Source organism: Taudactylus pleione, unplaced genomic scaffold (assembly GCF_031769625.1).
Source record: "Taudactylus pleione unplaced genomic scaffold, aTauple2 ptg000225l, whole genome shotgun sequence".
NCBI lineage: Eukaryota > Metazoa > Chordata > Amphibia > Anura > Myobatrachidae > Taudactylus > Taudactylus pleione.
Window position 1 is genome coordinate 10043589 of NW_028284627.1, and position 288358 is coordinate 10331946.

The 288358-nt window shown below is 44.7% G+C and overlaps 1 protein-coding gene across 3 annotated transcripts; it reads left to right on the top strand.

Annotated features, from left to right (window-relative positions):
* Positions 1–70632: 70632 nt before the first annotated feature.
* Positions 70633–228208, top strand: ANKS1B (ankyrin repeat and sterile alpha motif domain containing 1B). Of its 3 annotated transcripts, XM_088479001.1 has the most exons (9): positions 70633–71102; positions 141936–142078; positions 152551–152697; positions 172422–172502; positions 173820–173891; positions 204358–204444; positions 221904–222041; positions 225905–226072; positions 227404–228208. In XM_088479001.1, the coding sequence occupies exons 2-9, from the start codon at positions 141992–141994 to the stop codon at positions 227509–227511; spliced, it is 888 nt and encodes a 295-aa protein (XP_088335127.1). In that variant the 5' UTR covers positions 70633–71102; positions 141936–141991; the 3' UTR covers positions 227512–228208. The 3 variants fall into 3 exon arrangements, with proteins under 3 accessions (XP_088335127.1, XP_088335129.1, XP_088335128.1); XM_088479002.1 differs by lacking the exon at positions 172422–172502 and having other exon boundaries at positions 70635–71102; XM_088479003.1 differs by lacking the exons at positions 152551–152697; positions 172422–172502 and having other exon boundaries at positions 70634–71102.
* The last annotated feature ends 60150 nt before the right edge of the window (positions 228209–288358 follow it).

The following is a 288358-nucleotide window of genomic DNA, read 5'->3' on the forward strand; positions in this document are numbered from 1 at the left end:
CCAAAGTACACTCCAGTCCAAACCAAAAAAAAATTATTTTCTGTGTTTGTGAATTGTGTGCGCAGTAGCCGCACGTGCATCAACAAAGTAGTGCCAAGCGTGCGCCTGTGTCATAAGTAAAGGGCCGGCTGGCTTGACCGTTAAGGGTGCTGTAACCCCCGAAAGTACACTCCAGTCCAAACCAAAAAAAAAATTATTTTCTGTGTTTGTGAATTGTGTGCGCAGTAGCCGCACGTGCATCAACAAAGTAGTGCCAAGCGTGCGCCTGTGTCATAAGTAAAGGGCCGGCTGGCTTGACCGTTAAGGGTGCTGTAACCCCCGAAAGTACACTCCAGTCCAAACCAAAAAAAAAATTATTTTCTGTGTTTGTGAATTGTGTGCGCAGTAGCCGCACGTGCATCAACAAAGTAGTGCCAAGCGTGCGCCTGTGTCATAAGTAAAGGGCCGGCTGGCTTGACCGTTAAGGGTGCTGTAACCCCCGAAAGTACACTCCAGTCCAAACCAAAAAAAAAATTATTTTCTGTGTTTGTGAATTGTGTGCACAGTAGCCGCACGTGCATCAACAAAGTAGTGCCAAGCGTGCGCCTGTGTCATAAGTAAAGGGCCGGCTGGCTTGACCGTTAAGGGTGCTGTAACCCCCGAAAGTACACTCCAGTCCAAACCAAAAAAAAATTATTTTCTGTGTTTGTGAATTGTGTGCGCAGTAGCCGCACGTGCATCAACAAAGTAGTGCCAAGCGTGCGCCTGTGTCATAAGTAAAGGGCCGGCTGGCTTGACCGTTAAGGGTGCTGTAACCCCCGAAAGTACACTCCAGTCCAAACCAAAAAAAAAATTATTTTCTGTGTTTGTGAATTGTGTGCGCAGTAGCCGCACGTGCATCAACAAAGTAGTGCCAAGCGTGCGCCTGTGCCATAAGTAAAGGGCCGGCTGGCTTGACCGTTAAGGGTGCTGTAACCCCCGAAAGTACACTCCAGTCCAAACCAAAAAAAAAATTATTTTCTGTGTTTGTGAATTGTGTGCGCAGTAGCCGCACGTGCATCAACAAAGTAGTGCCAAGCGTGCACCTGTGTCATAAGTAAAGGGCCGGCTGGCTTGACCGTTAAGGGTGCTGTAACCCCCGAAAGTACACTCCAGTCCAAACCAAAAAAAAAATTATTTTCTGTGTTTGTGAATTGTGTGCGCAGTAGCCGCACGTGCATCAACAAAGTAGTGCCAAGCGTGCGCCTGTGTCATAAGTAAAGGGCCGGCTGGCTTGACCGTTAAAGGGTGCTGTAACCCCCAAAGTACACTCCAGTCCAAACCAAAAAAAAAATTATTTTCTGTGTTTGTGAATTGTGTGCGCAGTAGCCGCACGTGCATCAACAAAGTAGTGCCAAGCGTGCGCCTGTGTCATAAGTAAAGGGCCGGCTGGCTTGACCGTTAAAGGGTGCTGTAACCCCCGAAAGTACACTCCAGTCCAAACCAAAAAAAAATTATTTTCTGTGTTTGTGAATTGTGTGCGCAGTAGCCGCACGTGCATCAACAAAGTAGTGCCAAGCGTGCGCCTGTGTCATAAGTAAAGGGCCGGCTGGCTTGACCGTTAAAGTGTGCTGTAACCCCCGAAAGTACACTCCAGTCCAAACCAAAAAAAAATTATTTTCTGTGTTTGTGAATTGTGTGCGCAGTAGCCGGACGTGCATCAACAAAGTAGTGCCAAGCGTGCGCCTGTGTCATAAGTAAAGGGCCGGCTGGCTTGACCGTTAAAGGGTGCTGTAACCCCCGAAAGTACTCTCCAGTCCAAACCAAAAAAAAATTATTTTCTGTGTTTGTGAATTGTGTGCGCAGTAGCCGCACGTGCATCAACAAAGTAGTGCCAAGCGTGCGCCTGTGTCATAAGTAAAGGGCCGGCTGGCTTGACCGTTAAAGGGTGCTGTAACCCCCGAAAGTACACTCCAGTCCAAACCAAAAAAAAATTATTTTCTGTGTTTGTGAATTGTGTGCGCAGTAGCCGCACGTGCATCAACAAAGTAGTGCCAAGCGTGCGCCTGTGTCATAAGTAAAGGGCCGGCTGGCTTGACCGTTAAGGGTGCTGTAACCCCCGAAAGTACACTCCAGTCCAAACCAAAAAAAAATTATTTTCTGTGTTTGTGAATTGTGTGCGCAGTAGCCGCACGTGCATCAACAAAGTAGTGCCAAGCGTGCGCCTGTGTCATAAGTAAAGGGCCGGCTGGCTTGACCGTTAAAGGGTGCTGTAACCCCCGAAAGTACACTCCAGTCCAAACCAAAAAAAAATTATTTTCTGTGTTTGTGAATTGTGTGCGCAGTAGCCGCACGTGCATCAACAAAGTAGTGCCAAGCGTGCGCCTGTGTCATAAGTAAAGGGCCGGCTGGCTTGACCGTTAAAGGGTGCTGTAACCCCCGAAAGTACACTCCAGTCCAAACCAAAAAAAAATTATTTTCTGTGTTTGTGAATTGTGTGCGCAGTAGCCGCACGTGCATCAACAAAGTAGTGCCAAGCGTGCGCCTGTGTCATAAGTAAAGGGCCGGCTGGCTTGACCGTTAAGGGTGCTGTAACCCCCGAAAGTACACTCCAGTCCAAACCAAAAAAAAAATTATTTTCTGTGTTTAGCCGCACGTATATATCAAATCGATATAACATAAATGGAGGACCAAACTTTCTCCGATAAAAATAAAATAGAGAAAGATCAAGAACCACTTCCTCCTAGTGCTGAAGCTGCTGCCACTAGTCATGACATAGACGATAATATGCCATCAACGTCGTCTGCCAAGGCCGATGCCCAATGTCATAGTAGAGGGCACATACAATCCCAAATGGCAAAGTTCAGGAAAATGACCTTGAAAAAGACATTTAAATCAGCTGAAGAGAAACGTAAACTTGCCAATATGCCATTTACGACACGGAGTGGCAAGGAACGGCTAAGGTCGATCCCTAGTATGTTCATGACTAGTGGTTCAGCTTCACATGACGATGGAAGCCCTCCTCCCACTAAAAAAATCAAAAGAGTTAAGCTGGCAAAAGCACAGCGAAGAACTGTGCTTTCTAAGAAGATATCACAAATCCCCAAGGAGAGTCCAAGTGTGGTGGTGGTTGCGATGCCTGACCTTCCCAGCACTGGACGGGAAGAGGTGGCTCTTTCCACCATTTGCACGCCCCCTGCAAGTGCTGAAAGGAGCACCCACAGTCCACTTGCTGATATGCAAATTGAAGATGTCACTGTTGAAGTACAACAGGATGAGGATACTGGTGTAGCTGGCGCTGAGGAGGAAGTTGGCGAGGAGGATTCTGATGGTGATGTGGTTTGTTTAAATCAGGCTCCGGGGGAGACAGTTGTTGTCCGTGGGATGAAAAAGCCCATCACGGTCATGCCTGGGCAGAAGACCAAACATTCCACCTCTTTGGTCTGGCAATATTTCTATCCAAATCCGGACAACAACTGTCTTGCCATATGTACCATATGTAAAGGTGAAATAAGTAGGGGTAGGGACGTCAACCACCTAGGAACATCCTCCCTTATACGGCACCTGCAGCGCGTTCATAAAAAGTTACTGTCAAGTTCAGAAACTTTGGCTAAGACCGTAAGCAGTCCAGGGACACCTAAATCCCGTTGTCCTGTTGTATCCAAGCGCCTGCAAACCACACCGTCAACTCCCTCCTCGTCAATTTCCTCCTTAGTCAGGATCGGAAGTAGTCCTGCAGGCCATGTCACTGGCATGACTGACTCTCCTATCCGGGATTCCTCTGGAGGATCCTGCATTGCTACGCCTACTGCTGCCGCTGCTGCTGTTGCTGCTGCTGGGAGGCGTTCATCATCCCAGAGAGGAAGTAGGAACACCACTACTTTTACTAAACAATTGACCCTCCAACAGTCCTTAGCGAGGAGGATGAAGTACGACAGCAGTCATCCTGAAGCAAAACGTATAACTGAGGCCTTGACTGCTATGTTGGTGTTAGACGTGCGTCCGGTATCCGCCATTAGTGCAGTGGGATTTAGACAATTGATGGAGGTAGTGTGTCCCCGGTTCCAAATCCCGTCTAGATTCCACTTCACTAGGCAGGCGATACCGAGACTGTACAGAAACGTCAGAAAAAGTGTCCTCAGTGTCCTGAAAAATGCCGTTGTACACAATGTCCACTTAACCACGGACATGTGGACAAGTGGAACAGGGCAGACTAAGGACTATATGACTGTGACAGCCCACTGGGTAGATGTATCACCTTACGCAGCAACAGCAGCAGCGTCACCAGTAGCAGCATCTCAGAAATGCCAGCTCGTTACAAGGCAGGCTACGCTGTGTATCACCGGTTTCAGTAAGAGGCACACCGCCGACAACCTCTTAGAGAAGCTGAGGGAAATCATCGCCCAGTGGCTTACCCCACTTAGACTCTCCTGGGGATTTGTGATATCTGACAACGCCACCAATATTGTGCGGGCATTACATCTGGGCAAATTCCAGCACGTCCCATGTTTTGCTCACACAATAAACTTGGTGGTGCAGAATTTTCTGAAAAGCGACAGGGGCGTGCAGGAGACGCTTTGGGTGGCCCGAAAAATTTCTGGCCACTTTCGCCATTCAGCGACTGCGTGCCGAAGACTGGAGCACCAGCAAACACTCTTGAACCTGCCCCGCCATCACCTGAAGCAAGAGGTTGTGACGCGGTGGAACTCAACCCTCTATATGCTTCAGAGGATGGAGGAGCAGCAAAAGGCCATACAAGCCTATACATCCACCTATGACATAGGCAAAGGAGGGGGTATGCACCTGACTCAAGCGCAGTGGAGAATGATTTCCGTGTTGTGCAAGGTTCTCCAGCCCTTCGAACTTGCCACACGTGAAGTCAGTTCAGACACTGCCAGCTTGAGTCAGGTCATTCCCCTCATCAGGCTTTTGCAGAAGCAGCTGGAGAAAGTGAAGGAGGAGCTAAGACGGAGCGATTCCGCTCGGCATGTGGGACTTGTGGATGAAGCCCTTCATTCGCTTTGCCAGGATTCCAGGGTGGTCAATCTGTTGAAATCAGACCACTACGTTTTGGCCACCGTGCTCGATCCTAGGTTTAAAGCCTATGTGGTGTCTCTCTTTCCGGCCGACACAAGCCTGCAGAGGTGCAAAGGCCTGCTGGTGAACACACTGTCAGCTGAAGCGGAACGTGACACGTCAACGGCTCCTTCTTCATTTTCTCCTGCAACTGGGGCTGCCAGGAAAAAACTTAGGTATCCTAAGCAACCCGCTGGCGGTGATGCAGGGCAGGCAGGACCAAGTTTGGACATCTGGTCCGGACTGAAGGACCTGGCAACAATTTCTGACATGTCTACTGTCACTGCATATGATACTGTCACCATTGACAGAATGGTGGAGGATTACATCGGTGACAGCATCCAAGTAGGCATGGCAGACAGTCCATACCTGTACTGGCAGGAAAAAGAGGCAATTTGGAGGCCCCTGTACAAACTGGCTCTATTTTACCTGAGTTGCCCCCCCTCCAGTGTGTACTCCGAAAGAGTGTTTAGTGCAGCCGGGAACCTTGTCAGCGAAAGGCGTAGGAGGTTGCTTCCACAGAATGTGGAGAAGATGATGTTCATCAAAATGAATTATCAGCTCTTCCAGGGAGACCAGCCTCCAGAAGGTACAGAGGGACCTGTGGTGGTGGATTCAAGTGGGGACGAGTTAATACTTTGTGAGGATGAGGATGTACACACTGAAGAGGGTGAGGAATCGGTGGATGAGGAGGATGAGGATGACATCTTGCCTCCATAGAGCCAGTTTGTGCAGGGACACATTAATTGCCAGCTTGTTTTGTGGGGGCCCAAACGAACCAATCATTTCAGCCACAGTTGTGTGGCAGACCCTGGCGCTGAAATGATTGGTTTGTTAAAGTGTGCATGTCCTGTTTATACAACATAAGGGTGGGTGGGAGGGCCCAAGGACAATTCCATCTTGCACCTCTTTTTTTTCTTTGCATTATGTACAGTTTGGGGCCTAGTTTTTCAAACTGCCATCCTGTCTGCCACTGCAGTTTCACGCCTAGATGGGTCACGTGTTTGTGCCGCCCACTCGTGTCGCTTAGCATAGTCATCCAGCTACCTCGGTGTAACATTTTGGACATAAAAACACTATTGTGAGGTGTGAGGTGTTCAGAATAGACTGGAAATGAGTGGAAATTAAGGTTATTGAGGTTAATAATAGCATAGGAGCAGAAAAACCTACAAATTCTGTGATTTTAGCTGTTTTTATGCTTTTTAAAAAAAAAATACAGATCCAAAACACAAAACCCAGAACCCAAAACACGGAAGGGTGGTTTTGGCAAAACCAATCCAGATCCAAAACACGAAGAAAGATCCAGATCCAAAACCAAAACACAAAACACGAAAAGTGGCCGGTGCACACCCCTAATAACTACAATAATTACTTTTCTTCATCCTTCACTATCACCTTTTTCCCTTTTTTGTGTGATGCCCTGGGGATGGCCCTTGGTTGGAATTTTTTTGGGGTGCCTTGCTTCTCGGACGTGAACCCCTTAATGCTAGTGACGCCAGTATAGAGAAGCCTTGACGATTGGCCAGGCGCTTATTCATATATTTGCAAATGTATGTAACTAATACCTCTGAATCGCTATTATCATGTAGGATTTAAGCATTGTTTTTGCTGCAGTGTGATGGGGGGCAAATCTCTTTTTTTTCTGTGTTCAGAGTAAACCCCGCCCTTTACAAGCACCTGTGTTATTAAATTAAGCTGATCTGAGCAACTACCATTTCTTTTGCAAGTTTGGAGAGGCATGAAGGCAGTCAGCATTAGGAGGATGTGCTGATGCTTATAGTGCCATGTGGAGGTTTTTTGGGGTACCTCCAAGGTAAGTTAGCACTCAGCTTTTATATGTACTGTTATCATGCAGTACATCAGTTGTAATTATATGATCCAGAGTGGGTGCTACTATTATGTAGCAATAATTATTTTGGGGTGAGCGTTTGGGAGTGGGGCCCCCGGGGGGGTTCTGACTGGGCCTTTCTCATGGCATCACCACTTAATTCACATAGAATACTTTTATCACTTTTCTATTTGTATATTATTTATGGTATTTTAATTCTTTCTCATTTCATTAACACTTATTGATTTATACTTACACATCTTTTCGTCATCCTTCACTATCACCTTTTTCCCTTTTTCGTGTGATGCCCTGGGGATGGCCCTTGGTTGGAATTTTTTTGGGGTGCCTTGCTTCTCGGACGTGAACCCCTTAATGCTAGGGACGCCAGTATAGAGGAGCCTTGACGATTGGACTGGCGCTTATTCATATATTTGCAAATGTATGTAACTAATACCTCTGAATCGCTATTATCATGTAGGATTTAAGTATTGTTTTTGCTGCAGTGTGCTGGGGGGCAAATCTCTTTTTTTTTCTGTGTTCAGAGTAAACCCCGCCCTTTACAAGCACCTGTGTTATGCAATTAAGCTGATCTGAGCAACTACCATTTCTTTTGTGAATTATATTTTGCGCTGGTAGGGGAATATTTATTGGAAGTGTCTCTGTATTAAAAGTGTTACGTTTTTAATAAGATAATATTGAATATTTTTATTGAAGGGTATGTAAGTCTTATTTTGAAGAAAATGGATGAGATTGAGAGAGAATCCCATTGTCTCCAAGTAGACATCAGGAGCTAAATTTACTAAGCAGTTTGTAATCCCAGCAGTTTGCTAAATTCAAACCCGAGACACCAAACTTTAGAATAGAATAGAACATCAAATGGCAATCAATGTTTTTATAATTCATTTGAAAATTAAAAATTCCAAATTTACTAAATTCTAAACCAGCTGCAATCCCACCCAAATAAATGGCCTGCCTCTGACAGAACTCGGCCGCACCTATGGAGACTCACCGAGCGACTCTCTCATTGATGTCTCAGGAATCATCCTATGGGGTTTTTACTTTTGCCAAGTCCGTAGAAGCCTACAAGGAAAGAAAAGGTTGTGTCCAGTGGCGTAACTAGGGCAGGGCCGGCGGGGCTCGTTCCCTGAGCGCCATGGGATCGGTGACGCGGGAGGGGGGGTGCGACCACGGTACATGCCTGCCCTAGTCAGCCTGTGTAGTGCAGACTGCAGTGAGTGCGGTCCGCACTACACAGTTACACACACATCGCCGGCGCTGCAGTGATGTCTGTGTTTCAGCAGCCAATGAAAGTCAGACGGACTCTTATTGGCTGCTGCGCCAACTGCCAGAGCCGTGCTGGAGCTCACTCATGAGCTCCGCCTTCGGCTCCTGCAGTGGGTGATGGGAGAGATGTCATGACATCTCTCCCATAGTACCGAGTGGGATAGAGCAGGAGGACGGAGGAGCAGACAGCAGTGGGCGCGGCAGGAGCGGTCAGTGTCAGTGTTTTCTGTTTTGTGTGTGTCATGTTTTGGGCACTACTGGCACTGTATCACTACTGGGGGCACTGAATAGGAAGGACCACTACAGGGGGCACTGTATAAGGGGCACTGCTTAGGGGGATCACTACTGGGGGCCTGCATAAGGGGGACCACTACTGGGGGCACTATATAAGGGGCACTAACGCGCTAATTGGACCCTGCATAAGGAGGTACTGTATAAGGGGCACTAATGGGGGCCTACATAAGGGGGACCACTACTGGGGGCACTGTATATAGGGCACTGCATTAAGGTACATATGGAAAGGAAATGTTCCCAGAGTGACGAGAAAGGGGTGTGTATCATGTTGACATGCCCCATTTTTCAGTGACCACGCCCATTGTGGCATGTGACCACGGCCATTTTTTTGGTGGGGCACACGCTCATGGGGGGGTGGTCTATTTTTCAACTTGCCCTGGGCTCCAAATACCCTAGTTATGCCTAGTATTGTGTGGTTGATAAATGAGTAAACAAGTGATGTGTGTTTATTTATTAAAATGTTTCTACGGTGTGTCCTGTCATTTATTAAATATATATTTTTACAGGTGTACTAGAGGTGCCAGTGGGCCTTTGATGATATGGCATGTGGTGTTGCAGTAGGACGGGTTTAGAAACTGTCGGGGATGGATGGCAGGATTTATTTACAAGGTCAAATAACCCTTAGTATATATACTGTCTTTGTGAAATAGATCCGCGCAGGTTCCGGTGTGTTTTACCCCAGATGTCTATTTCCTGATTTCTTCTCACCACTTGGGCTAAGGTTTCTATTTCTTGGAAAGTGTAGATGACAACCCTGACTCATGCCATTGGTAACGGTAACGGCTTTTGGAAATAGATAGAAATTGATAAAGAACGAGGAAATGGAAATAAAGATGGCGCTAATACCAATTCACACATGGTCTCAGGAATGTAGTGGAAATGTACTGAGCATGACTGGGAGATGCAGTGTCTTATGGGCGTGCTATGGGAGTGTCATAAGTGTGTCGCATACATGACTGCGAACTCAGACGCTTGGGGATCTATTTACTAAGCCTTTGATGGAGATAAAGTGGACAGCTCCTAACTCTGACATGGCAGTTAGGAGCTGATTGGCTGGTACCTTATCTCCATTCATTTTATTTCCATCCAAGGCTTAGTAAATAGACCCCTTAATCTCTTACAATGGAGGCCATACTCTGAGGGAGATTCTGCACCTAGCATGGGGCAGATATCTGTTTCCTGAATTAAGGACTTATCTCTTATCACTAGGGGCTGGTGAAAGTTCTAATGATGCTGCAAAGTGAGCGTCTCAGCCCTTGCACATGCAGAGGCATGCTTGTACACCATTGAAGGGCTTCTACTAGTATTTAGCATAAAGTCACAGATGCCACTGCGGAAAAATATGCATGCACCGATACCGTTGCATCTGACTCAGTATTAACTACATTCAGTGTTATCTGGGGTAATTTTCCAGGAATGAAGCCTGATTGATCGTGACTGATTCATTTGGGAAGAAGTGAGATCAGACTATGGGCCTGATTCAGCTCTGGACACTAGTGAGTGCATTAATGCAGTGTTCAGATTATCAGATAACTGCACGCTTTGCAGGACCCGTTCTGCGCTATTGCTGTCAGGAGGCGTCTGCTTCCTATAGACACCTCCTGCAGTATTTACATATCACAGTCAAGCCCTATGAACAAGAAGAGATCTGAGCTCATGATAAGTGAGGCTATTGGACAAAAATTGGACAATAAATTATTTTCTTTGCTTGGTTTCTGTATTACAGTTATAGCTTCTATTACCTCTTGTGAGACACCTATATTAAAGATTTATAAATTTATCATTGGGCTTTATCAAATTTTAGACTATAAAGTTTACTTTAGTCCATAAAAGATTTAAAAACATGATTGTCTAGCTTGGATATTGATGGACGAACATTAGAAATTCAGAAATAACTTAAAATGAACTACTATTGGCACGGACTGGGTATGCATGGCCGGCGGACAGGATGCTAACGATCAGAAGACCAACAGCAGCACCCCGATCTGCAAAACCCCGACAGGGGCTGGTATACCCTCCTCCTGCCCCCCCCTAACCATAACCATTAAGGTTGTATAAATAGAATCATATTCTGCAAAATGTGACAGCAACAGAGACAATCTCCTAGGGTAGGGTGTGGTAACCAGAAGCAACTAGTAAATAACGCAAACTTCTACCAGTCTGGTGCAACTAGCCCACATGTAGTTTTAGAGCATATATCATAACCATCCAGTACGCAGGATCACTCAAGATACATATACCCAATTTATTTATTAATGTTCTAGATTGTATAACAATATTGTATTTTCAGATGTAATGCTATTAAATAGAGGGCCTGATTCAGCAAGGATCGCAGAAGCGATTACACATCAACTGCGGTAAAATGCTACTCCATTGCGGTCACTATGCCATCGCAGCACAACATAAGGACACGCACTTTACCTTACACACATCCGTAATGTTTACAAGACTGCAAAACCATCGGTAACATGGAGTACCATCACAGCCTCACACACACTTGCACAAGGTCAGACCTTATTCAGAAATTGCTAACTTCATCACACGCTATGAGTCCTCAGGCTGCGTACAATATCGCAGTGGCTAATTTATGCACGCCCCTGCAATGGTGTTGAAACGCACTGACCTGCACACCTGCGTTTCGCTGACCACCCTCCCCCCATCACCACCCACAAATGGCACTTCCTGTCAATCACTCTGCGATGGGTCTGCGTAGTCACTGCAATCGCAGTCCCGATTGCAGTGGCTGGGTTGCGCACATGCACCGCGATGCATACGCATACGCAATACGCAACAATTGGCCGATTGCGTGCATATTAGCAACTGCGATCCTTGCTGAATCACGCCCAGAGTTCTCAAGTATGGTTTGCCGTTCTCATATAGACAATCACAATGTCGACACTGCAGATGTTGGCGCTTCGCTGCTGGCACCAGTTTGTCGACAATGTTAAAATGCTACTGAGTATTATGGGGAAATTGGCTACTGTTTTTCCAGAGGCGGATTGGGATAGCAAACCAGCCCGGGAAATTTATAGACGCAGCCCTAATGGGACGGGGTCTGTTATGGGGGCGGGAACACTCCTCACAGGCCCTGATTCTTAGTCGGAGGCAGTTGCGACCTTCCTTGTGACTTTTTCTGCAGTTGCATCTGCAACTTTATGCTAATACTGCTACAATGCCCTTCTCTGCTGTACATCTGTGCATCCGAACAGGCTGTAACTAGAGTAATGCGACCTGTGCCATGACACAGGGCACCGCACAGCAGGGGCGCTTTTTGGGCCTGTAAATTTTCCTGTTTATTATCATTCTTACTTGTAGCTTCCTCTTCTTTTATCCCCAGCAGGGCCGGCTCCAAATAATGTTAGGCTGGGGGTAAAGGTGGTGGGGATCACCAGCCTCCCGATTTGACCACCTGCGGGCCACTTCGGCCCGCGGGTGGAACAGCGGGACAGTACTGTCCCGCTGAAATCAGGATGCTGGGGAGGGGTGCCGCCCTCTACGGGTGGTGCCCCTGTGTGACTGCACTGGTCGAACACCCCTAGAGCCGGCCCTGATCCCCAGGAGTACCCATATCTCTCCCCTGGCCCTTCCCCATGAAGCTATGGCCCTTTTTCAGGTGCATTATATGTTCCTATTTAAAATTTACAAAATGGGGGGGGGGGGCGCCAACGCTCTCTGGCACAGGGCACCAAAAAGTCTAGTTACGGTTCTGGTGAGGTACATTGGTGGTAGAGGGGTTAATACAAATTGGGGGCCCAGTGGGGTACATTGGTGGTGCATGGGTTAATACACAGTGGGATCCCAGTGGGGTACATTGGTGGGGCAGGGGTTAACACACAGTGGGGGCCCCAGTAGGGTACATTGGTGGGGCAGAGGTTAATACACGGTGGGGACCCAGTAGGGTACATTGGTGGGGCAGGGGTTAATACACAGTGGGGGCCCAGTGGGCACATTTGTGGTGCAAGGGTTAATACACAATTGGAGCCCAGTGGGATACATTGGTGGTGCAGGGGTTAATACACAGTGGGGTGAATTGCTTTGGGGATACATTGCTGGTGCAGTGGAATACAGGCGCTATATACTCGCTTGAATCAACAAGCCAAATCTCCCCAAACGATCTGCGCTGCAGCTCTCTCCGTCATCCACGTTGTCTGGCACAAAATGGAGGAGGGGAGTGGCCAGGAGCAGTGACAACAAATCGTCCACCATCCATCGCATCGTTCATCATGCACACACACAGAACGACGTGTGCCAAATTGTGAAGGATAACTCGATATTTTTCTGCAGGTTCAATTGATCAGCGACGACAATCTACGACGGCGGGTGCATGCATTGGCATCGTGATCATCCCCACACACTGCACTTTTTACACGATTGGCCATTGTAAAAAATCGCACCGTGTGGGGGGGGGCTGACTCACATAGCATTAACACCTTGCGCAAGGTAGTATACAGCACCCTGGCTAATTCAATTTGTGACTCTATCCTTAAGCATTCGTACACAATGGAGGGCTGGTGTACTGGTCGCACTGGCACCACTGATTCTGATTGTGAAGTGTGCAATTTTTATATCCCGACAGGGAATCACCAAGGGATACATATACTGAGACTTTGTGTGTGGTTATCTGAGCTTTTTATTTTCATTTTTATTTTTTACTTTTTTTTTTTCTATTTTTTTTATGTGACGTTTTGTGTGTTACATTTAGTGATACATTGTATTGTATTGTCTGGATGATACATTTTTATTATTATAATAAATGTGTTTTATTCTGTGAGAAGTTAGCAACTGTTTCCATTGCACCGTTCCTTGTAGTAAATTGCTCAATAAATTCTGCTAAGCTTCCAAAATACAAGAATAAAATAGTGGTGTGTGTGAGTGAAATGTCTGTTTGATTGTAACAATATCCTCAGCGCTGTTATTCATTTTCTATAATGAAAACATACAGCACAGCTACCCGAGTGTAAATCTTTCACAGTAGTATATAGCCCCTTGTAAGTGGTCAAAAAACAGCTGCTCACTCAGGAGGATAATCGCGGAATAAAATGGTAAATCAATCAGGGGAACGGGATGCGGTCATAATCCTGACTGCAGGGATTCCGGCACGCAGAATGCTGGCGCCGGAATCCCGACACCTGTCGGAATCTCGGCACCGGCATCCCTTAGGAAAGTAGCAGAGTTAGGGAGAGAGTTAGCATTAGGGTTAAGAGTTAGGCACTAGGGGGAGGGTTAAGGTTAGGCACTAAGGGGGTTAGGTTTAGGGTGCAGGGAGTGGGAGATTAGATTTAGGCACTAGGGGGGAGGTTAGGTTCAGGCACCAGGGAGAGAGGGTTCGGGTTAGGGAAGGGAGAGAGGGAGGGTTAGGGTAACGCTGGTATCCTAACCCTGTTGGGATGCCAGCGTCGGAATTCTGACCCCCCCCGGGATCTCGAGCGCCAGCATCCCGTACGTACCCAACCTGATGTCAACACATAGGCGTATTTACAATGGGTGCAGTTTGTGCGGTGCATATGGGCACCTGCCACCCTTTAAAAATGTGCCACTGCCAGCGTGTATTAGTGGTGGCATCGTACTGGTTCTGTGTCCAGATCAAGGAACAAATCCAGTTCTTTAAGGTGGCAACACAATGGAGCAACTTCTGAGTAGGGAGCAAAGCAAAACAGAGCAAGCAGCTTTGCACCATAGTAAAACCATGTTGCACTGCAGGTGGGGAAGAGTTGAAAAATGCAGAGAGATTTAGATTTAGGAGGGGCGTATTCAAACTTTAATATAATTTGCAGTGCAAAAATAAAGCTGTCCAGGATTTGTGGGCTACATGCAAAAGCAGACAGTATTTACTCTGAATGAATAAAATTAAATAAATGTATTTGCCTTCCTTGCATTGAAGCATGGTTTGTTCCAGCTAGACAGTTACTTGCTTTTATTTGCTTTAGTATCAACTCAGAAGCAATCCGTGATGACGCAAACCAAGTCACCGGCCCCTCCGCTGCCGGGATTTATACTGTAAGTGCAGGGGGGGGGGGGGTGCGGGCTTGCCTGCCTTTCCGGGGGGCCGGGAGTGACTATTGAGTTTCAGGAGGCTCCTGGCCGAATCAAGATGGTAGGCAAGTATGATCCAGTGATGTCAGAACAAATTTGCAGTAAGAAATCATTTATAACTTAACCTTGCTAGATTTTACAATGTCTTGCTCTGTTGATACTTTCAATAGACTATTTATTCTTCTCTATTTAAATATTAGAATTGTCGAGGAATCTCTAAGTCTTTTACAAATAAATCGTTCAAGGTGTGTCCATCCCTAAATCTTAGGGCTTAATCAAAAGCTGAATTAATCTGAAACAAAATGCTATAACGCAAGTGCAAACTGGTTTCAAAATATATTGTAACTTTAAACATAAGTTGATAAATTGAGTCACATTCTGCGGTCTGTCATGCATGGCCTTTAGAGTAAAGAGCATATTTTTTTAAGAGTGGCCAGGCGATATGGGTCTTAAGCATTTGACAGCATTGCCTGAAGTTGCCGCAGGAGATGAAGTTCACAGCGTTATGATCTGCAAAACATGCATTTACAGAACAAAGAGACCTGTCTGGACTTTGACACACTCCTTTAAAGAAGGAACTCACCTAGCACTGCATGCTAAGTGATTAAGTTCTGATCCCAAAGACTGCCTGGAACCTAACTCCTATCTGATTGATTACCCGTGTACTGAGCTGCCTTACAATGGATTCTGAGAGGGCTGGTAACCTGTGTATTGACCAGGCTTGCAGTTGGATTCTGAGAGGACTGATATCATGTGAAGTCAGGGTCGTTTCAAGAGAGGAGGGGTCCCGTGTGCAGTTTACTGAAGCTGGATTGTTTCAAGGATGTGCAGTCAGGGGAGGCAGAAAAATAATATAGATTCTGGGCAAAATTTACTAAGCGGCGGTTTGACGGCGGGTTCTATTCTGTTCTAAACCCTGATGGTTTGATGGCGGGTTCTATTCTGTTCTAAACCTCAGGGGTTTGGTGGCGGTTTTGCAGTGGTTTCTACATTACAGCTCTGTTCTATTCTATTCTAAAATGTGTTTTGATGGCAGTTTTGCAGCGGTTTTGGCCTTAGTAAATCTGCAGATAGCAAAACCGCAGCCAAAACACATTTTAGACTACACATGCATCTTTCTTTAATTGGATTCAGCATCCATGGGTTGTCTTAATACCGAAATTACTGTGGAGGAACTGACGAATGCCTTAAAAATGCAAAAACCAGCTATAGCTCTAGGTTCTGATGGCATCCCGTTGTTTATAAAACTTTTATTAAACACCTAGCTCCCCATCTGATCCAGGTTATCAATGCTGTACTTCATGTGCCACCTTTCAACCTTACTCCACGGTCTCCTGTACAGTTGTGATCTCTAAGCCGGATGCTACACTTTGCTCAAACTACCATCCCATTTCCCTGCTAAATATGAATTTTAAACTGTTTGACATCTAGACTGAATGTGGTTTTGCCCTCGATTGACCCAGATGAGGTGAGGTTTATCCCACGAGACAGACATTGGCTAATACAAAGAGCATTATGAACCTAATTCTTCGTGTAAATGCAACTCACACTTCTATTGTGTTGGCCTTGTATGTCAACAAGGCATTCGATTGTGTCTTGTGGGGATTAATGTTTTCCACCTTATTGGATTTTGGTTTCCAGGGTCACTTCCTCGCAGCCATTGAAACCTTGTACCACAACCCCTCTTCAGAGGTATTGACAAAAGGTCTTCACTCTCATCGATTTATCTTGGGTAATGGGACACGTCAGGGCTGCCCACTCTCTCCCTTGCACTTTAATCTCTGTATTGAGCCATTAACTGCTAGAATTAGGGCCAATATTAATAACAGGTATATCTCTGGGGTCTCAGCAGTACAAAATATCTTTATTTGCCGATGACATACGGTATTGCTTACATAAACTCGCCCCCTGGGCCTTTCTTCCTGATTCATACTCCAATCTAAGCATTTACGGTTCCTTGTCCGGTTATAAAATTAACAATTCTAAGTCTGAAGCTTATCTATTTTGGAACCGTCCTCAATCCGTTACTTAGGGGTCTCTATTACCAAATCTTACTCCCAGTTGTATCATACTAATTATGTTCCCCTTCTCTACACATTGGCCAATGATCTAGATAACTGGAAGTGGAAGCCATTATATATCGTTTGGTTTTTGAAAATTAATGCGTCTAAAATGATCCTACTCCCTCGTATCCTGTACCTCTCTCAAACCCTGCCAGTTCATGTTCCTCTCTCGGTGTTGTCCTTACAAAAGTAATGTAAGTATTTCATAATGAGGGGGTTATAAATCCAAGCTTAGACTGTCTCAATCAACCAAACCTGTGGGGGAAGGAGGCTTGGGGTTGCCGTTACTGTTATATTACTATTACGCAGGCAGATCAGTTGAATAATGTCATCTCTTGGCATTCTCACCCAGGTACAACATGGAGGGTCTCAGCTGAGAACTACTAACACATTAATGGTAGGCTTGACAGAATATATTGTTCCCTAGAAATTGCAGGCCAGTGTCAGCATACTCTGTCCCTACTATACAATTCACACATACACTTTGAGATCAGGTTACTAAATGTTTCAACCTTGCCCCTTGGCCTCTCCCCTTTGGGGTCACCCACTCTTTCTCTTGGGCTGCTCCAGTACTTTGGCTGCCCGGTGGAAATCTAACAATCTAAATTATTTCATTTATTTCCTGGGGAAATTTGAACCCAATTATTTCCAAACGGTCCAAAATCAATACCACCTATCCGCCACGTACCATTTTCAGTATTGCCCATTTCGGAGTTTCTATTAGTCCCAGACGAAATCCAAATCTCTTTGCCAACCTACCCCCTTCAAAAGACTGTGGACCTCATTCAGAGTCAGTCGAAAGCGACCGAGAAACTGAAAAAGGAAGCAATCTCACGGCCGGTCGGTTGCAACCAAAGTGACGCCCATACGTGAACAATGCACCTCCTCTAGCTAACGAGTGATAGCAGCTAGCATTCGAGTCAATCGTTGTCAGTCATTGTTAGTCGCTGTATGTTTATTTTCTTGATGGTTGCGGCTGCTTCTGTTGTGTTGATGCCCACAAGTCATGTTTCCATGCTCTATCGATCAGCTTGTTAATAGTTTGTTGACAATTATGTAATTAGTGTTCTAAAATGTTGTGGCTTTTTTTCCTCCCATTCAATTGGTTTTAAAACTTTATTGTTCAAATGTCATTTAGTTCATGCTGATGTTTTTCTCGTAGTGCGTTTGTTAATAAAAAAGATTTTAAACCCGGATTTTGGATTAATAATGTTGTGTTGTTGTTAAATGCATGTTAAAATTAACATTATGAATGTAAGCTTGTTTAATTTGCCCAGTTTATTTTGCATTCGCACATAAAGGGCTAGAGCCAATCAGAAATGCTATTATTAATTTTGAGTTTTGGTCACATGAATAATGCTTTGTCCAATGGAAGTTAGTATATGTAAATTTGTTTAAACTTTTAGCCAATCATTTTTCATGTTACCCATTTATATTTGTTGTTTTCTGTAAAACCTGCCATTGCCATCATGAGAGCCGTGGCATTTACTCGCCAAGAACTTTTAGTTCTAGTACAGGTTATGGACAGGCGCCTGGGCAATCTGGCCCCCCTATATCTAATTTGTTGAAAAGGCAGGCCTATGCGGTGGTCCGACGGTGGCTGCGCTCTTTGGGATTTAGGCGCAATATCGCGCAGTTAGAGCGCCTCTGGTCAGACCTCCAGCGGCGTTTGCCCCAGCTGTTGATGAATCTGCAGGCGCAAATACGCCGGCGTAAGTATGCTTTTGCGTTTTTTAGTTAGTATATTTTTTCCATGATTTTTTTTTTTTTTTAAATAAATAAACAATCTGTAATGTATGTTGTTTCTATTGTTCAGTTTGTGGAAACTACTTTGTACTTTTTTCATAGAATGCACTTTTTTTTGGCCAAAAATGTTTGCTAAATATGTGTTGTTTGAAATGTTATTGCTTCAAACTAATTTAGAACTGTAATTTTTCACTTCTTAGGACTTCAGCGTAGATGGAGAAGGACACGGCGTAGCAGCCGCAATGGCCAGGCAAATACCCCTCCTAACCCCTCCCCTTCCCAAACCATCTCTCCCTCCCCGCCCCCATACTCCCTCCCTGGCCCAAAACTCACAAAGTAATCCTCCCTCCCCTGCCCACTCATCCCAAATATCCCCTCCGGACCCCGATTCTTTATCACAAATCACCCCACCAGATGGGGATTTTTTTTTTTTGGTTACATTTTTAAAATATATTTGTCTTAATAGATACAGGATGTTTGTGTGTAGTTCTACATGTTTTTTGGGTTTTTTTTAAATGTAATTTTTTTTTTTATATAGTAATGTTTCCAATTTGGCTTCTTATTTTAATTTTTAAATATCTTTTGTTAGTATGCTTGCAATGTATTTTTTTGTTAATGTTTTTTTTTTTTTTAACTTTAAGGCCTTGTTGCCTGTGGTGTTTTTTTTTCTGGTTGCTTTTGTGGTGTCTAATCTAGGTAACATTTCTAGTTCAAAAATGTAGACAGAGTCGGCTTTAAGGCTACTTAACCGTTAACCCTTTTTAAAATAAAAAATAAAAAAAATTATGAAAGAACATTTAAGAAACACCAACATCATGTGTTCAACAATATTCCCTGTGTTATCCTCTAAATAGTAGTCTGTACTTTGTCATACACTGTTTATGGGCCCTAAAATGTCTAGTTAAAAATATTTTGCCTAAATAAATAAGTGACATACCTTGTGTTTTAGCCAATTTTTATATGTTCACACAAACACACTTTTTTTTTGCATTTTGCACAATGATGTGAATAAAAAATAAAATACATGCCACAGGACAACACAGGATTTGGTGTTTGAAACATCAGCAAATATTACCAGATTATTATTATTTTTAAAACAACATAGATTGGTGTTGCCTTATGTGCTCCTTTAAGTAGAGATCTTCCTTTTTGGTTTGTTGTGATTTTATTTTTTACAATTTTTGCTGTTTACATTTTTTTTTTAGCACAAAAAACAAACATTAATTCAGTTTAAAATAATACATGGCCTGATTTATATAATTTGCTAGGCCTACAAATGTGCCTGCCTTTTTTTACTTTGTTTATTTTTGGTGTATCCATCAACTTCATTGTGTCCCACACACTTTGTAAGGCATATAATAAACTTAAACTTTTCAATGTTTGATAATCATCTTATTTGGTTTACGTTTTTTAATTTTTTTCAACTCTACAGGTCCCCAGATGCTGTCTCAGTTCCTCAGGGAGAAGCTGGTTGTGCTTCAGAACAGTTTGAACAATGTCCAAACCAGCATAGGCCACATTATTGGTGCGTTGGACCTTGCTGGGGTTTAATTTTTTTTTGTTTCTGTGCTATTTCCAATAAATGTTGTTATTTAAATTATTTTGTCATAATTTTTTTAATAAAAAACTCTCTAATCTTGGCGTAGAAATGGGTTTTGGTAAAAATGTAATAAAAAACACGTAGTTTTGCTAATTCAGTATTACACATACTTTTCTTGGGAACATTAGTTTGGTCTGTATTTTTGAATCAAGAATAGCGATGGAGCTAATGATTTTTAACCATATTTTAGCCAACATTGTAAGCCAACCACAATAATAGTGCATAATACATTTTGTAACATTTGAACACAAAAATACATCAGGGTACTATTTGGACATTCAGTTACATATTTTTAGATACCTTGTTTCATGTTGTGGAAGTTTTTAGATTCTGTTTAATACATTTGTGTAAACAAAACTGTAGCAGAAAAGACATTAGGGACCTAAAAAACAAACATATCACATGCCACACAAATGTTTCCCTAACATGGTTCATGTGTAGAGCATAATATTGCCTTTTAAAAAAAACAATAACTTGAATTTGGTTTAATAAAAAGTGTATTTATTGTTTCTCAAAACAGCAAGAAACAACATTACGAAGTTACATAAAAACACAAACATTAGGTTTCCAAAATGCTAAAGATTTAGCAAAACATAATCACGAACTGTCCCAAATGGAGAATCACATGGTTGATCAATCGAGCAAAAGGATTGTCGTTTATCCAAGCACAGACAAGGGCATTCCCAATGTGTTGTTTTTGATTTTTCGTTGTTTTAATTGTGGTAGGGTGTAGGGAAACATAAAAAAAAAATATTAGAAACATGTATAAAACTACAAACTCCAAAAAGTCTAAACAGAAAACCAATGATGCATATGAAAGTTAATTTTGAAATTAAAAATAAAAATTTAGAAAAACATACCTGAAAAAGCGAGCTACAACATCATTGCGTCTGGCCCCCTTGGACAGTCTCACACCACCTACCTCATGGGGGCCATCCTCAGGCAAGGCATCCTCTGGCTGCACGGGTACTCAACTCCTTATGGCGATGTTATGAAATATCCCACACAGGACCACGATACACGAAACCATAACCAGCGAATACATTAGGTTGCCACCAGAGTGATGGAGACATCTGAATCGACCCTTCAAAAGACCAATACAGCACTCCACCACCTGCCTGGTGGCAGTAAACGCAGCATTAAATTGGGTTTGTGGCCCTGATGTGGGGGCCAATAAAGGAGTCAGCAGCCAGGGCGTGCAAGGATATCCACTGTTGCCTGTAGGGAAGGAGATAATTTTAGAAAGATCTAAATATAACACTTACATTCACTTTTAACACAAAACACATACCGGAGTTTCACTTACCCAGAAGCCACGCGTCACCAGCTTGCAGTGCGGCTAATTTAGGCCAAATCCCTGAATGTTGGATCACATATGCATCATGTGAGCTGCCTGGAAATTTGGTATTCAGGGAGAGGATCTGGAGGGAGGCATCACATAGCACCATCACATTCATGGAATGGAAATGTTTACGATTGCAATATATATGTTCCTTTCGTGCTGGAGGCTGAAGTGCTATGTGAGTGCCATCCACTACCCCTATGACCAATGTGGAAAGCCAGCAATCTCCATAAACTGCTGCTTTACCACAACTAGGGCTTCCTGATCCAAAGGCATTCTAATAAATTGAGCAATATGCTTAAAAAAAGCATCCATCACACGCCTCGGGATCCTGGAGAATGATGGCTGGGAGATGCCAGCCACCAGACCCACAGTGATCTGGAAGGACCCTGAGGCACAGAAATGTAACACCGCCAGCAACTGTGTCAGTGGTGATATTGATGTAGGAATGTGAATTTGGCTTTCTAGATCACTCTTTATTATTGAAAGAGTGTCTAGGATAATGGTGGGTGGTAGGCGGTAAGTCGTTAACACCTCATCATCTGGCATTCCAAAAAGGGTGATCTGTGTTCGAAATATCTGAGGCCTTGCACGCCTCCTATGCCTACGACGAGGAGGAGGAGGACCAGGTAGGTTAGGGTGTGGAAGCATGTCGAGGATTAGCTCACCAACGTCTCTCTGAAATGTGTGTTCATAGAAATTAGTAGGAGTGATGAGACAAACAAACAAAAAAATAACTTAACTTAGTCAGAATGAAGCTGATTCTTACAGGGTTGGGTAGGGCCATCTTTCCAGAAACCTACATGTGTTGTATGTAAGAAACAAAAAAAAACAAAACCGTCAGTATATCAATGAAATGCATTAAATGATGGAGGTGTAAAACACATTGGCCAAATAATAATTAACAAACAAACAAACATGTGTTAACTATTTTTTTGGTGGTTAAAAGACAATAATAATAATAATAAAAAAATCAGAAACACTTACCTGGGTCCACAATAAAGTGGACTTGTAAATTCATGTAAACTCCAAAACCAAACTCCAAAACTACATTAGGGAAAAAAAGTTTAAAAAATAAAATACAAAAATATAAAAAAACATGTAATGGCCACAATGGACTGATGCCAGCAGGACTCTGATACACTTACCTTAGACCACAATAAAGTGGGCTGGAAAAATCCTTTAAAAAAAAAAAACAATTAAAATAAAATAAGATTTGCCTGTTATAAATCTTAATTTACAAAATTTTTTTTTTAAAAAAGGCCCACAATGGACTGTTGCTTGCATGACTCTGATACACTTACCTGACTCTCAAGCCAATGATGTTTTGTGCAAAAAATCCTCCAAACTCCAATAAACAAACAACCAACAACCACCAACAACGCACAAGTAATGGTCCATTTAGGTGGAGCTTAAATAGGGACGTTAAACACGCAAAAATTGATTAATGAAGGAAAGATGTACATTTTGCATAGTGAAACATGGATGGGCGCAACATGGATGCATGCACAACCAATCCAATGATGCGCTCACATCTCATTAAACCACACAATTAATGTTAGGTGTGCATTTGGCATAGTGAAACATGGATGGCCGCAACATGGATGCACGCACAACCAATCCAATGATGCGCTCACGTCTCATTAAACCACACAATGTTAGGTGTGCATTTTGCGTAGTGAACCATGGATGGACGCAACATGGCTGCACGCACAACCAATCCAATGATGCACTCACATCTCATTAAACCACACACTTAATGTTAGGTGTGCATTTTGCGTAGTGAAACATGGATGAACGCAACATGGATGCACGCACAACCAATCCAATGATACGCTCACATCTCATTAAACCACACAATTAATGTTAGGTGTGCATTTTGCGTAGTGAACCATGGATGGACGCAACATGGATGCGCGCGCAACCAATCCAATGATGCGCTCACATCTCATTAAACTACACAATTAATGTTAAGTGTGCATTTTGCGTAGTGAAACATGGATGGACGCAACATGGATGCATGCACTAGCAATCCAATGATGCGCTCACATGTATAAAACACACTAGTACTCTGTCCAAGCCAGAAAAGGACACGAAAAGCCTCCCTTTTCGAGGGCGGAGATGGAGGCATATGGGACAAAATTGTCCATGCACCCAGAAATATGGGGGCTGGACAAAAGGACAGGATCTGGGAGGAGATAGCCAGGGCTGTTAATCGTGTTGGGACGATGCACAGATCCAATGATGTAGTGCGCAAAAGGTACTGATTTACTAGTGTGAATGTTGGTTTATAATTAAAGTGTAAAATGTAGCAGGAAATACAAAACTAAATTAACTCTAAACATTGACAGATGGATGGACTTCAAATATCGGCTGAAGAGGAAGCTAGGAAATAGGGTGGACCATGCCAGGGGGACAGGTGGTGGTCCCATCCCTGAGGAGCTCACCATAACAGCTTTAGAGGAGCAGGCTGTGGAGGAAGAGGAGTTAGTTGGCGTGTCCAACATGGACACTGACATGGCTGACTGTAACGCTCCACATGGCAGAGAAGGTAATTTTTTGATTTAATAAAACGCGCCCAAAGCAAAAACTTAAAAAAAAAAACAACTCAGAAAAAATTGCTTAATAATTCGGTTTCTTTACAGAACCCGAAGAGGAAGTGCCTGCGCCTGAGGTGATGGCTGGGCCCAGCACATATGGAGGCTCTGCAGGGGATGAGCCAATTTCTCCATCTGGGGACCCTGTGGATCCCACTCCAGGGTCACCACCATTGTCTCTCCTCACCGAGTTGGTCGACCAAACTCAGGAGAATAACTTAGCTCTCCTGAGGATGGAGACCACTCTAGTGAGGATAGATGGCAGATTGCTGAGGGTGGCAGAGTCCCTGGAGACATGTGCTGCGGCCCTCATTCGGATGGCTGATGGCCAGGAGCGGGCAGACAGAATTGCCATGATGGAGCGAGTCTCCCTTCCTCCAAGGACCGCCACCTCTGGCAGCCCAACAGCCTTCCCCCCTCCAAAGTATGGCGAGCCCTATGCCTAGGCCATAGCCAATACCATCCAGCTCTGGCCAGGCCAGTCGGCGTATTACACACCAGTCGACTGTTCTGCAAAAGCCTCTTCAGCCGAGCTGTCCCAAACACAGAAAATAGCCCTGGCTATCTGAACCTTCCCCTGTTGATGTCCAGTCCCCATATTTCTAGTCACCAATGCCTCCATCTCCATCCTTTTTTTTTTTTATAAAAACTTTTTTTTTTTTTTTTTAATTTCTTTAGTTTTTGCATGCTGCCAAATGCATAAAAAATTATTATATATATTCATGATAAAAAAAGAAAAAAATTATTGAACGAACTACTGAAATTGTGTCTGATTTAATAATGAAAAATATACATGGTTAATTAAGGTATTGAAAAAGCATAGGGTTTGAAAAGACTGGTGCAGGCTAAATAATGCAAATTACACCAAAAATTAACAAAAAATCGCATAGAATAAGCCATCCCCATGAAATTTATTTATTCTTATTATTCGCTAATGCTAACGCAGCTGAATCAATTACAAGCCAATTAGCAGTGTAATTAGCTTCAACAAACGATTATTAGCTGCTTGCATTGTGTGGCTTAAAATAGAAACATCAAACCTAATATCAATAACATTCGATAGTATTGATTGTACTCTGGGGCTTGCGAGACCCAACCTCAAGCTGGACGATCAGCCAGGCCTCGAACCTGCTCACAGAGTGACGTTTTACTACTTCCGGCCTTCTATGTCAGTTGTAGCAGGTAATTTATGTACGCCCCTAAAACGCCCTCAAAACGCTGAGGCACGCCTGCGTTTTCAGACGACCATCCCCGTCAACACCCACAAATGGCCTTTAATGTCAATCAACTCTCGGAAGCCACTACCTGCTCGTAAGCCGTACGATCTACAGCATTTTGGATCGCAAAGCCTCGTACGCACATGTGCACAACTAACCGTGCGCATGCGTGGTTTGGAAACATCGGATGTGTACGACTGAGCGGCCGCTTACGACCGACTCTGAATGAGGTTCTGTGTCTGTACTCAGTTTGCCACAATGGTAACATATCTGCCCTTTTTCATTCGATCCTGTCCCTGGCCTCCCATCTACAAGCTCCTCATAAAAGGAATCTAGGGATGCTGCTGGACAGCCAGGACTGGGATGCCATCAGCAGGGGCACTGAGAGGGGGTTCACGCCCCCTACAGTACATGGAGTGGCACTGCTCTCTATGGCCCTGGCTATCAGACTCCACACGGCACAGGCCTCCATTAGTGTTGCTATTACAAAGATTTTATACAAGGTATAAACCCACATGTCTTGTTGCCACGTACGTCCAAACTTTCTTGGAGACAATGAATAGAGATTGGTACTTTCTATCACATTTAGTGGCCATGACCTGTCATTCAGCAGTCTGGAACTATTACCTTGTCTTTACTCAAATCTGTAAAAGGATTGTCACCCCTATGAACCCAGGAGTGGCTCTTCTCAGCTGCCTGGTCAGGTACATATCTAAACCCTGTGACAGATATCTGCAGTACAGCCAAAACACTAATTGAGAAAAATTGGAAGCAATCTGCCTCCCCCGACCAGACTAACTCTGATCCATCAAATGGTTTTTTTTGCTTCCATGGAATATATCACTAGTATTCAGAATAGTATGGTCCTCAAATTTCAAACCCTGCCAGTTCATGTTCCTCCCTCCATTAGTGTTGCTATTGAAAAGACCATACACAAGGTATAAACATGTCATGTTTCCCTGTATGTCCAATCTTTGTTGGAGACATTGCAGAGTGATTGGTGCTTTCTATCACATTTGGTGGTCATGCCCTGTCATTCAGCAATTCTGAACTATTACCTGGTCTCTGTAAATAGATTGTCACCCACTATGAACTCGGCAGTGGCTCTGCTCAGCTGCCTGGTCCAGTACATATCTAATCCCCATGACAGACTGTTGATGCATATCTGCAGTGCAGCCAAAACACTAATTGAGAAATATTGGAAGCAATCTGTCTCCTACGAACAGACTTACTCTGACCCATCAATTGGGGTTTGTTGCTTCCGTGGAATATATCACTAGTATTCAAAATGGTATGGTCCTCAAATTTGATTAGGTCTGGGGGCCTTGGTTTCAGTTTGTGAACTCTCAACTTCCAGGCGCACATTAACCTGCCCATTAAACCTATCACGTAATTTGCCCTTGGTTTCCTCTGACATCTCGCTTCCTTCTTTTTCTTTTCCTCCCTCTCTTTTTGTTGTTTTCTTAACTCCAACCTTCTCTCCCCATTTTTTACTTTTTCTTTATCCACACTTCCTTCTCTATTTACATTTTCTCAATACCTATTGGGGATAGAATTTTGCTTTCTTTTTGTTCATTTGGCAGTTACCTCACGTTCTTTAATGTCCTTATTGTTACCATTATATTTGCTAAAAGTTAATATATTGTTCTCCTTTCAAAATGTAAAACACAACAACATTTTTGCATTAAGTTTATTTTTTTCTATTGTTTTCATCTCTTGTGCCCTTTCTTTATTTCATGTGACTATAATTATTGATACTACCTTGTTCTATGCTTCTGATTTTAAATCCTGGGGCACACGTTGTATCTCATGGTTTTATTTGTTATTGTACAAAATAAACAGACTTTGAAAAAAATTATACTGCAAATATTACCTTTTTCTTAGTCATAGCGCAAATCTGGATCCATTCCTCATTCAAAATAATACCCCAAATTTGTCCCCCCCCCACATAAAAATATCATAGCACAGTTGTGAAATAGACACCAAAAATTGCTACTCCTCCATCCCTTGTTGAAAGTCATGCCCCATATTTTAAAACATCCCTCTCCTCTTAACATCAAATCTGAATGGAATAAAAACAATCATTACTCACCCTGCTGCCATCATTCCCTCACCATATCTCCCTGCAGCCTTCTGAACTCTGATTGGCTGATATTTCCAGCCATCCACCAGTGTGTCGGGACATCCCACCACTGTGATTGATGGATTGCTAGATCCATCCTCCAATCAGAAAAGCAATCTAACATACGGATGGCTATCAACAATGGTGCCATTGCTGGTTTACATCAAAGGCAGGAAATCATTGATGGGAAAGCATTCATAATTTACAGTACACCAGTGGTTCTCAACTTCAATCCTCATATTTTTAGGATTTCTGTCTTTGGTAATAAGTGGGATAATAATTGACCCAGCAAAATAGATGAATTCACATGATTAAAAAAAAATCACGTTGGGAGTACTTGAGGATTGGAGTTGAGAACCAATGGTTCACATCCTCGATGGCCATCACTGCAGCAGCTCTAATTGAGTGTGAGGTGGGACTCTATGTACAGCACCCGTCAGGGAATGTGGCTAGGCTATGTAAGGAGTGTGGGCTATTTGCCCTGTGGGTAGGAAGGGGGAAACAATGTTGAGCTCTCTGCCATTGATAGCAGAGGAACATAAGACCTCTGCAATTGATAGCAAAACTATCAACCATTGGTGGGAAGTCATCAATGGTTGCTAACCATTGATGGTCGATGGCCATTCCCAGCCTATCACAACACGTCAGGAAGCATCCCAGAAGACAGGGGTGTGTCGCCCCCATTTTCTGGGCATATATATATAAATATATATATATATATATATATAGTGGAAGGAACAGGGTGGCACTCCAGGACTTATACAATAACACAGCAGGCTCTTAAAGCAACGTTTCGGTTTCATTTAAAAACCGTCATCAGGCATCAAATAGGTGTGCAACAACTCTTACCTTATATCCCCAACCAACACCCATCTGCACAGACCGCTGTTGCACGCTGCCGGGGCCGCACCTGATGACGTCAGTCGCAGGACGGCGCCCACCGCCTGCATCAGTTGAGCAGCCAGCCGCCATCTCCATGGCAACCCTGATGACAGGACTCACAGAGATGGCTGTAGAGCGGTGCCAGATAGCACCGCAGACTAACAAAGTGAAACATGATGTGTGGTAAACACATGTGGCTATAACATACAGTGACACTACAACAACAAACACCAGTAAAACGTAGGCATAATGTACAGCCAAACTATCTATAAAGGGTAGTCACCCAGGACTTACCAATTGACCGTACTATGTATTTATTTAGGGTTCCCACTTATTGTCCCGATTGTCTTGATCCCGATTGTCTTAATCATGACAGAAAGACAAGAAAAAAAAAAAAAGAAAAATAAAAGTACTTAATGATCTATACTCATAAGAGCCGTTCCCGGATCAAAAATAAATATCCTCTTTAGCAAAAACAAAGTTTAATAAAAATAGATCAGCCCTAGTGATAGATCAGCAGTAGTTATTTCTCAATGGACCTCCACTTCCTTCTTTTTAAGACGTAGCAGATCCTTATATATATCCTCAATAGCTTGAGATTCTGCTTCATCATCTATGAGTATGAACCTTTCACGGAGATTCTGAATAGGTTAGGGTTTCTCAATTGGATACTGCATATGACTCAACTGGTCCTGTGTTTCTTCCATTATCAATTCAGAAGGAGTTATTTGACTATCCATGTCTAAGTGAATGGTAACACAATATGGAAAACAGCAGTTCACAAGGAATCCCAAATCCCTATATCAGAACGTGACTAACACAGTCCAACAGTAAAGTGCTGTGCTTCTAGCAGCTAAGGGCAATGTTTATCTCAGAAAAAAGTGCAGTATATATTTGTGCAAAAAAAGTGCATTTAGTAAAAAACAATCTTTAAAAACAACAAGCAATGATTTGATGAACACTTCGGAAATCAGCAATGTTCTTAACATGGGTGCCTTATCAGGAACACACATTCCAGTATGAGTGTTCCATATATATTTACCACTGGACTGGCACTCCCAAAGATATAATGCAGTTGTGGTCGGTGCCCTCACAATTTTAGTACATGTAGGGGAAGGTGCGGCACTCAAAACACGAAAATAAAGTCACAGACTGGAGTTTTTTGTCAACAACGTTTCAGTATTCCAACTGTCTTCAGATTGCAACAGAAATGAAGTATTGACATACCTTTATATACAATAATGCTCACCCCACGTGCATCAAACCGGCTTCCCGGAGCGGGACCGCTCACCCGTCCATAGTCGCCTCTTCCTGACGTCATCACGCTAGCCGCGTTGATGCGTTATCAATGTGCAAAAAGCTCCAGTCTGTGACATTATTTTCGTGGAAGGAAAGAAGGAAGTGGATTTCCACTTGCACAGGCTTTCATTAAGTGACTACTATAAGTCTACAAAAATTCCTAGAGGATTTCGGGTAAAAAACTGCCCAACAATAGGACGTTATGACCAACTGCCCAACAATAGGACGTTTTCTGTAGGCGCTGGATCGCCATATTAAACAAATGTTCCTTCGATTTGTTATTATTAGTAATTGAACAATCAACGAAAGAACTGGAAAAGACAAGAGCTAAAATTAATACCTATGAATCTATACATATGCCTATTCTACTAAATGATAAGGAAACAGACTGGATGGACCGGCTTAAACAACAGGTGTCCCAATACAAGAGAGACCTCATTAGGTTTAAAAAGGAGAAATTATCAAAAGTAGAATTAGATTACGAGAGGCATACTGTGTACAGATGGCTATCTAGCAATACCTCCCAGGAGGGCAAACATCCATTTTTTAGACGTAATAGGAAACAACAATTTCATTTTGAAACTGAATCCTCTCAAGATACAGGCAGTTACTAACGAATTGGATAATACAGAACAAGCCCTTTAGGAGTAATTACAAGAGCCTCAAAAATAGATCAAAGAGGAGGTATACGAGAAGGGGCCAACAAAACAAAAGGTCGTGGCAAGGTCAGGAGACCACCTCTGGTGAGAAAAGTCTGATTATTAATTTGTCTTCTTATGACCTTTCCAAAAGTGAACTGAGCCTATTAAATAAGGGACTGTTATATATTCCTTCTGTCCCCTTTGACGAGTTTCAATGGAACATTGAAAAGCATGCATTACAACGTAATCTCAAATTAAGAGAATTCTATGGACCAGATAATCAGCAGAGCCAAAACCAAGATCAAATCCCTAAACAGTTGAAACAATTCTGCCAAAAGTCTAATTTTGATCCATTGTCCAATAACTCAAGTATTAAAGCTTACATGCGTATAATGGAGCAAGAGGTACAAGAGGGACTGAAGAAACAAAAGAAACATCATCCTAATTTGACTGTATTAGAACGCCAAGCGTTGGAGACCTTATCCAAAAATAATGATTTAGTTGTCCGTCCGGCGGATAAAGGAGGGGCGATAGTCCTTCAGGACATTAAGGACTATAAAGAAGAGACAAACCACCAATTATCAGATCAACAAGTTTATAAAAAACTAGATAAAGATCCTACTATGACTTGTAAAAAGCTGCTTAAAGAAGTGTTACTTAGAGCAGTAGACATGGGTTTTATATCACAACCGAAATGATGGAGGTTCTGATTCTGGTATACCTGTTGGCTCCCTTATTTTACACCATCCCAAAGGTCCACAAAAATTTAGACCCACCTCCCGGCCGGCCAATTATTTCCGCCCGCGGATCTTTATTGCAACCAACAACAGTGTTTTTGGACTCGCTTTTACAACCTCTAATTCAGAATGAGAAAACCTTCTTATTGGACACTACAACTTTTCTAAACAAATTAGATTCAGTTGGTAAAGTTTCCGAAGGTAGCTGGTTAGCAAGTATAGACGTTGTTAGTTTGTACATCTCTATACCGCATGATTTAGGTTTATTAGCAGTTAATGATGAAAAGCGGCATCCTTGCAGGGCCACAATTGAGATTATTCTAATGTTGTTTGAAATGATACTGTTTAACAATTTTTTTCTTTATGACAAACAATTCTTTTTGCAGGTCAAGGGCTGCGCTATGGGTTCTAGTGCAGCCCCTGCCTATGCGAATATTTTTATGTTTGCGATAGAGGATAACGTATTTTTCAAAGATATTGTGATCAGTGAACAAATTGTGTTGTTTACACGTTTTTATAGATGACCTCTTTTTAATTTGGCGAGGTGACGAATAAACCCTCACAGCTGTGATTAAATCATTTAATCAAAAGGAGGGACCTATTAAATTCACATTCACCATAGATCAGCGAGTAATCCATTTTTTAGACGTTAAAGTAAGCATCTAGGAAGGTAATATTGTGACCACAGTTTATTCTAAGCCAACGGATCGCAATAATTTGCTGCAAGCTCATACCTGTCACCCAAAAAGCTTAAAAAGAGGGTTGCTATATTCTCAAATGGTTCGCATCTGCCAAATTAATAGTAATAAAGAGAGAGCAGTAGAACAAATAGATGAACTTATTACCAAATTTATCGACAGGGGCTACTTACTAACTACCCTATTAGAAGCTAAATCCAGGGCCCTGGAGTTAGATAGGGAAAAGCTATTGAGTAAAATACCCCGATTCTAAAATTAACACTAAGGGCCTAATTCAGACCCGCTCGCGAGCACTGAGAGCTCGCAAGCAGGTCGATGTTGGTCCAGTGCGCATGCGCACGAGGGAGCCGAATCCGTTGTGCGCATGCGCGAGACCCGGATAGCGACGGCCAAGCCGTCGCTATGGGTCTCGCTACAAAGGGGGCGTGCTGTCGATGGTGAGTGACAGCACGCCCCCTTTGGTGGGCGTGCCGGGGGCGTGGCTGCCCAGATGGAGGCGTTCCCAAGTGATGTCAGTGGGAGTGCTCTCGGCTCTGATAGAGCCGAAAGCACTCCAGGGCTTGCGACAACGAGACTCTACCACAAGGGTCTCGTCGCAAGCCCTATGGTCGCGAAGGTCTTGACCATCGCGACCATCTTTTTGGCCGCTCGCTATAGCTGTGGGTGGTCACCCATAGCTATACGAGCGGCCAGGAGGGACGGCCCTGATTCAGAGCGAGCGCTCTGTCAGAGCGTCCGGCTCTGAATCAGGCCCTAAGTTCCCTTGTGTTAATAGATTTAACGTCAGATCCCCTTTATAAACGGCATTACTAAAAAATATTGGCCTTTAATTGTGTAAGATGATAAGTAAAATTTATCCAACACAAATTTAATGCCTTGTTATTCACGGGGACGTAACTTCCGTGACTATCTAGTAAAAGCGGACATAGCAAGAACAGATAAGGGGAAGATATTTGGCTTAGAACAAAAGAAGCTAGGTTGCATTACATTGACATGCGTTACGTGCCAGTTCCTTATTTCTGGTGACTCCTTTAATCATCCCCAGACTGGTAAAAATATTCAAATTTGCCATTTACTTGATTGTAATTCAAGTTATGTAGTGTACCAGATTTTATGTCCGTGTGGATTATCCTATATCGGAAAGACTGAGCGCAAATTCAAGGATTGAATGGCAGCACATCGCTCATCTATCAGGAATGCCTTGGTAACAGGTAAGAGCGAGCAACCAGTTGCTCGCCATTTCTTTGAAAAGCGCCATCCTTTAAGCAGTCTCCGATATAGGATGATTGACCACATTGCACCGTCTCTAAGAGGTGGGGATCGTTCACGCAAACTACTTCAGTGTGAAGCAAAATGGATAGCTAGACTAGGTGTTACATATCCAAATGGTTTGAATGAAACTACTCTGTATGGGTGCTTTATATAAAGCATCAGTAAATGTTTTTTATTACAGAAGGTGATTGGGACAGTAGGTAAAGAAGATGTAATTACAGTCTATGTATATTTATATTAATTAATGTCCATTAGACATTTGATTCTATTTATAATTGTATACTTTTTTGCACAGTGCTGGCGTCAGCAGGGACGCTTTTGGTAGCTATGGTGATGGTGGTACATTGTACATTGATGACGCAACTACGCGGCTAGCGTGATGACGTCAGGAAGAGGCGACTATGGACGGGTGAGCGGGGACGCTCCGGGAAGACGGTTTGATGCACGTGGGGTGAGCATTATTGTATAAAGGTATGTCAATACTTCATTTCTGTTGCAACCTGAAGACAGTTGGAATACTGAAACGTTGTTGACAAAAAGCTCCTGTCTGTGACTTTATTTTCGTGTTTTGAGTGCCGCACCTTCCCCTACATGTACTAAAATTGTGAGGGCACCGACCACAACTGCATTATATCTTTGGGAGTGCCGGTCCAGTGGTAAATATATATATTTATATGTATATATATTAGGGATGAGCGGTTTGGATTCTGCGGAATCCGAACCGCTCCGAACACCGGGGTTCCGAGTCCACTCGAGCCTCGGCTCGGGTGTTCCCGTCTGACTCGGATCCCACTTCGAGGCCGAACATCATCCTCCCGACGTAGGATTCTCGTGAGAGTTATTTTCTATATAAGGCGCCGCGACCGGGACTCAGTGCCATTTCACTTGAGGCTGCGCACTGCTCTGCTGAGACTCGCAAGTGGCTGTGCTGGTAAAGTGACTGTATAGCGGCAATGACTGTATGCTGATGTATGCTGCGCTATACTCTGCTGATTAAGTGACTGTGTCCAGAGACTAACAAGTGGCTGTGCTGGCAAAGTGACTGTGTATAGGGGGCACACTGCACGCTGATGTATGCTACGCTCTACTCTGCTGATTAAAGTGGCTGTGTCCAGACTCACATGTGGCTGTGTGTACAACCAAAAAAAAGTTACAAAAAAAAAAAAAACTTTCAAGAAAGTTCAAAGTTTAAAAAAAAAAAATTGTTTTTCTCTTGTGCTGTACTCCACTGTATATACAAGCACCGTGACTCCTTGAGCTGTACCCCACTATGTATACAAGTACCGTGACTCCTTGGGCTGTACCCCACTGTGTATACAAGCACTGTGACTCCATGGGCTGTACCCCACTGCGTATACATCTACTGTGACTCTGTTGGCCGTATCCCACTGTGTATACAAGCACTGAGACTCCTTGGGCCGCAGACCACTGTGTATGCAAGCACTGTGACTCCTTGGGCTGTACCCCATTGTGTATACAATCACTGTCACTCATTGGGCCGTACCTCACTACGTATACAAGTACTGTGACTCTGTTGGCCGTACCCCACTGTGTATACAAGTACTGTGACTCTGTTGGCCGTATCCCACTGTGTATACAAGCACTGAGACTCCTTGGGCCGCAGACCACTGTGTATGCAAGCACTGTGACTCCTTGGGCTGTACCCCATTGTGTATACAATCACTGTCACTCATTGGGCCGTACCTCACTACGTATACAAGTACTGTGACTCTGTTGGCCGTACCCCACTGTGTATACAAGTACTGTGACTCTGTTGGCCGTACCCCACTGTGTATACAAGCACTGTGACTCCTTGGGCCGTAGACCACTGTGTATACAAGCACTTTGACTCCTTGGGCTGTAGCCCACTGCGTGTTCATAGCACACAAGTACTGTGACAAGTTAATGTAAGCAAAGTTAAAAAAATTAAGTTGTAAAAAAACTGTTTATTTGTACTGTACCCGACTGTGTACTGTATACAAGTACTGTGACTCTGCAGGTCGTAGCCCACTGTGTATACAAGCACTGTGACTCCTTGGGCCGTAGACCACTGTGTATACAAGCACTGTGACTCCTTGGGCCATACCCCACTGCATATACAAGCACCGTAACTCCTTGGGCCGTAGCCCTCTGTGTATACAAGCACTGTGACTCCTTGGGCCATACCCCACTGCATATACAAGCACTGTGACTCCTTGGGTCATACCCCACTGTGTATACAAGCACCGTGACTCCTTGGGCTGTAGCCCTTTGTGTATACTGTATACAAGCACCATGACTCCTTGGACCTAAGCCCTCTGTGTATACAAGTACTGTGACTCCTTGGACCTAAGCCCTCTGTGTATACAAGCACCGTGACTCCTTGGGCCATAGCCCTTTGTGTATACAAGTACTGTGACTCTGCTGCCTACCCCACTGGGTGGGTAGGAGGGCCCAAGCACAATTTCATCTTGCACTAACTTTCATTTCTGCCACTGCTGTGTGGCAATGTTCCATAGATGTGCTTTAAACTGTGGTGTCTGTGCCGCTGCTCTATTGCTTAGTAACCAGTCAGCTCACTGCAGCCTTTGGCCAATAACGATGAAAACAATATTGTAAGATGTGAGGTGGTCTAAATTGACTGTAAATGACTGGAAATTAATGTTATTGAGGTTAATAATACTCTAAGAACAACAAAAGCCAAAATTATGTGATTTTAGCTTTTTTGAAAATTTTTGTAAAAAATCCAAATCCAAAACCAGACACGGTGGTTTGCCAAATCCAAATACAAAGTCGGACGACGAATCAGAGTAAAATCCAAATCCAGCAAAAATGGTCTGGCGCACATCTCTAATATATATATATATATATATATATATATATATATATATATATATAAAACAAATAGATATGGTGCAGCACTCCTGGCTAAAACAAACTCATGATGTCACGGCATAAGTACAGTCAACGTTTCAGAGCCTTTAATCACCACAGCACTTTCATCAGGATGATGAATGTGCTGATGAAAGTGCTGTGGCGATTAAAGGCACTGATACGTTGACCGTACTTATGCCGTGACATTGTTTCCTGAGGAGTTGGGACCAGAAAGAGGAGGAGCCAAAAGTAATAATTAAATCGCCCCCCCTAAAAGAACAGTCTATATCCGCTCCTGACTGTAATATATATATATATACAGTTTTACATAAGTGCGGCACTCCTGGTACAAACAACGGCTTCCAAGCTGCGTGTAAGTCAACGTTTCAAAGCATTTATTCCAGCTTTTTTATCAGGACTACTAATACAATCCAAAATCCTACCTTATAAACACACCAACACCCAGTAGAAACACGCTGAGCCCGGGACGGAACCACACACCCGGCGGGTGGCGCTGAATACACGTCATCCGTCAGTCAGTCACATGGGCTGCGCCGAAAGATGACGCTACTGTGCTCCCCGTCACCATTGGAAACTTAACTACTTAAACAAGTATACGATCTAGAGGAAGTATAACGTTTACAGCATGTATTTGTTACTTGCCACAGTGCAAGCTACCATAACTGCAGACTAATATTATAACACATACAACTTAGAAAAAAATATGGCTAAATATACCAAGCTACATACCTAGAATTATATGCAATATAATATGGTGATACACAGCAAAACAGAGAAAACTACTGTATATAATGATCCATCATACTTTTCAAAATTATCATAAAACAACAATCTATATTGGCAGAATCACTATTATAATAATAATAATAATAATAATAATAATAATAATAATAATAATAATAAAAACAAACTAAATACAGAATATGTGTTAAATATCAATATCAAGTACAAGATATACCAATATAGTCCCAGCTCATCACATAGGGAATAGTTAGTAACCAAACAAAACAAGTAAGTCCATGTTGTTTGTTGAGCCCCTTGGGAGCAAGGGTCCTCCACTTATGGATCCATCGGGTCTCACATTGTAGGAGTCTTAGGGGCCAATTACCCCATCTATTCGAAGGTGGAATGCCTCGCCACAGGTTGATCACTAGTACCAGTACTTAGGGCAGCGCGAATGGCCGATCGATGGAGTGCAAAGTTCCCGGTCAAGTTGCTGTATTACAGGGAGTGCCAGACCCTTTCTATGTTTTATATATATATATATATATATATATATATATAGATACAAAAGTTCCAATGGATGGCACTCCAAATATATATGTTAAAAAGTCCCCGGTGCCCTCCATTTAGGAAAACCCCCATATGAGGTATCCCATATACATCACCAGAGACAGCGGCACTCAAGTCAATAACACATCCAAAAGTCCAGGTTGGTATATCAATGTTTCGGAGCTATTTTATTGCTCCATCGTCAGGACATAAAACATATAATACAAACAGTTACTTACTTATACCATCACCCATTACCACGTGCAACGACTGCGGGTCCCGGCGTCCGGAAGGGAGGCGCACCATAATGACGTCATCTCCAGCTTCCCGTCACGAGGGTAACCGCTGTAAACTAACACATATCAAAACATGGCCATATTATAGCAATACACAAAAACCAGTGCATTAGAAATCGGCACATACAGAATAGTACATCAAGTACCTATCAACCTCCAAATCTCTACAATAGTAATCAGTACAATAGATATTAATCATAAATCATTATAACATGATCACATACAAAATTCATAGAAAACAATGAAGACCCAAGTTCTCATTCAGTCCTCTAGGAGTAAGTTGATAAATCCACTGGGCTTCACGTTGCAATAATTTAAGTCCTCTATTACCTCCACGCTTAAACTTAGGAATGTGATCGATAATAATGTATCTTAAAGTAGATAGATTGTGACCGGCACTTAAAAAGTGTCGAGCCACAGGCTGATCACTAGCACCATTATTAATAGCTGCCCGTATTGCAGAACGGTGTAGAGCAATTCGCTCACGCAGAGTTCTCTCCGTTTTACCCACATAAGATAGGGCACGTTATCAAATATATGATAAAACGGGTTGTGCAAGTGACTCTATGCGTGGCATGTTCATAGCCTTGAACTTAGCCTGTTCCAGAATATGTACGGGGTAACCCCTTTCTTGAAATTTACAAAACATATCATTAATCTGGACAACAGCCTCCTCTTCATTACTGCAAATCCGTCTCGCCGTAACGAACTGCGAATACGGCAACCCGTATTTCATAGATGTGCACTATTAAAATGCAGCATAGTGTTCCGATCAGTCAGTTTACTAAAGACAGATGTAGATATCTTACAATCGGTTAATGTTACTTGAACATCCAAAAAATTTACTGTAGATGTATTGCAACAGTAAGTAAACTTAACCGGATGGTTAAGTGCATTATGGTTATCAATGAACAGAATAAATTGTTCCTCAGTCCCCGTCCAAATGAAAAATATGTCGTCTATGTATCTGGCATAGAAAAAAATCTTGCCATCGATATTAACAGTCTCTACACTGTCATAACTAATGATGTAGGTCTGGCAGCTGTGGATAAACTTATTTACGATCCGGCACTCTGTAGGAGAACAAGTCAACTGCGCCAGGTGCCCTTCCACAGCAAATCCACCAAATGTAGTAGTAGCTGAAATATAAAATCCCAAAGGAGGCACTCCGGACTCGTAGAAAAAAACACACCACAAGGAATACGGCATTCAGTGCAACGTTTCAACGCTTTTATTGGCGTTTTTGTCAAGCCAAATATACAGTGAAATGACTTACCCAACTTTAAATAACAAGCCACACACCAGCGTGGTCGGCGCCACTATCTACATCCGGTAACAAACACCGTGATAGCCAGAAGTGACGTCGAAACCCCAATGTTACCATGGTGATATACAAACAACAAAAAACATGTAAGAAGTATAGTTAAAAACTACTAGAAATACAGCGTGCATATCATAAATAAAACAGCATCAAATTTTTATAGTATTATAACTTACATAATAGTACCATATATGAACATCTGTAAAGCGCAGGACTTAATTGCCTAAAAAGGCTATACATTAATAGCTACATGGAATCCTAAAGCAGAAGATAGCTGTAAAAAAGTGATGCCCCAAACCAACCTATCACATACCAAGATTACTATTTACAGGCTAATCAGCAATAAGCAACTGAGAAACATATAGCAAATTACCAAACTGATACCCTGCTAACTATAGGTAATATGAACCAAATATATACAGTATCAAGACATAGCCTAAACGAAGCATTGTAGCCCTAAGGTTTCATTGAGACCCCGAGGGGATAATGTATCAAGTTTAATAATCCACCGTGTTTCAACTTGCAATAATTTGCGTGAACGGTCACCTCCTCTAACTAACGGGGGCACATGATCGATGATTCTATACTTGAGCGAAGCTAGATTATGTTTTCCAAAGGCAAAATACCTGGCCACCGGCTGCTCACTTGTGCCCGTCAACAAGGCAGCTCGGATGGCCGAACGATGTTGCGCCATGCATTCCCTCAGTGTGCATTCTGTTTTTCCAATATAAACTTTGGAACAAGGACAGGTGATAGCATAAATAATGAACCTACTGGTACATGTCAAATGATGCCTAATATTATACTTAACACCTGTATAAGGGTGCCAAAACACTGAACCCACTTGTAATGACCTACACATGATGCAGTTGGGGCATCTGAAACATCCCAATTTGGGCGAACCCAAAAAGGAGGTTTGAGATTTTTTGCCCAAATTTGAGACATCGTTATGTACTATGAAATCTCTCAGATTCTTCCCCCTATGGTAGCAGGGCATCAACGTGGTATTATGTAATGGTCTAAGATCTTTGTCTGAGGTGATAATCGGCCACAAAGCTTTGGCCTGCTTATTTATGGTAGAGCTCATATGATTATACTGGTTTACCCATATATGTCTGTCATGTATGGACTTATTGGATTGCTTGCCCACAACCAATACATCATGCGGGATAGCTAAGGCTTTTGATTTAGCAAGGTTAACCCTAGAATAACCTCTCTGCAAAAATTTATCATACATAGTGTCAAGCTGTAATACTCCTTCACTACGATCCCCAGAAATTCTGAGGGCACGTAAGAACTGTGAATAGGGCAAAGCATTTTTAAGAGGTGCAGGATGTGCACTACTTGCAAGTAAAAAATTATTTCTATCAGTAGCCTTTACAAAAAGTGAAGGTACTAATCTCCCTTCTTTCCTAGTCAAGGTTACATCTAGGAAATTGACACTGTGTAAATCCATGGAAAACGTGAATTTAACTGGTTCATTGAGATTTATTATGACGCTCAATCACCTCTGAAAATGACTGCATTGAGCCACTCCATACGATCAATAAATTGTCTATATAACGAAAATAAGCTAATACTTGTTTAGCAATATTAGGATCTGTGAAAAAGATATTTTGCTCAACAGAGAACATGTACGCATTGGCGTACGATGGGGCCACATTCGACCCCATCGCACACCCCGATAGTTGCAAATAGAAAGAGCCATCGTACATAAAATAGTTTCGCGTCAACACTAAATTTAGCAACTCCAGAAACAATTCAATGACCGGTCCCTTATATAGGGGATTGTTGGTAATCAATCTCTTGGTAGCCTGTACACCAGCAGTGTGAGGGATGCAAGTGTACAGGCTAACAACATCAACTGAACATACAACACATTCAGAAGGCAAATCAGGTAACACAGTGAGAGCATTCAATAAACTGTTAGTGTCCTTCAACAAGGTAGGTTTGGCCTGTATACATGGTTTTAATATGGCATCAAGATAAGTTGAAACCGGCTGATACAATGAACCTCGTGCCGCTATTATTGGATGTCCAGGGGGCCTAAATGGGTCCTTGTGTACTTTAGGAATCAAATAAAGTAACGGTCTAATAGGAAAATCCACCACCAGGGCTGACGCAAAACTATTGGGGTTTCAACGTCATATTATTAATTCTTCTGTGGAACTCTATAACCATAAATGATTTCAGGCATAGAGAGAGTGGTCTGTTGAGTTTACTTAGATAGATAAAGCAAGTGGCATAATATTAATAATTAATTAAAACTTTGCTATCATTTAATTATATAGCACAAATCATATTATATTGCAATGTAAGTGAACATGTATGGCACTTTATTGTAGATTGGCCCTATTATAGCTTATAGACTAAGTGGGAGATAGTCAGCACTGGCATGTGGGATGCCGATGGTCAAAATACCGAAAGCGACAGGATCCCAGCTCCAGTATTCCGACCGCCGGCATCCCGAAGGTAATTATCTGGGGTTAGGTTTAGGGGTTAGGCACTAAGGGGGAGGATTAGGCACTACGGGGAGGGTTAGGTACTAAGGGGGAGGGTTAGATTTAGGGTGCAGAGACGGGGAGGTTAGGTTTAGGTAATAGGGGGGAGGCTAGCATCAGGCACTGGAGGGGGTGGGTTAGGAGTAGGGGTAAGGGTTACCGTTAGGGTACTTAACTGATGGTGTCGATTCCAGTGGCATCCCAACTGTTGGAATCCCATACCCAAACGGGCTAAGTACCCTACTAGACATAAGCCATACATGCCCACTCTCTAGGACACTCCCAAATGTCAGGGATTTCTACTGGACAACCAGCAGAGTATGCCACTCCCCTGGATCCTGTCCACTATCCTAGGGATGAGGGCAGGATCTTAATAACGCAGTTCCCTGCAAATCATATCATCTTAGCTCCACCCTTGCTGCTCAATGCCACTTGGCATAATAATATGAGATATGGTAAGAACTTACCTTTGTTATCTCTATTTCTACGAAGTCCATAGGGTTCCACAGGATACCTTGGGGTATAGGTGTGACGTCAGTCATCGGGCACCATAGAGTTAAGCTTTCAGCCTCCCATGATGCACTAGGGTACCCCTCCTATACCCCGCCCCTGAGCCAAGGCACCTCAGTTAGTTACCAAGCCATAGGCCGGAGGAAGAGAAGGAAGAGAGATAAAGAAGATCTGGATACACACAAGAATCACACTCTCACCAGAGGGAGATGGAAAAACCGGTGACCAGAACAAAGCCCATCTGCAGCACAGGTGCGACAGGGCGGGAGTAGTGTGGAACCCTATGGACTTCGTAGAAATAGAGATAACAAAGGTAAGATTACCATATCTCATATTTTCTACTTCAGGGTCCATAGGGTATCCACAGGATAACTTGGGGATGTCCCAAAGCAGTATCCTTTAAGGGTGGGGACGCTCCTGTGCTGAAAGGAGAATCCGCCGCCCGAAGGAAGCATCCTGAGAGGCGAAGGTGTCAAACCTGTAATACCTCACGAAGGTATGGACAGAGGACCACGTAGCAGCCTTGCAGATCTGGACTGCAGAGGCACCACGTCGAGCTGCCCACGAAGGACCCACAGACCTAGTGGAATGAGCCTTCAAAGAAGGAGGAACCGGCAGACTTTCATGAAGATAAGCTTCAGAAATAGCCATACGGATCCAGGCTGCTAAAGTTTGCTTTGAAGCAGGCCAACCCTTTTTACGGAAGCCATAGAGGACAAACAAGGCGTCCGACTTCCTAAACGAAGAAGTGCGGTCAACATAAGTCCTTAAGGCCCGCACAACATCCAAAGTGGCCTCACCCACTGAAAGACCAGGTGAGTTAAAGGCCGGAACAACAATTTCCTCGTTAACATGAAACTGGGAAACAACTTTGGGAAGAAATTCAGGCCGAGTACGGAGCACTGCCCTGTTCCCATGACAAATCAAGAAAGGGGGTCTACAAGAGAGAGCCCCTAAATCAGAAACACGTCTGGCCGAAGCTATGGCCAGAAGGAAAACAGTCTTAGCTGTTAGCCATTTAAGATCCACTGAGCCCAGTGGTTCAAACGGCAGTCCCTGGAGAGCCCTCAGGACCACAGCCAAATCCCAAGGCGCCACAGGTGGAACAAAGGTCGGCTGAATGCGGAGAACACCCTGCATAAAGGTGCGCACATCCGGAATTGTAGCAATCCTACGGTGAAACCAGACAGACAGGGCCGAAACCTGTACATTCAAAGAGGCAAGGCGAAGCCCATGATCTAGTCCCGCTTGTAGGAAGGCAAGTATCCTAGACAGACGAAACTCCCGCGGTGCATAACCTCTCGGTCGACACCATTGGAAGAACGTATGCCACACGCGATGGTATATCCTCGCGGACGACGGTTTCCGAGCTCGCAACATGGTACGCACCACAGAGCTGGAAAACCCCCTGGACCTCAACATGGCTGTCTCAACAGCCACGCCGTCAAAGACAGCCGAGCCAGGTCCGGGTGACGACAAGGACCCTGCGATAGAAGGTCCGGTCGTAGCGGCAACCGCAGAGGACTGTCCACGGATAGACCCTGAAGGTCTGAGAACCAGTGCCATCTGGGCCACGCGGGAGCTATCAACAGAAGCGTCCCTCCTTCCTGTTTGAATTTCCGGATTACCCGTGGAAGAAGGGAAACCGGAGGAAACAGGTATGCGAACCGGAACGTCCACCGGACGGACAGAGCCTCCACCAGAGACGCCTCTTCGTCTCTTGTGCGAGACCCGTACATCGGCAACTTGTTGTTGTGCCGGGACGCCATGAGGTCGATCTCTGGAAGACCCCACCTGTCCACCAGCAGTTGAAAAACGTCCGGGTGCAGGGACCATTCCCCCGGATGAACGTCCTGGCGACTTAGAAAGTCCGCCTTCCAATTTAGCACTCCCGGGATGAAGACCGCTGATATGGCCGGAAGATTGCGCTCCGCCCATACCAGGATCCGAGACACCTCTACGAGAGCCGCCCGACTTCGGGTTCCTCCTTGCCTGTTTATTTAGGCCACGGTGGTAGCGTTGTCCGACTGGACCTGCACCGGACGACCCTGGAGAACCCGATGTGCCTGCTGGAGAGCATTGAAGACCGCACGGAGTTCCAAGATATTTATCGGAAGTTCCGCTTCTGCCGGTGTCCACCTGCCCTGCAACAAGTGTGGACCTGAAACTGCTCCCCAACCCCGAAGACTGGCGTCCGTTGTCAACAGGACCCAATTTGGTACCCAGAACGGACGTCCCTTGCTGAGATGGGTCGTCTGCAACCACCAGGCAAGGGACAGGCAAACCTCCGGGGTGAGCACTATCGTCTGGGACTTTAGAGACTGAGGCAGCCCGTTCCACTTGGACAAGATCAGGTGCTGCGAGGTCTGGAGTGAAACTGGGCATATTCCACCATGTCGAACACCGACACCATGGAGCCCAGTAACCTCATCGCCGAGTGTAGAGACACCCGGCGGCTGTGCAGACAACTGCGCACCCTCGACTGTAAAGCAGAGATCTTTTCCTCCGTCAGAAAAGATCCTTTGCTGTCCCGAGTCCAATAAGGCTCTGAGGTGCAGAATCCGCCGAGACGGGATTAGAGTGGACTTCTGCCAGTTGATTAACCAGCCGTGCCGTTGCAGCAGCGCAATGGTCAGGTCCAAGTGGCGTAGAAGGAGCTCTGGAGATCCTGCCACTAATAACAGGTCGTCCAAGTACGTCAACATGCGGACTCCCTGCAGCCGCAGAGAAGCCGCCATGACCGCCATCACCTTGGTGAACACACGCGGTGCTGTCGCCAGGCCAAAATGTAACGCCCGAAACTGAAAATGGTCGCTGCGGATTGCAAACCTGAGGAACTGTTGATGGCGCAAAAGAATAGGGACATGCAGGTAAGCGTCCTGTATGTCCAATGACACCATGTAGTCCCCAGGTTCCAGCGCCAGAATGATGGACCGTAGGGTCTCCATCCGAAACTTCGGCACCCGCAAAGACTTGTTGAGAGCCTTGAGGTTGAGAATCGGATGATACGACCCATTGGGTTTCTGCACCAAAAAAAGATTTGAATAGAAACCCTGGCCCCTCTGGGAGAATGGAACAGGCACTATAACTCCAGCCTGGAGCATAGTGTGCAAGACCTTCCGCAGCTCCGTGGCCTATTAGACCCGTGACCCGTGGTAGACCCGTGGTGAAGAATCGAGCCGGGGGTCTATGCCGGAACGAGAGGGCGTACCCATGGGAGACCACCTCGAGAACCCAAGTGTCTGTCGTGGTGACCGAACAACACCGGGCGAACTGCAGCAGGCGGCCTCCCACTTTGGGATCCCCCAACGGGAGGCCCGGACCGTCAGGCAGCAGGCTTTTCATCAGGCTTAGGGGCCGGACGTCTGGTACTCCATGCCTGCTTCCGGGGCTTGGCCGATTTTTTGGGACCAGTCTGTCGGGGAAAAGACTGTGGTTTGGGCCTGCCCTGGGCATTATAAGACCGAAAGGACGATGGTCCTGAACCAGAAGGAGCCGCGGCCGATGGGAGACATGCCGATTTGGCTGCCGCCAGCGTGGCCACAATCTTGTCCAGATCTGGACCGAAGAGAACTTCTCCGTTAAAGGGCAACGCCTCCAAACCCTTTTTGGAGTCAGCGTCCGCCTTCCAGGATCGCAACCACAAGGTGTGACGAGCAGCCACCGCTGCTGAAGAAATTCGAGACACCAGTGTACTAATGTCTAAGGCCGCCTCGTTGATATAAGTGGCCGAATCACGGAGATTACCAATCAACTCCGTTTGTTCGGCCGGACAGTCGGAATCAAAGGACGCCTCCAATGAATCCGCCCAGCGCTCCATCGCTCTGGCAACCCAGCAAATGGCCATAGCCGGCCGCGCTGCCCCCCCCGCAAGGGAATAAGCAGACTTCAGGCAGATCTCCACCTTGCGGCCCGTAGCATCCTTAAGGGAGGACATGGATGGCATTGGCAATGTGGCACTACGGACAAGACGTGTCACATGAGAATCCACCTGTGGAGGGGATTCCCACTTAGCAAAATAATTATCCGCGAACGGATAAGCCACTGCCAGGCACCTCTGCGGCTGGTATCGCTTGCCAGGCTGTTTCCACGCCTCCTCTAAATGGTCCATTAACTGGCCCGAAAGAGGAAAGACTGTGGCGTCACCCTTCACATCCTTAAAAAAGGCATACTTGGATTTAGCAGCTGGGGGAACTTCGTCCTCAATCACCAAGGCTGTGCGGACTGCTCGAATAAGTCCAGGAATATATACCTTGGACCTAGCGTCAGCGTCCTTAGTATGGAGAGGTTCCTGATCGTAAGGATCCAGAATCTCCCCATCATCAGACGTCACGTCGTCATCCTCATAAGGAGCCGACAGAGACGCCACCGGCCGTTTATGTGGCCGCATCACAGTCTCCCCCTGCAACACATCCGACAAGTGCTGTACCGAACTCGTCAGGGAGTTAACCCACGCCGGCTCCTGAGAAACCGGGAGAGGGGAAATAGGGAGACTGCGGGGTACCACCAATTGTGTTGGGAAACCCTGCATGGGTGACGACACCACTGACTGCTGGGACAAACCCATCTGTGTAAACGCGGGCTGCGGAGCTAACTGGCCCACTAAGGTTGTAAGCGCCTGAGCGAAACAAGCCCAGGGCGGCTCCTGTACCGGTGCTGTAACCGTAATAGGCCGCGCCATCGACAAACACTGCCGGCAGAGGCCCTCCGCGCTACCCTCCCCCTCTGCTAAAGGTACTTTACATGTAGCACACTGTAGCCGGAGAGGAAAATCACTTTCAGACATGATGGTACTAAGTATGTGACCCCTCTCGCCAATTGTATTTTAAAGAGGTGAGAGACCACCCTGCAGCACCGCACCGCAAGGGCTTAGCAGAAAGAACAGGGACAGTAATAAAGCTGACAGTCAGAATAGAAGATACAGGCAGCAGCGCTAGCACAGTCCTGCACTAACCAGAGCTGATCACTCAACTACGCAGACACAGGGTCTGGTAGGACACAGCGCTGCATACACAGACCTGACCACAAGCGGAGGAGAGGTATGCGGGGGGACCCAGACCAAGAGGCTTCCTTCCAGGCATCCAGCAGCGTTCACCATGCGTTCAGGAAGATGGCCGCCGAGGAGCAGAGAGGAGGCTGGCCTGGGGGAGGAGCGCTGCCACAGGGCCAGTCGGCAGTGTGCAGAGAGGGCTGTGTGCAGCGGGGGAGGCGCTGGCTGTGAGACAGGGAAGGCGCGCTCCCCTGGCATGCATTTAACCCCTGGGAAGCCGCAGCGCTACCGCTCTGCTGCGGTCCGCTGTCCCAGGGGGGTAGTGGAAGCGCAGGTTCTTACCTGGCTCCACGCTGCAGCCAGTCCCCAGGGAGCCCCCTGCCTGGGGACTCTGGACCATGTAACAGCGGGGACCCACCGCGGGACCCCGCTGCTTACCTTGCTGTCCCCCTTGAATCCGGCCATGGTCCGGAACATCTGGGGTCACCGCTAGCTGTGACCCCAGATGCTCACCAGCATCCCCGGATCGGTACCGGCGTTCTGGTACCGGCGGGGGTGTAGGGAAGACAGCATGGACGTCAGGACTGACTGTCCATGCTGTACAACCAGATGTGCAGCCACAGCTGATTGCAGAAAAGCTTCAGGGGCTCTTCTTAGCCCTCACTCCAACAGGTGCACCCGACTCCGGCCGGGCACCAAACTAAACTGAGGTGCCTTGGCTCGGGGGCGGGGTATAGGAGGGGGACCCTAGTGCATCATGGGAGGCTGAAAGCTTAACTCTATGGTGCCCGATGACTGACGTCACACCTATACACCAAGGTATCCTGTGGATACCCTATGGACCCTGAAGTAGAAAAGTAGGTAACTATGTCATATAACAAGAGACAGTTGTTAGTGCTTGATTTCATTTTTGCAAATCTGTATACTGTATATCTAGCAAAAAGAAAGTAAGAGGCAGTACAGTAGTTCATACTGTGATCAACATATTTAAGCTTGCAGCCCACAGTACGGTTGCTTACATTTCTGCAAAACCTACAGTAACATCATCCTTAAAGTAACACTGCAGTTAGTATCAATTGCATTCACCTTCATGGAGACAGAAATGCTGAATTAGGTAATAGCATGGGGTTTTAGTTCATATTTTGATCACAACATTTAAGATTGCTGCCCCATCAAGGGACCCCACTTTTCTGCAGGTACCTACTCTATCACTCAGAATACACTTGATGGCTGCTACCATATCAGAATCAAACTTTAAATATGCCTCCTGGTTTAAAGCTCCCATGCACACTGGCTTTTAAAAGTGAGGCAGTCACCAAGCACATAAGCCATAAAACTCCTAAGAGAGCAGCTTGCACAAGTTTGGATTAAATTAGCTAACACTGGGGTGCGTGAGAAGACCTGATCATGATCACAAAATAATAAATCAAAAAATATCAAATAAAAAAAAAGGCTTTAATCCACAGCACGCACCAAAATCTGGGGTTCACTTCACAGATGGGACCATATTGCCTGAATATACAAAACATAGCTTTTGGCGAGTGTATGCCATACATGCCGATATCCGGCTGCCCCTTCCTGGATGGAGACAGCCAGGTTGGCTTTGCAGGGGGGGGGGGGGTGGGGGGGGGGGCTGGCAAAGGGGGCGTGCCCGGGATGGCACATGCGTTTGGGGCGGGGCTAGAGCCGGAGCCTCATACTCATGTCATTTTGGCCCCGCCCCCGCTACACAATGCCGATATTTCCAGCATTGTGGAGCAGGGGGCGGGGTCATGATGACGACGAGAATCACGTCATCAGCCCCCCCCGCTACAGGTGTTTGGGGTGGTATTGCGGGGGGCTGGAGGGCCGGGAGGCATGCCTACTTTTCCGGGAGTGGCACCCGATTTTCGTGAGGCTCCCGACCGAATCGGGAGAGTAGGCATGTATGGTGTGTGTATATGCCAATTATTTCCTAGGACCTCTGGCGTTTGTGCTGATTTGCGAGACCTCCAACAGAGATAGGGTGCAGGGGACGGTTAAGGCTTCTGGGCCTCATTTATCAACGAGTTTTATAATTCACAACAAGTGATAAAACTCATTGCGTATGATAAATGGTGCTCCAGCCAATCATCTCCGAGCTGTCACCTGTTTGAAAAATGACAGTTGTGAGCTGACTGGCTTGAGCACCATTTGTCACATGGCCCTCACTGTTGTTGCTGGGGGCGAAGGGAGGCTGTGCCCAGCCGCTTCTGCCAGCCAGTGAGAGCTGTGAGGGGAGGAATGGGTGGGGCCTCCCTGCAGCTCTTTACATATATACTGTATGTATAGTATACACTAGTTAGACATTATGGATTGAAATTCCAGGCTCCACAATCCTGCATTTGTGCTCTATCAATTCTGATTTATACGTATATAAGCTGAAATGTTCAGTTCTGTTCTCCATGCTACAGATGTAGCAAAGAGCTTATTGAGCTGCAGAGATTGCCTGGGAGTCCGATTAATACTATAAGACTACACACATACAAAGTAACCTACAGTATAATCACTTGATATGATAACGTTCAAGAGCATGAAGGATCTCACCATAGCTGTCTTTTCTAATATTGTCAATGCTTAAGGTGAGATTTTCGAGCCTGCTAAATAATGTGGGTACTCAATAGTTTCAATATCCATCCAAGCATCAGAACAGTGAGGAATGAAAGGTAGCACAGGAAGAGTTTCGCAGTGGCCCATGCGGTGTGCTCATGAATGTGATGACTGAACAGCACAAATTGCTGTATTTCTCAAGCTCTATTTAAATGAGCAATTATATAATTTGACCAACCTTCTTCCTTTGGATAGTATAAGAAGGTCTCAGTGGTGGGGAACAACATCTGAAAGGCAAGAGGATCTGAATCTCTACTAGACAATACATCTCAGTATAAACAAGTTATAGATTTCAGGTAATGCTATCCCTATTTTTAAAATATAAGTTTATTATAACACACACAGATTAGTTGGGTAACCATGTATGCAAAAAGCTACACGGTGGAAGCAGGGGCGTCTTTAGAGAGTTCCATGTGCATCCCCCGTCACGGGCCCCCTCCTCTCACTCCGGTGGCCGACAGCCGACTGATGAGGCTGGCCGGCCAACCCAGTATCAGTAGACTCTAGAGTGTGCCCAGCGTCTATTGCGCAGATCGTAGGGGAAATGGCGCGGCCGCCATTTTCCCGGCGATCTCCTCACAGTGCATGCGCAAAATGCCGGAAAAAACGGCCACGGTGGCTATTTTCCGGCATTTGAACAGCACTGAGAGACCCGACGCAGGACTTTGGAGAGTTAAGTAATACAAAGTATGGGTGCAGGGTGTGCGGTGCGGGCCCCCCTGGACCCGGAGGCCTGTGTGCACCGCACACCCTGCACCCATTATAGATACGCTCCTGGGTGGAAGGGTATATTTACTAGGGTCCTATTTGTTGGGATGCTATCTCTCAGAATCCTGGCGCCAGCATCCCAACAGTAAGTATTGGGGTTAGGGGCAGTGTTAGGCACTAGGAGGAGGGTTAGGATTAGGCTGCTGGCCGGGGATGAGGTTTAAATTTAAGCTGTGGGGGGGTGGTGGAGGAGGGTTAGGTTTAGGCTAAAGGGGCAGAGGTTAGGTTTAGGCTATGGGGAGGGAGGGTTAAGTTTAGGGGTAGGGTTATGTCACGCTGGGAGGCAGTTTTCTGGAAGCTGAGGCCTGAGGCTGCGGGAGGAAATGGAGGCAAGGGGCCTGAATGTACGACCTCCGCATCCACGGGTCTTGGTCGTTGGCGAGACCTAGTCAAAGGTGCGGAATCTAACCCACGAGATGGTGTTCGCCAGTGACCCCACCAATCAGGATATGGGCTTGAGCTGCACCTCGTAAGCAGGTCGCGGTCCTTTGACTAGGTGACCAAAGCCTGCGGGAAAAAGGAGAGATGAACACTCGTGGCCCAATGGGTCTGTGCCAGTAAGGGGCACGTAGGGACACTGTACTTTAGGTACAGGGAAGTGTGCACTGCGGACACACTCTACCGGGTTGCCGGTTAGAAAGAGTGCACCACAGTGCAATACTGTAACACGTAGATAGGGACCACAGAGTCCAGTAACGAGGTGGGTAGTGGTACTGGAGCCAGCCAGAGATTATGACGCTGGAGAGGTGGGTACGTATAACTACACTCAGGCTGTGATGGTAAAGCACTGGTGAAATGGATAGTATACTGCACACAGGTGGCGGTGGTAACGCACTGGTGGAATGGAGGTATACTGCACACAGGCGAGGTGGTAACGCACTGATGAGATGAATGATATAGCTGCACACAGGCTGGGGTGGTAAAGCACTGATGAGATGAATGATATAGCTGCACACAGGCTGAGATGGTAAAGCACTGATGAGATGAATGATATAGCTGCACACAGGCTGAGATGGTAAAGCACTGATGAGATGAATGGTATAGCTGCACACAGGCTGAGACGGTAAAGCACTGGTGAGATGGATGATGGTATAGCTGCACACAGGAATAGATCACTGGAAGCAAGGGAACCTGGAACGAGAGACCACTAGTAACACTAGCAGCGACAATGGTTGTTCAGGCAACTACCTGATACACAGGAGCCGGATATATACCCCTGGAAGCCCACTGATTGGTCCACAGCGTCAGCTGACCGGCCAGACTGTCAGGGAAGGAAGGATAGTCAGAGAAGGAAATGTCATGGCGGCGCCCTTGACAGGAACTCCGATCCCCGCGCACCAGGCCTCCGGGGCACCAGCAACAGGGAGAATGCTCAGCACCTCCCACGTCGCCGCACCAGCCGCCCGGTAGTCAGAGGAAGCCGGCGGGACGGTAAGGGACGGCCGGTCCTCGGCTGAACTTTGACAGTACCCCCCCCTTTCAGGGTGGACACCGGACACCCACCAGGTTTACCAGGAAATCTAATATGGAAGGCTCGAACCATTTGAGGCGCGTGAACGTCTGTGGCTCTGATCCATGCCCTTTCTTCCGGACCGTACCCTTTCCAGTCAATGAGATATTGGAGGTTGTTAGATTTGGTAAATCGAGAGTACAAAATCCTCCCTACCTCGAACTCTGTACCTTGAGAAGTTTGCACTTGAGGTAACTTGGGAGCAGAAGTTTGAAAACGATTCAGCACTAGAGGACGCAGCAAAGAAATATGAAAGGTATAGGATATTCTTAGTTGAGGAGGGAGTTCCAACTTATACGCGACTGGGTTGATGACCTTGTGAACACGGTAAGGACCAATGAAGCGTGGGGCTAGCTTCTACTGGGTACTTTCAATCGGATGTTCCTGGAGGATACCCAGACTTTATCTCCAACTCTCAGCAGTGGAACAGCGACACGTCGTCTATCCGCAATTTTTTTGTAGTTCTTGGACGACTGCTTCAGAAAGGAATGAACCCTCTTCCAAACGGTTGCGAAAGACTCCACCAATTCAGAAACTGCAGGGACCTCTACTGTAGGCAAATTTTGAAAATCTGGGACTCGAGGATGTCTCCCAAACACCGTAAAAAAAGAAGTGGCTTTGGAGGAAGTGTGATATTTGAAGTTGTGTGAAAATTCTGCCCAAGGTAATAGATCCAGCCAGTTATCTTGTGAGGAGGAAACGAAGAGTCTTATGAAAGTCTCCAGCTCTTGGTTAACTCTTTCGGTTTGCCCATTAGTTTGTGGATGGTAGGCTAAAGAAAATTTTAACTTGGTTCCACAAGTGCTACATAAGGCTCTCCAAAATTTAGCTACGAATTGAACTCCGCGGTCGGAAATGATCTCTTTAGGAAGTCCATGCAACCTGAATATTTCCTTAACAAAGACTCTTGCCAACTGAGGAGCAGAAGGGAGACCCATCAATGGAATAAAGTGTGCCTTCTTAGAAAAGCGATCCACCACTACCCATATGGTATTGTATCCTTGGGAGCATGGTAGTTCAGAGATGAAATCCTTGGATATATGGGTCCAAGGAATATTAGGAATGGACAGGGGTCGCAGAAGACCTGCTGCCTTCTTGCAGGGAGTCTTATGCTGAGCGCATTTTACACATGAAAGAATAAATTCTCGAATATCCCCTTTCATTGTGGGCCACCAATAGGAACGCTGAAGGAACTTGTAAGTCTTGAGGATACCAGAATGGCCAGCAAACAGAGAGCTATGAGCCCAAGTTAGTAATTTTCCCCGTAGTTCTGGGGTCACAAAAAATTTCCCTGGGGGAGGAGTCAACATTTGAGTAGAGGCGAAGACTACAGGATCTAAAATTGGTCGGGAATGTTGATGATCCTCTTCCTGAGTGCTGGACAAGGAAGACCGTGAGAGGGCATCAGCTTTTCTGTTTAGACTGCCAGGACAAAATTGAAGTTTTAAATTAAATCTTGAAAAGAACAAGGACCAACAGGGCCTGTCTAGCATTTAGACGGTGAGCCGTTTGGAGGTAGATTAAGTTTTTATGATCTGTGATCACGGTAACTGGAAAGTTGGCTCCTTCCAACAAATGCCGCCATTCCATTAAAGCTAACCGCATTGCTAGTAGTTCCTGGTCACCAATTCTGTAGTTCTTTTCGGCAATGGAAAACTTACGTGAAAAATACCCACAGGGATGGTACTTTCCATCACTTGAGATTTGAGACAGTACTGCCCCTACCCCTACTGAAGAAGCATCTACCTCAACTGTGAACGGTTTGTCCAATTGGGGTTAGCACAGGATAGGTGCAGTGGAGGCTTCTTTTAATTTTTGGAAGGCTTGGATGGCAGTATCTGGCCAGCGAATGGGATTGGCACCCTTCTTTGTGAGATTTGTGATAGGAGACACCAGTGTGGAGAAATTTGGTATAAACCGCTGGTAATAATTTGAAAAACCCAAGAAGCTTTGAGTAGCCTTCAAGGATTTTGGTAACGGCCAGTCAGAAATGGCTTTTAACTTCTCCAGATCCATCCGGAGGGTCTTTCCAGAAATTATGTGCCCTAGGAAGGGTACCGAGGTTTGTTCGAAAAGGCACTTGGATATTTTTACATAAAGATGATGCTTCCGGAGGCGTGACAAGACTTCGCGGACATGCTGGCGATGATCTTGCAAATTTTTGGAAAAAATTAGAATATCATCCAAATAGACTATAACAAAACTGTAGAGGACATCCCGGAAGATCTCGTTCACATAACCCTGAAATATCGCTGGGGCGTTGCAGAGCCGGAAGGGCATTACGAGATATTCGAAGTGGCCGTCTCTGGTGTTAAAAGCGGTCTTCCACTCATCTCCAGCTTTAATACGTATTAAATTATACGCACCCCGCAGATCAAGTTTGGTGAACAAAGAGGCTCCGGAATCAGAGGCAGAGGATATCAGTTCTTTACAGTAATCTGGTTAAGACCCCGGTAGTCAATACAAGGCCGAAACCCGCCGTCCTTCTTGCTAACAAAAAACCCCCCCGCCCCTGCTGGAGAAGTGGAGGGCCGGATAAACCCCTTAGCTAGATTCTCCTTTATATATGCCGCCATAGCGACTGTTTCAGGAACTGATAATGGGTAGGTTCGACCCCGAGGAGGGTTCTTCCCTGGCAGGAGCTCAATACCACAGTCCCAGGAACAATGAGGTGGAAGTTTATCCGCAGCCTGTTCGCAAAATACATCGGCAAAATCTTGATAAGCTGCTGTGGGACCGGGAACAGAGGAACACTTGGGCTTGTCAGACGGGGGGAAGCTTATATTTCCACTGGAGGACACCGCGTTAGTGTGGACAGGGAGTACTTGGATGAGACATCCATGGAAACAACTTGGACCCCACGATAAAATCTGCATACTGGACCACTCAAACGTAGGATTGTACTTTTGTAGCCAGGGGAGGCCGAAAACTAGTTCATAGGCTGAGTCGGGAAGAACAAAAAATTCAATAGTCTCCTGGTGCAGACATCCAATCCGGAGGAACACTGGCAGGGTTTTTGAGGAAATGGATTTCCCTAGCAAGGTCTTGATATCTACACCAGAGAGCAACTGTTTGGCAATGGCAATGGAAACACCGGAATGCCTAGGGTCTGAACCAGTGACTTAGAAATAAAACTGCCGGCAGCCCCAGAATCCACAAGGGCTTTAACCATCCTTGTCCTGGACTGGTAGGAGAGTAACACAGGCATTAAACTGTCATTTATTTGGGAGGAGTCAGAAATAACCCCCAATTGCATGCTCCCAACATTGATTATGGTTTCGCGTTTCCCGTCAATACAGGACAATTCCTTAATGTGTGCTCCGGAGCAGCACAATACAAGCACAATTTATTTTGAAAACGCTGGTTCCGTTCGGCGGTACTTAACCAGGATCTGTTAATTTGCATCGGCTCCTCACTGCTAGAGAAGGAAGGAGAGGAATGACCTCCCAAGGATGGGTGATCCTGAGGACGATCTCCACGCCCCCTATTTCCCCACCGCTCTCTATGGCGAAGGTCAATTTTAATACAGAGGGATATAACATCCGAGAAGGTGGGAGGTAAATCCCTAGATGCCAATTCATCCTCTCAGATAAGCCATGTAGGAAGGCTGCCTTAAGTGCTTCCTCGTTCCATTTTAGTTCGGACGCCAGGGTTTGAAATTGTACTACATATTGCCCGACGGACCAGGTACCCTGACGGACATGAAGCAAATCTGAAGAAGCAGAGACAGATCTCCCGGGTTCATCGAAGATCCTTTTGAAAGCTGCCACAAACTCTTCATATCTAGATTCGAGCGGATCTGCTCGTTCCCACAAGGGGGAGACCCAATCCAGAGCTGCCCCGGTTAGTAATGAAATTACATAAGCCACCTTAGACCGGGAGGTAGGGAAATTCTGGGGTAGGCATTCGAACTGGATTTCACACTGGTTTATGAAACCACGACATCGTTGAGGAGTACCATCGAACCTCTCGGGAGTAGCCAAGTGCAAACGGGATTTTTGAGGAACGACCCCCGAAGGTAATACAGGAGAAACCGTAGGAGCAACAGAAGGTGGAGCATGAGACATAGCTGCCAGAGTGTTCTGAATAGACAGGAGCTGATCAGATAATTCCTGTAGGTACTGGGCCACATGCTGCTGTGCCGCCTCCTGGTTATCCATGCGAGCCGTTAGCTCCTGGAGATTCCCAGTACCTGGGGAGCCTGTAGCTTCCATTTGGCCTGAACAAACTGTCACGCTGGGAGGCGGTTTTTCTGGAAGCTGAGGCCTGAGGCTGTGGGAGGAAACGGAGGCGAGAGGCCTGAATGTACGACCTCCGCATCCACGGGTCTTGGTCGTTGGCGAGACCTAGTCAAAGGTGCGGAATCTAACCCACGAGATGGTGTTCGCCAGTGACCCCACCAATCGGGATATGGGCTTGAGCTGCACCTCGTAAGCAGGTCGCGGTCCTTTGACTAGGTAACCAAAGCCTGCGGGAAAAAGGAGAGACGAACACTCGTGGCCCAAAGGGTCTGTGCCAGTAAGGGGCACGTAGGGACACTGTACTTGAGGTACAAGGAAGTGTGCTCTGGGGACACACTCTACCAGGTTGCCGGTTAGAAAGAGTGCACCACGGTGCAATACTGTAACACGTAGGTAGGGACCACAGAGTCCAGTAATGAGGTGGGTAGTGGTACTGGAGCCAGCCAGAGATTATGACGCTGGAGAGGTGGGTACGTATAACTACACTCAGGCTGTGATGGTAAAGCACTGGTGAAATGGATAGTATACTGCACACAGGTGGCGGTGGTAACGCACTGGTGGAATGGAGGTATACTGCACACAGGCGAGGTGGTAACGCACTGATGAGATGAATGATATAGCTGCACACAGGCTGAGGTGGTAAAGCACTGGTGAGATAAATGATATAGCTGTACACAGGCTGAGATGGTAAAGCACTGGTGAGATGAATGATATAGCTGCTCACAGGCTGAGATGGTAAAGCACTGATGAGATGAATGGTATAGCTGCACACAGGCTGAGATGGTAAAGCACTGGTGAGATGAATGATATAGCTGCACACAGGCTGAGATGGTAAAGCACTGATGAGATGAATGGTATAGCTGCACACAGGCTGAGATGGTAAAGCACTGATGAGATGAATGATATAGCTGCACACAGGCTGAGATGGTAAAGCACTGGTGAGATGGATGATATAGCTGCACACAGGAATAGATCACTGGAAGCAAGGGAACCTGGAACGAGAGACCACTAGTAACACTAGCAGCGACAATGGTTGTTCAGGCAACTACCTGATACACAGGAGCCGGATATATACCCCTGGAAGCCCACTGATTGGTCCACAGCGTCAGCTGACCGGCGAGACTGTCAGGGAAGGAAGGATAGTCAGAGAAGGAAGTGTCATGGCGGCGCCCATGACAGGAACTCCGATCCTCGCGCACCAGGCCGCCCGAGACACCAGCATCAGGGAGAATGCTCAGCATCTCCCACGTCGCCGCAAAAGCCGCCCGACTGCCCGGGAAGTCAGAGGAAGCCGGCGGGACGGCCGATCCCCGGCTGAACTATGACAGGTTAGCCCTACTTACCTGTCAGTGTTGGCATTCTAATTTAGACGGGATGCCAGCGTCAGGATCCTGAGTGCCGGAAACCTGTACCCAACCTTATTTACTAATCAGCGGTTTTACAGGGTGTATATATATATATGCATGTATGTATGTAAAAGTTGTGTGTGTGTGTGTGTGTGTGAGTATATATATATATATATATATATATATAACTCTCCAAGATCCGGCACTCACAGGTATACTTTATAACTGTACTGGATGCCCTCCTCACTGTGACCTCCAAGCGGGGATACACTGACACATACTCCAACAACAGGTGGCACTCCAGATGAAAAACGCTACGGACAGCTATGTGTCCGTAGCGTTTTTCATCCAGAGTGCCGCCTGTTGTTGGAGTATATATATATATATATATATATATATATATATATATATATATATATACAGTTAGGTGCATAAATATTGGGACATTGACAGAATTTTCATATTTTGGCCTCTATTCACCACCACAATTGCTTTGAAATGAAACAAACAAGATGTGCTTTAACTGCAGACTTTCAGATTTAATTTGAGGGTAATTACATCCAAATCACGTGAACGGTGTAGGAATTACAACGGTTTCTATATGTGGCTCCCACTTTCTAAGGGGCCAAAAGTAATGAGACTATCAACTCAAAAGCTGTTTCATGGACAGGTGTGGGCTATTCCCTCGTTATTTCATTATCAATTAAGCAGGTAAAAGGTCTGGCATTGATTCTAGGTGTGACATTTGCATTTGGAATCAGTTGCTGTCGACTCTCATTATGAGATCCAAAGAGCTGTCACTATCAGTGAAGCAAACCATCATTAGGCTGAAAAATCAAAACAAACCCATCAGAGATATAGCAAAAACATTAGGTGTGGCCAAATCAACTGTGTGGAACATTCTTAAAAAGAAAGAATGCACCGGAGAGCTCAGCAACACCAAAAGACCAGGAAGACCACGGAAAACAACTGTGGTGGATGACAGAAGAATTATTTCCCTGGTGAAGAAAAACAACAGTTGGCCAAATCAAGAACACTCTCCAGGAGGTAGGTGTATATGTGTCAAATTCAACAATCAAGAGAAGACTTCACAAGAGTGGATATAGAGGGTTCACCACAAGATGTATACCATTGGTGAGCCTCAAAAACAGGAAGACCAGATTAGAGTTTGCCAAACAACATCTAAAAAAGCCATTACAGTTCTGGAACAACATCCTATGGACAGATGAGACAAAGATCAACTTGTACCAGAGTGATGGGAAGAGAAGAGTATGGAGAAGGAAAGGAACTGCTCATGATCCAAAACATACCACCTCATCAGTGAAGCATGGTGGTGGTAGTGTCATGGCGTGGGCATGTATGGCTGCCAATGGAACTGGTTCCCTTGTATTTATTGATGATGTGACTGCTGACAAAAGCAGCAGAATGAATTCTGAAGTGTTTTGGGCAATATTATATGCTCATATTCAGTCAAATGCTTCAGAACTCATTGGATGGCGCTTCACAGTGCAGATGGACAATGACCCGAAGCACACTGCAAAAGTAACCAAAGAGATTTTTAAGGCTAAAAAGTGGAATGTTATGCAATGGCCAAGTCAATCCCCTGACCTGAATCTGATTGAGCATGCATTTCACTTGATGAAGACAAAACTGAAGGGAAAATGCCCCAAGAACAAGCAGGAACTGAAGACATTTGCAGTAGAGGCCTGGCAGAGCATCACCAGGGATGAAACCCAGCGTCTGGTGATGTCTATGCATTCCAGACTTCAGGCTGTAATTGCCTGCAAAGGATTTGCAACAAAGTATTAAAAAGTGAAAGTTAGATTTAGGATTGTTTAGTGTGTCCCATTACTTTTGGCCCCTTAAAAAGTGGGAGGCACATATAGAAACCGTTGTAATTCCTACACCGTTCATCTGATTTGGGTGTAATTACCCTCAAATTAAATCTGAATGTCTGCAGTTAAAGCACATCTTGTTTGTTTCCTTTCAAAGCCATTGTAGTGGTGAATAGAGGCCAAAATATGAAAATTCTGTCAATGTCCCAATATTTATGGACCTGACTGTATATATATATATATATATATATATATATATTAAATATAAAAAGTTCCTGCACTCACATCACAGTCCCAGCAGTGGGGTGCAGCCTGCCAAACCAGTAAACCGGTCCCTCTATAGATCCAGAGTATTTCCCAATATAGGAAAAAACAGAGGGCACTCACCAAAGTAGTGATGCTTTTCGTTTAATCATGTAGAGACAATCCAAGCAGCATCATAGAATCGTGAACGTTTCAGTCCCAATATTTATGCACCTGACTTTATGTATATATATATATATATATATACAGGTTGAGTCTCCCAATACCCGTAATTCTATTATCCGAAATATTCCAAAAACCGAAGTTTTTTTTGCAGCCGTGACGTCATGACGTGACCTGGCGTCATGACGTCAAAGATTAATGACCAATCACTAGCAGCGTGGGCATGGTCTATATGCCGCGCTCCCCCCACTGCAGCGCACGCCAGGCATTTCGTGACACCCGCCGGACTCCCCTGCAACACCTGATGGACCCTATTGCAGGACCCACCCCCGCCGCACATGCCGGGATTCACATGACACCTGCCGGACTTCACCTGACACCCGCCGGATCACTCGCGACATCCACCGGACACCCCCGCAGCACACACCAGGCCTCCTGTAACACCTGCCGGACCCCTCTGCTGCACACGCCAGGCCTCCTGTGACATCTCCCGGACCCCCCCTGCAAGGTATTCTGAAAACCGAAATGATCCAAAATCCGAAATGCTCCTGGTCCCGAGCATTTCGGATATGGGAGACTCAACCTGTATACTTATATATATATATATACACCTACATGAATTATGAACCTTTATTGATAGGGGCCCCGACACGTTTGTTGCCCAGGGGCCCCCACAGTCCTTAATCCGGCCCTGATTATACCCCCGACTGCTTTGCCTTTATATAGTTTACAGAACTCAGAGGTAGCTTGTAATATCTTTATATTTAAAAGTAGGTGATGTCATTTTCCTTATAATACATGAGCAGTAGTATTCAGCAAATAAAATATTTAATAGTCCATATAATATCTTTATACCATTTCTTTACATTGGGCGCAATGCTTCAACACCAAAAATGCGCTCAAACCTTCGAAAATGCTCAGTGCAACATGAGCAGCAGCTTGGGTGTAAAAATGCTACCCAGTCAGGAAATACATTACTAGGATATATATGTATATAATATATATGTATTTAACGCAACAAAGCATCAAATGCAGCAACGTTTTGGCGCTGTTTATTGTTTACACATTTGATGAAGTGTTTGTTGAGTTTAATTTCTTTGGAGTGCTGCCCATTTGCTACTTAAAATGTGTTATTCAGCATCCCACTGGTAATTGAGGAAGGCACCCAGACATTTATACAAAATTCTGCAGATCAAGTGAGTGTCGGTTTGTACATATATGAGGGAGTCCAGCAAGATGAAACGCATTGGGGCTGTACACCCAGCCTCTCCAAAGTGTGGACACTGATATGATCAAGGACTTGGCTACTGCTAAGATAAGCACTTTTAATTTATTAATTATTTTCCTGTGTTTCCTACTCCCTTTATGTCTACTGTATCCGTAATAAAACCTTTGGAAAACTTTCTGATGGGGGATCATTTCTATTTGATTTGAAACCCGCTACCCATCTACCTACACATAACTTTGGGAAACTAGAGAATATTGAAGGAACCTCCAATAGTATATGATTACATGCTGTATTTGGAGCCCAGGGCAAGATGAAAAATGTGCGCGTGTGCCAAACTATGTGCGTGTGGTCACAAGTATCAAGGGGCGTGGTCTCTGGAAAAATGGGGGGTGTCAACATGACACACCACCGTTTCTCGTCACTCTGGGAACATTCCTTTCCATTCCATATCCACCTTAATGCCACCAGTATTAGTGCCCCTCATGCAATGCCCCTAGTAGTAGTGCCCCTCATGCAATGCTCACTGTAGTAGTGCCCCTTGTGCAATGTCCCTAGTAGCAATGCCCCTTATGCAATGCCCCCTGTAGTAGTGCCCCTCATGCAATGTCCCCTGTAGTAGTGCCCCTTATGCAGAGCCCCCAGTAATAGTGCCCCTTATGCAATGCCCCCTGTTGTAGTACACATTATGCAGTGCCCCCAGTAGTAGTGCCTCTCATGCAATGTCCCCTGTAGTAGTGCCCCTTATGCAATGCCCCCAGTAATAGTGCCCCTTATGTAATGCCCTGTTGTATTGCACATTATGCAGTGCCCCCAGTAGTAGTGCCCCTTATGCAATGCCCCCAGTAGTGCCCCTTATACAGTGACTCCAGTAGTGCCCCTTACGTAGTGCCCACTATATAGTGCCCCCAGTAGTGCCCAATATACAGTGCCACTTATGCAGTGCCTCAGTAGTGTACCTTACGCAGTGCCCCCAGTAGTGCCCTTAAAGGAGTGCCCAATATACAGTGCCCCCAGTAGTGCCCCTTATACAATGCTCCCAGTGGTACCCCTTATGCAGTGCCTCCAGTAGTGCCCCTTATACAGTGCCCCCATTAGTGCACCTTATATAGTGCCCCCAGTATTGCCCAATATATAGTGCCCCCTATGCAGTGCTCAATATACAGTGCCCCTTATACAGCGCCCCCAGTAACAGTGCCTTTGACACATAAAACACGCAGACACAAACACACACACAAAATTATACTTACTGGAATGCCTGCTCCTGCGCCCGCCGCTTTCCACTGCTCCCGTCCCGCTCGGCACTATGGGAGAGACGGCAAGATATCTCTCCCTTTACCCAGTGCGGGAGCTCATGAGTGAGCTCCATCCCGGCTCCAGCCCTGGGTGCAGCAGCCAATAAGAGTCTCTCTGACTGTTATTGGCTGCAGTGTTAAAACAAACACACAGCGGCCGGCATGTTTGTTTTGACGTGTAGTGCCGTGGACAGCACGTGCCCTGTACAGCGGCCGGCCGTGCCCCCCTCCCACTGCCAGCAACCAGGGCACGTGCCCCGCTCGACCCCACCACCTTACGCCACTGGTAGTTGCTCAGGATCCCGGCAGTCATAATCCGTACACCGGCATCCCGACGGGGTTAGGATACTGACACCTGTCAGTAAGTATGCTAACCCTACCCCTAAACCTAACCCTCCCTTACCCACAGCCGAAAATTAACCTCTTCCCACAGCCTAACCCTCCCCCTAGTGCCTAACCCTATTCCTACTAGTGCCTAACCTTAACCCCAATACTTACAGCCGGGATGTCAGTGGTCGGGATGCTGGCGCCGGGATTCAGACTGGTGCACCGGCATTCTGAGCGCTGGGATATAAACTACATCCCATCTGGTACACAGTCCTGATTATCTCCACACTTCTTATATGAGAAGTACTACACTAAGTTTTGTTCTATTCTTATGGGCCTATATGAGCCCTTTACAGCTGACAGAATCCAGAATCTACCTCACCTATGGGAACCCCATCAATGGAATTCAGACAAGCCTTAAAGATCTGATTTTTGGTACGCACGATCTATTTCTGGTGAACAGGCTATTTATTTATTTAGTACCAGTTATTTATATAGTGCACACATATTCCGCAGCGCTTTACAGAGAATATTTGGCCATTCACATCAGTCCCTGCACCAGTGGAGCTGACAATCTATATTGCCTATCACATGCACACACATATACACACTAAGGTTAATTTGTGTTGGGAGCCAATTAACCTACCAGTAAATTTTTGGAGTGTGGGAGGAAACCGGCGTACCTGAAGGAAACCCACGCAAGCACAGGGAGAATATACAAACTCCGCACAGGTAGGGCTATCACCTGTGGCTGCTGTTATAGTAACCAAAAGGAAGCAACTTATGCTGTGATTGGTTAATATTTCAGGCCACTTTCCAATTCACATTTGTGGCAGCGATACGAGCGTTGCAGCTAAGATGCCCACCAATGCATAGACTTTCGTGCTGCGGTGCCAGAAAGAGATGTTTGCGCTAGCCACTTAATGTAGGTTGAATATATAGCTAATGTACTGCAAACTATGTTTATGCATATGCAACTTTACTAACATGTTATATTTAATAGATGGCAATGCCACGTCAAAGGGGATTAAGGGCCTGATTCAGCAAGGAACGCAAGTGAGAGAGCGCACGCACTCGGACGATGTTTTTGCACTGTGCATGCGTATGCATCGCACTGCGCCTGTGTGAACTAACCAGTGCGATCGGGTAAGAGTACGCAGACTACACGCAGTGTGTACGCAGACCCTTCCGATATCGATTGACAGGAAGTGCCGTTTGTGGGTGGTGACGGGTGGTTATGGGGGCGTGCATAATTAAGGCAGTATGGCGGCATACGCAACCAGACGACTCGATACACGCAGGAAGTGGCCAAAATCCTGCACGACAATAGGTCAACCCCTATTGTGCGTATAGCTCCGATGGTTCTCGATGTTACCAATGTTACCGCTGTCTTGCGGACAACTCAGGCTTTCGGTAAAGGCATTGTGTAGTACTGGGCGTCTGCATCTTATGCTGTGGTTGTCGTGTGTATGCATTGATTATTAGCATATACACGCAGTGGCCGAGTGCGTGCGTGTGCACACTTGCGTTCCTTGCTGAATCAGGCCCTAAGTCCATGTGCCAATGGTAGTTTTGTATTGTTAAGGTATTAGATTTATAATGTATTGCCATTTTGATTAGACTGTGTCATTCTAACATAGCAAGTCAAATATTAAATATTCTTCACCCAGCAAATGCTTTTAGTGCTAAATGAATAAACACATTTAGCTTGAAGGCTAAATGTGGGGACAAATTAGTGTGAAAAAATCCCATTGTGGACAGGGGCTGCATAACCCCTGCTGTGTTCTGGGCAAGAATTGTATAAAAGAAGGGGGGGTCTGTGAACTCGAATGTACGTATCCTCTTGACTGGCTTGAGATGTGTATCATCTGAGCTTCTAAAAACATATAAGGTAGGGCTGATATACAATAACCAGTAATATGAGGCCTTGACAATAGGTTTAATCTAAAACAAAAAATACACATAGAAGTACATGAAAAGAGAGGGGGGACTCAGGACGGGACACACACATATATTGCCACAATTGATACCCTGGCATCATGGTTACATTCTAGGTTTTTGTGTTCACCTGTATGGGAGAAAATCTGCTATATAGGTGTAATGTGGAATCGCGTTCTGGAAAATGAACCGCATCAAATTGAATCGACTCCTAACTGTCTTTTTAAAGATATTTTATTGGAGCAAAAAAAAAAAACCATCGCCTGTATCTGCTACCAAAACGCCTGTATCTGCTAGTTTCCTGTGATCAAAAGAATAGTGCAAAACTGTGTTCCATTCTCTGGCTCTCCTGCGGTTGAGCCCAGTATTTCCAAGCTCAAGACCTCTGCCTGCTACCAAACTCAGCACTGGACCATCGTAAATGGTCAGTGAGGAATTAGCGGACACCAACCAGGAGGTGTTGCAGACTGATCACGCATACTCAGAAGGTGTTCCAGGGTAGGAACCTCATGGAACAAGTGGTTCCAGGTGCTGGTGTAAGATCCTGGTGGCGGCAGCAGTGAGAGGACTCAATAACAGGTGGTTACTGACGGTGAGAGAGGAAATATAGGTCTGCTTTTCTGGCATCATTGGGGCATGACTGAATTATGACTGCAATCATGGGCCGAACAGGGCAAGCTGCGCTTAACTCCTGAATGCAATGAGAACATGCAGAATCTTTGGCTTATGCAGAAAATGTAATTAGGGTGTGCACAAAGGGAAATGTAAATAGGGATACTGTGCACAGAGGGTGCGTGTCTAGCACCATTTCCATGTCATCAATCTCCCTTCTTATCATGTCGTCGCAATCTCCCCCCATATAATCCTATCCCCCATAAATCCGCCCATCTCCATCACTTCACTTACCTATGGCCAGGGGCGGATTGGGAACAAAGAGTGGCCCTGGAAAACTTTCTAGAAGTGGCCCCATGTGGCCAGCACCAAATCAATTGTAAGAGGAACCAAAACCAAAGTAGGGATTACTATGTTACTATACCTGGTTGACAGCGTTACACCAATAAAAGGCGGAGCATATTTTTAAATTGTAAGAAATTAAAACTGGGGTGACGTTTGTTCCTCTGTACTCACCAAAAATATTTTTATAGTAATTGTAGCTACTTCAAGCTATACTCAATTAAAAACAAGGGATGTTAGTTCCGTATATTGAAATACATGTTCAGTACTGGGTGGGGAGGAAAGAGAGAGAGGGTGGGATGGAGACAGAGGAAAATATATATTAGCCAGACAACACTGGGCATTACAGCTAGTGTGGTATAAACGACAACAGCCAATCAAATTCAGCCATATTTATATTGTAATTTACTGTTTACAGTGAAAGTAATTGTTTGAATTCTGCTGAGGGTTACGTAACTTCTGCACACAGAGAACCGCGTTTTTAAATAAGCCCCTTAGTGTTTTTTTTTTCTTTAAGATGTTGACCATGTTGTAATTTTACAGCATTGATTACATGAGACACACAAAGCAATAGTAACCAAACCAAGCACAATGATCCCTATGGCTACATGTATTTTCTGAAAAAGTATCAGTGTGTTTTCATCAAAAAGTAGATCTTATTAACTGCTTTGGGGCTCATTTACATTATTTAACTGTAAATAATTTTTATGACACGCCTCTCAGATGTATCAGTACACGTCAACTTTACCGTGCGCTCATATGTGTTGCTTTCACAATCTCCCTGAATTGCCTTTTCAAAAGTAGGAGGAAAGTATGCTATAACTACTCCAAAAATGATATTAAAACAACAAACAATGGGACTGATTCATCATGGATCGCAATTGCAATCACGTACGCAGATCGGCCGATGGTGCGTACTGTGCATGCGTATGCACCGCAGTGCACAACAGCATTGAGATCGCACTGCGATCATGCACACACATAGAAAGCCATCGCAGGATGAGTGAAGGTACGTCAGTGTTTGGGGTGGTGACGGGGGAGTGGTCGGAGAAACGCAGGCGTGTCAGTCCATTTGAACGCCGTTGCACGGGCGTGCATAAATTAGCCATTGTGAATGCATATGCAGCTTGTGTACTCACTGCGTGCGACAAGACTTGCAATATCTGAGAGAGGTCAGACCTGCTGTAATTGTGCGTGAGGGGCCGATGTTCCTCGATGTTAACGATGTGTACGCAGGAAGCATTACGGATGTGAGAAAGTGGTAATGGGCGCCTCTATGCTGTCTGAGCAGTTGCAAACATTAGAATATATTCGCAGCAGAACTGCGTGCATTACGTAACCGCGATCACAATAGCAATCTGTGCTGAATCAGGCCCAATGATTCATACATCAAAGGAGAGAAGCATAAAGGGTGGCAATCATACTCCAACAAAACAATATTGTCTGCAGATACATGATTATAAGTATCACAAGCATAACATGAAGGAGCACAGTTAGGTTACATTTTATCTGTTATACTATGCAAGCATTCACTTATATATGGGAGAGCATAGGCCGGTATATGATGGGAGCACTGCTTGGTATGTACTGTAGTCACTAGTACACTCTAGGGCAGGGGTCAGAGAACTTTTTTACCTTTTACCCCAAAATATATTTAGATATGCCGACGTTACCCCCTTGATTTGAAAGGAAGGAAATCCTATAGTAGTGCCCCCATAGTTATGCCCCTGTAGTAGTGCCCCCATAGTTATGCCCCTGTAGCAGTGCCCCCATAGTTATTCCCTTGTAGCAGTGCCCCCATAGTTATGCCCATGTAGCAGTGCCCCCATAGTTATGCCCCTGTAGCAGTGCCCTCAGTTATGCCCCTGTTGCTGTGCCCCCAGTTATGCCCCTGTAGCAGTGCCCTCATAGTTATGCCCCTATAGATATGCCTCTGTAGCAGTGCCCCCATAGTTATCCCCTTGTAGCAGTGTCCCCATAGTTATGCCCATGTAGCAGTGCCCCCATAGTTATGCCCCTGTAGCAGTGCCCCCATAGTTATGCTCCTGTAGCAGTGCCCCCATAGTTATGTCCCTGTAGCAGTGCCCTCATAGTTATGCCTCTGTAGCAGTTCCCCAATAGGTATGCCCCCATAGTTATGCCCCTGTAGCAGTGCCCTCTTAGTTATGCCCCTGTAGTAGTGCCCTCATAGTTATGCCCCTGTAGCAGTACCCCCATAGTTATGCCCCTGAAGCAGTGCCCCCATAGTTATGCCCCTATAGTGCCGCTTGTACAAAAAAAACAAAAAACGTACCTTAATCCACGCATCCGCCGCCGTCCTGTCCGCCCGGCTGCTCCTCGGAACTATGGGAGAGACGTCATGACGTCTCTCCCATAGTGCGCATGGAGAGAGCCGGAAGCTGGAGTTCAGAAGAGAACGCCGGCCTCCGGCTAACGCGGCGCTGCAGGGAAGGAGCCGGGCGGCCGCTAGTAATAACATCTCAGCGGGCGTCCGGCTTAGAGCCTCCCTGCAGCGCCGGGCTGGAGGTCACTGACGCCGGGTGCAGCAAGTGCACCCGGCGCCAGTGACCTCCATTCCTGGGGGTAATGGACGGGCAGCCAGGCATGCAATGATTCATATGCATGCCCGGCTGTCCGTCCATTGCCCCCAGGAATTTCAGTTTTACCCCAAATGGGGTAATTTACCCCTGTTCCCCGACCACTGCTCTAGGGACATAGATTGTCATGTGAGGGCACCAGTACATAGGAACTGGTTAGTATTATAGGTACTGGTTCTGATATTTTCTGAAGTCACCGGGTGGAATATATGGTCCCTGATTCTGTTATACTTTAGGAGCATAGGTTGGCATATATTATGTTACATGGCAGGGATAATAAGGAGGGGCAATGGTATACTACATAGGCCCTGGCTAGACTATAGATGCACTGGCGCTGCTAGTTTCACATGGGCACATAGGGAACATTTAATTGTAGTGTAATGTATTTTGTACGAAATGTAAAGCAAGTGTAAATCATTACAGAATATGTTCCCCTTCTCCAGAGACATAAGCCACATCCATTCCACCTCTGTACACAAAGAATAATAATAATAATAATACTGTGGCACCTCTCATCTGGGCCATCAGTAGAGAGGAGCCACCCTTCCCTGAGTGAATGCCTCATGCCCCCTTTAACTTTAATGGCTACAAGATTTGAGACCTGGCTGATATGACACCAGGCACAGCAACCTCTGGCCCTCACCTCCACTAGAGAAGGCAGCCCCCGGTCCAACACAGAGAAGGTAGTCTCCATTGTGCCCACCTTCCCTCTCCATGAATGCACCATCCGTTTTGCCTCCCCCCAGAGAACGTTGACTCCTTTCTGCCTCCACCCCCAAGAAAGCAGTCTACATTCTGCTACCCCCACAAGCCAGTATGCTTTGCTATAATACTTACCACTAGCCACGCAGCTGGACGCGGACCCGCTCTGTCTCTCAGGCGCACTTTCCGGACGGGTAATGGAGGTGGAGTTCTGTCTGGCGAGACTGTCACTTGACTACTGCAGTGACTCTTCTCGCGATGTCAGCTCCTCCATGGGCGGGCCGCTCTAGTGCTTGCTATGACAGGCGCCGGGGGCTGCCTGTCATGCAAGACGGTCGGGTGATGTGCTACTGAGGGCGGGCGGGGCCAACAGTGTCAGGTGGCCCACAGTTGCGTCGGCCCCCCAGGAATCTTCCTGATGAAGTTAATGCCCAATCCGCCCCTGCCTATGGCCATAGTATGCAACACAGTGATGCCCCCAATTCATATTATGCCAAATACAGCTGGCCAGTGAATTTTATATAGGTATATAATGCTGTAACACTTTGTCTTGTGAGTTACAGAGTGACACGTTCACTGACAGTGTCTATCTCATCCGTATGTCTGCGGCACCGGCAATTACCACTGCAGACACTTTGGGCTTGATCCACTTAGGTGTAAAGGGGTCAAGTTATCGTTGTAACAGCGTACAATTAGCTCGCTTGCGGGCCGTTCTCACCCCGGACAAGCACATTATTGCTTGTAGCCCTATGGGGCTGCCATCAAAAAGATATGAGTCCGGCGGTCAGTAATTTGCTCCCAATTGGATCAAGCCCTACGGGCGCATACCTATGTGCCAAATAATGATTCTATAGTTTTTAATGTAATCGTGCTTCACAGATGTTTGAAGGTACAGATAAGACACCCACCACTTTCAAGGTTTGTTTTATTGCATTGCCTATACTCTGAAATGGCCAATCAGGTAACACTGTCACTACGGTAACATTACAGTAGATTTGTGGTACAACCCCTTTTATCCTGAATAGTTTCCTCCCTTTTAATTTTGGCACTTAAGCTGTGAACACACTGGAGCGATATCAGCCCGATATATTGTTTCTGGCCAAATCGGAAAGACATATCAGCCAGACCTTTCAGTGTGTACTGCCAATCTGCGCGCTCCAGTGGTCGTTAGAGATATCGTCTGGTCGGCGCGCTGCACGGCCAGCCAGACGATATTGCATGCGGCGCTGTGCAAGGCAATGAAGGACTGAAGGAGGGTTGCGCCGTACTTCATTACATCGTTCTGATGTGGGCCGCGTATACAATATATCATTCTGACGGCCACCGTATCGTCCAGACACAGATCGCTCTAGTGTGTACCCTGCTTTAAATTTCACCAATTGTTTAGAGCAAATACTTATTTAAACTTAGGGAACAGTCTGCCACAATGCTTTGTTTGCTTCAATGATATTATATATACATACACACATATACACACACACACATATATATATATATATATATATTTATATATATATAATTCAAATTCATACTTTTATTTGCATTTTCAGTACGACCTTCAATGTATATTAACCCCTGCACTGCGGTAGAGGTCATTACCGCTTACCATCAGGGAAATGCAGCATCAGAACTGAAGTGAGAAGAAAATCTGTTCAGCAAATCTATATCTTTCAAGATGCCAATCAAAGAGTGTGGGGGAGGAACTTGGTGCCATCTTGTGAATCACTGTGGGCGGCACAAAGGATATATACCGTGCACTGCTCTTTCTCCTTAGCCCACTGCCCACTCTGCATTGTCTGGCTGCTGGATCTGTGCTGTCTATACTATACAGATGTGCAAAGTGCTCCATTACACACAGCGCCTAATGCAATGCTACCCCCTGGGATTAGGCTGCAATTGCTCTAGTGATTATACAGGTTATTATATAACTAATGTAGCCAGATGAAAACACCTTATCTCCCAGTGGCATGTGTACTCCTCTCCTGTCAGCTGCACATCAGCCTCACATCTCCATCTGACTCACCTGCAAGTAACCAATAGCATCGCTCTGATGCTAGCACACTATGAACTTGTGCACCCACAGGTAGAGGAGCTGCATATGCCATACACCTCTGCCCACAGCCCACTCACCTGCAAGAACCCAGTGCAGCATACCTCTGCTCAGAGCCCACTCAGCTACATCCCATGTGCTGCAAGATACCTGCATAGCCCTCACGCACCGTCTTTAGCCACACACCTCTTTATTTTGCACAGACTGAGACCACCACCACTTCCAGCACAGCACACACCGAGACAACCCCGTCCCTGTACATCTTCTGTGCAGCTGCTTGCATCCCCTTCTCCCATTCTAGTCAGCCATTACCGTACTCCGTCTAGCACAGGCGCACTCTATGATTGACAGCAGATATCCATAGAAACAGAACAGGCAAAGAGACACTACAAGCAAGGAGCCAGGCTGTGCCTCTGCCATATACGGCGCTGCTGGGGATAATGCAATAGAGATATTTTCTCCCTGTGCATGTGAGATCATTCACTAACCTTATTCTATCAGCAGGGTAATGAGAATCTGCAAGGAGGAGAGACTATTACCCCAGCTCACGTGTTGCAGGGTGCACTGAGCATTTTTTGGGGGGGTTTATTTGCATCCATCAATTTACACTGCAATCCGGATCTAAAGCAGAACACTGATTTGTATGGCGTTGTGCTATATGCATATAAATATACAGATATATTATTAATTATTTTTTATTATTATTATTTTTTCCATTATTTTATTTTTATTGGGAGCCAGAGTGGTAGCCTGTGATTTGAGATCCACTCTCTGATCTGTTGGGATTTCTTCATTCTCCTGGGGGTGGTAAGTACGATGTAAAATCTGCAATGAGCTAGGCAATGCATGTGGCATATCTCAGCATGAAGAATCCTGGAAGGTGGTTATTGGGTGGGGGGTTTGCATGCTACTGACTTGTGTAACTTTTGGGGCATACTGCACTGCACTGTGGGTTCTGCTACATAGGATGGACAATGTGCCAGTGAGGATGCATGTACATCAGCAGGTGCCCACATCTGTATCACATTGGCAGGCAGGTGCTGAATGCAGAACAATGTACAGTACTGCATGGTACATTAGTCCCCTGGATCATTATAAGGAATATTAAAATATATAGCAGAACATTCAGTTTCCGCATCGCAGATAGAGATATCTACTGATATTTATCCACTGAGATATTTATACACGTGTGTGGTAAATACATGTATTATATGTCTATCTATATCCTATATATATATATATATATATATATATATATATGTGTGTGTGTGTGTGTATATATATATATATATATACACACACACGCTACGTGTGCTACATATATATCTAAACAGACACCTATATATAGATACATAGATACACACATATATATTATGTAGCCATTTATGTACACATATATATATATATATATATATATATATATACATATATAGGGAGATATAGATAGGTATATTGTACTATCACAGACACTTCTTGTGTAGCTAAGTGAATGGGGGTGGAGTGAATACCAATAGGGATCACTGTGAAGTAGGCTGTAGAGGCCTCGCTACTGTATTTAATATTCACATGTGGATAATGGATTTCTTTCCCCTGTACTATTAATAAATACTCAGACTGCACTAATATAGCGCGCTCTGCCTAACTAATACATTACATGGATTTTTGACAGTGCATAATTTGGGCGATTTAAGAGGATGTTGATGTGAGTATGACAAATACATTAGGATGGAGGCCTCATAGAGCAACAGTATCATGTGCAGATGGATGCAAAATCAAAGGAAGAATATTGAATTATTTTGGAGACATACATTATATCCCATTAGCTTCCACCTCGCTTTCCTCACATCAGAGGATGCTGCAAGCATTAGGCAAACAAGTCACTGCACAAATGGTTTGGCGATACATATAATAAATAGTTCTTGATGGTGTCTGCACAATCATTCGTTACCATGGCCTTTGGTTCAGTGTGTTTATAGTTTAAAAAGTTGATTCTGCATTGTAACAACCACAGGCGCTGGCAGGTTTACCCACCACAGCGCTAAATACTTGTCTTGCAGCTGCCAACCTATATATGCCCATACAGGGTTAAAAGCCCAGCATTTTTACAGAAAATAACTCTATCTATCTATCTATCTATCTATCTATCTATCTATCTATCTATCTACACACACATACACATATATATATATTTATTTATTTTTACATTCCTTAGTTCATTTTATATTAGAAAATCACGTCTTCTGTATTAGCTAAACTGCTTAAGCTGGGTTTAATATTGTGGTTGCTGTCTGTTTTTTTTAACTAATGTTTTATATACTTTATTTTTTTATTTTCTTTTATTTGTATACTAATAATAAGAAATGTGTTTACATTTTTTTTTGTTATTAAGGGAATTTTGTTTCTCTTGACTCCTACCAATACTATATTTACAATATTTATGGTAGCTGGACTCACCAGAATTACAGCAAAATCGGGTGTTTTTGGAATGGCTTACGCACTCGGGCATTGAATAACAAGCCCTGTTTATAGTACAGACACAATCTTGTACTCTGTCTTTGCTTTACAGAGCATTTGAAAATGCAGCCTTTTGTACTATCTACATAATAAGTGCCCACATAGAACTCTGTGTTAACACTTGTGAATGCTGCAGGCATGTCATATTTGATGTAAAACTGATGAAAGCTTGTCAGAAAGTGTGTGTGTACAGTTACTTACATTACTATCAATGTTAAATAAGGCCCATTTGTATGAGTCCTACTAAAGTGGTCCAGATATGATGCAAAGCTATTTACATCTCAAGTCCTATTTAAAGGGTGCAAAGTGGTAGTTTTGAGATTCCAAATCATAGCGGCACACTAGTTACTAGTTAGCAGTGGTGCCTTGCAGATTCTTGGGTTTGTATCTGACCAAGGAACATGAAGTTTGTATGTTCTTTCCATGTTTGTGTGGTGGGTTTCCTTCATCCTGATTAAGACCACGTGGGGCCCTGGGCAAGATACAAATTTGGGTCTCCCTCTGTTTTAAAAAACCCAAAACATTCATAAAAACAGATTAGAGTAGTGGTTCCCAAACTCAGTCCTCAAGGCACCCTAACAGTCCAGGTTTTAAGGATATCCATGCTCAAGCACAGGTGACTTAAATAGTACTCCAGTCAATTTGGTTATACTATCTGTGCAGTAGCATGAATATCCTTAAAACCTGGACTGTTAGGGCGCTTTGTGGACCAAGTTTGGGAAACCCTGGATAAGAGTGATCCCGTCCTCTCACTGTTTGCCACAGGGTCCCAGGGGCGCTGAGAGGGGGAGGGAGCGGGTACTAATTACCCGAGCCCGAGCTTTCTCCCCCCCTATCACATCACAGCGCCCAGCACACGCTGCTGTGTGCTGGGCTGCACTGGGAGACTGCTCGCGGCTGCTAAGAAGCAGCCACAGCAGTCTCCTATGCCTGTGGGGGGTGAGCGATCAAACTGATCGTGCCCCCCCACTGGTTATGCGCCGGGCTGAGGGGGCTCACTGCGCGGCGGCGCTGCAAAACTTGTCTTTTTTTTTTACCTAAGGGGCCGTGGCCACGCCTCTCGTGATTAGGTCACGCCCCTTTTACCTGGGCCCGGCACGGCTCTTAGCGGGCCTGCAGGGTCCTAGACGAGAGAACCTAGGTTGATCTTTTAGTTAATTCTCCCCTGCCGCTGCCAACTCTGCTTTTCCCCACAGACTAAAACCTGCTGGTTGGTTCATTTTCCTGTGACTAGTTTGTCTCTGCCAGGGCAGGAACTGATGTGAATGGATAATGCTGAGTATCCATTACCCGATTACATAGAGTGATTGCATGATTACGACATCGTAAACGTGCAATCGTTCAGTAATCGGGCACACATCGGGGATATAAATGTCACAAACCACCAGCGATGCACGCTGTCCGACATAAGTCATCGCCCGAACATGCTGGTCAACCTGACGATAACGTCAGGTTGAGCATGTTAGGGGATGACTGATGTGCCTACACTGACCGACTGATTGTTTAGTATAGGCACAGCACCAGACTGTGAAAGGACTCCACGATTGCAATGTCGTAATCGTGCAGTCGTTTCTATGTCTGCTAATGGATGTGCCCCGTAACCTTACTCTTATATACAGTATATATATTTATATATATATATATATATATATATATATATATATATTTATTTCAGCCCTGGAAAACGGGTAATATATATATATACAATTATATTATAACAATTTTTCACTAAAGGTACTTGATCTAAAGGGTACAGTCATAACCCAAATATAGATACATTACTTAATTACAGAAGATGGCTTTAGTATAGTACCGAACTTAAGGGCCATTTAGGATGCTGGCAATCTGTGCCGCTGAATTAGACTGCAGGCACTAACCCCAAGTCTGTATTTCAGAGTATTACCACAAGAGCCTCCATTTAACTATATATTTATTGCTGTACTGTATAGTACCTGTAATTTTCAAATCTACCAGGAGCTAGTAATATTACTAAGGCATGAGGCACGAGGTGCCTCTTCTCTCGGAATGTTGGTAGCTATTCTGTAATTTGATAAGCTACATTGGTTCAGTACAAAACAAACAACGTCCGCTTCAAGCTTTTGTCGGTGACGGATACACGTGTACAAAGGTTGTATACACCAGACGAAATGGGAGTTCTCCAGTGTCCACGCAAAGATCATTTCTGACCCAATTTCATCACAGTTGGAAAATGACCTTGAACTGAGTGTTTTTTTGTATTGTCACAGACCGACAAGCGCAGCTTACACAATAGAGGCAAGTGCTGACGCTTATTATTTTATCAGGGGGATTATGTCACAGTTGACGTTGATTATTTTGTTCTGTGCATAGTAGCCCATCACTCTTTGTCACCAACTAATGAGCATGAAGTAATTAGTTTGTTTCCCTGCATTACTAAATGAACAGCACTAATCACTATTGCTCTCTTTGGATCCCTGTTTTATTTGTGTTGATAGAAAATTGCAAGAAAAAGGTTTTTATTTTTTATTTTTGCAGAACTAATGTAGTGGTTTAATATAGTGTTTTTATTTTATATATACTGTATATGTTGTCTGCTCTATGTGCCTGACCATCTATTTATCTGTCTGTCTATGTATTTGTCTGACATAGAGCCTGTCCAGTATGACAAAATGTGTTGTGTGCTCAGAGTTTGGTTTTCTGTGGTGTACACAGACAGCACAGTGCTGCATTATGTACCTCTAGACCATTTTATAACCACCTCTACATGACCTCTTTTGTTTAAGCACCATAACACAATTTCCACGCTCGCACATCAGTTGCACTTCAGTAGTGCCGACAATTTCCATTTGAATTATCCCCATCTCTATTGTATTTAGTGCACTAAATAAGACGTATGTTGGTTTAAAGTGGGTCTTAACTGCACCCGTTCCTCTGCAGTTAAACTGCCATGCCAAATCAATTGTTCATTTCTCTACTAGTAAAATTGAAACATTTCACATGCCATGTAAAAAATTTAATTTTTTACTTTTAGTTTTAAAGGCTATTTCACACACACACACACACACACACACACACACACACACACACGCACACGCACACGCACACACACACACACACAACACACACACACACACACTCTTGTTATTTCTTTTTAATTAAAGCTTCATACCCTAAAGCTGGGTACACACTGAGACAACGGGCATTTATCCCGACATCGTAACGAATGCCCTTGAACGGAGATTGCCCGTCCACTCTTGAACGAGTTAGGTTGCTAGCGATGTCGTCAGGTTTGATGTGCAGCACATCAAACCTGACGACGGCGCACGCGATCGCGCATATTGATCGCACACAATGAGCAATGTAGGCAATTTGTCGCTACGAAATGGCAAATCGCCCAGATTTCGCTCAGGTTATCTAATGAGGTAGGCACTAGACATATCGGGGTCGATTCAGTTAGTGGCGATGTGCAAGCAATTGCCACAATGTGCTGTTATAACAGCCTTGGAACGCTGACAACGGCACAATTCATCTCCAATAAATCACACCAGTTTACCACCTTAATTGCGCATTTTACTTCACAGCCCATAGGGGTGCATATTAAAATGAGATTTAGGGGCTACCGTATATACCGTATCGATGGGCACTGCAACGAGCATCATTGATTCGATCCACGAGGTAGGTAAACTTTTAGTCGTTACCGATAATCATTGCTGATTTTCTTGCGCACTTTTATGGAGTGCAATAAAGTAACTGCAGTGTTGGTAGTCGCGAGTTTGCTAAAGACACTGTCACATCGCTGGCACTCCAGAGAGTCTAAGCTAGGTTGCTATATTTACAAAAAAAAGGGATACATTCACGGGAATTCACTTGGCACAGTCCAGCCACACCGCACCATATTACCAGGGCTGAAACTAGGATTTTTGTCACCCAGGGCAAGGCAGTAATTTGGTGCCCCCACCTCAAAAAAGGGACTGTTCTTCTAATAAGGAGGTGTGGTTTCGTGACACCGTAATGCCCCTTACACATTATGCCACACAGAGCCCCTTATACACTTTTCACCACGGTAGAGCAGCTCATACATGTTACACCACAGTAGAGCCTCTTATACATGTTACGCCACAGTAGAGCCCCTTTTACACATTATTCCATGGTATAGCCCCTTATACATTTTACACCACAGTAGAGCCGCTTATACATGTTAAGCTGCATACACACGTAAAGATTTTCTGTTCAACCATCCAACTAGTTGATTGGTTGGAATGAAAATCTGGTACCATATGGGAGTAAATGATGATCAGCAATTTGCTCCTAAATGCCAGAAAACAGATGAAAATGGTCGTCAGACAAGTTTGTTAAATGTTTGATCTAAACAGTTTGTTCAAACAACAGTTTTTGTCCATTTTCCGGCGCTTGGGAGCAAATTGCTGATTGACATTTGCTTTCATACCTTACCAGATTTTCATTCCAACCAATCAACTACTTGGATGGTAGGACAGAAAATCTTTACGTGTGTATGCAGCTTAACACCGCAGTACAGCCGCTTATACACGTTACTCCACAGTAGAGCCCCTTATATACATTCCATGGAAGAGCCCCTTATACATGTTACAACACAGTAGAGTCGCTTATACACTTATGCCATGGTAGAGCCCCTTATACACTAATGCCGTGGTAGAGCCCCTTATACACGTATGTTATGGTAGAGCCTCTCCATCATTCCTCCCCTACTCATTCCTTCTCATCATTCCTACTCCTCCTCATCCCTCCTTCTTATCATTCCTCCTTCTTATCTCTCCTTCTCATCATTCTTCCTCCTCATTCCTCCTTTTCATCATTTCTCCTCCTACCTCCCCCCTGGGGAGCAGCTATGCTGCTTACCTTTGTTGTTGTGCAGCTGTGCCCAGCAGCAGCCACGGAAAGGCTCCTGTGCCCAGCGGAAATCCAGTCCCTGCAGACACTACAGGAGACGAGAAGGGGGGGTGGAACGCACGGGGAAGGCAGCTGGAGCGCTGCCTGCTGTAATGTATATTAGCAGCGGTGCGACCGGCAGAGAAGGAGCCAGGCGCGCCGCTACTATTATACATTGTGGCGGCCAGCAGGTGGTCAGAGGCGGCGACGCATACATGGGTGGCGGAGGACGGTTCTGTCGGCCGCACCACCCTAGTTACAGCTGTGCTCCCAGCTGCCTCTGAAATCCGGCTCCTGGGGCACGTGCCCCCCTAGCCCCCCTGCTATTACATGAACCCCATAATATGGCAATTACAATGCCGCAAAGGCAAAATACAGACTGTACATATACTTTAGTCATGTTTGGAGATTTAAAGCACATTTAAAGTTGACAATTTATCCTCACTGTATGTATGTTCATTAAAAAAAAATGTGTCCACTGAAAAATTGTAAAATTATTGTTTAACAGCCCACACACACAGGGCACTGGATTAAGTTGTTTTAATAACCCACACAGGGCAAAGGATACAGTGGTCTATTCATGGAGCAGCGAAAATCCCTTTATCAGTGATAACAGGGCTTTTCGCTTCTTCCTCCTATTCACAGAAGGGGTTACCATGGAGAAATGTAAGTTTTCTCCAGCGGTGCACCAGCTCTGTGTCAGGATCGCTTCCACATACGGGGAGAGCAATTCATAGAAACACCGAAAGCTCTGCTTTCCGTTTTACTTCTACAAATGCATTCACCATCTCAGGATGGCATTAAAGAGCCTCCTGTGTGGAGAAAAGCCGGGTAGACAGCTGTCTCCCTGCTCTCCCGGCCCCCTGCTGCTACAGCAGCCAATCAGAGGAGCCCAGGGCTGAGACTCCTCCTCCTGGCTGCCTGCTACCACAGTGCCCCCTCCCTCTGCCCTACCCCTGCTGCTGCTATAGCATACCTCCCAACATGACCCTCTCCAGGAGGGACACAATGGTCTGGCCCTGGACTTCCCTGGTAAGAGGTGGGGCTGCAGCGCAGTCCAAAATTCAAATAGGGGAGCCACACCAACTGTCATTTCAAACACTGCCAAACATCACTGGCTGGGACTCACTGGCAGTTGGTGTGACTCCCCTATTTGAATGTTGGACTGTACTGTAGCCCCGCCCCTGGAGCCTCTACCAATCATAAATTACCAGGGAAGTCCAGGACCAGAGCATTGTGTCCCTCCTGGAGAGGGTCATGTTGGGAGGTATGCTATAGTAAGGGGACCTGACATATGCATATGCCGGGTCACCACCCATTAACTGCCATTGCCAACCGCTGCCGCCGCTGTGTCAGGTGTGACCCGACATATGCATATGCCGGGTCACCACCTCTTAACTAGAGATGAGCGGTAAAACCGAACCGCTCATCTCTACAGTGCCTGCTGCTCCCCACTCCCCCCTTGTACTGAAGTGAGCAGTGAGGTGACCCGGCGGCAGGCGCATGCGCAGAAGGGGACTGCCGTACAGAAGACTGGAGGAGAAGAGTGCATCGATGGACCCCTGGATACCGGATCGCGTGGCAGGATAGGTAAGTATACGTGAATTGCTTCTTATCTAAGCTATAAATCGAACTGATGCAATCTATAGTGATAAGTAACTATTCACCTCTGTAGATCTATATGAATAAACTCCTAAGTTGTATTAACAGCCCACACAGGGCACTGGATAAGAGCAATGTGATCCCTGTTCATTGTTGGTTCTCTGGAAGCCGAGAAGGAGTGTGATCCCCCTTTCACTGCTGCTGCTAGAGCAGCTAGACTGAGCATAGACTGAGCGCCGCTGGAAATGAGAGACAGTGATCTTTCCACTTCTGCTACCTAAGTCACAATGGGTGCGGTGGACGGAAGACAGTAACGGTCGGCCGCAGTTGACATCATGACATCATAGTGGCCGACCACTGGGGACCATGGGTACCCTGATTTGTCATCTGACCTGGCTGTCTGCTGTCTTCCGCCCATCTGCCTCAGCAACTAACCCCAGACATCTCAGCCTGGGCTGGTGTTGGAAAATAGGGAGTAAAAACGTTGTGGGGGTTTCCCCTATTTTTCAATTACCAGCACCAGGCTGAACCAGCCATAGCAGCAGGACACAAAGCGTGGGGTCCCCCTACCATCACATTACCCAGCCCCAAACTGGTCAGCCCAGGACTAGAATTTCTCAGAAAGTGAGGACCCCCAAAAATAAAATAGGGTCCCCCCTTCCGAGCAACAAGCCCCACACCCTCCTCAGGATCACGGCCCTGCTGATGGCTTCTCTTCAGGAAATAGTTCTATAGTTTTTTTTTAAAAAAAACATCTTTACCGAAAAAATATGAAAAAATATGAAATATATATATATTAAATGTGTTAATGTGCAAATTACATAACTAAGGCCCTCATTCAGAGCCGCTCGCTATTTGCGGTCGTTCGTTCTAAAACAAGGGGTGGCTATTCAAATGAACCGTTCGCTAATTGTGGTCTGTTCACGCCTCTAAGGTTGAACGAGCGAGCAAAACTTGCGGTTGTAATTTTGAAAAATACGCCCCCTGGCCGCTCGCATCCTACGTCATGTCCGCTATTTATTAGATTAATCGAGCACATCGAACAGCGTATGAACTGCTCGCTATTCTTGTGGCTGGTTTTTTCAACCACTATTTTGCGAGCAGTTCGGGGTAAAAAAAAACCAAGTGACGTGGTCAATGACGCTGCTGTATTAATTATGCACTCCCTTAAAACGCCCGTTTTGACCTTTAAGCATGCCTGCGATCTAATTCCACACCCCCGTTTTCAAGCACCTTCCCCTGTTACCACCCACATACGCCTCCTTCTGTCACTCAAAATAGCAGGCATTCGCTATATAGCGAACAAACGATTTTCGGCCGCACTGACTGGTTCGCGCATGCGTATTACAATCCGTACGCATGCGCAGATGTGCGAACATCGGTCAGAACGAACGAGCGGCCGCTTACAAGCGGCTCTGAATCAGGCCCTAAGTTGTATAAACTTTATTCAGTATAATTTTTAGTAAGAAATCTGCATATTTGTTTAAAAAAGTATATTGAAACAGGTTTAAATAGCTAATATAGACGTAATTTGATAATAAAATCTTTGATAATTTTGGGGACATTTAAAAATAAAAATAAAAAAAACATTAGCCATTTAAGTGGTTAAATGATTGCCGCTTCAAAAATACTGCCAGCCTCCCTGGAATCTCACCAGAGCCTCCATCTCGCAGGCTATTACATAAGCCCCTTAGAAGTTACAAATGTGCACTTTGGTCCATGAGATATTTGTGGAGTAACATGAAAATGCCTTAAGGATGGAAGAATTGATAACGAGCTACAAATATGCACCAGACATAGGAACATATTCAATTAGCTGCAGGGTTTACCCCGCGACCAATTGCCGGCCAAAATCCCCGCGGTGTGGGGAAAAGCTGTTCAATAAAATAGCCCTTTTCCTGCGCAAAAAATCGGGACTCATGCGCGTAAACACACTGATTTTGTGTAAACTACGGAATAAATGGGTTTTTCCCCGCACGCGAGCCTGATTTGGTGGTTTTTACGCAGATTTTACCTCACACCTCCATGAACTGCGTGGTAAAGTCCGACTGCGGTGACTCGCCCGTGTGGTCTCGCTCGCGGGGTATCCCCGCTAATTGAATAGTTCCAGCGCGGCAATTAGCCACGGGGTAAGCCCCGCGGCTAATTGAATATGCCCCATAGTGGACAGAAAATGTGCAATCCTAACCTGCTTCTCCACCCTGACCTCGGCACCAGGTCTGGTGCTGGATCCCTCTGTGCTCCCCATCCCTGGGATCCTTCTACTATGGGCCCTTTATCTGGATTGTTTCTCCGGGAGGTGTCAACCGTGGTGGGGCTTACCTGCGTGGATGGGACCGCTGCGAGGTGCTTGCTCTGACGGGGATGATCTCCGTTCTTGGCTTCAACTTGAGCATCCCTCACTCGTGCTATGGCCTCTTCAAGGATAGGGGTGTGGTCCTCCTCTGACCTCGTCTACTTTGGGACTCTAGTTGACAGCCTGCTTTGTGCTACCTTTCCAGCTGATTACTGTGGGTGCCTGTTGGTGCGGGAGAATCTAGCTGCCCAGTGCCCATCCTAAGCTCACTTATTATTACAGCCTGCCAGCTCTCCTGGCTATTCTCAGTGGCTGTAGCTGGGAACCTTGCCTTCTCCACTGGGGACCATGAATGTCGGAGGCCAGCGCTCACTTCTGTTCTCCTTATACTAACGTTGATTCCCTCTATCCTGCAAGGAGTGGTGCTCAACTACACCTGTCCACGTTGTGATTTCCAAACAACGTAGTTTACTAAACTTCTTTGCACAGACCAGTGGCTTCATGAGATTTTGAACCTAGCACCTGTGCCCCAGGTTCACAACTTCTGACATAGTTGTGACTTTATATATACCTATTATGTACCACACAATCTACAAATAACAAAACAGGTCCATAGCAAGGAAAAAGGCTCATAGAAAGATTACATATGAAGTGTGTAATTGCACTCATATGTATACTTGCTTGTTAACATTTTTAAAGGAGAGTTTTCATATCCTTCCTGTTATTCATTCTTTTGGTGCATACACACGGTCAGATTTTTCTTCAGATCTGAACGATAACGATTTAAAAAATCGTTCAATCGTTCATATCTGAAGGAAAATCTGACATATCTGTCAGATCTGTCAGATATACGATTTGAACGATGCGTGTTCCCGATGGTCAAATAATGATATCTGACATCTGATGTGTTTGCAGTCAGACTTGGATGATTCCATTTATTTTAATGCAGTCAAAAATCGTTCAAATCGTTCAAATCTTTGGTAAAATCGTTCAAATCGTTCATCTGACAGATCTGACAAATCTGACTGTGTGCATGCTCCATTTCTCTCTGCTGATATAATTGTGGCAGTGCAGGCGGCTGTGGGTCTGCACTTACGCTGGCTTACTGGATTTTTGCCCTAAGTGTTATTTTATTTATTTATTTATTAACAGTTTTTCATAAAGCGCAGCATATTCCGTTGCGCTTTACAATTGTAAGCATTAATAGAACAAAACTGGGTAATAACAGACAGATATATAGGTAGGAAGGCCCTGCTCACAAGCTTACAATCTATAGGGAAATAGACATTGATACACAAGGATAGGTGCTATATATTGCATTTTGGTCGAGCCAGAATGCACAGTTTCTTGGTTGGCTGCATGATCCAGTACACACACAGGAATGTCGACCAAATGTCATGAGGATGTGAGAGAAAGACAATGTGTGAGATTCTGTGTCGACTGTAAAAGGGGATGTAATTAGATATGGAAGCTATGAAGGTTATGTGGGAGGTTCTGGAATCTGATAAGCTTGCCTGAAGAGGTGAGTTTTCAGGGAACGCTTGAAGGATTGGAGACTAGAGGAAAGTCTTATTGTGCGAGGTAGTTCATTCCATAGAGTGGGTGCAGCGCGAAGAAAGTCCTGCAACCGTGAATGGGAGCAAGTAATGCATGGGGATGGGAGACGCAGATCTTGTGCTGAGCGGAGAGGTCGGGTTGGGAGATATTTTGAGATGAGTGAAGAGATGTATGTTGGTGTGGTTTGGTTAATAGCCTTATGTGTAAGTGAAAGTATTTTGTATTGAATACGGTAGAAAACCGGCAACCAATGGAGGGACTGACAGAGCGGGGCAGCAGAAGAAGAACGTTTCGCAAGGAAGATAAGCCTTGCAGCTGCATTCATAATGGATTGTAATGGTGATAGCCTGTTTTTGGGAAGACTAGTAAGGAGGCTATTGCAATAGTCTATGCGGGAAATAATAAGTGCATGGATTAGAGTTTTTGCAGTGTCTTGTGTGAGATATGGTCGAATTTTGAATATGTTTTTTAAATGTATGTAACATGATTTTGAGACAGATTGAATGTGGGAAACAAAGGACAGTTCAGAGTCAAGGATGACACCAAGGCAGCGAGCTTGTGGGGCGGGGTGGATGGTCGAGGTATCAACAGTAATGGAGAGATCAGGTTGGTAACTGTTATTGGCTGGTGGAAATATAATTTATTCTGTTTTAGAAATATTAAGGTTCAGGTGGCGAGATGACATCCAAGATGAAATGGCAGAAAGACTTTCAGTGACACGGACCAATACAGATGGAGATAAATCTGGAGAGGATAGGTAGATTTGAGTATCATCCGCATACAGATGGTACTGAAATCCAAAAGAGCCGATTAGTTTGCCAAGAGAGGTGGTATAGACTGAGAAAAGCAGAGGACCTAAGACAGAGCCTTGCGGTACTCCAACTGATAGAGGTAGCGAAGAGGAGGCAGAATCAGAAAAACGAACAGTAAAAGAGCGATCAGATAGGTAGGAAGAAAACCAAGAAAGAGCTGTGTCCTTAAGACCTAGGGATTGTAGTGTTTGTATGAGAAGAGAGTGGTCAACAGTGTCAAAAGCAGCAGAGAGATCTACAAGAATTAGGAGTGAGTAATGGCCTTTAGCCTTGGCAGTGACCAGATCATTTACTACCTTAGTCAGTGCTGTATCTGTGGAGAGTTGGGAACGAAAGCCGGACTGAAGTGGGTCCAATAAGTTGTGTGAGTTAAGAAAGTGTGTGAGGTGGGTGTAGACAAGTCTCTCAAGTAGCTTGGAGGGGCATGGGAGCCAGAGATAGGACGGTAATTTGAGAGAGTATTAGGGTCAGAATTTTGTTTTTCCAGAATGGGAGTAATCACTGCATGCTTGAACAGTGATGGAAAGTTGCCAGTAGAGAGAGAAAGATTACAGATTTTAGTTAGGGTTGGGATAAGCACAGGAGACAGAGCTTTACTGATTTGTGAGGGTATAGGATCTAGAGGAGAGGTAATAGAGTAGGAGGATGAGAAGAGTGTAGATACTTTATCTTCGTTTGTGAGATCAAATGAAGAGAATGTGCCAGAGGGTTCAGGTAGGGAATTGAGCAGGTCACTAGCTGAGGAAGAGCCTACCATTTCATTTCGGATCTTATCAATCTTGTCCCTAAAATAGGAAGCAAGATCTTGTGCACAGATAGTAGCAGGTGGTTTGGGTGTTGGAGGGGTAAGAAGCAGTTTAAATGTATTAAAAAGTCGCTTGGGGTTAGTAGCTTGAGCAGAGATTAGAGATTGGAAATATGTTTGTTTGGCAGTGTCCAGAGCAGTACAATAAGAGTTGTAGATAGTCTTATATGTGAGGAAGTCACTTGGATTATGAGACTTTCGCCACTGACGTTCAACTTACGCGAGAGTTTTTGTAGATGCCTTGTTAAGCTAGAATGCCACGGTTGACGTCTAACTCTACGTGGTGTGTGATGGGTAGCTGGAGCTACTTCATCGAGGGCTTTTTCTAGAATCTGGTTTAGGTATGATGCAGCAGTCTCAGGAGAAGTGAATGTAGAAATTGGTGAAAGTTGTTGTCGTAGAGAGGTAGATAGTTGTTGAAGGTTAATGGCATTAATATTGCTACAGGTTTTAGGTTTAGGTTTGGTTGATTTCAATGATGTTGATGTAATGGAGGAGAGTGTGCAGGTGATAAGGTTGTGATCTGAGAGAGGGAAAGGAGCATTAGTGAAATCAGAAACTGAGCATAGTCTGGTGAATACAAGATCAAGACAGTGGCCCTCCTGATGAGTAGAGGAGTCAGTCCATTGGGAGAGGCCAAGAGAGGATGTTAAAGAGAGTACTTTGGAGGCATGAGGAGATTGTGGACTGTCAATGGGGATATTGAAATCACCCATAATGATGGTGGAGATGTCTGAATATAGAAAGTGAGGGAGCCAGGCAGAAAACTGTTCCAGAAATTGTTGAGGTGGCCCAGGTGGGCGATAGATAACAGCAACTCGCAGAGAGAAAGGGGTGAAAGTCCTGATAGAATGTACTTCAAATTATGTAAAAGTGAGTGAAGGTACCTGTGGGAGAATTGTGTATGTGAAAGATTGGGAGAGTAATATTCCTACCCCACCTCCTTAACAATTCTGTTATTGCCAGAAGGTTGAGGTTGGTTGAATTAAAGAGGTCGTGGATGGATGTTAGCTTATTGCAGACAGAGCGTGCATTCCATAAGGCACATTTTAGTGTCTTGGATAGTGAAGGGAGGCATGCAATGTTTATGAGGTTAGCTGGATTTATAGTTCGTTGTGGGTGTGGAATATGGGTTGGGCCTGGATTTGGTGATATGTCACCAGCTAATAGAAGCAGCAGGAGAGAGATATAAATATAATTGTTGGAGTTGTCCGAAAGATTTTTATGGCGACAGGTAGTAAATGTTATTGCCAGTGTGTATAGATAAGTTAAAAGCTCATGTGTGTTCATAAATGGAGATTAGATTAATGAGGTAGCAATATGTACAGAAGGGTGAGCTGCAGGAAGAGTAAAGGATGTAGTAGCCTTAGAGATGATTCCATGGAGTGAGATTATAAAAAGAAGTTTTTGATACATTGTCTTTTTTTGTATTTGGAAAAAATTTAATTTTCTAAGTAATGGGTTTGTAATTACCTGGTCTTCGATGTTGTTCAATGTTTTTCAACTGTTATTTAACTGTTCAGAAAGCACACTTGATTTTAACCACTTAATGCATAACCACATCAAGCTGCTACCCTCAGCAAGCTGCCTTAAGACTGAATGTTAAGAAATAGTATGCCTGATTAAGACACTAGCTTACATCTGACCCAATTGGTCAGCTGGTTGAAATGCAGATTGATCAGTGGACATGTATTGCACTAAGTTTAAGTAAACAGGCAGTATGGCACTATAAACTATGCTTCAGTGATTTTGAATACCATAATCAACATGAGAAAGTCTATTACAGCCTCAGGCAATTCTGCCTCCCCCCCTCTCCAAGAGGTAGTCAGGACACACTAGAAATTCCAGTTCTACCCCCTCTGGAACTTATGCCTGTCTGTTCCTTGTCAATCGTAGACCTGGCGGCTGCTATCTCTAAGGTACTTATGCCCCAAATTGATAAAAGGCTTCAGGACATTGAATTTAAAATAGTGACAGCTTTTACTAAGATAGACTCCTGCACAGCTTCACTTGAAACTGGCTCCAGTTAGATTACCAGGTGCAAATTCTTCAGCAGCCTTGTCCTACTCACCCCCTAGTTGACAGGGTTGATGACTCAGGCACCCATTATAATTCCAGGCTCATGGGAGTTCCTGATTCTTCTAAAGGGTCAACGTTGCTTGATTTCCTTGACATGAATATCCCCATTGCTCTGGGTATAGCAGAAGTTCTGCACATCCTTCAAATAGAGAGCACTTGAAGCTTAGACCTAAACAGATCAGGCAATGACAGCAGACCCGGGAATCTAATGCCGTGCCTCCTGGATTGTTTTGCTGACAACAAAAATGTAGGGGCCAAGCATGACATCCAGTTCCTCCTCGTTAATTTTCATCAAATCTTGATGTTCTCTGAGTTGTCACACACACAGAAAGCCTTTTCTGCAGCATGCAACTTATTTTAAGGAGTATGGGCTGTTACTTAAATGGCTTACTATTTACTTGTGTCCTATTGTCCTCTTTTTGCTTGATCGTTCATTTAAACCCACAAGCCCAATTACGGTAATTGATAGATCAGAAGAACTAATGTAATTATTGGTATGTGCATGCTTCGTCCCCCCCATTATATAGTTTTTCAGCGGTATGTAGTCAGGAATCCGGTGGTCGAAATGCAGACTGCCGGCTTCCCAAAAGTGAAATCCCTGCATGGGACTAATGATAGGCATCTAAATACCGACGCCGAAATCCTGACACCCGGCATACCGATCGTAGGTAAGCCGGGCTTCGGGAGCGGATAGCCGTGGGTGGGGGGAAAGGGTTAGGTTTAGGGTCTCCTGGGTGGACTTAGGGATAGGCACTTCCCCGGGAGGGTTAGGGTTAGGCTAGGGGAAGGGGGGTTAGGGTCAGGCACCCCCGGGGGGAGGTTAGGGTTAGGCCCCCCTCTGGGAGGGTTAGATTTAGGGTGCGGGGAGGGGGGTTCGGTTTAGGCAGCCCTGGGGGGAGGTTAGGGTTAGGCACTGGGGGGAGGTTAGGGTTAGGCACCCCTAAGGGAGGTTAAGGTTAGGGGGGAGGGTTAGGGATAGCCTAGTTATAGGCAATCCACAAGATCCCCTGTCAGAATCTTCATCTGCTGGCCGTCCGACGTCGGTATTTTATCCGCCGGACTGACGTCCGGTGGTAATACATACCGATTCTCTTTTCGGCACCATGTAATACATGCCCTTGTGGACTGTCCATAGAGGCTACAAGTACTGCTTTTCCCCTTTTAGCTGATAATACCCAAATATTATGTTTGTTGGTTTTAGTTTTGCATTAGGCACATTATCATGATGCTCTTTAGTATTTCTTGGTGGAGAGTTATAGCACATTTGGATAGGTAAAAATCTCAAAAAAGTAGGTTCTAAAAAGTTTCAATTTATGTATTTGTCTATAACTATTATATCTATGCACTTTACATTTGTTCCATTTTGTTCTGATACTTTGTAACAAAGCACAAATCCTCTGCAGAGATCTTCTCTGACCAGTTACATAAGTGTTCACTTCATATCCGTTGTTGTTTGTATATTGTACCATTTACATTTGACTCCTACATATATTCTTTATATGCTATAGTATGCTCACCACGTGTCTTTGTTCCAATGTTTTGTATCTATTGTGTTGTGCTTCAATAAAAAAACAAATAAAAATAAAAAAGACAAAACCTAGTAGCTGAATCCATAACAGTCAGTCTTTATACCCCTAAGTTGTTCAATGACAATTGTGGCAAGATCAGGGTAATGCTGAGTATGTGTCTAGTGTGTACAGATATGTCACAAGTGGCCAGTATGTACAGATGAAATGTCTGTGAATGACTTACTGTAGTTCACAGACATATTGCGTTGGCTGTGCAGCACAGCCGATGCCCAATACATCTGCAGATATATTGGTGCATCGCGCTGTACACTTGCTGGAGAGGCCGCCAGTGACTGACAGCTCAACAGGGCGGGCACATGTAAATGCCTGCCCAGCTGTGACGCATCAGGCCGACGATTCGTAAGTGTGTATAAACTTACCAATCGTCAGATAGGACGGCTTATCGGTCGAACGTCCTATCTGTCATTGTAGTGTGTACCCAGCTTAAGGGTGTCTTCTCCTGGGGTAAACGGTTGCACTTGTCATGCAGCATCCAAGTAGTAGTACAACACTCTAGGAATCCTCATTAGCAGCACAAAAATTTACAAAACATAAAAGGAAATCCTGGCTTGCCAGCTCTAACTAAACAAAATGATTCCCTCTCAGAGTGGAGTAACCTAACATCCCTCTTCAGTGTTCTCCCCAGAAAATTTTTCCAGCCGGGTGGCATCAAGACGTAACCAGGTGGGGGCCTTTGCAATAATAAAATGTTTTAAACCCTGACCTTATAATGATTTAAACTTGAAATAACAGTTTATATATTATGTTCTCTTCTTATTAGAGGCCCAGTCGTCTGCTTATGAAAAAGCTGCAAAGTCTGTAGGATTGTGTCCGTTTTATACAGCTCCCAGATACTGTCCCCACTTGCAGGCTCCCAAAGTGCCGGGTGGTAGGCTGTTTCTTGCCGGATGGTGCACCCGCAAAAAAACAGCTTTGTGGAGAGCACTGCTCTTACAAAACAGAAGTCTTTAGCACAGCACTTACATTCAATAATCACAGTGTCTCTCAACAGGCCTCTGACCTGTTCCCCAGGCATTGAAAGACTGACACATCCTTCCTCAGCCTCTCACAGGTAGTCTCGCCTCCCTCCTCCTCTCAGCCAGCCTGTATCCTCCCTGCACACTAAGCCTGTGCCTGATTGGTGCAGGGCAGGAAGCCGCAGTGCTAAATATTGCATGATTTTGTACTTTGTCTCACAGAGAATGTGTCACAACCAGGGTCTGATTCAGAGATAGGCACAGTGCTGTTTGCATAGTTGACCGATTATCCGTAAACTGCGCAGTCATCAAGTATAAGTGTTGTTGTTGCTCGCAGTAATAATTTATTTGCAAAGTGATTGACAGGCAGGGACCATTTGTGCGCGGCAACAGGGGGTGGTGTCTCAAATGCAGACGTGTCTCGAGCATTTTCGGGGCGTATCTCAGCCTGCAATTGCAATCCTGTACGCTGTAAAAATGGCTCCTGTGTCTCACTTTCCGCGGCCATTCTGTGCAACCATAGGGTTAGTCAGGAGGCCGATTATAGTCTGATCTGCGACAGATGCTCCGTCTTTATTGTGGGAGTCTGAATACTAATCCCAGCGGCTGCGACATTTGCATATTTTCGCACAGCTGCGACATACAAGTTCCTAGCTGTGTTGGCATTTGCGTCATCTCTGCATCCGGCCCACAGCTCCTTAATGTGTTCATGCCAAATTGCTGTATTTATGGTCTAAGGCAAGGGTGCTGCTGCTGAACTACAATTCCCAGCATGCCTTGCGACAGTTTTAGCATGGCCAAATAGCAAAACTGTGACAAGGCATTCTGGGATGTGTAGTTCTTCAACAGCTGGAGGGCCGCTTATTGTCCAACCCTAGTGTAAGGGAATGACCTGGTGCCTACTATAGCAAGAATGGCATGGGAGCGGTGCTGAGGTGTGGTACAGTAGTGTCCATCTCTGCAGAATAATGCGCAGCAGACATTTCAAAATGACATTTTACTGACTGCTAAATCTTTCATAGGCAGCTGGTCCCCAAAGCAGAAATTCAGTGCAGCAAAGCAGCGAGGAATCATTGAATGTGACAGCAGGTGAACTATCGCACTGACACTGGATGTTTTAGGAGTAAATAACTTTTACTCTATTTGTTGTGTGAAGAGCCTGCAGTGGTGACTTTTTTTTCCTGTGCTGTCCTTTTTTTTTTTTCCTGATCTGGCTGCATATATAAATGGAGAATGACCAGAGCAGGGGCATATTAACGCCCTTGTGCAGCGGGTTCCCTTCTCTGAGCAGTGGGCCACCTTACCGACCCCAGTCCTGTATCTTACCTTGTACCAGCAAGCGGGTCCTCCAACTCCGCTACACCATCTTGCCAGTGATATATGTTGAGATGTGCATGGGCAGAAGAGAGCACAGGCTCTGGCACAGAGTCCTTGCTTTCACTGTGTAGCAAAGAGAGGGGGGTTTAACCCCCTATTGTTCCTCAGCACACTGAATTATACTAGCAACAATATATGAACACTATATGGTAATAGAATTTCAGAGATATTAGTTGCATGCATTTGCAAATACATGGGATGCTGCTAGGCCTCGTTAAGGCTTCTCTGTCACTAGCAGTCCCTACACTAAATGGTTCACGTCCGGGGCGCAGAGCACCCCAAAATAACGTCCAGCCCAGGACCAACCCAGGGCATCACACGAAAAATTGGAAAAAGAGTGACAGTGCAGTGTAAAGTATAGAAGTGTGCAAGTAATTACTAAGTGTTAAGGGGTTAAAATATATGTGAAAAATTACATGAATAATAAACAAACATAAAAAGGTGATGTGAGAAGTAACTATGCGTATTAAGTGATGATGCCCTCAGGAGGCCCAGCCAGAGCAGCCTCGGGGGCCCTAAGAGAAGGGTTAAACCCCCCTCTCTTTTCTACTTGGTATGACCCCTCCCTTTCATCCACCTGAAATAGTACTACCAGATTGATTGAGCAGCTGCCATTTTTTTTTGTTTGTTTTCACTGTGTAGTGTCATCTTCCCGAAGATATCACTGGGAAGATGATGCCGTGGAGTTTGAGGGACCCGCTTGCCGTAGCAAGGTAAGTGTACTTTGGGTGTTTGGGGCCCCTCCGGCACACCCCCGGGTTTCATTTGGGGCAGTGGCGTAAGTAGGGTATTTGGAGCCCAGGGCAAATGTAAAAATGGAGCCCCCCCATGTGCGAGCGCCAAAGTCAGACGAGTCGATAAATGGGCATGGTCACAAGGGGTATTCCATATGCACCTTAATGCAGTGCCCCTTATACAGTCCCCCTTATGCAGGCTGCAAGTAGTGCCCCTTATACAGTACCCCCAGTATGCACTGTCCCCAGTAGTGGTCCCTCTTATACAGTACCCCCAGTAGTGCCCCTTATACAGTACCCCCAGTAGTGGTCCCCCTTATGCAGCCCTCCATTAGTTCCCCTTATACAGTGCCCCCAATAGTGGTCCCCCTTATGCAGGCCCCCAGTAGTGGTCCCCCTTAGGCATGCCCACAGTAGTGATCCCCCTTATGCAGTGCCCCATGTAGTGATCCCCCCTATGCAGTGCCCCCAGTAGGGCCACTTATACAGTACCCCCAGTAGTGGTCCAATTATGCAGGTCCCCAGTAGTGGTCCCTCTTATGCATGCCCCCAATAGTGATCCCCCTTATGCAGTGCCCCATGTATTGGTCCCCCATATGCAGTGCCCCCAGTAGGGCCACTTATACAGTACCCCCAGTAGTGGTCCAATTATGCAGGTCCCCAGTAGTGGTCCCTCTTATGCATGCCCCCAATAGTGATCCCCCTTATGCAGTGCCCCATGTATTGATCCCCCATATGCAGTGCCCCCAGTAGGGCCACTTATACAGTACCCCCAGTAGTGGTCCAATTATGCAGGTCCCCAGTAGTGGTCCCTCTTATGCATGCCCCCAATAGTGATCCCCCTTATGCAGTGCCCCATGTAGTGATCCCCCCTATGCAGTGCCCCCAGTAGGGCCACTTATACAGTACCCCCAGTAGTGGTCCAATTATGCAGGTCCCCAGTAGTGGTCCCTCTTATGCATGCCCCCAATAGTGATCCCCCTTATGCAGTGCCCCATGTATTGGTCCCCCATATGCAGTGCCCCAAGTAGGGCCCCTTATACAGTGCCCCCAGTAGTGGTCTCCCTTATGCAGGCCCCCAGTAGTGGTCTCCCTTATGCATGCCCCTAGTAGTGATCCCCCTTATGCAGTGCCCCATGTAGTGGTCCCCCTTATGCAGTTCCCCAGTAGTGATCCCCCCTATCCAGTGCCCCTTATACAGTGCCCCCAGTAGTGGTTCCCCTAGTGCAGTGTCCCTTGTGCCCCCAGTAGTGAGCTCTTTATATAGTGCCCCCAGTAGTAGACCCCCCTATGCAGTGCCCCAGTCGTGATCCCCCCTATGCAGTGCCCTTTATATAGGGCCCCCAGTAGTAGTCCCCCCCTATGCAGTGCCCTTTATATAGGGCCCCCAGTAGTAGTCCCCCCCTATGCAGTGCCCCCAGTAGTACCCCCCCTGTAGTGCTCCCAGTAGAGGTCCCCCCAGTAGTGCCCCCAGTAGACGTCCCCCCTGTAGTGCCACCAGTAGTAGTCCACCCCCCCCCCGATGCAGTGCCCCCAGTAGTAGTCCCACCCAGTAGTGCCCCCAGTAGAGGTCTACCCAAGTGGTTCCCCAGTAGAGGTCCCCCCCAGTAGTGCCCTCAGTAGTGGTCCCCCCCAGTAGTAGTCCACCTCTCCCCCCCGATCAAATACACACAAATAGATAAAAGAAAAAAAATACACATACCTGAATCCACGCTCCGGCTCCGGCACTGCTCCCGCCGCCGTCCGCTCGTCAGTCCTCCCGGGCTGGCATGCTCTGCATTATGGGAGAGACGTCATGACGGAGCCGGAAGGCTAAACTCATGAGTGAGCTCCAGCACGGCTCTTGCAGTGGGCGCAGCAGCAGCAGCCAATGAGAGTCTGTCTGACTCTCATTGGCTGCTGATTAACACACATCGCCGCCGCGCTGGCCTGAGCCCACCTCACACCCTCCGCCTGGCACTATTGGGTAAGCGCTTAGGGGGAGGGAAGGGGCTCAGCTGAGCAGCACAGGACGGCGCTGGGCACAGGGAAGCCTAGCGCCGGTCGTGAGTAAATGTGTAGTGCTGACCGCACTCACTGCAGTCGGCACACTGGCTAACTAGGATGGGCCGGTACCATGGCTGGCGGCGCCCCCCACGCTGCCGCTCCCACGACGCCCCGGGCACGAGCCCTGGCGGCCCTGCCCTAGTTACGCCACTGATTTGGGGGCATGTACAGCACTCCCGGAGGTGCCGGCCTGCCCCCAGAGACTCTCCCTGTACTGCCGGCTCCTCCTGTGATGGAGGATCTGGCATTTGGTGTCCCCTCAGTGGCGCCACTGGTCACATTACATTGTGGAATGTCTGCAATATTATAAATAACTAATTGTAACTTCCAAGGTCCTTCTTAGAGCAGGTTCCAGTAAGTCATTTTTGTTTAAAATATATATATATTTAGTTTCTTATGTGATTGCTGTTTGTTGATTCTATAAATTTTACAGAAGCAAGTAGCAATGGTATCATCACATAGACGCGTTCCTTTTCTTCTCCTTTTTTCTTTTCTTGGACCGTTCTTAAGTCACATAAAGAAATCCCTCAGACTCGTGATGTTCTGGCTATTAAGGCTTACTTCCACACAATACTGTAATATTAAGAAGGTAAACAAGCAAAATATGACTAATTGCAGTTACATGACAGCAGCCCTTGGGCTATGTAGAAGTAGTGCATTAGCTTAACTGACAGTACTGTATATGCTAAAATATGCTAAAATATAAATATGTATATTGTATAGTAATGCCAAGAATAATTAAAATATTTTAAAAAGATACAGGGAAAGATACAGGGCTTGATTCAGAGGTTCCTGCCAACTGCATGCAATGCAGATATTCACGCAGTTGGCTGATGCTGGAAGTACTGCGGCTTTGAACACAGAGAGAGCTAATTTCGCTGGGCGTTTCTTGTGGGTAACAGGGGTGGCTAGTCAGACGCGGGCGGGTCGCGGGCCATAGATGCAATAGCACTGACACAGGTGGCTATGTTCAGAGGGAGATTCTGCACCTTCATAGTGTTGATGCAATCTTCGACTGATGGTGCAATACATACAGTGACGGCCATCTCAGTAGTAGATCATTGACCACAGCATCTGAATAAAGACGCAGTTGAGGCTCCACTGCACCAACCTTTGAATCAGGTCAACAATGTCAAGATACAATGGAATTAACATCTAGGATGGGACGCATCAAGCATTGCATTTTGGATGTGATGCATCCCGCCAATGATCGCATGTGTTTAGAAACACCATATGCATGACGATTTAAGCAAAGGACAGCTCTCCCGATAAGATCTATCCTTTGTGGTTTGGGGACTACCGGGTTTATTACCCAAGACCCTGTTGGCCAATGCATGCGCAAGCCTCAGGGGACCCAGAAGAGAAGCCCATAGGCTTCTATTAGGCAGTTGCTTAATGGGAACAGCTTGGTGCATACGGAAATTGCAGTCGAACCTCTGAAAATTGAATTTTGGAGGTGTGATCGCATTTTTCAGCATAGTGCATCCCGACCCTGAAAACAGAACCTTACAGCGCTTACCGGCCAGCTAAAGCTCTGTCTGGAGCTATTCAATTACTGCCGCTACCCCGTAGTAAGCCACAGAGGGTGCACTTAAGCCTTAGGAGCTGCGAGGAAAAATCAGTGTTAAGTGCACAATCTGGGGCTTAGCTCCGCTGCTTGGGAGTCATTCTTGACTCTTCCCTCTCCTTCACCCACATTCAACCTCTTGTCCTATCCTGTCATTTCCAGCTCCGCAACATCGCTTACTGTGCTGGGAAATTGGCTAGTGATTAATTAGCTCTGGGCGTTAAACCCACAGCTGATTGAAGCTGCCCCAATGAGTGCAAGGATAAATAATCTATTTCATCAATGTAATCAGTAATGAAATAATGACCTCTTCTCTTGCTGTGACTGCTCAGTGCTGTGTGTATTCTTTTCTCAGCCTTCAGATTGTTGATTTCCCAATAACCCATACTCTCCTACCAGGGGCGGATCTAGACTGTTGTATTAGGGGGGGCGAGTTAATGATTAATTCAGCTGCAACCCCCCCTCCCCCCCGCGACCCCCCTCGCGGCAAACCCCGCCCCCCGCGACCCCCCCCCCTTATCGTTGATGCTCTCCCTCTGGGCTTCGGTCAGCTGCTCTCCCATCCTGCACTATGACCCGGTCAGCTGTTTAATGCAGCAGCTGACCAGGGTCACAGTGCACGAGCCGGGAGACCAGCTGACTGGAGAGAGGACATCACCGGAGCCCCGATCTTCGGTCCCTGGACAGAGGTAAGTTGTTTTTTTTTTTTTTAAGCAGTGATCAGCGTGTGGTCTATTTAGACCACACAGCTGATCACAGGGTGTGAGGAGCTGGCTGTGATCGCTTCCTCCCCAGCTCCCGGGTCAGGTGACAGCCTGTCACTGACACATCCCCATAACTGGGAGACGGGAGCTCCGATCACAGCACAGCCCAGCCATTATCATCTCTCTCCTCTGAACTTAATGATGCAGATGAGAGAGATGATAATGGTTGGACAAACTGTGCTAGGGGGGGGCCATCACTCCAATCGCCCCCCTGGATCCGCCACTGTCTCCTACTCTCCTGGAATGTATGGGAGACTCATGAATTTTGTGGAGCTCTCCTGGACTCCAGAGAGTATGGTCCAGCCTCCACAGGGTGTCGATAATACAATTCACTGTGAATCCTACCCTGCTTCTGAGGCACAATGCTAATAATTGCAATTTGTGATTCACATCACACCATTCCCTCACCACCCACCTGGGGCTTCCCCTCCGAAATATCCCGGGTATCCAGGTAAAAAATATAGTGCAATGAGTAATGTATTGTAATTAATCTAAACAGTTAAATTATTAAATCAGCCAGTATATGATCCTGATATAGAATACTTGTATTATGGACCTGTCATTTACCTGGTCACTAGCTGTAGTGCCTGCATTGGCAGTTTTTTGTTTCCTCCTTTCTCACCCTTATAATTCATAGGCAACAAACTCGCAGTGAGCATGTACAGTACAATGAAAATAGATCTAGGCACAAATACAATATTTCCCTTTTACAAACTGACTAGGAAACATCTTTTATTATTGCGATCCAATTGCTCACTTCTGTGAAATCCTGCCTACAGGGCCTGATTCAGCAAGGATCGCTATTCTGCTAGAACGCACGCAACGCAGTTGCTAATATCAGCGGTTTAATGCAAATGTGTGCAATCGCATTGCGATCACTACCTAATATAAGGACGCCCACTTCCCCTTACACACATCTGTATTCTTGGGCAATATAGCGAAACAATCGGTAACATCGAGTAACATCGCACCCATACGCACAGTAAAGGCAAGTCAGACCTTACTCAGGAATTGCTAACTTCAGTACACGCTATGAAGTCTCAGGCTGCGTATGGTATCGCAGTGGATAATTTATGCACTGACACGCCTGCGTTTTTCGGCCACCAATGCCCTCCCCGTCACCACCCACAAACGGCACTTCCTGTAAGTCAATGTGCTCTGTGTCTGAGTAGCCTCTGCAAACAGTTCCCATCGCAATTGCTAGTTTGCGCACTGCGATGCATATGAATTCGCAATGCGAATTAATCCACCGATTGCGTGCGTCTGCTACTGCGATCTTTGCTGAATCAGGCCCATAGATTGCAGCACTAATATTACTATAATATTAGCATAATGGGAGGGATTTAGACACATTCATCCAATCAGATGTGGCCGCCAGCCGTTATCTTCACCAGTTTGCAACTTTCCCTGGGGGTCAAGCACCCGCAAGTGAGCTGACTCCAAACAGATGGAAACCAACACACACACATATGCTTCCATTTGGTACTCAGAATAAGATGCGTCTTACTGTGCTTTGGCCATATCACCCACCTCCATCTCGACCCCCTTCACAAAAGGGGTTGTAAATGGTTAATGCAACTGGATCAGCATAGTTTAATTTGTGTAAGGTGATTCTGTATTTTGCAATGTGAAAAGACACATTTTGCGTGGTGTATGTTTATTTCCAACTTTGAATGAATCCCTAAATGTGTGGTGTAGCAATTAGGCCCAGAAGTAAACACCAGAAATTATATTTCATGAACTTTGTATGTATAAAGCAACTGTATACTATTGACCTGTGGCCCTGATTCAGAGCTGGACGCTCTGACAGAGCGCTCGCTCTGAATCAGGGCCGTCCTTCTTAATTTTTAGAGCGGCCTCCTGGCCGCTCGTATAGCTGTGGGTGGCCACCCACAGCTATAGCGAGCGGCCAGGAAGATGGTCGTGATGGTCAAGACTATCGGGCTTGCGATGAGACCCTTGTGGTAGGGTCTCGTTGCTGCAAGCCCTGGAGTGCTTTCGGCTCTATCACTTGTGATGTCAGTGGGGCCGGCTCCAGACGGTAGGTGTTCCCATGGGAACGCCTTCGTCTGGACAGCCACACCCCCGGCACACCCACCAAAGGGGGCGTGCTGTCACTCACCATCGACAGCACGCCTCCTTTGGTATGAGACCCGGAGCGACGGCTTGCCCGTCGCTATCCGGGTCTCGCGCATGCGCACGACGGAGCCAGCTCCGTCATGCGCATGCGCACTGGGCAAACATCGACCTGCTTGCGAGCGCTCAGCGCTCCCGAGCGGGTCTGAATCAGGCCCTGTGTGTGTTCACTGTGTAAAATAGCCCTGTGACATGATCTCCACACAGCAGACTTGTCATATTTCTTATAAGAGTTGTTCTGTTTTTATTCCTTTTAATTTTTTGAAATTATTTTGCATATTAATCTGTGTGTCCTTTGTGTAATCATTTTTTGTATTTGATGCATTGTGTATTTTTGTATTCAGATTAAAACCCTTAATCTAACGTTCTTTCCAGGTAGCTATAAGCCTTTAAGATTGCTATGGTCTATGCTTCATACATATGTGTGAAATTATTGTTTGAAAATTAATCATTGTGTGACAGTAGAATCGAAGGTCTACTCCCAATCATTCTATGATGGTGGTCGCGGAATTGTGTTATTCACTGCAAGTGCTGACGTAACCATTTACCATGACCAGCGGCAGGCTGATCGTGACATGTGGGATGAGTGACCTTTTCTTCCCTAGTGAAATTCAACTCATTCCAATGATTAAAATGATCAGAGTTATACTTCAATGATGTCTAGTGAGTGTTCCATGTCTAAAGGTGTTTACACGCATAGCGATATTTTACCCGATTTGGCCGATTTCTACGAATCGTGATGACAAATCGTGTAAAATATGCCCAAATCGTGAGTGTCCACTCACGATCACGATGCCAATGCGCGTCCCCGCTTTTCGTATATCGCATCTTCAGATCTGCCGTGCTGTAGGGCAGATTTGCCAATCCGGGACACGATGTGATGCCGATCGTGAGTACTTTTTATTCACGATGTATCTCACGATTTGGACTTTCGATACGTTGCAGGATAGATCGTCAGATTGTGAATCAAATTGGCAGCTTTTTTGACCTAATCGTGCTCACGACTGCTGGGGAGCTCCCGGGGAGAGTTCAGGGGAAATCGTACACGATGTCGGATCGTGAGCACATCGCTATGTGTGTAGGCACCAGGGGTCCTGCAACCACACCAAAACTGCCGTGAACATGGCACCTCCATAGAAAAGTGTCTAGCTGTCTTAGAAACATTAGACAAAGGATTTGGTTGGTTAATTGTTTGTTAAAGAGCAGAACTGATCCTTTTACAGTTCCAGAATCCCTACTGTGTCTCCATTATGCTTTCGCATCATATGCAATTTCCATTAGGTAGTGATTGCTAGCAAAGACAAGGGAGGATTTATATAAAGTTAAGCACACTCTAAGGTCCCCTAACAAGAACCTCTTGCTTTCTTTATTTTTGTTGTTTGAGGAAACGTAAATGTGAAAATACTGTCTGTTGTGCTCTGTCTTTTGGATAGAGACCTTTATGCAGGACACAGTTGGGCTGATTCGGAGGCGTGCGCTACCTGGACGCATTGCTGATATTCACGCAGTTGGCCGATGTTGGATGTACTGTGCATGCATCCTGGCGGTTACCACTGGGAGTCGCGAAACTAATTTCACTGTGCGTTCCTGGGAGGTAACGGGGGGTGGGGGAGGTTAGGCAGGTGTGGGAGCATCGCAGACAGTGACTGCATCTAAAGATACATTAGCGCTGACACAGGACGCCATGTTCAGAAAGAGACATTGTACCTGGCACAGGGCTGGTGCAAGCTTCGATGGCGCGTCTAAAGATGCAACGAGAAGGATTAGCGCCACTGCCTGTGGGCATCTGAGTAGAGATGCAGCTTCAGAAAAAGACGGTCCCTTCTGTCCTCCTTTTTTTTTCTGTTTTCTCAAAGACCCAGAGCGGCCAGTCTGTAGTGCCAGTCCTGGCAATGTTTTTTTTATTAAATATCCCAGAAAAAAAAATATTTTTTTTTTCAGCCTATTTGGTAAATAGGCACCTAAGGTCCTCTCTATGCCTATTTTTTTAAATCTCCCTTCAGAGAGATTTTGAAGGGGAAATCCAAATGGCATGTACGAAGGCCATGACGATGGGACTCGCAACATCGCGCAGTGAGTTCAGGGCCATGATCAAGCCCCGATCCTACCCATATCTTTACGGATAGAGTAGTGACAGGCGTGAGTACATGGAGAGACTGTGGGGAATTTAAGGACATATACAGTATACTACATAGTACAAATAACACAACGGTCAACAAAAAAAATATTTTTTTTTAGTCTTTATTTTAATGAATATTTTCTGATTCTCTATATTGAAAAATATCCAAAACCTTTGTTTATTTTTAAAAAAAACGTTGCTTTTGTCCCTTTTACAATGATCAATAAATATTAAAGTTTTTGAATGACCATATAAGGAGAAGCATGTTTTAGTAAGTAAGGGAGGGGACGAGCATTGTATTCTGACCCTCATTACATGTAAGCAGTGTGTAACTATTCAGATAGCTAAACCATGTCCATCTCTCAATGCACAGACGATGACATTTTTGGAACTGTAAACCTTCCATTAATACAGACTGGAATGTGTATAATATAGCTGTAGTCCTGCAGAATAGATCACTGTACATGTAACAAATAAGAGAATAAACAGTGTACGTTAAGAAGATATAAGTCTCTGGGGTAGAGGAGATTTAACATAGCCTGTCAGCAACTCATGCACAGATAACTGAGTAGTAACAAAAAAGGAGACTCTAACCCTTTGACATGTCACATGGCAAAAGGCAGCTAAGCATAGACAAATAAATGCAGATCTGCACAGAACAGAGTAGACTTAACTAGCAGAGTGCAGAACATTAACTTGTCACATGAGATCGTTAACAAGACAATATGATATTTGTGTGATGCTGGGTCCAAAAATGGCCTCAATAAGTTGTAAACATGATGCAGACTCATTTTGCAATATTTGTGGCAAATTTATCAAAACAAGAGATAAAAAATTTGCTTTGACTACGAATTTAAAGCTTTGTGAAGCCTATGAAGCTTATTTTAAACTACCCATTCGAAGTCAAGATAAAAACTGGGTGCCTCATTTCTCATGTAATAACTGCAAAAATAATTTAGAAAGTAAGTTGACATAATACATAACGGCCAGTGACGAATTTCCACAGCTACTCAACACTCACGAAAAACAAGCCTGGGAGAGCCTTAAAGCAGTGGTTCATGGTTTTCTCAAAAGCAACAGAGCTGAGAATTACAAAGAACTTATTTCAACTATGCTTGATAACTTTAAACTCATGGGTTGCTTAAAGTGCATATATTACATGCTCACTTGGACCAATTTAAAGATAACATGGGTGCCTATTCGGAAGAGCAAGGTGAACGTTTTCATCAAGATGTGATGGACTTTAAACGTCGTTATCAGGGGCGATACAATGAGAGTATGATAGGAGATTATATTTGGGGGCTAATACAAGAAAGTCCATACAATCACAGCAGAAATACGAAAAATATTAATTTCTAAAACTTTTTTTATGTATTCTGTTACAGTAATTGTTTGTTTTAAAAAAAAAATTGTAAATAAAAGTAATTCAAATTCATAACAAAAGTTTGTTTGACTTTTACATACAATAAAGGTACGAAAATAGGGAAATTTTCTTAAAATCCGTCATTTCATTCTGATAGCTACAAAAGCAAACTTTTTCGGGTAAAACAATTTTTTCTTTAATTAGTAATGTGGAAGAAATAAAAATCAGATATGCAGAACCCAGACTCAATATTTGTGCTGACCGGTGTAATAGTACTGTATTGCAGGTATACACATGTTTCATTTATGGTTATTGAGATTGCGTACTGTAGGCTTTATAGCAGTTCTGAAGCGGAATAGCTTGTATGGTTCAAAAACAAACAGGAATAGATTGGAGGGACCATGTTGTCATCGGGGAGGAAGGGGGGATGTGAATAGGGGCAATCGCTCCAATAAGTCCATTAGAAGAATACTGTAGGAAAGCTTTAATGGAGATGGAACTGATGTTCTTTTAAGCAACTATAAAGGTAAACGACTTCTGGAGTAAATACTGTGTATTATATAGTCAATGATTTAATGTTCTGTGGATCCTGAAAATATGAATTCTTACTGACAAGCCCACTGGACAATTGTGTGGTCACCCTGTTATCTTATAGGATTTTTGAAGGACACTGAAAGAACACACATTGCTCATTGCCCACAATACTTGTAGATTCAAGGCTCACAGCTCCAATCTATATTTTTGTCACTATACAAATTATGTATTAAAACACCCTATTTACTAGAGATCTACATGGACCCACGTGTTTTGGTTTTGGTTCTAATTCATCATCGTGTTTTGGTTTTGGTTCTAATTCATCATCGTGTTTTGGTTTTAGCAAAACCACCCTTAAGTGTTTTGGTTTGGATTCGGTTTTGGATCCCTTAAAAATAGATTTTAAAAAAAATCGATACAGCTGCTATAATCATGTTATTTTGACCTGTTTACATGCAATCCAAACCCCTAGTTCGGTTTTTAACCGAACTGACTGCAGACCCGAGCCGGGAACCCTGAAGTAATTCCGAACTGGGACTCGATTCGATTCGGAATCCCTAAGTTCGGGTGTGTTCATATTTCAGAAGAATGAACCGCACATCTCTAGTGTTTACCATCTACTTTAACGGCTCTCTATTCTTATTGCATTTTTGACTGCTGAGTACTAGCTTAATGCCAGCATGTATAGCTTAAATTGCTCAACTTCGCACTGTGAATGCTCACAAAGAAAGTTAGCGCATATGCACCAATACAGACTTGTATATCTAACTCTTGCGACTGGACAGATGGAACGAGGGAAGGAAGCGGGAGATCTGACATAGGTTGACTGGGACACATGCAGAATTTTGAAAGGGGAATTTCCAAATGGTTGATTTGGGGATAAGCTTTTTAGATTATGTGATGCGGTCAGTGGCAGAGCTTATCATGCAGTCCCTTACCTGCTGTCCTCCAGTGCCGATGAGTGAGTCGCTGTAACTCAAAGGCCAATGGGACCTGGGAGAAGCAGGGTGCTGCAACAGCTCCCCTGGACTCAGCCATTTCTGTGGCTATGAGGATTTGTCGACTGTGTGTGGCAGCTCCGATCTCTGCTTGTTCTGAGCTCTAAATCCGAGCAAGAGCAGGGTGGACCAATGAGATGGAGAAAAAGTTATCTGTCTCACAAAATAAAATTTGCTTGCACTTCTGGTTGAGTACAGCAAGTGTGTGATCATGCAAATGCGACTCGCGCAGACCTGCACACACGCGCATATGTGCCTGTTGCACCTGCTGATGACTTTGCATATTTTGCATCTTAATTTGCTAATGGACGATAATAATACAATCACAGCTGCGATTTCGCACAGAAGGCAGCTGCAAAAATATGCTAATGTTTCCAAACTGTCACTCACTTTGCGAATGGATCCTCTGTGCGAGCGTAATCGCAAAACAATTGTGTGTGCGCAGTGCGGCTCACACACATGTGCAATCTGTGTAAATATCGGCATTGCGTACATCTGACAATCAGGCCCTATGTACTTACTGTAGGTTTAAAGTGTAGCACATTAAGATGCCTATTTTAAGAGTTGCATGGCGTGGCTCAGTCGCAGAGTCGGTGATACTCCAAGTGTGTCTATTTGATGAGATTTGAGGATTGGTGTATGTGGACACATCTGTATGTCTGCACATGACAAGTGTGGTGGGGGCTACTGTAAGTTTTGTCTCTGAAGTAAAGTGGTAGCCATATTGTTTTTTCAATGTACATTTTAACAATATGCATGTGAGGCACATACAGATAGATTAAAGAAACACAGAACATTGCATTATATCAAACAGAGAACCAGTCTGGCTGAGTTTGCTACAAAAACCCAAAGAATTATGGTACGTGGCTTCTATTAGGATAGGTAATAAGTAAAATATCAACACACACAATTATTTATGTATGTACAGTAAGTAACAAATGCCAAAGACAGCAAAAAAACAGAAAAAAACATAAAATAAAATTGGTAGAAGGAATCTGGAAGTGGATTGATGAAAAAAAGTGTGTTGAGTGAGGAACAGCTGAATTGGGCCACAAATAGAGCGTGATTCGGAGTTGGACGCTGCTGTATCTGCTCTAGCGCCAGTAAGTGGAGTCGCGTGCGCGTTAATATTCATATGCCAGAGCCGTAACTACACTTTTTGGTGCCCTGTGCCAGAGAGAGCATTAGGGACATAAGACACCTGAAAAAGGGCCAGAGAAGAGATCGGGGAGGCCAGGACATGCTGGGGATAAAATAAGAGGAAGCTACAAGTGAGAATGATAATAAATAGAAAATTGACAGACCCAAACAGCACCCTCTGCCCTGCGGTGCAATGTGCCATGGCACAGGTTGCACTACCCTAATTAAGGCCCTGGCATATGCTATAGTGCTCACGCCAGACCGGGGGCAGGGCATTGAGGTGTAGGCAGGGCTTCCCTGCACGCTCCTGAAAAGGGGGCATGGCTGGCCAGGGAAGGGCGTATTCTTGTGACACGTCACCAATTCGTCACTCTTGGGGCCGCGCCCAGCACTTACTGTCACCCACTGCCTCTCTGCCACCCACTGCCTCTCTCTGTCCAGTGGCAAATGCAGGATTTTTGCAGGGGGTACTACATTTTGTGTATATATATATATATATATATATATATATATATATTATATATACACACACACATATACATGCGCACACTGACATACATACACATAACATGCACATATATAGATATATAACACACACACACAAAAACATGCGCACACACACATACATACATATAATATGCACACACACATATATATATATATATATATATATATTATATATATATACATACAGTATATATATATATATGTTGTGACACAGTTAGGTTAGGGGGTCCCTCTCCTGGGTAGACGACTCCTTCCTTACACACACACAGCAGCAGGGAAGCAGCACACCAGTCTGGATGCAAGTACAAGCTGGTCGGCGCCAGTCTTTATTGTACAATGTCAGAAACATAAAGAAAACATAAATATAAATCCTAGCCCTGTCGGGGCACTAACTTCACAGGTAGTTCCCTCACTACCAGAACCTGGCAGGGCCTAATGCCCTCGCCAGCAACAAAAGCACAGCACAACACTCACGGTTAGGTTTCCAAGTGTCTCTGAGCAAACTCCCTGCCTGCTCTCCCAGGTGAGACAATCAGCCCTAAACATACTAGGCTTATATTGGCCACTCTCAGGTGGAAAACTAACAATCCTGTTACCAGGCTGCGAGAACCAAAACCTGGAGTGGCCGTGGGTGGAGCCCTCCCTCTCCTCTCACCCACAACCCCCAGGTCCCAAACCGGCTTTTCAAAAAGCCGAAACTCAAGCCTGCTACACTGCATACTTTCTCCTGGGGGTTTAAAACACAAAAGACAGGAATCTGGGACAAATGTACCTGCCACAGACCACTTTACCAGTGATCCTATCACAATATTATATAGATATACATATACATATATATGTATACACACATACATGTCACACATGCATCACACACACTTATCTTCCAGCAGCTGTGGTTTGTAGATGGGGACGGGACCAATGACGTGATTCTAATGGGTTCACATTATATTGGCTCCACCCCCTCCCCATTGACACACAAATCGCAGCATTTTTTTTCATGAAGGAGTGGGACTTAATTATGTAGTGCCTGCAATCGCATCTGTCAGGAAGGGGGGGTTTCTGGGTAACCAGAAACCCCCACTGTCTGCGCTACTGTTGTCTCCCACTGCCTCTCCCTTTCACCCACTGCCTCTGCCTCTCCATGTCACCCTCTGCCTCTCTTTCTGTCACCCTCTGCCTCTCCCTGTCACCCTCTGCCTCTCCCTGTCACCCTCTGCCTCTCCCTATCACCCACTGCCTCTCCCTATCACCCATTGCCTCTGCCTATCACCCACTGCCTTTCCTTGTCACCCTCTGTCTGTCACCTTCTGCCTCTGCCTGTCACCCACTGCCTCTGTCTGTCACCTTCTGCCTCTGCCTGTCACCCACTGCCTCTGTCTGTCACCTTCTGCCTCTGCCTGTCACCCATTGCCTCTGCCTGTCACCTTCTGCCTTTGCCTGTCACCCACTGCCTCTGCCTGTCACCCTCTGCTTCTGCCTGTCACCCACTGCCACTGCCTGTTACCTTCAACCTATCTCTGTCACCCACTGCCTCTGTCTGTCACCTTCTGCCTCTGCCTGTCACCCACTGCCTCTGCCTGTCACCTTCTGCCTCTGCCTGTCACCCACTGCCTCTGTCTGTCACCTTCTGCCTCTGCCTGTCACCCTCTGCCTGTCACCCACTGCCTCTGCCTGTCACCCACTGCCTCTGTCTGTCACCCACTGCCTCTGCCTGTCACCCACTGCCTCTGCCTGTCACCCTCTGCCTCTGCCTGTCACCCACTGCCTCTGCCTGTCACCCACTGCCTCTGCTTGTTACCTTCAACCTATCTCTGTCACCCACTGCCTCTGTCTGTCACCTTCTGCCTCTCCCTGTCACCCACTGCCTCTGCCTGTCACCTTCTGCCTCTGCCTGTCACCCACTGCCTCTGCCTACACCTTCTGCCTCTGCCTGTCACCCACTGCCTCTGTCTGTCACCTTCTGCCTCTGCCTGTCACCCACTGCCTCTGTCTGTCACCTTCTGCCTCTGCCTGTCACCCACTGCCTCTGCCTGTCACCCTCTGCCTCTGCCTGTCACCCTCTGCCTCTGTCTGTCACCTTCTGCCTCTGCCTGTCACCCACTGCCTCTATCTGTCACCTTCTGCCTCTGCCTGTCACCCTCTGCCTCTGTCTGTCACCCACTGCCTCTGCCTGTCACCCTCTGCCTCTGTCTGTCACCTTTTGCCTCTGCCTGTCACCCACTGCCTCTGTCTATCACCTTCTGCCTCTGTCTGTCACCTTCTGCCTCTGCCTGTCACCCACTGCCTCTGTCTGTCACCTTCTGCCTCTGCCTGTCACCCACTGCCTCTGTCTGTCACCTTCTGCCTCTGCCTGTCACCCTCTGCCTGTCACCCACTGCCTCTGCCTGTCACCCACTGCCTCTGTCTGTCACCATCTGCCTCTGCCTGTCACCCACTGCCTCTGCTTGTCACCTTCTGCCTCTGCCTGTCACCCACTGCCTCTGCCTGTTACCTTCTGCCTCTGCCTGTCACCCACTGCCTCTGCCTGTTACCTTCAACCTATCTCTGTCACCCACTACCTCTCCCTGACACCCTCTGCCATGTGGCATAATAGGAACTTGAGGTGGGCAGAGTAGGGGGACCCAAAGTATATTTTTGCACCTGGGCCCACCATTCATAAGTTTCCACACTGATGCCTTCGCCATGTCTCCTCACACTTTTTCAACACAGATTCCTGCTAAAGTAGCTTTGATATCTAAATCAAGCTGTAAGGGCATTGCTGCGTTTATTAAATGGCCTCTGTTAGGTAAATAAAATGGTGCTCTACCTGCAATGTCTGTCAGTAAGACAGAGGAAGGTAAGCTGAAAAAGGGAGTTTTAATTATATACAGGCAGAGAAGCGCATTATCTGAGTAAATTATAAGAGTAATGCAAGTCCTAATTGCTGATGAGCTACCTCCTGTGGCTTTCAGTATTACAAAAGGTATGGCAAAGCTGGCAATAGGAATATTATTGTCATAATTATGTCTTCATGACTCTTGAGAAATCCTTACAAAATATAAAATATAAAGATTTTAAAACGCATTCAGTGGCAAAAAAAAACAGTAATTTTGTTTTGTATTCCAAATCATTTCTGTATTGTATCCATTAGTAGCATATTTGTTTTTTTCAAGTGGATGTTTATTTTTAATTTTTTTAATCTTATTTGCAATTCTTAAAGGAAAGACTAAATATATGCAAAGATTGTGCAATGAAAATGATAGTACTTATGAATTTTAAATATGTGCAGACAGATTCCGCCGGCCGCGATACTGACTTGAAAGTTCTCACAAATAGATATTTGTAGGAAGCCTGAGTCATGGTGGTTTAACATTAAATTATTCTTTTTCAAAATTAAGTGCTATGATCTTATGTAACTGAAGTAATCTCAGGCAACTGGTTGCCTCCAGTTATTGAACTACATCTCCCAGCATGCAGTTCAAGCTAGGCATTTGCAGATCAACAGCACTGAAAGTAGCAATACCATTAAATAAAAAAAATCACGGTCACATGGTATGACGAGTAACATGCAGCAGCGGCTCTTGCCCCCTTACCTGAGGGGGCTGCCCCTGTTGCTGGCTTTGGTCCCAGGTGTCGGGACTTGAGCATGCGCACGCTTAACACTAGCTTCACGGGGCTGCATTAGGGTTGACCATCGGTAGAGCAACCATCGATGGTTACCATCGATGTTAAAATAACAAGTAACCATCGATGGTTACAAATTATTCACTTGATGATCATCGATGGTTTCAGCAACCGATGGTCATCCCTGTCTTTTGACTGACTGGCCCGTAGGCCAATCAGAACATGGGGCGGGGCTTCTCAGGTGCCAGAGCTATGCTCCATGGCCCGGCACTTGGTAAAAAAATAAATTAAAACCATTCGGTTATGCTTTTACATTGATGGAGGGAATCCATTTGGTTTTCCCCCATCAATGTCAAAAACATTACACATCGGCCATAAACCATCGATGATTTTGAATCATCGATGGCCGTTGGCCATCCCTAGGCTGCATTGTTTACAGCCCCAAGAAGCCCTGTAGGGCTGCCCGAAACTGTTCCCTATGTGCCTGATTCTGAGTCATTTACAAGTCCAAATGCGGCTGCATCTTGTGATTTTGTTGCAACCTGCGCCTGTCTTGCTGGCTAAAATACTTACGAGTGATTATGGCTCGTACACATCTCAGTCTTCTATTCTTTGTGACGGGTGGCAACTGGGCAGCAATTTGGTTGACTGCACATTAGAGAAATATTCCGTGGTTGTGTCATTGGTGCGTAGCCAAGATCTTCCTATTTGGAGTCGAGCGCATAAACAGTGCTCGCCAGTTTCATTTACGTCTTTCCATTACAAATGCACATTAATGCCCCCAGTAGTAGTGCCCCTCTTGCAATGCCCACTGCATTAGTGCCCCTTATGCAATGTCCCCAGTAGCAGTACCCATGTAGTTGTGTCCCAGTAGTGCCCCTTATACAGTGCCCCCAGTAGTGCCCCTTATACAGTGCCCCCAGTAGTGCCCCTTATACAGTCCACCTATGCAGTGCCCCCAGTAGTGGTCCCCCTTATGCAGTGCCCCCAGTAGTGCCTCTGATGCAGTGCCACCAGTAGTGGTCCCTCTTATGCAGTCCCCCTGTAGTGTTCCTTCTATGCAGTGCACCTTACACAGTGCCTCCAGTAGTGTTCCCCCCTATGCAGTGCCCCTTATACAGTGGCCCCAGTAGTGGTCCTCCCTATGCAGTGCCCCAAGTAGAGACCCTTATATAGTGCCCCCAGTAGTGCCACTGATACAGTACCCCCAGTAGTGGTCCCCCTATGCAGTGCCCCCAGTAGTTGTCCCTCTTATGCAGGCCCCCATGACGTCTCTCCCATCACCCACTGTGGGAACCAGAACTTACTGACTGCGGTCCGCACTACACTGACTTTACCGGTCCCTACACTGACTTTACCGGACTCGGGACCACGGCTGGCGCACCCCGCCCCCCCCCCACTTTCCCGCGCACCGCCTGTCCGACGGAGCTCAGGGCACAAGCCCCGGCGACCTGCCCTGGTTACGCCACTGCTGGTGATGGAAATGTGGGTAGCCAGACTGACTGCATTCAAAAAACGGCAGCATATTCAAGGATTTTTGGACAAGTCTTGTTTTATCATCTTATTTGTGCATGACATTGCCAACATTAAAAAACAATGATTGTAATTTGCTGGTAAAATACTCTTATGTATGTTTAGGGTATTGTGTTAAAAAAGTTAAATCCAAATCCATTCTTGACAATACTGACCACTTCGGGGGCCTGCTCGTTAAGGTAAACAGACTTAACTCCAACCATAATTTACTTTAATTAGATATTCTGTAAACGAAACCATTACATACATAAATGTAGTGGTATAGAAACCACACCAATAAGATGCATTATTTCTCATAGAACACAAGGACGTATCATTATTAGTTCGGATTTAATGCAGTTTAAAGTCAAAATGCTTAATGAATAAGTAGTGGCAACAAATTGGCATGTACAGAAATAAAATCCATAAACAGAAGAATTGTACTCACATACTTATTCAGTATATGCAATGGCTAGTGCGCAAACTAACCATTGCATTCGGGACCACAATCACAGTGACTACGCAGACCCATCGCAGAGTGATTGACAGGACGTAACGGGGGTGGTTGGCCGAACGCAGGCGTGCCAGTGTGTTTGAACGCCGTTGTAGGGGCATGCATAAATTATCCACTGCGATGCCCTACACAGCCTGAGGCCTCATAGCGTGTGTGGAAGTTAGCAATTTCTAAGTAAGGTCAGGGCTTGTGCAAGTGTGCGTGAGGCTGCGATGGTATTCGATTGTACCGATGATTTCGCACCCATGCTAAACATTACGGATGTGTGTAAGGTAAGGTGGCCGTCCTTATGTAGTGCAGCCACGGCATTGCGATCGCAATGGATTACCATACTGTTGCAGTTGAACTGCGTGCGTAATCGCTATTGTATTCGCAGTTGCATTCTGTATTGAATCAGGCCCATATGTCATTATTTCCATTAAACATGGTATGATTTTCACATATGTACATATGTAGTATGATTACTTTATATTAATTTCTCAGATAGATACATTGTTTCTATAGGTTCCTTAGGAACCTGTATTTGCAATTAGCACATGCTATCTGTTTACGTTCAACCATTTATACACCAGTCTTCTAAAACATGGATTATGAAAAGTCTTGCTTTATTCTGTCAATTTTCCTATAAGGATTCTAAGATGCATTTGGAGAGACCCAAGTAGGATCCTTTCTGGTCAAAGGAATTTTTGCCAAGCTCCTAAAGTATATATGTAGCCTACAGTACATCAAACTAAATTAAACCTTTCCTTGCTTACGCACAGTGATTCACAGGAAACCATTTTGTCAATTCAGTCAGATATTAGGATAGATCGTGAAGACATTATCATCACAATATTTCCATAATTGTCTTGATTAGACTCGGACCATGACTCTACCCATTCAAGCAAGCACACACCAACTCCCTTATGCCTGCCTCTACATTATGCATGGAAATAGTCAAGAACATGGCCTCTTTGGAGTTGTAGACTAATACATTTTCTCATCAACATTTTTCATGTTTCATTTAACCATGAAAAATGCTATTTAGTGATGACCTTGTTTTCTCATGCATTATTGGAAACCTCATTGGCTGGATATAGCTCTTTCATGTTCCTCTTAAACTAAAGACTGTCCACATCTGATATTCTACTTCTCCAGAGTATTGAATATGCTAATTCAGGACTGATGTGTTGCTTAGAGCTAGTACTAACAGATGTCAGATATACAGAATGACTGGAGAGAAAATAAACTAAATTATAATACATTCTACATTTGTAGCATGAACATGTTTGCAGAGTAATAATGTTCTAAGAGTTCAGGGAGAAGTATGTTTTAATGAAATGTACCTCATTGGTAATTACCTGTTCTCCTGGGACCTGAATGGGAGGATCACATTTACTCTTCAGGCTTAGAAAATTGACTTGTGTGATTAATGATGCAATGGACATCCAGTCAAATCAGTGGTATTTGTGCATGATGCATTCCACATTTGGGACATAGGCAGACTAGCAAAGGTTCTCCTAGTAAGGCTCTACTGGAAGATGTCTGGTCTGGATAAATGTATATAACAACTAGTCGCGTCATTATAATTGGTAACACGTGGACAGAAGTTAGAGGTAGCTGCATATTAGTTTAGCTCTATGCTATACCTCCCATATAATATTCTACTAACTAATAATATAACGCAACTTTGTGGAAGACAGTGGAAAATTACACATCAGAATTAAGGTTGTTTTGAGGATCTACTGAAATATAATCTATGATGAGCTGCTAAACCAACTGAGATCAACTGGTATTGCTTCCACTGAGCCCAACTGTCAATGTCTCAGATTATAGGAGAGATGTCTCAAATCTAATACAGAGAAAAAGTTGACCATAGCAACCCATCAGCTTCTAGCTATCACCTAGCACCTTCTATAAAATAACAGAAGCTGATGGGTTGCTATCGGCCGCTTCTTTCTTAGAAGGTTTGATACATCTTCCCCTATGTGTCTAAATGGTGGAGGTTGTCTACACTATTATTCCAGCATGGGGGTTGGCAAAGAGCCTCTACCCCGTGAACTACCAGGTTCAACTGTTCTCCTGCTGCCACAAATCATCTTTTACTTATTTCCTCCTTTGGCCTCTCCTGGGAGACTTTTAGGCCCTGATTCAGACCCACTCGCGAGCGGCTGTCCGCTCGCAAGTGGGTCGATGTTCTGCACTGAGCATGCGCACGACGGAGGGAGCTCCGTCATGCGCATGCGCCAGACGCGACGAGCGAAGGAAAGTCCTTCGCTCGTTGTGTCTGATCAAAGGGGGCGTGCTGTCGATGTTGATTGACAGCACGCCCCCTTTGGTGGGCGTGCCGGGGGCGTGCCTCCCTGATGGGGGCGTTCCCACGGGAACGCCTCCCATCAGAAGCCGGCCCACTGACATCACTAGTGATGTCAGTGGGAGTGATTTTGGCTCTGATAGAGCCAAAATCACTTCGGGGCTTGCGGTTGAAAACCTCAACCGCAGGCTCCGGCTCGCAGTTTCGATGGTCGCGATGGTCAAGACCATCGCGGCCATCAAACTGCACGCTCGTATAGGCTGTGGGTGGTGACCCACAGCTATACGAGCGTCCGGGAGGACGCTCCATTTTTATGGAGGGCGGCCCTCATTCAGAGCGTGCACTCTGCTCAGAGCGTACGGCTCTGAATGAGGGCCTTAATCTCCTGCCCACTGCAATGGACATTTCTTTTGACCTTGTCTATTATTGATATTCTTTCATCTGTATCTTGTCCAGCTCAACATCCCAGCTCAACATCCCGACCCTTTGCCAACATTCTGATTTCCTTCAGCCTCATGCTACCTTATGCTTCCCCCACACTCAGATCAACAGCCTATTATCCACTTAGGCTGTAATCACCAATGTTTCCTACAAACCTTCATCTCACTTTTGTACCACCTCCCTCTTCCACCTACTACAGCTACACATTCACTGCACCACTTTATAAACCCTTACACTGACTCCCCATATGCTCTAGATTCCAAATAAAATGTTCACTTCTACTCACAAAGTCCTGAATAACATTAGCCCTTTATACATCGCAAATCTCAACTAGAGATACTCTCTCTCCTGTCCTCTTAAATTTGCCTGTGACCTGCCACTTGCTTCTACACTGATAACCACCTCTCCCTCCCGTATAAAAGGCTTCCTCCATGCCAATCCCACCTACATAATTCCTTGCCCTAATTCACTCCTCTTGTCTCATCTTTTCCCTTTTGTACCTGCAATATTTTGTCTAGGTTGCATGTCCCTGTTTTATATATACTCTATTGTCCCCAATGTTTCCTGATGTGTAGCACTGTTTCCCCTTACTAATTCTATAGCAACATTACTAATAATTACCCATTCTTCCCTAACTTCTGTGCCGTGACTTCCCCATTTCTCCCATACGTGACTTTAGATTAGAATACACTTTGTCGATGCCAGAATATAAGGCAGTGTCCACTCTGGGTACCAGGGTGTATTTTCTTAGTCTGTGAGGTCACCTAGTGACCGGGATGTCCTCAGCTCTGTAATCCAGTCACCTCTTATCCTGTGACATCAATTGTGATGAGAGCTTCCTTCCCTCATTGCTAGGAGTCTAGTCTTGTGGCTGCTCTCGCCATGATGTCCTGCTGTCACCAGTATCTTGCAAGCGCTTGGTGTCTTGTTTCCAGGTCCCACCTATATAGAGCTTGGAAGTGTAATAAAGGCCACGCAGGCCGATTCTGCTGCTCAACCCGAGCTACAAGATCATTCTACAATTTGGCCAAGCTTATAGGTGCTCAAATCGGAACGAGATACAGATGTAGGTTTCCTGATATGATGACAGCATCGCTTCCAGCTTAAACGTGGCCTGTTAGTCTGGTTGAAAGATGACAGCAAGCATTATACAAGGGTGCTCATCTTCTGACCATATTTTCTGCGGGATGTAGTCACCATCCTGGCGGTCGCGAAATGCCTGATAATGACCCTATTGATTTTATTAGGATCATCATTTTACATCAAGGTAAATTTAAGTTCCCGAATGTCAGCAAGTATTATTAAAACCCTTTGGATGAATAATCTGTAGAGGGGCAGTTAGCAACACAGTCTTCCAGCACCTGCATGATAGGAGTATTATAACACTACTCTTTACTGCTGGAGATTCTGAACATGCTGCTGTCCAGCTCTCAAATCATGGTGTCTCCATTCCTATACTTGAGGTCAGAAGGTGATGGCACTTACAGCCATTTGGGGTCATCTTCCAACCGCACTTACCAATATGCCCTATATTTATGTGATCAATTTCCATTGGGTCATCATCAGGCATAGGGTTCCACCACACATTTTTAAGTTCATCCCATGTAGCTCTTTGAATATTAGGACAAAGTTATCACCTTAGAGTTTTTTTATTTACTATCCTTCATTTAGATGGGAGACTCAGGGAAACTGGGCTAAGGCACAGCAGAAGGAGAACTGGCTTGGCTACTATAGAGCAAGCACATTCGAGTAAAGCTGACTATACATTGCATGATAATTGTGCAAATCAGCCAGCTAAATGACTGGTTTGAACCATTATTCTTCAGTGTAGGGTACCAAACGATACTCGTTCACAGCCTTTAATGGCTGCAAAACCTGCCCAATCCTCCTGACCGACGTTCATCCAACTTTAGGCTGTGATTGGAGGTCACCCCATGCAATGAAAGCGCTCCTACTATGGGGCAGTCTGCTCCTAAGCCTGTCCCTGTTGGCTGGTCAGCTGCTCAAATAGTGCATTGCATGGCCAGTGTGAGAGTCCCAGAGGGAGATGTATCAAATATTCGAGGGCGGGTTGTATCAATGTAAAAAATGCTGTGAAACCTCTAAAAACTGCTGTATGTATTAGAGATATCCGCTGCGGACCCACAGAATTCTATGGCGCTGCAATATGCCTGTATGTAGCAAGATCCGGGAAGCGTAACTTTCTGGAGCTTCTGCAGATAACACCATCATTATCTTGCACAGTCTACAGATGTGTCCTCATACACTAATGCAGCAGTCGCGCCAAACAGCCAGGTCACGTGCAACTCGACTTGTGCAGAGTGTATTTAGCAAGACGGCTCTGATTAATTCAGTATGCGACACTTGTACATTTGTGTGCAAATGAGTTTGAGTCTGTGTTATGAACTCCCTGGGAGCAGTTGCTCAATAAGTCACTGGATATAGCAAAATGCATGCAGTGATACTTATTCTTGGTAAAATTCAATAACTGGAGTGCAGGTATACAGAGTCTGATGGTAATGGTTGCACAAAGCAAGGCTATAAAACTTGGCAGATCACAGGAGCTCGTAGGAATATTAGACTAGAAACATTAATACTGAACAGCAGGAGGTTAACTTGCCTTTGCTTGGCAGGCATTGAACACATGATTTCATGACAAAACAGTCCAGAAACATTGGGGTACAAAGGAGCAAAACTGGAACAGGTATCCAGAAATCTTGGCTGAAACATCAGTGAACATCAGTTGCAGGTTCTAGGCATGGCCACTCAGAATAGTCAATGACTGCTGTGCTCATACAGACCAAACAGCCAGCTGGCAGATGTAGTCCATGCTGGTAATTCACAGAACGGAGGGCCTGATTCAGCAAGGAACACAGTTGCTTATACGCATGCAATCAACCGATTAATTTGCACTGCGCATGCGTATGCATCGCAATGCGCGTGCGCGAGTCAGACGCTGCGATCGGGACTGCGACCTCAGAGGCTACGCAGACCCATGGCAGAATGATTTACAGGAAGTGCCGTTTGTGGGTGGTGATGGGGGGGTGGTCGGGCGAACGTAGGCGTGCCAGGGTGTTGGGACAGCGTTACATGGGCGTACATAAATTAGCTACTGCGATACCAGACGCAGCCAGAGGTCTCATAGCGTTAGCTGAAGTAAGCAATTCCTGAGTGAGGTCTGACCTGCCTTAGCTGTGCGTATGGTTCCGATGTTACTCGATGTTACCGATTGTTTCGCTATGTTGGCCAAGTATACGGATGGAGAAGTGGGCATCCTTATGTCAGGCTGCGATCGCAATGCAAATGCATACATTTACATATCTAGCGTTCCCGCTAGGCTGTTTTAGCGGGGCGCGGCGCCCTGCCCTCCTTCTGGAGGGCAAAAAGCACCCTGCCCTCACAGCCTGCGGGTGCCGTTCTCACCCGCGGGACGCAGTGTCCCACGGGTGGAGAAACATGCGGTGTCGCGGTGACGTCCCGGTCACCGCCGGAGAATAGACGCCGGGCGCATGCGCCCGGCATCTATTCTCCCTTTCTGCAGCGCTTGGGGGCTGCCCGGCATGTCTGTAAGCGCCGGGCATGCCCCCAAGTATGACGAAAAGGGGAGGCATCTTATAGACACGCCCCTTTTCATGACCACGCCCCCTTTTCGGGCGCATAAGGTTGCCCTCTCTAGCTCCGGCGCCCTGCCTGCCGCCGGAGCTAGAGTGAACACTACATATCACCACTGATATTAGCAACGTACGTGTAAGCAGAATAGCGATCCGTAGTGAATCAGGTCCAGAGTCCAAACAACAGTACCTCTGGTAAGGATCAGTACTGCAGCTCATATAACCAGAGGCCTGGTAACCCCTGCAGTCAAATGTAATAGGGGGAGAGTTTAGAAAATGTGACAGTTTAGCAGTAAAGTCTCACATTGGTCGAGTTTTATCTTCTAAATGGGAAAACTTCTGGGTGAGAGTTTAAATCTTGAGAGTTTTTCGAGTCCAAAACCACACAAGTTTGCATGTTCTCGGACTCTATTACATTGGCCAAGTTTAAAAAGTGTGAGAGGTTACTGCTAAACTCTCACCCTATTACATTTGGTCCCTGGTGTCAGGGAATCAAAGCAAAACAGAAAGAGTTCTAACAATATGAAGTACTACGGTACAGCGGCCGCTGCTGTACCTGTGCTTCCCGACATCAGAATCCCGGCAAGGGATTCAAGATAGGCATAGAAATACCTACGCCTATCTTAATCTTGACTCCGGAACTCCGAGGACGCCAGCCCGAACAAAGGTAAGTCCAGGGCCCCCTTAGCGTTAGCCGCGGGGGGTGTTAGGTTAGGGAGTCTAGCGGGGTTAGGGTTAGGTTTGGTGGGGAGATTAGGCAACCCTAGGGTGGAGGGTTAGGGTTAGACACCCCCAGGGAGAGATTAGGGTTAGGCACCCCCCTGGGAGGGTTAGCTTTAGGGAGCGGTAAGAGGGGGTTAGGGTTAGGCACCCCAGGGGGGAGGTTAGGGTTAGGCACTCGGTGGGGCGGTTAGGGTTAAGCACCACTAAGGGAGGGTTAGGGGGGGAAAGGGAAGGGTTAGGGTACTTACCTGCCCCAGTCGTGATCTTCATCCTGTCGGGCATCTGCTGTTGGGATTTCAATCCCATTCCTGTGCTTTATCTGTGATTTTGTACATATTTAAAACTAATTCTTGTGCGGTTAAAGTCGAAGCCCAGCACCTCTGGTAACGATTGAGTGGTGTTTTCTTGCATCTGCGGTGCGAATAAGATGCAAATTTAAAGGAAACGTCACTATACTACACCACTCTGCACAGCTCACTCGCCTTCGGGTATGAGGACACATCTATATAAATCTAGCTAAAGTACCCGGCGTTGCCAGGGTTTAAGTCTTCAAGTTATTACGTTTTATTATGTGATGTCATCCAAATCCATCCAGTGGAAGGCCCAGAACAGGCTCCCCAGGTCAAGGTACTGCCCAGCGTATACCAACGGGAGTTCCGACTGGGATTTCAACCCCATAGTATGTCTTCTGGGATCCAATGTGGTGCATAACCAGACAGACAAACAAATAAATAAATAAATAAACAAACAGACCAATGAATTTTATATATAAGATGACAAAAGCAGATCGGCTGCTGAAGGCAACTTGTCCACTTTATCTCTCTTAGGTTTGATACATCTCCCCCCAATGACTAAGCAGTAAGCTGGATTCCAACACATATACAGTAGGCACAGAAGATCCGTGTACAGGCTTGGGCAGGCAACCTCAGATAAGATGTGGAAAGCACCAATGGGCCAATAGTTATCTGAAGTAATATCAGGAGCAGAACAAATTCAAAGCATGGCTACCTATGAGCAGTAGTGTATGTACTGTAGCAGGGCCGCAAGTAGGGGGGGGGCAGGTGCCCTGGGCGCCGAACTTGAGGGGAAGATGAGGAGACGGGGGCCTGAGTTGCTGAAGTTGTTGATTTGGAGCCACCCACCACAGCTCTTGAAAGAGTGACACAGCGCTGCAGACATTCTAAGGTGGCACCAGTCACGAACCAATAGGAGCTCACGGACCGGCAGTCAATCAGCAGCGGCTGCCGATCTGTGAGCTCTGATTGGCACGCATCTGGCACCACATTAGAATGACTGCAACACTGTGTTTCTCAAGAGCTGTGAATGGCTGCCTGCCAGTGCGGGTCCAAATCAACATCTCCTGATTCAGGCATGGTAAGAGGCTCATAGAGGGGGAGTCAGAGAGGCTACTGGAGGGGGAGGGTAAGAGGCTGCTGGAGGGGCATTACTGTGTGGCATACTGTAATGTGTTAGGAGCATTACTGTGGCATAATGTGTAAAGGGCATTACTGTGTGGCATAATGTGTAAGGGACATTACTGTGGCATAATGAGTAAGGGCACACGTTAATGTCCCTTACACATCTTACACATTATGCCACAGTAATGTCCCTTACACATTATGCATAATGTGTAAGGGGCATTTACTGTGGCTTAATGTGTAAGGAGTATTACTGTATGGCACAATGTGTTGTAAGGGGCATAACTTAGTGTGGCAAAATGTGTAAGGGGCATTACTGTGTCACAAAACCACACACCCTTTTCGGGAGTGCAATCTTTGTTGTTTTGGGGGGGCGCCAAATAACTGTCTTGCCCTGGTTGACAGAAATCCGAGTTTCGGACTTCTGTAGAGACAGCATAACAAGCCATGAGTGAACATAACAAATCAAAAGTGCAATTAGGATAGGAATCCACTAGGTGGGGATATCTCAGAGAACTGTACTACTCCCACAGGCTGCAGGTATGTACTGATATGATGGCAAATTGAAGGATTCCTGGCTCAGTTTGCTGCTGCCGCCACCTGGTGGCAAATGATAAAAATACCAAGAAGAAAAGTTCTGAAGGGGTGTGATGGGGCAAAGGGGGAATAAATATTTTTTTTATATGCCTTTGTCATACATACATTACTTTATAAGATAAATGTGCTAAAAGTTAATACATATAAAATACCACATAAAGGTACCATGTTTTTTTATGTGATGGTAAAGTACATACAATTAATTGGTTATTATTCTTGTAATAAAGCAGAAGTGTTTTTATTTCAGTTGCATTTAAAGGAGTGGAATAATTGAGTTTAATTAAATAAAATTGCACAACATTGATGCTTTAAATAGATTTTATGGTGATTAGGGTGAACAAAGTATATTGTTTTCTTAAAAGGAAAGATTTTCAGAGATAATTCACCTTGTTTTTTGTTTTTTTAGGTGCTGTAATACATGTGGACTTAGGGCCTGATTCAGAGCTGAACGCTCTGACCAGAGCGCTCGCTCTGAATCAGGGCCCTCCTACCTGTTTTAGGAGCGTCACCACCCACAGCTTATGCGAGCGCCCATGATGATGGTCGCGATGGTCAAGACCATCGCGACCATCGGGCTTGCGACGGAGGCCCTGCGGTAGGGTCTCGCTGCCGCAAGCCCTGGAGTGATTCTGGCTCTATCAGAGCCAAAATCACTCCCACTGACATCACTAGTGATGTCAGTGGGGCCGGCTTCAGACGGTAGACGTTCACATGGGAACGCCTCTGTCTGGCAGGCACGCCCACCAAAGGGGGCGTGCTGTCAATCAACATCGACAGCACGCCGCCTTTGGTGCGAGACCCAGAGCGATGGAAAGCCCGTCGCTCCCCGGGTCTCGCGCATGCGCACGACGGAGCTCCATCCGTCGTGCGCATGCGCAGTGGGGAACATCGACCCGCTTGCGAGCGTACTGCAGCTCGTGAGCGTGTCTGAATGACCCCCTTAGTGTAGATTTTGCATACACCGCCTGTCTTAGCTGATTTACCAAATGTGTTTTAATGCTATGTTGCATTTATGGGCCAAACAGGCCTAATTTAAAACTAATTTGATTATTCCATACTTCTGCTGCATAATATTAATGAAGTTTTGTCATTTGGGCTATCAGGCAGAACTTTCTATATGTCCATTTATTGAATCTCGCTCAAAGCTGTGTATGAGCCTCTTAAAGAATGGAGAAGTTACTCATAGACACCAGTCAACTTCTACCTTTCATTTTATAGAATGTACTTGCTAGCTAGAAGCTGATTGGTTGATATGGGCAATCACTGATAGCCATGAGAGACATTTCTAATTATCATTTCACAAAGGGGCTCATGCAGTGTTGTTAAGAGTCCATTTGCGAACATGTTTTTGTCTATGTATACTCCAGAGCCAAGCATTGGCAAATACAGTCGATGAAGTTCATTCACTCCTCCATTTGCAACTGAAGGTGTCTAACTGGGTTCTAACAATGGGATTCAGTATGGTTGACCACCGGCCGCAAATCCCGACAGCGGCATCCCAGCAGCAGTGAAAATCCGATCGTCCCAAGGTAAGTATTTCCTACCCTATTCTATTCTATCCTCCCACAGATGGCACTGCGTTCGATCACGCAGGAGTCGTTCTGCACGTACGCAGAACGAGTCCTGCGCATGCCTTAGCGCTCCATCATTGCAAATGTACTTACATGTCTGAATCAGGCCCCGAGCTGTCAAATAGGGACATTCTCACTGAAATCGATTGGGAGGTATGACTTTTGCACCAAAGCTAGTGCAAGTGAGCACTGATAATAATGAAAGGTACCAAACCAAGTGTATGGGTGAATAGATGCATTTAGTTCCAAGCGCAAAAAACTACAGTATTTATGGTCAACCAATTTGCGTTCTACTTTCCATAGGCCCCTGAGTGAGAGTTGAAACTTTCCTAGATCCAACTTCAAGACTGGGTTCTGGCAGTTGGAACCACCTCTTGGTGCATATTATATGGGGCAATTAAACAGAAATGGGCGAGAAAGGCCCATAAGACATTATTTTACTCTGTAGACAAAGTTCTAACTTGAGAAAAATAATAATAAAAATAATAAAAAATGTTGCTTGTTTTTGTTCTATGTCTGGTCTAGAGGCTGTGTGCAGAGAAAGAGATGTCAGCACACTATAAAGGCAGTTATACTTCATACTTTGGGCCTCATTTATCAACGAGTTTTATCACTCACAATGAGTGATAAAACTCGCTGCATATAATAAATGATGCTCAGCCAATCAGCTCCCAATTGTCATTTTTCAAACAGATGACAGTTGGGAGCTGATTGGCTGGAGCACCATTATCATACGCAACGGGTTTTATCACTCGTTGTGAATGATAAACTCGTTGATAAATAGAGCCCTTTGCCCCCAATCTTCTTTGCCCACCCCCTGGGATACACCCCACCTTCTGTCTCCTTGATCCCCTTCTTCCTGTCGGAAACTAGATAAAACAGCCTTGACTTAAGGCGCATATCCACTAGACGATATGCTCCATGAGCGATATTGTCTAGTGTGTGCCCTGCAGTGCCAGGCTCAATGTCGTTAACGATATTGTTCAGTGACGTCACCCTCCCTCATCCCCGTACTTGCAGAACCTGACGATATCGTCAAGTTGCCCTGCAAGTACGGGAGATGTAAGATGTCATCAACGACCAGTGGGAGCGCGCATCGCTGGTTGTTGACGGCATTCACACTGACCGATATTGTTGATGATGAACGATAACGATATTGTTATCGTTCAAATCGTCCATTTTATCGTCTAGTGGATACGCGCCTTTAGAAAGCAAGTAAAAGTAAACATGTAATATAATATTGATTTCCTTCCCTTCTACACAGCTGTAGAAATTTACAAAAATGAATATGAATCTGTAACAGCCAATCGCTGGGCACATAGTAAGTTTATGGGGGTTTCGCTATCCACTCCCAGTCAGGATTTCATTATGCATGTGCATTGGGTCTGTGATAACTTCTAAGTGTCATTATTAAATGGTGTTGACATTCCCTTGTCTGAAAATGGCAGTTGGCGTTCACATATCTATGTACTAAGCCTTGGAATGAGATAAAGTACCAACCAATCAGACCCTAACTGTCATGTTACAGGCTGTGTTTGAAAAATGACAGCTATGAGCTGATTGGTTGGTAGTTTATCTCCATTAACTTTATCTCTCTTCAGGGCTTAGGGCCTGATTCAGACCCGCTCGCAAGTGCACAGCGCTCGCAAGCCGGTCGATGGTCCCCCACTGAAGTTCAGTTGCTCCGGGGCTCGCTACAAGACGGGGCGGCTGTCGATGGTGAGTGACAGCCGCCCCGTTTTGTAGGCGGGGAGGGGGGGTGGTTAGGCAAACGCAGGCGTTCCCGTAGGAACGCCTGGCGTTTGAACGCGGACCCACTGAAATCACTAGTGATGTCAGTAGTGGACTTCCTGCTCTAATAGAGCAGGAAGTCCACTCGGGCTTGCGGGAGCCGAGACCCTACCACAGGGTCTTGTCGCAAGCCCGATGGTCGCAATAATCGCGACGAACTCCAGGTTGCTCACACAAGCTGTGGGTGGTCACCCACAGCTTTGCGAGCGGGCTGGAGAAAAAAAAAATCACGCCCTGATTCAGAGCGAGCGCTCGCCAGCAGCGAGCGGCTCTGAATCAGGCCCTTAGTACATAGTCCCCATAGTCTCTAAATAAAAAGACAAGGTGAATGCTACTCGCTCACTTACACATATGAGGCAGAAAAATGTTGGAAATGCATGAGAAAAGAAGGGATCCACTTTGAATATGATTTAAAAAGATAATGAACATTTTCTTTTGGGCTCGTTGCACTACAGTGGGTTAATATTGGTAAGAATGTAACAAACACATTGAAAAAATGCATTGAAATACATGACTAAGGTGCTTACATGCGTTTTTACTTATTTCCCAGTGCATTTGTGTGAAGGAGCCCTGAGAGTTTGGAGAGAGGAGGAGTGTGTGGGAGAATAGGAAGACGTGTCAGCCTGCAGTGATGAGTCACAACAAGCTGTGTGACAGCGTTCATACCTACAGTACGAATAGATGGCTCAGATAGAGAGTGTTATAAAATCAGTCCTGGAAATGATACACTTGTCGGCTGATATTTTAGATCTGTTCCAAATCTGCGAGAAAGAGAATCCTGCCAGAGACTGAGGGGGGAAAAGTACAATGAACACAGAGACGTTTCCAGAAACAGAATGCCACAAAACCACAGGCAAGGTGTAAGAGAGAACATAAGGACAGAGTAAGGCAGATAGGACATGATATGTAACTACGTTAATGTACTGCAAATCAATTCCATTATTGTCTGTGGCTCCTGGTCTGTGATAAGACGCATCTACAGATTTCCACTATCTTCCACACCAAGGGGGGATATAATTGTTTTATCGCAGCCGCGGCTCTCGTTTAAAGTGACAGGCGCTATCCAATTGTTTTTGGAGGCCACGGATTTCTGCTCACAGCCTCCTGAGATGTGAGCATAAATCTGCCCAAAGTAGGGCTTTTAACCACATTGCGCGCGGCTTTTGGGCACCTTGATTGTCTCTTTAGACTGCAGAAGCCGCTTTACACGGCTAAACCGCCATTGTGATGGGTGCCCATAAACAAAAGAATAGCTCCCATCACTTTAGACTGGAGAAATTCACCCTCCCCCCCAAGACTGGAAATCGAGGAGTGGACGATATGTTTGTGTATGTAAATTGGAACAGAGATGGACTGCCAGTGGTAGAGGCTGAAGGTGGAGACTAGAGCTGTCACTTTGTTTCACTTCTGCCAACTTTTTGTCCGAGCCATCCAGGAGATGCTGGTGGGGAGGCGTTGGGGCATGTCACCATGAAATGCGTAATTATTTTTCCAGTGATGATACGTTTCACCGCAGATGAGTCCATCAAGCCCCTGGATCATCCACTTCATTGGGGAAGGGGGTGTATTTGGGGGTCTGGTCTACTAGATGCCTGAAATTTTGGGAGAGTTGGTAAGTATGAATGAGAACCAGCAATGATTCATGAAAAATTCTGGTTATACTGCACCAGGGAGGGTTAGGTTTAGGGGTTAGGCTTAGGCACTAGGGAGAGGCTTATGGTTAGGCACTAAGGGTGGAGTGTTAGGTTTAGGGTGTGGGGAGGGGGAGGTTAGGAACAGGCACTAGGGAGGATAGGGTTCGTCACTAAAGAGGGAGGGGTAGGGAGACTGGGAGGGTTAGCATACCGTACAACAAGTGTCGATATGCTAGCCTTGTCGGGATGCCGATGTCGGGTTTCTGACAGCCGGGAGCCCGAATGCCAACATCCCATACCCAACCCCTTGAAACAGTGAAGTCTCGTCCTTGAATTAAAAGTTTAAAATTTAATCAATCTAAACATATAAATTCTAGCATCCAACGTAGGACATAGGGCAGGCGCCTACGGTAGCCAGTTTTACTGCATTACGCTAATGCGAGTATCCAGCCGTCAGTGAGTATGTCCACACAGTAACCCCACTGTTGACGTCCAGAAGAACCCATTTCACAGATGGAGGAACGAGGCCACACATGCAGTCTGCAATTGCTCTCTTTGGCGCATACGCCATCTGTTGATAATTGTGGGATGCGTCCAACTCAGAATCGGGTCGTCATATATATATACGCTTCATTGTGTATTTTCAGTTTTTGTTGAAATTTTTAGATTGAATCCTTTTCGTATTTTTACTAATAAGTCCCCATTTAGGGATATGATAATTATATTTAGTAGAATAATTTAAAAACAAAGAGATAGTATAGTGTGATAGACCGGAAAAAGAAGTGGTTACAACTAAAGCAGCTCCTTTTCCTTATCCTCAGATTGGCAGACTGTCTCAGTGTGATGTAAGGCATTCCTTGCATTAGTATAGTTGAGATGGATAGAATAGGACCTTCATTTAGGTCCTATCAGTATAATTCAGATGTAATGTTTGTGTCTGTGGACGGTATGTACTAAAAGCAGAAATGTAGTAAAATCCCCGAAAATGCAGTTTTCAGGGGTTTTACCGCATTTCTCATATGTACTAAGCATCGGCGTTACCTACCTACGGGCTTCTTTTCGGGACGCCTCCTTAGAGGGATTCAATCAGATTACCCCAAGCTCGCGCACTCGCATATACTTCTATGGAGTGAACGCCGGCTGTGAGTCGCAACCCGGCAAATGCTGCGCTATGCTGCATTGCATATGCCCGTGCGTACGCATAGCGGGATGAATGAGCATGGCTAAATCTGTATCAGACTGTTCTGAGACTTAAGGGTGTATATATGCTCTCTGCATTTAATCCCTGTATATATTATCAGTATGATTTCTATTCTGCCATCGAATTTCGGGTTCCCTTGTGGCTATGTTCAATGTTTTTGATGGCGGTTAATCAGTTTATTAACCCCAACAATATCTCAATTGATTAATAATCCCTCTCTTAGCCAATCAAACTGGTGAATCTAGCCACTGGTGAGGTGTAATTTAATTTTAAGTGGAATTAATAATAATAATAATAATAATAAAAAAATGATTAATAACAATTTTTGAAGTCATACCTTTCCATAGCTCCGGGAAAGTAAAATTCTGTATCATAGCATATTGTACTGTATTTAAGATATAATGCAAAGTATTCAGGTTTGGGTGGAGTTAAACTTATAACATATTTGCCTATTGTGTGGTTTGGACAGGTGGACTTGTGTATTCAACTCTCCAGTTCCAAAATCCTGTGTGCTAAATGCATCTAATCACACAAATACCCATGTTGGATATCTTGGATTTTCCCAGTGGGCTGGTCCATTCTGCGGGTGGTCCACTCCAATGATTTGTTGGTGTGGGCTAACAAATTTAAATACCTGGGCATTTGGAACATGAGGAGTGTTTCTGATTATGTTAAAGTTAATATTGACCCGGCGACTGAGTACTTTACAGTAAAAACACATTCTTGGAAGAAACTCCTCCTGATGGAGACTATTTAAAATGGTAGTGCAACCCAAATACCTATCCCCAACGATCTTTCAACATATTAATAGTTATATGTCTTCATTGGTGTGAGGAGACAGTGTGAGATTTAATTTGAGTACCCTCAACTATCCAATATCCACAGGTGTTTTGACCCTGCCTGACTACAGATTCTTTTATTTGGTGCTCCAGTTGACATATCTACTTGAGTGTCAGGGTCCAACCAGTAAGGGCTCTTTCTGGGCAATCGGGTCTGATTCAATGTTGTATACCATTTATTATGTCAGAAATACATTTTCTGACATATTCCATGTTTTAAACATCTTATAGGACCTACTTAACCATGGGGCCCATTTCAGGTTACTCTTGGAAGCTTAATGCCCAGTTCAAGCCTGATACTTGAATGCTTAGTCCGAGGCTCCAAGTGGTTTCAACTCTGTGAGCTTTTGGTTAATGCTACTGTTGAGCGATATCATTTATCAAGTGCTGAGAAGTGTAAGATGTTCCTGATGGCTTCTGGTTGTTTGCCAGTACTTCTCACTTTGGGTGACATCAACCTGACCTCAGGATCATCTAGCACATAGTGCTCTATGTGCATCCAGGCAGCAGAAGCCGTGTTCAAGGACATAAACCGCAGCTTGTTCCTCCATATAGTGACAGATGCAGCCGGTCCCTCCCTGGGACACGGGCCAAACATCACATATGTTTGTGTGCCATCTGTTAACTTGTGCCACACACTGGGATTGAGCAGTTGCACAAATTGGATGTAAAATTAAAATGGGTATAGCAGGTGTGCCAACAAAAAGTGGTGCAGGATTCTCAAAGGTGAGCCAGAGCGAGGAGAGATTGGCAGGCTGGGTACACAGCATTATCTGTCGGCAGCTTCCACACATGGCAGTGCCCATCTCAGAGATGTATGTGTGCAGTTGCTGTTGCCACGGAATCTGGGGGCGAAATTAATCATTTTCATTCTGTTAAGGCTGATTGTGGCCATATTTATTCAGTACCTATTGTGCGTTATGGGTAGGTTTTAAGGTTTTGCCTCCTGATTTTTCCTAATTGCTCACACAGAGACCTGCATGTATATCATGCACATATATACCTAACACCCTGCCCCTCTGCTGTCTCTCTCCACCTTCCAGTACTCAAACTAAAGGTGCGTACACACTAGACAATTTTTGAATGATATGCCCAATTCCGACGTATCGAAAACGACAAATCGTTCAAATTGTTAAGTGCGTACGCACTATGCGCGCTTTCCCGGCGGTGTCTCTCGCATTTTCAGGCCGCCCCTACATGCAGCTCAATCTGACAATCTCCTTAACTATTTATAGTAAATCGTGCAGTGTGTTCACTCTACCGAACGGCCAGGCGATATGTTTAATATTATTTAGCTAACGATGATATGACCGAACGATGCACGATATATCGTTTGGTAGATTGCACAGTGTGTATGCACTACATAATTTGTCCGGGAGTTCAAAGGAAATCTGGACGACCATCGCGTCGTTTGCAAGTCGTCTAGTTTGTATGCACCTTAACACCAAATCTGCTGTACCCCGATGGGTGCAGCACTGAGCCCTACTTACTCTTTGGGTGCGGCATTAACCCAATGGCAGCATAAGCCCTTTTCTTGTTGCTGGTGATGGGATAGTTGTAATAGGGTGCTGGCTAACACTGTGTTCCCAGCTTTATGCTAATTGTGTCACAAATACCACAAACCTCTAATCAGTACATCACGTCCCTCATTTGCTGCATCTGGCCTGATAACTCCAAAAGTTAAGCTGGGTACAGATTACGTCGACATACGTGCAACATATATGCTGTACACACCCAGCGATGCACTTGACTATAATGTAGATATTTCGCCCATTCAAATGAACGGGCAATATATCTATCAGTGTGTACCCAGCTTTAGGAGCCAGGGCCAAATGTTAGGAGACAGCAATATAGGGGTTTTATTCCAACAATGGGATCTATTTTTTATTGCTGTTTTTCACATCAAGGATAGTGCACTACCTGTAATTACCAAAATCTACCTGCCACGGAAACCTTCTGTTTTGGCAATAAGTTTTTTGCAAAGGCGTAAGACTTCTTCAGTGGGGATAGGCAGTGTGTGCATGCACACTAAATATTCTGTGTGTCAGACTTGCACACACGCAGTAAACAAATTGTGTATTTTTGTAAAATAGTGTTTAGATCCTATTATAAATATACTGCAAAGTCTTTTACTCATAATCCTTATTTTCCCAACAATTAAACTCTTACTGTACCAAAATGTACAGGACAATTTGTTGTATTTTCCTATACTGTGTTAAGTTATTTTTATTACCTAAAATGAAATATAAGGTGGATTTTATGACCAGAGCAAACATTAGAATATGTAGGTGATCCTTTTTTTCATTGCAAAATTATGTCAGTCCTACAACTGTCCCTAATTTACAGGGGGAGGGCCAGGCTCAATTGGTTTGAGTCAGGAAATGCCCTATTTTTTTATTATTTGTTTACTGTACCAAGGGCGTATCTATAATGGGTGCAGGGTATGGGGTGTACACGCGCCCCCCCCTGGACCCATAGCACCGCACACCCTGCACCCATTTTATCTAAAACTTACCTCTCCGAGGTCCCCGCGTCGGGTGTCTCAACGCTGCTCAAAATGCCGGAAAATGGCCGCCGTGGCCATTTTTCCAGCATTTTGCGCATACACAGTGAAGATATCGGCGGGAAAATGGCGGCCGTGCCATTTCCCTGGCGATCTGCCCATGCGCAGTACTAGTGCCCAGAGTCTACTGATGCTGCAGTGGCCGGCCAGCCGCGTCAGTCCGCTGGCGGCCCTCGGGGAGAGAGGAGGGGGCCCCGGATGGGGAATGCACATGGGCCCCCTCCTCTCTTAAGACACCCCTGTAGTGTACAGTGCAATTTTTCCTATTCTGAGTTTTACACACAATTGGGGCAGCTTTATCAAAGGTCACTCGATTTCCACACGTTGACAGCAATTTTGCCCTTCAAAAGGCCAGAATTATTATTCAATGATTTTAAGGGTTAAAATTGACTCCAGTTTAGACCAAGCCACTGGAAAATGTGCCCAAAAAATATGGTTAGCAGCAAGATTGCTTGAACTGCATGCAGCTTCATCTATCTGGCCATTCATAAAATAATATTTCTTAATATATTCATGAAATAATTTTTCCCCATAAAGGTAATTAATAGCTGTTTTGCCTTCTTAATGAAGAAATAATAATTGCTAGCATAATTTGTTAGTGCTTTGTGCCTCCTAATCATGTTGTTAATGGCCAAATAGCTCATACTACAAAACTACATGCAGTTAGAGCAAGCTAGCCAGTCACAAACACAGAATCCACGGCTTCTGCACAATTCACAGGTTAGTTTCATTAAGCGTTCTCCGGGATGACAAGCTCGGGTGAGATAGGAGCAAACTCACTGTTCAAACTCTCATCCCCTAAGCTGCGAGATGGTCAGAAACATACATAAATCATTGTGATTTGTGTATGTTTCTTTCTGTAAATGGTTAAAATAGGGTTCATTTGTAAAAAAAATTACATGAAGTCCCCCCCCAAAAGCCTAACCAGCCTCTGGCTTGCCAGCCTGTCCTGGTTCTTAATTTACAGGGAAAAAAATGTGTAGAGTTCCACTGTAAATTACGAACCAGCAACAGGCAGCAGGGACAGAGCTGGTTTTAAATATACAGAGAAAAAAAATTACATGAGGTTCCCCGTATATTTAAAACAACCCTGGACCCTTTCACCGGCCCCCCAGCCGCAGCATCAGCCCTGACCGTTAGTCAGCCCAGGCCAGGGATCCCTGGGGAGTTGGGGACCCCCACAATAAAGAGTCACCCTCTCCAGGGTACCCCTGGCCTAGGCTGATAGTCCGGGGCTATTCCCGCCACTCCTGGGTGGTGGGTGGCGGGTTGATAGTGTTAGGTGTAGTGTAAAAATTAGAATTTCATCATTGTCTTTACAGTGGAACTACAGGTCCTAGCAAGTCTACCCCGCATGCTGGTACTTGGAGAACCACAAGTACCAGTGTGCGGGGCATTAAGGGCCCACTGGTACCTGTAGTTCACCTGTAAATAAATGGTTAATAAAACACACAACACACCGTGAAAATAAAGCTTTATTGCATCCAGAAACACACACATACTCACCTGTTTCCAGATGTTCACGTCCCCTTGTCAACGTAAAGTAACGAATTACCTGTAAAAAAAGATCCAATACTCACCTTTATGTCCCCCAATGTTCTCCGCAGAAATCCAATAAGTGCCCCGGATTCAGTGTATCAACATTCTTCTGCATGCTGTTACACTGCGCTAATGTCTGCTCGTGGGAAAGAGTTGACATCAGTCGGGGCCGCCAGCCAATCAGCAGCAGCTGCTTATTGGTTGGGACCCACGTGGGCTTAGCCAATGAGCGGCTTTTTACAGAATATCAACTGAAAAATAACATATAATTGTGAATTAATTATGCTGTGTAAATACCTCATAGTGCACATTATTCATTGGAAGGGGTGTACTAGAGGTTCTGCACTGTGCCCAACATTGTTACCTTGAATACATATTTTTCACTACTTTTCATCTCCTCAGGGGCTGCGAACTGAGGGCTTAATTCAGAACCGCTCGCTAGATGCGTTCGCATGCAGCCGTCAGCTGGCAAAGTATACAAATCCCGCGATCACACGGCAAGGCATTTGCACGCCAACTATGTCTTGGCGAGTGATCGGTTTGTGTATGCAGATGCCCACCATCCTGTCTTAAGACGCCCACTTGCGCACGTTATCTCCAGGAAGTGAATGCAACCATTGGACCCATACGCAGCACTTGTGGCTGACCATACCCTACCGCAAGCACTGCGAGCACTTCAGTGTAATATTCAACCAAGTGATGTGTACTATGACGCTGCCTCTTAATTATGCACGCCTCTGAAACGGCATTGAGATGCTCAGGCACGCCTGTGTTTGCACCTTCACTCCCCCGTTTAAAAAGGCCAGCCCCTGTCACCACCCACAAACGGTTTCCCCTGTCACTCATTCAGCCGGGCTGTCTATGTGCAGCGAGCGAACGTTTCCCGATCGCTCTGAATAGTTTGCACGCTCGCACTGTGATGCATACACATGCGCAGAATGCAAAAATCATCTGGCTGCGTGCGAACGCTTCCTAGCGAGCGGGTCTGAATCAGGCCCTAAAATCGATGTTAACGCGGTGTTTAACCTGCTTTAACAGAACCCTCGGCTAATTAAATCAGCCCCTCAGTATCCCTGGAAATGTGAAGTGTTGGTAGGTACAGTATGCTGGGTTGGGTCCGAATCTAATGCCGGGTACACACTAGACTATGTGTGCACCTGGCCGACGCACAATGTGATGAACGACTTATCGTGCGGTCATTTGATACCGCGCAATTTGGTGAAAGACCGCGCGATATGTCGTTCACCAGCCGCCTCCACAAGCATGGAGTCGTTCATCAAATTGACAGATTGAGCAGCATGCAGGCTCAATCTGTCGATGCGATGAACAACCCAGCGGAAGCTCACATGATCACTCATAGTGTATACACACTGGCTGATGTGGACAATATGCCGTCCCGATCCGCTGGACCATATCATCTAGTGTGTACCCAGCTTAACCCTCCCGCTTGCAGCCTATCCCAGATGTCATCATTCAGACAATATCAAGGTTTCACCTGGCAACATTCTGAGACTGTTGACCAGTTGCATGTCGACATTTGCACTACATTCAGCTATGCTGTCACGCTCAGGAATACACAAGTTTTCGCATGATGTCTGAATACCTATTGTTTGTTGTTTACATTTTGGCCACAACAGTTCATTCATCTGCTGTCTGTTGATGATATTTTCCAGAGGTTTTTTTTCCACAAAAATGCTGTTATTCAGCCATTGTTAAATCGCTCTTCATTGTATATGTCTGATCTGATAACAATACAGATGCATTCTGTTAGTCTTCTGCCTTCTAGGTAAATGTCATGATTTATGAAGTGGTCGCAGTAAATCTAATATGAATGATACAAGATCATCCGCACTCTGCCAAATTAGATCTCCGTGTTCCGCGGTTTGCATAATTACTGCTTGCTTGTTTAATTATCCAGACTATTGTGGGTTTCAGCAGAAGAAAAAAAAAACAACGTAAAGTATTATAACATGTCTGTTTGGTCATGTTCTATCCATGCATGAACTCTAAACTGTTCTGAAAAAAATGTACATAGTGCAGGTATTGCCGAGCATGTTATATGGTGGATAAATAAAACTATATTTCTGTGCTTTATTAACTCTGCAGCAGGTGTTGTGTTTTCAGAAAATAATTAGCAGCAGAATGTATTTGCCAATAAAGGCTCACTGCAGTGTTCCTGTTTTTTGTCTTTAATTTTTCTATGCATTAGTGTAATGTAAATGTAAATATTAAGCAATAAGATTCTGATTCAAAGTTGCACGTAATGCGGCCGCACTGTCCCATTCATCCACTGGTGAAAGCCATTGTTACCAGAATCAGCATGCAATTGCCCCAGCTCTATCATAGGTGTAGTAGATTTGATTGAAGCCGCACGCTCAACTCTGAATGGGTGGGTATGGGATGCCGGCCCTCAGGATTCCAGCGGTGAAAATCCTGACTCCGGCATCTCGACTGGGTCACAATCCTGACGCCTACAAGTGAATACCTACCCTAACCTCTAACTCTCCCCCTCCCCACAACCAAACCCCAACCCTCCCTCCTCACAGCCTAAACCTAACCCTCCCCCTAGTGCCTAAGTCCAATACTTACCATCAGGATGCAGGTGCCTGGATTCTGAACTCCGGGACGTCAACTACTGTACATCCTCTCTGAATTTCGTTAACACTCCCACAACACGCCCAGGGCAATGCTATGCGCGGACGCCCTGTTGCTGCCCATTTACACGCAAGCAGAGATATGACTCGGGAGTAATGGCAAATGCAGGCCCTGATGCATGTATAGTTAGCTAAATATTGGGAGATCCCTGCGCAGAAGGAATTACTTGTAACTCAGAAACAAGCCCTGGATGTATTATAGAATTTATGCTGTAATGATACAACTAGCCACTATAATGGTCTTATTACTGGAAGTCTTCTTGCAGTATATATAGTAGCTGGCAGTGGCATAACTAAAGGGGGTCGAGCAGGGCATGTGCGCTGGGCGCCTTCCCTCCCCCTGAGCGCTTACCCAATAGCGCCAGGAGGAGGGTGGGAGGCAGGCGGTCTCAGACTGTGCAGTAGTGCGGCAGCGATGTGTGTGTTAACCAGCAGCCAATGAGAGTCAGATAGACTCTCATTGACTGCTGAGCTCCCACTGCTAGAGCCGGCTCCTGCAGTGGGTAATGGGAGAGACGTCATGACGTCTCTCCCATAATGCAGAGCACACCAGCCCGGGTGGACTGACGTGCAGTGCCGGGAGCAGTGGCTTGAGTCGAAGCGCGGATTCAGGTAAGTGTATTTTTATTTTTTATTTTTACTTGTGTTGTGTATTTGCACATCGGGGGGGGGAGGCACCATTACAGGGGGGCACCAATACTGGGGGCACCATTACAGGGGGGGACCACTACTGGGGGGACCACTACTGGGGGCAACATTACAGGGGGGGAGCATTACTGGGGGCACCATTACTGGGGGGACCACTATTGGGGGCACCATTACTGGGGGGACCACTACTGGGGGTGGGGCACTACTGGGGACTACAACTGGGGGGGGGACTACTACTGGGGGCACTATATAAGGGGCTTACTACTAGGGGACTACTACTGGGGGCACTAAATAGGGAGGAAAACTACAGGGGCAACTGTATAAGGGGCACTGGATAGGGGGGGTCACTGCTGGGGGCCTGCATAAGGGGGACCACTACTGGGGGCACTGCATAAGGGGGGAGGACTACTGCTGGGAGCACTATATAAGGGGCTTACTACTAGGGGCACTGCATTGGAGGGACCACTAGGGGCACTACATAGGGAGGAAAACTACAGGGGCACTGTATAAGGGGAACTGGATAGGGGGGATCACTGCTGGGGGCCTGCATAAGGGGGATCACTACTGGGGGCACTGCATAAGGGGGGGACTACTGCCGGGGGCACTATAAAGGAGCACTGCAAAAGGGGGACCACTACTGGGGGCACTTCATAGGGGGCGGGCACTGCATAAGGGAGACCACTACTGGGGTACTGAATAAGGGGAACTAATGAGGGGCTGCATAAGGGGGACCACTCCTGGGGGCATTGAATACTGGGGGTACTGTATAAGGGGAACTAATTGGGGGCTGTATAAGGGGGACCACTACTGGGGGTACTGTATAAGGGGCACTACTATGGGCCTGCATAAGAGGGACCACAACTGGGGACATTGCATACTGGGGGTACTGTATAAGGGACACTACTGGGGAAAGGAATGTTCAGAGTGACGATAAAGGGGTGTGTCATGTTGACACTCCCCATTTTTAAGTGGCCAAGCCCATTTTTGCCAGGCGCGCGCCTTCGGCGCTCGCACATAGAGGATGGATTTTACATTAGCCCTGGGCTCCAAATACCCTAGATACGCCACTGGTAGCTGACCTAGAAAGTCATGTACGTATGTGCCAATTCTGGAAAAACCCATATTTACTGGTACTGCCGACCCAATTTGCTAAGTCAATCCCAACCCTTAATGCACCAAATATTTGCACTTTCTAGTATAAAATATGTTTCCTTATTATGAGATGTCATATCTCTGGCAGAACTGTGGAAATGAGATTAATATAAGTACATTGTACACTTTGCTTACTGTGGAGGCAGTCACTTTCTGGGTTGAACCAACTTCAATCTTTTGATTCACTAAGAACTAGTGACATCCTGGGGCATGTTCTTACTGGTCCTAATCAACAGAATAGTGGTTCAACCCAGAAAGCAGCCACCTCTACTGCATGCACATAACATGTACGCTTGGATGTTATTCTGCAACTTCAAGTCAGAACACATTAAATCGGGTGAAAAAACCTTTGGGCGCTGAGGTGCCACTCACTGCCCAATATAATGTTAGTGGTCTACTCACCCTACTGGTAATGCTGGGCAGGGATGTGGTCAATTGACCGACGGGCGGGATGCCGACTGATGAAATCCCAGCACCGGAATTCCGATCAGCATGGGAAGGCGGGCGACGGAATAATGACAGCCGGCATCCCGGTCGTAAGTACAGTGGGACCGGGTAGCTGTTAGCTACAGGGGGTGGTGGGATTAGGTTTAGGCACCTCGGGATGACTTAGGCTGCGGGAGGGGGGACTATAGGGTTAGGCTCCAGACAGGGGGGGGGGTTAGGGTTAGGCACCACCGGAGGGAGGTTGGGGTTATGCACTAAGGACGGAGGGTTAGGTACTAAGGATGGAGGTATAGGTTTAGGCATTTACCGGGAGGGTTAGGGTGCGGAGTAGGGAGGGCTAGTGTAAGGGTGCAGGAAAGGAGGGTTAGGGGGTAAATAGGACAGGGGAACACTACTTACCGTTCTCCTGTCGGGATTGTAGCCATCGGGATGCCACTGTCAGTGTATTGACAGCCGGCATTCTACACGTCGGTATATTATATACAGCTCTGCTGGGCATACACTGGCAGATAAAATGCCTGTCGGGCCGACAGACATTTTATGTGACAGCCTGTAACCCAGCAGATATCGTGACCATACATTGTAACATATGTCACAGTGTATGGCCACACAATATCTGGCTTCCGCCCCTGGGGAGGAGACATTTCCCAGGTCCTTTCCTGTGAAGGAACAAGGGAAATGTTGCACAGCAGTGGTAGTACATACACTGCCCAATGTGGCCAACTTAAAACTTCAAAATATTGTATGGGACAGATATGCTACTACTATAAGTATTTACATTTATATTTCAACTAAATGGTGTAAGTGCTTAAATAGAAATCACGTAAGTAAAATAATGGAAATAACAAATGCAGCAAGTGCACATTTATTAAAACAGTGAATACACTTACAAGACATATTCATAAATTAAAATGGAATGCTTTATTTTTTTTTACAAAGATTCACTTGAAACTTGGCATTGCATATCTGCAGCAAGTTTGTCGTACTGAGGCCAGGGGCGTATCTATAATGGGCACACCCTGCACCCATATTATCTAATACTTACCTCTCCGAGGTCCCATGTTGGGTGTCTCAGCATTGCTCAAAACGCTGTAAAATGGCTGCCGTGGCCATTTTTCTGGCGTTTTGCGCATGCACAGTGAGGAAATCACTCCTCTCTTAAAACGCCTGACTGAGAGCTTATCGCAACTGATAGTAAATGCTAATTGATTCTAATTGATACTAGCTTATGAAGTGATAGTAAGTAATTGATACTAGCTTATGAAGTGATAGTAAGTAATTGATACTAGCTTATGAAGTGATAGTAATTGCTTATACCTCCCATCGTCTGAGGATTGACCCGCGTGTGAATCAGTGACAATAAAACATACTCGATTGAAATAAAGACACAGAGACTTGTATTTGGCAGCATTTGTTAGCTATTTTATTTAAATAACAGATAATGAATAAGTTACTAAAATTAATTAAATTAATTTAAATATGGTGGCAAAGAAAGAACGGCTAACAACAGCCCAAGCCTAACACTATAAACACTCCAACCACAACACATACACTCAAGCCTTCTACCTTGACTACCCACCCGGTAAGGTGATGATGCTGCCCCCTGGCGGGGTGGTCCAGCAGACTTTTAACAGTCAACGAAGGTGAGCGAAACAAAGTAAACCAATATTCACAGTGCTAATAGGTAATCTGCCGTTCTTTCCCGCCTAAAATAGCCAACGAAGAAATCACCAAACCCAAATCAAAGAGAGCACATAACGTAAAATTTAGGGAGGGAGGGTGGGATGACAGGAACAAAAGAGGCTGACCATGCCCCCAACAAACTCTAATATCCCTGCTAAAAACTACAACTCTAAAAACCTATAGGCCCTAATTATCACATGATTCCCTCACACTGGTCCACCCCCAGCCTAGGAGGTTTAACCCTCTCCGTTCCTATACAGTCATTTCGTTTATCAATTGATAGTAATCGATACTAGTTTATGAAGTGATAGTAATTGATACTACCTTATGAAGTGATAGTAATTGACAGCTTATGAATTGGAAAGCCTGAAAGAACACTGAAATCCTTAAATAAGTTGTACATATCTCTACCTCTTGTTTGTTCCAATTCTACAATAGTTAACAACTCTTTTTTCCAAGACATGTCAGAGATGACCATTCGAATGACAACACTGAAATGTGCATTATCAGTGAAATCTTTTGATTTATCAAATAGCAGGGACAGACAATAACATTTAATGTCCTCCTTTAACATTACCTTCCAAATTTGTACCCATTCTTTTGTTCTCTGCATGACGGTATTTCGTGATCTAGAAATGTTTTTCATGGAATCCAATATTTCAGTTTTTTTTTCATTCAAGAAATAAAACTTCACCTCCCTTAATGAAGCCGTCCCTCCATATTTCTCCTACCTCAAATGACTTTTTATGTTTGAACAAATTTCCGACACTTTGAATGATGCTATGGTAGCTGCTTTGGATTTTGTGCAGTATTTGGTAAAAAAAAAAAAAAAAGGTCTGTTAAATGCCTCATTTTGGGTCTGAAAGGCGCTCCACAGGAACCAGAAGCCAGTCCAGCTCTGAGATTCTGCAGAGAATGGGTGGGCATTAGTAGTAAAGACACAGGAACCAGAAGCCAGTCCAGCTCTGAGATGCTGCAGAGAATGGGTGGGCATTAGTAGTAAAGACACAGGAACCAGAAGCCAGTCCAGCTCTGAGATTCTGCAGAGAATGGGTGGGCATTAGTAGTAAAGACACAGGAACCAGAAGCCAGTCCAGCTCTGAGATGCTGCAGAGAATTGGTGGGCATTAGTAGTAAAGACACAGGAACCAGAAGCCAGTCCAGCTCTGAGATTCTGCAGAAAATGGGTGAGCATTAGTAGTAAAGACACAGGAACCAGAAGCCAGTCCAGCTCTGAGATGCTGCAGAGAATGGGTGGGCATTAGTAGTAAAGACACAGGAACCAGAAGCCAGTCCAGCTCTGAGATGCTGCAGAGAATGGGTGGGCATTAGTAGTAAAGACACAGGAACCAGAAGCCAGTCCAGCTCTGAGATGCTGCAGAGAATGGGTGGGCATTAGTAGTAAAGACACAGGAACCAGAAGCCAGTTCAGCTCTGAGATGCTGCAGAGAATGGGTGGGCATTAGTAGTAGAGACACAGGAACCAGAAGCCAGTCCAGCTCTGAGATGCTGCAGTGAATGGGTGGGCATTACTAGTAAAGACACAGGAACCAGAAGCCAGTCCAGCTCTGAGATTCTGCAGAGAATGGGTGAGCATTAGTAGTAAAGACACAGGAACCAGAAGCCAGTCCAGCTCTGAGATTCTGCAGAGAATGGGTGAGCATTAGTAGTAAAGACACAGGAACCAGAAGCCAGTCCAGCTCTGAGATTCTGCAGAGAATGGGTGGGCATTAGTAGAAAAGACACAGGAACCAGAAGCCAGTCCAGCTCTGAGATGCTGCAGAGAATGGGTGGGCATTAGTAGTAAAGACACAGGAACCAGAAGCCAGTCCAGCTCTGAGATTCTGCAGAGAATGGGTGAGCATTAGTAGAAAAGACACAGGAACCAGAAGCCAGTCCAGCTCTGAGATTCTGCAGGGAATGGGTGGGCATTAGTAGTAAAGACACCGGAAGACAGCTAAGAGTTGTGCAGTTAGTGGTGACACACTTATAACACGGGGCTCCCTCTCACCCCAGGAAGAGGCATGGGACCTGATGCTCTCTAACACTCTAAAGTCCTCCATCAGTGCCGCTATCAAAGAAAACTAAATTTTACTTGGACCCAGACCGTCTCCACACAATGTATCCAGGTGTGTCTCCCCCTGCTGGCGACAATGTGGTCAATCCAGAACTTTCTCTACACATGTTGGTCATGCCCTGTTCTCACTCCCCCTTGGACCCTGATCACAACTCTCATAATACAGGTCACGGGCCACTCATCATCTCTAGACCCAACACGCCTACCTCTGCACCCCTTCCTCCGTCATACCCCCAAACACACTGCCAAACTTTTACTTCACATTGCACGTGCAGCAGGGTATGAACTTGCGCACAATTGGAAACTGACTCAAATCCTCCTCCAAATAAGAGGTGGTGAGTTGCATCTCGTTTGTGTCCTGAATGGAGTAGATTACTGGACTACTGAACAATACTATAGACAAGTTCCATGCAGCCTGGGCCCCGTGGTTCGCACACCATGGAGTGCCCTTGCCTCACTTAACCCTGGCTCACTCCTTTCCCTCTTCTAAGTCCTGCCTTCCTTTCCTCCCACTCCCTCAGTACTCCTACCCTTCTCCCTTCCCCTTTTTTCCTACTCGCTCCCGCCACCTTTATTTTACCATTCACTCCTTATCTGCTCCAGACCAGTTACGCATAACTCTTGTTTGTACCGAAATTCTTCTTTGGTAATATGACTGTTTGATTTCCCCTACCCTTTTTCTCTTTCATTGTAATACTTGATGCCTTTTTTGTCTCATCTATTCTGATAATAAAAAGTGTTTTAAAAAATAGATAAATAAAATAACACAGGGCTCATCTGACTGCCGAGAAGAGTCTGTACCCTCAGATTATGATTCCAAGATGGTGCCCAGACAAAAGATCAGGTGGCAGGAGAGTGCTCCGGTACATCTAGCAGTGGGTTTAGTAAGGAAAATCCACAAGAGATGCTGCAAAGAAGGTTACATATGATTATTAAACAAGTAATACACATATATCAGCAAATAACCTACCTTATTTATAACCAATAAAGGTCTCTGGGTCTGATTCAGAGATGGACGCTAATGCGATCGCTCCTGCGATTTCGTATGGAACGCTGCTGCGAAAATATGCTAATGGTTCCAAAGATCACTCGTGCATAAAGACGCCCACTGCTGCCTTCTCATCTGCGTACGTCGCTTACCTGCGTAATTATCGGTAACATTGGCGCACCGATCAGCCATCTTGCCAGGCGGAAGGTCTGACCAGCTGCAAACACTGCAGCTCTCCTGACATGCTGAGGGCTTTCATGCTGCGTATGAGATCGCAATGGCTAATTTATGCACGCCCATGTAACGGAATTTGGGATACGCCTGCATTTTTATGACCACCTCCCCTACGTTACCTCCCCCAAATGCTGACATCCTGTCACTCACTTTGCGAATAGGTTCTCTATACGTGCGGAATCGCAATACAATCTCAGCACATGCACAGTGTGGCTTATACGCTTGTGCAATGGCAAACAATCTCTTGATCTGTGTAAAAATCGCCATTGCGTCCACCTCCGAATCAGGCCCTCTGCTCGAAGATGGGGCTTGCAAAATGCTGGCATCCAGCTCCAGAGGGAGTCCATGTGAGAGGCAACACAGTCAGGATCAGAGCCTCTGATGGCATGTCAGCAGAGAAAGTGACTACAGGGAGCTGCTGCTGTATTCTCCACGACCAGTGTTGTTGATGTCGCAAACGCAACCGTGGGGTGTTGTGGGATTGGTGATGTCGCAACCGCAGCAAGCTGTGCAACTTCCCCGCGGGTGATGCCTGAACTGCAAGAGTGGTGACGTCAGAACTGCGGGGGACCTTTGAGGAGTGGGTGACTAGAGATGTCAATGCAGTCGACCGGTGGACTGCAGTCAACATGTTGGCCACCCCTGCAGTAGACGATGCACCAATTTTCACAGGCCACACACCTAATCCACCCATGCCACACTTTAATTTCCATAAACCACACCCAAATGTGCAAACCATACTCACTTTCCACCCTGACATTCGTCACTAGTAGCAAGGTAGTGTCTAGATGCCCTTCACCGAGCAGACCCTGATGTCATCAGTTACTGTCCAACATCATTCCCTACCATCCACGTAGACATAGAGGGGGAATATAAACCTGTGACGAGAGAAGTGACCCACCACGCCCGAAGCGTGGTGAGCGAAGCGATCCCGTAAGGGTACAAATGTCTTCTTTCAGTGGCCTTTGTGGGCATGGAACCGCACTTCCGCCCTCACTGCACATCACTTCCAGGTCCTTAGGATTAAGGGGAAATAAGCTCAACCCTAGTAGCAATCACTCTGTATATGTACTGTCTGTTGTAAAATAGCCCCATTACCTATTTACTTCTATTACTCCAATTAAAGATCATCCCAAGTGGAACCTCAGAGCATTGTTTGTGTATTTTAGCCAAATGAACTTGCTATATTTCCGTCACATGGAATTCAGTGTATAGCCAAGTTTGTTTCACCCATGTACTTGTATGTGTTACTTCCATTGCCTGCAGCGTCTGTGATATGCCTCCGTGCAGTGTTTGTGTCACTATAATACTTACACTGCCTGTTATATACAGGAAAACATGGAACATAGGAGTTTATTAAGTGAAAGCATGCATTGCAGATGTCTTCTGTAATTGGCAGCATGTTGTAGTGGAATATATAAAGGAGCCATGTGTGATTACGTAGCTGATTACTTCTGCACTGGAGGATTGTATATCAGCCTTGTACTAGTTTCATACCATTAGTAAATATTTTTCTGCTTTTCAGTCACTGAATCCGCAAAGCTGTATCCGACTGGTGGATCGCTGGATTTTTCCCACATTATGATGCAAGGAGATGGACGGCGGAGAAGAAACGAGAATTATTTTGACGATATACCGAGATCAAAGCTTGAAAGACAAATGGCTCAGGTAATGATATTTCCAAACACCTAATTCTACATGAGAAAGTGTGACTGAAGCCGTGTTATACATGTTATTGAATAACATTAGTATCATTTTTGCCGCTGTGATTTGCAAGAAGCACTTTTTTTTTTATTTGCAGTCACCCAATTCTGTCACTCACGGGCGTTGTTAGGTTCTCGAAATAACTCACTACCAAGCAAAATTCAAAGTGATTAATAGAAAACATCAGTTAGTGGGATAACCTTGTTCTGTGCTTTAAAAAGCAAAAAACTCTTAATAAGCTTACTGTAGATGCTACTTTAAGTCTTACATAAAAGCCTCTTAATGCCAAAAAAGAGTTTATAGGACATCACCACTAATATTATACTATTTAAATTTAAATCCCCAATTGCAAATGAGCTGATTTGCAAATCATTGTCGTTATTAATTTTTCCTGTAGATATATGGTTGAAATACAGCATTTATGTGTAACTAATTATCTGCACAGCTAAGAATCAACTGTGAATCAGAATATAAAGTAGTTTGGTCAGCGCATAGAAATGAGAACTTGTTATTGTTTGTTATAATATATGAATGAAAGACAATAGGGGGGAAGGAGGCTGGGAAATATTCTACTAGTTTCTTTGCAAATTCACTTGATAGAGGCCAGTAGAGTCCTGTTTTAAGAACAGCTTTCACAAATGCCTTATTATAGTCAAAAGACAACAGAAATTAATAAAACATGTTAATAATAATTGGGAGATAAAAATAAAAACCCTTGTGTTTATAGGCTATGTTTTATCTAGGATCCGTTTATGTGCAAAATAAAACTCCATTAGCCATAGCTTAAGGGTTATTTACAAATGTGCATAAAACCCAGACCTAGAATATTTTTCCTCCTCGGGTTAGGATGCACTTGTGCTCCTTTTTGGAACTAGCCCATGAACTTGATCCGTGGTGCATACTTTTCAGAATATAAATGCGCACTTTAAAAAGATTACAAATGTCACTGCAACTTTCACTTTAAGATCACCCTTTATTTAAAGAACATCATGAGAACACAGACAAAGGCCAAATTTCACATTGTATGCGAAAATGAATGACACATGAAGACTGCACAAGTAAACTTACTGTCCCTCAGTTAAACTTTTTAACATTTTCCTTTTACGATACTGCTAATTTCAGACTTGTTTTTGACATTGTGACTTTGTTACATGCACACTTTCATGTGATTGAATATTTATATAGCATGGGTATTTGTATGAATATAAATGGGGATGTAGTCAGCATCCTGGCCCACACAATGCCGGCGGTCACAATCCCGGCACTGGAATCCTGGCAGCAGTCACAATCCCGGCAGCTGCGATCCTGATGGTGAGTATTAGGGTTAGGGTTACGCAGCGGGAGGGGAGGGTTTGGCTGCAGGAAAGGTGGTCTGACGGTAGGGTTGGGGGAAGGGTTAGAATAGAATATTTACCTGCATGCGTTGGGATTTCCATTATCGGGATTACACTGCAGCGGGAATCTGACCGCCGGCATTATGAGCGCCGGGATTTCATAGCCAACACATATAAATGAGCTTAACCACATGGAATGTGCCCAAATGGTAAAACTAACAAACAACCCATAAAAATATACAATAATTTGTTATGGGTACCTCATAAGCCATTAACCCATTAGAAAAACAAAAAAACAGTCCTTCTTTGGTGAGAAAAATGCTCTGTGGTCCTCTTATAAACAGAAATAGAATATATTATCAGCTTATAGTCCCGCAATTTTTTTTTTGCATGTTGTCCAATTGAAACAGCCTGTGTGCTCCCAGTCTGTATTAAGCCTGGAACCAGTAGCGGCTCCAGGCACGGGCAAGCCGGTCCGTCGCCTGGAGCGCCACTGTATCCGGAGGGCCCAGGAAACGCCCACCACCCTCCCGGAGGTAGAGGACATTTTTAAGCTCAGGGGGAGGGAGCAGAGGAGGGAAGGGGCGGCAACTCCATACGGCACTGGGCCCTGCCTGGAACACCACCATCGGCATGATTACTCCCAGCAGACACCACTGTATAGACAAGCTCATCTGTGCATTTCCTGTACCAATTGGTACATTTGCATAATACAGGACCTTTAACGCCACCATCACATGACCTGCAGGACGCATTTTTGCACATTCACATATTTCCCTTATTGTTAACTTTATTTCAAACAATTCTTGCAAGGTTAACGTTTAGGTGCCCCATAAATAAAAAAGATTTAATGATACTGTAAGAACATTGTAAATAATATCTGGAGGAAGGGTGAAGCTGCAATATCATTATGGAGGTTAAAACATTATTAAAAACTGATTTTTGTATAATAGGATTATATTGTTTACCATGTATGAATTTATAATGATCTACTGAGAGCTATTACAGAAGTGATTACACGTTTCTTATAGCTTCACGTCTCAAGTTAAAGATCCTTTCCCAAGGATATTTTTAATGGTCTCCTGTAAATGACAAATGAATGAGAAGTTAATGTATAACAATATATAGTATTAGACATTATTATGGAGCCTCCAGCTCCTTTAAAAATAGTTCAGGCAAAGTAATATAAAATGATGGACTGCTTGACAGACTCATCTGTGTGATTCACCATTCTAGGACAGCTTTGCATAAAAGGTTTCACGGTTAGGGCTGGGAGTTTATCACTTTGACCTTATGCTGAATATCTGACTGGTGTCATATTGTGTAATATGACTTAGGACACCAGATCTATCACTTCTATTGTATCTATAGGCGGCCCTCTCACCATCAATAGGGCCACTCATATCACCTATCTGTAATAAAACATCAGCAGGCATTTTAATGTTAGATGAACAAGTGTTTCAGTCTATAACAAATGAATCTGACTTCAAAGCAGGGAGGAGCCGAGGGCCACATGCGGCTCTTGGGCTGCCTGTTGCCCATCACTGCTGTAGTGGAAACAATGATTAGCGCTGTGTCCTGTCACTGGGAACAGTGGCGTAACTAGGGTATTTGGAGCGCATGCTGCGAAAAATGGGCGTGGTCAAAAGGGACGTGGCCACTTAAAAATGGGGTGCGTCAACATGACACACATACCCCTTTCTCGTCACTCTGAACATTAATTTCCATTCCATATGCACCTTAACCCCAGTAGTGCGCCTTATACAGTACCCCCTATGCAGTGCCCCCAGTAGTGCTCCCTCTTGTGTAGGCCCCCAGTAGTGCCCCTTGTACAGTACCCCCAGTATGCAATGTCCCCAGTAGTGGTCTCTCTTATGCAGGCCCCCAGTAGTGCCCCTTGTACAGTATCCCCAGTAGTGGTTCCCCTTTGCAGGCCCCAAGTAGTGCCCCTTATACAGTGCACCCAGTAATAATCCCCCTTATGCAGTGCCCCATGTAGTGGTCCGCCCTATGCAGTGCCCCCAGTAGGGCCCCTTATACAGTGCCCCCAGTAGTGGTCCCCCCTATCCAGTGCCCCCTGTAGTGGTCCTACCTATTCAGTGCCCCCAGTGCAGTGTCCCTTGTGCCTCCAGTAGTAAGCCCCTTATATAGTGCCCCCAGTAGTAGACTCCCATATGCATTGCCCCAGTAGTGGTCCCCCTATGCAGTGCCCCTTATATAGTGCTCCCAGTATCAGTCCCCCCCTATGCAGTGCCCCCCAGTAGTAGCCCCCCTATGCAGTGTCCCCAGTAGTGGTCCCCAATGGAGTGTCCCCAGAAGTGGTCCCCCCCAGTGGTGCCCCCAGTAGAGGTCCCCCCCATTAGTGCCCCCAGTATAGGTCCCCTCCATTAGTGCCCCCAGTATAGGTCCCCTCCATTAGTGCCAGCAGTATAGGTCCCCTACTAATGGAGGGGACCTATACTGCCCCCAGTATAGGTCCCCTCCATTAGTGCCCCCTTTATAAATGCCCCCAGTATAGGTCCCTCCATTAGAGCCGCCAGTATAAGTGCTCCTAGTATAAGTGCCCCCAGTATAGGTCCCCTCAGTATAAGTGCCCCAAGTATAGGTCCCCTCCATTAGTGCCCCCAGTATAGGTCCCCTCCATTAGTGCCCCCAGTATAAGTGCCCCAGTATAGGTCCCCTCCATTAGTGCCCCCAGTATAAGTGCCCTCCATTAGTGCCCCATTAGTGTCCCCAGTATAAGTGCTCCCATTAGTGCCCCAGTATAAGTGCCCCCAGTATAAGTTCCCCATTAGTGCCCCCAGTATAAGTGCCCCCAGTATAGAAACCCCCCCCCCCGGCAAATACACACTGAAAATAAAACAATAAATAAAAGAAAAATACTTACCTGAATCCACTCTCCTGCTCTCGCCGGCGTCCGCACGTCAGTCCTCCCGGGCTGGCGCGCTCTGCATTATGGGAGAGACGTCATGACGTCTCTCCCATTACCCACTGCAGGAGCCGGAAGGGAGCCGGTTCTTGCAGTGGGGGCTGCTGCAGTCAATGAGAGTCTATCTGACTCTCATTGGCTGCTGTTTAACACACACATCGCCACCAGCGCTGGCGGCGATGTGTGTGTTAGAATGCACAGCATGAGCCCGCCTGCCACCCTCCTCCTGGCTATTGGGCAAGCGTTCAGGGAGGGAAGGGGCTCGGCTGTGCAGCACAGGACCGGCGCTGGGAAGCCTAGCGCCGGTCATGTGTAAATTTGTAGTGCTGACCGCACTCACTGCGGTCGGCACTACACTGGCTAACTAAGACGGGCTGGTACTGTGGCACCTTATCACTTTCTTATCACTTTTCACTCTGTCACCTAACACTGCTTAGTAAATAGACCCCTAAATCACTCTGGACAAGATTAATTAATGTTTGCATTTATAATGTGATCAGTAACAGGCATGATCGCCTACTTACCTGAGGGATCGACCACCGTTATGCACCATATTCTTCTTGCTCTGCGATACCTAGCTGTTCCGGCTATATCTTTGCTCCCAAGTTTATGACCTGGGTGAAGTAATACGTAGTCGGTATCGGACTGGGGCACAAAGTGTTCACCAGGGAAATGCAGCTATAGGGACCTATACTTAGCGGTGTGACCAGTCTCCAGAGAGGCTTGGCTAACTATTAGAGTGTGCATGATCGGTGCCCCTTTAAAAATATATGTATAGTAAATACTGCTAGTGCATGCATGATGATGTATAAGATTAATAACAGCAATGCTTTGTAGAAAGTACACCATAGTCCTGTGCGGTATAATGAAACATTTATAATTCAAGTGCACAGTCTGGAATCTGATCCCTAGCCTAGAGGAGTGGGTGAGCTCTCAGGCAGTGGGGCCCACTGGGGATTCCCCTGTACCCCTGTGGTCCTGTCTGACCCTGTGCGTTGTGCGCGGCCATTGGCTGCACATGACCACTATCGGGAAGGGATCCGGGCCCTTCCCGATAGAAGTCCATAAGTTTCTATAGGCAATGCCATCTATAGATGGCATTGCCTATCGGGTACAATCTCCGGAAAGCTATGTTTCCGGAGCTTGTTGCATGTTGGCACATTCTATGGGGATGGCAGTGCCGGTGGGCCGCATAAGATACAGTATCTTGACAGAATTTTTGAGGCTAGTGCATCCCGCCCTCTATCTGATAATATAAAGACATGACTGCAAAACACAAAAGGAAGTCAGAGCACTGTAGTTAGTGACAATGCACAAGCCACATAATTAAACTAATCTTGATGTAGAAAAGCCCTTTAATTTCTTCTTCTCATTAATTAATTTATTAATTCAATCAATCAATAATTAATACATAAATTAATGAATACATAAAGCAAGTGCCCCTCTGTTCTGAATGATGTGTTAAGGAGAGAGTTAAAATTGTAAACTTAAGGCCCTCATTCAGTGCCGTACGCTCTGAGCAGAGCGCACGCTCTGCATGAGGGCCGGGCTCCATTTTCATGGAGCGTCCTCCTGGACGCTCGTATAGCTGTGGGTCACCACCCACAGGCTATACGAGCGTGCATTTTGATGGCCGCGATGGTCGTGACCATCGCGACCATCGAAATTGCGAGCCGGAGCCTGCGGTTGAGATTTTCAACCGCAAGCTCCGGAGTGATTTTGGCTCTATCAGAGCCAAAATCACTCCCACTGACATCACTAGTGATGTCAGTGGGCCGGCTTCTGACGGGAGGCGTTCCCGTGGGAACGCCCCCGTCAGGGAGGCACGCCCCCGGCACGCCCACCAAAGGGGGCGTGCTGTCAATCAACATTGACAGCACGCCCCCTTTGATCGGACACAACGAGCGAAGGAAAGTCCTTCGCTCGTCGTGTCTGGCGCATGCGCACGACGGAGCTCCCTCCGTCGTGCGCATGCTCAGTGCAGACCATCGACCCACTTGCGAGCGGACAGCCGCTCGCGAGTGGGTCTGAATCAGGCCCTAAGTACACTAAGTACAATTTGAAGAACTGCATTGTTAAGGAGCCTACACACATAGCGAAGTGCTCACGATCAGCCTATGTGTACGATTTCCCTTGAAACTCTCCCCGGCAGCTCTGCACACAATTTGGTGTCCAATCTTCATACGATCTCTCTTGCATCCAGACTTTTTACATTGCAACGCATCCTAGATTGTCAGGTCTGCCCTACAGCACGGCAGATCTGACGATGCGATGTGAGACCTGCGGGAACGCGCATCGCAATTGTGATCGTTAGTGGGGACTCACGATTTGGGCATTTTTTACACGATCTGTCATTCCGATGCGTCGGAATCGGCCAGATCGGGTAAAAAATCGCTATGTGTGTAGGCACCTTTAATCTGCTGTTCAGTACAACCTTGCACAATGAGTTTTTCCTAACAATTTTCAGTTATTAAAGCTATAATTAGTTCAGTCTTTCCCTGATGTTGATATTTGTCCACAAACTCTAGCTTTAATGATTTTGATTTTGAGTGTCACCCATGAATGAATTTGCAGCTGATCGGATAGCTTAGGGCGGCGGACGGAATCCCCCTGGTTCTACTAGATGGGTGATGGGGGAGGCAGCAGGGTTCTACGGAAGAAATTTGGTTAGAGTTGCTTTTGGGGAGGCACATCTATAAATATTATACAACATATATAGGGGTAGTCAATATGGAGCGAAAACGCAGTTTCTGCGAGGTTTTCGCTCGGATGACGTCATTTTCGACGCTTTTACTTTTGCACTGTATTCAATTTGAAAACTTTTCGTCGGTGCGAAAAGTATATTGCATTCGACCCTGCAAAAAAGTATCACCAAGGAATGGGTGGCGAAAAAAAGTGCAGAATTGGGGTTTTGGGGTGCAACATTTTGGAAACCACCCTGCAACCTTCAGACAGTCCCCCAAAGGTAAACTGTGTCAAAACATTTTAAAAAAATACCTAAGAATACCCCCCAAAAAATTGGGGGGTACAAAGTTAAAAACTAGCGAACTACAAACTAGGGGGGTCCCCAAGTATGGCCCAGGTGTTTTTTTCATTGCAGGTGTTTGCGGCAGGTGGATTTTTCACGTTTTTTAAAACTTCACTTTAGCAACTTTTAAATATGCTCACCCCCATTTTCAAGTATCCCAAATTTGCTGGGACTACTTATTTTCAGCAAAAAAACCTTCTAAATACTATTCTTCACCACCTTCCCAAATCCCCAAAATAGCATCTATTGAGCCCGTTTAAAGACCCCAAAAACCTTCAGCAGGGCTTATCGGGGGTATCCAGAGTGATCCCCCATGTCAGAGCATCTTTTCGGGGGTGTTAGGGTGATTTCCCCAAAAATCAGCGAAGTTTTCGCTGATTTCACATTCGCCGGGTGCCGTTTTCGCCGATTTCATATTGAATACGGGTATAATCGGGGGCGCGCGCGATACTTTTTCGCCAGCAAAAGCTCCGATGTGCGGCGAAAACTTCGACACGCGTAGACGCCGACATTTTTGTTTCATATTGAATACCCCTGATAGAGTCACAGTCTTTTTCTATTATGCTTTTTTTTCCCAAAAATAAGCCATGAGAACCAAATATACCTTTGTATGTTTTGCTTTCTAAGATATTTCTTTTATAAATATTTTGTGCAGTTACATTTTTTTTTCATGCGTTGAGAAGACTGCAGATGTATAATTAGCCGCTTGAGTTGTCATTTTGTTTGCTTTTATGTGTAAATGAGATAAACTCTTCCTGCCCTGATCATACTACCATGTAATTATTTTCCACATAGTGAATTGCTCCTTACTTCTGGGTGCCTGATCATTTCCCGTAGAATGCTAATACCTAGGAAGGTATAAATGTGTCACTAGAGAGCCTGCTTACAGTGCGAGCTCCTATTTGCTGCTTCATTGCAAACAGTTTATAGATTTTAACAATATTAATGATTCACAATATTAATATTAATGTGCTGACGTGCATATAAATATCTGTAAGGTCTTTGAGCAATAATGGACAGCATGATAATATTAAGCGGGCCTCAATTAGAGATGGACATTGTATGGGTTTTCAACAATGGTTCGCCAACATTAGTGCCATTGGTACCGTCTATCGATGGCAGGAAACTATCGACAGAAAACAATTGATGGTTTGAACCATTGGTGGGCGGCACAAATGGGTGCATTTGATCGCAGCTGGCCAATCATGAGGATGAAGCTAAGCAACATACGACAGGGAAACAAGACTGCTGCGGCGTCACCACCAAAACTCAACCATTGACGATGGAAAAATATTAGGACTCCACCATCAATTGCAAAATTTCAACCATCAGAAGCAAACCATTGATGTATGCTAAACATTGATGGTCGATGTCTATCCCCAGCTTCAAATATTACTCTACCTTTGTAGAGGAGCATTAAGTTAACCTACTGCTTGGGCTTCATGAAAGCTGGTGGTCTATGGCTGGCTAGTGAATCTGATGAGATGACAGCACCATGTGCTGTATTCATTCATTGAAATCAGAATTGTTACAGTAGGTTAAGGTTCAAAGAGGAGGACATGGACAGGGAAGCCCTATGTGACACTTGGGCTGTCAATTGCCTACCACCTCTAAGGGGTCTATGTACTATGCCTTGTAGTGAGATAAAGTGGAATGTGACTGAGTACCAATCAATCAGTTCCTGTCACTTTACAGGCTGAGTTTGAAAAATTATAGTTAGGAACTGATTGGTTGGTACTTTATCTCTAACCACTCTTTCTCTCTCCAAGCTTAGTACATAGGGGTAGATGTATTAAACAGCGTTATGGGGTTTAGTCGTATCCTCACTCGTTACGTGCACTGATACCTCTTCTCCCCCATGTGGAGATGTGTTTGAAATGACTGGCCCGTCATTATTTTCACTCCTAACTTCAAGATAGTGCGCCGATGTGCAGGCAAATGTAAAAATGTATGAGCAGTCAGTGGCACTGACTGACTGGCTGCACCACACAGCCGACAGCCAGGGATTGCGCATAGAAGAAAACAATAGATTATTTTATTTATACAGAGCCCCGGGTGCCCGTTGGACACATAGCCAGAAGAGGGAGAGCTCAATTCGCTGGACCGGTGAATTAACACTCACCCTCTTCGGCAAAACAAATTTTATTACATGCAAGTGGTGTCTGGACCTGCTTCGCCTCGATAATTGTGCAGTCTTTACCAGTGACGTGAGGTCAATGGCTGGGGAGGCACACATGTATAAAAACACAGCTTTTATATCAAAACTCTGGAGCATGACAGGGAGTATGATAGGGGAGGGAGTATGGCAGGGGAGGCTCTGCCTACCCTGACTACACGTCCCTGGTCTTTACCCCCGTTAGCTGCTCCCTTCATACATCTCCCCCCGTGACCCCTAAGTGCTCTATGAATTACTTATAGAGATACTCGTGCCTGATGTGCATTCACCATGTCAAGCTACCCCTAAACTGGAGAAAAATTATATAGGGATCATTGATCCCTATTAATTCCATTTCAAGCCATTGGACAGGTTTAATTTGCGACATAATCAAACAATATGTAGCCAGACTGGACCAAAAAACATGGGTTGGTCTAATAGAGAAGGTGTAAGAGGGGAGATAAAGTATATAGCTAGTTACGGGGATTACATTAGGACAGTGTTTCTCTGTCCTCAAAGCCCCCTAGGAGTCCTGGGGGTAGATTTACTAAGAAGTGGGTTGTCAAAGCTGCTGATCATTGGCTTCTTTGACTGATAGTTTTAAAATGAGTATTTGTTAAATACCGGTGAAATATCTTATAGAATTCTAAGAAAAAGTTATGTTAGTGCCTTCTAGTCACAAATGTATAACGTTTTAATCGATGCAAGAATGGCCGAAGTGGACGGGACCTGGGGGGGTCTATGTAATCACGGTCTTTTTTCCTTTAAATTCCAGCCAAGTGCATGCAATTTCGCAAAGCTGGCTACAGCACCTCTGCCTCTCCAGTGCTTATGGAACTACAAGTCCCATCATACCATAACCAACATAGACTTGTAGTCCGACAGTAGCTGGAGAAACACAGGCCTCTGTTTTGTGTTATAATATTTAGTGATCCATGTGCATTGAACATTTATCATACAATCTACTAAACTGACGCTTGTTACTTTTAGAGTAAATATGATTTTCAGACAGGAGATTGGGGAGAACCATCTATCAGCCTCCGAGCCCCCAATGAAACTACTGGCTCTATACCTTTCCAGTACTGGCAGCATCATCCAGAAAAGCTCATCTTTCAAGCCTGCGATTACAAAGCATATGTAAGTATTTCCACAATGTCTTCTGTTCATTTTCTCTATATACATTAGCTACACTTCTGTGTGACAGTTATATAAAGGATGCAGGCTTCTGCGGCAGGGACGGGTGTTATAAGATTCATTCACTTCCTAATTGTCTCCTATAGGTCTTTTTGTTTAGTAGCGGCTAGTATTGATTAGCTTTGGAGCCTGGTGTGCGCTAGGTAAGTCTGGGTTACATAGAGCCTCTCTGCTCTGAATGCATTGGAACCATTTTCCTTTATGCACAGATAATACAAAACGTAGGAGTTTGGAATATAATATGAAAGACGACTTGTAACTCCCATGGTAATTTCTTATTGTGACACTGACATTCTGTAAGAGACTCCTTTATTCTGCCATCCGTTCCTGAATATCATGTCATACATTTTATGTCGCACAAACTTGGACTTGTGAAATTCCAAAGATAGCGGCCCCTTATCATAGATTGACGGGGTCAGTATGTTGTGTGTGTCTATAGTTATATATAGAATTTGTGCTTTCCCTACTATTTCCTATTTAAGAATTAAACATAAAGTATATTGATTTAGCAAAAATCTGTGGTATAGATAGACAATTATTGGGGATTTAGGGGTTAATATATCAAGCAATGAAAAGCGTGGAGAAGTGGACCAGTGGAGAAGTTGCCCATAGCAACCAATAAGCTTCAAAGTAGCATTTATCAAGTACAGTCTAGAAAATAATAGGTAGGAGCTGATTGGTTGCTACTTCTCCACTGACCATTTCTCCATTATTTTCACTGCTTGATACATAAACCCCATAGGGCCTGATTATTTTGGCAAAGCCGATATTTACCCAGATCGAGCGATTGTTGCCATTGTGTATGCACAGCGATTATACTCGTACAGAGGAACCACTATCAAAGTGAGTGACAGGTAGACAGCATTTGGGGTTGGTAACGGGGGGGTCAGAAAAACACAGGTGTGTCTGACTGTTTCATGGGCTTTCATAAATTAGCCATTGCCATCTCCTTCACAGCGTGAGAGCTCTCTGCGTGTCAGGAGAGCTGCAGGGTTTGCAGGTGGTCAGACTTGACTTACAGGCTGCGTGACTGCTCGATGTGCGTGGATGGTACCGATGGTTACGCTGTTGTATGTTATCGGACGGATATGAGAAGGCAGCAGTGGGCGTCCCTATGCTCGGTGGTGCTTTGGAAGGCATTAGCATATTTTAGCTACTGCGATCTGTGAGAGAATGCAGCTGTGATTGCATTAGCGTAAATCTCGGAATGCGCACTTATGGTTGCTCCTAATATATTTATTTTAATATGCACCCCCATGGGCTGCAAACTAAAATGTGCAATTTAGGGGCGAATTTAGGCCCTCATTCAGAGCCACTCGCTATTGGCAGTACGCTCGTTCCGAGCGATGTTCGCACATCTGCGCATGTGTACGGTTTGTAGTACGCATGCGCGAACCAGTCAGTGCGGCCGAAAATCATTTGTACGCAATATAGCGAGTGCCTGCTATTTTGAGTGACAGAATGAGGCGTATGTGGGTGGTAACAGGGGAAGGTGCTTGAAAACGGGGAGTGGAGATCCGATCGCAGGCGTGCTTAAAGGTCAAAACGGGCGTTTTATGGGTGTGCATAATTAATATAGCAGCGTCAATCACCACGTCACTTGGTTTTTTTTAACTCAGAACTGCTCGCAAAATAGCGGTTGAAAAAACCAACCGCAAGAATAGCGAGCAGTTCATATCCTGTTCGATGTACTCGATTAATCTAATAAATAGCGGACATGACGTATGGTGCGAGCGGCCAGGGGGCGTTTTTAAGAATAAAAGAGCGTATGTTTTGCTCGCTCGTTCAGACTTAGAGGTGTGAACAGACTGCAATGTGCGAACGGATCATTTGCATAGCCACCCCTTGTTTTTGAACGAACGACCACAAATAGCGAACGGCTCTGAATGAGGGCCTTAGTTCTATGGGAACTGCATACAGGGGCTAAGAAACAACCTGTGAAAAGCTTAGATAAGTCTATGTATATACATGTATGTATATGTTTGTGATGTGTGTAATTGTATATATGGATGTATAATATATGATATTTATATGATATTTTGATAAAAAGAAGAATAAGTGGAAAGAAAAACAACTCGCCACTTTATTCTTTCTGATGCTAGTTGATTTGTAAAATGAAACAAATATTTATAAATATAAAATTGTCAATAATATAATTAGTTAATTAATTACTACCACAAGGATTAATTCAGCTGCAACACATGGAGATGTCTGTTCTCCTGTACACTCCTTTTCTAAACTGGTCCAATAGGAGAATAACAAAAATGTGGACACTGCAGTAGTTGGATAAATATATAAAATTAGTTTATAAGTATAAATAATAATAAAAAATATATATCTAATAATAAAAATATTATAGAAATGAAAGTAGGTAAACCAGCGCTGAAAGGGATAAAATCCCACTATTTCTCACAGGACAATCCTGGATATGGACCAATGTCTCCACACGGTCTCTGCTAATAAACAGAACAACCAGACTTACATGATTATTCTCTCTCGTTTGCACATCTATCTTTTCAGTCAAAATTGAAGTGGCAACCCGTGTATCTATTAAGGATAACACTTATATCGGCATTCTCCCCCGCGTTCACATAAAGGTACCTTTGTATGGGAATCCCGGACGAGGTCAATACTGGAACTCGTCCCAGATGGAGTAGAATAATCCTTTAATTAAGAAGTACACAGAAAAAAAAAATATATATAGACCAGTCGCGGATCCAAAACAGGGTGTATAACTTCCACCATTCCCCTATGCTGCAGTCATCGGGGGTGGGGATGTGTATTCACAAAACCAGTTGTTTCTCTGTGTGGATCCGTCCAAAATCAACGGCCTGGAAATCATCAGCCTGACGGCTTCAACGCGTTTCGTGGGTCCACCCCTCTTTATCAAGAAGCTATAGAGTGTAGCGCAGGTGTTTCATTCCATTTGTACACATTAATAGAAATATATCCTCTCTAATAATATCAGCTACATGGATATCTGCTTATAATAAGAATCCAATTCCTGAAGTCCTGGAGTAGATAACAGCTCTGGCAAATCACAGCTCTAATCAATAATATGACAGAATTATTAAGTCCCAAGTTGAATGGAGACTCAGTTCCCCTTACAAAGTGGTTCATACGGAACTTCTACAAATGTATGTATAACACAATTTAGGGGTGATAATGTAGCAACCGGCTCACAGCTTCAAATTAGAAAGTGACATTCCATCCTGTTAATTCAATATTAACACAAAGTCCTCATGGATCTTGGTTTCTCTCCAAAAGGACATAGCTTAGAGATTAAACTCACTTTCTTAGCGCGTTTCACTGCTTAACAAGCAGTTTCATCAGAAACCTAATATTTGGAAGTTTAAATAGTGTTAGGTCCATTACTTTTTTAAATGTAGCCACCCCTGACTAAACCTAAGTCCCCATCTTGCTAAAAATATGCTACTATTAAATCTCCCACTTCCTTATTTGCCAATGCTTACTGCTGCCTACCCTCTTCCGCCAACCATGAAAGTCCTACTGCACTGTCAAGCACCCCAACCAAGCCCGACCGATTGCTCACATCATCAATGTGAACAGCCCTTGTTCTTATACAACTCTTAAAGTACAAGACCTCAAAGCAGATTGATAGAATTGACCACTCTGAAAACAGGATAGTTCCCTTATAGTAATACAGAGGGCGATAAGAGTAATAAGTTCCCTTATAGTAATACAGAGCACAATAAAAGTAATAAGTTCCCTTATAGTAATACAGAGCACAATAAGAGTAATAAGTTCCCCTATAGTAATACAGAGCACAATAAGAGTAATAAGTTCCCTTATAGTATTACAGAGCGCAATAAGAGTAATAAGTTCCCTTATAGTAATACAGAGCACAATAAGAGTAATAAGTTCCCTTATAGTAATACAGAGCACAATAAGAGTAATAAGTTCCCCTATAGTAATACAGAGCACAATAAGAGTAATAAGTTCCCTTATAGTAAAGTAATACAGAGCACAATAAGAGTAATAAGTTCCCCTATAGTAATACAGAGCACAATAAGAGTAATAAGTTCCCTTATAGTAATACAGAGCACAATAAGAGTAATAAGTTCCCCTATAGTAATACAGACCACAATAAGAGTAATAAGTTCCCTTATAGTAATACAGAGCACAATAAGAGTAATAAGTTCCCTTATAGTAATACAGAGCGCAATAAGAGTAATAAGTTCCCTTATAGTAATACAGAGCACAATAAGAGCAATAAGTTCTCTTATAGTAATACAGAGCGCAATAAGAGTAATAAGTTCCCTTACAGTAATACAGAGCGCAATAAGAGCAATAAGTTCCCTTATAGTAATACAGAGCAAGATAAGAGTAATAAGTTCCCTTATAGTAATACAGAGCACTATAAGAGTAATAAGTTCCCTTATAGTAATACAGAGCGCAATAAGAGTAATAAGTTCCCTTATAGTAATACAGAGCACGATAAGAGTAATAAGTTCCCTTATAGTAATACAGACCACAATAAGAGTAATAAGTTCCATTATAGTAATACAGAGCACAATAAGAGTAATAAGTTCCCCTATAGTAATACAGAGCACAATAAGATTAATAAGTTCCCTTATAGTAATACAGAGCACGATAAGAGTAATAAGTTCCCTTATAGTAATACAGACCACAATAAGAGTAATAAGTTCCCCTATAGTAATACAGACCACAATAAGAGTAATAAGTTCCCTTATAGTAATACAGAGCACAATAAGAGTAATAAGTTCCCTTATAGTAATACAGAGCACAATAAGAGTAATAAGTTCCCTTATAGTAATACAGAGCACAATAAGAGTAATAAGTTCCCTTATAGTAATACAGAGCACAATAAGAGTAATAAGTTCCCTTATAGTAATACAGAGCACAATAAGAGTAATAAGTTCCCTTATAGTATTACAGAGCACAATAAGAGTAATAAGTTCCCCTATAGTAATACAGAGCACAATAAGAGTAATAAGTTCCCTTATAGTAATACAGAGCACAATAAGAGTACTAAGTTCCCTTATAGTAATACAGAGCACAATAAGAGCAATAAGTTCTCTTATAGTAATACAGAGCGCAATAAGAGTAATAAGTTCCCTTACAGTAATACAGAGCACAATAAGAGCAATAAGTTCCCTTATAGTAATACAGAGCAAGATAAGAGTAATAAGTTCCCTTATAGTAATACAGAGCACAATAAGAGCAATAAGTTCCCTTATAGTAATACAGACCACAATAAGAGTAATAAGTTCCCTTATAGTAATACAGACCACAATAAGAGTAATAAGTTCCCTTATAGTAATACAGACCACAATAAGAGTAATAAGTTCCCTTATATTATTACAGAGCGCAATAAGAGTAATAAGTTCCCTTATACTAATACAGAGCACAATAAGAGTAATAAGTTCCATTATAGTAATACAGAGCACAATAAGAGTAATAAGTTCCCTTATAGTAATACAGAGCACAATAAGAGTAATAAGTTCCCTTATAGTAATACAGAGCACGATAAGAGTAATAAGTTCCCTTATAGTAATACAGACCACAATAAGAGTAATAAGTTCCCCTATAGTAATACAGACCACAATAAGAGTAATAAGTTCCCTTATAGTAATACAGAGCACAATAAGAGCAATAAGTTCTCTTATAGTAATACAGAGCACGATAAGAGTAATAAGTTCCCTTATAGTAATACAGACCACAATAAGAGTAATAAGTTCCCTTATAGTATTACAGAGCGCAATAAGAGTAATAAGTTCCCTTATACTAATACAGAGCACAATAAGAGTAATAAGTTCCATTATAGTAATACAGAGCACAATAAGAGTAATAAGTTCCCTTATAGTAATACAGAGCACAATAAGAGTAATAAGTTCCATTATAGTAATACAGAGCACGATAAGAGTAATAAGTTCCCTTACAGCAATACAGAGCACGATAAGAGTAATAAGTTCCATTATACTAATACAGAGCGCAATAAGAGTAATAAGTTCCCTTATAGTAATACAGAGCGCATTAAGAGTAATAAGTTCCCTTATAGTAATACAGAGCACGATAAGAGTAATAAGTTCCCTTATAGTAATACAGAGCACGATAAGAGTAATAATTTCCCTTACAGTAATACAGAGCACAATAAGAGCAATAAGTTCCCTTATAGTATTACAGAGCGCAATAAGAGTAATAAGTTCCCTTATAGTAATACAGAGCGCATTAAGAGTAATAAGTTCCCTTATAGTAATACAGAGCACGATAAGAGTAATAAGTTCCCTTATAGTAATACAGAGCACGATAAGAGTAATAATTTCCCTTACAGTAATACAGAGCACAATAAGAGCAATAAGTTCCCTTATAGTATTACAGAGCGCAATAAGAGTAATAAGTTCCCTTATAGTAATACAGAGCGCAATAAGAGTAATAAGTTCCCTTATACTAATACAGAGCACAATAAGAGTAATAAGTTCCCTTATAGTAATACAGAGCACAATAAGAGTAATAAGTTCCCTTATAGTAATACAGAGCGCAATAAGAGTAATAAGTTCCCTTATAGTAATACAGAGCGCAATAAGAGTAATAAGTTCCCTTATAGTAATACAGAGCGCAATAAGAGTAATAAGTTCCCTTATAGTAATACAGAGCACGATAAGAGTAATAAGTTCCCTTACAGTAATACAGAGCACAATAAGAGTAATAAGTTCCCTTATACTAATACAGAGCACAATAAGAGTAATAAGTTCCCTTATAGTAATACAGAGCACGATAAGAGTAATAAGTTCCCTTATAGTAATACAGAGCACGATAAGAGTAATAAGTTCTCTTATAGTAATACAGAGCACGATAAGAGTAATAAGTTCCCTTATAGTAATACAGAGCACAATAAGAGTAATAAGTTCCCTTATAGTAATACAGAGCGCAATAAGAGTAATAAGTTCCCTTATACTAATACAGAGCACAATAAGAGTAATAAGTTCCCTTATAGTAATACAGAGCACAATAAGAGTAATAAGTTCCCTTATAGTAATACAGAGCGCAATAAGAGTAATAAGTTCCCTTATAGTAATACAGAGCGCAATAAGAGTAATAAGTTCCCTTATAGTAATACAGAGCACGATAAGAGTAATAAGTTCCCTTACAGTAATACAGAGTGCAATAAGAGTAATAAGTTCCCTTATACTAATACAGAGCGCAATAAGAGTAATAAGTTCCCTTATAGTAATACAGAGCACGATAAGAGTAATAAGTTCCCTTATAGTAATACAGAGCACGATAAGAGTAATAAGTTCTCTTATAGTAATACAGAGCACGATAAGAGTAATAAGTTCCCTTATAGTAATACAGAGCACAATAAGAGTAATAAGTTCCCTTATACTAATACAGAGCACAATAAGAGTAATAAGTTCCCTTATAGTATTACAGAGCGCAATAAGAGTAATAAGTTTCCTTATAGAAATACAGAGTGCAGAAAGCTTTGAAACCCTGCTGGAGAGAAAGAGAAGAAAATTAAACCTATAGTTAGATAAGTGCTTTCTGCATCTTGCTAGTTGGTGAGGAAGACTGTATGCAGCTATTGTTGTGTACGGAAGATAATGTTTGCTGTGATTATTGGAATGGAAATGTTTACCTTTCTTATGTCTTTTAGTGGGTGACACTGGCTTAGGCAATATGTGACGCACAAGCGTTGGTTGTTTAAAAACCCATTGATGTCTGCAAAACTGTGCTGCAGGGAAAGCAGCCTGTAGGTTGTATTTCCTTGCAATTTATATGATTTCCCATGGAAGTCATTTTAAGCCAGACCAGGACCAATCCACGGCACTGACTGAAGGATTGATACCTACTTTGGACACACTCATTGACCAATCACTTTCAGTCCCTTGGGGGCTTTTTAATTCAATCGGAAGCTGAGCCAGGCACTGTTGTTGCTGAAATCATAGTAATGGCAACACGAGTGGAACAATTTTCCCACATTATATTTGGCATGCTGGGCTCGTGGACAACAATGAAATAACGCAGCACATAGTGACCACGAGAAACAATGCCTAACGTATTTCACTAGCATTTGTGTATAGTACATATGGTGCAGGGTAAGTATCAATAGATGTCTAGCTGTTAGTATTAACACAAATATTTTACTTGTGTGGATTAGCCCTTAGAATTATTTTACGAAACAGCGCAGAGACAAGAAAGAAATACACTCAATATACAGAATAACAGCCTTGAAATTCTACCCAATGGCCCCTTCTTCATAACATCTGCTGCAAATCCTGACAATTGATTTTGGTATCAGAGAGTGTGCAATGGCATTTATATTAGTAGTTAGTCTTAGTCCACACACGTTACTCTATAGAAAGAATGACAGGAGGTCAGTTGTCACTGTAAGCTGTGCAAGATAAACATGTGGAGAAAGTGGCTCCTTCAAGAGAAAACTAATTATCTAGTTACAGTAAGTCGAACACTCAGACGACATGCAATATCTATGATATGAAATGGTTTTGCCAAATAAAATGTGGATACATTTATGATATACTGTGTTTTATGCTTCTTTGAACATATCTTCGTAGGAAAACTGAAAAAGAAAATGCTTACAGTGTTTGTTGACATAAATATGTCGGCCTGAAATAACTCATTAATACAATATAAAGTGCTTAAACAGCATTGTTTTATTCCGTTATCATGATTAATAGCCGGAATGGTACTTGCCCACTATTTTCATACAGACAATTAAAAATGAGTCACAATCTGTTTTTCTGATGTGGCGCTAATGCATGTATTCCTTATATTCACTCACCTCAGTATAATTGCCCTATCACTCTGTTTAAGAGCACTCTAACCCCATGTATTTGTGTTGTAAGCAGGAAAGCTAATAAGAAAATAAAATCTATATTTAAGATGAGTCTAACTGGCGTCTGAGCTCATTATTGTGTTTCATTTTTATCTTATGCCCTTTTGGGATATCAGCCATTTTGAACTGGGTGAGGATAGAACGACCTGTAGCCAATCAGATTATTAGAATGCTTTGGGAAGCACAGAATATTTCAGTTGATCTAGTGGAAAGCAGTGACCTGTCCACTCGCGTGATAGTGTTAATGAGGACAGGGCTGCACGTGACAGGAGCAGTGTCATAACATGAAGAGTGATAAGCTTTTCAAGATCATGGGCTGAAACATAGGGAATTTATACATATTATTATCTCACTATCCAAATCATTTTCCTACTTATCTTCTCCAATCTCCCTCCCCCAATTGCTTACAAGAGCTGTCTTTGGGATTTTCTTCATGCATTTTGTAACTTTGCAGAGTTGCCTATACATTTTTACATTTCTTTAAGTTAGTTGTTCTGAAGCTTCAGAACTCTGTAATACTGTGAGCCAGCTTATACTTTTAAGGCAATCAACCATTTCATATGTTAAACTGGAGCATTCATCCCTATAGAAGCGTATTGGTTATTGGTTATATCTAGGGCACTTGCAAGAATTTTTGAGGACCCCTGACTTAGCAGAAGCTGATGACATCTGTTTGAGGACTTTTTTTTTTTCAGAGGCTGTTATTAGACAAGGTGACTTGTACCTCATGTGGAACATAGAAACATTTTCTGCTATTAGAAATGTAATAATGTTTACATGATCAGGATCTGTAATATCCTGTTATGCTTCATGCAGACTGATTACTGTAATAGCAATAAGAACACCACAAGTACTTGCCATGCTGTAATCTACACACAGAGAATTGTCCCTTTTTAAAAATTTTGTATTTTTATTAAAATTTTATAAACATACAAAACATTAAATTTTTTAAGTGTGATTACTCAGCATGTAAAATGCATCTTCAACAAGACCTATGCCCTTTTATTTTATTATTATTATTATTAGTTTATAAAGAGCTGACATATTATTCAGTGATGTACACTCATCATGACACATGAAATATACATATAATAATGTGAAACAGATGCTGCCTATAGGAGCTTACAATTTAAGGGCAAAATTTACTAAGCGGCGGGTTCTAAACCCCGGTTGGTTTGCTGGCGGTTTGGCGGCGGTTTTGCTATTCGCAGATTTACTAAGACCAAAACCACTGCAAAACCGCCGTCAAAACAAATTTTAGAATATAACAGAACAGGACTATCATTTAGAAACTGCCGCCAAACCGCCACCAAACCCCCGGGGTTTAGAACCCGCCGTCAAACCGCCTCCAAACTGCCAGGGTTTTAAACCCGCCGCTTAGTAAATTTTGCCCTAAGTATCAATTGACATAAAAAAAATATATATATATTAATGAAAACACAATTAAAAAATAGATAAACTCAAAAGAAGGTGAAAGCACAATGTATACAGTATATACTGTGCGTAGGGTATCGCTAACATTTGAGAAGGGACTTACGATCCCTGTGTATTACAGGGTGGAGAAGAGGAGGTGACCTAAAGTGATGGCAGAAAATAGCGTTTCATAGGCGTGTTATGGGCGTGCCGTGGACATGTCTGGGATTGCTGTTGCGCTCCCAATCGTAAATCCAATTCTTCAGGGCGCCGTGTTTAGGTGGATTTGAGGCAAGTCGCTAGAGTAGACTACTGCAAATGTCGATGGTGCGACGATATAGTATCAATGTGTGATGAGTGTTTACCATCGCCATCGCAATGCACCACGCAGCCTGCGCTACTCCGCCGCTGTGCATATTAAGACGCACCAACGGATGCATCGGACATATCATCAGAGATTGCACTTACCCTATGGAAGGTGCAATTTCTCCATCTTAAGATGGCCACCAGGGTCCGTGCAACTGCATCTTTGGATGCAGTCACTGACCGCAACACGCCTGCGTCTGGCTAGCCGCCCCCAGTTACCTCCCAGAAATGCCCACCAAAATTGCATGGATCTGCGTGCAATTACAATCTGCGTCTTTGTGTGCTAACTACATTGGGACACATGCGTTGTGTGACTCGACACCTGCACAGGCTGTAAACATGGTCCGCTTGCTTGCGGCATCCACATTACGTGCACCTCTGGATCAGGGCCTTAGGCTTTACTTGTGAAAGCCTAAACCTACTTTATTAAGTAAAAGCAAGAGGTGCACAACTCTCTCCCTTAATTTGTATTTATACTGTAAAAGCTTGCTGGGTATTTGTGAATGTCGTATTTCTCTAAATGAGGGTCTTACTTTATTCTGCATTGTACATCACAAATATTGTCATTGAAAGTGAGGATCCCTTGAACTCGGTGTCTTTGCATGGAATGATGTGTTTTCAGAAAGAAGTGACCTAGTTATTTAAAGACAGCTCTTTCTGCAGCTGCAGGTGCATTCCCTACACATAAAAGGGCTTTCAGACCCTATGAATGCGCCACTCTCTTAAATGTAAATGATGCACATTTAAAAAAAAAAAAAACAGGACATGACTGTCCATTTGTAATCAGGATGGTAGACGTTGGGGAATTCAACCTCCTCTTCACATTTCCGTTTACGAAATCAGTTCCTGAACCAACCTAAGTTGGCAGATTGGAATGTTTCCACTCTATAAGTCTATGTTGCCACTCTATATGCTGTTTTTGTTTCATATAATTCATATAATTTAATCTTTAATGCTAATTTGGCACTTATATAAATCTACCTGATTGTGTATATGGGTTTATTTCTAACATACATTTCCTAATATAGATAGGTTTAGAATAAATTTAAAGGCCCAGGGTTTTCCCATACAATTTATGTAATGGCATTTTCCATAGGTATATAGTTACCTACACATGTCAAAAACTAAAACTGAGGTATTTAATTTCATTTTTTAAATATTCTTTTCTTGTGGATCAGAAAACATAGCACAGAAATGGTAGGGTACAAGAAAATATATAAATAGTTTAAAGTAAATCAAAAAGTAAAGAAAGCCATATAACAAATGTAGAAGAAGACTATCTATCTATATATATATATATATATATATATACACACATATATATATACCACATGTATAAGAAGACAATATATACAATATAACAAATGTAGAAGATAATATATACGGTTTAACACACGTAGAAGACAATATATATACATTATAAAAAATGTAAAGATAATATATACAGTATAACTAATGTAGAAGACAATATATATAACAAATGTAGAAGAAGACAATATATGCAGTATAACAAATGTAGAAGACCATGTTATATATATACAGTATAATACATGTACAGTAGAAGACAATATATACAATATAACAAATGTAGAAGATAATATATACGGTTTAACACACGTAGAAGACAATATATATACATTATAAAAAATGTAAAGATAATATATACAGTATAACTAATGTAGAAGACAATATATATAACAAATGTAGAAGAAGACAATATATGCAGTATAACAAATGTAGAAGACCATGTTATATATATACAGTATAATACATGTACAGTAGAAGACAATATATACAATATAACAAATGTAGAAGACAATATATACAGAAGACAATATATACAGTATAACAAATGTAGACAAAGACAATATATATGACACACTGGGCCAAATGTAATAGGGTGAGAGTTTAGAAAATGTGAGAGTTTAGCAGTAAACTCTTACATTGGTTGAGTTTTATCTTCAAAATGGGAAAACATCTGGATGAGAGTTTAAATCGTGAGAGTTTTTTGAGTCTAAAAACATGCGAGTTTGCATGTTCTCGGACTCTATTACATTGGCCGAGTTTAAAAATTGTGAGAGTTTACTGCTAAACTCTCACATTTTCTAAACTCTCACCCTATTAGATTTGGCCCACTAGCTGAAGTACCCGGCATTAACCGGGTTTAAATTTTCAAGTTATTAAGTTATGTATCCCAGACCAATTGCCACCCCTCTGTGAAGTTTTCATCCAAATCCATCCAGTGGAAAGCCAAGAACAGGCTCCACCAGTCAAAGTTCTGCCCAGCGTTCACCAATGGGAGGTCCGACTGGGATCTTAACCCCCTAGTATGTCTTCTAGGATCCAATGTTACCACTTTGAGAAGTTTCTGTCCAAATCCATCCAGTGGAAGACTCAGAACATGATCCCCGTGTCAATTTCTGCCCAGCGTACACCAAAGGGAGGTCCAACCGGGACCCTAACACCCCTAAAACCTGACCAGGGTCCAACTGGACCACCTTGCGTTGGTTTCGCCTGTGAAGTTTTCATCCAAATCCATCCAGTGGAAGGTCCAGAACAGGCTCTCCGAGTCAAAGTTCTGCCCAGCGTACTCCAATTGGAGGTCCGACCAGAACCCTAACCCCCCTAAAACCTGGCCAGGATCCAATTGGACCCCACCAGCTACCTCAGCTAGTACACAATATAACAACTGTAGAAGAAGACAATATATACAGTATAACACATGTAGAAGAAGACAATATATACAATATATATTTAGACAGTACCTGGCGCTAATCAAATGGCAATTATTATAACTCAACATTAATTTTATCAGCAATTAAGCTGTTCAATTAATCATAGCAGCATAACACCATGTGAGCCCGTGACAGCATCTAAACACTTGTAGAACAAATTAAAAATACATATATAGGTGGTGCGCTAATTAAAAAGAGGTCCCAATGTGGCAGAACAATCAATCAGAACACCATCATTCAGATTTCTTAATATTTTACATTTTATATATTACTGACACAATTCTATACGAAAAAATAAATAAAGTCTATAAGGTTACAAATGCCAAGTGACTACAAATCCATAGCAGTTGTTAAACAAGAAAAAAATTTTTTGTTTGCTACTATATATTTTTAGTCTCACCACTGTGAGAGTTTTAGAAGCAAAGTTTCTGTAAGATAAACTGAGGTGCTGGATGGAAAGGATCCTCCTAGAATACACGTTTTATGAGCTGCTGCTCCAATTTGAATATATATAAGTTGCAATATTAGGACATCTTTAGCCCATACATGCTTTTTCAGGGTGATCAGTGTTAACCCCGGTTGGGCGTTTTACTCACAGTCCCCACAGACCACAGCCCAGGGAGGGATCGGGAACTTAGTCTGCTTTGTGGTCACGTCTCCCGTCACTGTGAGATCTTAGTATGCGGCAAGGTAATCCAGCTCGGGGCACTTTCCGGCCAGGCACCGCCTCCATCTCTCTGGGTCACCAATCCACAAAAAGTGCACAGTCCACCAGTACATAAAGATGGTTTCCAATCAATAAAGAGGGCTACAGATGTCACCCAGCAAAAGTCTTTTTGTAAGTCACAGGTAATTCTCTAACATGTTTCGCTCCATCAACGGGGGCTTTATCAAAGAGGTCTCTGACATAAAACTCGCTAAATAATAGACCTGCTTCAGGCTAGCAAGTATAGCCTGAGCAGGTGTGAGTTACACAGAAACATGCCAAGATCAGTGAGATCCCTGCATGCTTCTTTGTTAAATACCTATTAAAAGTGTCAAATAAAATAAAAAAATGTTGGGTTTCTCCCTGAAATCATAACCAGCACCAGGCTTTTCTGATTCGGTCCTGCTTTTGAAATACGAGGGAAAAAGACATATGGTTCCCCCGTATTTTCATCAACCAGCACCAGGCTCAGTGAGCCAGTCCTGGTTGTGGAAATACAGGGGACAAAATGAATATAGGTCCCCTGTATTTTCCACAACCAGCACCGGGGGTCTAATGACGCAGCCATGGAATCCTTTCACCGGGTCTCCCGGCCAAAGAATTCATCACCACTCACTAGTGAGCCTAGGCTGGGAATCCCTGGGTGGGGAGGTGGGGAACCCCCTCAATAAAGAAATTCCCCCTCCAGGGCACCACAGGCCTGGGCTCATAGCCCAAGGCTATGCCCGGCACCCCTGGGCGGTGGGTGCCGGGTTGATTGTGTAAAAGTAGATGAAATAATATTATCTTTTACAGGAGAACTAGAGGTCCCAGCATACCTCCCTCACATGGAGGTAATTGGAGAACCTCAAATACCTGCATGTGGTGCATTAAAGGCCCCCTGGTACCTCTAGTTCACTTGTAAAAGAAATATAAAAAACCCACAGTTCATGGACACGGAAGGTTTCAATATTATATTACACCTACACTCACTCATTCATAGGCAAACGCAGGGGGGGTTTCCGTCTGCCTGGAAACCCCCTTCCCCAGCCCACACCATGACCACAATAGAAATTGTAATATAATGGACTTTTACTAGCGCTGCATGTTCTTCTCAGCATCATAAAAGAAATAAATAGCACCACCTGTGGCTCTTTTAACATGTATCAGCCAGTAATAAATAACCTGTGCACCAATTAGGGGATTTTGAAAACATGCACTGTTAGGGATGCACTGCTATAGAGCCCAATATTTACATATATGTCCAGGGCAGTGCTAGGTTCTTCTGCTGCTCCCCCAGACTCCCGGACTTGCCCTGGAATGGTGCCCACATCTAAAATAAAAACATTCAGCTCAGGCAGGATGGCTATACTACCGCATTTAATGGCTTACTGTGATCGCTGGTCCTGTATATGCTGGAATTATGACACACAATACACTATGTATGACACATATTAAAGCTGGATAAGTGTTAATTATGCCCTCTTCATGGACAGGCCACACTCGCTCTAAAATCAAGTATTTGGAAACCCCCCTCTAGAAGTCCTGTGTTTCCGGCTGTCATTCACTCACTCACACATACCTACAATCTCTGTAGCCATTCACGTCCTCTTCTCCAAGTTGCATCCACGTAACCTGTAAAAAAAAAAATCCATACTCACCTACCCCTTGTTCCGGTCCTCTTCTGTCCATTTAGGCATGCACCCTCCAAACATAACCCTGCAAACAGATGGCGGCACTGTCAGGTTTTAAGTGTCACAAAGAAGCCAAGGAGACTGGCTTGTGTTTGCAAGGATATCTATCATTCTCATATCTATCTATCTATCTATCTCATATCTATCTATTTTTCTCATATCTATCTTTCTCATTATCTATCTATCTATCTATCTATCTATCTATCTATCTCATACAGGGGCGTAACCAGAGGTATGGGGGCCCTATAGCATCTTTCTTATATCTATCTATCTATCTATCTATCTCATATCTATCTATCTATCTATCTTATTTTTCTCATATCTATCTTTCTCATTATCTATCTATCTATCTATCTATTTTTCTCATATCCATCTATCTTTCTCATTATCTATCTATCTATCTATCTAATATCTATCTATCTATCTATCTATCTATCTATCTATCTAATACAGGGGCGTAACCAGAGGTATGGGGGCCCTATACCATCTTTCTCATTATCTATCTATCTATCTATCTATCTATCTATCTATCTATCTATCTCATACAGGGGCGTAACCAGAGGTATGGGGGCTCTATAGCAAAATCCCCCCCCCTCCCAGTCCCGTAATCCTTACCTCCTCCTGAGCCCAGCACGCTGCTCCATCTCATCTCACTGAAGCTTGGAGGAGGCATGGACATGGTCTGGGGATGTCATCATAGCTACGCCTCCTCCCAGCTTCTGAGAGAGCCGATGTCATTTTTAATCAGGCGCCAGGCGCGAGTCAATCAGGACTTTCAGACAGCGTTCCCAGTCATGCAGTGCGCGGGTGACGTCATGACGTCACCCGCGCGCTGAGGATCCTGTGTGGCCGCGTCTGCTGGATCATGTTAGATCCAGTCAGCGCGCAAGTGAGAGCGACATCCCGGACGGCTGCGAGTCAGGTAAGTGCACTACAATAAGGGACACTGCTACAGGGCGGCCTGCAAGGGGGGTGCCTGCATAAGGGTCACTTCTACACGGGGGCCTGCAAGGGGGTGGCCTGCATAAGGGGCACTTCTACAAGGGGGCCTGCATAAGGGGCACTTCTACAAGGTGGCCTGCATAAGGGGCACTTCTACAAGGGGGCCTGCAAGGGGGTGGCCTGCATAAGGGGCACTTCTACAAGGGGGCCTGCATAAGGGGCACTGCTGTCAATGATAATATAAGACCTACTCCGAAAATAAGCCCTATGGTGTTTTTTTTAACAAAAAAAAAAATAAGACAGTGTCTTATTATCGGGGAAACACGGTAAAGATATACTTTCATTTTGGTAGTAAAGGCGACTATCTATAGACTCCCAAGTGTACAAGAGGCTGAAATATATTTAGTCTCTTGTACACTATTACAAAGTGAATAGGCAGATACGGCAAGGTAAGATGTGACTGGTCTGAATGATGTGAGTGATGTTTATATGTGTTATCAGAAGGACCAAATTAGGGCCTGATAATTATGTTAAAGAGGTATTTGTTATATTTCTGTAAACACTGAAATTATAATGCTGATGAACACTATAAAGTAAACTAGCAATTTGTTTTTAACATATCAGTGATGACACTATGGGGTATATTTACTAAAGTGCCGATTTTTATAGCAACCAATCAGATTCTACTTAACATTTATCTAGTACCTTCTAGACGATAATAGCTAGAATCTGATTGGTTGCTATGGGCAACATCTTTAGTTCTAAAAACCTGCACATTACTACCTATAACCCCATTGTTCTAAATCAACCAAGAATATTTTTTAGAATGTGTTCCTTCAAAATCATTCAGCTCGATCTTAAATTTTAGCCTTGCCAGAAGACAAAATGGCTGCAGCAGCACAATTTAGGAAATGTATTCAGTTGAATGAAGTCCAGGATTTCAGACATCAATTCATGTGTAATGTGTGTTACTTCAGATATTTCATTGTTGGGAGTTAGACTATGCAAATGTATTCATTGGTGAATAACTAATTTACGACTATTCCACTGTCTGCCATAATTGCCATGGTGCTGATAATATACATGGGACTTCACTTTATATGGTTTCCTGGAATTATAGGCGCTGGGTTCATTTCACCAGGACAGAATCAAATCTCTAGCCAAATACTAGTTTTACAAAGCTCATCCAGTTTTAAGATGTCAGGTTTCAAAAAGTCACAAAGCACATACCTCAGGCCTAGGAAGAAATAATCATGAGATACTGGCCCCGCAATGGATTAATACCTGTTTCCTTATCATTATTATTACAGTCCACAAAATGGCTGCCATCAATGTGTATAGGTGACAAGAGCACTTCCATTATCAGGGTTCTGCTGTCTTATATATGCTAGTAATAAGTTGACAAGTTCCCTGTGTATTAATGCTGTAATATTATGTATTTACCTTAATTTTTAGTCTGCTGGAATGTATTATCTCTTATTCTGTGTACTATATACAATGTCAGGCACTTTATCTTTAGACTTCTCCTGCCAAGGACTCTGGTGTGCCCCTTACCCAACCTCACTCTCCTACCCCTTTGTTCCCTTTTCCTCTTGCAGATTCCTCATTCCCATCCCTTGTTATGCCGTATTACCTCCTTCAGATCTTCACCCTTAGGGGTCATACTCATTGCGTTTATTTTGGGAATGCACCAGTTGTGCCAGTTCATCCCTGCCTGAACTGAGAGCCTATACATTACTTCCACACGCTGCTGGGTGATCACAATGGGGTGCTTCTATGAAACTTGGTGCATAGGGAAAATGTGCTGCCACACATAGCAACCAATCAGATGTTTGCTATCAATTTCTAAACTTTATTCAAATAATGACAGCTATAATCTGATTGGTTGCTATAAGTTACAGCTCGTTTTTCTGTACTAGTTTCCATACATTTACCCTACAATGAGCTACATCATAATAATTGATGATCACATCTCTTTAAATCATTGCCTTTGATCTAAGCTTCTGTTCTAGAGAACAGTATATAAGATAATTATATTTAAGATTTATCATAGTGAAATAACATATTAATGCACAGACAAATTAAATAAACCATCTCTTCCCTTGTTTGTTATAGTAATTTAGTCAATATAGTAGCCATTCACTGCCCCATAGCCCCAGGATGTGTTGACTCACTCTTGTCCCCACTTAACATCTTCCAATATCAATTTTATGCTAATGCAAATTTTATCTGGCAATGATAGAAAGCAATGTGACTTCAACCTTTAGAAGCATTTAACCCCTCGTCACATTTATACTATGCACTGAAGATCACCATTTTCACCATACAAGACCCGTTTGGGTGTAGAATGGGCAAACGTTATTTTTGGAATTAGATAAAACAGGGTGAAGTTCTTGCATTCAAAGCCTTTCACTGTTCGGGTTCTCGGCAGCAAAAGGCCAACCTTACTACTGAACTTATTTCTCTGGAAGATCCAAACATTTTTCTGAAATTGTGTTGTAAAACTCATGTCAATAATGACTGTTTATTCCATTGGGGATATTATGTAAATCTAATTTTAAAACACCGTATAATTCCAGAGAAATAAAAATAAGTTTCCTTTGTCATTGTTTTGCACTTAAATAAAAAAATGGTATTCTTTAAAGCACTGCTCCTCCCATAATTCCCTTTATGCAAAAACACCCTGCACAAATATCCACATTTCACTGTTTGCTAACAATGCACAAAAAAATTCTCAGCTGAACCAGACAGCAGCCATTTTGTAATCCCGAATTTGCCAGCCAATGGCATGGTCGTGATACATGGCATGAAATACTGTAGAGATTGTAAACCATTGAAAATGCATGTCAATCATGGTCAGGGGCATGGTGCTTTAAGGCCTGTTTTCTAGGGAAATTGTTAATTTTCTACACAAATTTTGTTTGATCCATCAAAAAAGGATTCCTTTGTTTGTCTAGTTTCAGAAAATGTCTAGTATGTTTTTCTTTGTTTAGAGCATGCCATTTGGGGGAAAGTATGGACCCATATTAAAACCCGTTCCTCACCCCCAGTGTTCCTGGTCTGAGATGATAAAGGTATATAGTGCACTTATGTTTACTTCACTTTGTTACGTGTTAGGTAAAACAGAAAAAAAAATCAGAAGATGTCTTGTTAAAATTTGAACTCAGGTACAGCGACTTTGTCCAAAATAATATGCATTATTATATATTATTATCTGTTATACATACATAGAATTCTTCATAAATATTGCATTAATAAAATATATCGGCAAGAGCGTTGACCCCATCACTGTACCATATGATTTCAAAATAGACCATAGGCAATTATTTTAATTTTATATGCTATATACATTTCATTGACACATGGGACAGCTAATGTGGCAATGTATTCTACACCAATATCAATTGCCTTTTATTTTATTTCTAGCATATTTAAGTATTATGCCACAACCATTATTGTTTGCTGATACATATATTTAGGACGTGTCTTTCCTCTTCACTGAAATTATGTATCAACACTATGGGCCTGATTCATCATGGATCGCAACTGGAAAAGCGTACACAGATTGGCCGATGGTGCATACTGCGCATGCACCACAGTGCGCATGCGTGAGTTGACATCGCAAACGCACTGCGATCACAAACGCAGATACAAAGTAATCGCAGATCGAGGAAAGGGACTTGAGCGTTTGGGGGTGGTGACGGGAGTGGTTGGAGAAATGCAGGTGTGATTGTCCGTTTGAACTCCGTTTCCTGGGCGTGCATAAATTGGCCACTGCAATGGCATATGCAGCTTGAGTACTCACTGTGTGCAAAGACAGTTGGAATTTCTGAGTAAGGTCAGACCTGCTGTAATTGTGCATGAGGAGCCGATGTTACCGATGAATACGCAGGTCTGCGAGGTTTTACGGATGTACGAAAGCGGTAGTTGGCGTCTCTCTGCTGGTTTTTCGATTGCAAACATTAGCATATTTTCACAGATCTGCGTGCGTATTCGCAGTTGTGATCGCAATAGTGATCCGTAGTGAATCAGGCCCTATATATATATATATTTGTGTATATATATATAAAATATCTTTCCCCTGCATAATATTTTCTGTGGAGCAAGGAAACTCTCCTTGGTGTTGGCATGCACTGCAGTTGACTTGCTATACAGCAGGGTTAATTGATATTTTGGAAATACAGTGTGCTGTAGAATGTTGTCCTTAAATATTTTAGTGTTATTGTTGTCAATTGATCAGTGAATTATCTCCAGTGATTGCATCATTCCATTTGATGTTGTCTATCTATACAGATATGTAATGAACTAACAATGTGTCTTATTCAGACAAGTCCACTGTTTGTGCTTTTGTGTTAGTTTTCCGCATAAAACTAAACATGTTCCTATTTTAGTATTTAGGATCGATGCTGATAAAGGAATTGAGAGGGACGGAGTCAACACAAGATGCCTGTTCAAAAATGAGGGTAGGTTGTGACTCTGATTTGGAAAATCATTTTCTAAATTCAGCAGCAAAACTGATCTTCCTGTCTTACCACTCCACATCCACCGCTCCATTCTGTCACTCCCTACATTGGCTATATACCCTGCATACTCCTCGACTAACTCCTGTCCTGCAAAGCTGTCAGCAATATTCTTCTACTCTTACACCTAATTCATACTGTGCCTGTGTCTCATGTACTCTAATAACCAATTTTAATTGCCCTCTCCAGTATTTCTACCATACCCCTGCCAACTGTGGATTTCCCTAGGATGACCAACCATAGTCTCCCCACAACCTCCAAAACTTTAAATGCTCCCTCAAAAACTCTCTCTTTACTATAGCCTGACATTGCCCACACTGAGCACTGCTTGCTTCTACACCAATCACATTGAGCACTGCTTTCTTCTACACCAGTCACACCGAGCGCTGCTTGCTTCTACACCAGTCATACTGAGCACTGCTTTCTTCTATACCAGTCATACTGAGCACTGCTTTCTTCTACACCAGTCATACTGAGCACTGCTTGCTTCTACACCAGTCATACTGAGCACTGCTTTCTTCTATACCAGTCATACTGAGCACTGCTTTCTTCTACACCAGTCATACTGAGCACTGCTTTCTTCTACACCAGTCATACTAAGCGCTGCTTTCTTCTACACCAGTCATACTGAGCGCTGCTTGCTTCTACACCTGTCATGCTGAGCACTGCTTGCTTCTACACCAGACATACTGAGGACTGCATTCTTATACACCAGTCACACTGAGCGCTGCATGCTTCTACACTAGTCATACTGAGCGCTGCTTGCTTCTACACAAGTCACACTGAGCGCTGCATGAGCGCTGCTTGCTTCTACACCAGTCACACTGAGCACTGCTTGCTTCTACCAGCAGTCATACTGAGCACTGCTTGCTTCTACACCAGTCACAATAAGCACTGCTTGCTCCTACCACGTCACACTGAGCGCTGCTTGCTTCTACACCAGTCATACTGAGCACTGCTTGCTTCTACACCAGTTATACTGAGCGCTTCTTGCTTCTACACCAGTCAAACTAAGCACTGCTTGCTTCTACACCAGTCACTCTGAGCACTGCTTGCTTCTACAACAGTAACATTGAGCACTGCTTTCATCTACACCAGTCACACTGACCACTGCTTGCTCTACACCAGTCACACTAAGCACTGCCTGCTTCTACACCAGTCACACTAAGCACTGCCTGCTTCTACACCAGTCACACTAAGTGCTGCTTGCCTCTTAGTCTGACACTAGACTTACTGGACACTACTTGCTTCCACACCAGTCATACTGAGCACTGCTACACCAGTCATACTGAGCGCTGCTCGCTTCTACACTAGTAACATTGAGCACTGCTCTCTTCTACACCAGACACACTAAGCACTGCTGGCTTTTACACCAGTCACACTAAGCACTGCTTGCTTTTACACCAGTCACACTAAGCACTGCTTGCCTCTGAGCCTGACACTAGTCTTACTGGACACTACTTGCTTCTGAACTTGACACTAGTCATACTGCTTGCGTCTGTATCCACCAGTTACACTGACACCTGCTTGCTACTGCACCAGTAACACTGCCCACTGCTTGCTTCTGCACCAGTAACACTGCCCACTGCTTGCTTCTGCACCAGTCACACTGAGCAATGCTTGCTTCTACACCAGTTATGCTGAGCACTGCTTTCTTCTACACCAGTCATACTGAGTGCTGCTTGCTTCTACACCAGTTACACTGAGCACTGCTTGCTTCTACACCAGTCATACTGAGCACTGCTTGCTTCTACACCAGTCATACTGAGCACTGCTTGCTTCTACATCAGTCACACTCAGCACTGCTTGCTTCTACATCAGTCATACAGAGCACTGCTTGCTTCTATATCAGTCACACTGAGCACTGCTTGCTTCTACATCAGTCACACTGAGCACTGCTTGCTTCTACACCAGTCACACTCAGCACTGCTTGCTTTTACACCAGTCACACTGAGCACTGCTTGCTTCTATATCAGTCACACTGAGCACTGCTTGCTTCTACATCAGTCACACTGAGCACTGCTTGCTTCTACATCAGTCACACTGAGCACTGCTTGCTTCTACACCAGTCACACTGAGCACTGCTTGCTTCTACACCAGTCACACTGAGCACTGCTTGCTTTTACACCAGTCACACTCAGCACTGCTTGCTTTTACACCAGTCACACTCAGCACTGCTTGCTTTTACACCAGTCACACTGAGCACTGCTTGCTTCTATATCAGTCACACTGAGCACTGCTTGCTTCTACATCAGTCACACTGAGCACTGCTTGCTTCTACACCAGTCACACTGAGCACTGCTTGCTTCTACACCAGTCACACTGAGCACTGCTTGCTTCTACATCAGTCACACTGAGCACTGCTTGCTTTTACACCAGTCACACTGAGCACTGCTTGCTTTTACACCAGTCACACTGAGCACTGCTTGCTTCTACATCAGTCATACAGAGCACTGCTTGCTTCTATATCAGTCATACTGAGCACTACTCGCTTCTACACCAGTCATACTGAGCACTGCTTGCTTCTACACCAGTAACATTGAGCACTACTCGCTTCTACACCAGTCACACTAAGCACTGCCTGCTTCTACAACAGTAACATTGAGCACTGCTTTACTCAAACAAAGATGAACGAAGACACTTTTTAATAAACGAAAGTGGAGAATTAAGTGGCTAAAAGACACAGCCATTTAACCCTATGAGTTGGCATATTGTACTTTGTGCTTATTGAAATCTATTTATAATCAGCATACATCTATATATTGTGATTAACAAATATCCTGCTCTTTTTTATTCAGCTGGTTTCCGATAATTGAATGATTATGTTATTAGGTTTTTATTTTTATGTTATGGTTTAATTTTTAGGTAATGTTTATGTAGATATTGTGCTTTTTTGTACAGAGAACAGATATATATATATATATATATATATATATATATACAGTCAGGTCCATAAATATTGGGACATTAACAGAATTTTCATATTTTGTCCTCTATTCACCACCACAATGGCTTTGAAATGAAACAAACAAGATGTGCTTTAACTGCAGACTTTCAGATTTAATTTGAGGGTAATTACATCCAAATCAGGTGAACGGTTTCAATATGTGCCTCCCACTTTTTTAGGGGCCAAAAGTAATGGGACTATCAACTCAAAAGCTATTTCATGGACAGGTGTGGGCTATTCCCTCATTATTTCATTATCAATTAAGCAGGTAAAAGGTCTGGAGTTGATTCTAGGTGTGACATTTGCATTTGGAATCAGTTGCTGTCGACTCTCAAGATGAGATCCAAAGAGCTGTCAATATTAGTGAACCAAGCCATCATTATGCTGAAAAATCAAAACAAACCCATCAGAGAGATAGCAAAAACATTAGGTATGGCCAAATCAACTGTTTGGAACATTCTTAAAAAGAAAGAATGCACCGGAGAGCTCAGCAACACCAAAAGACCCGGAAGACCACGGAAAACAACTGTGGTGGATGACAGAAGAAATATTTCCCTGGTGAAGAAAAACCCCTTCACAACAGTTGGCCAAATCAAGAACACTCTCCAGGAGGTAGATGTATATGTGTCAAAGTCAACAATCAAGAGAAGACTTCACAAGAGTGAATATAGAGGGTTCACCACAAGATGTAAACCATTGGTGAGCCACAAAAACAGGAAGACCAGATTAGAGTTTGCCAAACAACATCTAAAAAAGCCATTACAGTCTGGAACAACATCCTATGGACAGATGAGACAAAGATCAACTTGTACCAGAGTGATGGGAAGAGAAGAGTATGGAGAAGGAAAGGAACTGCTCATGATCCAAAACATACCACCTCATCAGTGAAGCATGGTGGTGGTAGTGTCATGGCATGGGCATGTATGGCTGCCTAATGGAACTGGTTCCCTTGTATTTATTGATGATGTGACTGCTGACAAAAGCAGCAGAATGAATTCTGAAGTGTTTGGGGCAATATTATACGCTCATATTCAGTCAAATGCTTCAGAACTCATTGGACGGCGCTTCACAGTGCAGATGGACAATGACCCGAAGCATACTGCAAAAGCAACCAAAGAGTTTTTTAAGGCTAAAAAGTGGAATGTTATGCAATGGCCAAGTCAATCCCCTGACCTGAATCCGATTGAGCATGCATTTCACTTGATGAGGACAAAACTGAAGGGAAAATGCCCCAAGAACAAGCAGGAACTGAAGACATTTGCAGTAGAGGCCTGGCAGAGCATCACCAGGGATGAAACCCAGCGTCTGGTGATGTCTATGCGTTCCAGACTTCAGGCTGTAATTGCCTGCAAAGGATATGCAACAAAGTATTAAAAAGTGAAAGTTAGATTTAGGATGGTTTAGTTTGTCCCATTACTTTTGGCCCCTTAAAAAGTGGGAGGCACATATAGAAACCGTTGTAATTCCTACACCGTTCACCTGATTTGGATGTAATTACCCTCAAATTAAATCTGAAAGTCTGCAGTTAAAGCACATCTTGTTTGTTTCATTTCAAAGCCATTGTGGTGGTGAATAGAGGACAAAATATGAAAATTCTGACAATGTCCCAATATTTATGCACCTGACTGTATATATATATATATATATATATATATATATATGTGATAAATTAAACTGTAGCTATTTATGTGGACAGCGCTCCTAACTTTCCTTTATAAGTATATATATAGTTGTAGTACATGAGAGAGAGGTCGATGTTTTCAGGATCTGCGTCCAATACTGCCTTGGTGTACACAGTTGCTGGCAGCTGCGAGGGCTCCAGTGAGCGTTTCAATACTAATTCCGCCGGCTGATGCATTTGTGTATTCTAGCAATTTCTAAGCGGCAAAATTCGCAAATGTGTTTGCATTAGTGTACAACTCTGAGGCCAATTATTTCTAGAAACATCCACTTCAATAAGTTAGTAACTCTCAGTAACCAAAATTACAATATAGCCTGTTTGGCCACTGTGACCAGCACCGTCAAAAATGGAAGCAATTAAGTAATATATGTAGAGGACTGCCAGTGCATTACCGTAGTCGCCCGCAGCAACAAGCAACTTGCAGTGTGATGGACAGTCAGGGAGCATTTGGGAGAGGTAACGGGGAGTGACAGCAAAGAACGCAGGCGTGTTGAGACCGTTTCAGGGGGGTTGTCTCATCCTGTAGCTGTGAGCCCGTACGCAAGGAATATGGCTCCGAGGTCTCAATTTCTGCTACCTTCCTGCAGGACCATAGACTCATTCAGGACTGCGATAAACGAATGATTTACTGCAACATTTTACGCAAATGCTTAGATTTGCAAAGCTGCAGGTGGGCGTCTCAATACATCTCCCTGCGGCTGCAACATTTGCATATTTTCACATCGCAGCTGCATAAAAAGAGGCAGCAGCGGCATTGGCATACAACTCTGCATCAGGTTCTATGTACGAAGGTGCGTCTCCTGAGGAGCTACCGATGGCAGCGAAGCCATAATCTTATCCATATTACATACATACATGTATGAGTGAGACAGGAGATTGTAAAGACTCTGATTCCCAAAGCTCTAACAGCGCGGTCCAGCATTCCTGTTCATCTATACCTGATAAATATAAATGTTGAATTTTGTACTGTTTTTGAAAATGCTGAATTTTTGAAATGTTGAATACATTTGACCACAGTAACACAGAACGTCTTCTGGAGTAATGGAGAAGAAACTGGTAAATTGGTAGGGATGTGGAACATTAAGGGAGAAGGATCAGAAAGACGCTGGAGCATTTAAAAAAGATTAAAGTGGGGTGTACAGGTGAGGGCAAAGCCAGATAGGAGAATATTGTAGTAGTCTAGATGGGAGATGATAAGAGAATAAATTGTGGTTGTATCTCATTGTAAGAATTGGGCGTATTCTGGACTGGGGAAAGACTGAATGTGGGGCATAAAGTAAAGAGCAGACTTCAAAGCAGAATGTTTGCAGTTCTGGTGATATTTTAGTATTATTGCTTTGCATGCATCTCTGATGGTGGGAGGACTGCGCAAGTGCGTTGGCTAGCAGTGGCTCCAAGCTGCTGCCTGACTGACAGGCTGCAGCCATTTGGGGCAGGGAGGGCCTGCGTTCCTGAAAACGAGGGCTTGTCATCCGCATTTTGTGGAAGTGCAGAGACCATGCTTGTTGTCAGGGGTTTCACGCTCGTTGCCAGGGGTTTCACACTCGTTGCCAGGGGTTCTATGCTCGTTGCCTAGCAGACGCTAGAGGTCCAGTAGGACCTTTAGCATCTCTCTTCTCCTAGGCGGCGGCCATTTTTGGGGGGCCGTTTTCAGCAGATTCCAATACGGACGGCTAGTCCGCATGGAATTTGCAGCACCCAAGCCAAAATTTGTTATATTTTGCAGGAGGGTTTAATTTTATTGACCATTTCAATTTTTTTCCCGTGAATGGGTGGGTAGGAGCCCCAGTGCATTGCTTTGCCCAGGGCCCACACTGCTGTTAAGACAACCCTGGCTATGGGTGAGCATGCAGCAGGGAATATGATTGAGGGAGAAGCATGATGAGTGCTGTGACTTCATTTTCAGTTACTATGGAGAACGGAGGGACTGATTCAGAGGTGCACACTATGCCGATGTTAGCGCAGTTGAGTGAAATCTGAAAACCTGTACGGCACATGTGTTTCATACTGTTGCATACGGGAGTGCCGGCATTAGGAACTGCAAGACAAAACCATGGGCATCCTGGGTGGTGACTGGGAGGTGGCTAGAAGTGAACACAAAAAAAAGCCGACTCATGGTCATGTTGTGGGAATGTTGTGGGCGTTTTAGTGAAAGCGGCTGTGTTCTCAGACGCAGAGCCACAGAGGCCATGTTCAGACGAGTTTCAGAAGGAAACACTGTGCCTGCCATAGGCTTCTGCAAGGCTCGACGGTGCGCCATTGGTGGAATTGTTCAGAACCGTCCACTGCCATTGAAAGTGGGCATCTCAGGGCTTGCACAGTCTGGCGCATGCTAGAACATTAATGATTGACCGTTATTGTTATTTATATCACAGGGATAAAGAAAGACCTAGAAACAGACTCCATGTGAAGGACAATACATCTAAATACTGTCATTTGAGTACCTCCCCTACTGCTATTTCTGCTGCCTACATACTTTCACTGCTATCACTTTATAGTGACCGATATCAATTTACTGCTTAAAAGAGGTTTTCAAAAGTGCCAACACAGCAAAGTACCAAGGGACATAAATTATTTTCTAAACAGAATTCATAATTAATGAAGAACCAGTGAAGATCACGGCAGCGATTACATCCTCATGTCTCATGCCAGTTTCAGATAAATTGCCAACTAAGTGCCGCCCGCGTTGTGTCTCAGAGCAGTCAGGCAATACCAGTTGCTGTTATAATTCAGATCTTCAGATTAACTCCTTAAGAAGCCAGTAAATGAATTGCTCTGTTATTTGTGTTGAAGGAACATATAAGGCATGGATTGCAATTTAATTTAAGTTTATCTAACTTCAAGACTCTAGGGGACGCTTACTGGGAAATGGAGGTAAAGGGGAGCTGGTGATTCATCGGCCGCGCTCTGTTCTTCTGAGCGTTCGGTCCGGCCATTGCACGCACAGGGAAGGAGAAGCGGTGCTATATTGCACATACACTGGCAACAGCGTAATTGTATAAAAGCAGAGAAGAAGTTTTGTGGATGGAATGGCACTGCCTCCTTTTAATTCCATTGTGGGGCTCAGTGATGCAGTGTTCCACCCCGTGTGCGGGCTACGAATGTATAGCAATCATTCCTGCGATAAAATTGAGTACGATCTGAACAAAAGTGAGTTGGCAGCAGAGTATGTGGAAAGATAAAAGTAGAAAACGGGCATAGAGAATAATCCAGAGCAGACTGATTGGACATTTCTAATACAGTTCTGATAATGAAGGTAATATCTAGGTGCAGTGAGCAAGAGCTTCTTACCTCCAAACCCTGTAGCCACTGCACCCCTTGCAAAGGTGGTAGTTTCATCCCAGTGTCTACTATTAAATATTTACAATGGTTATTGCCATTTTTATTCACCTTTATTTAACTATCCACCTCCCACTTCCCAATCAGCACATTCCTGCCTAGTTGGGATAGGGCTATATAAATAACATTGACAACCCCTGAAAGAAGGCTCTGGATGCAAATGTACAGGAAAGTAACTACAATAGCATGTTCCAACTCGGGTCTTCTTACCAAAGTGGTTCCCTAATGGACCTCTCTGGCAGGCTTGAGAAGTAATGTTGTGTGGAATGTACATGGTTACACATCTGGGGGTCTTGGCCAGTAATTTCAGAGTTAATGGCATCCAAAGTTCTCCCACAAACCTTTGGAAATTGGTTAGGCCGCTATCTCATTACTTTTATGTTAGGAACGAATACCCTAAGCCCCAAAGCGGTTGGGTATAGGAAACCGGCAGTCGGTATGCCGGCCGTCAAAAAACACAAACAGCGCATCCCGATGCTCAGAATCCCGACACGGGCTAGGTAAGTATCCTAACCCTCCCCTCTTCACCCCTAACACTCCCTTCCTGCATCCTAACCCTCCCTACCCCGCCCCTTAGCCATCCCGGTTAGTGCCTAAACCTAATCCTCCCCCCTTAGTGCCTAACCCTAACCTCCCCCCGGTGGTGACTAACCCTAACCCTCCCTGTCCTCAGCCTAACCTTAACCTCCCCCCTCCCGCAGCCTAACCTTAACCCCCACTTGGTGCCTAAACCTAACCCTCCCTCGTGTCTAATAGGTAACCCGGCCTGCTATACTTACGTGCGGGATGCCGGCTCTCGGGATTCAGGCATCGGCATCTCAACTGATGTCGATATTCTGGCGCCGGTGTTCTGGACGTGGGTCTGGATTCTGGCACCGGGATTTCGACCTCCGGCATCTCATGCGGAGGTAAATTGACTACATCCCCCCCCAAAGTTTCCTACAGTCCAAAATATTGGCATCACACAGCTTTTCAGCTGCTGGAGCTTTCCTAACAGGAACATGAAACCTGATCAGTCTACCTAAATCCCAGAAATTAAATGGCATAAAAGGTTATAAAAAGTGTATGCAGCAATCTGATGTACAAATTGTAATCCAGGCTCTCAATGGATTTCAACACAAACATGTTCAAGTGAACTCTAGGGAGGATTCTGAATAATTTTGCCCTGCACGTCCCCATCCACATTACCTGGCCTGTCCTCCTATTGGGGTTAGCAGCTTTTACTCTCTTTGCAAGGGTCAATACAGAGCTTATTCATGGGAATCACATTATCAACTCTATTTTTGCTACTCATAATACCTGTGATAAGTGTGGCTTGATGCACTAATCTAAAATGTTCAGATCTGTGTTAATAACTTTGTCTATCGCGCACGTCTACTAGACGCTGTAGCCTAACACATATCAGACAGGCTCCAGCTCCAACCTGCTCTGTTCATTCACCTTTCCTCCTGCTCCCCATGTGCTAGTCCTCTTTGTCAGTCTCTACACCAGCGATGGGCAACCTGATACATTCAGGGACCGCACCGGGCAGCACTCTTACCTTTAAAAGGGCTGCACATTGCTCTTATTCTCAGTAGAAAGTTAAATTAGTACATTTAGTCAACGAAAGAGACATGTATCAACAGGCTCTTCAAATAAGCTTAACAAGCGATACCAAACAAATAAAACAACACAGCAGGGGGCAAGTACAGAAATGGCTTAAAGGGCTGCCTGTGGCACGAGGGCCACCTGTTGCCCGTCACTGCTGTACACTGTCTCCCATTCACAAACAATACAATTCAAAATCTTATTATTTACCTATCATGCCCTCATTAGTCTCATCCCTCCTCCTCCCTATTCTCCAAGTACCCCCAGCATTTACATATGACGTTCTCTCTGCTCACCTCTTTTCACTTATCCTACCCGGAACCCTCTTCATCAGCCACCAGGGGCCAAATATAATAGGGTGAGAGTTTATCAGTAAACTCTCACTCTATTACATTGGTCAAGTTTTATCTTCAAAATGGGAAAACATCTGGATGAGAGTTTAATTAGTTTTTTAGTCTAAAACGTGCGTGTTTGCATGTTCTCGGACTCTATTACATTGACAGAGTTTAAAAAGCTGGGTACACACTAGACCAGGGGTAGCCAATTTAAAAAGCTGGGTACACACTAGACCAAGGGTAGCCAATTTGAAAAGCTGGGTACACACTAGACCAGGGGTAGCCAACCTTGGTCCTCAAGACCTACCAACAGTGCATTTCCAGGTCTCCTCACAGAATCACAAGTGAAATAATTTGCCCAGTGGTTCCCAAACTTTTTGAATCACGGCGCCCTAGAGTATCAGCACTGTTTTCAGGACACCCCTAAGCCAAAGATAGTTATTGAGATATTCAGAAAAAAATGTAGTACTGTGAAGTAAATTGTGCTGTCATCCTTAGGGTCAGTTATGTGGTGGTGGACAGGTTTGTGCTTCTGTTTGTCCACATATTTACATTACACTGACCATACATTTTATTTGGTGCTGAACCACCAACCGGAGGCACCCCTGCAAGTGTCCTGAGGCACCCCAGGGTGCTACGGTGCACAGTTTGGGAAACACTGAATTAGCCCCACCTGTGGATCTTTTCATCTGTGTTAGTACAGGGCTCGACAATACCCGGGGTCCAGGTCGCCATGGGGACCAGATTTGGCTGCCTGGTGACCAGATTTGCAGCAATCCCCTGCCGCCGCTGCTAGTGTAGTGCAGACCGCGAGCGCGATCCACACTACACAGTTTGCAAACACACAGCCGCCAGCGATGGTTGTGTGTTTGTTATAGCAGCCTGTATGAAAAGTTCGTGCTGGACTTTACGCTCCACATCGGGGCTTTTCTGGGGATAAAGTATCGGGCGCGTGCCCGCTTTACCCCCGTATTCAATTTAAAATGAGCGAAAACGGGAACCGGCGAATTTGGATCTATGGAAAAAACAGGAATTTTCGGGAAATGTGCCTAGCACCCCCCTAAAGATGTCCAGACATGGGGGATCACTATGGGTACCCCTGTTTTTGCCTGCAGTAGAAAGTTGGGTTTTTAAATAGCCGCGGCAGGTGTTTTTTTCCCGCCATTGTTGCAGAAGAGCACTTAGGTTTTTTTTTTTTCGTTTTTTAAGTGGTCCCATTAAATTTGGAGTTCATGAAAATGGGTACTAGCATATTTTTAAGTCCCTAAAGTCATTTTTTTTTAATTCTGCAAAAATGTACCTGCCGCTAATAGCCTATTCTAGAAAACACCTGCCGCATACTTACAGAACACCCCTGAACCTATTTCCCTATTTTTAAACACTGTTTCCCCCTTTTTTTTTTTCCACCCCAAATTTTTAATTCATTTTTTTGGGGTGTCCCTAGTTTTTTTCTAAACTTTTTTTGACACAGTTTATTTTTAAATGACATTCCCAGGGGTGCAGGCTATTTTTTTAAGCCTGCACCCCTAAACCCCAATTCTGCACTTGTTTTCGCCATGTAAAACATGGTGAAAAGTTATTCCCGTTTTTTTTCAAAGACTTTTCGAACCTGCAAAAAGTCTTTGAAATTGAATACGGGGATAATTGATATAGGCAAAAATTACATCATCAGCGATAAATTATCCAACTTTTCGCAGCCTAATTGAATATCCCCCTCTGAGAGTCAGACAGACTCTCATTGGCTGCGGCATCCACGGAGTGAGCCGGCTGGAGCTTACTCATGAGCTCTGCCTTCCAGCTCCCCCCGCAGCAGGTGATGGGAGAGACGTCATGACGTCTCTCCCATAGCGCAGGAGAAGAGCGGGCCGGGACTCGGAGCGGAGAGCGGCAGTCGCGTCAGGAGCAGGGATTTAGGTAAGTTGTGGGGTTTTTTTTGTGTGTATAAGGGGCACTGCATAGGGGGGGTGACCGCTACAGGGGGCACTGTATAGGGGGCGTACTGGGGGCACTGTATGGGGGCCGCTGCTGGGGCACTGTACAAGGGGCGCTACTAGGGGCAATGCATAGTGGGGACTACTACTGGGGCCACTGCATAGGAGGTACTGCCACTGGGGGCAGTGTATAGGGGGGCTACTACTGGGTGGACTACTACCACGGGCAATGCATAGGGGGGACCACATCTGGGGGAACTATATAAAGGGCACTACATAGGGGGACCACTACTGAGGGCACTGTATATGGGGACCACTATTGGGGGCACTGTATGGGGGGTGGCTGCTACTGGGGCTGTATAAGGGGGGGCGCTACTAGGGCACTGTATAAGGGGGGCCACTCCTAGGGGCAATTCATAGTAGGGACTACTACTGGGGGCACTGCGTAGGGGGTACCACTACTGGGGGCACTGCATAGGGGGGGACCACTACTGGGGGCACTGTTAATGGGGCACTACTGGGGGCACTGCATAGGGGTCCACTAGTGGGGGGTTTACCTGAGGTACCACGTTAGTGGTGTGGCCATGGGGGTTGGTTGCCTGGGGCGTAGGTGCTCAGTAATGCTGCCCCGGGGGAAGGGGGGGTCTGGCTCTTACACTTTCATCCTGGCTCCTAGATTTTAGAAACATTTGTCAAGCCCTGTGTTAGTGAGTAATGAATACACCTGTGCACCAGCTAGGTGGTCTGAAAAATTTTAACTGTTAGTAGCTATCTAAGACCGAGGTTGGCTACCCCTGTACTAGATGATATTTTGAACTGTTTGGGCGACTCCGACACATTGGAACGACAAATCATTCAAATTGTCCAGTGTGTACGCACTGCCACGAAGCCGCCCCGCATCCTCAGATCTTTTGTACATGCAGAAAGATCTTAGGATGTCACTAGCGATGCCATGCTGCTAAATGCAGCATGGACCCCGCTACGCCCAATGCCAGCACCCCCGCCGGGTCCGTCGCAAACGATGTCATGCTTGGTACACATCGTCTAATGTGTACACAGCTTGAGAGTTTACTGCTAAACTCTCACATTTTTTAAACTCTCACCCTATTACATTTGGCCCCAGATGTTCAGTAGGTCTTCTTACTTTTAAATGCTCTGTCAAAACTCATCTCCTCAGGCAAACATATAACCTGACTCCCTAATAACTCTTCCCGATCACATGATGTATTAGAACTGCTCACATCACATTCTGACTGACAATAGAGGCACCTATTCCATCACATATTGTTCATTTTCAATTCTTTGACTAGGGCTCTCATTGCTATTGTCACTGGTTTTTAGAAGTGGAGTTGTTGCCCATAGCAACCAATCAGATTCTACTTAACATTTATCTAGCACCTTCTAGAAATAATAGCTAGAATCTGATAGGTTGCTATTAGCAACAACTTCACTTCTAAAAACCTGCACTTTAGTAAATATACCCCTCAGGGTCTGAATGACTTTTAAAGATCAGAGTGAATGGAAGTACTGTAGATGGAGAATGACAGTTTACAGAGCCCACTAATAATGCATGCACTGTGGCCCTTTAAGGGCTTGGTACGCAAATTCCATATTTATGTGTGGCCAACAGTGGCGTAACTAGGGTCTTCGGAGCCCAGGGCAAGTTTCAGATTGGCGCCCCGCCCCCCCCCCCCACCCACTACAAAGACAAGTCAATTTTGCGTGCCGCTGGCGCGCGCCAAAAATATGGGTGTGGTCACCTACCAGAAGGGGCGTGGCTACTGAAAATGGGGCATGCCAACATGACACGCCACCCATATTTTGGCACATTCCTTTACATTCCATATGCACCTTACCTCTGCAGTGGTTTCTCACAATCTGGAACCTCTGTAGAAATGTATCCTCCCTGGGACGATGGCATCTTCAGTCAGTATTCACTATTCATCTAGGTCACATCGTCCGGTGATGCCTGTTTGTGTAGGAATATTAACAAAGTCATCATCATACAACAGCGGTTCAACCAGACTCGTGCCTCCTGTGTAACTTCCTTTCCCCTGCGTCTCTCAGCCACACCATCATCTCACTGCATCATCTGTCAGCCACACCATAGCCTCCCCCGTGTCGTCTCTCAGCACACCATCACCGCCACCCTGTGTCAACTCTCAGCACACCATCATCTCCTCCTGCCTCATCTCTCAACCTACCATCACCTCCCCCCCCCACCTCGTCTCTCAGTCAGGCGATCAGCTCGCCCCCTGCGTCGTCTCTCAGTCAGGCGATCAGCTCCCGCCCCCTGCATCGTCTCTCAGTCACGTGTTCACCTCCCCCCCTGCGTCGTCTCTCAGTCACACCATCATCTTCCCCCTGCGTTGTCTCTCAGCACAGACACACTGACACAGATGCACACACACACTGACATATATATATACACACACACACACACACACTGATATATATATACACACACAAACACACTGACATATATATATATATATATATATATATATATATATACACACTGACATATATTTGCACACACACACTGACATATACACATACAGTACATACTGACACATAAACAGGGCCGTAGGGAGGGTGGTGCGGCCGGTGCCTCCGCACAAGGTGGAATCCCCTAGCGGCACTGGCCACAAACTGCCCGACTCCGGAGATGTCTGCAGGAAGAGACCTGCAGTGCTGCGCGGCGCATACCAGCAACGCCGGCGAAGATCCCCGCCCTCCACCCACCTCCGGGAGGAAAAGGTAAGCACTCAGGGGGAGGAGGGGGGCGGGGGTGAGCGAGAGGGGCGGAAGTGCAGCACAGGGCGCATTGCCATCCTGCTACGGCGCTGCACACACTGACATATACACACACTGACATATATTCACACTGAGACAAATACGCACACACTGACATATACACGTACAGTACATACTGACACATATACACAAACTGACACATATATACATACACACTGACATACACAAATATACACACTGACATATAAACATACATACACACTGACATATACACATACAGTACATACTGACACATATATACACACACTGACACAGACACACACTGACAGATACACACTGACACAGACACACACACACTCGCTGACACAGACGCATACAGACACACACAGACACTGACACAGATATACCCATGCTGACACAGATACACACGCTGACACATATATACACACGCTGATGCATATACACACATGCTGACACAGATACACATATACATACATGTTGACACATATACATGCTGACACAGATACACATGCTGACACAGATACATACATGCTGACACATATATACACTCGCTGACACATATATACACATGCTGATGCATATACACACATGCTGACACAGATACATACATGCTGACACAGATACACACGCTGACACACAGATACACACGCTGATGCATATACATACATGCTGACAAAGATACACACATGCTGACAGATACATACATGCTGACACAGATACACACACTGACACATATATACACATATACACACATGCTGATGCATATACACACAGATGCTGACACAGATACATACATGCTGACAGTGACACATATACACACATGGTGACACAGATATACACACATGGTGACAGATACACACATGCTGACACATATACATACATGCTGACACAGATACGCACATGCTGACAAATATACACACATGCTGACACATGTACACACATGCTGACACAGATACATACATGCTGACACAGATACATACATGCTGACACAGATACACACATGCTGACACAGATACACACATGCTGATACACGTACACACATGCTGACACAGATACATACATGTTGACACAGGTACACACATGCTGACACAGATACACACATGCTGACACAGATACACACATGCTGACACAGATACATACATGCTGACACAGATACACACATGCTGACACACGTACACACATGCTGACACATATACAGTACACACATGCTGATACAGATACACACACCCTGGCAAAGCCTAGTACACAGACACACACATACACCTCTTTCAGCCTGAGACAAATAAATATTACAGATGGAAAAGTCTGAAAGTCATCCCCTCCCCCAATCCTCCCCGCAGCTTCCACTCTTCACCCACCTGCCGGCACCTTCCACTCTCTCCCTCCCCCCACCAATACTTACCAGTGGTGAAGCTGCAGAGCGCTGGGGAAGGAGAACTTTCATTATTCGTGTCACCCGGCGCCGGCAGCAGCTCTCAGCCTTTCAGGATCAGCATGCTGCAGAATGCCAGGAGGACTGCCTTGGAGGGGCTGCGCTTCTGCTGCAGCTCCCCCTACAGTCAGCACCAGCAGCTTGCTGCTGTAGTCGTTCACTACCCTGTACTGTGTATAGTAGATTTCGTCGGACAAAGCGCAATTGTGGGGGGGCAGGGGGGAGCGGGCGGTGCGGGTAACACTGCCCTGGCTGGCGCCCCCCTCTGCTGGCCTGCCACGGTGCCCAGGGCACAAGCCCCGCTCGACCCCCCTTAGTTACGCCACTGGTGGCCAAATTGGTAACGTTCTGGCCATTCAATGCAAAAGCCGAGCATTGGGACCTCTTCTAGCATTATTGGGGACTGTGTGGTTGGAAGATGATCACATCACACACACAAGGATAGCTGTTATCCTTTGCCTGCATTCACCAGCATGCTTTGGGTTTTTATCAGGCATTATTTCGGCACCCACAAAGACAATTCGATATCTGGCCTACTGACCAACATCACTGGTGATATTGCAGTGTGCACGTGCTAGTACGGTGATCAAGAATGACACAGTGCAGATTACTTCTACTTTAAAGATTGCTGCATATTTTGTACAAGCTCACATTAGCCATGGTCATAGTCCTTCGGTGCCTCTGTGGTGAGCGATCATTGCTATTCTCAGGGCGGAGTGTAAACCGCATGTCACCAAGGCCCTTGATCCCATTCTCTTCCTCCTTCATTAATTTCAACTTGTCCGCCATAAAAGCAGTTCACTACCTTCATTTCTCCTCCATATATCACTCCTGACAGTATGGGGACACTGTGATATTTCAAGTGATAAACTGCACGTTTAGTATTTTTATTTTTTCAAATTCATTGTTTAACGTGTGTGTGTATATATATATATATATATATATATATATGTACCAAACACTATCTCTCTTCACTACCTCCCTGACTCCTCCATACTCACCACCCCCTATCTGCACTATTCCCTTGACCCTTCCATACCAAACACTATCTCATTGCATTACCTCCCTGACTCCTCCATACTCAGCACTAACTCCATACCAAACACTGCACTGCCTGTGTGTGTGTGAATTATATATATATATATATATATATATATATATATACATACATACATACACACACACACACATGTATATATATTGTGACACAGTCGGGATAGGGGTCCCTCTCCTGGGGTGGATGGACTCCCTCTTTACACACACAGCAGCCATAGAAACAGGACACAAGTCTGGGGTTCTCGTACAAACTGGTCGGCGCCAGTCTTTATTGTGCCAAATGAATATAACAAATCATAAACCAAAATCCTAGCCCGTCTGGGCAATAACTAAACAGTAGGTACCCTCACTACCAGGACGATAGGACCTACTGCCCACACCGTCAACAACAGCATGTGCACAGTACTTACAGGGTTATCATAACAGTGTCTCTGGACATGCTAGCCTGCATGCCTACTTCCCCAGGTGTGAGACACTCAGCTACAACTGAACACAGCTTATATCAGCCAGTTCCAGCTGTAAGCCCTAATGAGCCTGCTACCAGGCTGAAAGGCCCAAAACCTGGAGTGGCCTGTGGATGAGCCCTCCCTCTCCTCACATCCACACCCCCAGGACCCAAACCGGCTTTTCCAAAAGCCGATACTCTGGTCTGCTTACAAAACAGACTTCTCCTGGGGGTTTTTGTAGAACACATAGGCCAAAAACCTAGGACAAATGTACCTGCCATTGACCACTTTACCAGTGCTTCTATCACAATATAAAGAGAAATAGTATTTGGTAAGGAGGGATCAGGGGGTAGTGCAGATCGGTAGTGGGGAGTATGGAGGGGTCAGGGAGGTAGTGCAGTGACAATGTTTGATAAGGAGGGGTTAGGAGGTAGTGCAGATAGGTAGTGGTGAGTGTAAAGAGGTCAGGGAGATAGTGCAGTGACGTAATGTTTGATAAGTAGGGGTCAGGTGAGTAGTGCAGATAGGTAGTGGTGCACATGGAGGGGTCAGGGAGGTAGTGGTAAGTATGGAGTAGTGCAGATAGGTAGTGGTGAGTATGGAGGGGTCAGGGAGTGCCAACACAGAATGCCACCTGTAGTGCCCCCCACTTATGCTAAACTGTAGTGCCCACACAGTGTACTCACCAGAAGCCACAGGCAGAGCAGCAGTCACAGCCTCGCTATGAGTCACACCTATGAGGCTGCGCTGCTGCTGGGTCAGAGGAGCATGTGATGGGCTCATCCAATCAGAGCTCAGCACATGCTCCCCTGACCCCACAGTGCTGCATCTGAAAGCACTGTGCTCCAGTCCCCTGCATTTAGCTGCCGGCCGGATCAGTCACAGCCTTGATGACTGCCTGACAAGCAGCTGCACTGCACCTGATGCAAACGGATTGCGCCAAAAGCCACGCCCTCCCACGATAGAGGGCGTGGCTACAAATCACCAGGGCCCACCGGGTATTTCACTGAATCCCCGGCGGCCCTGTCCAAGCCTGCACACACATAGTATCTATACAATATATATATATATATATATATAATATTCAATGGTGCGGCACTCACGGTCAATAAACCAGTCGATGCGCCTGTATCGCCTGGTTTATTGACCGTGAGTGCCGCACCACTGAATATTATTTTTATTACATTTTTGTGGCAGCACCCGGTAAAGTTGATGATTGTTTTATCCGAGTGCCGGTCCTGGGAACTGAGATATATATATATATATATATACCATAGATATGTCCCATTAAGGCTTCCTAGACATGATCTGAATTTTCACAAAACCTACTGAATTTCTGCCACTCATACTTAACAAAGCAATGAAATTCCGATCATTAAGGCTGACACCTTCATGGAAGTGTTCCTTGCACAATACAGATATGGTATGCCATCCCACCCTGTGGTTAACTACAGATTCAGAACTCTCACAGAGTGAGATTGCTGTTACTCACTAAATGGTGGAGCTGCTAATTCACACAATTGTGTGCTCATTGGAATACACACATGCAGTCTATGCAACTGAGGTCTGAGCAGTTATGTGGCACACACATCCCACTCAGTGGCCACAATTTTCCCATTTGGTCACAACAACATCCCACTGGGTTGCAACTTCCATCTCACTCCATACATCTATCTCATTTAGAATACACATTCAGCTCCCTAATTTCTAAAACTATTATACTCTGTCTATGCATGTACACTTTCTTCCCCTATACGCCTCCGTGCTGCTCTATCTTCCCCAATCCCTACTACTGTGTGGTCTCCCAACTGTGCTAGTTGTATTCCCTCATACCCACCAATCTGTCTTCACCCATCCGTGCTGCCCTGTCTTCCTGCATCCGTGCCAATCTATTTCCTTACATCTGCACCACTACTTTCCCCCCAGCCATGCCGCTCTGTCTTGCCCTCATCTTTGGCACTCTTTCTTCATCCTTCTGCACCACTCTGTCCCCTCCACCCGCACCACTCTGTCTTCCCCCACATCCACACCAATTTGTTTTCCCCAATCCCTACTGTTGTGTGTTCTCCCATTTGTGCTAGTCTGTATTCTCTCATCCACACCAATCTGTCTTTACCAATCTGCGCTGCTCTGTCTTCCCGGGTCCATGCCACTATGTAGCACTCCATACACGTCACTCTGTCCCCCCAAACTGTGCCACTTTGTCTCCCCCCATCTGCGCTGCTGTATTCCTCCATCCACACAACTGTTTTCCACCCATCTGCATCACTTTGTTACCGCCCATCCGCACCACTGTTTTCCATCCATCTGAATCAATTTAGTTTCCCCCCCATCTCTACTGCTTAATCTTCCCCCTCTCCATGCCTTTCTGCTTAGACCTCAGTTGCATAGACTTCATGTGTGTATTCCAATGAGCACACAATTGTGTGAATTAGCAGCTCCACCATTTTGTGAATGACAGGAATCTCACTCTGTGAGAGTGCTGAATCTGTAGTTAACCACAGGGTGTGATGGCATACCATATCTGTATTGCGCAAGGAACACGTCCATTAAGGTGTCAGCCTTAATGATCGGAATTTCATTGCTTTTTTAAGTTTGAGTGGCAGAAATTCAGTAGGTTTTGTGAAAATTCAGATCATGTCTAAGAAGCCTTAATGGGACATGTAAAACCGTAAGGTTTTTTGTCTAAGGAAATTCAATGTTATTGTTAAATTTATTAACTCTCAGGGTTTGGAGGAGCAAACCGTGCCACCTGCAGGGGAGAAGGGCAACAAAATTGTACACTAGCGCAGGTGGAAGAGGGGCCGGCACACAGGAGGTGGTTCGGGAGGTGCAGAGTGAGAGGTGACTGCAGGGGCGGGCTGTAAGCATGCGGGGTAGCGGCAGCAGCCGAGGTGCAGAGCAGTGGCAGCAGTGGAGAAGTGCACAGGGGCATCAGCGGGCGACAGAGGGCTCACCGGTACTGGGCATGCACCTGAGAAAATAAAATCAATAAGTCACAGATGCATGGATGCATCAGTGAGATCCATCTATGCATCTATGTTAAAAATTGAATGTGTAAAATAAAAAAAAGATATGCCCACCCCAAAGCACAACCAGCACTGAGCTTTTCGCTGCCGCGCCTGATTGTGAAAATACAGGGGACAAAAAAACGTAGGGGTCCCCCGTATCTAGCACAACCAGCACCGGCTAGTCAAAACCAGCCCTGGTTGCCAAAATACGGAGGACAAATGGTGTGGGGGTCCCCTGTACTTTGAGCAACCAGCACTGGGCTCTGATCTGGTCCTGGTTCTGGAAATACAGGGGGGAAAAATGAGTAGGGTCCCCCTGTATTATCCAGAACCAGCACCACACTTTTCCTAGCGGGGGAATAATGCCACAGCCAGGGGAGCCCTTTCACCGGGCCCCCCAGCCAAAGCATTGCCCGTAACTACTAGTCAGCCCAGGCCAGGGATCCCTGGGGAGCTGGGGCCCCCCCAATAAAGGGTTCCCTCTCTCCAGGACACCCCAGGCCTAGGCTGATAGCCTGGAGCTATCCCGGCACCCCTGAGCGGTGGGCTCCAGGTTGATTGTGTATAGTGTATTGTTAAAAAAATATTGTCCTTTACAGGTGAACCACAGGTACCAGTAAGCCTCCCATACTTGCTGGTACTTGGATAACCACAAGTAACAGCATGCAGGGCATAAGGGCCCACTGGCACCTGTAGTCGAGCTGTAAAGAAAATATTAAAATAAACACAATACACTTTAATATTGTAATATTTTATTTTACTGCATCTTCGCCTGGGGGACGGCGGCCTATAAGCCTTTTTGCGTGGCCGCCGCCACCCCATGGCTTTGGCGTCTTCACCGGGCACCAACCTGCCAGGGCTTCGGTGTCTTCTCCTGGGGGGTGGCAGCCAATTAACTCTTTTGCACGGCTGCCACCTCCCCAGGGCTTCTGTTGTCCTCTTCACCTAGTGGGCGGCAGCCTGTGTCAGCTCTTTTGCATGGCTGCCGCCCACTAGAGCTTCTGTCGTCTACCTTCTTCAGGAGCTCTTCAATGCTCCCTCCCGGCCGTCGGACTGCCATGCCGCCTCCTCGCATCCGCCGCCGCTGGGTCCCGCTGACGCCCGCGCCGCCGCTGCTGACACCCACGCTGAAGGCCGCACCGCCGCCGGGTCCCCGCCACTACTACCACCCGCTGCCAATGCCGGGTCCCAGCGCCGCTGATGCCCGCACCCAAGTAAAGCCACAGTGAGTACACCTGCTGAAGGCACCTACTGAGGCTGCGCAACAAGTTGAAGCTTCCTATCTGTATAGTGCATTTGTGAAGTAATAGTTTAAAAACTAACTTTCTAATTTACCTGAACCCCAAAAGCACCTACCCTGAAACAATAGCTACCTAATAAAACAAACCCCAAGTCTATATTCGCCCCCTACCCTGAGTTGTGCCTTCCCAAAAATCCCCCATAGAGAACAGCAGAAAAGTTGCCCTAATTGAGTGTCAGAAAAAACTGACAGTTGGAGCTTTAGATTACTCCCAAATCCTCATTTTCTATGTTTATGCCCTGAAATTTGTAACCTCTTAAACACATTCTCTATGGGAGAATTCCGTTTTTTTAGATTCGGCCTTAATATAAGGGCATGACTGTGCCCTTATAATATATATACTGTATATATACTATATAGACAAAAGTTATTGGACACTGACAGCAAATATATCAACAAGATTTTATTGACTTCAGTACTTTGCAGGTCCACCACGTGCAGTGATTACTGCAGACGCCCTTCTTGGCAAACTGTCCACAAGTTCCAGGACAACAGCAGGTGGTATGTTTTGCCATTCAGCCTTAAGGGTTCGATTCAGACCCGCTCACTAGATGTGTACGCTTGCTTCCAGCGTATGCAAATTCGGCTAAATGACGGCATGGCAGGCGATCGCACGACAAGGCATAAGCACGCTTGTCTTGGTTTGTGTATGTAGATGCCCACCAGTTTGTCTTAAGACACCCACTTGTGCACGTCATCTCCAGGAAGTGTATGCAATCATCGGTACATCGCGTACCATCGGATGCATTCGCAGCGCTTGAGGTTGACTATAGCCTACTGCAAGCACTGCGAGCACTTCAGTGTAGAATTCAACCAGGTGACATGTACTATGACACTGCCTGTTGATTATGCATGCCTCTGAAACGGCGTTAAGACGCTCAGGCACACCCACCTGCGTTCGCACCTCCACTCCCCCGTTTTTTTTAATAATATTTTTATTAATATTATTACACAAAATTTGACAGAGAACATATTTCTCAACACAATATACAATAGTAACATTTCCATAGCATGGTAATGTAGAAAAGTCAAAAACACTCCCCCATTTTTAATGGCCAGCCCCTTTCACCACTCACAAATGGCTTCTCCTGTCACTCACTCTGCTGCTGGGCTGTCTATGCGCAACGAGTGACCGATTCCCGATCTCTCACACTGGTTCGCGCACGTGAACTGCGATGCATACAATGCGAAAATCGTCCGGCTACGAGCGAACGCTTCTTAGCGAGCGGGACTGAATTGAGCCCTAAGTACCAACTGTGACACTGAAGAAGGTCAAGTTAGCCTAGAACATCACTCCAATTGTCCCAGAGGTTCTCAATGGGGTTAAGATCTGGACTCCGGATTTACTGAATTTTCTGTATACCAGTCCAGCGTCATCCTGATAAAATCATTTTTTTTTTCCAAAGAACTGCAAGTGCATAGGCCTACCTACGAAGTGTTTTTGTCGAAAACCACCATATTAGTGGCCATTTGAAACTCGTGTGCATGGTACCATAGCTCTGGGGTGTCCAATCGCTTTTGACTACACAGTTTATGTGTATATATATATAGATATATATATATATATATATATATATATACTGTATAACAAAATCTTAACCCATGTGGTTTCTAACCAAACATACAGGATACCTCCGTCTAGGACCTAACAGAGCCGTAACTAGACTTTTTGGTGCCCTATGCCAGAGAGAGCATTGGCGACCCCCCCCCATTTTTTAAATAGGGACATAAGATAATACACCTGAAAAAGGGCCATGGGGAAGGGAAGGGATAGTCGAAGCAAAGGGATGCTGGGGATAAAACAAGAGGAAGCTACAAGTAAGACTACCCTAGTTACGGCCCTGGGACCTAATACCCCTACCATAAACATAGGAATATACACAGTACTCATGGTCAGTATATCACAATGTCTCTTAACCGGCCTGCACAGGCTGTTTCCCTAGGTAGTGAGACCCTGAGTAAAACCCCTGACACACCTTTATCAGCCTCTTACAGGTGCAATACTAATTAGCCTGTTCCCAGGCTGAAGATCTCAAGACCCGAAATGGGTCTATCCATAACTCCAGGAACCCTTAACTGGCTTTTACTAAAGCCCAAACATCTATCAAGTCTGTTTTAAAATCACAGACATTTTCCTGGGGTTTTAATACATATAGGTTAAAAATCTGGGACAAACATATCCCCGTGTATCGTGTATGAATATATACAGTATATACCAGTGATGTGCAATCAGGTGAGGTAGAACCTTTCCTATCCTACTTAGGTATACTCCAGAGTTTTGACTATAAAATTATAAGAAGCATTTAAAGAAAATATTATAAATATCTTATTTGTATTATACTAATCATGTTTATAGTCAAAACTCTGTAGTAAAAAGTGTATGGCAGGTGAGGCACTGCCTCCCTTGTCTACCTTTTCTGCACATCCCTGATCAAATCCCACCAAATTCCACGCTCTATATACTGCTGCACCTTTGGATAATGCCCATATGAACTCTCGGGTTTATATATGTAAATCTGGCTCTGATACTAGCCAGTGCCTTCCCAGTCATTTAGCCATTTACCTTACCGCACATCACCAATATATATATATCATATCATTCATCCACTGCTTGCTCTTGTGCCCTCCTTGGGGGTATGCACCCCCAGATGTACTCCAGAAAAACGCAAGGCGGCACTCAGAGACTTCCAGACAATGAACCCAATGTGTGGGTGTTTATTATGTGGTTGGCATTTCGGGGACAGTATCCCCTTCCTCAGGACAGCAACATAATAAACACCCACACATTGGGTTCATATATATATATATGTATATATATATATATATATATATAATTAGATGGCACTCCTGATCTTTTCAATCACAACCAGGCAGCATATCTGAGAGATCGATGTTCTGGTCTCGTATTGAACTTTCACCAGGAACACCATGTAAACACTTACCTTATAAATGAAAGATCCCCCATTATAACAAATGGGCGTGTGCAGTTATTGATGTTTAGAATACAGCCAGGAGAGCACCTGGGCAGTTACCATTGTTGTGGAGTGGATGATATATATGAGTGCATTTGAATGTGCCAGGACTGAGACGCCCTCTGTCAGCATCAGTACACACAGTAATACCAATTTGCTACGTCCTAAGACGCCAGCATTGGTTGCACCATTGAAACTAGCACTAGACCTACAGCAGGTAGAGTTTCTCCATCTGTATATGGCCTATGTGAGCGTTCGAGCATCTGTGTACACAACCACTTTCAGTGACATGCCTGCAACACTCCCAAAACATGGCAGGAAGATGGACTATCCCTGTGCGTGCGCTAAGACCAAATTGTCATCGCCCAGGAACGCCAACTACATTATCGATACATTCTCCTTATGTGCACCTGAAATGACAACTGCGACTCTGTACAGGCACAATCAGGGCGCATACGCTGTGTCATTTCAACTCATGCGCAGGAGCAAAATATCTCTCCACTACATCTGACCTGTGGGGTCGTACATCGCACCCCCAGATCTTACTGCAGGTTCAGTCGATCTGGAGATGCGATGTGCAATCCCATGCAGCGCTGTGTGGGAGGGGGGAACCGGCGTATCAGGGAGTTGGCCACCCGATCGCACCGTGTGTGGGGACCGCCCGATATGTCGGACGTCGGATCCCCATCACGTCACACGCTGCATATCGCACTGTGTGTGACCAGTTTTAGATACAGTAAGTTACCAAACCTTATTTGGAAACCAGAAGACAAAATGGCCTAACCAATCTTCACATGGGCACTAGCGTCACAAGGGGGGTGCGAGGGGTGCGGGCCGCTCCAGGTGACACCATCCGAGGGGGTGACACCAAAATAGCAGAGCTGCTCTGCTATTTTGGTGTCACCCCCTCGGATGGTGTCACCGAGCAGCCACACTCGTGAGAGGCAGGGGAGAGGCTGTTTTCTGTCCAGCAGCTGCTGCTGTGCTGAGCTGGGCTTGCTCAGCGGAACAGCACAGCAGCCCCTAGCCTCTCCCCTGTCCATTGACTGCAGAGGACGGGGGCTTGACGCATCCCCAAGATTGTCAAACATAAGTGGGACGTGGCTTCGCTGGACGAAGCCATGCCACCTTCCGCCCGCGTCTCCGGCGCGCGAGGAGAATATGGCCCCAGACCGACCACCGCACCGGGTGCAATCAAGGTAAGTGACGCCACTGCACATGGGTCCTGGTCATACTTGCCAGCTGTTTCTCTCGCCCCTCTGGGAGAGTCCCCAGAATGGAGATACAGGTAGTCACTGAATGAGGCAGGTGATTCATGTCATAATTGCCCTTTTGCAAGGAAGTGGGTGGGATGCAGGGAGGTCTCTTAGAGATCTGTGGATCTTCCCAAAAATTCAAGAGCCTACTCTCCCTGAACTTCTGGGAGAGTAGGCAGCTATGGTTCAGGCTTTCGATGACAGCACCAGGTTTTCAGAAGTGTTTGACTGCAATACAAAACATAACAAACAGCCCGCCATTGTACACAGGCGTTTTACATCGCACAGATATCTTCTGCCTGTACAATAAATACACAGCCACCTGCCAGTATTATGGATAGACTGAACTGCAGGTCATGCTTAGTACTTTGGTGACTTTGAGAAATGGAGACAATCGGCCACCCCGGTGACAAAAAAATCAATGTATCTCATGACAATTCCCTAGCGGGGCTCAAGCACAGGCCCTTTTCACCCTGTGTCTTTCAAAGCACTATAAACGCATTGATTTTCATTACACTGCTGTACACTATTACTTTCATTTTTCAGTCCTTTGAGGAAAAGCATCCGGTGGGTTTATTAAAGCCAGAGATTGAATAGAAACAAGATTCGCTGTCAGCCAGCGGGAGGTTTAGCAGGTGACTCTACATCTCATCCCCTAATATGAACCCATGGAGAGTTCGGTTTTTCTTTTTAAAAGATTAATTCAGACAAATGATCTTGATTAGTCCTTGTGCATTAAAGACATAGCTCCGCTTAGTCTAGTCATTGTCTTTGTTCCCTGCTAAGAGCTGAGCTTTTTGTCTTTATTTAAATAGTTTTTTAATAAACCTTTTATTTTGCTTTTAAATATGTCACCCCATCCCTAAAGCTGCATTAAGGTTGGAGTGAATATATTTTTAAATAGTGGATTTTTTTTAAATTTGTAGAACAAAAACTTTCAGAGTTGGAATGCATTAATTTCTTTTGAACCAAAACCCAGAGAGCCATTTTCATTGAAGACCTGTGTGCAGGTCCGTTTCTAGGGTCTGGGGCAGCCAGTGCGAGCAGTGAGAATGCAACACCCCCCCCCCTTCCCCCCCAGGAAGAGGGAGTGGCCTCATTGTAAGGGGCATGGTCTCACAGTAAGGGGGTGTGGTCTCCAATAAAATGACCACAGAATGTCAGCTGCTGTGACTGCTGAGCCCAGGGGTGGCTAACCAGTCAGAGGCAAAGAGTCAAATAATATCTGTAGTCAAGTTAAAGAGTCAACAGCATGCCCGCTAAAAAATGGGGCGTGGCCTAGCTGTCACAAGGTCACATCCCATTTTTGTGTGCACGCCATTGGTATGACATATGCAGGAGTCACCTTGTGTAACAACCCCATTTTTAGTCACGCTGGGGGCGAGCCCAGCACAATGAAAATACAAGCTAGATCCACCTGAAATAAACTGAAACAAGCCAGATCCACATAAAATACAATGAAACAAGCCAGATCCACATAAATACACTGAAACAAGCCAGAGTCACATAAAATACAATGAAACAAGCCAGATCCACATAAATACACTGAAACAAGCCAGATCAACATAAAATACAATGAAACAACCCAGATCCACATAAATACACTCAAACAAGCCAGATCCACATAAAATACAATGAAACAAGCCAGATCCACATAAATACACTGAAACAAGCCAGATCCACATAAAATAAAATTAAACAAACCAGATCCACATAAATACACTGAAACAAGCCGGATCCACATAAAATACAATGAAACAAGCCAGATCCACATAAAAGACACTGAAAAAGCCACTTCAGCAGAAAAAACACTACAACAAACCACATCCACATAAAATACATATTAAAATCCAGAACCACATGAAATACATTGAAAAAGCAAGATTCACATAATACACACTTCAGCTCCTCCATGTGTCACTCCAGCTCCCTCCCTTGCCCCATTCCAGCCCACATTCATGTGTCATTGCAGCCCTCAGCGGCCCTTCATGTGTCACTCCTGCCACCCCCCATCCCCTGAGTTATCTCAACAGCCCCTAAAGTAGTGCCCCCCCCCCCAGCCGAGGACTTACCTCACCACGCTGACGCTGGCTCCTGATGCCTCTGAGTCGCTCTGACTGGATCTCACTAGATCCAGCAGGCGCGCAGGGTAGGCTCACTCCTCATCACTGGGAACGCTGGCCTTTGAAGCGATCGGAGACTTCTTTAGCCTCTGATCACTTCATAGGCCAGCATTCACAGTTCCAGGGAGCCGCATGAAAAAGTAGGGGTCCAAGGCGGAGAGCCCCATGCACGGGTTGCCCACCACTAGAAACGGCCCTGCCTGTGTGGATGGATGGATGATAGATAGATAGAGAGACAGACAGACAGAGATATAGATAGATAGACAGACAGACAGACTGACTGATGATAGATACAGTAGATAGATAGAAAGATATATATGGGATAGATAGATAATGATATAGATGCTGTATATAGATAGATATAGATAGATAGATAGATAGATAGATAGATAGATAGATAGATATGGGATAGAGAGATAGATATGAGATAGATAGATAATGATATAGATAGATGGATAGATAGATAGATAGATAGATATTTAGATATGGGATAGATAGATAGATAGATAGATAGATAGATAGGGCCAGATTGAGTGTTGTACACAATGGCAAACATTGCGATTTTGTTTTCATTACGAATGCGTCTGAGTTGCACTGCGCATGTGTTGAGGTACATTGCTGTAATCGCTTGCTACAAATCTTTATTCACAGTGTCAGGTAGGGAACGTTGGGGGTACGCAACGGGGAGTGTCAACTAAAACCTCGGGCGTGTCTCGACCATAGGGGGCGTGTCACATCCTGCATCTGCGGTCCCGTATGCAGGAAACAGGGCTCTGACATCTCCGTATCGGCAGCAATTCTGAGTGACCGCAGACTCACTCAAGGAGTTCACGTTTGCATGATCTGCGTATGTGTGTTGCGGACATCTGCAATGGCTCCGTTGGACGTCTCAGACCAAGATCCAGTGGCTGAACCGTTAATATATTTTCACACATCCTAAGCTAAAAAAAGATTCTGCACCAATAGCGTCTCCACTTCTCGGTGGGACCGTTGGAACACTCCAAACAATGAGCAATAGACAGATGTACACATAGAGGGGGTGATTCAGAGGTGCTCTGCACATGCGTCGATGATTATCGCACAGAGAGGCAGATCGATATTGCATGCAGATCAATGCAATTTTAATGGGCATTTCTGGGTGGCAACTGGTGAGCAGCTCCATAGGAAACCATCGGCCGCGGCAATAGAATAAAGACCCAGCAGCAGCTGCAACAAAAGACACGGCTGCTACGGTAATAGCTTCTACTTCTTAATCAACCCCAGAATGTTAAGAAATACTGTATGCATAGTTAAAGTTTTCCTAGACAAGTGTCATGTTAGAATGTTGGCTACTGTCAGTAATATAGATGGTGTCTATGTTATCCAGAGTATTTTAGATTTAGGCTGGCTATACACTAAACGACCAGCAATCTTGCTGATGGTCAGGGCGATTACCCTTAGCCCCAGACCATGTAAGATTGCCGATACACACTAGGAAGATTTAATGACTGACAGAACAATCTTGTCAGGTTGTGGCCTATCTTATTGTCAGGTAATTCAGACCCGCTCGCGAGCGCTGAGTGCTTGCAAGCAGGTCGATGGTGCCCTAGTGCGCATGCGCACGACGGAGGGAGCTCCATCGTGCGCATGCGCGAGACCCGCATAGCGACAGCCAAGCTGTCGCTATCTGTCTCGCACCAAAGGGGGCGTGCTGTCGATGGTGAGTGACAGCACGCCCCCTTTGGTGGGCGTGCCAGGGGCGCTGCTGCCCAGACGGAGGCGTTCCCATGGGAACGCCTACCGTCTGGGGCTGGCCCCACTGACATCACTAGTGATGTCAGTGGGAGTGCTTTTGGCTCTGATAGAGCCAAAAGCACTCCTGGGCTTGCGGCAGCGAGACCCTACCGCAGGGTCTCGTCGCAAGCCCAATGGTCGCGATGGTCTTGACCATCGCGACCATCTTTTTGGCTGCTCGCATAAGCTGTGGGTGGTCACCCACAGCTATGCGATCGGCCAGGAGGCCGCTCCAATTTTAGGTAGGAGGGCCCTGATTGAGAGCGAGCGCTCTGGTCAGAGCGTCCGGCTCTGAATCAGGCCCAATATTCTCTTCAGCAGAGTAATTCATGCTAATTTTGTGAAGATTCCTTAAAGTCCCACAGTGATTTTGGGAATTAGTACTAAAAGAAAAAATATATATATTTTATATAAAATACCGTCTTTATTTGTATTTTCTCAGAAATCAACAGAACAAATGAAGAAAGTTCCCACAATTATTCTGTCAGTTTCTTACAAAGGGGTGAAGTTTATGGATGCAGCAAACAAGGTGAGATTTCCACTTTCTTTTAGCAGAAGAATAAATCTGCAATCCTTTTCTAAAGCTGCATACACACGTAAAGATTTTCGGTCCAACCATCCAACTAGTTGATTGGTTGGAATGAAAATCTGGTAAGGTATGAAGGCAAATGATAATCAGCAATTTGCTCCCAAATGCTGGAAAATGGACAAAAACTGTTGTTTGAACAAATTGTTTAGATCAAACATTTAACAAACTTGTCTGACGTCCATTTTCGTCTGTCTTCTGGAATTTAGGAGCAAGTTGCTGATCATCAGTTACTCCGACACCTTACCAGATTTTCATTCCAACCAATGAACTAGTTGGATGGTTGGAGAGAAAATATTTACGTGTGTATGCAGCTTTAGTATGCTTGTCTTCTGCTTTTCCCACTTATTTTCCAAGTCGTGTAACCTAGGTTGAGTTTGTTAGAAAAGGCTGTAATCCCCGAGTCTATGCTGGCCATACAACAGACCAACTCTCCTCCAGCCATCCAACTAGTTGGTTGGTTGGTTGGTTGGTTGGTTGGTTGGAATGAAAATCCAGTAATGCATGGGAGCAAATGACAGTCAGACATTTGCTCCCAAACACCAGAAAACACAAAAAGGTCCTTCAGGCAAGTTGGGTAAATCTGTTTGATTTAAAAAACTTGTCTGAACAACAGCTTTTGTCTATTTTCCAGTGTTTGGGAGCAAATAGCTGATTGTCATTTGCTCCTATACATTACCGGATTTTCATTCCAACCAACCAACTAGTTGGCTGGTTGGAGGAAAGTTGGTCTGGTGTTTGGCAAGCTGAAGAATTGTCAGGTGATGATAAAAATGAAAGTGATTGTGTGTAAAATATAGCAAACCATTCATGGGGGTGAATTCAACTGTCGGGGATGTGCCGCTGTGATGTTTGGCTGCGCACCTCCCTAAGAATTACAGTATGGTAGCCTAATGTTGCTAATTTTTCTATGATCTCTATGGGGTGGGACGGAAAGTTGGCGACGTTGTTGCCTTGTGTGGTGCCAATAGTCAGACTGCCTAGACAGCACTTTGCAGACATCTCCTGGGATTGAATTAAGAGTGACCGTAAACATTTGTGTGTACTGTATATCAGTTCTTTATCTTGCCCTGCGCTGCGGTACATTGTTTGTAAGGCTTCCTATTCCATTCCAGTTCATCTGACGAGCATTCACCAAGTTCAAGACTTACATTTATCTCAATAAGTGCACATTATGGGGTCTATTCATGTAAAACATGGACTTGCTACCGAAAAATATCACTATACGTATATTGCATCACATCGTAATAGTTTTGTAGCCATTCATGTACACTTACGTGTCCGGTGACGTCCTCCGGTAAACTACCCCTCCATGATCCCTGGAAGAAGTGCAAAGACAGGCATTACGGGAGTCCGATAAGTCTGCTTCCCACGGCTCATGTGCCGGCGTCTGAGAGCAGCAGATCACATCAGACCTGCTGGAAAGGACACTGGTCTACAGGGGGCAGAGCCAGTGCCAGGTGCTGGGCAGAGAGCAGGGAAGTATTCAACTTCCCAGCTCTTTTTGTCTTGCTGTACAGATTACGCCATCCTGAGATGGCGTAATCTGTACACAGCAGGGGAACGGAAAGCTGAGAAAAGCTGTGTATTCAGCTAAACAGGGCTTTTCACTGCTCTATGACTAGACACCTATACAACAATGCAACGTGGTAAAGACACATTTTCACCTGCGAACAACTTTATAACTTCCTGTTTTGTAACACGCACATTTTTAACCATATAACTGACAAATTTTTTGCCCCAAAAAGTCAGAATTTTTATTTTATTATTATTTAATTATGCTTAGAACATAATTTTAAAAATATATATACTTTTTTTAAATATATACCTAGGGAGTGTTTTGACCCCTTTGTAAAATCACCCATCCCCCATGGAAATACTTTGCTGCAATTTCAGGAGTGATGTCGGCAGTCACATGTGCGACATCATTCCCAGGGGGCCGGAGCAGGAGGAAGTTTTTAATTTTGCATTTATTCAGAACGGATTTCCTTCATAACAGTTGGGGGATGCAGTGGGAATGCACAGTTGCATGGGATACGACCTTGTCAGCTAAAGCTAAAGCCCAGCTGGCTGCAGTCGTGCCAGGTAAGTGGTTAAAGAACACAAATTGAATGCACTGGTAATGGAATATCAAAAACTTACCTGAACGCAATGGGCCTGATGCAAAGTTGAATGCAGCCTGGGCACAGACCGTGCACTGATAAAAATGTGCTTATTTCCCCGTATGCAGAGTTGTAGGCATCCTTGCAGGGGCGTTTTAAGAGAGAAGGGGGCCCATGTGCAGACTCAGTGCGGGCCCCCTCCGCTCTCCGGCGGTGCAACGGGTGCAGTAGCACCTGGCTCAGTTCCAGAATCTACTGCGCGTTTTCCAGGGGACAGCAGTAGTGCGCATGCGCCAGTCACCGGGAAAATGGCCTCCGCCATTTTCCCAGTGATTGTTGCTGCTCTGCAGCGCTGGCTCGGCACTGCAGAGCAGCCCTACAGACAGGAAAGTATAAGACTAATGGTTGCAGGGTGTGCGGTGTGGGCCCCTGGACCCAGGGGCCCGTATGCCTTGCACACCCTGCACCCGTTATAGATACGCCCCTGCATCTTTGCAAACTGACCACCTCATCCTTCTCTTGCAGTAATTTCCATCTACATCATCAGTTTGCATTTGCAGCAGCAGCAAAAGATACGCCTGAAGCCATACGTATTCACGCTTCCATCCAACTCTGCACAGCCCAGCCCGTAGTTGTGTAGACATATCCTCATTGAAGTCTGCCTGTATGAGAATGCCCAATAAGCCTACTGAGGGCCAGATTCAATTAGAAAAAGTTTCGCCTGTTACCGCTTTTTACCTGTTCGGAACTTATCTCTAAATTCAATTATAGGGAGATTTCGCCTGAGCGGAAACTCAATGCATTGTAATAGGCGAAAAAGTGTATCCAAAGAATATTAGGTGAAAAGAAGTGCAAAATCTTTATTTAGGGGTGCAAACAAGGGAAAACGACTCAGAACCCTTGGGACAGCCCCCCAAAGGACAAATATGCAAAAAAAAATAAACCAACACCCCTAAAAAGACATGTAATTTTTGAGGTGAAAAAGTAAAAAATGGGGAGACAAGCATAAAAACTAGCGAAATAGGCTTCTTGGGGGCCGCAAGTATGGGTCAGGTGTTTTTGGGATTGCAGGTGCATGTAGCAGGTGAATTTTTCACGTTTTATAAAAGTTCACTTTAGAGACATTAAAATATGCTAGCACCCATTTTCAAGTACCCCAAATTTGCCTGGACTACTTATTTTCACCAAAAAATACTGCTTAATGCCATTCTTCACTACTTTCACAACTTAAGTACCCAAAATAGTTTTATTAGGGCTATTAGTACAAACCTATATTGATTTCCTATGTTTGTGCATCTTTTTCTGGGGTACAGACTGATTTCCCCAATTCTTTCAGTACTTTACGTCTGTTCCGCATTCGCCGCTTTCCTTTTTCGCCTGTTTTGGAATTGAATAGGGCAAAGAGCGGGGACGCGCACGCAAGGATTTCGCCTCTGAAACAGATGAATGAGGCGGAAAGACAGACAGGAGAAACTTTTCCGACTTTTCACCTCTAATTGGATACGGGCCTGAGTCTGCATCACTCATACCTGTGTACACTAGGTTCTGGAGCGTGCGCAGTGCAAATAGACGCAAAATGCTCTGCACAAATGGACATACAGTGCATGTTATCTTTGCAACAAAGATCTACTAGTGAATTTGCAAAGAGATATGAGTAAAAGTTTCAGGAACTGCTAAGAATTGTATGTCTGAGATAAGGCTGTGGTCAAAGGGGACAGTCATATTACATTTGCCTAAATTAAAGTTAGGCAGCATGTGCAAAATGGTTTACTCTCCATAAAATGGAATGCAGTATTTTTTTCTAATTTGATTGAAGTTAATAGGCTGCTTATCTCTTAAACAGCCAATTGGAGTTCAGTATAGCATGCAGCAGGGAAATTCGGTTACATGGTTCCTGCTTTTGAAGCTAGTACAGTATATCAGAACACAAAAACACAACTGAAAAATTATCTATGTAATGTAATTTGCTACTTTACCTCTACTCTTTTATTTTAAAATGCTCCCTTGAGGGGCCAACCTTACAGCTGCAACCTCCTGTCACTGTGTTTCTTATGAGGGTCATGGGTAGATAGTTCACCTCCTTTCTTGCTATCTCCTCTGCCCTAGCTAGCTTGTGAATGTGGGCATAAGGCATCAGATTGCTTCAGCTCATGCAGGTTAGGGCGTTTATTTACTAAGTGACGTATTGTAAAATCTAATACTTTTGTTCATGTTCATGCCCGATATTTAAAAGGGCAGTGCTTTTACTAGCAAGACATGGCTAGTAAAAGCACTGCCCTTATATATATTGTGTATGAACACGAACAAAAGTGAGTAAATAAACCCCTAGGTGTTTGTTGCATGGTGGTGCAATGCAATAGATAAAAAAGTAAGTTGTGTGCCAGATCATCGCTATATTGCAAAATATAATATTATTTACATACCTTCTACATTCCGTTACTTGGGCTGCAGAAAACAAAATTGTTACAACTCCTGTTTCCTACTGCACAGTTCTTAGTCTATGGTTACCATATATACAGCCCTACACTCCACCTGCACAGTTCTTAGTCTATTGTTACTATATATATATATATATATATATATATATATATATATCCCTACACTCCTGTACAGTTCTTAGTCTTTGGTTACTATATAAAGTATACATCCCTACACTCCTCCTGCACAGTTCTTGGTCTATGGTTACTATATATATACATCCCTACACTCCGCCTGCACAGTTCTTAGTCTATGGTTACTATATATATCCCTACAACTCCACCTGCACAGTTGTTAGTCTATGGTTACTATATATGTATATATCCCTACACTCCTGTACAGTTCTTAGTCTATGGTTACTATATACAGTATACATCCCTACACTACTCCTGCACAGTTCTTAGTCTGTGGTTACTATATATACATCCCTATACTCCTCCTGCACAGTTCTTAGTCTATGGTTACTATATATACATCCCTACACTCCTCCTGCACGGTTATTAGTCTATGGTTACTATAAATATCCCTACACTCCTGTACAGCTCTTAGTATATGGTTACTATATATACATACCTACACTCCACCTGCACAGTTCTTAAGCTATTATCATGCATATGGGCAATACATCACAAGGGTGTGGTATGACATGTTGATAGCATACTATCAACATGGCCTGAATTTGACATTTAGGATGTTGACATATTTAGAATGTCGACATTGTACATGTCGACATGCACAATGTTGACACTGACATAATGTCAACCATGCCAGAATGTTGACAGCCAGATGTCGACAATGATATTTTAACATGACTCTAAACCTAACTGCAGCCTAGCACTAATTTCATACGTTAACATTCTGAACATGTCGACATTCTGACTACATCCCCATTACAGTCTGTATACTCCTCCATCGTAACTCCTACGTTTCTGCTTCAGCTAACAAGGTTACCTTTATATACATGTCACATTTCTGTAGGCTATCTTCCAGGATGCCTCCAGGCTATCCTATCTCTGATACATGCAGGCTCCCTTTCCTACACTTTCTGCACTGGTAGCACATATCTGATTACACTTGCTCCAGACAGCCTTGTCTCTCTCACTGTGTAATCACAGCTGCAGCTCCTTCTCTGCCTTGTGCCTTGGCCTCTGTGTCCTCTTAGTCCTCGTCTGTTTGGTTCTTGTTCCTCAGACTCTTTAGTGCAGGCATGCAGCTTGGAGAGCAATTCTCCTCAGTTCTGTGGGGTCTTCATAAGCTATAATTTCTTTCTCTCAGGGGGTCTTGGTATAGAGGCTCCTCTTCTTCTAGCATCGGGCTTTGCACTTTTAACAGCCTTTTTACTGTAGCCACACTGCTTCAGGCAATGATGGGGGTGTTGTATTGTATTGGGATTTTTCCTTCTTCTTTTAACCGTAGCCCTTGTGTCTTACAGCCATGCACCCACTTCCCAGAATGCCTTGGTCCTCCTCTCTCTCGTCCCAGGACCCTGGCTATGACATTACTACCCCTTTTCTGGTGGCAAACCTGAATCTTTATAAACTTGGATCCCATGTGACCATCTGGTGAATTAGGCACTTTGCTCCTCACTCTTCCACCCCCTCTACTACAAAGACACAGCCAATTCACTCCTGGCTACAACTTAGCTCCCACTGCTATTAACTAAAGCCAGAGACGGCATTACATAATTTTTGCAGTGTTCCTCTGGTTGACAACCGATTTCCTTATTCTGGAGTAGTAGTCAGTGTCCCTCCTCCTTTATGCTTAAGTGCTCGGAGTAGCTCTGGGTGCTAACAACACTGAAATGTCAAGAATCTTAGGCCTGTATTCAGTTTTCTGCAATGTTCTGCTGTGCACATCATGGTAGAACATGGAAATTCAGCCTCGCCAGTCTTGGTGACCACCTCTATGGATTACGAGGGAGCAAAGTGGCTCCATTCCGACATCGTTCCAACAGCACTTCCCGGATATGGCCTGCAATTCAATACAACCCTTATACATTCCATTGTACTCTGTAGACAGATAAAATGCAAAAAAAGAAAGAGTTACTCAAACCCTAGGCATATATGAAGTGTTGTCTTTCCATTGTGTATTATGGGCCTGAATCAGTACGGATCGCAACTGCGATTGCAATAGTGATTGCGCACGTGTCTCACCGCGAGGATATGTTAATGTCTGCAATCGCTATGCCATACGCAGCCTGACGTAAGGACGCCCACCTTACCTTACACACAGCCGTGACACTTGGCAAGACTACGAAACCATCGAGTACCATCACAGCCTCACGCAAATGTGCAAAAGGTCTGACCTTACTCAGGAATTGCTAACCTCGTTGCACGCAGTGAGTACACAAGCTGTGTATGGCATTGCACTGGCTAATTTATACACGGCCCTTCAACGGCGTTCAAACGCACTGGCACGCTTGCTTTTCGCCGACCACTCTCTCTTCACCACCCCCAAACGGTACTTCCTGTCAATCACTCTGTGATGGGTCTGCGCAGTCACCGCCATCGCAGTGGAATGTCCATGCACACACACTGCGATTAATGCGCAGAACGCAACAATTAGGCGATTGCGTGCGTAATCACAGTTGCGATCGCTGCTGAATCAGGCCAGCATGCTGTGGAAAGACTGCAGAACTGAAATACTAGTCATTTTGGGGAGTGTAACTGTATTTCCACCATGATTCTTACAGCACAAAGTAATGTTGCAAATACTCTAAACTCCCTTTCCCATTAGAAATATAAAAGATGCCATAGGGGATATAGGGAATTAGGGATCGGTTTAAAGCTCTAGAACGACAGCATTTACACATTTTAAAATGTAAAGAAAAAAACACAACATACTCGTTACAATAGTCTTGCCCATTATATTTAATATTTTAAAGTGACTAGCATTCATCAATAAGCACATTATGCTCAATATTGGCTGTAGTGCAAGCCTGTATTTAAATTTATTTTCATACATAGTAAAATTGCTATTTCAGCGTATTAGTTTGATATAATGTAGATGGAACATAATGCAGGTTCTTCTTCTCAGCTCGCGTTGAAGCAATATTATAATTCACAATGAGGTAACAGCATTAGCATAATATCCACAGATCTCCAATATGCTTCATTAAACATCAAAACACCGCAGAGGCGCCTGTTGCATAGAGGGAATATGAAATAATTTGTCATTGCGTAAATGCTCCACTAAGCCACTCAAGGTTAGGGAGCGTCACACGGAGGCGATTACAGGCAGCATACAAATGCTTGTGCACAAGCCAGAGTTTGAAAACTGCCTTATATGATGTAAAGCCAGCTTCTGAGTACAAGAGGCATTCTCTCCTGAGACACAGAATTACTGCATCAAATCAGCAGATTATTCAGGATTCCAAATGGGATTTGTTGTTGTTGTAACTGTAAGATGAAATGAACACAGCACATAAAACAGATTGTGCCGCCGTTTGTCCAGTGTTTATATTAGTGGCCGCAACTACTGGTTTTTCCTGTGTATAAAACAGATGCACATTTCAGACGTGAGAGGTTTCCAATTCCTTGTATGATAAAACAATGGGCTTGATTCAGATACGGATGCTAATGCACTCGCAGCTGTAATTTCCTATGCAACGTAGCTGCGAAAATATGATAATGGTTGCAAAAATTACCTGAGCATGGAGAAGCCCACTGCTGCCCTCATACCAGTGTACAACGTTGCTTACCTGCGTAAATATCAGTGACATCGACGCACATCGAGCGCCCATCTTGCCCTTGCAGCTCTGCTGACACGCAGAGGGCTTTCATGCTGCGTAAGCAATCGCAGTGGTTAATTTATGCACGCCCATTAAACGGTGTTCTAACGTACCAACACGCCTGCGTTTTTCTGACCACTCCCCCGTTACCACCCTCAAACGCTGACTACCGGACACTCATTGTGCGCATAGATCCTATGTGTGTCCATAATCGCAATGCGGCTTACACAATTGCAAAAAATTGATTGATCTGCGTAAATATCGGCATTGCGTAAATCTCGGAATCAGGCCCATAGTTCGGGGAAATCGCTGTATAGCTCTTCCGCTATAATGGTTGCCCATCCACAAAAACTGAATTGCTTTTAGAGGCATGGGGACCTGAATCTGAGTTGCACCCAAAAGCGCACACATCAGCGTCAATTGGCAGTCGCCCATTTGCGAGTTTAGTCAATGGCGCTACAAATGCCTTCCCTTACGTACATCCGTTCGGCCGAATGTGCTAGGACTGAGACGCCCGCTTCTAGAGTCCATGCATGATGTAATACCGATTGGTGCGTCCTTAGAGAACCATTGGAACGTGCACCAGCCCTATAACAGATGCAGTTTGTCCGTCTGACCATAGCCGCTTATGCCAGCGTCTTTGCGGCTGTGAACGCAGCCTCTTGCGTTGATACGTCTGCGACACTCCCATAACACACCCACTGAATGGACCATTTTGCGTGCACTACTACCCACCTCCCAGTCACTGCCCAGGAATGCCCATCACTTTTCCACAACATCCCGGCTACCGTCTGTCCCGATCGCAGCAGCGCATTTGTGCCTACACTTTGTGGATTTGAAGATATTTTGCGCATGCGCAGTTGCAAAAAATCACTCAACTACTAGGTCATCGGCATCGCCTGCGGATTGCACGCGGCTCTGATACAGACCCGTGAGGTTTAAGTATTTATGATGGCAGTAGAGAAATTAATTAAGCCAGAAATCGTAGGTGATATTGGGCAATTGGATTAATATCGCAATGTCCCCCCTAAAACAACCAGGATACTTCCTAACAACCTTGTCAAAACCAATTGTTAGATTATCAGCCATGTTAAAGTTCCGTGTATGCAGCCAACAGCACGATCAGGCCCAATGATGCTGCCAGAGAGCAGGCTGCTCCTCCTGAGTTTCAGAATATAATAAATACAGTAACTTGTCCAGTTTGGGCTGAGCTGTGGAGTGCCTGCATTCTCCATGCATTAGATGGGATAAGCATATTTTATTACCATTACTTTTCAGAACACAAAATGTAGCAGATTTGGAAAATACATTTTTGCTGTGGTAGTGGCCCTTTAAGGGTACTTTAACAGTATGTCCATATTGGCGTCAGTGCTCTGTTTCTATGCATAGTGGGCTGATGAGGTCACAGAGGTGATTTATCCCTACGGTAAGCATGGTGTTGGTACACACTGATGGCATCATAAACACCCAACTGCTCCAGTTGTCTACTATATTGTTCTCACAGGATAATCCTATAAACAAACAATTAATCTCTTTGTGTTCTCAGGAAATCATTGATTGACCCACAGTCTCTCTCGTGAGCTGCCGCAGTGTTTGCAACCCTCCTTTTCCATCTAGACATCTGGAACCCTTGCCTACACTTTCTTAGCCTATCAACTCTTCCCTTACTCAGTGTGTTGCCTGCATTCCACTCAGTTGGAGTGCCCAGGGTTCCGTGTTCGGCCACCTCCTTTTCTCAATTTCCACGTTCCACTTGATTGGTAGAATTGTATTTTTGGGTCTTATGCTGGATACACACTAGGACGACAGATCGGCCTTCCAACTTACCTATCTGACGTTTGGTAAGTGCATAGACACTTACCAATCATCGGGCCAATGTGTTATTGGGTGGGCATTTACATGTGCCCGCTCAGATGAGCTGTCAGTCACCAGTGGCCTCTGCAGCAAGTACACACAGCATGATGTGCCAATATATCTTCAGATATATCGGCTATCGCCTGTGCTGCACAGTGGACGACGTCTTTTACAGACATCTCGTCTGTACACATTGGCCGATGCACACACAATATATTGGACATTCGTTTGAACGGCCGATATGACGGCCAGTGTGTCCCCAGCATTAATACCATCTGTGTGCTGATGATCCCAACTGTGATGATCCCAAATGTACAGGTTCTCCCCTCAAAAGTACACCCTCTGTTTTCTTCTAATCAATGCTGCTGATCACCGTTCTGCATTTTCTTACATGATTTCTCTCTCTAATGGTACGTACACACGGTACGATTAAAATGGACGATATGACCGATAACAATATCGATCATATTGTTATCGTTCATATCGTGCATTTTTCGGTGCCCAACGACCTGCGATGTGCGGGCACATATGGACGATATCGATATCATCCATCGCCCATGCATGCAGGCCAACCTGGTCGCTATCGACCAGGTTACTATAGGGACCCGTGATCAACGATCGCGGGTCGCTATAGTCGTTGGTGAGTTGGTGGTGTGCTGGATGATCGATATCGATCATCCAGCACACCCGGGAGATTGTACAATGATTTTGTTATCGTTGTCAATCGTCCCGTGTGTACACACCATAAGAACTCATTTTCTAACATTTAAGTCCTCTCAAAATCCTACCACTCCCACCAGGAATATATCACTTGCCTCCTAAGTGTATCACCAACATATTATTGCTAGTATTTTGGATCCATCATTTACTGTGTTGCTATTTATTATGCCTGGTGTTGGAGGGTTATTTTCCTCTCTCTTCATGCACCTTCCTAAATTTGTCCTGTCCCCCCAAAACTGTTTGCCTCTCATATCTCTACCCCATCTGTCTCTCTCGTCTTTGTCCCCACCTCCCCCATCTGTCTCCCTCTTTCATCTGTCCCCACCTCCCCATCTGTCTCTCTCTTATCACTGTCCCCCTCCTTCATGTCTGTCTCCCTCATCTGTGCCACCCGTCTGTCTCTCTTATATCTCTGACCCCCCTCCGCCCTCTGTCTCTCTCATCTCTGCCACCCCTCCTCCATCTGTCTGTCTGTCTCTCTCTCATCTATCTCTCCCCTCCTACCTGTTTGCCTCTCTCATATCTCTGTCCCGCCTCCCCTGTCTGTCTCTCACATGTCTGCCCCTCTCCCTCATCTGTCCATCTCGTATCTCTCTCTCCTATATCTCTGACCTCTATCGACACTATAGGGGGAGATGTACTAAGTCTTGGAAAGTGATAAAATTGAGAGATAAAGGGGGAGATGTATTAACGGCGACATCGCCGTTGCGGTACATCCCCCCCGACTTTGAGTACATACCGCGGTTCATTACCGCGGTATGTACCAAGGATTTCGCAAAGGACAGCCCTCTCGATGAGAGCTGTCCTTTGCGATGCGGCCGGGCAGAGGGACTTCCGGGTTGAACACCCAAAAGTCCTTCTGCGCATGCACAGAAGGACGCGGGCCGTGGGGGCTCATGGGAGGGATCCGATCGGATCCTTCCCGGCCCCGAGCGTCGCGCTAAGAAGCCCATAGGCTTCTATTGGGTAACGCCTCCTGAAGGTGGCGTTACCTACATACGAGGAATGCGGTAAAACCCCCGAAAACGGCATTTTCGGGGGTTTTACCGCATTTTGCCATTAATACATCTCCCCCAAAGTACCAACCAATCCTAACTGTCATGTTGCAGGCTGTGTTTGAAAAATGGCAGTTAGGAGCTGATTGGTTGGTACTTTATCACTCTCCACTTTATCACCCTCCAAGGCTTAGTACATCTCCCCTATCTCTCTCATCTCTGTCTCTCCAGCCCCTTGTGTCTGTCTCTCTCTCTCTGTTTATCTCTCTCATCTCTGTCTCTCCAGCCCCCTGTGTCTGTCTCTCTCTCTCTCTGTTTATCTCTCACATCTCTGTCTTGCTGCAGATGTTGACAGGTACTCCATATCTCCCAACTTTTAGGCTCCTTGAAGAGGGACAGTTCGCGTGCCGTAGACGGGTGAACCCAAAAAGGCGGTGGGGCATCACAGAAAAGGGGTGGAGCCTCATGAAAACAGGGCGAAGCCTCGCACCAAGCCCCGTTTATGTCACTATGGGGGCATGCCCAGCACTTCTCCGAGATACTGGGCAGCCCCCAGGCTCTCCCTACACTGGTGAACAGATGCCGTGCGCATGCGCACGGCATCTGTTCACCTTGTGCGCTATGCAGAGCAGCGGTATATGCTCTCCCCAACTTCCTCCCCACCGTGGGACCCTGCCGCCCGCGGGTGGGACAGCAGGACAGTCCCAGAGAAACGGGACTGTCCCGCTGAGTGCAGGACAGTTGGGAGGTATGGTACTCTGTCCTGAAATCTTCAGTGCATGTGGGTGCGGAGTGGGGCCTAACTTCATCTGGTCCCTAGAAACCACTGAGAGCTCTGAGAGGGACGACTCCTACCCACAGCTCTAGTGCACTGTACAGAAATTTGTTATATATTATAGATACTAATTTATGTTCTTACAATCTAAACTATTGCAATTGTTTGTTGAGTTATTCTCTCCCTTTCATCCATCTGGAGTGAAGCTTACACATATGACACACATAGTATACTGGAAGAATATGCTTGTTGCAGCACAGAGGTGAATACATAACATGCATGCCGCCTGGAGAGGAGGGCAGAAAGGCAGATAACAGCATAGATCAGTGATAGCAATAGATACACATGTAGGCCTCCGAGACTTTACTTGGGAACTCAACTTTTTCCTGCTTTATTGACAGGTTTGTTTGGTATAGCTGGTAACATTTGTTTATCTTACGTAAATATACCTGCTCATATGCTACTACAGATATGTGTATTTTTCTCTGATTAAATCTATTGTTTTCACTCAATACTGATTAAAGGTTATTGTGAAGCATTGGGATTTTGCTCCTATGAGGGAACACACCGATAGAGGTATATCTGTGATACTTCGAGAGGTGGTACCCACGGAATACCATGAGATGTTTAACACAGTAGGTACAAATGCCGAAGGTACAACTGAGTACACAAGGTTGCGTGTGTACTTTGTGTAGTGTGCAATGGGGTAAACTGAGGTGTTGGCACTGTTTGGACAGTGCATAGCATGTAACAAGATACGTACAGTATATGTGCTGACACTGTGCAATGAGATACACAGATGTGTTGGCACTGTGGAAACAGCGCATAGCGTGCAATGAGAGACACAGATGTGTTGGCACTGTGGGCACAGCACATAGCGTGCAATGAATATACACAAAGTATATTACAATAACCCTGAGGCTCAAACAAATAGCAAGTGTAATAAAGTACACACACACGCACACACACATAGCAGATAAATTGAAGCAGGTGGAATTTACGCAACCAAATACCCACTGTAAAAGCACCAGATTTCTTAGCTGGTATAAGGAAACATCATTGATGGAAATGCTGGTAAGGATGTGCTGCTGTCGAGGAAACTGAACACCGGAGTTTAAACATCACTGGAAGAAAACTATAGCGGAAAATATAGTTCTGGAGTGGGAGTACCTACAGTATGTAGAACAAAATAGATACTCAGGCACTGGAGGAGTACACTGAGCAGGTTCTTATATCTGCTGGCTGGGGTGATTCCTGCATGATTCATTGGTGCTCTAGGTTAGTGGTAAGACCTGAGAGAGGTGTTATGTCATCTCTAGCCTGAGGCTGAATCTAGCTGGGTTCTGTTAAGCATTCTAATTGGGAAGGACAGCAATCAGTGGCCTGCTGAGTGTTGAAGGCAGGCCAGTGGTGTCCATGACTGCTGGTACTGACAGTTATGTGTGGCCCTTTTGAAGGTTAGAAAGGCATGCATGTGGCCCCAAAAATGTATCATGTTCCCCATCACTAATGTATATTGTCCTCTAGCCTAGATTGTTCTCTAAAGAAGGCTATGCAATGAAAAGTGGAAATATTGGCAAGTGTCGCATTGTTAAGGCCTTTGAAGTTCAGTTCAATATTGCAGGGCAGTTGATGCAATAACGGGCAGAGGGACATAGAAGGAATTAGTAATTCTAGAAGCCTCTCCTTGCCCCCAACACATGTGATGTCATGAAGCTGAGCACCAGGCACGTGCTAAAGACATGCCAGATGGCTCTTCAGGCTGCAGGGTGCCGTTCCAGGAACCCTGAATGCTAAATACAGGTGCCACCGTGGCAGTGACTGTGCTGCCCCTCGACCTTGCGCATTTGGCGACAGCACCAGGTAGGACCCTGGTGTGGAGAGAAGGCAGGTAAAAGCATCTAGAATGATTGTCCTTTAACCTAGACTGTCCTTCTAATGCCTTATGTTGCATACACACGGTCAGATCTGTCAGATAAACGATTGAACGATTTTTATCAACGATTTGAACTGCAGACACAGACGATCTCAGACATCGTTATCTGACATGCGGGAACGCGCATCGTTCATCGTTGCAGGCTTACATGTCAGATTTTCTTTCAGATATGAACGATTGAACGATTTTTAAAATTGTTATCGTTCAGATCTGACAAAATCTGACTGTGTGTATGCACCATTAGAAGGTTGCAGGACAATCTGATAAAACATGGAAAAGTATAATTAATAAGTGCATGACTGCTGTTGCAACCCTGCATAAGTCACGTCAAGCTGACAGATTTGTAATTGTACCTTGTTTGGTATAATTTCAAAAAGAAAAGAAAAATTTGTGCTTGCTGTGGTTTATAACACCTTTTTGTTGTGCACCAGGTTTCATAAAGGCCCCAAATGTGCTATAAACTCATACTTGGTGACTTTAATAATGCCTTCTGGGAGTTCTTGGTGAACAGGCGGAAAAGGGCTCCGGGAGTCTGGGTTACTCTCTTGGGAGGCTGGGAGAGCCCCTGAATTACATCAGTCTCCCTGTATTCTGGGCAAGTACGGGTAAACTCTATTAGCTTCACAATGCAGTGTTAAAAACCAAGAAATGTTTTAAATATGTGAAAACAGCTGTTTCCAGACTCAATTTGCTGCAGCTGATGTAGCATTCCTCCTGATCCAGGCTTAGCACGATAAGCCCTTCTATCCGCAGTCATTACTGTTTTTTTAATATTGTATGCTCACTTGCATGCCACCAGGTTTAAACTGGCTATTAAAGGTCCTGAAGGATCTAAGAATGTTTTCCAAGACTAAAGTCCCTATAGGATGTACGATACAGTGAATATATGAGAATATTAACTTGATTGTGCTATGGTTTAAAAGAAATATATATATATATATATCTCATGAAACAAATGTATCTTATTTTGTGTACAGTACATGGTATGGATGTGTAAGCTGTTTAATCTGCAGTGAGTCTCTGTAGATGGATTAATGTATGGGCCTCTTGAATCTCAAGCAGCAGAACTTATTTTTATTTTTTTTCTAAATCTTTGTTTTTAAACTCATAATTGTCTTCGGGTATCAGGTATCCTTTAGTTCAGTCCGTTTGCACTTAAGGAATTTGGAGGGTATTCAAAATGTAAAGATACCGTTGATTTTTAAAGGTGTCGTTACAACCTTATATTTTTCACAAATGCCACATCATTTATTTTTTTTTAAAACCATTTTCAAGCAGGTGACATCGCTCTCTGGGGAAAATTTATCAAATCTTGGAGAGAGAAATGTACCAACCAATCAGCTTCAGACCTCACTCTGGCACTGATTCAGAGCCGGACGCTCTGACAGAGCGCTCGCTCTGAATCAGGGCCGTCCCACCTACTTTTTGGAGCGGCCTCCTGGCCGCTCGCATAGCTGTGGGTGACCGGCCAAAATAGCGGCCAGCCAAAATAGCGAGGGACAAAAATGATGGTCACGATGGTCAAGACCATCGCGACCATCGAGCTTGCGACGAGACCCTTGCGGTAGGGTCTCGCTGCCGCAAGCCCTGGAGTGCTTTTGGCTCTATCAGAGCCAAAAGCACTCCCATTGACATCACTAGTGATGTCAGTGGGGCCGGCCCCAGACAGTAGGCGTTCCCATGGGAACGCCTCCGTCTGGGCAGCCACGTCCCTGGCACGCCCACCAAAGGGGGCGTGCTGTCAATCACCATCGGCAGCACGCCCCCTTTGGTGCGAGACCCATAAGGACGGCTTGGCCGTCGTTATTCGGGTCTCGCGCATGCGCACGTCGGAGCCGCCTCTGTCGTGTGCATGCGCACTTGGGCAACATCGACCCGCTTGCGAGCGCTCAGCGCTCGTGAGCGAGTCTGAATCAGGCCCTCTGTACGCATAATTGGAGTGTCATTTTGTGCCTTCCAGGCATGCTTTGGACAGTAAAGTGCGTTTATTAGTGCAGTTCTACAAATTAATGAAAAACATTGAAATGGTTGTTACTGACATGTTATAAAACCAGCTCCAATGTCTGGTAACTCACATTTATTCAGGACATAAAGGAGACTTGATGGAACAGTATTTCAGGGGAAAAATATTAAACTGGAAATTATAGGCTGCACTTTGAAGTGATGTTTTTACTCATCATTGAAAGTATATGACAGGAGTATATGCCGATCACTCCTGTGTAGCTGCAAAATTTAAGGAGTCTCTTATGTGCATGAGGGCGCTATATGAGGGGCATAAATACACATAACTCTACTGCAGTGAACTTACATGTGACAGCAAAACTAATGCAAGGCATGGGTACAAGGTGAAGGGATTGTTGTAATTCTATTTTGTATCTCTCTTAAAATGACATTGTCAAGGGGCGCTCTTTCTTTTTAAACTGCTTGAATGTCAAATGAATCTGTTCCCTCTTTATCACTGACATAAAATGCAGCTGACATGATTGTGTGGTGGCCAGCTTGGGAGTACCCTCTCTCTTCCGCTGGCAACCACTCCATAATATATCTTTAAAAAAAAAAAAAGGTAAAAACCAAAAAATATGTGGTCTGATATAGAAAATTTTGTGACTAAGTAGCAGCGTGGTAAACTGCTATTTACTAGTAAAAGCATTATACTTTTACATCACGGGCTTAAACACGCCGGGAAGCTGTGGCGTTTACATGCTGCCAATTAGTAAATAAACCCCTTTGCATCTACCATTAAATAAGAAAATATGCGCTGAGAATTACTTAATTCATTTAAAAATTGTGCATTGTGTCTCTTTTTCCTCAGGCAATAATCGCCGAACATGAAATCCGCAATATATCATGTGCTGCGCAGGATCCTGAAGACCTCTCTACATTTGCATATATCACAAAAGACTTGAAATCTAACCTCCATTATTGTCATGTTTTCACAGCTTTTGATGTGGTTAGTTCTTGCTTAATTCTTTAAATTAAAGCTAAATGTGTTAAAGTGTGTCTGTTATCTATACACAGTGTAGGCAGCCATTTTGTCTCCTGAAGTAGTGTACATGGGAATGCAGCCGATCCATTCACCAACAACCAGTGACATCACTAAGGTACTCTATAACTAAAGCAGGCCATACACATGCCCATACATACTGTTAATGTTATTGGCTACAAACATGTGTGGCCAAATCATAAGGGATATGGCTGCTCATCTCTTCCTGCTCCATTACATACTGTTAGTGCAGTTGTCGACCAATTGCAGTCATCTCCCCACGCGCACAAACATGTACCAGTACATTTCAATAAGAGCATTATCGTGCATCAGTCTCATTCTAGATCACAACTGCTGTGTCCCTCTTGCCCAATATCCACTGCAATTTTGCAATGTGTGGCCATTCTCATACAAGGCGTGACAAATGTTCATGAGACAATGTTTCTTACTGAATGGATAGGCTGCCTTCCTATGAACACTGGATCAGTCAACAAAATGGCTACCACCACTCAGTTGTAGCATGTGGCCAGGGCGCCCGGAGCACGAGCGTGCTATTGCGCCCCCCAAAAGTGTGTGCTATATAATATAACCGTTATTTATTTATATATATCTGTCACTAGAGCAGCAGGAAGGCAGGACAGGACACTGCCGCTGCTGCTCTATATACACAGCACCCAGCAGGCTGGACACGGACCGGGCAGGCTGTCAGCTGCTTCCGGAGTCCGACTTCAAGGCGCCCTCTGACAACTAAGGCGTCTGGAGCTCGCGCTTCGGTGGAACTGCCCTCCCTATGCCCCTGCCTCCACTGTATGGATGAGTAGCCTTGTTACTAAAGAAGTCTATAAATGGTTTAAGGATTAGCGTAAGGGCTTAGGACCTTATATGCCAGACCAGGGCCGTAACAAGGGTTGTGCAACTGGTGCCATTGCACAGAGCGCAGGGCTCTGTGGGCGGCACCGTCGCTGCCTTTGCGGCCCCTGTATCTGGAAGAGCACCCTGCCGCCAGTAGCGCTGCTCTTCCAATGCCGCCCGGAAGTCCTTTGGATGATCCAGGCATGCACACTGCAGTCTTTACAGCAGCCCGGAGCATCCTGGTAATCCTACGGGTAGTGCTGTACTTCCCGGTGCTAGTGGCCCCACCCCCTCAGTGAGACATCATGCGTTCAGGGGTCGGGGCCGGCACAGGGCACATTGTCGTCCTGTTAATGCACTGTAACAGACAGTTTGGAAGGTTGTTGGATGTTGTTAACTTTATTGACAACAGATAAAATAATAAAACAAGACAAAGGGGTAAATTTACTAATTTTTTTGGGCGCTTTTTGGCACAGTTAAGCAGGGAAAGCGACACACGCCACCGTTTAGTAAATTTACCCCAAGATATTAGAAGGAGGGATGAGGACTCACTAGTTTACAATCTATTGGCTATATTTACAAAGTACCAGCTTTTATAAGCCGCGGCTTCTCATGGTTAACGCTTTAAATTTTCACCTGAAACCCACCAAGAAGTAGTGGCTTATAAATAAATCCCTCTAAATCTATAGGTTTTGCAGCTTGTATGTCTTCTATGATCTTGTTATGGACAAATTCTAGTTTGATAGTGCCTTGTCCCATGGAAAACATACTAAATTGGCTGACTGAAGAGTAAGACATTTTAGGCAATTGCCTAAGGCTTCCAGGTTATAAATGCCCATATTAGCCTCTCACTAGTCCTGTGTTATTACATCTTCTGCCATCCTATCAAGAGGCTTCAATATCTGAAAATTTGCGCACTGTGGGCCTGATGTGAGACTGCGACTACGCACGCAGTCTCACTGTGAAAATATGCTAATGATTGCAATTGCAATGACGTCGCAGCCCAACATAAGGACGCCCACTTTACCTTACACACATCCGTAATACTGTGCAAGTCTGATAAACCATCGGTAACATCGAGTACCATCTCAGCCTCACCCACACTTGCACAAGGTCTGACCTTACTCAGGAATTGCTAACCTCATCACACACAGTGAAAGCCCAAGCTGCGTATGGCATCATAGTGGCTAATTTATGCACGCCCCTGTAATGGCGTTCAAGCGCACTGGCAAACCTTCGTTTCGCCGACTGTCACCTCCCCCCCTTCAAAACCCCCAAACGGTTACTTCCTGTCAATCAATCTGCGAAGGGTCTGTGTAGTCGCAGTCCGAGCGCAGTGGAGCCTTTGCGCACGCACACTGCGATGCATACACATGCGCAGAACGCAACAATTGGTCAATTGAATGTGTAATCGCAGTTGCGATTGGTAATGAATCAGGTCCTGTAATTTAAAAAAAAGTTTACCTCACTGTTTATGGGCCTGATTCATCACGGATCACAATTGCAACAGCGTACGCAGATCGGCCGATGGTGCCTACTGCGCATTCTTATGCACTGCAGTACGCAGGCCAGTACTGCGATCATGTACGCAGATACTAAGCCATCGGGGAAGTAGTTGGAGAAACGCAGGCATGCCTGTCTGTTTGAACGCCGTTTCCTGGGCACGCATAAATTAGCCAATGCATTCGCAGCTTGTGTACTCACTACGTGCAATAAGAGTTGCAATTTCTGAGACGGATTACACCTGCTGTAATTCTGCGTGAGGGTCCGATGTTACTCAATGTCACCGATGTATACGCAGGACTGCAAGGTTTTACAGATGTGCAATAACGGTAGTCAGAGCCGTAACTAGACTTTTTGGTGCCCTGTGCCAGAAAGAGCATTGGCGCCCCCCCATTTTTCAAAGGGATATAACGCACCCAAAAAAGGGTAATGGCCTCATGGGGAAGGGCCAGGGAAGAGGTAGGAGAGACCAGGAGATGCTGGGGATGAAATAAGAGGAAGCTACAAGTGAGAATGATAATAAACAGAAAATTGACAGGCCCAAACAGCGCCCCCTGACCTGTGGTGCCCTGTGCTATGGCACCGGCCGCACTACCCTAGTTACGTCCCTGGCGTTGGGCATCTCTATGCTGGCTGAGCAGTTGCAAACATTAGCATATTTTCGCAGCAGAACTGCGTGCGTAATCGCATCTGCGATCACAATAGCGATCAGTGATAAATCAGGCCCTATGTTTGCATATTTTGTTGCTGTCATACATTATTTAAGTTTCACGTGTATTATCACTTATAATAGCTCATAATTGTTGCTCCAGTGAACTTTTAACATGTTTGTGATCATTGGTAGCCCATAAATTATTTCTCAAACCCGATATTATTTGTGTTACATTTAAGTTAAAGAGTGGTCAACATTTGAAATTCTAATGGTTATTAAAGTGAATATTATATTCACATAGGCCTTTCTCTTGCTAACATTTCGGGAATAAATAATTTGCAGGACTAATAATTTTAGATAATTTTAGTGGCAAGGGAGCAAGAAAACATGGTCTCCCAAGGCCCTTTCATGTACTTACTGACAATGGATATTAGGGGGATGGCTACAGAACCTTTATTGCAGTACCTGTATCACAGACCTGTGTAGCTTTAAGTTGACCAGCAGTCATACTAGATATTCGTCCAAAGATTTCAGGAAAAGGAGTAGACATAACCATATCCTGTATAGGACGTGGCTGCCCTTTCACTATGGGTTGCTAGTTGCTACTGATAATATAAGCATTTGGCATTCTGCTATAAAATGAGAGAATTATGTGTGCTTGGATTGCCATGGCATAGAAAATGTTACTTAATGCCTTTGAGGGGTATGGTGGTATATGGCAGGCAGTTGTTCAAAGGCCAGGACCATAAAAGAAAAAGGTTGGTAAAATTATATTTGGCATCACCGTATATGTAATAATATCACTTATGTTATTTCTTTACAGAATCTAGCATATGAGATCATCCTGACATTAGGCCAGGCATTTGAGGTTGCATATCAGCTTGCACTGCAGGCCAGGAAAGGAGGACACTCCTCAACACTTCCCGAGAGCTTTGACAGCAAGCCCACAAAGCCTATCCCCAAACCTCGAGTCAGCATTCGAAAGCCAACGGTGAGTATATATGGCCACTAATGTAATTATTGCTGAAGAGTTTTGCCAATACATTTGATTGCGGCTAACCTACAGCTATAAAGTACTGTAACTAGATCCTTTTGCAACAGATCAAATGTTTGGTTCATTTTGGAAGGAGAGAGGTATAGCAATGGATATTGAATAAGAAGAATGCAAAGGGGATGGCAATCGATGGGCGATGGTTAAATGGGTTTTTTTTAGCTGGAAATAGAAATTCCATTTGTTGGCGGCATTGCGATATTCGCCGCCATCAATTCAATGGTGACACAATGGTTAGTTTGTTTTTTCTCCCCACTGCTGAAAGCCCTTATCTTGTTCGTTGGAGGCTATCACATGGCTTGCCATTTTTACAGCCTCTCAGAGATTTGTACAAAGCACCAGCCCCCTGCCCTGCCTGCTTGCCTATTAGTGGCTAACCTAATCTCCTACTCTCACTGCAGGTCTCTTCTGCGCATATGCAACCATCAATGCTTCTAATCATCTAATGGTTCCCAAACAATGCTAAAACACCATCAATAGAGTGTATGCGATGGTAGAAACCCGGGAACCATTCAGTGCCGCCCTGCCGATGGCCATTCCCTAATGTAAACTATTCCTCATTCTAGATTAGCAAGGAAAAACCATATCCATATAGCTACTGTTTTGGCAAATTCTGTATCTGAAATAAGATTCAACAACACACATCAGTTTGGATCCCAAATAAAGTAAACCAGGTATAGAAACCTATCATGACCAGTTAATTTGGTCTCTAGGGATAAAAAGTGTTAATCAGAGCTGGACAGGACATGCTGGGACTTATAGTTTTAGATAGATGGAGAGCTATAAATTTTCTACATATGACCCAAGGAGACTCTAATGTGATATTTTCTTTTTTAACATTGTACTTGTCTATTTAACACACTTAGGAGTCAATCCAATTACACGCGATGGGGTTGCGAGTTGCCGGCAACAGCACCGCATCTCGCAGCAATGCAGCCCACTCCCAGCCCGAATTCGCCCGTAGGGCTGCTAGCAGTTTTAAGCGAGTTCAGGCTGCCGCAAGGTGAGGCTGTTGCCATGCTAACTCACACTCGCAGTGTATTCGCGGATAATTGGATTGACCCCTTAAGCAACAAAAAATCTTTACGGTTACAATGCCTATAAGATTACAAGTAAGGATTCTTTGCGGTAACAGCAGTTCGTACAGTGCTTTGAAGTCTGTAAATGTTTGAAAACTTCCATCTGCAGGACTAACTAAGATGAATACAAAATAGTTAATTAAATTAGTGCTTAACTGTCATCCTCATAAGATCTACTCTTCCTACCTACAGATAGATCAACCCGATCAAAAGACACTTGCCAATCTGCCTTGGATCGTTGAACCAGGGCAGGAAACGAAAAGGGGGATTAGCACCAAGTACGAGACCACAATCTTCTAATATCAACTCGACCTATCTCCTTGGTGTGCCTTTGTACACTCTCCTACATCAGTCCATCACTCAAGCGGCGGCCTCCTCTTCAGCACGGAAGAATCAGCTCTCGACGTGGACTATACGGCATCAAGGAAACATTCTTTTCAAACACTAACGAGATAACACACAATACTGCCAAGAAAAGGAATCCTCTATTTTTTTGATGATTTTCTTCTAATCTCTATTACAAGGTTTCCATTTGTTTAACCTCTGGATTTTATTGGGAAAATTGGTTTTTGTTTTGTTTTTTTTCAATTCATTATAATTCTTTCATTATGCAGTTGATTTGTGGCAGTTATATAATCAATGGCCTCCTTAAGCAGTATTTGAACTCATAGGAAACAACAGTGTAATTATGTTTTGCAAAAAAATAAAATAAAACCAAAACAATAATAATAGTAATATGGAACTTTAAAAACTGCCAAGAAATTGATCACTTTGTATGCACAAGTGCATCTTTATATCTGATTATTGTATGTGATTTAATTACGGAAATAGTATTCAGGATTTCTGAAGGAACTGGATTTGCTTCAATGTAAAGAGTACTTTGTATAATATTTTATAGGCTATTGAAGTTGAAGCCTTGTTACTAAATTGTAAAAAAAAATTCTATTACTGTATCCATAAAGAAAAAACAATTGTCAGTAAAATGACGGAAAAAGATCATCGATTTTATGTTTTCTTTATATGTAGATTATCAAATCAAATCTGAATGCAGTTATTCTATATGCAGGTTATTATTCATAGGGATGATCATTTTTAGGTGGTTGATTGCCATGATTTTTAATTCTTGCAAATCACAACTTCCATCAGTCACACCCACTTCCTGTTACACCCACTTCCTGTCACACCCACTTCCTGTCAGCCATTTACCATCTCTGTGGGATCAGCAGGCAGCACAACAGAGTAAATTAAAGTTTAAGAGGGTGCTAAACAGCCCTTCTAGTCGTGGCATTACTTGGTAGCGCCGAGCGTCTTTTCATGCAACTTTTTACCTTCAAATGCGTCTTATTCGCATTACCACAAGCAGCTTCTGCTGATTAAAAAGATATGCAGCATGCCTATATTCTGTGTGTGACTGCGGGTGTAACTGCATGTGAAATGCTACATTACAGTGTCAGCGGCTGTAACACTGCAACGTAGCAATTCGCATTCAGCAGAGCCGTAACTAGACTTTTTGGTGCCCTGTGCCAAAGAGAGCATTGGTGCCCCCCCACAATTTTTAAATAGGGACATAAGATAGTGCACTTGAAAAAGAGCCATGGCCTCATGGGGATGGGCCAGGGAAGAGATAAAGAGATAGCGGAGGCCAGGAGATGCTGGGGATAAAAGAAGTGGAATCTACAAGTGAGAATGATAATAATTTAAGGAAAATTGACAGGCCCAAACAACGCCCCCTGCCCTTCGGTGTCCTGTACCAAGGCACTGGTCGCACTACCCTAGTTACGGCCCTGGCATGCAGATACACCCACAGTTGCACACAGAACATAGGCATGCTGCATATCATTTTAAGCAGCAGAAGCTGCTTGTGCTAAATATTTGCATCACTATGCCAATGAGTCTCATTTGATGGTAAAAAGTCGCACGAAAATACACTCGGCACTACCGAGTCACACGTACTGTAGCTCTCGCGTTATGTGTGGCGCGACTTGTGGCGCACACAGGATAGATGTATGTGGACACATCTGTATGAAGCATGTATAACTACGTTTGCAACCTAATAGCGACTATAATCTTGATTCTGCACAAGCCATCAATACCCAAACTTTCTGCTAGAATAGTGTATAGGGAGAATGCTCTAGGATGTGAGAACTTATAGTTTGCACCTAACATTTGTCACCAGATACAGTTTCAGTCTCAAAGCGATCAACATGTAGATAATCATCACCAACGTCATTAATAACAACACTAGATGTACAATCAACATGTCCATTTTTAGTTAACAGCCACCTGGGTTGTATATGGGATGCGGTCAATATCCCAACAGTCGGGATGCCGGCGCCGTAATCCCGACACCTGTCAGAATCCAGGCGCCAGCATCCCGACAGTCAGTGCTACTTTTGCAGAAAATTGGTTCAGGATTCAGGAACCCTGGGCATGGGGATGGGGGAAAAGATAAGCAGTGGGCGGAGCTGTCAACAATGTGGGCGGAGCTACAGTGGGGGTGGGGCATCAATTGGTGCGTAACCAGTTTTAAATAAAATTGTCAAAGTTTGGGCTGTGGGGACGGGTGTTATTTTAACATGTTAATCTATCATATAAGTATATATAAATACAGAAATATAGGAAATAAAACTGCTGTAAGTTTACACACGCACCCACAGAAAGCCATAATCGATACTTAATATATAAGGAAAGTCACATCAAGCTACAACAGTACATACTGTATAGCACAGTGATTCCCAACCTCGGTCCTCAAGGCACACTAACAGTCCTGGTTTTAGTGATATCCATGCTTGTGCACAGATGGTTAAATCAAAATAACTGAGGGACTGATTAAATCACCTGTGCTAAAGTATGGCTATCCTTAAAACCTGGACTGTTAGTGTGCCTTGAGGACCGTGGTTGGGAATCCCTGGTATAGCAGGATCCATATTAATAGTGAAAATTCCAGATCCACATAAAATACATTGCAAATGCCAGATTCACATAAAATACTTTGAAAAAACCAGATCCACATAAAATAGGTATTATGGCGAATGGCGATACAAGTACCACTATAATACTTGTGCAGTTTATATGGGGAGGCCTTTACTGGCGAAAACTGGCAAATGTTACTGCCGTCAGGGTTTTCGGCAGCGATTGCACTGTAATAGGGAAACATTTTAAATCAGAACATTGTGCTTGCCTGCCATGCTCAGATTCTCCTCGTCACTTCTGTTATCAGCCAGCAGGACTCCATCGCTTTTAGCAGAAGAGGAGGAGGATTGTAGGGAGAAGTGGAAGATGAAAGGGGGTGGTGGAAAGAGGAAAAGTGGCTTGTGAAGGGCACAGGGGAAAGGTGGGTAATGGGAGCACAGTGGAAAATGGGTGGTGGAGGCACAGGGGAGAGGTGGGTGGTGGGGGCAATATATGGAAGACCAGTCATGCCTGGATATGGGAGGGCTCCAACTGGAAGGCCACAGGACAGGGAAGACTGAACCTGGGGGGCACAGGGCAGGGGGGCTAAACTAAGAGGATGTGCAGGACAGCTAGGGCTGGACCTAAGGGGGCACAGGGACAGCTAGACATGGTGGGGAGTAGTCAGGGCCATAACTAGGGTGGTGCGACCTTTGCCATGGCACCGCAGGGCAGGGGGCACTGTTTGGGCCTGTCAATTTTCCTGTCTATTACCATTTCACTTGTAGCTTTTTCTTCTTTTATCCCCAGCATGCCCTGGCCTCCCCCATCTCTTCCCTGGCCCTTCCCCATGAGGCCATGGCCCTTTTTCAGGTGAACTATCTTATGTCCCTATTTGAAAAATGGGGGGGGGGGCAATGCTCTTTCTGGCACACTTGAATCAGTCCATTAATGGCTCTGGGAGTGGTAGACGGCAGGGAAGACTGGTTCTTAATAAGGAGCTACAGGGCATGGAATGCTGGACTGGTGGGGCACAGGGCAGAGAAGGCTGACCTAGGGGGGCACAGAGCAGGGACTGGAGGTTGGGCAAAAGGCAGGAAACGCTGGACTAGGAGGGGATTGGCATCGACCGCAAGCTGGTTGCAGATCGTATACCAGCAGCCATCCAGGATGATTTTTTTTTTATTTCTGGACCCTCTCTCCCCTTCTTAGCATGGATGAAAAAAGTACTTGAGGGGGAGGGACTGATAGCTCCTAATTTCCCTGTTTTCTAAGACACAGAAAGGGAAGCTGACACTCACATATGCAAAGTTGAGGCATGCAACAAGCAGCATACAGCAGCATTGCATTGGGAGATACAGGTACATTCTGCTGCTGAGTGCTCCTGGATGAATAAGGATCAGGAGCTCCTCCCCCGGTATACAGGCACTGGAGGGTAGGGAGACTAGAGGTACTGCTCATTATACATGGCGGCTTGGGCTCTACTGCTGCTGCTGGCTTCTCCCATTGCAGGACTACTCATCACCCTCAGCCAGCCAGGGGTAGCCGGGAGGAGTTGGCAGGCAGATCTTCTCATGCCTGCTATTGGCTGGCTGGTCTCCCCGGATGTATTTTACAGCGGGGATGGGATGGAGCCATGATGATGATGACGGAGATGAGTGGCGGCTGGAAGAGAGCTGGAGAGCCAGATCAGGAGCCCAGCAGTGGGCAGTGACATGTGACCCTGATTCAGAGCCGGACACACTTTCAGAGCGCTCGCTCTGAATCAGTGCGGCATTTTTTTATTTTTTTTAACCGGCCTCCTGGCCACCCACAGCTTTTGCGAGCGGCTGTGCGCTCGTGAGCGGGTCTGAATCAAGCCCTGTGGCTGCTGTGCCATGCTTTGGATCTGTCGGGAGGACTGGATTAGGAGGGGGGAGAATTGGCACCGGCCGCGAACTGGTTGCAGATCGCAGACCGGCAACCATCCAGTCTAGAAGAGACAGCAGCATTTTGAATATGGTGCTGGCCGCAAGCCAATCACAGGTCGTGGTCTGGCAGCCAATCAGATTGGCTGCTGGTCCGTGAGCCGTAGTTGACTCGCGGCCGATTCCATATTCAAAATGCCTCTTTTACATATTAAAAATGCAGCTGTCTCTTCAAGACCGGATGGCTGTAGCTGCCAGTCTGCAATCTACACCAGCTCGTGGCTGGCTCCAGTCCACACTGCTGCCACCTGAATCCCAGGCGGGTTCTGGAACGCCATTCCCGATTACGTAATTTTTCAAAAGAGCTTCAGGAACGGTGTTGTGGATCATTCCGCCTGGGGTTAGGGGGAGGCTTAGGGTCCGGGTTTACAGTTAGGCACTAGGAGAAGGGTTAGGGTGAGGCGCTAAGGGGAGTGGTTTAGGTTGTGGGGAGGTTAGGTTTAGGCACTAGGGGGGGGAGGTTAGGATACTGACCGACAAGTGTCAGTATCCTAACCCTGTCAGGATACCGGCATCGGGATTCTGACCGCCGGGATCCCATACCCAACCCGTTATATGTATATATTTATATAAACTACTGTACATGATATATTTCTTTCATTAGGAACTTTCTTGGTACTCATTTATCAGGTTGTAGGTGATAGAGAACTGCCACTCGTGACACTGTCTGGTATTGCGTTATCGGTTACTTTCATAATTTCATATTTCATGCTGTTAGGTAGGGTGATAGGAATTTTTATTCTCAGAAGCTGTTGGAGGGGTAAGCAATTATTATGTTACACTTTGTATGTGACTGCTGAATGGCAGAAGCATTTAATTGCATGGCTGTTCTCACATCATCATCACTGCTAGATACAACTTTGCAAACAGTTTCTGAAAATTGGTTTGTATAGTGTCATTTCATTTTGTGAGTTTATGTCACCAGAATCTGCATAAACAAATTGCTGTGAACTATTCACAAACAGACATGTTAGATGAGGATGCATCATCACTACTTTGCTTCATTAACACTGGCACAAGCATTGCTTCTTTAATGCACAATGTACTTAGGAATATGGGGATGTCTGTACACATTTGCCATTGCTTTGTAAGATTTTGGCATATTGCATGTTGGTACATTTTCATCCTCATCTAAACCCCTTTGAGATTTGGATAAGAGTAAATGCTCAAACTCCATCCCTATGGAGACCATGATAACATTGCATTGCTACTGACTTTGTTTTCTCCAGTGCTGGGACTCATAGTCCACAAAGGAGAAACTAAATAAAGCAAGCCCCTTCATAATTTAATATAGGAGAATTTCATGAGTTACAATTTACATTAATATCTGATCTTCTAACATGGGCTAGCATGTCCATAATCTCAAATGTTTGACTCATATGAATAAAATCACCACATTTTTGAATTGCAACTTGTCTTCACTCAAGTCGATATTCCCTATAAAGTAATTAACGGTCAATACAATAAACTTGATAATATAATGTATAAGAATTTTCTTTAATTCGTACTGAGATTGAACTTTTAGCAATTTCAGTTCTAATGCCAGACCACTCCTCGGGGGGCCAGAGCAGGGCCATAACTAGGGTAGTGCGACCTGTGCCGTGGCACAAGGCACCGCAGGGCAGGGGGCGCTGTTTGGGCCTGTTAATTTCTATTTATTATCATTTTCATTTGTAGCTTCCTCTTCTTTTATCCCCAGCATCTCCTGACTGCCCCTATCTCTTCCCTGGCCCTTTCCCATGAGGCCATGGCCCTTTTTTGGGTGCGCGTCTTATGTCCTTATTTGAAAATGGGGGGGTGCCAAAGCTCTCTCTGGCACAGGGCACCAAAAAGTCTAGTTATGGCTCTGGGTCAGAGTCTCACCTACATCACTCTCCCAGGCCACTTCATGGGCTTCCTTCTGGGGTTGGTTATATGAATGTAGTGGGCGGGATGCATTCCACTGTTCATCGCATGACGATCCCCACAAAGGACCGCTCTGTCGGTAAGAGCGGCTCTTTGCTGTGGAGGGGCTTCTGGGTCTATGACCCAGAAGACCCTCTGGCATCCTTCTGCTCATGCGCAGAAGGATGCAAGTGCCATGGGGGAGCTGGGAGGGATCCGATTGGATCCCTCTATCAACACTCTGTGGAGAGAAGCCCATAGGCTTCTATGGGTAACGCCCTCAGGAAGATGGCGTTATCCGCCGCAGCCAAGTCCCAGAGTACCTCGCACTCCGGGGCTTGGTGCATAAGAGAAATGCTGGTATACCCGTATTTTTCGAGGTCTTACCGCATTTCTCGGCTTGCTGCATCCCGCCCATTATTTGATATACTGTGGATATAAGACCTCTAGTGGAATGGTGATGCTGGCAGAGTGGTGCTATGGGTGTCTTATCAGTAACTGGAAATAATTTTTTAAGTGTATGATAAAAATGACAGATTTGGAGAAATTGGTAAAAGATCTTACGAAGGAGAGAGAATTGAGATTGAAGATCAGCAAATTCTGGGAAAGTGCGCAGGGGAGCAACATCTAATGGGAAGAGAATATTAGATTTAGGACCTCATTCAGACCCGCTTGCTAGATGCGATCACTCGCATGCAGCGTATGCTAATTTGTCAAAGTGACAACATGGGAAGCGATCGCTCGCCAAGGCATAAGCACACCCACTTTGGATGGGCGAGCGATCGCTCTGTGTATGCAGACACCCATTAGCATATGTTGAGACGCCCACTAGCGCACGTCATCTCCAGGAAGTGTATTAAAACATTGGTACATCGAGGACCATCGGAAGGGCTTGCATCGCTTGTGGTTGCCTTACCCTGCCGCAAGCACTGAGAGGACTTCAGTGTAAAAAACAGGCATGTGACCTGTACTATGACGCTGCCTATTAATTATGTATGCCTTAAAAATGGCGTTGAAACACAGATGGCACGCCTGCGTTCGCACCTCCACTCCCCCGTTATTAGTGTCCTGCCCCTGTTACCACCCACAAACGGCCTCTCCTGTCACTCATTTCACTGGGCTGTCTTTGCTGGGCGAGCGAGCGGGCTACGATCGCACAGAGTAGTTTGCGCACGTGCAGAACGAAGTGTGCACATGCGTGTTCGCAAACCATCGGGCCGCTTGTGAGCGCACAGCGCTAGTGAGCGGCTCTGAATCAGGCCCCTAGTCCAGTAATTAAATGAGCAATGATTCGTACCAAGAGCAAATTATGGATTGTTCCACAATGGGGTTAAAAGCAGATGGGAGGAACGGAGATGGTATTATCGAGAGCAGAGGTCCCATATAGAGAGCGTGTAGCGTATAGTAGATAGAATTGTAATAGTAGAGGGGTGATTACGGGGAGAGCACCAGAGGAGACATTAGGGGGAGTACACTGAAAGGACATTAGCTTCAATAGCTGTCCAAATTCTTTGATTAGGAGGAGCATGTCAGAGAACATATGGGTGTAAGCTGGGTTGCTCGATAGTATTTAATAAGGTCGGGGGCACCTAAGCCTCCGGAAGTGCGATGTTTGTGTAATAAGCGCATTTTAACCCTGGGCCGTATGCCTGCCCAAATAAAATGTGAGATCTCTATTTGAAGATTTCTAAGAATCTTAGTAGGGCTATGGATCGAGAGTGTCTGCCATAGGTACAATAGTCGTGGTAATACAGTCATCTTGACCGTTGTCATCCAACCTATCCAAGAGATAAATAGTTTATTCCAGGTACAAAGGTTGGATTTAATGGAGGAGAATAATCTCGGGAAATTGGCTGCATAAAGGGTGGGATATGTTTTGGTAAAATAGACTCCCAAGTATTTCAGCTTTTCGGTCTGCCATCTAAAGGGAAAAGCGGATTGCGATAAGCGACGTTCAGTAGGGGGAACCTGGAGATCCAAAATGGCTACATGCATTTTCTACAAAAGTATCAGTGTGTTTTCATCAACAAGTAGATATTACTAACTGCTTCGGGGCTCATTTACATTTGGATGTAAGTCAATTTTATGGCACGCCTCTCAGATGTAGCAGTAAATGCCCACTTTACCGCCGCGCTCATAGGTGTTACTTTCACATCTCCCTGAAATGCTTTTTCAAAAGTAGGCAAGTATGACTTTATGTGATGCAGGATTCTCAGTGCTCTGTGTGTGATCGGGGGATCTCAGTGCTCTGTGTGACAAAAAGGATCTCAGTGCTCTGTATGACAAAGGGATCTCAGTGTTCTATGTGACAGAGGTATCTCAGTGCCCTGTATATGAGGCGGAAGGATCTCAGTACTCTGTGTGGCGGAGAGATCTCGTTGCTCTGTATGATGGAGATGTCAGTGCTCTATGCGACGTAGGGATCTCAGTATTCTACGTGAAGGAGGGATCTCAGTGCCGTATGTAACTGAGGGATCTCAGTGCTCTATATGGTGGGGATGTCAGTGCTCTGTGACAAAGGGATCTCTGTATTCTCTATAATAAAGGGATCTCGGTGCTCTGTGTGACAGAGAGTTCTTTTTTTTAAACCATGTATTATTTATACAAAAAATAATAATGTTCTCCTTTTCTTTTTTTAAACAATTTAAACAAATACTAAAATCATCAAATAAACAATTTGAGCAACAAAGCAAAATTAGTACAAGTGCAATTTGTTCATATAACAATAGAACAGGACACACAAAAAAAGGAGATAAAACAAAAATTAACCATCAGCTAAAGGTATACCTTTTCGACAATCAATACATATAAAGTAATGAATAGAAAAAAAAACATCCATAATATATAACAGATTTACATGAATAATGATAGAGAAAGAGAAAAAGAAAAGGGGAAGATAATGTGACTGCGGCAGCACCAATCATTATGCCCAATCTCGAATGAATCCATCTGTTCCATTCATCATAACATTTGGACATAGATTTACGAGACTTAAACATATGTGTTTCGTGCTTTATTATATCATTCACTAAAACTCACCATTCAAACGGGTCAGGATAATCAGTCGAAAACCAGGACAGTGCCATTACCACTCTGGCTAACGTAGAGAGACGCATAATATAGCGAAACATCATCGATGAGTGCATTTCTTCTAAATCAAGACCAAACAGACAAATTCTCGAATTTAAAGGTGGAAGAAAGGGAGCCGAAAGCAATATAACCTAACAAACATTGGCCCTCATTTAGAGTCGATTGCTAGATACAAGCGGTCGCTCTGAATGAGGGAGGCCGCGAAGTGCGGCCTCCTGGTCGCTAGCTAAGCTGTGGGTTACCACCCACAGCTCTAGCGAGCGACTAGGTTGATGGTCACGACCATCACAGCTTGCGACGAGACCCTAAGGTTGGGTCTCGGCAAGCGCAAGCCCCAGGGAGCTTCCTGCTCTGATCGAGCAGGAAGCTCCCCACTGACATCATTGCTGATGTCAGTGCGGCCGCCCACAAACGGCAAGCGTTCCATCGGGAACGCCTCCGTTTGGCCGGCCACCCCCCCTGTCCGCCTCCCAAACGGGGCGAGCTGTCAATCACCATCGACAGCTCGCCCCCTTTGGTGCGAGACCCGTAGTGACGGAGCGTCTGTCGCTAGCCGGGTCTTGCGCATGCGCACGTCGGAGCCGGCTCCGACTTGCGCATGCCCAGTGGGCAAACATCGACCCGGTTGCGAGCGCTCAGCACTTGCGACCAAGTCTGTATAAGTCCCTTTGTTCCCAGAAAGAATAAACTAGCGGACAGCCCCTCATCAAATGCCAAAATCCAGCATTCTCTTCCCAGTCTCAGTAGTGATGTCAGTGGGAGTGATTTTGTCTCTGATAGAGCCAAAATCATTCCAGGGCTTGCGGCAGCGAGACCCTACCGCAGGGTCTCCGTCGCAAGCCCGATGGTCGCGATGGTCAAGACCATCGCGACCATCATGGACGCTCGCGTATGCTGTGGGTGGGCACCCACAGCTATGCGAGCGGCCAGGAGGCTGCTCCATTTTCATGGAGGAGGGCACTGACTCAGAGCGAGCGCTCTGGTCAGAGCGTTCGGCTCTGAATCAGGCCCTAAATTCACTCTACAATTTCTGAAAAGATTTAAAATTCCCTTCACTATACAGTTGACCTAAAGTTGTGACACCTTTTTAAAGCCATATGTTATCTGATGGCAACGTAAGTAATTCATGATATATATTATTAAACCACAGGGAAGAATCTGCATCTAAAGGTGCGTACACACGGTACCATCTGTACCACCGACATGAAAGATATCTTTGAAAGATCTCTTTCAAAGAGATCTTTGAAAGATATCTTTCAAAGATATAATTCAGTGAGTCATCCTGCCACATCTCTGAACATGCAAAGTTGACGATATCGTCCGGATTGGCCTGCATGTACGGACGATCATAGATATCGTTATCGTTCATGCGGGAATGTGCATCGTTGGTCGTTCACTGAATAAAAATTAACGATATGAACGATATATCGTTGAACGATATCGTTATCGTTCATATCGTAACGATATATCTGTCCGTGTGTACGTACCTTTAGTCGGACCAATCAAAAAGAGTATGAGCGTATCACCAAATCAACAAGCTTGACGAATTAGAGAAGGAGAACCAGTAACAGTTAAAAATACCAGAAAAGTAAAAATAGTAACGTGGAAAGAGAAGACCCCACTTGCTCAGCTATAAAACCTGCCAATATCAAACCAGCTGAGCTAGTTACCCATTCAGACAAATGGACTAATTGAGCAACTATATAATACAACCAAAAATTAGTAAGGCCAAGCCCAGGGTCGGATTAATAATGGGGCGGGTGGAGCTCCAGGCCCCCCCATGAAAATAGGCCCATAGCATCTGCTGTAGTATAGCCAGTGCGCACAGGAAGAAAAATACTCCTGTCAACAGTCACCATCACCGGCATTGGTGAGCCCTGCCTATCCACTTCCTGGCCATCTAAAGCCCAGACCATTCACTTCTTACCCCCCAAGGCCATTTGCCTTTTGCCTGACATAGCTCCGCCCACCTGCCGGAATAAGCCCCGCCCACCCGCGGCCATCCAAAGCCCCGCCCGCTCGCCTCTCCCTCCCTCCGCAGCAACTGGAATTCAGACTCCGTGGACACTGTGTGAGTGAAATGATGTCAGTGAAATTAGAAAAATGGAGCCGCAGAGGCTGAGCTACAGAGACAAATACCAGAGACAAATACGGTCAGAAGAAATACAGGCATGAGGACATCTATCACCGTTCAATGCATCCTACAGGTCAGTGTAATATCTAGTGCTGCTCTGTGTGTTTTCGATCTCACCCTGAGCATGAATGTATGTGCGTGTGTGTAATCCTACCAAGGGACTGTTTGTGTATGAGTGTGTGTGTATTACTGTATATATACAGTGTATATATACAGTACATATATATATATATATATACACACAGTATATATATACATATATATTTATATATATATATATATATATATATATGACATATTTACCCTATCTGTAACCTATTTGCCTACTCTCCCGAGACTGTCAGGAGCCTCCCGAAAATCAGTAGGCAAGTCCCCCGCATAGTCTGCAGCCCCCCTGCGACCGCACTTGACAGTTATTGGGGTTTGGGGGAAGGTTAGGGGAGGTTAAGGTTAGGCACTAGGGGGTGGGTTTGGCTGCGGGTGAGTTAGGTTAAGGCTGCGGGGGGGAAGATTAGGTTCAGACTGTGGGGGGGAGGATTAGGTTTAGGCTGAATATGGGAGGGTTAGGTTTAGGCTGCGGGGAGGGAGGGGTAAGGAGAGGGGGAGGATTAAAATACTGACCTACAGGTGTCAGTATCCTAACCCTGTCTGGATGCCGGCATTGGGATTCTGACTGCCAGGATCACGAGCGCCTGGCATCCCGTACCCAATCCGGTTAGGCATCTGGGATGAACACTTAAAGAAATATGGTACTAAACAGTGAAAATTTTAGATTTTTTTGCACTCAAGGAAAGGCAGACTATACAGGGGAATGGGATTGAAATGCCGGTGGCAAGTATTTTAACCTCCCCTGCCCCCCTCCCAACTCTAACCCTCCCTTAGTGGTGCTTAACCCTAACCTCCCCTCCTAGTGCCTAACCCTAACCCCCCCTTACCGCTCCCTAAACCTAACACCCGGGGGGGATGCCTAACCATAACCTCTCCCTCGGGGGTGCCTAACCCTCCCCCCTAGGAGTGCCTAACCCTGACCTCTCCCCCCAAAAACCTAATGCTAACCCCGCTAAATGCCATAAACCTAATAACCCCCGCGGCTAACAGGACGGGCGCCCCAGACCTACTTAATTCGGGCACACGTCGTCCTGGATTCCGGCGTCGGGATTATTATAGGTGTCGGTATTTCGACGCCTATCATGAATCCCTAGCCAGCATTCTGCTGTCAGGATTGTGACCAGCGGTCTTGCGGCTGCAGGTCACATAACTAAATCTATACAGTACACACACTTTCACGCAAAAGAAATAAACTTTTTTTTTTGTAGCTCCACTGCCCCAGCTTTAGTCACATCCCCTGCACTGGCATAAAATAGGCCCATCGCAAATTTCAGCTCCAGGCCCATGTGGACCTTAATCTGGCTCTGGCCAAGCCCACCAAAAGCTTTAGCTTTATACAAAGTTTTAATAGACACTCTAGCCAGTCCATTCCCCAAATAAAAGACAGTAGCATGCTATCAATAACGGAAACACTCTTTTGGGGATATAAACTGGTGGATGCTGCAGGATGTATAAATATTTGGGTTGAATAGACATCTGGAACAAATTACTGTGCCCCAAGACTGGCAAAGGTAATTTTTTCCAAACATGACTTTTCGCCTTAAAACCAGCTGTAATAGGGTCAATATTTTGCGACACATCATCCATAGCCTGGGGCGTGATCCAAACACCCAAATATTTAAATCTCAATGTCCACTGTAGGTGCAGTATGCCTGCTCTTTATCGAGAATATGACCTAAAATGGGAAAAATTTAAGACTTATCCTAATTAATAAGTAAACCTGAAAAAACGCCAAATGTATTAACAATTCGCAACATTGACTCTAGAGAGCTCCCTGAGTCTTCTAGAATCAAAAGCATGTCATCAGCATATAAGGCTATGAAATCTTCAACCACACCAACTCTAACACCATGGACGTCTCGGTCAGCATGTAATAAGCATGCCAGTGGCTCAATGGCTATTCCAAAAGGGCAGGAGCTAATGGACAGCCCTGGCGAGTCCCTCTTGCCAAAGGAAAATAAACCGATGTGAACCCATTAACAGACACTTGGGCTGCCAGGGAAGAGTACGGGAACTGAATCCATTGAATAAAACAAGACCCAAAGGCAAATTTATGGAGTACAACCCAAGAATAGTCCCAAGGACACCACCACAGCTTCCTTCCCTTCCGAATCGCTTCTCTGCAAGTGAACAATCTATGAAGATTCTGAACTATAGACTTCCCCGGCATAAAATCCATCTGATCAAGATGAATAATTGATGTAATTACTAAATTTAAACGTGTAGCGAGAATTTTGACCAATATTTTGACATCCGAGGTTAATAGAGAAATGTGTTAGTAAGACTCAGGGAGTGTGGGATCTTTCCCAGGTTAAGCTAATACATTAATAACAGCCTCGGACATGGAAAGGGATCTCCAATCAAAAAGAGAATTAAATAAATCCAATAGATATGGAATAAAAAATCCTTCAATTGTCATTACACCTCCACAGGAATTCCATCACAGCCAGGGGCTTTGGATGTGAGGAGAGAGGAAACTGCTGCCTCAATCTCCTCTAATGTAAATGGAGCCTCAAGACTCCCAATAGCTTCTTGAGACAAGCGTGGTAGGGTGACTTGATCGAAATATTCTTGAAACTGTTCGGACGAATATGAAGCTCTGAAAGTGTACAGAGAGGAATTACTTCAAAACACTTCTGCAATGTCAATCACCGAGTGACACAAATGACATTGAGAGTTTAGAATATACTGAATATTATTGTTACGGGAATCCTCTTTGGCCATAAAGGCCAAATATCTGCCCCCAACTTCAGACTGGATCTCTCAAAGAGGTATCACTCCCTATGGGCACCCAACCATAATTCACGATTGAAAGGTGATTGAGATAGTATATATTGGGCCTCTAATTGCTGACATAAAAGCTCAAGGCAGGTCTCCTCCTTTCTATTATACAACTTCCTTTCAGAGACTCTTTTAATAAAGGTGCCCCGCATATAAGCATTGAAGGCATTGTGCCTAATAGTAGGATCTATGTGAGAGGCATTATCAGATCTAAAACTCCCCCATGCAGCAACAAGTTCAAAACCCGCCCTCATTAAAGACAGACAAAATGGGTTTAGCTTCCAAAAGTTAGCTCACCTATTTTGAGACATATTCAAAGTAAGTAATGCAGGAGAGTGGTCGGAGATACCTCTAGAGAAATAAACCACTTCGGACACTGCCGGTGACATGATGGACTTAAAATTAATTCTAAATCTATACGAGACAACGTATAAAAAGAAGTAGAATAACAAGAGAACTGAGTAGCAGAAGGACTACGAATTCTCCAAATATCAGTCCAATCCAACTCAGCAGTCAGACTGGTAACAGGAAAGGGAGAGGAAGAAGCATTATTAATGCCTGCCTTCCAATGATCCATATAATGATCCATAACACTATTAAAGTCACCCAAACATATCACAGGGGTGTCCAGGGATTGAACAATATAGCAAATATAACAAATATAGTAGCCTGACGGAGAATCTCATTACTATATGAAGGGATATAAACAGCTAGTATGTGAACCAAAGTCCAAATAACATTAGCACGAATAAAAACAAATCTACCATGGGTTTCAATCAGACTAGACTCTATGTGAAATTGACGTTTCATCCAAGACACCTCTTACATTGCTTGAGAATGTGTAATGATACATATACCCTATCCAAGGCTTTTTAAGGGCCAATACTTTGCTACCATATAAGAGAGTTTCTGAGAGACAAATTATATCAGCACAATATTTCTTCATTTGGGACATGACAAGGGAACGCTTAACCCTGTTATTTTGGCCGCGAACGTTCCAGCCAAGTTGGCAGAGCTCCTTATCTCCCTCAGTCATAAAGCCTCAATAAGAGTAAATAGGGAGCAGAACATGATAAGCAGCCTAATAAGCCCCCTATGGGATGATTCAATGCGGCCCTGCACCAGTAACACAAAACAAATAGTACATTATTCACTTAAAAGCATGTAGAAACAATAAAGAGAAAATTTATAAAATTGCACTCACATGGGATGTAGTTATGAGACAGGCGGCCACGATGTCGCCAGTCTCAATCTCGACAGAGGAAGCCCAACAAGGGACTTTCGATAAGCGGCGAAATACCGACGCCTATCTTAATCCCGACACCGGAACACAGAAGGACGGCAGCCCGAACCAGGTAATGTAAGTCAAGGGCGCCCTTAGTGTTAGCCGCGGGGGGAGAGGGTTAGGTTTAGGTAAATTAGCGGGATTAGCGTTAGGTTTTGGGGGGGGGAAGTTAGGGTTATGCAACCCTAGGGGGAGGGTTAGGATCAGGCACCACTGAGAGGGTTAGGGTTAGGCACTGAAGGGAGAGGTTAGGTTTAGGCACGAAGAAGGGAGACTTATGTTTAGGCACCAACGGGCAGGGTTAGGGTGCGGGGTGGAGAGGGTTAGGGTTAGGCTACAAGAGGGTTAGGGGCAGAAGGGGGGAGGGTAAGTATAGGGTAAATATACTTACCCAACCCCTGTTGGGATACCAACCATCGGGATGCCATTGTCGGTATTCTGTCAGGAGACATCCCGACAGCCTCCATTACATACCCATTCCGATATAGGTATAGATGGATATGTAATGTGTATGAAATAGGTATAGATGGATATGTAACATGTATGATATAGGTATAGATGGATATGTAATGTGTCTCATATAGGTATAGATGGACATGTAATGTATATGATATAGATGGATATGTAACGTGTATGATATAGGTATAGATGGATATGTAATGTGTATGATATAGATATAGATGGATATGTAACGTGTATGATATAGGTATAGATGGATATGTAATGTGTATGATATAAATATAGATAGATATGTAATGTGTATGATATAGGTATAGATGGATATGTAAAGTGTATGATATAGGTATAGATGGATATGTAATGTGTATGATATAGGTATAGATGGATATGTAATGTGTATGATATAGGTGTATATAGATATGTAATGTGTATGATATAGGTATAGATGGATATGTAATGTGTATGATATAGGTATAGATGGATATGTAACATGTATGATATAGGTATTGATGGATATGTAATGTGTCTCATATAGGTATAGATGGACATGTAATGTGTATGATATAGATATAGATGGATATGTAACGTGTATGATATAGGTATAGATGGATGTGTAATGTGTATGATATAAATATAGATGGATATGTAATGTGTATGATATAGGTATAGATGGATATGTAAAGTGTATGATATAGGTATAGATGGATATGTAATGTGTATGATATAGGTATAGATGGATATGTAATGTGTATGATACAGGTATAGATAGATATGTAACGTGTATGATATAGGTATAGATAGATATGTAACATGAATGATAAGTTTATAAATGGATATGTAATGTGTATAATATAGGTAGATGGATATGTAATGTGTCTGATATAGGTATAGATAGGTATGTAATGTGTATGAAATAGGTATAGAAGAATATGTATGATATAGGTATAGATGGATATGTAATATGTATGATATAGGTATAGATGGATATGTAATGTGTATGATATAGGTAGAGATGGATATGTAACATGCTTGATATAGGTATAGATTCATATGTAATGTGTATTATATAGGTATAGATGGATATGTAATGTGTATGATATAGGTATAGATGGATATGTAATGTGTATGATATAGGTATAGATGGATATGTAATGTGTATGATATAGGTAGAGATGGATATGTAACATGCCTGATATAGGTATAGATTCATATGTAATGTGTATTATATAGGTATAGATTCATATGTAATGTGTATTATATAGGTATAGATGGATATGTAATGTGTATGATATAGGTATAGATGGATATGTAAAGTGTATGATATAGGTAAAAATTAGGGATGTGCAGGCTCGGTTCTACTCGGTTCCGTTCGTTTTTTTTTACCGAATCTTATTGGGTTTTAGCTGTCACGAGTTTTGGATAGCCAATAAGATTCGGTAAAAAAAAACGAACGGAACCGAGTAGAACCGAGCCTGCACAAAATGGATATGTAACGTGTATGATCAAGGCTGTACTAAGGGGGGGGGGCGACAGGGGCGGTCGTTCCTGGGCCACCACAAACAGAGGGGCCCCCACTAGCAGTGCTGCAGCCGGTGGCTTCACCCGCCGCTAGTGTAGTGTGGCCACAGCGAGCGAGGCCACACTACACAGTGACAAGCACACAGCCGCCGCCGGCAGCTGTATGTTTGTTACAGCAGCCGATGAGAGTCACACAGACTCCCATTGGCTGCTGCTTCAGCGGAGGGAGCTGGCTGGAGCTCACTTATGAGCTCCGTCTTCCGGCTCCCGCCCCCGGGTGATATGGGAGTGACGTCATGACGCTGACGTCTCTCCCATACTGCAGGAGAAGAGGAGCCGGAGCGGATAGCGGCGGTCGCGTCAGAAGCGGGGATTCAGGTAAGTTGTGTTTTTTTTTTTTTGTGTGTGTGTAAGGGGCACTGCATAGGGGGGGCCGCTTCATGGGGGCACTGGGGACAATGCATAGGACAACTACTGGCGGCACTGAATAGGGGTGGGCTACTACTGGGGGCAGTGTATAGGGGGGACTACTTCTGTGGGCAATGCATAAGGGGGGACTACTGGGGGCACTATATAAGGGGCACTGCATAGGGGGGACCACTACTGGGTCTGGGGGCACTATATAAGGGGCACTACTGAGGGCACTGTATAGGGGGACCACTACTGGGGAGTTATATAAGGGGCACTGCATAGGGGGGACCACTATTGGGTCTGGGGGCACTGTATAGGGGGACCACTACTGGGGCATTATATAAGGGGTACTGCATAGGGGGGACCACTACTGGGTCTGGGGGCACTGTATAAGGGGCACTACTGGGGGCACTGCATAGGGGGACCACTACTGGGGGTACGGCATAAGGGGCATTACTATAGGGGACGGTGGTATATAGGGGCTCCCACAGGGTTGTTGTCCAGGGGCCCCCACAGACCTTAATCCGGCCATGTGTATGATATAGGTATAGATGGATATGTAATGTGTATGATATAGGTATAGATGGATATGTAATGTGTATGATATAGGTATAGATAGATATGTAACGTGTATGATATAGGTATAGATAGATATGTAACATGAATGATAAGGGTATAAATGGATATGTAATGTGTATTATATAGGTATAGATGGATATGTAATGTGTCTGCTATAGGTATAGATAGGTATGTAATGTGTATGAAATAGGTATAGAAGAGTATGTATGATATAGGTATAGATGGATATGTAATATGTATGACATAGGTATGATTGGATATGTAAAATGTAAGATATAGGTATAGATGGATATGTAATGTGTATGATATAGGTAGAGATGGATATGTAACATGTCTGATATAGGTATAGATGGATATGTAATGTGTATGATATAACTATAGATGGATACGTAATGTGTATGATATAGGTATAGATGGGTATGTAATGTGTATGATACAGATTGAGACTCCCTTATCCATAATTCTAAAAACCGAAATATTCCATAAACCGGAATATTTCGGGGCAGCTGTGACGTCATGACCACCGCCGCACCCGCCAGAGCCCATGCCGGACCCTTCCGCGTCACCCTCAGCACCCTGTCACCCGCCGGACCCCTCGCAACATTCGCCGGACCCACTGTGGCACCCGCAGCACCCACCAGACCCCCCCGCGACACCTGACGGACCCACCCGCAGCACACGCCGTGCCTCCCGTGACACCCTCCGGACCCCCACCAGGTATTCCGAAAACAGAAGTAATCCAAAATCGTAAATGTTCCTGGTCCCGAGCATTTCGGATATGGGAGACAACCTGTATAGGTATAGATGGCTATGTAAAGTGAATGATATAGGTACAGATGGATATGTAACGTGTATGATATAGGTATAGATAGATATGTAACATGAATGATAAGTTTATAAATGGATATGTAATGTGTATGATATAGGTAGATGGATGGGGACCCAATGACGCGATTCGTGTTGAATGGCGTCATCGTGGCTCCACCCCCTGCTTCACAATGCCTTTATTCCAGCATTGTGAAGAGGGGTCGGGGCCACGATGATGCGATTGTGCGGTCACGCCCCTGGCCCCCTCCCCAAAAATATTGCCATGGATCGGCCACGCCCCTCGCTGTATGCAGGCATTCAGCTCCCTCCCGGAAGGAGGGAGCTGAATGTCGGCAAGTATGGGTATAGATGGATATAGTCGAGGCCATGCCCATTTTCCGGTTACGGGCGCAGGGGTAGTGCAGGGGGATTGCCAGGGCTGCTTAGCTACCCCAGTCCGTCCCTGAGTGTGGCTGCTATATTATATGAAAGCACAGTCACCTAATTGCATTACTAGATCTCTCCATTTGAACTGCAGCGTCTCCCATTTTAATCTTAAAAGGAATTACGACATATTTTTGTATCTAATTAAATTTGCATTTGGTATTTATGTTTGTATTTATTTATTTGTATTTATTTGTGTCTATTTGTATATGGAAAATTCCCCTTTTGCTTTTATGAATAACTTTCAAGACACTATTTTCTCTTGTGTATATGACATTTCATTATGGGCCTGATTCAGAGATTGACATAGGGTCTGATTCAGAGCCGGACGCTATTTGCGCTCGCTCGTTCAGAAAAAGGGGGTGGCTATTCAAATGAACCGTTCGCTCTTTGCAGTCTGTTCACGCCTCTAGGTGTGAACGAGCGAACAAAACATGCGGTCGTTATTTGGAAAAATACGCCCCCTGGCCGCTCGCATCATACGTCATGTCCGCTATTTAATAGATTAATCGAGTACATCGAACAGCGTATGAACTGCTCGCTATTCTTGTGGTTGGTTTTTCCTACCGCTATCTTGTGAGCAGTTCTGGCTATAAAATAACCAAGTGACGTGGTCAATGACGCTGCTGTTTTAAATAAGCACACCCTTAAAACACCCGTTTTGACCTTTAAGCACGCCTGCGTTCGGATCTCCACTCCCCGTTTTCAAGCACCTTCCCCTGTTACCACCCACATACGCCTCATCCTGTCACTCAAAATAGCAGGCATTCGCTATTTAACGAACAAACGATTTTCGGCCGCACTGACTGGTTCGCGCATGCGTATAATGATCCGTACGCATGCGCAGTTGTGCGAACATCGCTCGGAACGAACGAGCGGCCGCTTACGAGCGGCTCTGAATCAGGCCCATAGTGCTGATGTTCCTGCAGTTGAGTGATTTTTTGTTTTTGCACATGCGTGAAAAGTCATGGAAACCCTTACTGAGTGCATGCAAATCCAAGATGGTGTTCGCAGTTGTGTCTGGCATTGCTAACACTTGAGAAGGCGTTTGCGATTCCTGGGCATTTTAGAGTGCAGAAAGGGCGCTGACCTTAAGAGAACATAAAAGGGTCTGTTTCATGGGGCGTGTTACTGGAAATATGGGGGAACCCCACGCCAGTTTTCCAGTATCAGGATGGGCTCAGAGGTCTGGGGCTGGTTATGCTTTTGGTGGGGGGACATCACACCAATTTTTTTCTGATATTTTTAACCTTTACTTTACGGTGTACACACAGAAGCACTGCACAGATCACACTGATCTGTGCAGTGCTCAGTGGAGTCTATTTAGAAGGGGCAAATACCACTGAACTCGCACACTATACAACACGATCTTAGTAAATCCGTTGTTTTGGACGCAAAAAACTCATGCCAGTCCCTGCGATGCCCAGCATGTTTAAACACGGCCAGACACGATTCTTAGTAAACTTACCCCCCAGGTGTGTGATTCCCAACCTCAGTCCTCAAGGCACACCAGCAGTCCTGGTTTTAGTGATATCCATGCTTGAGCACAGATGGTTAAGTCAAAATAACTGAGGTACTAATTAAGGCAATTAGGGTATGATGGAGAACAAAGGCTTCTAGATGGCATGGTGACTGGGATACCAGTGGACAATCCTGAAAGACCAACAAATGAAAGTTACGTGAAGGTCATGCAAACACGTTGCACTTTTTCCAAGTTTGCATCCAGAGCATAAGTGCAATTGGAATTAGTGCATACAGATGTCTGTTTACCAATGGAGGTAGAATCCATGAGTGAGAAATGTTACTTCATGACAATACTATTAGGATGACGCATGTTTATTTTCTAAGGTACAAAAGTGAAGTAAGAAATAAGTTCAAAGAGTACAAATGCCTCGTAAAAAAAACAAAGAGGTCTAAAAGTAAAGGTACTCAGGTCTGACAATGGCGAAGAATACGAGAACAAAGATCTAGGGGTCTATTTACTAAGCAGTGTTAGGAGACAGAGTGAAAAGTGATAAGGTGCCAGCCAATCCGCTCAGAGCCGTAGTTAGACTTTTTGGTGCCCTGTGCCAGAAAGAGCATTGGCGCCCCCCTCATTTTTTGAAGGGACATAATGCACCCAATAAAGGGCCATGGTTTCATGGATAAGGGCCAGGGAAGAGATAGGGGAGGCCAGGAGATGCTGGGGATGAAATAAGAGGAAGCTACAAGTGAGAATGATAATAAACAGAAATTTGCCACACACAGCATTTACATTCATAATTTCATTACTATCAAAGGAACGGATCAATACAGACTCAGCCACTCAGAAGCTAACAATCATCCTCAGTGAGTATTTTGCACTGCCTCCTGACAGGGGCATTTCTAGAGAGGAGGAGGCCCGTGTGCAGTCTCCGTCATGGGTCCCCTCCTACGGCGGCCGGCCGGCAGCACACTGAGCGCAGCGCTGCCAGCGCCGCACTGATAGACTCTGGGCACTAGAGTGTGCCCTGAGTCTATAGTGCATTCGCAAGTCACCGGGAAAATGGCTGCTGCGTCCATTTTCCTTGTACTGCGCATGCGCAAAATGATGGAAAAATGGCCGTGGCGACCACTTTCCAGACATTTTTACAGCTTTGACACCATCATCGACGTGGGACTCCGGAGATGTAAGTATAATATGGGTGCAAGGTGTGCAGTGCGGGCCCCCCTGGACCTAAGGGCCCGTGTGCACCGCACACCCTGCACCCATTATAAATACGCCCCTGCCTCCTGAACATTCCCCTAATATTCCCCTAATATACTTTGCGCATGCTTGCTAACCCCTTACCCAGTCACCTTCTCTAGTGTGGAGGTGTTATAATTCTGGGCAGTATAAAAAAATGCACATTGTACACAAAAATAAGACACAAACGTCCAACAGTACATAAGGCTCCAAGTACCATTTAATTTATATCAATGAGCAACATTTGTTCTTCAACATAATTAGGGGTGATAATGTGGCCAGAAACAGTAACTTAAAAATGCAGAATCTGTAAACTACAGACAACATACTGTACGCAGCATAGAGCACAAAACCCTCGTAGAGAATCAACTAACTTAAAAAAATGTTAGAACATTTATAGGGTGACTGAACACCAAAATCAATATTGTCCTTAAGAACATTAGTTAAGGATTAATTTCTACTGAAAATAATTTTCATACATTTTTCGCTAGAAATATATTATATTATACAATATTATAAAAAATATTTGCTAAATAAATGTGCATCTATTTATTTACCATTGTGAGACTGCCCTCATTTGGAACTTTAATTTGTACAAATGGCATAAACTGATTTAGTTAGTGTTTAAATTAGGGGTGGGCAATATACGGCCCGTAAAGGTAATTGGGTCCGGCCTGATTCATCCTGCAGCATCTGTGCTAGTACTATTGCTGGCCCGGGCACCGCAGTGATCACAATAAACTACAGCTCTAGACAGCTCTAGTGCAGGGAGCTAAACATCCAAATACACTTCGCTCTCGGGGTGCGGAGCAAAGCCGTCAGCAAGCACTGCAGAGCATAGATAGCGAGAGATTAAGATTGAACGTGTAAGGTGCGAACTGAACTGCGAGAAGAGAAATCTGGGCCAGAGAGGGAAGTCAGGGAACGGTTGTGTCATTTAAATGAAGTCAAATGAGATTTGGAGAAAAAACACAGTGGGTAGTATTTTTGGAGGGGGAGGACAGTTGTAATCTAAACACTGATGTCATGAAATATATATACAGTATATACCTTCATTGTATATGCAATTACATGCCCGTGTTCAAAAATGTATATAGGGAAGACTGAGTGTACGTTAAGAGCATACTTGCCGACTTTCTGGCTGCTCCTTCCGGGAGGAAGCAGCCAGATCTGCAGGACGAGGGTGGCGTGGCCAGGACTAGGGGGAGTGACCAGGCGGGTGACGAGCATTTGTGGGTGTGATGGGGGCGGGGCCACATGGTTACATCATTTTTGGCCCCGCCCCCGCCACACAATAATACAGGCATTGTGGCATTGTGGAGAAGGGCCAAAATTACACGATTCAGTGTGAATTGCTTGCCTGCCTTTCCAGGGGGCGGAAGCTTCATCCGATTTTCGGGAGGCTCCCGGCAAAATCGGGAGGGTAGGCAGGGCTGGTTAAGAGTCCATATGGCCCAACATCGATCAGCAATCAGGGCGGTGATTGCTACCGGTACAAATGAACAACTGGTAGCGTGACATTTCGCCGAGGTCAAACACAATATCGCTACTTTGCAATATAGAATTATCGATCATGTGTCCCCCATGATTAGAGGAGGGCATCGTGCGAAGAGGCTGCTACAATGTGAGGCTAACTGGATTATTAGATTAGACACCAAGGCCCTGATTCAGAGCCGCTCGCGAACGCTATGTGTCTCGTCGCAAGGTCGATGGTCGCGATTATCGCAATGGTCTCCTGGCCGCTCGCACAAGCTGTGGGTGGTCTCCCACAGCTTTGTGAGTGGCTGGAGAACAAAACAGGGCCCATATCCCCACGAGGTCTAAATGAGACATTTGGGCTGCAATGTTTTATATAATTGAGTTATGTCCCTTAGTGGCGTTTTTGTAATAATTATAGGTATGTGTTTAATTAATTCCATTAGTGTACCTAACCAGTTCAGAGATCTGTTTAAGGGTTGCACCCAGCAGAAGTTAGGTGGAGATAAAAGATTTTGGTATCGGTTTGGGGTTCGGCTATTTATTGATGTTAAGAATATTGACTAATGAATATTCGGTTTCTTTAGGCATTGCTGTTCTTAGATTTTCTGTGTTTTTAATATATTTTTGTTATTTACACATGATGGTCATCCCAGGGCTAGGATTTATAGTTCTGAGGCTGTGATAATCCTGTGTTTACTTTTATTATGTATCACTGCACTGGTAACTGTTCACTATTGCGTAATAGTTATAGATGTTAGCGTTGTTATTGTTTGTATGTTACTTAGCAACAGAGCTTTTCTGTTTAGGCATTACTATGGCAACACACGGGGGGGGTATGACGCAGTATCAGGTGCGCCCGCCGGCTGGCGTCGTACACGACGGAGACCGGAAGTCTGCTGCAAGGGTGGTTGGCTTTTTAAGATCAGTTATTCATATTGTTTTGTATTATAAGCTTGATAAAAGCGCTAATTAAAGGCGCTGAAATGTCGCTTCACGAAGCTATGTAATTCTTGTATTTGTTTATTCCGGAGTGCCGCCGTTTCGACTGGTATATATATATATATATATATATATATATATATAGTGCAAAGAGCAGCAAATTAACCAGATTAACGTGACATTGATTCCACAACTGTACAGATGAGCTCCGGAGAGATGTTGACCCATGCCATCTGAATAGCTTCCCACAGTTCCTGATATTTGTAGGTGCAGGATCTTGGGTGCAAATGGACCTCTCCACCATGTCCCATAAATGCTCGATTGAGTACATGTCGGGTGAATGTGGTGGCCGCACCATTTGTCAGAACTCTTCAAACCAACTCTGGACAACTTGGGACCGATGACATGGTGCATTATCTTGCTGGAAGTCCATGAAGGACTGCAAATGGTTATCAAGCAATGCAACACAGTGGTTAATGATCAATGACGTGTTCAGGTGGACCAGTGGACCCAACCCATTCCACAGGAACACATCCCACACCATTATGGAACCACCAACAGCCTGCACGGTGCCTTGTTGACATCTGGGGTCTATGGTCTCATGGGATCTGCGCCTCACCCGATACCTACCATCAGCCCGAAACACCTGGAACCATGACTCATCAGACCACACCACATGTTGCCAGTCCTGCAGGGTCCAATGAATGACATCACAAGCCCAGGTAAGGCGCTGTACCGCAGTGTCGTAGTGTGAACAGGGGCACTCTGATGGGTTTTCTACTCACATATCCTAAGGAAGCTAAAGAACGCTGCACTGACGTGCTGGATATGCATCTGGTACTTCCTACATTGAATGGGTTGTAATGCCTTCCATGTGGTATTCCCAGTACACACATGAGACCGTAGATCGAGGAATGTTTAATGTCCGCACAACTTTAGAAATGGAATGTCCCATCTGTCGGACACCTACTATCATGCCCAGTTCGAAGTCTAATAATTCACGTCGCCTTGTCATGAGCAGCCAGTGTTCAAACTGACTCATGAGATGTCAGATTACAACTGATGCAGGTCTGGGCACTTCCAAGATGTCACAGTATGGTGGCACCACCTACCATTACCTTTACATAATGCTATCCCAAGACTTCTTGCACTTCAGTGTATAAATACACAAACACACACACACAAAACCTGCCATGGGGCCCCCCAGCTAAAATAACCGCCCACCCCTGGTTTAAATCATACATTAGTTTTATGCAGTGATGATAACTTTGGGTGTAATAATACTGTCAATAGTTACTAAATTTAGAGGTGGAGTAAAGAGAAACAGGTTTATAATTTGATCTCAAAAGTTACACTGTAAGGGTCTGATGCTGAGTTTGAATGCATTTGAGTCTAGACTCACTGTGGCACAATAGGTTCATTAAAAGAATGCAATTGCGTGCATATACAAAATGCTAAATCTCATGATATGTACAGGCCTGCACTAAAAACACAAGACATGCAGGAGCAATGGAAAAAGCTTTAGATGTTTACACACAATCAGCCTATCCGAAGTGGTGAGCTAGTCTTGGTGACTGTCATCAGCTTGTATATTATTATTATTATTATTTATTTTTATTTTTTTTATCTATTTATTTGGTGCCACAAAGGCACCACGGCACCTTTTACAATACTTATGCAGATAATGTAAAGTGAAACCATAATAGAATATAATAATAAACTCAAAAATAAGGAAACAAAGAGTACATAATACAAGAGGGCCCTGCTCATGAGAGAAAAAAAACACAGCAAGGTATCAGTATTCTTGGACAAAAAAGGGTATCTTAGTATGAGTTCTGATAGGATGGAAGACCAATGTGAATTGTCAGACGTGTGGAGGGAGAGAAGGTCAGAGCATTGGATGATGGCTTTACAGGTGAAAGTGAGAAATTTGAAATGGACTCTTTAGACGTAGGGGAGCCAGTGGGGATGCAATCGGGAAGCCGGCTGACGTAAGCCCGACAGCCGGCTTCCCGACTGCTTTATCCCGGCGAGGGTTAAATGATAGGCGTCTAAATCTAGATTCCTGTCATTTTTCCGATGCCGGGAGACCGGCGCCTGGCATCCTGATCGAAGGGATGCCGGGCGCCGCTAGAGGACAGCCGCGGGGGGGGAGGGTTAGGTTTAGGGCTCCCGGGGGGGACTTAGGGTTAGGCACGGGGGGAGGGAGGGTTAGGGACTTAGGTTTAGGCAGCGGGGAAGGGGGGGTTAGGTTTAGGCACTTAGAGGGGGATTAGGGTTAGGCACAGGGGGGAGGTTAGGGTTAGACATCCCTAAGAAGGGTTAGGGTTAGGGGGGTTAGGTTAGGTTAGTAAGTACTCACCTACGGATGAGCAAGATTTCCAGCGCTGTCGGGCTGCCGCTGCCAGGATCTTTTCATTTGTCTGCCTGCCGCTGCCAGGATTCGAACTCCCGGCCATGCGGCCGACGGGATTTCATACCGCTTCCGAGCCAGTGTAGTGCCTGGCAGAGAGGGGGGATAGCAGTTGGAGAGAAAGATTAGCTGAGCAGCAGCATTAATGATGGTTTGGAGTGTAGAGAAGTAGGAGTCGGTAAAGGCCAAATAAGAGGTTATAATATTCTAGTCAAGAGATTACCAGTGAGTGGATGAGAGTCTTTGTTGCATCTGGTATGAAGGTGGAAGCAGCAAACAAGGGAGAGGGCCTGAATTTGGAGTCTGTAGGAGAGGGTGGAGTTAAGGATACCATCTAGATAATGGACTTGTGGGGCAGAAGATATTGGGGTATAATTACTTAAGGCTGATTTTTTTAGTTGATTTTTATGTCAATTTTAACGACTGAAATCGACTCAAATTCAACTGGATAAATCACTGCCCAGATCTTCTCATTTGCTAACATTCGATTTTCAAAATAATTTCAAAACAGTCTGGGGTTGCTATACGTCCCGGTTTTCCCAGGAACATACAAGAATTGAACCCTGTGTCCTGAAGACATTCTTTGGGATGCCCAATTGTCCTGGTTATGCGAGGAGAAGGAGGGTAGCTGGTCTGGTGGTGATGGCTGGCAAGTGGAAGGCAAGTGGCGGCGTTAGTTTAAATTTGGTGCCACTCACAAGGCAGCAGCCAATAAAAAGAAGACGCGACTAGCCAATCGCAGCTCGCCACATTATAGCTCCATCTGCTCTTGAAGTATGACGTCAGACGCTGTACGAGCAAAGAAGATGGCACATGAAGGAAATTTGGCGGTGGGTGAAGAAGGAAGATTGGTGGTGGCTGAAGAGGAAGATTGGCGACGGATGAATAAAGAAAATTGGAGGTGACCGTCCAGCAGCAGGAGAAAGAAGAGGACCGAAGATTACTGCAGGTGGTGGGAAGGAAAGAGCTAAACGAAGCTTCCCACTGCAGCCTCTCCTCAGGGGCGCCGTGAGGGGGGGGGAGCGGGTACAGATTACCCAGGCCCGGGCTTCCTGAGGGGCCCGGCGGGGGCCCGGGTCCGGCGCCGCTCCTCCTCCCTCACAGCAGCCCAGCACACAGCGTGTGCTGAGCTGCAGTGGAGACTGCTCGTGGCTGCTGAGCAGCAGCCACAGCAGTCTCCTAAGCCTGTGGGGGGAGCGATCACACTGATCGCGCCCCCCCTGGCTTTGCGCCGGGTTGAGGGGGCTCTGAGCGCCCCCTCTCCCCAGCGCGCAGCACTGCTTCGCGGCGCTGCATATCTTTTTTTTCCCGGGAAGGGGGCGTGGCCACGCCTCCCGCAATTAGGCCACACCCCCTATTACCTGGGCCTGCCGCAGCTCTCAGCTGGCCTGCCTCTCCTAGCTTACGGGTAAGTGCTATTGACCACCAGTAATTTACCACTCCCCCCCCTAGCCCGCCAGATGTTGGCCATTAGGCCCGTGGTTGCAATCAGGCCTGTGGAGCATGTTAGGTGGGCAGAGGGCCCATGCCACAAGTATAGATGACTCTGTGCACTAGGCCCAGGTCACTTTGTATGCCTTATGGTAGGCAGGCAATAGCCTGAGCCCCTTTGTGAGTGGCTGGGCATTAGGCCCAGTCCGCTCTTTAGTGGAAGATAGGTAAAGGGGGTCTCTACTGTGTGGCATTCTGTGTATAAAGAGCACTACTACTGTGTGGCATACTGGGTATTAATGGAACTACTACTTTGTGACATACTGTGTATAATGGGCACTACTACTGTGTGGCATACTGTGCATATAGGGCATTACTACTGTGTGGCATACTGTGTATAATGGGCACTTTGGCGCCCAAGATGGCTGCCTCACCTTTTACATGCTCCTGAACATCTCCATAAAACAACTTAAATTCTACAAAAGTGACATCAGAAGCACAAGAAATATCCAAGGATTTACCTTTAACTTGTACCCACGGCCGGATTTCCCACTAGGCAACCTAGGCGCTTGCCCGTGGACAGGCCCCTTTGCCCCAAGAAAACCGGTCGATCAAAGTGCTCCCAGAGGAGCACTGCGCGAGTACCGCGTGACGTCATGATGTCACGCGGTCCCACCTAGACTCCCAGAGAGCCCCGCGCCGCTGTTGAGAGAGACTCTGTGTGTGTGCCTGGTCTGCGCATTACAGAAGGCGAAGTCACCTGGACCGCTTCCGCTGCCCGCCGACCAGTCCCAGCTGCTCTGGCTACCTCCAGCAGCGGCCTTCCCAGCAGGATGTTTGGCCACACTGACAGGCCCTCTGCCCACCAGCAGCATCAATCAGCGGCAGCACCCCGCAAGGCGGCAGATCAGAGGGACAGGCAAGGAGGATCTCAGGCTAGGAACTGCTAAGCACAGCAGGTAGGGAATTATCCAGTCAGCAACGAGCTGCAAGAAACTAAAAACTGTGCATATATCACAGGAGGTGTCACTTGGGCAAGATACACATATTCATATCATATACACACCATACATATATATATAATTTACACACTATAAATATATATATATATATATATATATTTATAGTGTGTAAATTATATGTGTATCTTTCCCTAGTGACACCAACTGTGATATATGCACAGTTTTCATAATGTCAAATGTCACTAGATATTTGTATAAATATATATATATATATATATATATATATATATAAACAAAGACAATATGGACCGGCACTTCAATATAAAAGCAGCTGCTTGGTTGCCCTCAGTGTCACACAAACAAATGGCAAAATAATCTGCGGCACTCCAAGGCTAATAATAAAAGACGATTTGTATTTAGAGAAATGTGAAAGGCTTTGAAACGTTGGTGTATGTTTCACATTTCTCTAAATACAAATCGTCTTTTATTATTAGCCTTGGAGTGCCGCAGATTATTTTGCCATATATATATATATATATATATATATATATATATATGTATATATATACACATTCAACCAGTGTGGAACTAGAGAGTGGTGGGCCCAGGTGAAAGAATATGTTTTGGGCCCCCCCCAATGTGTGTATCCTGATGAAAGGGATGTAACCCCGAAATATTGACAATGTCAACGTTTCGGGGTTACATGCCATCACCTTTCTCCGTCCCCAGGCACCATTGCCTTCTTCTGCGTCCAGCCCCCATCACCTTCCTATGCCCCTTCACCTTCCTCTGCTTCTAGCCCGTCACCTTCTGCGTCCAGACCCCATCACCTTCCTATGCCCCAGCCTCCTTAATCTTCCTCTGCCCCCAGCCTCCCTCATCTTCCTTTGCGTCCAGCCTCTCTCATCTTCCTCTGCCCCAGTCTTCCTCATCTTTCTCTGCCCCTTCACCTTCCTCTGCTTCCAGCCCGTCACCTTCTGCTTCCAGCCCCTATCACTTTCCTATGTCCCAGCCTCCCACATATTTCTCTGCCCCTTCATCTTCCTCTGCTTCCAGCCACTGTCACCTTCTGCTTCCAGCCCCCATCACCTTCCTATGCCCCCAGTCCTCTTCATCTTCCTCTGTCACCAGGAACCATCACCTTCCCCTGCCCCTAGCCTCCCTCATCTTTATCTGCCCCTTCACCTTCCTCTGCTTCCAGCCCCTGTCACCTTCTGCGTCCAGCACCCATCACCTTCCTATGCCCCAGCCCTCTTCATCTTCTTCCACCACCAGGAACCATCACCTTCCTCTGCCCCTAGCCTCCCTCATCTTTATCTGCCCCTTCACCTTCCTCTGCTTCCAGCCCCTGTCACCTTCTGCCCCATAACTTTCCTCTGCCCCTAGCCTCCCTCATCTTCCTCTGCCCCCTTCACCTTCCTCTGCTTCCAGCCCCTGTCACTTTCTGCCCCAGCCCCCATCACCTTCCTCTAGTCCAGCCTCCTTCATCTTCTTCTGCCCCCTTCACCTTCCTCTACATCCAGCTCCTGTCACCACTTCACACCTCAACCCCTTCTCCCCCCCTGCCCTGTTTTTTCACCACTTCACACCACCGGGGCCCACCTGCGCCTACTGCCACTCCCTCCAGTCATGTATAGTATATGTAATAAATCACAATGCAGGATGTCTCAAAGAAATATCTGGCAAAGGGCTAATTAGCGCTGCAGATCGCATTCCCCATTATTATCAATGGGGACTACGATCTGACCCCCTATGTACTAAACTCCAAAAATTGAAGCTTTTCAGAGTTTAGTCCTAGTAGTTTACACCATCAGATGGTGTAAACTACTGTAAGCCTATGGAGGCTCTAGGGGCAGGAGATCTTTAGATCTCTCCCCCGCAGCACCCAGCCGGCTTTGGAAGATGACGTTGTGTGCATGCGCAGTGCCAGCTTCTCCGGGAGAAGTCTTTCACTTTTGTGAAAGACTTCTACTATTTGCCGTGGATACAACTTGCAGGGACAGCAGTTACCGCAACTACTGTCCCTGCATGGTCCCCTTTGTACATAGTGGAATATTTTCATTAAAAAGCTTTAAGAAGTTGAATATAAGGAGGAAAACCTCCCAAAAATATGTAAGGGGCATGAATCAGGAACTCACATATAGTGATATGGTTTGTTTGAGGGAGGGGGCCCCAAACTGGTATCTTGCCTAGGGCCCCATGAGGTCTTAATCCGGCTCTGCTTGTACCGGACTACATGGACATCTCTCCAAAATCACCGGATTGCATTCCTGCACTGAGATTCACATTGGATTGGATTGCAACCCAGAGCAAGGTACTGTGGAATACAAATTATCTTTGGCTCCAGCTCCCCCCTAAGACATCGTTCACCTCTGTTCTCTGCTCAGCAAATAACTCTGATTTCTTGCATTAATAATCTAAAATACAGTATCCCCAGTCTCTGAAATCTGGAGGTCTGGTCATTTTAAAACACAGGATCCCATTTTTTTTCCCCTGGAGACATATTATCTTTACCCTTTCACAGAATACCCACTTCAAAAGGAGTCTCACACTGGGATTTTCACACCTATACAATAGGCATGGCTTCTAACACCTTTCTGCAAGCCTGCTTTGCCCTGGAATAATTAATCATCAACTGAAAGACAAGTTAGCTTATTTTAGATACTCCTTATTCAAAATATACCTTTTGCACAAGAGATAAGCAACTGGACATAGCAATAGCCAAATTAAATTAAACTGCTCATGAATCCCATTATAACTTCTGGATCACACACAGAGTTGAGAAAACAGAAAAATAAAAACTGCTTGATCTTCTCTCATCATCAAATGCAATTCATGCTCTCTCATTGATAACCCAATGTATTTTTACACCTCCAGCTTTATGCTTTCACTCCGCCCACCACAAGCAGCAGTTCTTATTGATCCAACAGAGGCTTCCATTCTTAAATCCCTTGGCATTTTCAAAAAAACTCAACAGGGCAGTCGTGGAATGCGAGGACAAAAGTCTCTTATCTGCTGTAACCACGTAAGTTCCTTGCCTTCAGGTTCACCAGTTTCATATAGGAGGCAAATAGAAGTGGTACCTATCAAACGGCCCTGTGCTTGGAAGAACAGATCTGTAAACTCTCGCTCTGTGACTGACATCCCCAGAGCCCCCACACTCAATATAAAGAAAACTACAGGCCCTCTGGTATGCCCAATCAGGTCCGTCCTTTGTAATGCCAGATCTATAAGAAACAAGACTGCTACAATTGCTGACCTTATTGAATCTTCAGATCTTGCCTGTATTACAGAGACTTGGCTAGACGAAAATGCAGCTCCTATTTTGGAAGCTGCAGTTCCAACAAATTACTCTGTCATTCACAACCCAAGACTTAACCACAGGGGAGGGGGGGTGGCCATCTGCTTTAAAAAAGCACTTAAACTGAGGGTCCACCCAATGGAAATTACTCACTCATTTCAGTGCATTGCTGCTCGGAGTTCTACAGAATTAGGATTCAGAGTACTTTTCATTTACCGCCCCCCTGGAGATGGAAAGATATTTCTGCAAGAATTTGTAGATATTGTTGCTGGACTTGTTCTGGAGCATCAAAGATGGCTGATCCTTGGGGATTTCAGTGCATGGGTTGATGAAGAGCTCTCTCACCTTGGCCAAGATCTCCTGTGCACAATGAATGCTCTGGGCCTTACACAAGTCATTCCTTCGGCTACTCATATAAGTGGTTACACTCTTGATCTTGTCTTCCAGATTGGATTAGAAGTCTCTGACCTAAATATAAACCCAGTCACGTGGTTAGACCATCACTCAATTTGCTTCTCAGTTGCAACCCCTCAAAATAGAACTTTACCCATTGAGTTGAAAAAGTATCGGTCCAAGGAGGGGCATGACCCCCCAGGCTCTTGCAGCATTCCTGCATCTTTCTATGGTAATGGTGGCCTGTGAAGATCCTTGTTCTCTATCCATTACTATAACAGAGATGTGACAGCTGCAATGGATATTATGGCCCCTGTGCGTATATGACCCCGAATACCACACCGTCAAGCCCCTTGGTTTGACAATAGTGTTAGTGAACTCAAGAAAAGGGAGCGTAGACTTGAAAGACAATGGAGGAAGACTAACCTGGTAAAGGATAAGTTAACACCATTCAAACATATTGGAGAATATCAATCAACAATCACCCGTAAGAAAACAGAGTTCCTTTCAAATGAGATCAAGGAAGCAAACAAATAGGCCAGCTCAGCTTTTCAGTACAGTGGAAATGCTTTGCAAACCAGCATGCCTGCAGGTTGATGAAACCTTCTCCCAGTCAAGATGCAATGAGTTTGCCAAATTCTTTGCAGACAAAGTATCCTCCATCCGGGCTGAAATCCCCACAGTGCCATCAAAGGAGTGCCAAACTACCAAGCCTGCCAAGGTAAACCACCTGTCTCCCTGGAACAGCTTTGACATAATGGATGTAAAAGACATTGAAAAATTATCAGAATGTTCCGACCCACCACCTGTGATCTGGACCCTGCCTCAACCAAGTTTCTCATAGTGTGTATGGACATGATTGGCCCTGTGATTGCAAAAATAGTTCAATGCTCTTTGCAAACAGGCATTTTTCCAGAACCACTAAAGGAAGCAATTGTTAGACCACTTCTTAAAAAATCTAATTTTGCCCCCGACTGCATGACCAACTATAGACCAGTATCAAACCTTCCTTTTCTGGGAAAGGTCATTGAGAAAGTGGTAGCAATGCAACTGGAAACCCACCTGTCTACCCATGATATTTATGATTCATTCCAGACAGGATTCAGGAGAAGACATAGCACTGAAACAGCTCTGGTATGTGTGCTTAATGATCTTCTGATGGCAAGAGACAGAGGTGATTGTTCAATCTTAATCCTTTTGGATATCTCAGTAGCATTTGATACTGTGGACCACGGGATTCTAATTGAGCACCTGAAAAATTTCTGTGGACTGGATGGCACAGTCCTTAGCTAGTTCAAATAATTTCTGACCAGCAGGTCACAGAGAGTTTCTTCTGGAGTAAACTCTTCATCACCAGTGCCACTTCCATGTGGTGTCCCAAAGGGTTCTGTACTATCTCCCATGCTTTTTGCAGTATACATGCTACCTTTGGGTGAAATAAACAGATGTCATGGCCTGGTCTACCACTTCTATGCAGAAGATACACAACTGTACCTGTCCTTTGCTCCAGGTACAAAGGACCCCATAACAACCCTAAATGGCTGCCTAGCTGAGCTTCAGGAGTTGATGAGTGCAAGTTGGCTGCGACTGAACCCTGATAAAACTGAGGTTCTTATGATAGGTCACAAGACAGGGATACAGCATAGCCAACCAAAAGGACTTACCCTTGGGGGATCAGAATTACAAAACACTGAACATGTGCAGAATCTTGGTGTTGTCCTGGATAGTGGCTTGACACTTAAACATCAGGTATCAGCCACAATCAAACCCTCATGCTTTCATCTGAGGAACATTGCCAGAATCAAGTACTTAACTCTCTCAGAAGATCTGCCTAAAATCATACATGCATTTATATCATCACGCCTAGACTACTGCAACTCCCTCTACCTCGGTCTCCCAGCAAAAGAATTGCACCGCTTGCAGATGGTACAAAACGCAGCTGCCAGGTTATTAACCAACCAGCCCCATTCCAGCTACATAACACCCATTCTATCAGAGCCGTAACTACACTTTTTGGTGCCCTTTGCCAGAAAGAGCATTGGCGCCCCCTCATTTTTCAAAGGGACATAATGCACCCAAAGAAGGGCCATGGCTTCATGGGGAAGAGATAGGAGAGGCCAGGAGATGCTTGGGATGAAATAAGAGGAAGCTACAAGAAAGAATGATAATATTTGACAGGCCCAAACAGCTCCCCCTGCCCTGTGGTGTCCTGTGCGATGGCACAGGCCGCACTACCCTAGCTACGGCCCTGAATCCGCTACTAACTGCCATCTCACAGGCTGTGTTTGAAAAATGACAGTTGGGAGCTGATTGGCTGGCACCTTATCACTTTTCACTCTGTCTCCTAACCGTGCTTAGTAAATAGACACCATAGTTAACTATCTTAAAAGAAATGGCATTCAGCATCAGCTAACTATCTTTTATTCACCTGAGCAAAATGGCATGAGTAAAAGAGCAAATAGTTGAAAGAACTCGAGCTATGCTGGATGATGCAGGTCTTGACAAAAGATTTTAGGCAAAAGCAGTACAAACAGTTGTTTACCTCAAAAATCGATCATCTACAGTGGCATTTAAAGACAAAACACCATTGAAAGCGTAAACTGGTAAAAGACTAAAGGCCGAATTCAATAAGGTATGAAAAGTCACGTTTGGCGAAAAGCGTTCGCTGATGCAATATTTTCACGCATATCAGTGTATCGCGCTATCCAATTCCCGGAGTTTTCACAGTTGCGAAAACTCTGTAGGCAGAAACATCTGAAATGTTTTCACCACCTCAGGCAGGTGAAAAATTGTGCAAAATTCCTATTTTTGTCTAAAAATGAGGGGACTTGGTTCAAAACCCTTTGAACTCCACCCCCTCCTTATTGACTAATTATGCAAAAAAAAAAGTAAAATAAGATTAGTTCCCCATAATAATGACATGTTATTTTTGGGGTGAATATGTAAAAAGTGTTGGAAAATGGGTTTAAAGTACTGGGTCAGGTAGGGGGCTGTATGGATGGGACAGGTGTTATTAGGTTTGCAGGGTGGCTGCAGCAGGTGTATTCTAAAAAAAAAATTAAAACTGCACTTTATAGACTCAAACATATACTAACACCCATTTTAATGTACCCCCAATATAACTACAACTATTACTTTTTCCAAAAGAAATTTGTTTATATAATTTTTCAACACTTATGCAAATATGCATTTCAACACTTATGCAAATATGCATATAACAGCCATTTGACATAATTTAAGAACACAAAATACTTTTATTAGGGCTATTAATACACTTCTATATTGATTTCCAGTGTCAGTTAGGTTTTATATATGGTACAGACTGATTTCCCCAAAATATGCTGTACTTTTCGCTAGTTTCGTCATTTGTAGTTTTCGCACATATGCGTTTTTGCGTGTTTTGCAATTGAATAGGGTGAAAAGCGAGACTGCTCATTGAGAAACTACACAAAAAGATGGCATCAAAACTGGCGAATACAGCAAAAACTTTGCATCTGCAAATGCTTTTCGCCAAACGTGACTTTGATCTAATTGAATTTGGCTCCAAGTATCAATCATTTATCTGTATTTGGAAGTAGGGTATATATTCACTCATTCCCAAACAAAGGAGTCACAAACTTGATTCTTAATCCATTAAATGCATCATGTTAGAATACTGTAAAAAAATTGCAGAGGTTACAGTTTGTGGTATATCAGTGACGGAAAGCTTATGCTGCCAAGGGATGTTGTGTTTCATGCAGCTAAAGACAACCAAAGTATTGTACAGCCACAAAGACTTGTCATGTTAGACATGCCTGCAGCTGAAAGTGTGTCATTAAAGCGAGACATTAAAACAGATAACCAATCGAGGAACAGGAGTTCCATGAGGAGCAACAAGGGGAAACCTAGAAAGTACAGTACAGCGAGGAGTTTGCTGGATTTGTTAGCTGTGTACTTTAGAAACTATATGATCCAAAACCAAGTAATGACTGGCAAGAGTGGAAATCTGCTATTAGTGCTAAAGATGACAACAAGTGTCCAAAAAGCATTAAGGCATCAAAAGTTATGTATCCAGCTACAAATGGAAAAGCTGAAGAAATACTTGCAGTTGCCTTACCTACCATTGGGAATATGTGAGATGTAGATGTAGAAAACCATCAATGTTGCTGTCAAACACTACTCACACAACTGTTGCGCAACTCAGCACGCAACATTAGTACTCCCTAGGGCCATAGTACTACTAAGGGTCACACTCTACTAAACTCTTTTAGCAGTTTAAGGGCCCAGAATGCTGTCCCAGTCAACTCTGCTAATAGTATACATAAATTAATTTATTACCAGGATTTATTACATATTTATATAGTGCACACAAGTTTTGCAGCACTTTACAGTTAACATTTTGCCCATTTACGGCAGTGTAGCTGACATTAGGGTTAATTTTTGTTGGGAGCCAATTAACCTTCCAGTATATTTTTCTAGTGTAGGAGGAAACCAGAGCACCCGGAGGAAACCCAGAGAAGCACAGGGAGAATATACAAACTCCACACATGCAAGGCTGTCAGGACCGGATTAAAGCTTGTGGGTGCCCCAGGGCAACTAAGTTGTGGGGGCCCTATCAATAAAATTGCCATGGCCTCACGCAGCAACTACTATGCCCATTACCTTGTCTCCAAGGTAAGGGCCTGACCATCCACTGACCGGCAAGGTGTAGCATACGACATCATTTCTGTAACACTGCTGGTAACCGACTCCCGCCAGCATAGCTGTTGCTGTGGTGGGTAACGCCATCTTCCTGATGGTGTTAACCTATAGAAGCTTATGTGCTTCTATCAGGAAAGTGCCTGAGAGAGGGATCCAATTGGTTCCCTCCCAGAAACCCCCGCGGCGCATGTGTCCATCTGCACATGCGCAAGAATGCCAGAGGGGCTTCTGAGTCATAAACCCGGTAGTCCCTCATTCGCAAAGGGCCGCTCTTACCGAGAAAGTGGTCCTTTGTGCATTCCTACATACATGCCGGAGTTACCAATGCCGGCATGCATGCGAAGAGCGTCAGGATGCATTTCATCCAGAATGTGATGCGTCATGCATCCCGCCCATAGAGATATAGATATATATATATATATATATATATACAGTATAGACAGAGATGGGAGGGGAGAGGGAGACAGAGAGAGAGAGAGGGGGAGAGAGAGGGGTGGGAAACAGAGAGAGGGGGCCGAGGGAGGGAGGGACAGGGAGTGAGAGGGAAGAGGGAGTAAGGGGAAAGAGAAAGGGATGAAGAGAGAGAGAGGGAGGATGGGACAGGAAGGGAGAGAGAGGAAGGGAGATAGGGAGAGGGAATGGGACAGAGAGATGGGGAGGGAGACAGAGAACAAGATAGAGGAAGAGAGAGGGAGGGGACAGAGGGGGGAGAGAGCGAAGGGGAGAGAAACAGTGTGTACACACTACCTGTTTCAGCTGCACTGTTGTATAGGAATGGAACCACTGATGTTTCCGATTCGATAGAAGTCCTTTTCCATTGAATACTAGGAATTTGATGGTTGCCAGCCATCGGATGCAGCTTTCCGATGCCCATCCGATGGCTGGCTGTGGGGTCAAAGCACACACACAGAGCAACGGGTGAGAAGTGGGAGAATAGATGACATCTATTCAGTGTTATGTGGAGCCTGGGGCAGCCCAGCATCTCGTAGAGTGCTGGGCACTCCCCCCACAGTGACGTGTACAGGGGTGCAGTAAGGCTCCACCCCCGTTCACAGAGGCTTCGCCCCCTGTCACTAGTCATTTAAATAGTTTTGACCATCAAATTCTTTTGATGTGATGGTTAGTTACCATCACATCAAAAGTTTCAAGTGTGGAAGCCCAGCAATCATTTGATGATGGGCTTCCGATGTCCATCCCTACTGCTGCAGCATCAGCTTTCTGATGGATGGGGGCGGGCACTTCACAGCAATAGGCACTGCCCCCTACCCATGCACCAGCAAGTCACGGCATCATGACAGCAAGGGGGTGGGGCTTCCATGTCAGTGTCACTCCGTGTTGGTGAGTGTGTGCCATGTTTTATAGTGCTGGGTACTGGCAAGGGATCATCCACAGTGGCCAGGTTCCGGTCAGTATTTGTGGCAGTGTGGGGGCCCCTGGGTAACCTGCCCCTTCGCCCTTCCTATTATCTAGCCCTGAGGGCTGTATAGGGAATCAAACCCACAACCTCAGTGCTGTGAGGCAATAATGCTAACCATTCCATCGTCTGTGCTACTGTACCTCATGCACGTGTCTTTCTGATTATGTTTAGGACACATATTCCTCCAACTGCAATCTAAAGCAATGTGTAAGAAAAAAAACATGCCTCTTTAGAGAATAACTTTTGCAGCCCACCAGAGAATTGCAGCATGTGTTCTCACCTTGCTTATGTTCACCGTTTAGTATGCTGAGTCTGCTTTTTTCATTAGAGGAATTGTAGCTGACAAAATGATGGCACATTAATGACTATATTATAGGAACATCTATTTTACAGTTTTCCACAGTACAGAGCGACAGTCCCTCCAAGAGCAGCTCACCAATATTTATTATGCTTCAGGCAGACTTTAATGTTCCTGTTTGGGAATAAAAGAGATCTTTTCCAGTAAAGGCGAGTTAGGGAGGGGTCACGGGTTTACATTTGCTGTCAACTTTTATCTGCACAATGGCCATGAGTTATATCTAATTCAGTCCTATAATGGGGTTTAAGTAATAAACAGATTGGTAACAGCAAAATATATTTGGTACAAAATGCCATGTTTGAGGCTGCTTATGGATCAAGGCATTAAAGTTATTGAATTCATTTTTACTTCACTGCGTCTTAATGAAATGTGTTGTATCCAATTCTTTTAGACTCTGAGTCCCGCTGCACTTGTTTGCCTGGGCCAATCCAGCTTTGATGGCATTTGTAGTTCCACCACATCTGGACAGGCTCAGGGCCTCATTTATCAATGAGTGTATCATTCAAAATTAGTGATAAATTTAACTTTTTATGATAAATGGTGCTCCAGCCAATCAGCTCCCAACTGTCAGTTGGGAGCTGATTGGCTGAAGCACTGAACCAGGCTTTCAGTGTGATTGGCTGAAGCACTGAACCAGGCTTTCAGTGTGCTGTGTGCTCTGAATCACATATGCTGCAACCTCCCTCTGCTGCGGCCAACTGTCACATGGAGGAGGTGCATATACTGTAGCACACAGGCACATCACACGGATCGCTGGGAATGGGTGTGGAGGAGGAAGGGGCGGACCACCCTGTCTTCCTAAATCCCACTTTGGTGAATGATCCATTCCAGCAGCGCTAGAAGAAGGTGGACAGAGAAGTGCTGTGTGGAGGGAGCATTCACAGTGGGGATGGTCCAAACACTGCTGCGCCACCTATGGTGTGGAGCCCCTGTTCTGCCACTCTGCTCGAATGGCCCTCGTGCCAGCCCCTAGATGACATCTTCTCTGTAGGATGGTCAGACTATGGAGTGTCTCTACACTGGGATCTGGTGGTGGTGGCCTGTTAATGGACTGAATGGAGGCATTTCATACAAATGTTTTTATTTCTTTATATCCTTTATTTATAAAGTAATATTATGAAAATGTTTATTCAATCTCATCTGTGGGATTTATAGCTAATCTCCAATCCACAGACACACACACAAGATTTAGGGCCTGATTCAGCAAGTAACGCAGTTGCTCTTACGCACGCAATCGGCCGATTGTTGCATTCTGCGCATGCATATGCATTGCAGAGGATACGCAGACCCATGACGGAGTGATTGACAGTAATTGCCATTTGTGGGTGGTGCCGGGGGAGTGGTCAGGCGAACGCAGGTGTGCCAGTGCGTTTCAACGGTCTTGCAGGGGAGTGCATAAATTAGCCACGGCGATACCAGATGCCATCTGAGGACTCATAGCGTGCGCTGAAGTAAGCAATTCCTGAGTAAGGTAAGGGCTTCATTAACTGTACTGATTGTTTCTCTATGTTGGCCAAGTATATGGATGTGAGTAAGGGGAAGTGGGCGTCCTTATGTCTGGCTGCAATCACAATGCGAATGCAAACATTTACATGTCAGTGCTCATTTTAGCAAATGCGTTGCATGCATATAAGCAGAATAGCGATCATTAGTGAATCAGGCCCTTAGTCAGAAGCCAGTTGACCTACCAGTATGTTCTTAGACTCTGGAAGCTACTGTCACAAGCCCATAACACACTTAATTAGTAGTAGCGAAAGTCTATATTAGGTCATGCATGCACACTGTGAGGGCCAGAGAGGATGGAGGGTTCCTCTATGCAATCTGGGTGTCGTTCCAATAGAGAGGAGTGGAGAGGCGCTAGTATTTGCAGGGAAGCTCTGAAAACTCCGAAGTTTGGAGTTTGATTAATAGTTATCCCCAAACTAATGTATGGAGACGCATAGCACATCAGTACTAATCTGTACTGGTTGCAGGATATTTCACGGTTTCGGCAATGGTGAATGGGTCAATTACTTTAAACATATGGAAACTGCCCCCACTTGCAATAATAACCCATAACATATAAAAATAGCTCCCAAAAAACACACTTTACATTAACAGCCTCACCTTAACATTAACACCCACACACCAGTCCCCACATAACATTTCCCCCACACCAGTCACCCCATAACATTAACATCCCCCACACCTGTCCCCACATAACTTTAACATCCCCCACACCTGTCCCCACATAACATTAACATCCCCCACCAGTCACCACATAACATTAATATACCCTACTCCAGTCCCCACGTAACATCCCCCCACACCAGTAACCACGTAACATTAACATCCCCCCACACCAGTCCCCACATAACATTAACATCCCTCTTAATGTTATGTGGGGACTGGTGTGCCCATCTGCAGCCTCCATGCAGAGCCCCTCCTCTCTCCGCGATGTAGAAGACTCTGGCACTGTACTGCGCATGCTCTGGTCTCCGGGAACATGGTGCCCACACTATATTCTCAGTGATTTCTGTACTGCAGAGAGGTAAGTATACTAAAAGGGTACAGGGTGTGTGGTATGGGTACCTCTGTACCCAGGGGCCTGTGTGCACCACACACCCTGCACCCATTATAGATACCCCACATATTACCATCCCCCACAACAGTTTCCACATAACATTAACATCCCTCTATTCTCCACATTATATTTACAATGCTTCCAAACATACTTAGTTCTGTAGAATGCTGTGGATTCCTCCTAGAAGCGAAGCAGTCCACATAGGTCCTTCCACAAGGAGGGGTGTAGTATCTTATTACAGTATGCTTCCATATTTACCCCTTTTTCTTTTTCTTTTTGTTCTCTCTCATATGGTAATGGTTATTAAACATTTTATACTATACATATGTTTTATTAACCATTAATACTGTCGTTTTAAAGATTGAATCAAAATGACTTTTTTAGACATGTCATATTTATTACTCATTATTTATATTTATTGATCAGCATTTGACTATATCTGTGTCCAACAGAATATAAATTTAACTCCTCTATCATAATTTTCTGAAGAATTATATATGAACAGTACTTTCATTTGGCTGCCATACCATGTACCCATAGCCTTTTGTATATAAGAATATACACATGGTGTTAGTTGATACATTTAAGACACCCATTTCTGTAGCCTTAGCCCTTTATTTGCTGAATAGTTTGGTCCAATATTGAAAATGTAATGAGTCGCATAATACATTGCAGTGATGGGAGGCCACACCCCTGATGATGTAGCAGTGTGAAACGCATCGTTTATCCTCTATCATGTTACCAGCTTCTCCAATATGTTGCTTTCAATAGAAGTGAATACATGATGGCTCTCCAAATCAATTCTGGCTCTATGTCCTGGTGCAGAAGCTCGCACAGTGTGGCAACAAAGATCCACTGTACAATGTTGATATTGTATCCAGATAGGGACTTTTATGTTATTGTCTAAATAAGTGAATATGTAATCTGCAGGATGGACCTCCTGTCTCACAGATCATAGGAGTATCAGTGCTATATGAGACTTTATTCTATTTCAGGCTTACCCATCTCCTCATCGATAATACAATTGCATTAATAATCACATAATTACAAATTTGCAACTGTATCATCCATCAACAAATTACTGGCAATTCCTTCTGCCTCCCAAGAACACCATCATTAAGCATGACATTCAGGCCAACGACACTATGGGCTGTATTCAGAGGCGGCCGTACGGTCTACGACCGCACGTCCGCCTCGATGTTTGTCTAGTGCGCATGCGCACGAGGGAGCCGGCTCCTTTGTGCGCATGCGTGAGACCCGCTACGACCGACAGCGCTGGTCGTAGCAGGTCTCTTTCCAAAGGGGGCGAGCTGTCGACGTTGATTGACAGCTCGCCCCGTTTGGAAGGCGGGCCCGGGGGGTGGCAGCCCAAACTTAGGCGTTCCCATGGGAACGCCTACCGTTTGGGGGAGGCCCCACTGACATCACTAGTGATGTCAGTGGAGAGCTTCCGGCTCTGACAGAGCCAGAAGCTCTCCGGGGCTTACGACAAGTGAGACCCTACCCTAGGGTCTCGTCGTAAGCCCCGATGGTCGCGATGGTCAATGACCATCGCGACCATCACCCTAGCGGTCGTTAGAGCTGTGGGTGTTAACCCACAGCCTAATGACCGAAACAGAGGCGGCCGGTCAGGATGCAGTTTCTGAGCGACCGCTTGCATCCTCTGACCACCTCTGAATGAGGCCCTGTATCTTTATCCTCCCTGCTCGACTCACTTCTCTCCTCTATTATCTCTCTTCTCCCGCCCTGACCAAACCAATTCCCTATACAACGTCTCCCTTATTTCTGCTCTTGTCTCTGTTTCTCAGGAGATTCCTTCTCATCCTTGCAGATCCACACCTCAACCCTGGCACTCCAGATGCACCAGATACCTGCAAACATTTTCACGAACCGCAGAGCAACAAACGCTACTCTAGTACAGTTGCATTTCAAGAACCTAATTTCCTCCCAGCCCTCAAACCTCCATTGTCTCTTCAACACTTTCTACTCTCTCCTTTGCCCACCATCTTGTCTCCCCTCCTCACTCTGACCTTGACTTTGCCATCACTTCACGCCTAAAATTGACTCCATACTGTACATCAGGACATCACATCCCATCAGGCACTCAGCACCCCACCCCCTCCATTCCCAGCCCACCCCTCCCCATCAATCTTACCAACAGTGACTTCTTTCTCCCTGGTATCAGGAGATGAAGTTATGGCCCTTTTCCAGCCCCCCATCCTTTCACCTCCCTCTTTGACCCTATTCCCTCCCTCCTCCTTCTTTACTTCTCTCCTGTTGCCAGTTCCCATCTCTTCAATCTTTCCATATTATCAGGCACTGTCCCCTCTGCATTCAAACATGCCCCTGTCGGCTTATTTCTTAAAAGCTCACCTAACACTCACTCCAATTACCGTCCCATCTCTCCCCAACTACCGCCTCATATCTCTCCTCCCATTTGTGTTGAAGCTCCAACGCATTGCCTACAACTGCCTTACAGCCTTTCTATCCACCCATTCCCTGCTCAACCCATTTCAATCTGGAACATGACCTCTGCACACCACACAAACTGCCCTGACCTGCTGCTGCCAAATCCAAGGGTCAGTACTTTCTCCTCTCATTTTCCTCAACCTCTCTGCTGCTTTCAACACTGTGGACCACCCTTTCCTCCTTCAAATCCTTAATTCCCTTGGTCTGTCATTCCCTCTCCTGGCTGCCGTCCTACCTCTCTGGCTGTTCTTTTTCTGTCTCCTCTCATGGCTCCTCTTCCCTCCCACTAACGGTAGGGGTCCCCCAATGTTCTGTTCTTGGACCTCTTCTATTCACCCTCTATACATCCTCTTTAGGTGAGCTCATCAGCTCCTTTGGCCTATAATTGCTATGCTGATGATACACAGACCTACCTCTCCTCCGCTGAACTCTTCCCCTCTCTCCTTACTCGCATCTCCAACTATCTGCAATTTCCTCCCGGATGGCCCAGTACTTTCTTAAACTTAAATGAAAACATGCAATTGCACCAACAAATGGGCGTTCTTAATGTACCAAGTTCCAAAGAGTGCAGATATCACCAAAAAATATAATGACGATAATCACCCGTAAAATGGACTGTATCTTTGGTGAGTAGTTGCTTTTAGATAAAGATTTTATTCCTCTGTACAGCCAGTCATAATACAGATTAGATTTCTTCTTTAATGTTCTCAAATCTGTAAAACATGTATCCCATTCTACTGTGAGTAATAAAATCACACAGGTCAGGAAAGCATAATAAAAAACAAAACATAGTGCAAAAAACTTTAGGAGACACAGGTTTATTTTACAGGTTGCACTTACACAAACAGTTGAAATACAGGCATATCAATGAAACCTAAAATGGCAAAAGCAGCAGCCTGGATAGGAGTCCCAATACAAACAAAAAATGTACAAACCAAATGTCGCTGCACTCCAGTGCTGCAGAGGTTAATAATAAGTCACCACCTTATATCTAATAGCCACCCGGGCATGTGTGTCCACCATATTCTCCTCATATTCACATCCCCTCGTGGCTACATCGTACAGTGACGTTATTATACTATATTGTGTTTTCCATTTCTTCTTTTTTATACCGGAGAGCTACCAATACCTGAGGACGTGGGACAATTCCTTTGATGGACTTATTGTTGACTTGTTGGAACAATCCAGAGCGCAAGTGAGGTTGATTTGTTTTGTTATATGCTATTGGATAGGAGTCCCGGTGATCCTATATGTTTTAAAGGACACGACTTGATCAGAGCTCCGGATACCTCAGTCAAGTCCCAGGTGATCCTCCATATCGCAGCGGCTGAGACAACTCGGGAGTCTAAACACAAAGTTAGAGCCACGCTTAATGCGTTTCAGACAGTAGATTGTCCGTCGTCAGGCAAAGGTACCCGGAGCTTCTGTATTTCAAATGTTTGTGTAAGTGCAACCTGTAAATTAAACCTATGTTTCCTAAATGTTTTTTAACAGACACTTAACATGCTTTAAATAGCAAGACACCCTCGTGCATGGAAGACACCACTTCCCATGTCCGGTGTCCGCAGACTTGACAAAAGTGCTAAGAAAGCACTGAAACATTGCAGTTACTAGCTGTGTTCTGTTTCATTTGTTATTATTTGTCCAGAGAGCTGCCTGAGGGACTGTATAGTACAGTGCTCCCAGATTTTGGGCTCACTGTGGAGGGCACCCGGCACAGCATATCCACATATTCTATGAGTGCTGGATCGTGGCTGATTATATATTTATATATATATATATATATATATATAAAAACAGCAGCAGGTGTGGCACACCGTCGTGTTTGCTATATATATATAGAATATTTTGCAAGTCCTGCACACTCAAAACTAATATTTTGAAATGCTGGGTGCTTGGTCATATAATGCATATAGAAAAGAAACCAAAAAATGGTACACCAGCACACCACTGTTCAATGCAAAAAAAATGTTTTATAGTTCCATATCAAAAAATCATCAGAAACAACATCATATCAGTTCACTAAAAGTGCCAAATAGTGCTAGGTAGTGCATATCCAAAAGGGTACTTATCAGTGACCATACAGCATGAACCGATATAGCAGCATCGTGAGAGGAAGCCCGACAGCTGTTTCGGCACCCACCGGCACCTTCCTCCTGGGGCATAACTGACACAACGCACGTCTGTCCCATATGTACCATCACAAATGAATCACACCTGTTGGTCAATCAAATGCACCTGTTTAACGCACCTTAATCATGTTTCCATATCCATGGCCATGCTGTCCGCCGCGTCCAACGGGGACCCGGAAGTGACGCGTGCGTGCCAATGGAGTTTGCGTGTCAAAGACCGGAAGTGACATTCCGGTCACATAAACACTGCAATAAAACTTTGAACTAACTTGCTCGGTGCAAAAGGTAATGACCTCAGTAGCGCTTACACTATGTGACAGAATACAGGACAAACAAACAATTAAACACTTATATATAAGAAAAAAAGAAAAAAGTATATTGCTGTACTAACAAAACTTAATCACAAAAAGCAATTAAAATTCAGTTCTTCGTTTAAACCTGAAGGGGATAGTGTTTGTAGATTATATATCCATCGACTTTCACTCTGAAGCAGACGTTTATTACGATCTCCGCCTCTTGGAAATGGAGGTATGTGGTCAATAGGCATAACTTTAAAATCCAGAGGATTATGTTTATTCTCAACGAAATGTCTGGCAACAGGAGGAGTATTACCATCAATAGTCTGGAAGGCTTTGCGTATAGAAGATCTATGTAACGCAATACGTTCTTTCAGCATTCTGACTGTTTTGCCAACATAAAGATTGTTGCATGGGCATTTAATGATATATACCACAAATTTGCTTTCACAGTTAAGACGATAATTGATGTGATATAATCTCTTAGTCTTGGGGTCTTCAAATTGGTCACCAGTAAGTAAAAACCTACAATTAATGCACCCTAAGCAACGGAATACTCCTTTCTTCAAAGACAGCCAAGTTCTAGGCCTCTTGATGCTGATGTCAGATTTGGTAATGATGTCTTTCAAATTATTACTTCTTCTATAACTGAAGAGTGGTGGATTTTTACAGCATTCTGCTAGAAGAGGATCCGTTTGCACTATGTGCCAATGACGTAGCACTGCACTTTTTATAATTGGTGAACTGATAGAAAAAATAGTGTTGAAAACCAATCTTTCTGATTTTTTATCAGTAGTTTTGCTGCTATTCAAAAGCGTGGTTCTATCAAGTTGTATACATTTCTGTACAGCTTCATGAATTTCATTAGGATCATAGCCACGAGCTATGAATTTTTTGCCCATTTCGTTTAAAGCACTGATTAAATCATTATTACTGGAAGTTATGCGTACCACACGGAGAAGTTGTGAGTATGGTAAACCCTTTTTAAGAGGTAAAGGGTGAAAACTGTCTGCGGCTAAAAGAGTATTTTTATCTGTTAATTTCGAATAAACAGAAGTCTCTATTATACCAGTAGAAACATCTACAAACACATCAAGATAGCTAATTCTCTGTGTACTGAAACTGATGGTAAATTTAATTGTACTTATACCAGTATTCAAATCATCCACAAATTTAAGGAGATTCTGTTCGCCACCAGTCCACACCATGAAGATATCGTCTATATACCGTACGTAAAAACTTATAAATTTAGCCAAATAATGAGACATAATATGTTTTTTCTCATACATTTACATGTACAAATTTGCGTATGCCGGGGCCATATTCGAACCCATCGCTGTGCCCCGGCGTTGTAGGTAAAAATTGTTATCAAAAAGAAAATAATTCTTATGTAGAATTATATCAATGAGCAAAATAACAAAATCTGCTGGTGGACCTTCTTGGTATGAACTGGTGGCAAGCAGCTCTCTTATGGCTGACATGCCATCTGTATGTGGAATATTGGTGTAAAGATTAACGATGTCCATCGTTACTAATAAGACATCGTTAGATGGTAACGAAAACTGTCTCAACAAATTAAGAAAATGAGTGGTATCTTGTATGTAATATTCAGATTTTTGGACCAGTGGCTGTAACAGAAAATCAACATACTGGGAAAGTGGTTGGCATAAAGAATTTTGAGAAGAAATTATCGGCCTGCCAGGAGGATTAACTAAACATTTGTGAACCTTGGGTAAGATATACAATAAGGGAATCACAGGATGATCTTGAGTTAGAAACTTTGCTGTATTTTCATCTAACCAAAAATTAGATAAGCCCATATTAATGACTTCCGGGTCCCCGTTGGACGCGGCGGACAGCATGGCCATGGATATGGAAACATGATTAAGGTGCGTTAAACAGGTGCATTTGATTGACCAACAGGTGTGATTCATTTGTGATGGTACATATGGGACAGACGTGAGTTGTGTCATTTATGCCCCAGGAGGAAGGTGCCGGTGGGCGCCGAAACAGCTGTCGGGCTTCCTCTCAAGATGCTGCTATATCGGTTCATGCTGTATGGTCACTGATAAGTACCCTTTTGGATATGCACTACCTAGCACTATTTGGCACTTTTAGTGAACTGATATGATGTTGTTTCTGATGATTTTTTGATATGGAACTATAAAACATTTTTTTTGCATTGAACAGTGGTGTGCTGGTGTACCATTTTTTGGTTTCTTTTCTATATATATATATATATATATATTTACATTTTCAGAACATTGCTGCATTCATCTTTCCCTCTATCCTGACTAGTCTCATAGTTCCTGCCGCTGAAAAACATCCCCACAGCATGATGCTGCCACCACCATGCTTCACTGTAGGGATGGTATTGGCCTGGTAATGAGCGGTGCCTGGTTTGCTCCAAACATAACGCCTGGCATTGACGCCAAAGAGTTCAATCTTTGTCTCATCAGATCAGAGAATTTTGTTTCTCATGGTCTGAGAGTCCTTCAGGTGCATTTTGGCAAATCCAGGTGAGCTGCCATGTACTTTTTACTAAGGAATGGCTTCTGTCTGGCCACTCTACCATACAGGCCTGATTGGTGGATTGCTGCAGAGATGGTTGTCCTTCTGGAAGGTTCTCCTCTCTCCACAGAGGATGCTGTAGCTCTGACAGAGTGACCTTCGGGTTCTTGGTCACCTCCCTGACTAGGGCCCTTCTCTAACAATCGCTCAGTTTAGATGGCCGGCCAACTCTAGGAAGAGTTCTGGTGGTTCCAAACTTCTTCCATTTACAGATGATGGAGGCCACTGTGCTCACTGGGACCTTCAAAGCAGCAGATATTTATCTGTAACCTTCCCCAGATTTGTGCCTCGAGACAATCCTGTCTCGGAGTTCTACAGACAATTCCTTGGACTTCATGCTTGGTTTGTGCTCTGATGCACTGTCAAGTGTGGGACCATTTATATATAGACAGGTGTATGCCTTTCAAAATCATGTCCAAACAACTGAATTTACCACAGGTAGACTCCAATTAAGCTGTAGGGACATCTCAAGGATGGTCAGTGGAAACAGGATGCACCTGAGGTCAATATTGTGGTGAGAGGGGTTGTCTCTCCAAGGGAGGTGGGAGAGCATTAGCAGTGTTGTGGAATTCCAGGTTGTCACAGTGGGAGAGGAAAACAAGACCGGCGCATTCTGCAGCTGCAATAGAATATGGAACTCCATGTTTTCACAGTTGCAAAGGCCAAGCTGCAATTCATTACTGAGCAGCAGAGGAAGAGTTTAAAACTCTCACACACCTGATGCTCCTTGCTCCTGATTCCAGACAAACTAGCCAGGTGATAGGCCAGGGGTGGTGGTTAGCATTAGGGTGCCAGGACCTGGAAGGTCCACAGACATTAGCACAAGGAGTACTGGGACATTTACTTTTATGTTTATTTTCTTATTTTCTGTTATGTGCCTGTGTGTATCCAGGCTTATGCTCATGTATGCTAAGGTGCAATGTCTGCTGCCATTAAAGAGACTGTTTTACCATATACCTGCCTGTCTGGAGTCCTCATTTCTATACCCTGTGTTACATGTCACTGCTGTGTTGCAGGACAATCGCTAGACCCCTATGGCGTAGCAAAGGTTCTTACCAGACAAAACATTCAGAATACATAAGGTTGGTGAACCAGAGAAAGTTATATTAAGGACATTGTGTAACCTGTTTTGCACTGAGAAAAAAAAGCAAAGTTGTTTGTGTGTGTACTGAAAAAAAAAGTTGCTTTCCTTTTTTTTACTGAGATTCTTAAAAACCTGATTAGTGTGTTCATCAGCTAGTGTTTATGCTATCTAATTAAAGTTCACCTGTTGTTTGAACAAAGCAAGACACATATTGAGGTTTAATTAAGCAATGCAGCGCTGAAAGAGAAAAAAAAGTATTTTTCCCTGTGTTCTTTTTAACCGCTGCATTGCTGGAATGAAAAACAGTGTTTTATTTTTTTGTGTTAAACGTGAATAACTGTTGCTTTACTGAAATAAAGAGATGTATCTATTTTTGGGGAAAAACTGTCTTGTTATATAAAAGCACCTACACTTGTACATACACCCCCCAGTATAAAAATGTAGGAATTTTTTTGCACTTTGGTAATTTTGTTGGCATCTCACCAAACTGAAGAACAAATGTTACAAGTAGTGACCCAGTCAATGGGCACAACAGGTGCTGGGCATTTAAAAAAATGTCTGGCTCAGATGATGCAAAGGCATATTTGTTAATATTTGGGTGGGTCGCACAGCGCTTAAAATGGCCAGCAGATACTTGGGCTGATAGACTTGCCCCCTATCTCACTGGTGAGGCTCAGAAAGCCTTTGATGATTTGTCCTCTGCTGATGCAGAGAAATATGACCTAGTCAAAACTACCATTCTGGCCAGGTCAGGTCTCCCTCCTTCTGGGAAAGCGCAGCGTTTCCACAAATGGGCTCTACTATCAGGTGTCCCTATTTGAAAGCAGGTTGCAGAACTCACCAGACAGGGGTGGAGTTGGCTCTAGCCAGAAGGCCGCACTGCCACTCAGATTGTGGAGACATTATTTATTGACCAGTGTATAAGAACCCTACGGTGGAATATGCAGCACTGGTTCATACATGCTGATCCTCAGAATTTAGAGGAATTAAGTACAGTGTTGGAGCGGTATGAGACCCCAGGAAATGTGACAAAAATGGCAGAAAAGAAACCAGGGAATGGTCGACCCCTTTATATGACACCCCATTGGCCTGTGACCCCAACTGTCACCCCCTCCTCAAGGAAACACCACTGGAGAATCCAGGGTTGTTTGCTATGAGTGCAGAGAGCCAAGCCATATAAGATGGGACTGTCCCAGAAAAACAGAGCCTAAGGAGTGTGAGGTTGCTTGTATGGGCGCTATGTACCCCGCTTTTTTCACGATGGTACCCCTGAATTCCAGACTCCCGTTAATGTGGGAAACTGTATCATTGAATGGCCGACAACTCCCAGCTATTATAGACTCAGGGAGTGAGCTAACCCTGATCTCAGAGGTTGTCCTGTACTGGCCAGTGGAAAAGATGCCAGGGTTAGTTGAAGTACTCTACGTTCATGGATCCACAGAAAACTTCTCCCGGGTGTGAGTGAGCCTCACCATAAAGGGGCACACTTATGAGGTGTTTGCCATGGTTGGTCCTAAGCTCCCCTATCCTATCATATTGGGACGCAGTTTCCCAGGATTTGTTGAGCTCTTGAAGGAACCACAGAGACAACACCATCGTAGTCTCCAAGGTCCTACCTTTTGAAAAAGGAGAAGAATGGAAAAGCACAGCTATCCCTCTGTGGAGAAGAAATCCACAACACTTTGCCCGGTCATGGCCAGAAAAAAATATTGGCAGAGGTGTTATACCCAATACAGATGTTGCCATGGATGTGCTGGAAACTGCCACAACTCAGGTTCCTAGGGGCCGCTCTAGTTCGCCTGCTCCTACAGAAGTTTAGCTGGCAGACACCTTGTGAGCAAAACAGCGAAAAGGAGCGAAAGCCTTAATTTGCAATAATCAGGATGTGTTTTCTTCCCTGCGAGGGCGCACTGCCTTAATAGAGCACATGATAAAAACACCTGGAGGAGTGGGCATAAAACAACAACCATATAGTGTTCCTAAGGCACGGCAACAACCTATACAGCAAGAAGAATGTCCGGTCCCTGTACTTCTCGCTAGACCGCTCAGATGTCGCAATGGCTCTTGGAGGGATACGTTGTCCATGGAGTGGCGGGGAAAAGTACAACCCAGTGTCCATAAGAAATGAAGACTATATGTCCCTTTGTCAGAGCGTGCCACATTCAGGGATAATAAAGGATATATGTCTGAAAAGGGTGAAGTTAAGTATCAGCCGGGTAATCAACACAGAAACATGGACATCATCTCTAGAGGAAGTAAGAAGACTGAAGGGTGTCAGCCATCACCAAGGAATACGTGCACTTCCCCAAGCTTGGAAAAGCGAAAGGGGTAGATGTGTGTGAGAAGGGTTGTCTCTCACCTGATTTCCCACATTCCTGTGGGATCAGCTCTCTCCAAGGCAGGCTGGAGTAAAGCCTGTGCGTTCTGCATTAGCAGTGGAGTTGTGGAATTCCAGGTTGTCACAGTGGGAGAGGAAAACAAAACCGGCACATTTTGCAGTGCAATAGAATATGGGACTCCATGTTTTCACAGTTGCACAGGGCTAGCTGCAATTCATTACTGAGCAGCAGAGGAAGAGTTTAAAACTCTCACACACCTGATGCTCCTTGCTCCTGATGCCGGAAAAACTGGCCAGGTGATAGGCCAGGGGTGGTGGTTAGCATTAGGGTGCCAGGACCTGGAAGGTCCGCAGACATTAGCACAAGGAGTGCTGGGACATTTACTTTTATGTTTATTCACTTATTTTCTGTTATGTACCTGTGTGTATCCAGGTTTATGCTCTTGTATACTAAGGTGCAAAGTCTGCTGCCATTAAAGACACTGTTTTACTGTATACCTGCCTGTCTGAAGTCCTCATGTCCTCATTTCTATACCCCGTGTCACAAAATTATATATATATATATATATATATATATATATATACACAGTGGCCAAACATAGATGGCTGGAACTCACTGGCATTTGGTGTGGCTCCATTTGAATTTTGGATTGCACTGCGGCCCCACCCCTGGAGCCGCCACTATATATATATATATATATATATGACACACACAGCATACATACACTTACAAACACCTGCACAAAGAGCATACATACACATACTGTAGTATACACACACAGCATACTTACAAACACATACATACAGAGCATACATACACATATTGTAGCATACACACACCTCATATTTACAAACACACAGAGCAGACATACACATAGCATACTTACACACATGTGTGGGCTCTGCTGCTAGCTGCGGACCTCCTCCTAGGTGCTGGCCGACCGTGATCATTCCTCTCCCACACTCCCTCTGTGAGGACTGTATTGTAACTGCGGCACGCTGCTGGTTCAGCCGTCAGCGCGTCCGCATCAGGTGGTATGAAAGCACCTGAAACGGAATCGCTGACTGCTAAACAGACAGTGGCTAGGCAGCTCCGATCATGGTGGGTGGCCCGCAGCTAATGCAGAAACAGAGACAAGGTCTCCATCTCTGACAAAAAAAATTTTGGTCTGTCAGGGGGGTTTCTAGGTATTCAGAAACCTCCCCTATATGCACACACAGCACTGTAGATTGAATAAATTAGTAGTTAAAAGTATGTTAAACCCTAAAAGTTATGTTTTTCTTTCTTTGTCCATTTAAAAGTCTGCCTAAAACACACACATGAAAAAAGCAAAGTCCACAATGAATAAACTAGAGAACGGCGAGCAATAAAAAGCAACATTTTGTGCCAGCCCATTACTGGGCAGCATTGTACTGCCCCCTAGTGATGGATATGTGTTACAGAGCAGAGTGTACAGGATGCTACTTAATAAGGAAGGGTGGTATCAATCTATAGAGCAACTCTACATATTTATACATACTTATATGGGTCTGTGGGCCTGATTCAGACCCGCTCGTGAGCGCTGAGTGCTCGCAAGCGGGTCGATGTTGCCCAAGTGCGCATGCACACGACGGTGGCGGCTCCATCGTGCGCATGCGTGAGACCCGAATAACGATGGCCAAGCCATCATTATGGGTCTCGCACCAAAGGGGGCGTGCTGTCGATGGTGATTGACAGCACGCCCCCTTTGGTGGGCGTGCCGGGGGCGTGGCTGCCCAGACGGAGGTGTTCCCATGGGAACGCCTACCATCTGGGACCGGCCCCACTGACATCACTAGTGATGTCAGTGGGAGTGCTTTTGGCTCTGATAGAGCCAAAAGCACTCCAGGGCTTGCGGCAGACAAGACCCTACCACAAGGGTCTCGTCGCAAGCCCGATGGTCGCGATGGTCTTGACCATCGCGACCATCATTTTGGCCGCTCGCTATAGCTGAGGGTGGTCACCCACAGCAATGCGAGTGGCCAGGAGGCCGCTCCAAAAAGTAAGAGGGACGGCCCTGATTCAGAGCGAGCGCTCTGTCAGAGCGTCCGGCTCTGAATCAGGGCCTGTGTACCTTATTTTGTAGGAGGCAATGATTGAGTAAGTTATGGCAGGGATGCATGTAAAAAGGGCGCTGTCATGATGTAAATAGGCTAATAGACAGGACTGGTAGGAGGGAAGCATAAACATCCTCAGCTGGTCCCGTGGAAGTCTGCTTGGCTTGGATCCAAGCTTGAGCAATCAAAGCTTTCACTCAGTTTTCTATTGAATTACTACAAATCATTCATCACCAAGTTTAGTGGGTGACACAGTATGATAAAGGGTGTTTTGAAGAAAAATTTTATATTTTGCCAAAAGACCCGGTGTTTAACTCTTCATTACCTATTAACTGTCTGTGAATTACAGAAAGCTTGGTAGTCTTAAATTTTAAGGGCCTATTCATAATCCCTAATGGGTCCATTACACATGTGGAAATGATAGTTTCTGCATGTTTTTAGTAAAGTACTATTCATTATTAGGGGCCAGATGAGGCTCCCTAAAATTCAGCAAATTCCAAAAACGTAAAGTTTTCAGAAGTTGCCTGCAGGACCCTTCACTTGCATTGGTTCCCGGAGTTCAACTCATTCCTATTGGAAAAAGTGCTTGGTTGTGAAGCCGGATCTGATTGGATTCTTCCATCCCTTCCACACTGCTTGCTATACGGCAGTGTGCATGCATGACCTCAGTTTCTAATAATCGCAGGTTTAGGAATGCAGGGACAGCTGCTATTAAGAGCAGCTGTCCCCACACTGGAGCAATTTTGAATAGCACTGATAATATGGTAGCCAAAGCCACAACTTGTGGCATGTAACATGCCAAGGTATTGGGGTAATTATACTTTGTTTTAATGAAACATTCTTATACTGGGGTCAGTTATTTAACTTTATTTTACTCTGACATATAAGTTTTATATTGAGACTCTCTGCTGGTTAATTCCCCCCTACTTTAAACCTTACCTTATCTCACCTATCCTTAAGTAACTCTTTCTCAACCCTGAGTCACTTTCAAAATATCACCCTATCTCTCTACAGCCCTTTCCTCCAAGTTTATTGAAAGTATTGTCTACCTTCACTTTACTAAATTCCTATCTGTGCATTCCCTTGTAGACCATCTTCAATCAGGTATCTAATCTCTCCACTCTACTGAATCAGCCCTCACCATGGACACTAATGACCTCACTGCCAAATCTAAGTATCGCTTCTCTCTCCTCATCCTCTTTGGTCTGTCTGCTGCTTTCAACATTGTCACCATATTCCCCTTCACGGCCCCAGCAACACTGACCTCTCTATTCTCCTCCTATCTCTCCAACAGATTCTTCTTAGTCTATACCTCTAACTCCACCTCCCCCTTATTCCCTCTACCTGTAAGTGCCCCCAATGGTCTGTTCTTGGTATCCTCCTCTCTTCCTCTCATTAGCTTTCTTGACCACCATTACCAACTTCACACTAAAATCTACTTCTCCTCTCCTGACCTCTTTCATTCAGTCCTCACTTACATCTCTGCCTTTCTGCCATTGTATCCTGGATGTCTGATTGCTTCCTGAAACTTAACATGCCAACGTCTGAACTCATTGCCCCCCCCCTTCTATGATCCATCCACAACTGCTGATTCTACTATTTCCTTCTCACTCCACATTCAGACCATCTCTCAGTCCTGCCACTTCCACCTCCGTAACATTTCTAGCATTTGACTTTTTCTTACCCAAGACGCCATTAAAACCTTTATCCATGCACTCGTCGTCTCCCACCTTAACAACTATAACCTTCTCGTTTATGGTCCTCCTCTATGTTGCCTTTCCCCTCTTCAATCTTTCTTAAATGCAGCTCCTCAACTCATCTTCCTCTCTTATAACATAGCGTCTGTCTCCCATCTCTGCAACTGCCATCATTGAATACATATCTGCCTCATTATCCTGTTCAAATGAACCTTATTTATGAAGCCTTTAATCACTCTTCCGCTATCTACATCTCCAATCTCAGCTCTGTCTACACTCTTCTCCTATGTCTGCAGGCTCACCTCTGGTCACTTCCACCCATGCCTGTCTCAAAAAGTTATCCCCAGCGCCCACCCACCCTGAATCGCTTTCCCTCACCAAGTCCAAATTTCTTGCACTCTCTTTAGCTTTAAACGTTCCCTTAAAACAGATCTTTTCACTAAGATTTAAAAGCCCTCCTCTTTACATCTCTCTCACCCTCTTCCCAATTGTCTCCATCCCAACTCACCCACCAACTCTTTACCATCCCCACTCCCACCACCCATAGAGGGCGATTGAATTGTTTTTTAAGGTGTGATAATTAATGAGCGCTAAGTGTTGCAATTCAATTGTTCTGGGTGCTCATTAATTATCGCCCCTTTTCGCCCCGGGTTTACCCGTTTAAAATGGCTGAACCCGTCTAACCGCAGTTAGCGTGCCCTAACCAGGGCGTTTCTTATAGATTTCTGCTTGCACCCTCCTGAAATGCCGGCGCCGACTACTATCGTGCCCTGACGAAGCAACAATTGAATTGCTCCATTGGGCGTCTTAGAAAAAAGGCCACCGGCAAAACAATTGAATTCCCCCCATAGATTCTAAGCTCTCAGACAGGTCTTTCTTCTCTTTTGTTTTTCCCTTGCAGTGCTCCTTGTCCTATGTCTTCTTCTCCCCTTCAGTGACTCTGACATTGACTGCTCACTCATACCATGGATACAGGATCAATGAGAGCTGTTGTGCCTTCTTATCTGACAGTACTACCTACTGACTCTACTGAATCTATAGCAAGTTGCCCCACCCTTCCTCTGCACTAGTCTTTAGTTTTATAGCAATGTTTATAGCTGCACTTTGTACTCCTGTGATGCTTACTGTTGTGCATTGTATTTATACTGTTTACTGTACTTGTTTTTATGTTACCTCTTGTATGACCCGGCACACACCTTGTGGTGCCTAACAAATAAAAGATAATATTAATGATAATAATAATAATTAATAAAAAGTTTAGTTGCCTACTATGCACTTTGGGCCTGATTCAGACCCACTCGCAAGCGGCTGTCCGCTCGCAAGTGGGTCGATGTTGTGCACTGCGCATGCGCACGACGGCGGGAGCTCCGTCGTGCGCATGCGCCAGACGCGACGAGCGAAGGAGTTTCCTTCGCTCGTTGTGTCTGATCAAAGGGGGCGTGCTGTCGATGTTGATTGACAGCACGCCCCCTTTGGTGGGCGTGCCGGGGACGTGCCTCCCTGACGGGGGCGTTCCCAAGGGAACGCCTACCGTCAGAAGCTGGCCCACTGACATCACTAGTGATGTCAGTGGGAGTGATTTTGGCTCTGATAGAGCCAAAATCACTTCGGGCCTTGCGGTTGAAAAACTCAACCGCAGGCTCCGGCTCGCAGTGGCGATGGTCGCGATGGTCAAGACCATCGCGGCCATCAAACTGCACGCTCGTATAGGCTGTGGGTGGTGACCCACAGCTATACGAGCGTCCAGGAGGACGCTCCATAATTATGGAGGGCGGCCCTCATTCAGAGCGTACGGCTCTGAATGAGGGCCCTTATCACTAATCTTTTGATATACAATACTGTGCAAACGTTTTAGGCAGGAGTGGAAAATGCTGCAAATTAAGAATGCTTTCAAAAATAGAAGTAAATACACAACTGATTCTGTTTCATTTAATGACTGTGGGGCCTATTCACCAACACTAAAATACATTTTTTAAGGACATTTTCCTTAAGTAACATTATTTTAGTATTCATGAAGAGATCACTGATATCTGCTGGTTAAGTCCCCCTGCGTTACTTTCCACACTCCCCATACATTAGTACATTAGTATGGGGATATGGAAATTATGGTATTCATCAAAATCCGAAAATTATGTATTTTCAGAATTTGATTGAGTTACTATTCGCCACTGTGAGGTGGCGAATAGCAGGTAAAACTTACCTATGTCAGCATGTGCAGGTCCCCCGGCGTCTTCCTGCGGCGCTCTGGTCCCTCCTCTGGCTCCGGAGGCTGGCCTGACGCATGTTCTCCCAGCAGGACACAATAGAAATGTTTTTTTTTTCTAATCTGTACTGTGGTCAGCTGGGAGAACACGTGTCAGAGCAGACACCGGAGCCGGAGGCGCTGCAGGTGGCAGGTCAGTGCGGGGGTGGTGGGAGGTGAGCGGAGGGGGTGAGGGGGACACAAACTTACCGCAGCTGTAGGCAGTGCTGCGCATGAGCTGATTTACAGATGTAACAGCGCATGCACAGCACAGATTCCAGCTGCGGTAAGGTAGTGTAGACAGGGAAAACTATCTATTTCCCGAAAAGCTGTCATCGCAACAATTACAGCTTTTCGGAATAGATAGTTATAGGGAGGAGGAATGATGAATTATTTCGGTAATTAGGTAGAACTCCATGCAAGTTCTAAAGCTAATTACCTCCAGAGAATTTTTAGGTATGATGAATAGGCCCCTGTGTTTCAACCTCGTTATGAAAATGATGATCATTATCACCTGTTTGGTATGATTGGTTAATTATACACCTGACTATAATTCTACAAATCGCCTGACTTTGTGCAAGTGTACCTAGAAGAATTGATGCTGTTTTGAAGGCAAATGGTGGTCACACCAAATATTGACTTGATTTAGATTTATCTTCTGTTCATTCACTTTGCATTTTGTTGATTGATAAAAATAAACTATTAAGAACTTCTATTTTTGAAAGCTTTCTGACTTTGCAGCATTTTTTTCACACCTGCCTAAAACATTTGCACAGTCCTGTATAAGATATTGGTTACATATTGATAACTTCAGCTTTATATGTTCTCCATATCTATACTACTGATTCTACTACTGAGATGTATTGCTAGATACTTGCACCATTTTTACATTTATTCCATGCATAAATCATGAGTATAAAGTCTTCCTTTAAAAAGGTAATTATTCATTTGCAATAAATATCGTCTTTCACGATATATAAATAAACGCATAGGGTTACATCCCGTATCATGTTTTCAGCAGGTTCAGTCTGTTGTTTTGGGCAGAAGTGCATCAACAAGGGTCCTCCAGATGATTTCCAGTTCTCATTCTGGGAAAAACACAGCTCCACTCCACAACGTATATGTGAGAGTTTTTGCCCTTTTGTGTCCTTATATTTACCTGGAGGCTGATCCCTTACTGACTGGGCGTCTCATAGAGGAGTAGCAGCAACATTAAATGGCTGCCCCAGACAACCAAACTGGG

What these genes read in the sequence shown, in the direction of transcription:
- ANKS1B (XM_088479001.1), top strand. Translation starts at nt 141,992, where the DNA reads ATGATGCAAGGAGATGGACGGCGGAGAAGAAACGAGAATTATTTTGAC. An exon ending in TTGAAAGACAAATGGCTCAG is followed by an intron (nt 142,079 to 152,550) that starts GTAATGATATTT and finishes TGTTACTTTTAG; the next exon opens with AGTAAATATGATTTTCAGAC. An exon ending in ATGCCTGTTCAAAAATGAGG is followed by an intron (nt 173,892 to 204,357) that starts GTAGGTTGTGAC and finishes GTATTTTCTCAG; the next exon opens with AAATCAACAGAACAAATGAA.